General features: G+C 39.3%; 4 protein-coding genes across 29 annotated transcripts; 3 read left to right on the forward strand and 1 right to left on the reverse strand.

Moving 5' to 3' along the window:
* Nucleotides 1-22,661: 22,661 nt before the first annotated feature.
* On the forward strand, nt 22,662-23,967 carry PMCH (pro-melanin concentrating hormone; the record flags this gene model as incomplete). Its single annotated transcript, XM_080706237.1, has 3 exons — nt 22,662-22,910; nt 23,252-23,450; nt 23,918-23,967. The coding sequence occupies 3 exons, from the start codon at nt 22,662-22,664 to the stop codon at nt 23,965-23,967; spliced, it is 498 nt and encodes a 165-aa protein (XP_080562363.1).
* A 370-nt stretch (nt 23,968-24,337) lies between these two features.
* On the reverse strand, nt 24,338-76,138 carry PARPBP (PARP1 binding protein; the record flags this gene model as incomplete). 25 transcript variants are annotated; one of them, XM_080706537.1, is made up of 10 exons in its annotated part: nt 24,338-24,672; nt 25,374-25,509; nt 32,231-32,312; nt 32,676-32,854; nt 36,716-36,899; nt 49,947-50,101; nt 51,596-51,766; nt 61,474-61,578; nt 66,891-67,124; nt 75,983-76,138. In XM_080706537.1, the coding sequence occupies 10 exons, from the start codon at nt 76,133-76,135 to the stop codon at nt 24,338-24,340; spliced, it is 1,734 nt and encodes a 577-aa protein (XP_080562663.1). The 25 variants fall into 25 exon arrangements, with proteins under 25 accessions (XP_080562663.1, XP_080562657.1, XP_080562676.1 ...); XM_080706531.1 differs by having other exon boundaries at nt 51,596-51,760; nt 75,983-76,135; XM_080706550.1 differs by lacking the exon at nt 66,891-67,124 and having other exon boundaries at nt 75,983-76,135.
* Nucleotides 76,139-82,085: 5,947 nt separating this feature from the next.
* NUP37 (nucleoporin 37) lies at nt 82,086-144,374 on the forward strand (the record flags this gene model as incomplete). Its single annotated transcript, XM_080704809.1, has 10 exons — nt 82,086-82,241; nt 89,548-89,672; nt 93,406-93,478; nt 95,228-95,322; nt 114,986-115,076; nt 123,330-123,511; nt 123,969-124,019; nt 126,716-126,809; nt 127,695-127,804; nt 144,194-144,374. 10 exons carry the CDS (start codon nt 82,086-82,088, stop codon nt 144,372-144,374), a joined length of 1,158 nt encoding a protein of 385 aa, XP_080560935.1.
* Nucleotides 144,375-151,482: 7,108 nt separating this feature from the next.
* WASHC3 (WASH complex subunit 3) lies at nt 151,483-197,900 on the forward strand (the record flags this gene model as incomplete). Of its 2 annotated transcripts, none has more annotated exons than XM_080705623.1 (7): nt 151,483-151,533; nt 152,069-152,167; nt 161,775-161,840; nt 164,679-164,786; nt 168,801-168,911; nt 183,578-183,642; nt 197,816-197,900. In XM_080705623.1, the coding sequence occupies 7 exons, from the start codon at nt 151,483-151,485 to the stop codon at nt 197,898-197,900; spliced, it is 585 nt and encodes a 194-aa protein (XP_080561749.1). The 2 variants fall into 2 exon arrangements, with proteins under 2 accessions (XP_080561749.1, XP_080561750.1); XM_080705624.1 differs by having other exon boundaries at nt 168,804-168,911.
* Nucleotides 197,901-264,278: the final 66,378 nt, after the last annotated feature.

Consider the following 264,278-nt stretch of genomic DNA (forward strand, 5'->3'; position numbering starts at 1 on the left):
TGATGATCACGTCAAGAGGGAACTTCAAGCAGGACTGGCTCAACAAAATGAAGGATGAAAAAGGCAACTCTAACCATAGTATCAGGAGCCTGGTCTTGTTCTTCTACACTGCCATGCATAAGTCACTCACATAGAAACCCACATGGTGGCTAAATGTGAAGTCAAACGCACCTGAAATTGTTCAGCATAAAGTAACTCAATAAGCTGGGCATGGTGGCGCACGCTTGGAATCCCAGTACTTGAGAGACTAAGACAGGAGGATCCAGGTTCATGGCCAGCCTCAGCTACTTAGGCCTTCTACAACTTAGTGAGACCCTGTTTCAAAATAAAGATAAAAAATATGTCCAACGGCCAGGCGTGGTGGTGCACACTTGTAATCCCAGCATTTGGGAGGCGGAGACCAGAGGATCACGGTTTACAGACAGCCTCAGCTACATAGTGAGGCCCTCCACAACTCAGTGAGACTGTTTCAAAAAATAAAAAGACTTAAAAAGTAGGGCTGGGGGTGTAGCTCGAGGTACAGTGCCCCTGGGTTCCATCCCCAGTACCAAAAAAAAAAAAAAAAAAAAAAAAAAACCAGGGCTGGGGATGTAGCTCAGAGATAGAATGTCCCTGGTTCAATCCCTAGCACCACAAAAAATTAATAAATAAAATTTAAAATAAAGTAACATTATACTGATGCTGTTAGTCTCATTCTTAAGAAATAAAAGAACATCATCTAAGAACAAGACAAAATCCCAGCATTCAGGAGGCTGAGAATGAAAGATTGCAGTTTGTGGACAGCCTCAGCTACTTAGCGAGGTCCTTTCCAACTCAGAGAGACCCTGTTTCTAAAATAAAAAGACTAAAAAGTAGGGCTGGGGGTAGAAGTACAATGCCCCTAGGTTCCATCCCCAGTATTGCAAAAAATAAAAGTCAATTCTTTTTTTTTTTATATTGGTGCATTGTACTCATACATCTTAAGAGCAAGCCAACTTCTAAATGGTATTCTTAACAAGCCTTCCTGAACATCTTACCTTAGAATTAATGGGACCTAGGCTTCCTCATTTCTTCTAAAATAAAATCCTCAAAACCAAACATAACCTATGTAATTCTCTGTAGATTTCCCAAGAGTTTAACTAAGGCAAGATGGTACATCAATTTCAATTTTTTTTTTTAATGGAAGTGGGGATTGAACCCAGGAGCATTCTACCTCTGAGCTATACTCCAGCAGTATTTTATTTTCTATTTGGAAACAGAATATCACCAAGTTGCTGAGAGCTCACTGAATTTCTGAGGCTGTCTTGGATCCTGGGATCCTCTTATCTCAGACTCCCAAGTACTAGGATTACAGGCATGTGCCATCATGCCCACCCAGATTCAGATTTCTAATCATTGCAACCAATATGTGAAGATAAAATATGCCTTTATTCAAATCTTTCTAAATGGTATCTTGAGCAGTCATGTAACTATTCTAGATGGGAACATGATCAAACAAAACTGACCATAGGTCAATCATCATGAATGAAGAGCTCTAGGGTCACGGCCAAAGGGAAGCTAGCTGCTAGTCATAGGCAAAACAGGAATATTGAAAATCAAGGAAACAGATCAAATTATGCATTGGTACAAGGGGAAGGAAGTCTCAATCTAGAACTGCAGAATCAGCAGGAATCAAGGCAGGATGACCAGGAATAAAATAAACTATATGAGTTATAAATCAATGTAATAGCTATTCATACAACAAAACATATTTCCCATATGGATTCTGATATAATTAAAGTAGTAAGGGTGAGTTATTTTCAGTTCAGAGTTTTTCATAATATTTAATACAGAAAAATCAGAATATAGAATATCACGAATAAAATACATTAAAAACGTGTATTTTAGCTATTTATAGTCCTACTACCCAGAAATATCACTGTTGATATTATTTTAGTCTATAATCTTTCTTTCTCTCTCTATCACACACACACACACACACACACACACACATATAAATACGTGCTTTCTTTTTAAATGTACCCTTGGATGGTTTTGTATTTTTATTTAAAATATTTTTAAAATATCTTTCCATGTATACAAATATATATCTGCATCATCATTCTTAGTAACCACATGGTATGACTAAACCAGTATATATTTAATCAATTCCCTATCAAAATCCATTTAAATAGTTTGTAATTTAAAAATTGTTCATAAGTCTTTGGACATTTCTTATTACTCCCTTAAAAAGGACTTCCAGATGTGGAAATGCTTGTTAAAATATACATATTAGTACAAGTTTGTACTAATTCCCCAATTGCCTTCTCAATACATATACTTCTATGCTACACCCCCAGTCCTATTTTTTATTCTTTATTTTGAAACAGGGTTTCACTGAGTTGCAGAGGGCCTAAGTTAGCTGAGGCTGGCCCCAAACCGGTGATCCTCCTGTGTCAGTCTCCCAAATGCCGGGATTACAAGTGTATGCCACCAAGCCCAGCTTATTTCAAATAATTTCTAATCTAATAAGTGAACTATAGGAACTTACTGGAATTTCACTTGCATTTCTTTCATAGTATGCTGTTATCTTTTTGTAAATTTGTTGTTTTGCTAATCGGCTGGATTCTTTATAAGGTACAAACATATTAGAGGATAGTGCATGTATGTGCTTTTATTTTTTATTTTTTATTTTTTTAGACCTTAATTTTTTTTGATGTTTTATTTTTTATTGGTGCAATGTATTCATACATCATAATGGTATAAAGAAAATACTTTTGTAGACATACATGCACACATCGCCCAGTTAGCCCCTACCCGATCCCCACCCCGTTCCCTCCCAATCCCTCCTTCCCGTGCTTGGCTTAGTGGTTGACATCTAGTTTTATAGCAATTTATCCAATATTAACGATGATAATCTCACAAAACAGTTTCATTTGTCTGATACCAAGTTTTTGATGACTAAAAGGTAACAGTTCAATATTTCTTTTTGCTTTCTTTCTTACCAGAGAATATTTTTTTCTTTTTTTTTTTTTAGGTGAAGCTATCATACATTTATTTATTTATTTTTCAGAAAAAATCTATCCTGATATGGAATATGGACTCTAGATACCCAAAACAATCTCAAAGAAGAACAAAGCTAGAAGATGTATATTTTCTGATTTCAAACCATATAAAGCTACAATAATTGAAACAGTGTAGTACTGTTCCAGAGGCAGATATATAAACCATTGGAGTTAAATAAAAGCCTAGAGATAAATTCTTCCCTATATTGTCAAGTTATTTTTGACAAGGTTTCCACGAACATTTGGTGGAGGAAATACTAATCTTTTAACTAAATATTGTTGAAAAATAATTATTACATGAAAAATAATTAAATTGGACCCTTACCTAACATATTTACAAATATTAACTCAAAATAAATAAAAGACCTAAGGATAAATCATAATACTATAAACTTTTAGAAGAAAATCTGGGTCATAAAACCTCACAACATTGAAATTGGCAGTGATTTCTTGGATATGATTTCAATGGCGTGACAACAAAAGGGTAAATAAACTCCCTAAAAAATAGAAAAAATATTGTATATCCAAAGACAATGTAAACAGAGTTAAAAGTTACTGATAGAATGGGATAAAATATTTCCAAATGCTATATCTGAAGGTATATTAATATTCCAACTAGAAATCCTAAAAATTAACAACAATAAAGGCAAACAATACCATTTAGAGATAGGTAAAAGACTAACATAAATAATGAATCTCCACAGACAACCAATCTTAGTTGACTGTTAGATGGAAATTCTTGTTTCTCTGGTTCTGGTGTGTGTTACCTATTTCTTCTTTGTAGTTAATCTCTTTGAGGATTTTCTCTAGAGCTGGTTTTGAAGACATAAATTCCTTCAGTTTCTGTTTGTCATGGAAGCTTCTTATTTCCCCATCTAATTTGATAGAAAGTTTTGCTGGGTAGGAAATTTTTGGCTGGAAGTTGTTTTCTTTCAGAGTTTGGAATATGTTACTCCAAGTCCTTCTGGCTTTCATGACTTGGTTTGGGAAGTCTGGAGTGATTCTAATTGGTTTGCCTCTGAATGTCACTTGGCCCTTTGTTTTTGTTGCCCTTAAGATTCTCTGCTTGGCTTCCACAGTGGTCATTTTGACAATTATGTGGCGTGAGGATCCTCTTCTCTGATCCTCTCTAACGGGAGTTCTATAAGTTTCCTTGACCTGTGTATCAACCTCTTGCTCTATGTTTGGAAAATTTTCTGCTATTATTTCCTTGAAAAGATTGTTAATCCCTTTGGTTTCACCTTCTTTTCTCTCCTCTATTCCAATTATTCTTAGGTTAGCTCTCTTAAAATGGGCCCATATTTCTTCAATGTCAGATTCCTGCTGTCAGATTTTTTTTTCTAAATTAGAAACTATGCGTTCATTTTTTGAATGATCATCTTTTAGGAGCGAGATTCTATTCTCCATGTTTTCTAATTGGTTGTTTGTACTTTGAATTGAGGCCTTTACTTCATGAATTGCATCCTTTATCTCTCTTTGGCTCTCTCTGAATTCTTTTCGAAACACCTCTATTATTTCTACAGTTATTTTCCTGATTTGATCTTCTATAAATCTCTGCATTTCTGTTTTATCAGGTTCTGATGTTGTGGGGTTGTGGGCATTCATTGCTCAATTGTTATTCCTCTTTCCCATGATTTCAGGAGTCTGTGCCTTCTCTGGGTTCTTCCCTGGGTCACTACAATCTCGAGACTATGGTATCTCAGTTCCCACTACTCCTCTACTGGGTTGTATCGCAGAGCCTCAGACCCAGGGAGTCAATAGAGGCTGCTTTAGACCATGGGGGGTGCCACGTTGGGCGTTCTCCTATGGTGTAATATCTCTGCCACCACCACTCCCCCACTGGGTCAAGTCCCTGGGAGTACAGTACTGGGATTTCTCCTCTAGGGGCCCCAATTTGACTCACTGTTGAGTGTGCAGATGGAGCTGTCGTGGACTCGGTGAATTCGCTGCTGCTGCCGTCGGTAGCAATATGGCGCTGCTGCTGAGCCCTTGGCCATGAGGCTGGCGTATTTCTTTTCTGTTTTTGAACTCCACTCTGGGTCCCTGCAGGGTGCGCTGAGCCCAGCCCCTGGGAGCTTTAGGTGCTCTCTGCACCGAGAAATCTGCCGAATCCCGCTCGGCTGTTCCGCAGCAGCTCACCTCGGCTCGCTGTCTGCCGCTCCTATCTGGAGCTTGGTGGGCTGTTGAGTGTGTTGGTCTGGTGCCGTCCGGTGAACTCGCCGCTGCCGCCAGCAGTAAGGCACTGCTGCCGCGTTCTCGGGCGTGAGGCCGGTGTATCTCCTCTCTGGTTTCTGAGCTCCGTTATGAGTTCCCTTCCTCTCTGGAGCCTGGTGCTGCAAGGCAAAATGGCGCCTGCCGTTTCACACCCTTTTATTTAGATTTTTTTTCTAGCCACAAGAATAACCATTTATACTCTCTTCTAGGCATGTTACAGTTTGGTTTTTCATAATTTAAATATGTAATTATTTTTGAACTAGATTTTCCTCTAGTGACAAATAGAGCCCTACCTTTACTTCCACCTCCACACTTGTCCTACAGAAGGTCACCAGGGATAATGACACACCGGAAGCTGCCATCGCCTATGTTAAGGACGCCTCTGGAGTTCCTCCTGAAGGACCAGCCTGAGCCTGTTTCACAGTTAACTATTTTTAATAAGCAGAAAGAGTACACTTTTGAAGTAACAATGAAAAGTATAGTAAACACACATCAGTAACACAGTGTTTTACATACTGTACATAACTTTATGTACTATGCTTTTATGTGATTGGTAACACAGTTCTGTTACACCACTATCACCACAAACATGTCAATAATGCAGTGTCTGGGCACCAATGTCTATGGTGTTAGCAGGAGACAGGAATCTTTCAGCTCCATTATAATCTTAGGAGAACACAGGGATATATACAGCTGATCACTGACCAGATTGACCCTCTATGGTACACAACTGTATATATACAGGAAGGAAGGGGGGAGTCTTTGCAGCAACTTTATGTCATCTATAAATGATGGAATTTTGTCTCTTCCTAGAAGTTACAGATTTTACTTTTTATTCATGCCTTTCTCCTGTATTTCTTGTATACAGTGTACCATTAGGTCACACAATATTAGTTAAGGGAAAGTATGTCTTAGAAACATATTCCAAAAAATAAAATGAAAATCATATGATATAATTAGAATATCACAGTTTTAAACCCCAAATTACTTGAGCATTGAGAGCTAGTAACACAAATAATTATGTGTCTCCTAATGGGGAAGAAGAAACCATTCACAAAGATTCATTCAAAGGGCTCAAAGGTCTTATTAATTCTCTGGATACTACTATAAATCCGCATGAAATAATAAGGGAGAATACCTAATTAGTGAAACTGTGTGAAGTTCTACAAGCCAAATATGTTGGATTTTCAACAGGTAAATTATAATAAAATAAAAAGATAGAGGAGGAATCTATATATTAAAATAGACTTAAAAACACAAAATTTTTAATTAAAAAGACTAAATTATGGTATTATAGGCATGCACCCTTGAGTAATGAAAGTGTATAGAAATTTTAAAAACATTACTATGAACATAATAATGGTTTCTTTTGGAGCATAAGTGGAGTTTAGGATAGAAATGACACACAGGCTCTTGTGGGATATATGGAAAAGTACTGTTCTTTTTTTAACTTGGCTAGTGGGTATTTGATCTTATGATAATTAAGCTATAAAATCTCACTAAATACTTATCTGCATGTATCTTATTGGTCAAATATAAATTTATTAAAGTAAATACTTAGAGAATGTTATGTTTTAATGTGAGGAAACTGAGCTTTATAAAGAAATAATCCTGGCTTGCATGATGATATTGTTCATCAAATGGCATTTATCATTCACATTTGTGCAATGGTATCTTGGATTAATAAGGAAACCACATAATGAACTTCTACTAAAGAAAGACAAGTCAATCTGATTCATTTAAGATTTTTGTGGTACTTACTATGTGCTTGATTTTCCTCTCCTCACTGAATGATACTTCGTCATATATATGTATATATTTATACATGCATATATTTACACATCTGTATATACACATATGTATATATACATATACACACATACATATACATACATACATACATACATATATACATATGTATGTATATATTCTGAGATACATCCCCCAGCCCTTTTTTTCCTTTTTTATTATTTTGAAACAGGATTTTACTAAGTTTTTGAGGCTGGTTTTGAACCTGCAATCCCTCTTGTCCCAGCACCCCAAGTATTAGGATTACAGGTGTGCATCCCCATGCCTGACCACAGGAAATATTTGATAAAACAAATTGCCAAAAAGAGTCATTAATTCAACAAATAAAAATGCTACCCAAGGAGCTACATTTAACACACTTTTATGAAAGCAGGCTCATGAGTAAGTTCACTTCAGCTTCCATCTTAAAACTGCAGGTTTTTTATCTGCCTAGTGTTAACCAATGTTAATAGCTTCTAAACAATGGGTAAGACTGTAAGCTATACTCATGATTTCCATGCTGCTAATTTTTCTTACTGATAGAAGTTCAATATTATTTGGAGTACCAGTTAGATCCAGCTAAAAAATATTTCCTGGTTTTCTTTGCATGGAGGCATAATTATAAGAGAGGTAGGCAGAAGTCACCCTGCAGAGCTCTCAGAAAAGATTTTAGAAGTTGACTGAACTGAAGTGTGCTTTTTGTCTTCCCCTCTTCCATCTCTTTCCAGCCAGGAACCTGGGATGGAGTTGTAGCCACCACTTGGTGAGTTTGAGGAAGGAATCCAGTACTAAGTATGACAAAGAAAAACGGGAGAGGGACCTTAGTTACTAGTTACACAGTGGAGCTGCTACCACAGAGACCCTGTTTCTATTACTTCCAGACTGCTCTTTGCATAGGAAAACTAAATCACAATTTAAGTTCCTCTATTGTGAATTTCTCTTACTCAGTTATACACTGACACATCATGGCTGTCATCATCAGTGTCAGTGTTCAGTAACAAAAGCACACAGTGATACGCCATTTAAGTTGAGTCAGAAGCTGGGCACGGTGACACATGCCTGTGATCCCAGTACCTAGAAGGCTGAAACAGGAGGATCACAGATTCGAAGCCAGCCTGAGCAACGCAGCGCAACCCTGTTTCCAAATAAAAAAAACAAAAACAAAAACAAAAATAGAGGTGGGGTGTAGTTTGCAGGTAGAATCCCCCTGGGCTCAATCCCCAGCACCATAAATAAGTTAGTAAGTAAGTAAATAACTAAATAAACAAACAATAAAAAACCAGGATGAAGCTGCAAATGCAGAAAAGAAAATCGTCCTCAGAGATATAAGTTTTATTTCACAGCATCTATAATAATAAAAAGATTACTAGGACTTAACAGCATAATATGACTTGATGATATGAACAGAGAAACTAAAAATAAGAAAGAGTGGAATGATTTATCTTCCACAACTTCCTGTGAAATGTCACTGATAGCTGCAGCATCAAAAATATTCTCCTTAGTTATACAGATAGGCATCTGTATAACTTCAAATCAGATAGAGGTAAATACTGTTTGAATGAATTTGAGAGCAGGATGTCTGTCTCCTAGGGAACACTGGTATATGCACGTCACAACATATGAAGGGCTTCAAGACACGAAGTTCACCATTAAGAAGGAAAATATAATTTTTGGCAAGTGCCGAGACACATCATTTCTTTCCACCATTGGCAAAGCCTTGCCTGAAATTCTTTTGGATCAAAAATCGCTCAGTGATGGCAACTGTGTACTCCCAGAATAACTGTGGCTTTAAACCACAGGGCAGCTGACATCATCTTTGCTCTCTGTCAGAAACAAGAAAAATACAGAAAAGGACCTGAACATTACTAAATTTATTAACTGCGCTGAAATTTTGATGGTATCTGTAGACCTCAACTATAAATCACTATGTAGCTTTCTGTGTCTAGGATTTGTCAGAATCTAAGAAGATGGTGGGTCAGTGTACATTAGTACATTTATCAACACTGATTTAAACACCTGATATAAACCCAGCTCAATAAAGAGTCTAGTCATTTGTCTGATTATCTATTTAGTAACTACCTCTTCAATTACAATATATGCTCCATAGAGGAAGGCTGGAAGCTATCTTGTCCACCTCTAAATTCTCAAGAGCCTCACGGTCAGTGCCTGACATATATTATTAGATGCACAATAAACCTTTGTTGAATGAATAAAGATATAAAATATTTACAAGACACTGCTCTTTTTCATTTCTCCACTGGGGAGGTAAAACAATGCAATTATCTCTTATTATCTAGCTTAGTCTTCAAAGCTTCTACCATTGAGCAGGGCTATTCAATACACCTCTGTGCAATGATGAAGATGCTCTATACCTGCACTGACCAATATGGTAGCTATTTGCCACATGGGTCTTCTGAGCACTTGAAATGCAGCCAGTGCAACTACCACACCACTTCATTGTCATCTTGTTTTACATTGTTGTTGTTGTTTTTTATCAAGTGTTCTTTCTTGGAGTTTGAAGAAAATGGGGAGTCCTAACTTACACTTTGCCATTGAAGAATCCCTTTTGTCCACTACCACTACTGAAAAAATGTATACAACCAAAAGGAATTCAGGAAAGATGGTCAATATGTTGTTTTCATGGGAATTCCACTTTTCAAAGTTGTATGTGTTAGAAGGATAGAACAAAAAAAAAAAATAGGATAGAAGAGAGTTTAGCTATCTTTAGCTATGTAGAGAACTAATACCATTTGAAACACACAATATGAAGTTAGAATTATAAAATCAAACATTTAGAACACAGATAAATAAAAACATCTCTATAATAGTGTTAGTAGGCAGATGCTTTATTACTAATTGGACTATTGCACTGCAGCATATTCATTCAATTACTGTATACACACTTACTGAGTGCCTACTGTATGCCAAACACTATTTAAAGCACTAGGAAGCAGTAACGAACAAACTGATAAAAACTCTGTCCTCATGAAGCTCATATTTTGATGAATAGAAACAACCCAAAACACAAAAATATAAGTAAAACATATAGCATGTCAGATGGTAATAAGTTCTCTGGAGGAAAATAAATCGGGGATGGGGGTTAGATGCACAGTGAGGGGAAGAGCTAGCCAGGGAAGGCTCCACTAAAAAGATGGTACCTGAGACGAGCTTGGAGAGAAAGGCAGGCAGATGTCTGAGGGAAAGTGTCAGGCAAGGAAACAGCCAAGTTCATGGAACAGCAAACAGGCCCATGTCCCTGGGCTGAGTAAGTACAGGGATGGAGAGGAGATTAGAGGACACCACATCATGAAGAGGCTTGGGAACCACTATAAGAAACTTAAATGCAGTCCTTAGAATAATGGGAGGCATTTAGGGGAACAAGTAAGGTAATATGACTTGGGTTTTGAAAGGTCTACTCTGGAGGCTGAATTTTAAGAGACTGTTGAGGGTGGGTGGCAGCAGAGAGAAGACGGGGTGAGGAATGGAACCAAACAAGAAAAAAAGAACTCTCCTGCCCTCAGCCTACATTCTAATTGTTAACATTCCAATAACCAGACACAGTTACTACTTAGTCTCAGGAAGGGCTTTTTAAAACTTGGAAATTCAGTTGGGCATGGTGGCACATGCTTGTAATCCCAGTACATGGTTGGCTGAGACAGGAGGATCGCAGGTTCGCAGACAGCCTCAGCTACTTAACGAGGTCCTCTGCAACTTAGTGAAACCCTGTTTCAAAATAAAGAATAAAAGAGGGCCATGGATGGAGTTCAGAGGTAGAATGCCCCTGGGTTCAATTGGGTTCAATCACCATTACTGCAAAAAAGCAAAAAATAAATAAATAAATAAATAAATAAATAAATAAATAAAACTTGGATATTCCATTATGCAATATGTACAACGTGATAAAAGCTGATCTAATGGATATCTGTAAAGACTACTAACAGTAATAAGGAGATGCTTCTAATGGATGCAAGTCAAATATATTCTATCTCAAGTAAAATGAGAATCAGACAGAAGTATGCTGACTGGTTCTATTTAGCTAAATCTCTTAAGAAAATAGAGTGGATGTCCCCACAACCTGTCCTAGTAATTCTTACTTCACAGAAACATTTTCCTGGAAATGTTAATGGTCAATAGAATCTCATAGCCAGCTGCTATTTACAACAGCAGCAGTAGCACAGAGAGGCTACCTTTAAGGTGATTAAAAGCACAGATTATTTTTTTCTATTATTATTGATGCACTATAGTCATACATAGTGATGAAGTCCAGGGTGACTGAGACATACATGCCGGAGCACTTGGTGAGCCTTCCTCCACTTCCCACCCCACTCCCTCTCTTTCCCCAACTTCCCGAAGAGGAAACTCTTGAGACAAGAGTGTCTCAAATTGAACCTCACCTCTACCACATGCTAGATTCTAGTATGACCTTGGGCAAATGACTTCATCTCTACCTTACAGGTTTACTGTGAAAATTAAGTTGGCGAGGACATGAAATGTGCTTAGGACAAAGCCCAGAACATAGGGAGTACCCCTAGGTGTTTCTTTACAAGTGCAATGACATTTATTGACCACCTACTATATCACAGAAGCTTGCCTGAGTGCTTAGACATCAATTCTCAAAACAATGTTCTCGAGTAGGTGGTGGTGCTATTTGTGGTTTTGTGGAAGAGGAAATGAGCACAGAGAGGTTAAGTAACATGGTCATGTCCATATAAGTAGCAAATCCTGAGATCCAAACCCAGGTACCCTGGCTCCGTAGAACACGCTCTTAAATGATGCTAATTTTTGCCTCAAAAATGCTAGAGTTGATCAGATCTATTTATACTTGTGGTAGTCCAAAGAAAGTACCCCTTCAAAAGAATTCACAACAAACTCCCTGAAAGCTGTGAGTGTCGCCTTATTTGGAAAAAGAATCTTTGCTTCTTAAAAATTTTTTTGTTGGTGCATTATAATTATGCATCTGAGAGAGATTCCAAGTGGCATGTTCATGTCACATCTCTCAGTGCATTCCTCTCTACACCCGCCTGCTCCCCTCTTTTTCATCACCATACCTGACAGTGTGTTTGGCAGTGATACATCTAAGCATAACATTACTTGGTGTGTTTCCTTCCTCCAGCCTCACAAATGTAAATCGATGATCTTGGGTTGAGTAGATGATCCTGGTTTATCCTATTAGGCCTTAAATGCTATCACATGAAACCTTTTATGAGAGGCAGAGGGATATTAAGGACAGAGCCAAAGAGAAGACCATTAAAGACAGAGCAGAAAGAGACGCAGCCACAAACCAATGAGCGCCAATGGCCAACAGTAGCTGGGAGGACTCTCCCTGGAGCCTATGAGGGAACAGCCATACCCACAAATCGGTTTTGGACCCCCAAACTTCAGAACTGTAAGAAATCTTATAGTTACCCTACACCACCAAGTTTGGGGTAATTTGTTATAACAGACCTAGAAAATTAATATTCTATCATAATCTACAACCTATTACACTTCATATTATCTGTTCTTTTGATTAACAAAAAAGTCATCCATATACTTATCACATATTTATTGAAAGTATAAAATGTGCCAGACTGTTCTTGATACAGCAGAAAGAAGGGTGAACAAAATTCCCACCCTTGGGGACACTGGAAGAGGAGGACAATAAATACATAAACACATTACTTTAGAAAGAAGCCTACTGATGAAAATAAAGAACGAGATGGAGTGAGGAAGGACGGGAAAGGGGGTTCTTTTAACTCTGGGAATGGAATGGAGTGAGGAACGAGTTTGAAAGGGGTTAAGGCAGCACTCTCAGAAACCAAAATACCTGAGCAGAGGCTCAAGATGATGGAAATGCTCGTGCACATGATAGGAGGAAGATGTTCCTGACAGGGAGTGGCAGGGAAAAGGCCTTCAGCCAGAAATAATCTTGGAATATCAGGAACAGCAGGAAGGTGAATATGAGGGCAATGAGAGAACAAGCAATATACGTAGTAAGGAAGCCAGGGACCAGGCCATGTAGGACATTTGTATCAATTATCTATTGCTTCAACAATACTTTTATGAGAAAGACTGGCCTGTAATTTTCCCCTTTTGTAACAAGGACATGCAGAATGTCAGAAGGCACACAACAATAAATGTTTATTGCTTATGCTTTGGGGGTCAGTTGGGAGCCAGCTAGGCAGCTCTGCCGAGCTCGACTAGACTTACGTAATGTCTGGTGGTTGAATGGATGCCGGTTGCTTGAGGATAGCCAGAGCTATAGCCACTGGGGGAACATGGCTCTCTCCAGCTGGCGAGCAGAATGGTCTTTGCGTTGATAGCAGAGGTTCAAGAGGGAAACATCAAGGTGCAAGACCATTTCGGTTGTTTCCTTGTGTGATATCTGAGAATATCTCATTAGTTAAAGCATGTCACGTGAAGCCAGAGTCAAAAAGTGGGCAGAGCCAGGTGTGGTGGCACACGCCTGTAATCGCAGTACTTGGGAAGATGAGATAGAAAGACCTTGGGTTCAAGGCCAGCCTCGGTAACTCGGCAAGACCCCCAACAACTTAGCAAAATCCTGTATCAAAATAAAAAGGATTGGGGATATAGTGCTGTAAAATGCCCCTGGATTCAATACTCTGTATTCAACCCCCCACTCCTAGTAAAAAAGAGTGGGCAGGAACTACAGTTACATGGCATGAATACAGGGAATGATGAAGTAAAGTTATCAAGATTTTGCAGATATGTAGGGTCAACATATGCTAATTAATACAAGACAGATTCATTCATTTAAGTACTGGGGATTGAACTCAAGAGCATTCTACCTCCAAGCCACATCCCAAACCCCCACCCCCATTTTTTTGTGGTACTAGAGATTGAACCCAGGGGCCTTCTACCTCTGAGCTACACCACCAGCCCTACTTTTTATTCTTTATTTTGAAACAGGGTCTCAGTAAGTTGCAGAGGGCCTCACTAAGTAGTAGCTGAGGATGACTTCCAACCTGCAATCTTACTGTCTCAGCCTCTCAAGTACTGAGATTACAGGCATGTGCCACGACACCTGGCACCCAGCCCTGTTTTTAATTGCTTCTTATTTTTTAAATTTTGAAACAGTCTTGCCAGGTTGATGAGAGTCTCACTACTTGCTGAGGCTGTCCTTGAACCTGTGATTCTCCTGTCTCAGCCTCCCAAGTACTGGGAGTACAAGCATGTACCACCATGCCCAACTCTAGAATTATTTTAAACAGGATAATATATTAAAAATGCAAGGATTCAGAAAAGGGGATTTGACTATAATACTCAAAGAAATCTGCGAGAAGGATCTGGAAAGAGACTTAAAACTTAGATGGGTAGACAGACAAGATGAAGAATTTTCAGTGCAGGAAATATCAAGAATAAAGCTATGATGGCAGAACAGAGCACTGTACATACATGGACCGAAAACACTGGCCTATACACTAGCATCGAGATGTTCCCATCTGTTCCAATCTCTATTACAAACAGAATAAAATGAAACAGAACCAGTGAATCACATTTTATCCTACATAGTAGAAACCGCTACATGTGAAAATGCTTTGAGAGTCTAGAGTTCTCAATATAATAAGTAGGAATGTCTGAGGGCTAGACAGCCATGAAAGGACAAATTTAAGATTCCTAATTTGTGCAACAATGAAGACTCAATGCAGTATTTACCATAAATAATGGCAAAGAAACCTGAAATTATGAATCAATGTATACATATAATGATCCTTGTTGGTAACCCAATGTTGAAAGCTATCATCAAATTGTTGTTCTGGAAGCATGCTATCAGATGACTCCACAATTGCTAAGAATGAAAACAAAATCCGAGAATCATCTTTATGTGGCAACTGGATAATATAGCCATAAAAATAATCTCAAGAATGTTCCTGTGACCCTTCAAGTCACTTACATTTTGATTTATCCCAATAAAGTGTTAAGGCAGTTCTCAAGGTATTAAAACTTAAGGATATAAAATTCACTATAACTAGCTCTTCATTTATCTTTTAAATAATTACTAATTCCGTTTGCAGGGCACTAAGAACAACACCATCCAGTAGTGAGAACCAGGAAAGCAGCTCGTCCACCAGCATGCTTAAAGATGAATGCAAACCTTTTATTCAGTTAACCACAAAGAGCAAATCATATGCGGGCTAATAATTCAAATACATATTTTTGCAACATAAACATTTAAGTTGATTAATCCCACTTAGCTGCTGTAATAGTGCAATGGAGCTTGAGGTTACCAGTGTTCCAACCCAAAGCTTCCTTTGCGCTGAACTAATAATAGAGGATAAAGAAACTCTCCCCACCCTCTTTCAACCCCTCTGCATCGAGCATCATGAGACAATACCACACACACTCCCAGTGATGGAGCACAAGAGGAGAGTTTTATTGCTTTGCTCACTCTCAGCTGGACCTCAAATCTATGAAAAGTGTCTAAGCACTGCCACAAGCCTATGCTAGAAACCTTCAATCTCTCTTCTGAGACCTTCAAGACAGAATCAAGTTTATTCTTTGCTGAAAAAACTAGTCAGGTTTTCAACCAGACTCAAACTCTTTGGAAGCAATACACTGTAATTCCACTGCTGATTTCTGAGTGGCCTAAGTGTCCACCAGGAGCAAGCTTTACTTGTCAACTGTGTTAACACAATACACCCACCTACTACCCTCTTATAAGAGAGTGCCAGGACTACTTCTTACCAGTCAAACCAACCCTACCACGTACTCTGATGCCCTTGTTCTGCATCTAGGTGTAAGCCCCATCAGTCATCCATCTTCCCCAGACTTTAATCCTCAAATGGCTCTGTGTATTCTTTCTTTCTTTGGGCTTTGCACACCTCCTGGATTCACTGACCTTTCTACTACATCTACTTAAGAGTTGGGAAGAAGAATGAGTGCCTTTTTTCATTCTGCACTGTCTACATGTAAAGTCTTCTGTTGTGTCCCACAAATTCAGCAGTGCCACATCTCTCACGGTGCTACAATACCTTCCATCTTTAAGCAGAAATCTTCAATTGGTGCTGTACGTCTTCTATCTACAACAGGACTTCACTGCATTCCTCAGTATACATCGCTGGCATATTGTTTATATCCACTGTCTACTTATTCATTCTTTCTTAGGGAGGGTTGGTCCCTACCAGTGTCACTGAAACTGCTTCATCAACATCATCAATGAGCACCACACGGCAAAATCAGAACTGAATTCTCACGTCTCATCTTACAAAACCAGTAGGCTCAGCACAGCCAGTCACTGTGCTTTCCTGGATAGATTGAGAGGATTGTGTTTTTTCTCCTTTATTCATTTAAAATTAATTTCATTGGGTTTTTTTTTTTGAAATTGGAACTATTTTAGATTCCTGAGACAAATCTAGCCTGTTCATAAAATAGGATCTCTTCTATATAACTGAATTCTATTTGATTACATTTCATTTTGGATTTTTTATCTATGTACATGAGGAAATTGGCCCGTACTTTCTTTACTGTAATATTCTTTTCAGGTTTTGGTACCAAATTTATGCTGGATTCATAAAAAGAGAAGGGAGGTAAATATATTGGTCAGGATTCATCAGAGAAGTAGAACCACACATATTCAAGTACACATACAGAAACATATACACAATTTGGAAGAGGACTTGATCTCATGCACTGCGGAAGCTACTTAAGCAGCGTTATTAAGCCTGTCCCGTCTCTTGCTGCAGTCTACAGGGCAGGCAGCTGGGGAGGACAGGTGGGCGTAAATGAAGTAGGAAAGCGCAAAGACAAACAAAAATCTACAAGAATGAGTGAAAACCCATGAGGACAGACTCTTACCAGACCTGACGGCATCTGACATCAATGGTCTGGATGTCATCAGGACAGCTAGTGTCCTCTGCCACACAATGACCCACACACATATGTTTCAGAACTTAGAGAAACAAAGTGGTTCTAGAGGAACATAAACCTGTTTAAGGTCTGTTGGCCCTGGCCAACAAGATGAACCAGCAGACAAAAGTTGTAAGTGACTTCCATCTCATGGTCATCCTCCAACTCTCAAACAAGATGATCTCTTGTGGCCCACTCCAACTGGAAACATACAAGTAAAAGGAGTGAGTCCTAGAAAATATAATTTAGCCTGAATAAATTGATAGAGAACACTGCTACAATGGAACACTTAAGATCTACCCTCTTAGCAATTGTTAAAGATATAACATATTGTTCCAAACTACTGTCATCATATTGTACAATTGATCTCATGGGCTTATTTCTAGCTATAATTTTGTATTATTTATCAATATATCCCCAATTCTTCCCCCCCACACAAACCCAATACCATTAGTTATCTGGGAAATGGAACAAAAAACACATAAAATATCACAACTTATCCCAAAGAATAACTGAAATTACAACTGACAACATCAAATGTTGTCATTTGATGTATAAAATGGTGCAACCATTCTGGAAAATAGTCTGGCAATTTTTTAAATAAAATTAAATATGCACCTATCTTTATGCCTAAAAATTCCATTCCAAGTTATTTACCCTCAAGAAATAGTAAAGTATTAACACAGACAAACCCTATACAAGAATGAACATTATGTACATTATGAATAAGAAACCTTACTCATAATCACCAAAACTAGGTACAGTTTAAGAGGATCCATCAATAGAATAGATAAGCCAATGAAAGGAGAGTCACATAATAAAAATAAAAAAGAACTAATATTCACACTTATAGATTAATATCAAATATACTAAGTGAAAGAAGAGCTGTGTAAGACTACACATACAAACAAATGATTCTACTGAGCTCCAAACCAGCTCATGGTTGAAAGAACTGCACCAGTGATTTCCTCAGAGCAATGATGGTGGGATTAAAAAAAAAAACAAAAAACAAAAAAAAACAACTATGAAGCTGGGCATGGTGGCACATGCTTGTAATCCTTGCACTTGGAAAGCTGAGACAGGAGGATTGCACAGGTTCGAAGCCAGCCTCTGCTGGCTTAAGAGACCCTGTTTCCAAATTTTAAAAAGTTATAAAATAGGTCTGGGGGTGTAGCCTGGAAGTAGAAGGCCCCTGGGTTCCATCCCCAGTACCACCAAAAAAAAAAAAAAAAAAAAAAACCCAAACCAAAAACCAAAAAACTATGAAGAGATAAGACTTAACTTAGTAGGGTAATGACAATACCTACATCTTAAAAGAAGTTTAGGTTGCACAGTATATGCATCTGTCAAAGCTCAGCAAGTGTATAGGTATGATTTATATATTTCATTTTCTATAAATTTTACCTCAAAAAGATTTTAAACAAATATCAAATTCCAGTTAATTATATGTATGATAGAATATTTAATGGACAATGTTTTAATATATTCAATATCTTTTTGCAATGCATTAAAAAGATGGTTAATAGTGAGACAGAATAGAGAAATGCAAATACTATTAATGGTAGAATCTAGGTAGAAGTATATGGGTTCACTATAAAAATGTTTAAAATGTCTTTTGATAATATAAGTGAGCAATCTTGGCATTTAAAAATTAGTCATTGAAATTCATCAGTTTTTTTTTTTGGACGATTTAAAGAAGTTTATTAAAAGATAGAAATACAGAGAGAGGATAGGTACAGCTCCATACCAGACTGGCATGGAGGGATGACTCGAATGAATACACCCGAAATCCCATCAGTTTTTGTGAACCAATTACCAACTGCCATTTGATTTACAGTAAATCTGCTAGCAACACATAGCAAAGTTATGTTAACTAAAAGAAAGAGAAGCCTGATAAGGTGCTTTATAAATATAGGGAACTATTTGTGGTTCTTCAGAAAAAAAATGAAGATCACATTTGTTATAAATCTTATGCCATCCCAAGATTTTCTGAAACCCCTGATACCATCTGGCAATAGTTTTTCTTCTTCAAAGTTCCTTTATACCACTTAGGGACATTTCATTTTCAGTACCAATGAAAAAGAGAAATACACTATGCTCCAATGCACATCAGAGTAACCAATGTTAAAGAAAGTTATCATTTAAAAAATTGGAAACTATCTCCATAATTAAATGGTTATGGGAGAACCTCATAATGTTCAGAGGCTGTGACACTTTAAGGAAAATAAAGAAAAACATTAACTAACTTTTCTAAACCACCAAAATGGTTTGGATTTGGTCCCAATTTGGGGTAAAGATCAGCCAAAACAATTCATCCAGTGGAAACTTAAAACAAAATACATAATTATTAATACTTATTACATTCCCAGAACAGCGTCAGTGAAGAAAACAGCTACTATTAACAAACTTCTATAGATTAAACAGACACATCCACAGCAGGTTAGTTGTGCCCTGGGAAACAAACCAGCGCACAACTAACTTTAAAAAGATAAAGAAAGCTATAAGAAAAAAGGATTGGAGGATTTTACAGTCTTTTGTTTATAAATACAGTCAGAAGCCATTTACCTAATAAGATTTAAGTAACATCTTAATGATTCCAGCAAATCATCAGCTAACTATGTCAATAAAATATATTGAGGTAGAATGAATGAATTATAGAATAATGTAAAGTCCTGAAACAAATGAAACAGGGAAGTTGAATGTTTCTTTAGCTACTGAAGAAAGTAAATTAAAAAAATCCTGCCAAGAAAACACAAAGCTCAAATAGTTTAATAGTAGAGGAAAGAAAAATAATAAAACTTCTCCCTCGGTTCATTTTATTAAAGTTAATACAACCTTAATGTCAAACCCAGACAAAGTCAATATTGAGAAGGGAAATTACAGATCAATCTTACTTATGACAATAAATGCAAAATGTACTAAATCAAATATTGCCAGATTGAATATAATTAAGTTTATTTCATGGAAACATAGTTTAATATTAGAAAAAAAATCTATCAATCTAACAAAGACTGAAAGAAAAAATGATATGATCCTTTCAAAATTTTACCCATAAAAAGCATTTAACAAAATTAAATGATTCATGATAAAAACTATTAGTAAGCCAGAAATAGAAGAGAACATCTTGTACTTCATACAATCTATAAGAAACCTCTGGCAAACATGTTCAGTGGCAAAACACTAAAATCACTCTGTAAAATAACTAATAGTACAGAGAAGTCTGTTTTCTCTATTCTGAATACGTACTGGAGGTTTGCACCAATGTGTATTAACACACACACACACACACACACACACACACACACACACACACACGACAAACTTACAAGGAAGAAACAAAATGCCTTTGTTCTATTATTTGTATCATCTATCTTCATAGAAAAATCCCAAAGAATCCACCTATTTATAAGCTTTATAAAGATATTAGAAAGTTTTTTCTATAAAAGATCATTAAAACAAATGCCAAATCCATTTATACCTACCAATAATGTTAAAACAGAATACTCTAAAAGATATAATTTATAATAAGCCAAAATAAATGTCATAATTAGATTTTATAGAATTATAATTCTCAATTTCTCTAAAACTAATCTAAAAACCAAACATATTTATATTAAAATCCAATCAAGTTTTCTCATAGAACTTGAAAAGTTGATTTTAAGGTATGTTACATTTCCAATAAACAAGGAAATGCTAGTAAAGGAAAATAAAAGTGGTTGAGTAAAGGCTAAAAAACTTTACCTATGAGATATTTAAAATATAGCTAATTAATTAAAATGACAGATTTGATAGTAAAATGAGTTCAGACAAGGACCTGCATGTACAAAAAAACCTAATATACTACAAGATGGCATTGCAGATCAACAAGGAAAGGATGAGTTACTCAGGATATTTGTCAGGACACTGTCTAAATAAAATTTCACCTGTAACATCACACATAAAATTTGAGATGAGGGGCTGGGAGGTAGCTCAGTGGCAAAATGCCTGCTTTGTAGGCACGATCCTCTGGGTTCAATACCAGTTCCAAAAAGACCCCTTTAAAAAAAAAACAAACTAAGAACAAAAAAAAAATTGAGATGAAGTAAGAATTTAAATGTAAAAATTAAAACATTCAATTGTTTACATGAAAATACATGAATAATCTCAGAGTTCGATTTTTTTAAAAAAAACTACTAATCATAAAGAAAAAAATTTTAATGTTAAAATTTAGCAACCTGGTTCACTAAAAGATATTAAAAAGAGGTTGCGAAGATGAGCCCAAAACTGAAAAAAATATTTGTAATATAAACATCCAACAAAGCATCAATTATTAAAGAACTTCTATAAATCAATTAGAAAAACCAAACAACAAAATTATATCTTTTGCAGAAAAATGGAAAAAACTAGTGAACACTAGGCTAAGTGAGATTATCCAGTCTCAGAAAGTAAAGGGTCATATGTTTTCTCTCATATGAAGAAGCTAGAGAGAAATTGAGAAACTAAAGGACTTCAGACAAATGAGGAGCGATGACAGTAGAATAGTGGAAGGGGATCTGAGGAGGAGAGGAGGAGAAGAAAACGGTTCAAGTAATTCTATGTCCATTCATAAAGTTGTCAATACCAATCTCATTAATACATGTGGGGAGGAGGGGGCAAGGGGGTGAGAAGCAGAGACAAACACACCAAGTGCTGTGTGCATGCATGCTCCTGTCACTCTGGACCTCATTATGATGTATATTTACCATGCAACAATAAAAGTATGCTTCCAAAAGAGAAGAATGGACAAAGAAATAAGGCACTGAGCATTAAGAGACAAATGGCCCAAACCCATATGGAAAGACATTCGACCTTTTTGGAATTAGGGATATACAAATGCTCATCAGATGTGGAGTAGTGAGAATTCTCATATCCTTCTGGAGGGAGCATAAACTGATTAGTGCTATTCTGGAAAAAATACCTGGACCTAGCAATCCCATATCTAGGATATGCCTTATAAAAACTCATATACATACATACCAGGAAACATACATGAGAATGTATTCTCCTACTCATTGGGATCAAAATTAGAAATTAACTCTGAAATGTATGATTAAAAATCTTATAAAGCACCAAAATTAATGATTGTGGAACACATAAATACTTTCTTGGACTTGTTTATTAACTGCTAAAGCCACTAATCGCTGTCAGTATTATCCTTTTGTAAACACAGAGATAAAACATATTTGACAGGTTGGTTTTAGATGAAGCATGAATGGCGTTTTGTTCACACTGGCAAATATATGTACTTTAATCACCAAAGACTATATCAAGTGTTTATGAAAGAAAATCCTTTCTGAAGATTATTTCAATTTAATCAGGATTAAGAGGAAATAAAACTTTTATCCTTATCATCCTCAAGTAAAGTAACTTGAGTTTTAATATTTTAATCAGAAAATACACTGAAGGAAACAATAATATTGAGAGAGCCCGACGTCCCGTCGTCTTCCTTAATAACAACCCATTTTCAGAAGACTGTATTCTACCCCACACTAAGCCTTCTATTAAGGGTCTTAATCAGATTCTGAGAACATTCACACTCAAAATAAACAATATGCCACTAAAACCAAAACAATGTAAGTATTAGCAGACATACAAAAGGTGAGCCTCTATCAGATGAGTCATTTCTAAAATGATGAAAGCATAAGTCTTTGAAGTGTTTTCTATTCAAGCTGGAAAATATATAAAGGTAGGGAATCATTGAGAAAGCAGGTTGACTGCGAGAGTTTTCATTTATACATCTTTGGTTAATTTCATGCAAACCTCAGGCTAAGGATGGCAAAAATGAGTTGCTCTTCCTACATATTAATGCTAATGTTTTCTTTGTTTTCTCAGGGTATTTTACTTTCAGCTTCCAAGCCCATAAGAAACTTGGACGATGACATGGTATTTGGTACGTTTAGGATGGGAAAGGCCTTTCAGAAGGAAGATACCGCTGAAAGATCAGTTGTTGCTCCTTCTCTGGAACAATATAAAAATGATGAGAGCGGTTTCATGAATGATGAGGAAAACAAAAATTCAAAGGTAAGTGGCAAAGTCACTTGATTTTTAATGCAATAAAAATGTAAATGATTTATTTTTATCAATCCTCCTCTGAAAAGCAGAATTGTTACTTTCATTTTGTAAGCAGAAATATACGAGAAGTCAAATGCATTAGGATAACTGATGACATTTTATACATACCAGGTGGCTCTCTCATCCGAGAGAAAACCTTTTATCCAAGTCTTTTTTTACATTTAAGGTATTTTCAAAGCATGAAAAACAGTGCAGCATATTTGAATTGATCCATAGGTATGTTATACGATTGTATTTTAGCTCCATTCCAAAGCAGGCGGCTAAAGCACACATCAACTTGCCCTTTACAGAACACGGGAGCCAAACATAATTTTGTAAATCATGGCCTGCCACTGAATCTGGCTATCAAGCCTTATCTTGCACTAAAAGGATCTGTAGCTTTTCCAGCTGAGAATGGAGTTCAGAATACTGAATCAACACAAGAGAAGAGAGAAATTGGGGATGAAGAAAACTCAGCTAAATTTCCTATAGGAAGGAGAGATTTTGACAGTGAGTAGTCTAAACTCTCTAAAGCACATGACGCACTTAAACAAACACAGCAAAGTCAATCACTAAGCCAAGCATGGGAAGGAGGGATGGGGAGGGAATGGGGTGGGGTTTGGGTGAGGGCTAATTGGGTGATTTGTGCATGTATGTCTCCACAAGTCTTTTATTCCATTAAGATGTATGACTATAATGCACCAATAAAAATTTTTTAAAATTAATTCTTATGTCTTAATACTATATAAAGAGCTCTAAGTTTAGTTGAATTTGCATATAGTCATAACAAAAATCAAAAAGGACCGGGGTTCAATTTCAGTTGATATCAAGTGACCCTGACAAAATGTGGGGTTAAAAAGCATCTAGTTATAATTTTGGTTTCCTCAGAATTAAGTTATAACGGATCTGGTTCTCTTTTTCTTACTTTTGTGTGATCATTATAGTCATTTAAGTAATTTAAACTATTTTTCCTTCAGTGCTCAGGTGCATGCTGGGAAGAGTCTACCGACCCTGTTGGCAAGTCTGAAACCTGTTGGTCCACATCATCTTTTCAGAAGAAAGCAAAATCATTTAATTGCCAGTGGGGAGGAAAATCCTTAATGTTGTTGTAAACTTGTGTATTATTTTAAATGTCTGTTTTAAGAGAAAGTAGTGTTAAGATGTGCCAGTAACCTAAATAATATGCTTTTTCTGTACATTAAAGTTTGTGAAAATTCAGCATAATTATGACTTGGTGGTATTTTTGAACAATGCTCATTAACATACAAACCTTGCATTTACTACAGAGCAAAGTAATAAGCCCTCATAATTTACACCTTGATCTTGTTAAAAAAAATATAACTTTGGTGAGCAGTTTTATAGATACATAAATCTTAAGCACATAAAAGGAAAAAAAATCATAGTCTAAAAAACTGAGTTAACTTTGTCTGGCCAGTAATCAACTTATCCTTGGGGTGACTCTTACTGCCTTTTGCTATTCTGGCTAGTTTGCCGTCCGATTTATTCCATGAACTGTTTGATGTTTTAGGTCTCTTAACATTTTCACATTGAGGGGCTTCGTTTCCATTTTCAAAGAGAACATTTTCACCATCCAAATCCACCTGCTTCCTTTTCGAGCTCTCATTTCCTGTCTGATTACTTGGTTTTCTCGACACGTTTTTACTTCTGCCCAAATGAACATTTCCAGAACTTGTTCCAATTGTTGACATTCCAGCAGATGAATTTACGCCCTCTGTTATGAAAGATGAAAAAGAAGAGAGCCATCATATAATGTTTAGTATTATTATCTGCAGCAATTTAAAAATAAACGTTAAATGGCTAAGAATATTCAAAATTTATAATAAAATAATGCTAATCAGTTAAAACTAGTTTCCACTTTACCATACCACCTCTTACCCCTACCAATATTTATTTGAATATCTTATTTTAATACTTAAGCCAATGCTATAAGGTATTTCTTAAATCCATTTAGTTTGATCAAACTGTGCCCTACTGCTATCCATAAATTTGTACTTATCATTTCTTAAATAAAACCCTTAAAAATATAAGCCTTTACATTTCATAGAATTAAAGTATTGAGGCTCCCCATAAAAAATAAGCCCCAGTGAAGGGGCTGAAAAGGTCTAGGAGGGTCAGAGGAAAGGGAGAGGCCTGCTGAGGGAAATGTTCACATGGCGTTATGCGCACACCCAATTACTAGCACCGATCTCAATACCACGTACGGGGAAGGGGAGGAGGAAGAGTGGAGTGGTGGGGGCTCACTAAGTGCCGTGCGTAGGTACGTACGTTCCTACCATACTGAACTTCATTATAGTGTATGATGATAAGGCACCAGTAAAAGTACATTAAAAAAAATAAAAATCATTTTCCTTAAGATATAAAGTACCATCATTTTTTAAAGTGTTATTTAATTGGTAAAATAAGATCACTTACCAGGAAGGCCATTTTCCATGTGAAGAACACCCAAAGGCTGTGATGTTGAATTAATATTCCTCCATTTATCCTTGCTCATCATGCAGTCATCTTTGTAAGTACACGCAAACTGTGATCTAATTAAGGTTTGCTTCATCTGGTAACAAAAAAGAAGATATGCAATTAAAATGTTTTATTTGGGGTGCTGGGGGCAGTACTGGAGATTGAACCCAGGAGCATTCTACCTCTGAGTATACCCCCAGCCCTATTTTTTATTCTTTATTTTGAAACAGGGTCTCACTAAGTTTCAGAGAGCCTCATTAGATAGCTTAGGCTGGCTGAGAACCTGGGATCCTACCGTCTTAGCCTCCCAAGTACTGGGATTATAAGCAAGTGCCACCATGCCCAGCTTATACATTAAATTTTTTTATCTAGATAGATCCACACTATATAGTAATCAATATATAAAAATTTCCCTTACAAACTGTTATTCATTGGAAATGTTTTAACCTTTCATATTTCCTAGTTTGCAAACTTACTCTTTGCTATGGCTAGCACTTTTGTTCTTTTCAGCAATATTAGCTTCATGTATATTTCTTTCTTTTTTTCTTTTTTTTTTTTTTTTGCAGGTCTGGGGATGGAACCCAGGGGCATTTGACCTCCGAACTGTACTCCCCGCCCTATTTTTTATTCTTTATATTGAAACTGGGTCTCACTAAGTTGCAGAGGGCTTCACTAAGTAGCTGAGGCTGTCCGCGAACCGTGATCCTCCAGTCTCAGCCTCCCGAATGCTGGGATAACAAGCGTGCGCCACCACGCCCGGCCCAGCTTCATGTATATTTCTGATATTTGTGTAACAGTTATAAAAAACCAATTTCAGACTCTTCATGGGCTTTAGTTACAAACTTCTGTGCCTGGGCTGTTTTGGAAAATGAATTTTGTTTTAAGTGAAAATAATTCACTGATATACAGAATCATAGAAGAATACAAGTTCTTCATCCTCAGAAATATACAAACGACAAAACACTTTGGAAAAAAGCAGCATATGGAATTCAAAAAATTGTAGGAGGGAAAAAGGCTTAAAGGAAAAAGAGAAATAAGAGAGGTCAAATGAAACAAAGAGAGATCAAATGAAAGAGAAACAGAAAACTAGCAGAGAGCTCTAATCCCAGTGCTTGGAGGATCTAGAGAGATAGCAGGTTCGTACCCAACCTTGCAACTTCACAAGGTCTTCAGCAATTTAGTGAGACTCTGTTTCTAAATAAATAAATAACAATAGAACTGGGGGTGTGACTCAGAGGTTTAATCCCCAGTTCCACAATAAATATATACATACATACATATATGCATATACACATACATACTAGCAAAGAATTAAGTAACAAGAGGAAATAAATGCTATTAGAAAGGCATTATTTCTTTATTAAAATGTCCATATTTAGGAAAGCAAGAAAGATAATGCAAGTATATCATTCTAGAAAGATTTGGCCAATTATCTTAATGATCAAAAATTTAAAATATAGCTTTACATTTATTTCAAACATAGAAGGGCCTAGCTTTTATAAAAAATAAGAGAATATCTGATAGGTAATGTTAAAATTAACCTTTAAAGTAAGAACTGAATTCTAAGAATGAAAAATTACGGCAAAAAGTGGTTTTGGGAATAACTTTTATAAACAGAAAACTACTGAGCTGTTGTAAGATTTAATTTCAGAACAAAATAGCCTGTGTATATAAATTCCTCCTCCCTTCCTCCTCCTCCTCCTCCTCCTCCTCCTCCTCCTCCTCCTCCTCCTCCTCCTCCTCCTCCTCCTCCTCCTCCTCCTTCTTCTTTAGGTACTGGGAATTGAACCCAGGGCCATTCTATCTCCTAGCTATACCTCCAGCCCTCCTTTTTTTATTCTTTATTTTGAAACCTGGTCTCACTAAGTAGCTGAGGCTAGCTACAAAACTGTAATCTTCCTGTCTCAGCCTCCCAAAGACTGAGATCTCAGGCATGTTTGTGGGTTATAACCCCAGCTTTATAATATACCCAGCTTTATAATACAAATTTCAACACTTAGAGCTGCTCTGTAACTATATAGTTACAATAAGAAAATATCTCAAAATAACTAGAGTCACTTCAAATCCTATAGATACTTCAAAGTCTAACTACATTATGCTTAATATTACAGTATTTATTGGTTTAAAAATAATATATATGTTACATGTTATATACTTGGTATTATATATTATATTCAGTAATTGAATATGTTTTATAATCAAATGAATAAGCACATTAATCCACTCAGATGTTTGCGAAAATAGTGGCAATGAATTCTCCATTGACTATGGGTGAGCGTGGTGGTACACACCTGTAATCCCAGTACTTAGAAGGCTGAGACAGGAGGATCACAGACTCACGGCCAGCCTCAGCTATACTTAGTGAAGTGCTCTGCAACTTAGTGAGACCCTGTTTCAAAATAAGGAATTAAAAATAGGGCTAGAGGCATAGCTCAGAGGTAGAATGCCCCTGGGTTCCATTCCCAGTACTGCAAAAAGAAAAGAAAAAAGAAAAGAAATCCATTGACTATGATGTAGAAGAAATTAGAAATCTCCTGTACATTTAAATGATCTCATAAAAGTAAATTTGTTAGAATAAGATTTTCCATCTTTCTGTTTAATGGGGTATGTGAGAGCCTCAATTTCTCAGGTCATTAAAAATTATGTTTCATGTGCTTCAATGAAGCATTTGATAATTGGAATTTGTTGTAATCTTCCACTTGGCATAAAAATGCATAAAACTGAAAAAAATTAAAAATATACAGGATCAAAAAACTAATTTTTTAAAAAAGCAAAACAGAGTGGTTTGCTAATAATGAATGGGATTATAACCCACTAAACATCTATGAATCCCCAAGAATGTAACTCCTATTATGTATTTTCCAACAAAAGTTTTCTTATAATTAAAAGTTTTAGGTAGCTCTTCCTAGACTTAATCCAATAAGTGCAAAAGTAAGCAATTTATAAAGCTATTAAAATTTTTATTAACAAAATAAACTCTAGTTGGGCATGGTGGCACACGTCTGTCATCCCAGTACCTGGGAAGCTGGATCATAGTTTGGAGACCAGCCTCAGCAATTTGGCCAGATCCTCAGAAACTTAACATGACCCTGTTTGAAAATAAAAAGGGCTACAAATATATTTTGGAGGTACAGAATCTCTGGGTTCAATCCCCAGTATCAATACATACATACATAAGTAAATAAATAATTGATATAGTAACATTATCCAGAAACGTTTGTTTCCCTTTGAAAACTCAGTACCAAACACTGACATTATCTTTTCACACATTTCTTCCATTTTACCAGATATTGCTTATAGAGAATTTTAAACTTATTGCTTATGAGTTAATAAGAGCATTATAAGATTTGTTATTTTATTAATTTTTAATATATAACCTAAATAAAACCTTCATTTGCCATGTACACAGTTACAACACAGGTACCACAGCTCTCTTTACAGTTTGATTTCCTCTTTTCAGGCCCCCTATTGAGAAATTCTAGACCCTTTGGTAACCAAAGGACAATTTTAGGAAGCTGGAGTTATCAGGCAATGGAGTCTGAAAGTACTGAGAACAGGTTCAAATGAGAAAGAAAATGATGAACCATAAATAGTAAGTATGAACATATCAAAATATTAGAGATAAACAAAATAGTTCAATTGTGATACTGGAATAGTTATGTCTGAAAGAAATAACTATAGGCAGTTATTTTGAGGGGCTTTTCTTTTGTATAAAATACTATATATAGGTTTACTTTGCCCTGTGCAAAAAATAAATCTTTTTTAATCAATTACTACTTATTAAGTTCCAACTATGTGACAGGCACAAAGTATACAAAAGAGATAACTAGAAGGCTTCTAATTAAGTTCCAGTTATGTATCAAGCACACAGTATACAAAAGAGATAACTAGAATGGCTTTTACAATCACAAAGGCATTCTATTTATAAATTTTGCTGTTGACACACAGCTGGAAGGAATAACAAATAAATTGGATAACAGAATCAAGACTGAAAAGATTTCAGAAGGCTAGAAGCATAAGTAGAAAATAATAAGATGAAAATGGATGGGGATAAACAGAGTCCTATATTTAGGTTCAAAAATATCAATTACAGATGCACAGGATAAAGAAAACCTGACTTAAAAACAACATACAAAAAAGACCTGGAGATTTTACTTGATCATGAACTTGACTAAGGCCAAAAGTTTTACGTCCAGCTAGCAAAAGCGGCACAGGGAGAAAAATGAGAAAAACAACAGATCTGCAGTAAAAAAAAAAAAAAAAAAGCCCAGCTTCTAATATTGCACCTATTACTTATTGGCCAGATAATCTTGGATATGCCATTACACCTTTCCTATGCTCATTGTTCATACGTGAAATAGCACTTGCCTCACAGAACTGTCAGAATTATATGAAGTAAAAGATAAGAACAGATTATATAAACTCTGAGGCCCTAATGTAGACACTAGATATTCTAAGAGCCTATATTAAGTAGGCATTTCTATACATTAAGATCCATTGAATTAAATCTTTCAGGACCAGGCCAATTCTAAAATGATTCCAGGAATGCAGCTCCAAAAAAGAGAATAAACTTATAATCAGTGTCTGCATTTTGCTACATTGGCTTCTATTTACAACTTAAAAAGAGATTGCTTTTCCTTTGTTCATAAAAGTTGTATTTTTTTTTTTTTCTGCAAAAGATTAGTGGCTGCATAGAACTGAGATTACTTCCTGTGGCAAATCTTCCAAATCTCTCTGTGTATTTGATTTGGAATCACAAACAAGCAAAACAATTCCCTCTTGAAAGTGCTTTTGAAGTACTAAACAACTAAGAATACTGTCCAGATTCATACGTGGCTGCTGAAATCACTTTAAGTTCTGGTCACATGAGAGAAATGGATTGAACGTTTTCCTTTGTAGAGTAATTTCCCCCCTTTGGACAGATTTCTGTCCACAGTAAAATTGCAATGAACTTCAAACTTGCCAAGAATTAGAAAAGTCTTTTTTGCCACAAGCTCTTTTTTAAATTGAAATTATTTGTATGTTCCCAGTTTGAGGAAAATAGTACTTCACATAGGAAAGCCTGACTCCAGTTAAATTAAGATGAATGAGTCAAAATATTGAAAAGTCATAAACACTGTGAGCTAGCTGTGTTATTAAGAAAATCCTACGCATCCACTATACCAATAAATATACTAAGAAGCTGGAAAAAGAAAACTATTTTATTAATATTACCCATTATAACTAAATATAAATATTCTAATTTTTTTACTTTTAAAAAATCACATTTTCAAAAGAATAGAGATTTGGAACCTTTAATGGAATATGAATTCAAGTAATCCTTTATCAGAGAAATTTCATTTGTTTGGCTAAATAACAGAAAAGGAATTTTTTGACTCATTTTATGAGTCCTCATTACAATTACTATGCCTTCATTTATCCTTAGGAGATAGCATAAAGTTTGAGGTCTGACACCTGAATGTTAACCTCTGCCTGTTTTGTCATTACTAGTAGTATGGTCTAGAAAGTGCCTTCCAGATTTGAGCAAGGATTAGTTGGGATGAGGAATAAAAAGTGTCCAGCATACATTCCTGACACTTAGTAGGTGCTCAATAAATCTCACCCTATTACTTCAACCCAAACAAATTCAATTTTAGTTCAGTTTCATACAAATATTCCTTTTTCATTTTAATAAATGATGCTGCTCCCTCCCTTGAAGTCTTTGCTTCATGTCACCTTCTCAAGGAGACATCTATTTAATAATCATCCTACTTAAGTCGGAACACTTGTCAGGAGAGCTCTCCTTATCCTCTTCCTGACAACTCTCTAACATACCATGAGACAGAAAGATAGCAGGTTCAAGGCCAGCCTCAGAAACTTAGTGAGATCCTTAGCAACTTAGACCCTATTTCACAGATAAAAAATAAAAAGGGCTGTACATGTAGCTCATGGGTCAAATGCCCTGGGTTCAATCTCCAATACAAAAAAAGAAAAAGAAAACAAATAAAAATACAAAGAACTGCTTTAGTTGAGAACAATGTAAAATGTTCTCCCATCATACTCTACGATTAATTATATTCTACCAGTATGTCTTCAGATAGACCAATTTTCAATTATATAGTGGTATAGTTTAGATCTAAAATGTCCTCCAAAGGCCTGTGTGTTCCAGGCGGAGTACTCAGTTTGGCACTGTCTATCTAGAAGTAGTAGAAACTTTAAGAGATAGGGCCTACTGGGCAGGCTTCAGATGACTGGGGGTATGACCTTGAAGGGAACGGGGGGGGCCCTAGCCCTTTCCTCTTCCTCTCGCTCCCCCTCACTAGGCCATAGGTGAGCAGTTTTGCTTCACCATAGGATCCCTGCATTTGCCATCTAGTATCCCCACCACAGGCCCACAAGCGACAGGGACAACCAACTGTGTACTAAAACTTCTGAAATTGTGAGCCAAAATGAATCTTTTTTTTCTTTATAAGTTGATAATTCCAAATATCTGTTATGGTGATGGAAAGCTAATATACGCTGTCTTTCAAGATTCCATTGAGATATCAGAAATGTAAATGAGAAGGCCATACATTAATTATCTTACCCTTCCCCTATCAAGCATTCAACATACTTATTCAACATTCACAACAGCAACTGTTTATTTATTTTCCAGTGGATTAAATAATGAGAAAAGATAAGTCAAGACTGTACAAAAAAAAACTTTCTTCATCATTTTCCATTTCAGTCCTATTGTATTATATGCAATGTAGATTTATTATATCCAATCTCAACTTTATATATTTCTTTCTTCTAAAAACAATGTTTATCATTTTCATGAGTACATTACATCGTACCTTAGCTTTTTTCTCTTGCATGGATGCATGGATGCGTTCTATTAGAGGTTTCATTGAAGAATTAGTCGCTTGTGTGGGAGATCTGTGTAAAAAAACAAAATTGAACACTTACCGTCATGATTTAAATGTTTGTGTCCTTCCAGAAATCATGTTGACACTTAATCCCAATGTAACAGTATTAAGAAGTGGGACTGAAATGATTAGGTAATGAGTATCCTGCTCTTACGAATGGGATTAGTGTCCTAATAAAAGGGCTTGAGAACCCCTGTTTGGCCATTCTTGCCTTTCCATTTATATGTTCAATCACCTTTGTTTTCTTTCTTCATACTTGTCTATAATTTCTACTTTCCTATCATCAGCATATATTCCTTTAATAACCAACGGATGTTTTAAATTTTTTCTCTCAAGTTAATATTTATACACACATAACTTCCATATTACTTACGTAAAAAGAGTAAGAATTGATGTTCCAGTATGATGAATTGTGTTTTCATCACTATATAAAAGCTCTGCTTTGTTTCTGGTAGGAGCACTGGCTGTTTCTTCATCCAAAAGAACCAGTAAAGTTTTTACAGTGTCTCTGCCACAGTACGCGGTGTCATGGTTTATGGCAAAAGATTTTGGCTAGAACAAAAAGTAATTTCAAGTAAATGTAATAATCACCCCAGCTGAGTTAATCAGCCTCACTCTTCGATTTCATGTGCCACTATTCTCCTTCCTCAGTTGTTGAAGTAACAAAAAAATCAGCTATAAGAAGTGGTTTAAGGACATTATTCCTTTGATACATGATAAAATGAATCATCAATTATCAGATACACAAAAAAGCGTCATCAAAGGAAGACATTAAGCTCTGGTCAAAATAGCATTCAAATTTGAGTCAGAAGAATCTAATGACTATCTAGCTCTATACCTTCAGCCCCATAACTTAACCTCTCTGTGTATATTCGCTCTTATACTAAAAGGGGAGAAGACTGTGGCATCTAGATACTAACTCCAGGTAGTTGTTAAGGTCTAATCAAATGCAAAAGTAAAACACTAGTTGACATTCATTCATTCACCGATAAGTAGATTCTATGTCCCAAGCACTGTTGGAATCTAAATCTACAAAGGTGAAAAGCACTGTCTTTAAAGAACCCATGATTGTGGGTCTCCTTGATAAGATAAATAAGTAACCAAAAGACTTCATTACAGAATGACACCGTGCGATGGGAGCAGAGAAAAGGGAGTGATCTGTGTACCGGGAGTGGAGGACGGTGTCAAGAGGAGACACACAGGAGGGAGTGAACACAGCACCTTAGAGACCAGCTAGCCAGGCATGGCCGGGGCACTAGGCAAAGGAAGACGGAGTCAAGATGAGCCTGGACAAGCTTTGTATACCATGGAAAGAAGGCATGCCAGTCTGTCACAAAGGTAAAATCTCTTCCTTTATAAAGCAATAAGTATAATAAGCCTATGTAGATTTCGGGAAAACCTACGGCAATGTGTAAACTATATTTCAATGTAAGAATTTCAGGGTAAGAAGCTGGAAACAGGGCCACAAATAAAAAGACTAGTTAGAGATGAACCGGTCATTTATATCTTTATGTCTTCTGCTATAAAATGGGAGAAACTGGTGTTCTTAATTATCTGAGATTTACCGTTAATAACCTGGTTATTACTCTTGAGCCAAGCTGGTCACTGGAAATGTTAACATACGTGAAATAAATGGAGTAATATGCAGAAAATCCCCCATGCCATGCTTTCAAGTAAATCTAAAAACATGCACTGTTATAGAAAAATACCTAAAAATGGCTGCCAAGGACTATGAATGAATAAATAAATGAATGGATAACTAATAAAAAGTAGGTAAAAGTCTTTCTTCATACATTGGCTGTCATAATGACAGCCAATAAAAAGGGACTTTTGTTAATTGAAAAATGCAATAAATTGATTATAATACATACTTCAAAATTCTGATCTGGAACTCAAGACACAGCAGTTGATTTGTCCTATAATACCACAGGTTAGGACCTATTATATATTTGATTACCTACATAATAAAGATTGAATATCTATACATGTAGAAAAACTTCAAACAGAAGTATGGTTTGTTCTTTCTTTCTTTCTTTCTTTCTTTCTTTCTTTCTTTCTTTCTTTCTTTCTTTTTTTCTTTCTTTCTTTTGTAGCACAGGGGATGGAACCCAGGGGCATTCTTCCTCTGAGCTACATTCCCAGCCCTATTTTTTAGTCCATTTTTATGTTTGAAACAGGGCCTCACTGAGTTGCTAAGGGCCTCACTAAGTAGTAACTGAGGCTGTCCGAGAACCGCGATCCTCTCATCTCTGTCTCCCGAATGCTGGGGTTACAAGCATGTGCCACCACACCCAGAGCACCCAGCGAGTTTTTTTGTTTATGTCTTTGGTTTGGTTTGGTTTTGTGTGGTACTGGGGATGGAACTTAGGGGCATTCTACCTCCAAGCTACACCCCCAGTCCTATTTTTATTCATTTTGAAACAGGGTCTCGTTGAGTTGCAACGGCCCTCACTAAGTAACTGAGGCTGTTCTCAAACTGTGATCCCCCTGTCTCAGCCTCCCAAATTCTGGGATTACAAGCATGCACCACCAGGCCTGGCTGTGTTTTTTAAATATAAATTGTTAATGTACATGCTAAGGGTATTTTTGTTAGTATAGAATGATAACCATTTGTAGTAAAATGGATGGAACTGGAGAACATTATGCTAATTGAGATTAGTCAGTCACAAAAAGTAAAAAATCAGATGCTCTCCCTAATATGCGGAAGCTAGGGAGAAAAAGGGTCATAGGAGGAACTCTAGATGAAGAAGGAAAAACCACAGATGAGAAAATAAAGCAACCTAAGAAGGGTATGGGAGGGGGAAAGAGGGATACTCCCTAATGCACACGATGTACATTCACAAACCCATCAAAGTCAATTACTGAGCCAAATGAGAGAAGGAGGGAGAGGGGATGGGGTGGGGTGGGAATTGGGGAAGGACTGAATGAGTGATGTGTGCACGTATGCCTCTACTATCTTGTACCCCATTAAGATGTATGACTACAATGCACCGATAAATAAATATATGTACATGTATATATAGGTGAATAAAAACTAAAATAGAATGATATCGAGTCTTCTGTGGCCCCATATTATTTTACATATTAAATTGTGGTAGTTGTCATTTTTTTCTCCTTGTAGAGAGGAAATGTCCCATGTGTATCTCATGTTTCTGTATATTTTATGAGCAGATAAAATGAATTATTTTTTTTAGATTTTTTTTTTTTTTTTTTTTTTTGGCTGTACTAGGGATTGAACCCAGGAGCATTCTATCCCTGAGCTATAACCCCAGCCCTTTTTTTCTTTATTTTAAAACAGGGTCTTACTAAGTTGAGAAGGTCCATATTAAGTAGCTGAGGCTGGCCAAAAACCTGTGATCCTCCTGTCTTAGCCTCCCAAATACTGGGATTACAAGTGTGCACACCTGATTCCAGTCTATCTTTTCTTTCTTTCTTTCTTTCTTTCTTTCTTTCTTTCTTTCTTTTTTTTTTCTTTTTTTTTTTTTTTTTTTTTTTTGTCGTACTGGGGTTCCTGGAAACACTTCTACCTCTGGGCTATACTCCCAGACCTATTTTTTACACTTTTTTATTTGGAAACAGGGTCTCTTAAGCCAGCAAGGCTGGCTTCAAACCTGCACGATCCTCCTGTCGCCACCTCCCATGAGCAGGGATTACAAGCTTGCACCACCACGCCCGGCACCAGACTATCTTTTCAAAGATGTTTGTATAGCAGATATCTTAGAAGACAGTAATAATATTCCCTTCCAGAGCAAAGAACAGGCTGGCTTACTGCCTTGTAAGAAATACTGAATCTTTCAGAATCAAACTCCCCATTATAATACATATTTTCTTTCAAGAAAAAAAAAAACTGGGAAAAAAAGAAAATCAAGAAATAAGTAGATGTTCCAGAAATATAAAACTAAAAGATTTCCAGGTATAGGGAGCATTGGATTGTGGTAGGCTGGGAATGGAGGTGAAAGTAAGACATTATAGAAATCAATAAAAGAAAAGCAACCCGCTGAGTAAAAACATTTCAAACAGGACCGCTGCTGTCCTGTGGAGCGTGTAGCTTAATATGGGGGTTAAAATTCAGTCCCTTATTTCATATCTGAATAAATGAAAAAATTACAATAGTAGTTATTGAAAAATATCACAAAACATCTTAATCCTCATTAAAAATTATAAGTTTCTAATGCTGTAGAAAATACTGAAGATTATTCAATATCCTACTTTTACAAATATAAACAATTTGGCCCAGAGATGTTATGATTTATCCAAGCTGAGTGTAATCCTATTGAAAAAATAAATTTTCAATAACATCTTAGAGCACAGGAAACACATCCTTTTGACTTAAGTAGCAACAGTAATCCATTTCTATAATAAACAGAAGAATGTTTTGTATAGTAGGACAATGAAAAATAAAAAGCTCATTACCCGTGCAGGACTGATGTCAGTGGTGCTAACAGGTACACCTTCTTGTTGAGAATTGAGAATATTTTTAATCCTCAAATCCAAATCCTGAACAACTTCCTCTATTGCTTTATAAAAAGGATTCCCGCTGTCCTGGCCTTTAACCAGCTGCATCTTTATCACTGACAGTATTCGACTCCCTGCAATGCTGAAAATAGAAATATGATCGCCATTATAATAGTATTGCAAATGACAATGCACTTATATGCTTAAAAACATAATTCTCAGCATCATTAATCAACACCTTTCAAAGACTATAGCTTTGATCTCATAAATCAAACAGTAAAGCTTTAAGATAAAGATGACAACCATTAAAAACAAAATTTTTTAAGTTTTTCTAAAAGCAAGTAATTTCAACAAGTTACTACTTACTTTGAAAGCTGACGGTAAATACTTTACTCACATATGAAATAGGATAACAAATCAGATCCAATTATATGCAGCACTATACTAAAAAATAAGCATCTCTAGCTATTACCAAGATAACAAAAACAGCTACTTCTTACTGAATACCTAGATCATTATATTACTTTAATTTTAAAATTATTTCAATAAGTTAGTATTACCCCTAAATCACAAACGAGAGAACTGAGTCACATGAATATTAAATAGCTTGACTAAAAACACAAGGAATAGCTGAATGTTATGGTCCAGACCTGTAATCTTAGTACTCGGGAGGCGGGGACAGGAAGATCTCAGGTTCAAGGCAGGCCTCAGCAAGTCGGGCAAGGCCCTCAGAAACTTAGTGAGACCCTGTTTTAAAGTAAAAAAAAAAAAAAAAAAAAAATAGTAAAGGGCTCAGGGTACAGCTTAGAAGTTGGATGTCCCTAGATTCTAATATATATGAAGAAGAAATTAAACAGGTTGGTGCTAATCCAAAGTAAACCTGAGATTTTGAACCAACTATGGCCAATTGAGAAGTATTTTTTAAAACCTGAAATGTTTCTTTATAGCTAGCCTGAACCTGAAAGAATTTGGGCTGCAGCTCCTGCTCTAGAGGACTGACCTATGGCCAATGTGAAAAATACATAGGAGGAAGTATCTTGGCCCATTCTGAGAAAAAAAAAATTTTTTTTAAAAATGAACTGTGGCAAATAAACCTTAAGTGCCTGAAAGAGCTAGAAACCTTGAAAAATGGGCTACAATGGACAGCATTCAAGATCCTTTCTTTTGAAACAACAGAGGTTTCCTTGAAGCTATGTATGCCATAAAATTATCAGTGCTAATCCTAATATATTCAGGGACGGGGACAGTGCAGGGTAGGATCTGGGATGGTCAACAAGTGCTGTGTGTATGTGTGTCCCTATTACTCTGAATTTCATTGTGTTGTTATTATAATGCACTAATAAAGGTGTATTTAAAAAAAAAAAAGGAAATTTGAGGTCCACAATAAAGACTCTCTTTTGAAGTTATGGGATCCCGATCCCTCTAAGTGCTCCTGAAAAGGCTGAATGGTAACCTGCTCTGGCTGACCATGGAGCCAGGCTGCCTGAGCACGGAGGCAGCCAGCTTTGCCACTTGCCGCCTCGTGTGTGCTACTAAACTTTCTATTAGAGTGGCTTAAAGAAAACTTATGGACTGAAGTTTTCATCCTCACTGCTAGGGTTTGTGTCTTAGAGCACAGCTAGGCTCTCTAACAAGTGTAAGAAAATCGATTATCACACTTAAAATAGCTGGTACATATAGAACAAGAAAGTTTTAAAAAAATCACAGAACTCAATATATAATTAAAGCATATTAGAGTGGTATCTCCCAAAGTTTCCACATCATCAGAATCGTACTGAACTTTGTTTAAGACATCAACTTCAGGTTCTATCCTACTGAATTAGCATCTCCAAGAAGGGCATTGGAGAGCTGCACTATTTTAAAAAGTAGGTGGCTGGGCATGGTGGCACACGCTTATAATCCCCATACTTGGGAGGCTGAGATAGGAAAATTGCAGGTTTGCAGCTAGCCTCAGGTACTTAGGCCCTCTGAGACTTAGTGAGACCCTGTTTCAAAATGAAGAATAAAAAAAAAAAAAAAAAAAAGGGCCAAAGATGTACTTGTAGGTAGAAAGCCCCTGGGTTCAATTTCTAGTCACACACACACACACACACACACACACACACACACAGTAGGTGGTTTTTATGAAAATGTAAATTGGGAGACACCTCATGAAAAAATTAGGCCCTGGCTAACAGCAAGGTGGGACAGAGCAACCAGAAACTTTCCCATCCAGCCTGAACTATGCAAGGTTCCGGAGCCAATGTGGCTTCTATTAGAGTTACTCGAGACTTAAAGCTACTGTTTCAAAACATTTCCAATTTAGTGATACTAGAGAAAAACAAATCCTTTGCTGTTGTTGTTGATTGACATTATATACAGAACACTATTAAACTCTACTATTAATTTTAATAATTTGCTTTTAGATTCTCAGACTTTTCTACATATATAATCCTACTATAATAAAATAGTTATATTGCTTCCTTGCAATTATTTTATCTCCTATCTTTTTTCTTTCTCTATTAACCTGAATTAAATACCTAATACTGTGTTTAAAAAAAAAAAAAAGCAGCCAGGAGTGGTGGCGCATGTTTGTAATCCCCGGACTCGGGAGGTGAGAGAGGACAATCGCACAGGTTCAAAGCCAGCCTCGCTGGCTTAAGAGACCCTGTTTCCAAATAAAAATATAAAATAGGTCTGGGAGTGTAGCCCGGAGGTAGAAGGGTTTCCAGGAACCCCAGTACCACCAAAAAAGAAAAAACAAAACAATGAGGAAACTGGGCATGGTGGTGCAGTGGTGCACACTTGTAATCCCAGCATTTGGGAGGCTGAGAGAGGAGGATCACGGTTCTGACAGCCTCAGCTACTACATATTGAGGCCCTTTGCAACTTTGTAAGACCCTGTTTCAAAATAAAGAATTTTAAAAAATAGAAGAATGTCCCTGAGTTCCATCCCCAGTACCACAAAACAAAAAAAAAAAAAAAAAAGAGAGAGGTTAGCATGAATTCTTACCTTAATCAAAAATTGAATGCTAAAACACTTTACAGTTAGCTAGGTTTTTGTAGAAAGCATTTTATCAAATTCAAGCCTTACTCTCTTAGTTCACCTTTACACTGAGGAATCAGTCCTCTAGAGTTATGTGCTCCTATCAGACCGCACACTGGGGAGTCTCTGGGCTTTGTTAACTCACACTTGAGAGTCTATAAGAATAGAACCTCGAATTCAGCAAATTCAGAAAATGTTTTCAAAATAAAAGCTGTCCTTCCTTTTTGACTTGACTCTCTAGCTTTCCCCTTTCATCTATCCTCTGACCTGTATTTTCATTACATTTACCTGTTCAACAATGCATTTCAGACTCATTTGAGCCGGGCGTGGTGGAGCACGCTTGTGATCCCAGTACTTGGGAGGCTGAGACAGGAGGATCACAGGTCCATGGCCAGCCTCAGCTACTTAGTGAGGCTCTCTGCAATTTAGTGAGACCCTTTTTCAAAATAAAGAATGAAAAATAGGGCTGGGGTGTTGCTCGGAGGTAGAGTGCTCCTAGGTTCCATCCCCAGTACCTCAAAAAAAAAAAAAAAGCATTTTACAAACATGTTATTCATCACTACCAATTAATTATTATCAATGAGAGCTTCAATCAAGTGATCCTATCATTTTTGTAATCAGAAATCTGAGTAGATTCTAACATTTTTTTTCATGAACTTCCTCTTTGTTTTTTTCCTCCTTGATTTTTATTTAAAAATACAAAGGTGAGCCGGGTGTGGTGGCGCACGCTTGTAATCCCAGCATTCGGGAGGCTGAGACCGGAGGATGACGGTTCACGGACAGCCTCAGCTACTTAGTGATGCCCTACACAACTCAGTGAGACCCGGTTTCAAAATAAAGAATAAAAAATAGCGCAGGGGGTGTAGCTCGGAGGTTGAATGCCCCTGGGTTCCATCCCCAGACCCGCAATAAAAATAAAAATTAAAAATAAATAAATAAAAAGACAAAGGTGGATAAAATATAGTTAAAATAAAAACATAAAGAGCACTATGTGTTTTTTCTGGGAATTAATCTTATGAAAAAGAGGGTTGGCTGGGTGTGGTGGCACATGCCTGTAATCCCAGTACATGAGAGGCTGAGACAGGAGGGTTGCAGATTCCAGGCCAGCCTCAGCAACTTAGTGAGCCTCTGAGAAACTTAGTGAAATCTTGTTAAAAAAAATAGTGCTGGCGCCGGGCGTGGTGGCGCACACTTGTAATCCCCGCGCTGGGAGGCAGAGAAAGGAGGATCGCGCAGGTTCAAAGCCAGCAGCGCGCGCTGGCTTAGGAGACCCTGTTTCCAAATAAAAATGTAAAAATAGGTCTGGGAGTGTAGCCCGGAGGTAGAAGGGCTTCCAGGAACCCCAGTACCACCAAAAAAAATAAATAAATAAAATAAAATAGTGCTGGGGTGTAGCTCAAAGGCAGAATGTCCCTGGATTCCATCCAAAGTCACAAACACACACACACACACACACACACACACACACACACACACACACGCACACACAGAAAGTCACCCTTGTCCTCCTTTTCTCATTCCTTCTATAGAAATAAAAATGCTAAAATTTAAAGATAATTTTTGACAGAATCATATTTAGGAAAAATTTATAAGACTTATATTTCAGATATTTCCCAAAGTTAACATTTTGACCTCTGGTAAAATACCCCAAACACTAATGCTATAAATGGCTAGTTTATTGCTATATAATTGGTATTAGAGCAAAGTGTTAGCTCTTTTTTAGTATCTGCTTGTCAACAGAGGGGCTTAATTCCAACTCTTGCTTCTAGAGCCTAGAAAACTCCAGAAGTTTTCATTCAAATGACAACATAACATCGGGGTTCACAAAATGAATAAAACCTTTTTTTCAAAGGTCAGAACTGATCATATGATATACTAAGACACCTAAAGTATAGAGGGAATTTGAATGAAAAGGAAGACGAAAGGAGATACCTAGGAAGGCTTCCAGAAGATACATCACTGCTACTCTGGATAAACATTAGAAGAACTGAGATGAGAGAGGGGGAACTGCGGCTCCTGACTCCAAACTGGGTGTAGAAAGAGAAAAATGAGGCCACTAATGAAAAGCACAATAAATCCCCCAAGCTAGACCCGAAGCAAAGCAGCCAGAAAGAGCACCTAGAATAATACAGACAAATGACGGGCAATACTTCGTTGTCATTACTGATGAGTCTCCATCTTACTAAGCATATCATTTTACTATGGGATACTCAGGGATTTAACAACTATTTACTGAAATAAATTTTACCTTTAAAAATTAAATGTGGCCATCATATATGTAGATAATCACTGCCAATCTCGCTAACACGCGTGAGGGCATAGGGTGGAATACACCAAGTCCTGTGTGCACGCAAGTATGTATCACTTTGAACTTCATTATGATATATAATTGCAACACACTGATTTAAGTATGGAGAAGCAAATATAAATATAGTTAAAAAAATAACTGTGACTAAAGGCACCACATAACATGTATAGAAAATGTTTCTGAAATATTTTTAAAAGTTTAACATCCAATTAAAATAGAAATTTTCAACCAGATTTCACATTATTTAAGTGTATATTTAGTCCAATGTATAATGCAAATTTTCATTTAAAATTGTGGAGTAAACTTGAAATGCAACGTTTTAAACTTCTAAAACAATAAGAACTAATTTATATAACCTGGAACCTCCTTTTCAGGTTTCAGCGCAGTATGCATTTAATGGTGGCACCTACTGGTAAAATGTAGAAACGCATCTAGAAACTAGAGCTAAAATGGCCTCAGGAAAATCTGGCAGGGGGTGATGAGTGTGAGAATACTTTTTTTTTCTTTTTCCCTGTCAGATCCCATTCTTCCTTGACTCAAGGGTTATTGTAACTCCCTTATTATAAGTAGTACAAACATATCCCCAAATACAAGAGTTAAAAACATTTTATTTCCATGTTACAAGGTTGACGAATGAAGATTAAAGAGACCAGAGTGAGAGGGGCCAGGAATTACACAGTATATAATTTTGCATATCATGTTGAGATTCTTGGAGTTTTACCCTGTACCTAATATGGAATCAGGGAAATTTTTTAATCATAAGATTAGCATTTGCTGTTTCATTAGACCACTCTTGAAGTAATGAGAATAACAGGATGAAGGAACACCAGATTGATGGCAGAAGGCACAACTCAGAGACAGGTGAAGAAGTCCAGACCAAGAGGATGAAAGTCTAGAACAGACTGTAAAAACTGGAGATAAGATAGGAGCTACAGAGGTAGAATGCCCCTGGTTTCCATCCCCAGTACCAGAAAAAAAAAAAAAAAAAAAAAAAACTGTTGATGGCTCTTGGTGAGCAAAGGGCTGGAGAGGAGGAAAAAGACTTTGGGGTATTGTTGTGCATTTCTGCTTGGTTAGCTAGAGGGAGACAGACCGACAGACCTTATCATGTTAGGAAGGGAAGATGAATATTCAGTTTGGGACAGGTGAAGTTTGAGTTGGCTTTGAGGTGCCGCCTCAAACATAGTGGAAAACATGTTTCTGAAACTCAGAAGTCTGGATTGCACTGAGATAAAGATTCAAAAGAATCTTTACGTGCTCTAAGAGAAATAGAAAAAAAGAGAATAACAATATAGAAGCTATGGGGGGGGGGAGTTCTCCAGAGAAAGTGATCAAATCAGTGAGCTCAAAAGAGTCCAAAGACTATAACACTGGCAGAGGAGCTTTGGGTAGGGGAGAAATTTGAATGAGTATGAGTCAGTCAAGTATAGACAAGAAAATTAATATTGAGTGTCTACTCTGGGCTAGAAATTCTGCTAGAGTCAAGGAATATTAGTGAAGAAAACCAATATGCCCTCAAAGAATTTACTGCCTACTGAGAAGTACACATCAAATAATTAGAAACAGGAAGGGAGAAAAAAGAGGAGCACTTTTTTTTTTTTTTTAAGAATCTGAGCTGTAAAAGGAAGAAGAAACTGGAAAAAAACAGAAAAGATGGTTTGTTGCTTTCTTATTTTATAACCTATGTAGACGTGATTAAAGTACAAGTAGAGACAAAGGGTGAAATTAAAAGACAAAATGAATCGCCACTGGGGCAACAGCCTAAGAGGTTATCCATTTCTCCAAGTGTGGCTAACTTGAAGGCTACCCTCAAGGTTGGGCTCAACTGTTAACATCCACCCAGGTGAACATGCGTGGTATCCTTATCCCACCTGGGTAAAATGCATTTCTTTCTACACACCCTTCCATCTATTATTGCAAAATTAGGATATATGTTTTTATGTTATGTAATAATTTTTCTATTTCAAATTATAAAATGAATGTATACTTACTGCCAAAGACATCAAATCACCACAAGAAACTAAAGATTGTTCAAGTAAATAATTTAGACATCAACTTGAAGATACTCACTGTTTAGACACCCACTTCTCCGGGGCCTTCCCCAAATGATGGCTTAGTTAATTATGCTAGAAAGATACTTAAAATAAATGGCTGCTAAGTTGAAGAAGTCTATTCCCTCACCCTACACGACCGTAAGCACAAACACATTTCTACCCTGTTGATCACTTTCTCCAGCCAGAAATTCTCCCAAAATTATAACAAATTACATTGAATTGCATATATGCACATCTTGGCTTTCTCCCAAAACCTCTTAGAAAAGACAAAAAAATAACTTTAAATTTTCAAAGAAGAGGAGAACAGGAAAAGAGATGATACGACAGCGAATGCTGGCAGAGACATTTCATGAAAGTACAGAAGGTGAAAGCAGATGCCCAAGTGGAAACTAACTGCCTGGAACAGAGAAGGCTAAAACCCAAGTGACCGCTAAGAGGGACATCAGTAAGAATCTCGGAAATTAAAGACAATAGTGTTGGCGTGCTAAGGTGGAGCCAAACACAGAAGAGTGAGTTGTCATCTATATGGGGAACACATCACCCCTAGACCCCTCTTCCCATCTGAGCACCTTAACGTGCCATTCACACGCTGGCACGGGAAGCAGGAGTACGCTAAAGAAACTAAGCCAGGGGAGCTCCAGACCCAGGGCAGCCGGGACCGCAAGCAACGAGGCTGCTTAAAGTTCTACATATTAAACTGTGAGACTCTGCATTAACTTGCCCTACTCCAGATCCCAGGAGAGTACTGCCAGCCACGTGGACAGCTTCAGAGATTGAAGGATGCCTCTGGATATCTGGGTTAAAGCTCCAAAGAAAGACCTACAATGGAAAGGGGCAAATGGCCATCATGCATTAAGTAAGGCCTCTGTACACAACCCCTCATCAGCCTTATAGGGCCTCGTTCTTAAATATGAAAGAGCAGTGCAGAATCACCATGCATCTTAGGAACACTAACATGGAAGAGGGAAAAATAAAGAACTAATAAACTATAACACACTTAAACTAGATGAAACAAACACCGTCCAAGAAGCAGATAAAATACCCTTTCAACTAAATATAATTAATAATCTTAGATAAATGAAACATGTTATAAGATCGTATATAGTAAAATGTGAGTACAGAATAAAAAAGTTTCTCCCATTTACTTTTTATAAGAAAGCTATCTGAGCAAAATAAAGGGCTTCCCAATTAAAAATAATGTCATATCATATAGGAAACAAGACAGAGGCAAAAACTACTCACAAGGTGATGAGAAAGTGCCACAGACAACAGTCTAACAGAGTCCCAGCAAGCAGAGGTATAGAGAGAATAGGGTCAACGGGGGCTCTCCAGAAGGAATGCCATCAAGAGGAAACAGACTGGTAGGTGCCCCAATACTAGCAAGAAATGACATCGTTTTACTGCCAAGCTTGATAATGAATTGATAGAAAATATGTAGGAAGCAAAGCAGAAGGAAAAGGTAGATAATTATTAACTGTCGGGGCCCACTCGGCAGGACCGAGGTGGCACCCAGGCTTGTTGCCAGCATGGACTCAAGATGGCGCCTGGGCTTGCAGCCAAGTCACGAGGCTCACGAGGCTGGCGGTGCCCTGAGCCTGCGCAGTGAGCCCTATCAGGCGCCTTACGGATAATTAGTGACGTAACGCCTCATGCTACCACCTGCCCGCCCAGGAGAAGGTTAAAAAGCGCGCATGCCCTAGCGGGAGGAGAAGGAGAAGGAGCTAAGAGGGTTGGTGGACTGCTCTGGGCTCCGAGCTGGGACGGACATGTTCACAAAGCCACCACTGTGACCGGTGTGTGCTGTAGCAGAGACGTAGAGTGCCACGGAAGAGGGTTGGTGGAGTGATGAGGGAGAGGATAGAAGACTGATGTTGTTTTTACCTGAGAGGGCGGTGAGAGAGCATTAAAGAGGAATGGTAACTGTACAAGAACCTGGGGTAATAAAACTGCTTGAGGAAGATCGTGTAAGAGTCGTCACTGCGCACGACAAGTGGTGGCCCGTACGGGGACTTCGCTTTGATCAGAACCTCGGCAGTCCCGGGCAGCCGGCTGGTAAGTACTCCTTTGACTCCGAAAAGGGAGGAGGAGGCTCCATTAAGGAGGATATTTTTTAGTGTAAGCAAGTTATTTCCCCGGTCAAAGGGGGCTCCATTAAGGAGGATATTTTCCCCGATCAAAGGGGGCTCCATTAAGGAGGATATTTAGTAAATAAGGCTCGCGGATAAGCGAGGCTCGCGGAAAAGCGAGGGACAGCGTTGTATTTTCCCCGATCAAAGGGGGCTCCATTAAGGAGGATATTTTTTAGTGTAAGCAAGTTAGAGAATCGGGCTGGTCCTGATTCGACTCCCTCTCCTAATCCGCCACCATAGATGGAAGACACCTGAGGTTAGTTGGAAAAGGCGCCTAATGTGTAAAGGATAGGTCAGAAGATTAGTTCCTAACGTAAGAGTTGTAAACTGCTGCTTGGTACTGTAGAGATGAGTTGTTTTCTTTAAGATCTTTGGGGAATTATTTCTACTTTCCCTCTTCCTTTACCTTGGTTAATGATAGTTTAGGTTGTTTTATTGATACCTGTTTTCTGACTTTCTGCTATGCTTCTATGCATCCTTGGAGACTTTGGAATTTCTGCTCTTATTGCTGTAATTGTGGCCTCTGTGGCCGTGGCAGTTATTGCAGCCACTATGAATGCTCTATCCTCACATGTGGCTGCTGGCATGGCTCAGCAAGCTCAATTATCTGGACTATATGTATAACGTATGTGCAGTATCAGAATTTCTCCCATGCAGGCAATTTGTTTCGTCAATTAAGCAAGACGCTTCTAGGAACTTGGAGCCGTGAATTTGAACACACCATGATTGAGCTATGAGCATCCATCGCTGCAATTAATTCTACCCGCGTGGAAGTCGCCACAGTACAACAATGAATGGACTTAATACACGGAACATTGGGTTTTTTAAAAGACTGGGGTGGCATGGCGTTCTGGGCATTCTTGCTGGTGGTAGCATGATGTTTCATGGTTGGATATATCAGGCGAACTCGACAACGCGCACTGCAACAACAGCGCATATTGGTGCAAGCTCTGGCAGCCCTAGAAGCTGGCTTATCTCCCCATGTATGGCTCAGTATGCTGGATCGGTAGTCAGTGACGGGTAAGATCGTCCCCGGGACCTTTCAACCTAAGACAGGGAAACAATCATGCTATTGTTCTCCCAATGACGGGTAAGAATGGTCCTTGAGGGTCGGCAACCTAAGACAGGCACGATCCCGAGCCTTATTTTAATAAAACAAAAAGGGAGATATGTCGGGGCCCACTCGGCAGGACCGAGGTGGCACCCAGGCTTGTTGCCAGCATGGACTCAAGATGGCGCCTGGGCTTGCAGCCAAGTCACGAGGCTCACGAGGCTGGCGGTGCCCTGAGCCTGCGCAGTGAGCCCTATCAGGCGCCTTACGGATAATTAGTGACGTAACGCCTCGTGCTACCACCTGCCCGCCCAGGAGAAGGTTAAAAAGCGCGCATGCCCTAGCGGGAGGAGAAGGAGAAGGAGCTAAGAGGGTTGGTGGACAGGAAGAGCAGTTTCTTGGCGGACTGCTCTGGGCTCCGAGCTGGGACGGACATGTTCACAAAGCCACCACTGTGACCGGTGTGTGCTGTAGCAGAGACGTAGAGTGCCACGGAAGAGGGTTGGTGGAGTGATGAGGGAGAGGATAGAAGACTGATGTTGTTTTTACCTGAGAGGGCGGTGAGAGAGCATTAAAGAGGAATGGTAACTGTACAAGAACCTGGGGTAATAAAACTGCTTGAGGAAGATCGTGTAAGAGTCGTCACTGCGCACGACAATTAACTCGAAGCACAAATTCAAAAACAAAAAAAGTCAAGTCATGGTCATCATACAGCTTAACCATAGCCAGTGTTTACAGTCATGATAATTTAAGTTCTAAAATACGATATATAACCAACAACTCTAGCAAAGAATGAAGAAACAGATGTGCGTGAGAGGTCTGGGGAGAGCAGAGAAGTATTGGGAGGTTGGCAAATGGGTTGCAAACCCTCACAGGCTACGGTAGGAAGTTAACAGGTAGCGTCTAGAATTGAAAATTCAAAAATAGCTGCCTAAACATTTGGTCTAAATGGAGACAAAAAAAACCAAACATTTTTAAAAATAACATTCAAAGTCTTCCTTTGGAAGGCTATTTTAAATTGTTAAGCTGTGGTTCCGTTTGACTTTAACAAAATACATTCATATTGCTTCACACACAAAAAAATACTTTTTAAAATTAAATATCAGCCGGGCGTGGTGGCGCACACTTGTAATCCCAGCATTCGGGAGGCTGAGACCTGGAGGATCGCAGTTCACGGACAGCCTCAGCTACTTAGTGAGGCCCTCTGCAACTCAGTGAGACCCGGTTTCAAAATAAAGAATAAAAAAATAGGACAAGGGGTGTAGCTTGGAGGTAGAATGTCCCTGGGTTCCGTCCCTAGACCCGCAAAAAATAAATAAATAAATAAATAAATAAATAAATAATAAATATCTGTTATTTCAGAAGAAATGGCGAGACAGTATCTGCGAGTTCAGAAGATGTCACTATCTATAGGTCATTTTGAAAACCCTCTTTTCAAATTTACTTCTTTGTAATGGATATCTATATAAGAAGAGAGAATGTATTGCCAAATAAAATTCTGAGAAAAAAATTCTTAGAATCTAAGAATGGAAAGAAACTTCATAGAATAAGGTCAGAAAATGGGTGTCAGGATCAGACTGACAGGGTCCAAGGCCCAGCTCTGCTACTTATTAACAGTGCAATCTTGAGGAAAGTGCTGGGTCCCAGTGATCTCATTTCTTCTTCTCTAAACTGGGGATGTTAACAGCACCTATCATGCACAGTTGGCATATGATCGAATGCTAATCCACCTAAGGATGTGCAAGTTGTACAACATAAGGAATGTTTAACAAACATCAGCAACTTTTCTTAGAACTACGCTATGACATGCCAGGCAGTCGGCAGCAGTCCACCACGATGGTTAGCATATTCAATCCACTTCTGTCCCTTGAAATTAATTTAAAACTTACTCACCATCCAGTACACCCAAAATGAAAGTGGAAGTCAAATTAAAAAAAAAAAAGATTAAAAACCTCCTCTCTAATATCACATAAACACAAATTCTAGAGGAACCAAAGATTTACACATAAGAAAACAAAAAATAACAGGAAAGAAAATTCATAGTATCTTTTATAAGTTTTCTTACTCATTCTTGGTATTGTTTTTCTTTTATGTGAAATATGGTGTTTTTTTTTTAAATCTCAGTCATTTCCAGTCCTCAAGACTCTGTTTCTTTCAGATTAAAAAAAAAAAAAAAAATGGCAACCTCCCTTACTAATCAAATTTAATTTGGATGTGTCTATTAATTTTGGCAAAAAAGTTTGGGTCACAACAAAGCACAAATTGAGGGGAAAGAACCTGCAGTTATAATTTATCCACTAGATACTCTGTTTCTCTTTAGTCAAATGCTTGGCTGATTTAGTATTTCTTTCATTCCTACCTGATTGGGTAAAGTTTTAAAAACAGACTAATAATCACTAAGCCAAGCAAGGAAGGGAGGGACGGGGAAGGAATGGGGTGGGATTTGGGTAGGGGTTAAATCAGCGATGAGTACATGTTTGTACACACAAGTTTTTTACCCCAATAAGTTGTATGAATATAATGCACTAATAAAAAAAATAATAATTAAAAAAAATAAAATAAATAAAATAAAATAAAAACAGACTAATAATACACATTTGAAATTTATCTAAACTAAATTACCTTGGATTTGGTATTTCCCCAAGAATCTCATCTAATCTGTCAATGAAATTAATAAAATTAGACAAGCCCTTTACATGTGTCCTTAAGGGATCAGATGGCGACGGGGCATATCCTTTGCCTCCAAGCTGTATTGCTCTGATAAATGATGTGGCCACCTGTGGGTGAAAACAAATGATTTAGTTATGTTTAATGTCAGTAGGTTAAAACTATAATTTACTTTATGAAGCTAGGTACATCTACATAATCCCAGGCATACTGTTAAAGTGAAGCACATTTTGTGGCTTGTGCCAAACTCTGATCCGGGAGCAAATAACCACAGAAACAAGTGCCACGCAGGATTCATGCTGGCGAGAGTGGCAGCAATGACGCCAGCTCAGGTGAAGACACAGGTGCTCAGTTAGGGGATAAGTTACGGTCTGAAGAGCATATTCTTATTCATAAGAATAGATCACTGGCTATAAATCACGTGATTGCTAATTTTTAATATTTTCTATTGGTGCATTATAGCCTCGTGTCATAATGTAGATCATGTTGACAATGGCATATATTCACAGTACTTGGTGCCTCCTCCCCATTTCCCTCCCTCCTGATACCCAGTGTCCAGGGTAACAATGCTTATATTCACATGTATGCACATAGTCACAGGTTCATTTCCATTAATGAACCTCAGCCTCCTTCCTATAAAGCATTTGTTTATAAATATATTCTATGATTGGTGACTGGCTATTAGAATTGTTATATAAAACAAATTCATTTTCGATGTCAACTGATCTGTTAATCAGGTGAATTGCTTTGGCAATTTAGCACTTTCAAACCTTTATTGTAAAATCAAGATTTAAACTAGACACCATATAGCTTTCACATCCTAGCATTATTTGATCATATGTAGTTAAAAAGCCTTGTCCTTACAATAATACAAAATATATAGGCAGTGGTACATAAGATGTCTCCACCAAAGACAACATGTCCAATGCAGTGTTATTCAGTGTTATCCTAAGAAAGATAAACTCTATGAAATATCAATAATTTGGCAGACAGTTCCATGATCAAATAACTTAGGAAAAAAATCAACAAGGTTAACTTCCTGTAAGTTATAAGCACATTTCTTTATTGCAGGATTCCAACCTTGATATACAAACATTCTGATATATATAAAAGCATTCATTAAAAATGAACTTATAAGGCTAGTGGTCTACAGAATACAGCAGAGAAACACTGCTTTAGATTTCGCTCCTGCCAAACTTCTTGAAGGCTAGAGTAGAAAATGATTGCATGGACTTTCTTTTTTGTTTGTTGTTTGTTTGTTTTGCGGCACTGGAGATTGAAACCAGGGGCTTTCTACCTCCAAACTAAACCCCTAGCCCTATTTTTTCATTATTTAATTTGAAAAAGCATCTCATAAGTTGCAGAAGGCCTCACTACGTAGCTGGGGCTGGCCTTGAACCACGATCCTCCTGTCTTAGCCTCCCAAGTACTTGACTTACAGACCTGTGCCACCACGCCTGGCTCCATGCATTTTCAAATATAAAGTAGAGCATGAATTGAGCACTTAGAAGTTGTTCCATCATAGTCACAAGAACTCTACGTTAAGGTGCATGAATCCACTGCACAGGGAGTCACATCATCTTGAAAGTGTAACACATCCATACCAAAAAGATAGACATCTGTTTCTCCCGAGCAGCATGTTTCAAATCTGTGAAGGCTTCTCTTCCAAGTCCTCTATCAGGGATATTGAGAATGTGGGCCAGAGCCAGGTCATTCTTTGAATTCACTAGCAGGTTTAAGTAAGAAAAGATAATCTTCTTTGCTGTTAGCTGCACCTGTACATTAAAATAGTCAGTTATTTTCCTTATTACAGTTATCCTAAATCCATCGTGTGTGTGTGTGTGTGTGTGTGTGTGTGTGTGTGTGTGTGTGTGTGTGTGTTACGAGGGATTGAACCCTGGGGCATTGGCATTCTACCTCCAAGCTACACCCCCCATCCTATTTTTTTACTTTTTTATTTTTGTGCAGCAAAAATACATCTGATCATTTAATCACAATACCATATTCAGTTCTTTAGGAAAAGAGAATTGTGTATAAATTGAAAACTTAATTTATAAATTGAATAATCCAACATATCCTTTCTCATGAAATAAGCCTAGCGCCAGTAAGAAACTATGAGTAACCAGCAACTGCTATAATTGTTGGGAAATGATTCTTAGACACAGTTCAAATTTAAATTTCTGAGGAAGCCACATCTCACTTCTCTGCATAAATTTGCCATGCAATAGCCAATAATACAGCTCCCAGAAGCTTAGGGCATAAGCCAACTGGCTTTCTTTGGTTTTATATCTACATTCCTTAAATGTCAGCTATAAGAGCTAAAGTTAAAGGTTTAAATTCTTGAGACTCACTAGATAATGACTTTTATAATACCAAATAACCAACAGAGGAATAAAATGAAGAGGTTCAACCAGATGTTCAGGAAATACTAGCACGCACTTCATGTTGACGGTAACTGACCTCAAACAGAGCTACAGTCCATTCAGGTACAAGATAAAATCTGGGAGACCTGCGCAGAGGCATCAGGTCTTTCATACATATTGTATTTGTCCTTCAAACACAAATGGAAAACAAGGGCATATAAAATTTTTTTCTTAAAACTGGCTATTTATATAGGTATTCAAGGCATGCAGCTTCCAGTATTGAGGGGAAAGCAATTGTGTAAATGCCCATAGATAACAACTATAAAACATTAGATAACGTTTTTAAAATATAACTGTATAAAGACACTGGAAAACATCTAAAGGCAGACACAAGACGGGGAATTTGATGATAGAAGAACTCTAGCAAGAGGGTTAAGAATTGTACGTTTATGATTATCTGAGGGCCTGAAAGTTCCAGTAACAGGGGAGGGATGATCGTGTGACCCCTGCAGACAACGTTGAGTTAGTAAATAAACATTTAAAAATACAATTTAACAACACAGGAAAATGTTCAAAAGGCAGATTGAAAATGAAGGAAATTCTAATTTTAAAATAACTGCAGCTGGATGTAGTAGTGCACACTTGTAATCCCAGTACTTGGGAGGCCGAGACAGGAAGATCACAAGTTCGAGGCCAGCTTCAGCTACTTAGTGAGGTCCTCCACAACTCAGTGAGACCCTGTTTCAAAGTAAAGAATAAAAATCAGGGCTGGGGGTGTAGCTCAGAAGTAGAATGTCCTGGGTTCAATCCCCAGTTTGCAAAAAAAAATTTTTTTTAAATAAGTAAATAAATAATAATTGCAACAAAATGGATATGAAGTAATTTGTGGTTTATTGCTTCAAGGGTATACCCATGTTCCGTGGCTATGGGTGTAAAAAATACAGGTAACTAACTAAAGGTGCCGGAGATTAGAATTCAGGGCTGGAAAAGTAGTTAAGAATTGTCAGGAGGCAATCCTGGTAACAAATCAGAGCACAAATACCCCAAATCTCTAGTTGGTTGCTAAACTACACAAACATGGGAAAACCCTAGTGGTCTATCAAAAATACTGGTAGAAATCGGAAAGAAATCTATTCTAGGAAGGTTGAGCTACAAGGAGACAGAGGCATCTGAAAGTTTGCTTAACTAAATGCATTCCACAACTGCTCCTAGCTAAAGCAGCGGAAAAGTGAAGCTGGGCAGGCTCAAAGTGTTAGAGGAGAGCCTGAATCTGACAGAGCATCTGGAAAACTCAAGAAAATCCCTTTAAAAAATGAAACCTCTGAGAGAATAAGCTCCAACTGCCTCAGATCTTTGACTGACCAAAGCAGGCAGGCAGGAGGAAGACCTATAACAGTCAAATTTAAAAAAAAAAAAAAAAATCAGTGAAGGGGAGCTACAAGAGGAGATACCAGCAGCTGCTACCAAATGAGAAACAAAGTATGATGTTGGTATCCAGGCTAGTAAATTGCCTACTAGGATAAACTCTCTCTCAGAAGATCATGAAAAAAATCCAGAATTGCCACAAAATATCTGTAATTTTGCATCCCAAAAGTACCAGACAGTCAAAGAAAGGGAAAGTTTAACCCCAACTCAGGATAAAGAGCACTCGATAGAAACTGTCACAGATGTAGATGTAGGACTTAGCAAACAAAATCATCAAACTTCAAATAAATAACATTCAAGTGGTGGTGCATGCCTGTAATCCCAGTGCTTAAAAGGCTGAGGTAGGAGGATCTCAGATTCAAGGCCATTCTCAGCAGCTTAGCAACACGCTCAGCACCTTAGTAAGACCCTGTTTAAAATTTTAAAATAAAACAGGGCTGCGTCTGGCTCAGAGGTAGAATGCCCCTGGCTTCGATCCTTAGTACATCTTCCCAGAAAATAAGCTATGGTCAAAGAATTATAAGGAAATATGCTCAATGAATTATAGGAATATATGTTGTCAATCAATCAACACAAGATATGGCAACAAAATATGTAGAAGAGTACAAGCCAAACAAACTTTGTTTGATGACCTCAACAGCAACTTGGAGGGAGTAAAAGTATTGGTGAACAAGATCTGTCAATAGGTATTACTAAATCTGAAAAATAAAGGCCAACCCAAACAGATGAACAAGCAAAAGAGAGCTAGAAGACGATTTAAAGAAGCCCAACATAAATGTAATTGGAATCCCTGAAGAGGAGTAAAAGGAGCAGAAAGGCATCTGATGAAATCAGCCCTGAAACATCTGCATTTTGGAAAGCATTATTGGTCTAAGAACCTACTCAAGTAGAAAAAAAAAAAAATGCAAAGAAAAATCACTCTTTTTTTTTTTTTTTAAATGCGGTTACTAAGGATAGGACCCAGGGGCATTCTACCTCCAAGCTCCACCCCCAGCTCTATTTTTTTCTTTATTTCAAAACAAAGTCTTACTGAGTTGCAAAGGGCCTCACTAAGTAGCTGAGGCTTTCTGTGAACCTCGATCCTCCTGTCTCAGCCTCCCAAATACTGGGATTGCCAGTGTGTGCCACCACGCCTGGTTGGTAATTAGATTTTTACAAAGGTACAAAAGAACAATGAAGGGCAGTTTTTTCAATAATTGATGTTGGAGCAATTGATTACCCACATGAAAACAAATGAACCTCAACCAAAGCTCACAGCCTTTTATAAATATGAACTAAAAAATAGATCATAGAGCTAAATGTAAATTATAAAGCTATAAAACTTTTAGGAGAAAATGCTGAGAACCTGGAATTTCTCAAAACCTGGTGAAGAATTCTCAGACCCGACAACAAAAGCACAATCCAGGAAAGGGGGGAAAAAAATCGATAAACTGAATTTCATTAAAATTAATTTATTCATAATAAAATTGAATTCTTGTTCTTACCATCTCAACTACTTCCATCCCACCGCCTCCCCTGGATTCTTGTTTGTTTCTAGTTCTTATATATTGCTCCTAGACTGCTCACTGAAATTTTCTTGTTCACTGAAATTCTCTTTCTTCCCTATTCTCTTGTAATAAATTCACAAATTCTAAACTCAATTCACTCTCAAAACATGAAATTCACCAATCCTTCAATAATTTCAGTAACTTGGCTAAGGTCCAGTAACTTACCAACTATAAAGTCTAAACAAATATTATTCTTAAAAGTTTCTTCATATTTCTGTCTAATCACATTTATAATTTTTGAAGCATAAGAGAAATTTCGAAAGGCAACAATAAAAATTATAAATCAAAATTGATTTATAAGATCAATTTATAAAAATTGGTGGCACATGCTTGTAATCCTAGTACTTGGAAGGCTGAGACAGGAGGATCATGGTTTGAGGCCAGCCTCAACTACTTACTGGATCCTCTGCAACTTAGGGACCCTGTTTCAAAATAAAGAAGAAAAAAATAGGGCTGGGGATGTAGCTCAGAGGTAGAATGCCCCTGGGTTCAATCCTCAGTACCACAACAAAAATAAGTTATAAATCATTAGGAAGCTTCCTACCTATTAGGCAAGTCATAAGTTTATCTACATCTTAAAAGTAATTTTAAAGATGATATGCCTTTGGATTATTTAAACTTCTGTGTGTAAAATGATTCTTCTAACATGAGAAGTAGTCATGGTCAATTTACATGAAATAAAAAATAAAGAAACATCACTGGATGGAAAAAGATTACCTTAAATATAGACTTCATATGTAATATATAAAATATTTTAAAAAGTTTAAAGAGTAATCCTAAGAAACATCACTCTCCTAAATATTAAAAATAGGAGGTAAATGTTACTCTTTCCGGGAGGCTCCCTGATGCCCAACCTAATTAGACAGCCACATGCTCTTTTTTCTTGCCCTGTGAGAACTCTGCATCATGCTCTCAATTCTCTACACAGGCTTTAATATTATGTTAACATTCTCTCTATAGGTCTGATACACTATTTCTATTCTTAATCCTTCATTTACTTTATGAGATCCATAAAAGCAAATGATATGCCTTAAGTACCTAAAAGAATAATTACATTATAGCAGATAATCCATTTTTATTAACAGATCCTCAGTCAGTTTTTGTCAATGGTAAATGGAAGAAGGAAAAAAAAAACAACATTCACTTAGTTCTTTTAAACGTTTAAATTGAAACTTAACTTACCTGAAATCAAATAAGTGCTTTTGTTAAAATAATTATATTGCCTTACAAAGAAAAATACTCTCAGGTACACCTAAATGAAAACCAGCTTTAAGATTTGTTCTAAAAATTTACAAAACAGAGTTTTCTGCTAATATTTCAAATGTCCTTTAATCTTTATTTTCATAGTCAATCATGATACTTTATATGATCTATAACACAGAAGGTTCCACTTTTAATTCACAGTGCGATAGTCTGCTTTACATAAGGATCTCTTCTTCACCCCTTTGGTATCTGGGAAGACTAACACAACTTGCTGAACATCAAAGCAGAGAAAAGTGATGCTTACATTGTAATAGAAACACTTTTACATCCCCTGCATTTAATTGAATGCAATCTGTTTCACTCTTTTTCCTGCTGTTCAAAAATAAAAAAGACTAGTACATATATACCTGACCTTTATTGGATACAAAACCAGGGCTTATCCATCTACATCTACAACTTGCACTTTAAGACTAAAAAAAAAATTCTGTATTTCTGACCTGTGATGCTGGGCAAACATCAGGGAGAACCATCGTGGAGTCCTTGCGATAGAGTTTCTTTTAACTTCTGGCTGCAATTGGACGGCTGCCCCTGTCATTATGGTCAGATAACATGGCAGCGACGGTTTCTGCTCTTGTATGTGCAAGTGGGTTTTAAAGAGGCTCTCTGGAGAAGCAGTCCACATAAGTACAGTTACCATGTCCAGAAGTAAGGGCTTAAACTGAAAAAACCCACAAGATTGAAGCTCTACCGAGATACCAAAAATAAGGACAGTGTTCTACTTATTTGTTTAATAAGCTGATTCTCTCCATACCGCAAAGAATTTGCAATGTTTATTTAAAAACTGGATAATTTTACTTAAGCATTCTGACAGTTTCAAGTTTCTTTTCTGATCCCTTAATTCTTACTGAGATGCTGATATTTGATCTCAGTTTAAAGAAAGTCAGTTTTTCTAAATTGAAAAATTGACAGTTGGTACAGGTATATCTTACTTCCTTTGCTAACACATAAATGCTTATATATAATGGAAAAAGAAGTTGAACTCAAACTAATATACTGGTTGAATTTAGTTAATGATTAAAGGTAGTCTTTATTTTCTTCTTCATTACTTCAGAATTCTAAAGCAATGATTTGGTAAATAGGAAAAACACAGTGAAGTAAAAAAATAAAGTAAAAAATAAAATAAGGAAACAAAATTATTATTTACTAAATTCATTCTATTCTTTGACTTAAAAAAAATGGTGTGGTATTAGCTGACTTTTTTTTTTTTTTCCTTTTGGTACTGGGGATTGAACTCAGAATCATTCTACCTCTGAGCTATACCCCAACCCTATTTTTTATTCTTTATTTTGAAACAAGGTCTCACTAGGTTGCAGAGAGCTTCACAAGTTGTTGAGGCTGGCCTTGAGCCTGGGATCCTCCTGTCTCAGTCTCCCAAGTACTGGAATTACAAGTGTGTACCACTATACCTGGTATATTTTGTGAGTTTTCTTTGGTTGTTTTTGTTTGTTGGGGGCCAGGGATTTGAACTCGGGACCACATGCAGGCTAAGCACATACTCCATCACTGAGAATTCCCCCCAATGCCAGTGTTTTTTGTTTTTGTGGTGCTCGGGATTGAACCCAGGGGCATTCTATGTCTCAGCTATACCCTTCCCCACGCCCTATTTTATTTCTCATTTGGAAATAGAGTCTCACTAGAACCTAGCTAAATTGCTGAGAATAGCTTTGAACCTGTGATCCTTCTGTCTCAGCCTCCCAAGTACTGGGATTACAGGCAAGTGCCACCATGTCCTACCAATGTTTTTTAAAGGAGGAAGCTATATGTGTACAATGAAGATCCATCAATTCCTATATACTATAATCTTTTGTCACATATATTACTTTATGATGTTTTGTGTCTGTAGGACAAAATTCTAAGCACTTATATGATATACACAAAGCAGTTCATTCCTCTTTTTTAAAAAGTATAACAATTATTGTTTCTTCCCTGTAGGTCATGCAGGATATAACAAAGAGAAGAGCTGTGCAAGAAATCTACCCTCTAGATAGAGGAATGTACTCCTTAAATGCCACTGAGAAAACACCAGCCAATTTGGTAAGTAGTTTGTTGACATTTGGGGTAGGAGGATAAATGAAAGAATATAAGTGAAAAATTATTTTAAGTAGAAGAAGAAAATATAAATTACTAAAAGGAATCTGGTCATCTGGGCAGGAAATATTGAAAGTGAGCTTGGGAGAAAAGAGAATGCACACAAAGGCTAAAAGGGCATAAAAAAAAAAAAAAGACACAGGTGCTACCTTGATGGGGCTACCTTTATTTTAGCATCAAAGATTAATGAATGCACCTGATTTTAAAACACTGAATAAATAAAAATCCATGAGTCCACAAAGGTCTATACACAAAAGATAAAGAGAAAAAATATATCTAATTTGCCCCTTATGTATATCTATTATACCAATTCCTAAATTGGTAGGGAATTAAGCAGTGGCCTTGACATTGTTAGAGAATCATACTTCATCCCATGCGACAAGATAAAGCTTTTCTTATACTGAGAAATGGCAAGTAATTAATGTAGACAGGGCAGAAATAGAAACTCACCGTTCTACAAATGCTAGAGAAACGTTTGATTCAGGCCAGGATCATCAGCGCACGCACAGAGCCATTTTTTTTTATAAAAACAGGCCGTTGGGAAACAAGGTTATTTACACAGTACTAAAGCATCTCCCCACAGATCCTGGCTGACAACAAAGACAGAAGCACATCTCCACACTGGAGAGATCGGCCGCTTGGGACAACCTGACCATGTGTCTCCTGGTGTGATACAGAAGGACATCTCCACGTCAGTTACAAAAGTGTCTCTTAGAAAGTGTTGAGCCTGAATCAAAGCTGCTAACTGCCAGTCTATTAGAAAGACAGCAAAGAGAGGAACAAGTTAAATACTAGCATAGATTATTAATCAGACAAACAGAAAGAAAGGAGGATTAAAGGATTTAATTTACTTCTTCAGCGCATATTTACTTTTGATACTTAACGATGCATTGCAATTACACTTCATACTGAGGTACTGAGTGATACATGTAACTCTCAGAGCACTCTTTGCTCTGGGTCCCACCTCCTCCCTCCCCCTCCCCCTCCTCATACAAGTCTGTGAGATTGCAACTGGTAATGATGTATACACAGGTAGCATTATTTCAACTGTTATGTTCCCCCCACCTTCCTCCCCTAAATCCCCTCTACCACTCCACTGGAGTCTCTCCTCTTCTACCTAATGTATGTATGGATGGGTGGATAGATGGATAGATGGGTGAAAGGAAAAAAGGTTGGTTGGTTAAGGGAAAATCCTATAAAAGAGTTTACAGAGATATTAGATATTTGGAGACATTTGTCCCCAAAATGATTTTGGGGACAAATGAGAGAAATTTGAAAAGGAAGCTGGCAAATGATATTAGTGGAGATTTGTGTACATTTTCTTATATATGATAAATAATACTGTGGTTAGGAAGTATATGGAATGAGGTACCATATGATGATGGCAACATATTTTCAAATAATGATGTTGGCAATATACTTTCAAAAATTAAATATAAATTAAACTACATTAGTCTTAAAGCAAGAAGGAGGTATATAGGTATATATTTGGAGGTGGTGATGAAATATGTTTTTTGAAGTGTAATATATATAACATAGGACTTCTAGAGGAACTTATCTCAGCAATGATTTCTGAAAAACAAAGAATGTATTTCACCAAATGTGTTAACTTCCTGGAGCACTTGGTTATACAAGTAAGTACATGCTAGACCTTTTATTTATCATATTTTAAAAATGTAATGAATATAATATTACTTTTTTCCCAATATTCTAGAACTCTCATCTTGTCGCTGGTGATTTCATTAATCATAGAAACTTTCATAAACATTATTCCCATGGATAGTGAAAGGGGGAACATCATTTGTATAAGTAAGCACTGACTATAATATTCAGCTGAAGACAAGTTATAGACCTGTACATTTTGTCTGCACAGCAAACCTTGCTATCTGAACTCTTGATCACCAATAGTTCGTAAGCTGTATTACTACCAAGGGTACAGACCAGATTTTTCAATGGACCATAATCTACCAAAAATCAATCACCTAAAATAGTAACTGTGAAGTTTACCAAATTGAGAAGAGTCTAGAGAGTTTCCCTCTATCCCCCCACCCCCATCCCTACAGTTAGGTCGCCTTATTTGCTCCTCTAGAGGATCTTCTTTTTCACCTGGAGTTCCGCCTATGACCCCTTTCACCCTAGCTTTCACATATTAGGGAAAACATCCGATTCCTTACTTTTTGCGGCTGACTAATCTCGCTTAGCATAATGTCCTCAAGATCCATCCCTTTCTCTGTAAATGCCGCAATTGTATTTTTTTTAATGGCTGAGTAAAATCCCATTGTGTACATATCCCACAGTTTTGTAATCCATTCATCTGTTGATGGATATCATGATGTGCTTATTCGTATCGAAGTCAACCAATAAACCAAGCATGGGAGGGAAGGATGGGGAGGGAGGAAGGTGGGGACCGGATGGAGGCTGGCTGGGTGATATGTGCGTTTATGTCTACACAAGTTTTTTACCCCATTATGATGTATAAATACAATGCACTAATAAAAAATACATCAAAAAAGAGAAAAGAGTGTAAGAACTTGGGGTTCAACTATTGATACTTTGAGTGAGACCTGTTATTTGCTCAGGACCAGTTACCTTGGCCCCAAACCATTAAGACCCTGATTAGTAGCATGGTCTCTCCAGTCTCCAGTGCATTACTCTTTGAAAATACAATTTTACTTAAACAAACTAAAAACAAAAATTCATAAAGAACAAAACATTAGTCACTCCAGTGAACCACCAAATTCCTAATGGTTTGAAGGGGATCATATCCTATTTACTTTATTCACAATTTATCGGTACCTTTTCATTATCCTGGTTATGTTTCAATGGTGATATTGGCAGACCAACGTCAGTTACATCATCTACTGCATACTCTTTGCCAGAGAGAAACTCCCAAAGTTGAATCTGTAGGAGATAAAGGATATCACAAATAAAATGCTATATCAGCTGTTAAAAACCTCACACCTAATGCCACTGATGCTCCAGTGCACAAGTATCATTTGACATTTGTTGGCAGTCATGAAGTCCACACAGAATTCTTCATATGAAGTATCAGCGTGACACTTTCCTTTCTGCATATTCTCAAACTCCTTCAACCTCAATACTCAGCAGCAGCAGGCTTGTGTTTCTTTCCAGCTAAGAGAACTATTTATTAAAACAAATACAGTTATATCATGTATTTAATTATACTCTCATATGCATCTGTTTTCCATTCTGGGACTACTATCATTTTCAAGTTAAGTCTTCTAGACCTGACCTCTAAGTTTCTTGACATTTCCCTCATTTCAAAATCTTGTATTTTTTTTCCTTTTTGCTTTAAAAATTTACTGTGCTGCCGGGCGTGGTGGCACACGCTTGTAATCCCCAGGCTTGGGAGGCGGAGACAGGAGGATCGCGCAGGTTCGAAGCCAGCCGTGCTGGCTTGAGACCCTGTTTCCAAAAAAGAAATATTTAAAAAAAAAAAAGAAAAATGGGTCTGAGAGTGTAGCCCAGAGGTAGAAGGAAAAAATTTACTGTGCTTGATTTTCAGGATACTACTTTGGGTCTGAAGGTATCTGTTATATTAGGAAGTCTCTTTCTTCCTTCTTAAAATACTTTTTAAATTTTTTGTGAAAGGAATTACTTTGAAGCATTTATCTGTGTGGTTATATAGGATGTTTTCCTGTTCTTTATATTTTCATGCTTTCTAGTTTGAAAAAGTTAAAAAAAAAATAATTCTATAATCTACTATTGTTACAAAGGAAAAATGAACCACTTATATAGATATGAGGAACTAGTTCGTAAAAGTCACAAATGTTGAAACAACTTACCCAGCAAATACATTCTTGCCATATATAGAACACCAGCAGATGAAATGTGAACCATTCCGCTAGACGCAGTGTGCATCTTAACACTTTCTCTGAGGGATTTCACCAACCCCTCTCTGTTGGAAACCTCCCCAAAAATGGGGTACTTTCCAAGGAGAATGGAATTCCTGATAGGGAATACGTTCCACCCAATCTGAAGGACGAGAATAAAACTTACCACCTACCTCTTAAAACATTCTAGACTTCACATACACTTAAGACCTATTATGTGCTATTTTTTTTAAACCCAGTTTTGGATTTCACTTGGAGATTGTCGTTAGATTCCTCTAGCACGCAGCTTTTACACACAGCCCTAGGAGAGCCAGCCCACCTGCCCACACAGGACAACCAGGAGGCCCCCGAGGAACAGACACGGCCGGAAAGTAAGCCTTCTTTTATTTGGGGAAAGAAGAAAAAAAAAAGCAGTTTCTTGATAAAATGAGGGGTAGAGGTAAAACGTCGCACTGTATTTAGTAACACACTGTGTCCACAGCTGGGTGTCTGAGGCACAGCTGCGTGCCCTGTTAAAGCGCAGCTCCTCGGGCACCTTTCTGGCTCGGCTCTTCCACAGTGAGCTGGTGGTTTGTGGCTTCTTCAATGCTCCGAAGCAGCTGGCTTTCCTGCTGCCGCACGCGCTCCCAGACAGCGGCCTGCGTCTTGGCGTCTCGTCTTCCCCTGCGGGCCGTGTGGGCAATCCCGGGCAAGGATAAGTATCCGGACTCTAGCTTCTGCCTCTGCCAGTGCTGGGCCCACGAGGGGGCCGCAGGAGGATCTCGCCCAGAGGCGGAGAGGTCCAGGCCAGGCCCTGCCTGCCCACTTCGCCGCCCGGAGGCCCGGACCACAGAAGGCCTCCTCTTTCTGGAGGTGGCTGTAGAGCTGACCCCTGCCGGGAGGATGGGGCGCTCCTGGGATGGGCGTGCAGGCATCGGGGACCCCCGCTCAGGATCCCCATCGCTGAGGGCAGAGGCATCTCCTCCCCGTGGTCTCAAGCTCCAGGTAAGGGCTGCCTCCTCAGGACTGCTTTCTTTAAGCTTTCTTGCTGAGGACCTTCTCATCCCGAAAGAAGGTCCTCATTCCTACTCACACACGTTCAACGCCAGGGCCCGCGCCTCGGCTCCATCCTGCTCCCCTGGCTGCACTGGGCAGTTGCAGCACGCGCCTGGGGTCCCTGGACCCAACGCCCTGACCCACCGCGGCCCCGCTCCACTGACAGTGAGGCGCTGCAGGCTGCCTCTTGTATCCTAAGGTCTAGGGAGTCTCAGATTGCCTCCGCTGCCTTATATTTTTGTACATTATGCCGTCATTCCTCTCTGGCAGCTTCATTTTGTCAGGCATGTGGGCCGTTTAACTGTCCTTCTCTCGCTGCTGGTAACTTTTGGATGGTTGGTTTTCTTCCTTGGCTCTTTGGGGCTCAGCTCTGACGTGACAGCTCTCCAAGAAATGGAAGGTGAAATGGCCTAAGCCCAAGGTGCTGCCATGGGAAAAACCCCAGGGCTGTCAGCCACTTGCTGAGGCCAAGGAGCCTGTGTGCTTCCAGGCCCAGCAACAGGGAGTAAGCCCATTCATTCGGCTGCCTCTTGCTGGAGGGACAGGGAATCCTGGCATGCTTACAGAGGGCATGTATGGGCTCTGCCCTGAGGGTCCACAGATCTCTGTGGCTAAGCTCTTCTCAGATCTCCATAGCTGCTCATTGCCCCAGATCTCTAGCTTGGTCAGTTCATGAGAAAGCAAGCGCTGGATCCAAGCTCTCTACTTCCACTCCAGTTAGAAGCCAAAGCCCTGTCTACTCCTGATGCCTGCAGGCCCTGCACCCATGCTCCTCGGGTGAGGATTGATAAACCAGGGAGTAGAGGGGAAATGGAGCATTGTTCACGTCACCAAGTTCCGAGATTGCTCTGTCTTAGCTTTGTCTTCACTTAAGCTAAAACAAATAACAAACGCTATCAGGAAAACTTGGTGCTATTTGGAATAGCCTGACCTGTAACTTTAAAGAAACTTCACACATAAATTACAGTTGCATTTAATACATTTCTGAGAAATCCATTTGTCCACTTTTTCCTCACTGGACATCTCCCTAGAGCAAAGACAGATCTCAGAGACCCAGCTGCCCATGTTCCAGAGTCTACATGCAGAATATTTCTTCATGCACTACCATCTTAGCAGCTTCAGTTCATTCCTGGTGCTCTGGGAAGGAGAAATGTTGACCTCCCTCATACACAGCTTCCTATGTGTACTCTTCTGTATCACATACTACAAGCTGATCCACTCAAACAAGGAAACTTGCTAGAGAACTCAGCTGTAAAGGACAGGAAGAAAATACGCCAATATGCCTTAAAGTATATCACTGAATCACTGGTAGAACCAGAGAGCTGTTGTTGCTATAACCCAGTACTTATGTACAATTAGCCTCACTAAATTCATGTGAAAAGCAGTCAGAAACCATCTCTACAAGTAAGCAAATGAAATAGCGAGGGAATAATTAAAAACCTACCCTTATTTGCAGGTGTCATTACCACGGCGTGGGTGTGCCTGTGTGAGCATGCACACACGTGTGTCCGGAGGAAGTGACAGCCGGTCAAAAGTCTCCATGGTAGCCTTACAAACAAAGACAACAAGCCTCCCCCAATATCCATTCTCCTTTCTTCCTTAAGAATACTGGTTTTCATTTTATCCTGGCATGCTGCTACCCAAAATAAAGACTAAACTCTCCATGCTCCTTAGTTTGATATGGCTATGTATTAAGAATGCTGTTTCCTCTTAGCACTTCCTGCTGTAAAGAATGCTGACATAGTGTTCAGAGCTTCAGTGGTCATCTTAGACCATAAGATAGGCTTGAGGACAGAGGGCAGGAACCAAGATGGGATCCAAGATGGAGCATGAGGTGGGAAAGCAGAAGAATGAGGAAAGCCTAGGTCCCTGACAGCTGTCAACTATCATATGGGTCCTGGTTACCTGCTTTTAGACATCTTTTCTGAAACAGTAAAATAAGCTTCTAAGTTCCCCAAGCCACTTTTATAATACAGGCTTCTATTATAAACAGCTAAACCACAATTCCCAAGTATAATACGGAAATAAGTATAAAATATTTGAATATCTTACATAGTATTTTCTTCTAATTCCAGCTACACCTATTTATATATAACTACATAACTATTATATTGGTTCTCATTAAATGTTAAGAAAAAGTACTTTTAATATTATTTTTAAAATTATGTATATACAAATATATTTTAAAATAGTTCATAAATTCTGGTGTAGATAAAATCAAACTATAAGGAATGATACTATACTTAATTTTTAAGTTTATACTCTATTAAAAATAAATATAGCCAGGCGTGGTAGTAAATGCTTATAATCCCAATACTTGGGAGGCTGAGAAGGAAGATCACAGGTTTGAGGACAGTCTCAGCAACCAGTGAGACCCTGTTTCAAACTAAAAAATAAAATAGGACTGTAGGTGTACCTCAAAGGTAAACTGACCCCGTGTTCAATCGCCAGTACCTCAATAAATAAATCATACATACATACATACATACATACATAATACATGTTGATGCAAAGGAGGAATAGTCTATTATCTCATGCATATTGTATCATACTATTATCATGAAAGAAATAATACTATCTAATAAGAGTATTATTAATACACAGAAAAATCATAGCAATCATTTATATGACATGCCCCAAATAAATAGATGTACATTCTATCACAAAAAAAGTTTTAGAAAATAAAACCTTTGACATAAAGTATTTGGGATTGGTTTATTTACATATTGTTTAATCTAATAGAAAATTGTTTTTATATCAACCAAATATAACACAAGTCCAACAAAAGTTACCACCAAAATATTCCTTTCAAGTAATAACTACTTTTCAGGGACCTAAATTTTCCATTCTGTGCATGCATGCATGCGTGCGTATGTGTATGTGTGTGTGTATGCATGTGTGTGTGTTTTAATGGGGATTGAACTCAGGGGCATTCAACCTCTGAGCTACACTCCCATTCCTTTTATATGTTTTGTTTTTGAAACAGGATCTCACTAAGTTACTGAGAATCTTCCTAAATTCCTGAGGCTGGCTTCGAACCTGCAATCCCTATCTCAGCCTTCCAAAAACTGCAATTACAGGCATGCATCACCATGCCCAGCAAGTTTTTCATTGTTAACAGACTCTCGAAAGCAAAGCTATTTTCAAATTGCTAGTACTTTTGTTTTTAGCCCAGCATGCTATTACCCAGAATAAAGACTGTATTCTCCTCCCTCTGAACTCTCCTCAAGTTACTATACTGGTTATGTACTACAGTGTATAAATCAAAGTACATCTAGCTAAGTTTTAATTTGTTTAAATTAGAATTATTTAAAAAATACTTACCGGGGATATAATGTCTTCATTTTCACAACTTGAAGGTAAAATCTTACATTTCTTATACACATCAATCAGATCCAACATATTACTATTCTTTAAGAAATCATCATAAGTCTTCTTAATGTCCTCATAGTGGTCAACCACTTCCATATTTTCAACAGGTAAGTTCAATTTCTCACGCAGTAAGTACTTCCAGGTCATTAAAACATCACTGAGAGAGACTGTAAATTCTTCATTGTGCTGAAAGAGATGATGCAAAAAACGGATAAAAAGTTGCATGCCAAAATGCATTAGCTTATAATTGAGATGAGAAATATAAATAGAACTTTGTTATAGCAAGATCGAAAGTATTGATGATTTTATAAAATATCAACAATTAAGTCTGCACATGACTTAACTGGCAAATATGGAGCTGCTGACTTGTTTCATCAATTTCTTATGTTCAGAGTAGATGCAGAGGTTCCCAAACCTATTTGGTTTACCACTTATTTTAAGAAAAAGATATTATTCAGCACCTCCTTGGAAATGTACCTTCTTTATGCAAATAAACAGAAAGATGTAGTGATAAGTTTTCATTCTTTTATGTATGGCTATGTTGTTCTAGCTCTCCCTCACCACTGCCACTACCACCACCACCACCACCACCACCACCAGGGGAAGCAGTTGCCCACTTTGGGAACCTAAGGCAGAGGGATGAGTGCTCAGTGAGCTGTACAGTACTATCAACTGGGGAAACATTTGCTTCTGTTAATATTTACTTTGTTTTAATTAATGCGGGGTTTTGTCATTGTTTTTCAGTGCTGGCAAAAACTAAGCCTAGGGCCTTAGGCATGTTAGCCAAGAGCTGTACCAATGGGCTACATCCACTTCCAGCCTTAGCTTATGTATTTTTAATCTCTTATTTAAAGTTGTCAAAGCCATAATGAATTCCCACATAACACAAGGTTTCAAGAGTTGATCTTAAAATATGGTCATGAAAATATTTTACAGACTGTTTTTCATTTCATTATTGTTTAAGAAAAAGCCAAGTATGAGTGCTGAAACCTAGCACTTGATTCTTTCCTGCACATAGAGACAGTAAATTGTAACAAGTAAGTTATAAAAAGCAAATCAGGTTTCTTTCTTTAAGTTCTCAGATGTTACTAATCAGGCGATATTATTCTTTTTCTTTTTCTTTTTCTTTTTTTCCTTTCTAGTTTTCCCAAAAGAAATAAAACAGATTGTAATCTGGCTACAGTGATACAGAGTTGATTGGAGACACTAATGTTACCACCATATCTATATGTCAATATATCATCTAACAATAAACTTCCTTTAAAGTCTCTTCTTCGATATCTGCATGATGAATTCTCTCAGTGGACATGCTGAGGTTTGTTTCTTGGCTATTGCAATCTTCTGCCACATTGACAGCATAGACATTAACAATGCTGACTTCAAGGTATGCCAGACTTAATTCAGTGAAAGACTATAGCTACTTCTTTCCAGTGCCACACGAGTAAGAAATATGTTTAAGTACCTACAGGTAGGTTGTGAACTGGAGTATGTGCCGTTCTCCATAGTTGAGTTTCCTTAATGTGTTAGTAGTTTCTGCTAACACTAATATCTTCTCACGAATTTCATTTGAAGATGGGTAGGTAATTAAGTAGAATTGTAATTCACCGAAACTTAAGTTGTAAAATCATCCTTATCCAATAGAGAATAATAGAAAGACATCAACACACCCAAACCAAATACTATTTTCTATACATTTGACTCTTTTTCTTTTAGCTAATTTAAATTTAATAGCCAGTCTGCTGGACAATGTAGATCTAGCCCATCCTTTGAAGTATGCATTTGATGAAAAAATTCAGTTTGCCTATTTTTTTTTTGGGGGGGGGGTGGGAAGTACTGTGGTTCCTAGGAACCCTTCTACTTCCAGGCTACACTACCAGACACCTATTTTTGCATATTTTTATTTGGAAACAGGGTCTCTTAAGCCAGTGAGCTGGATTCGAACTTGCATGATCCTCCTGTCTCCGCCTCCCAAGTGCAGGGATTACAAGCATGGGCCACCACACCCGCCCCATTTGCCTGTTCTTAAAGACACACACACACACACACACACACACACACACGCAAGTACAGTAGTCCCACTTTATTTGTGACTGATTTTGCTTTCTGCAGCCTTGGTCTAGAAATATTACATGAAATATCCCAGAAATTATAATCATAAGTTTGAAATTGCATATCATTCTGAGTAGTGATAAAATCTTTTACCATCATACTCCTAGAATAAAAACCATCTGCTATCCAGCATATATAGGCTGTATGCTACCCATTCATTAGTCACTTGGTAGCCACTGGTTATCTGATCAGTTGTTGGGGTATTGTAGTGCTTGTTTTCAAGTAATCTTTATTTTACAGTATTTAGTAATGGTCAAAAAACACATGAGCAACAATACCGACATTGGAATATTCCACAGAAACACCATAAAGTGCTTTAAGTATCAATTCAAATAATCATGAAAAGGGTACATATAGTACAGTAAGATTTTGAGAAAAAGACTGATATACTTGTTTTATTATTATCATTGTTAATCTCTGTACCTAATTTATAAAGTAATCTTTATCATAAGTATATATGTATGATTGGTACTAACTTTAGTTTCATGTGACATTTGACTCTTTTAAAGTCTATATGTTCATATCTTTTATGACAATCAGCTACATTTGCTACATACTATCTAAATTTATGACAAGATGTCCAAACTGTCTTAAAAGTATTAGCTCCTTACACACTCATATGAAAACAAATAAGAAAACTATACTAATAATCCATAGGACAGGGACCTGTTATATGCTGAACAGGAAAATGAACTAGTCTATAAATAAACAAGTTTGAAGAGCAACCAAAAATTCAGTACCTTTCAAACCCAAATATAAGACAGATTTGTAATTTCACAGCACTGCATCAAAAATTGGATACTTTACTTCCCAATCCCACAAAAGTTACACTCCAGAAATGGGGTTAATTAAATGGTATTAAAACTAAATAAATGGTATTTAATTAAATCATTATTTAGAGATTCGAAACAAAATGTTGATCTCAAAAATTTCTAAAACTATTTTTAAAAAGACCTCCTACACATTCAAAATAAATTAACATTTTACCTAATGAAAATGTATAATAATACTCTCACTCTGTTGTCTATAACTAGTTAAACTTTGCAAGCCCTTGATCTTATGAGAAAAGGTTTTGACTAGATTAACAGTGTTTATACTCAGACTGTAATAACATTTTAAATCAAAATAAAAGTGCACTCCAGATATCAGTTTTCATGATCAGGTGCCCACCATGACAGCATATTCTATTATTCAAACCAGTAACAACTGATTGAGAGAGTCTGTGGTCAAATCAGAAAATGTTTTGCTAGGAAAACATGCCAGCTGGCTTATATATGAAGGAAGTTCAAAATGTTCAATTCTTTCATTCTCTGATGGACATAAGAAGGATTGTATTTCACAAGAATAAAATGAGAAAAGTAAGAGTTCTCCATCTCTCAGAGCACTTACGCTTTGATTACGTAACAGTTATTTATAATAACACATTTTAAATAAAATTTACATTTCTTAATTAAGTATATTTTTGGTGTTGGTATTAAAGAAAAGATAGATCTACTAAAGAGCACTTCATTGAATGTGTGACCTTGGTTAAGATACCAAAATGTTTCTCCAGTCAGAGTCCTTGATTAAAAATGAGATTGTACAAATTAACACTTGATTAATATAGGTAATCAAAAATGTCAATATCCTGTCTCTTTACATACTCAAAGTAAGTAGCTGTTTGGGGAGGAAAGGTGGGTAACTAACATAGCATTAAAAACATGTTTCTTCATATTTGTTAGGTCACACTTAGGTCATTTTCAGATCTGACAGCACAGATGCTGTTATTGTTTTCTATGTAGTTATAAAACTAATAGCTTTGTGTTGTATTTTGTGCAAGAAAACAATGTTAACCTTATTAACTTGACTAAGGTAAAACAAATATTCTATATAATTGCCAGATTCAAACTATGAGGCCATTTCCAAAGAAAGAAAAGGCTAAAATATTATTTGCCATCTAATGAAATTGCATATATTTTCTATATAATGAAGTCATGAGTCCTCAATAAAACTACAGTATATTAGTTTTCTTGCAGTATAAAGCTGCTAGAGAAGTGATATATGATTCAAGCCCCAAAATTTTCTTCCTTAAAAAGCCAGGCATAGCCGGGCTTGGTGGTGCACGTTTATAATCCCGGCACTTGGGAGGCTGAGACAGGAGGATCGCACAGGTTCGAAGCCAGCCTCAGCTACTCCGTGAGGCTCTCAGCAACTTAGTGAGACCCTGTTTCCAAATAAAGTATAAAATAGGTCTGGGAGCACAGCCTGGAGGTAGAAAAGGCCCTGGGTTCCACCCACAGTACCACCAAAAAAAATAAGAAAAAAGGTCAGGCGTAGCTTGTCATGGTGGTGCACACTTGTAATCCCAGCACTTGAGAGGCTGAGACAGGAGGATCACGGTTCACGGATAGCCTCAGCTACTACTTAGTGATGCCATTTGCAACTCAGTGAGACCCTCTTTCAAATAAAGAATAAAAAATAGGGCTGGAGTTGTAGCCCAGAGGTAGAGAAGGCCCTGGGTTCCACCCCCAGTACCAAAAAAAAAAAAAAAAAAGCCGGGCGTGGTGGCACATACTTGTAATCCCAGTACTTGGGAGGCCAAGACAGGAGGATCTGGGTTCACATCCAGTCTCAATTACTTAGTGAGGCCCTCTTCAATGTAGTGAGACCCTGTTTCAAAATAAAGATTAAAAAATAGGGCTGGGAATGTCACTCAGAGGTAAAATAGCCCTGGGTTCAATCCCAACACCAGGGTGGGGGGGGGGAGCATGTGTAAAACCTAAAGCCAAAAGATTACTAGATTACCTTAATATATGTTTTCATTTCTCCCACTGAAGCAGTTAAGAAAACAAATATGCCACTAGACAGACTAGAAACTGCACTGGGCATTTAACAGTTTGACTGTAGTTAAATTCTGCTGTAAGGATTATACTTTAGGACTCAGGCTCTCAAACTTCAGAGAACTGAAAACCTAACAGAACTCAAAGGATGGAAGTAAGGTGAAGGATATGTGAGAGTTAGGGAGAAACGGCTCAGAGGAGGAACTCTAGATGAAAAGGGAAATCCTATAGAGGAGCAAACGAGGCCTAAAGGAGGAGAAAGGAGGGGGAAAGAGGAAAATCTCAAACACACAATGTACTTAAACATATCAAAGTCAGCCACTAAGCCGAGCAAGGGAAGGAGGGACGGGGAGGGAATGGGGTGGGAACTGGGTAGGGGTTAAATCAGTGATGTGTACATGTATGTACACACAAGATTTTTACCACAATATGATGTATGAATAAATAAAATTAAATTTATTTATTAATTAATTTAATAAAAATTTTAAAAAAGGATATGTACAACCCACTCCATCGATTCACTACTACATGCTATCTTGAATGCACCTGTAAATATATTTATATGTTGTTTCACACTGTTGAATGCTTGGAGGTCCGAGCACAGTTGAAGAAACCTAAAGCAGCCTTGTACATACAGAGCTAAAGTAAAACTGAGCTGCAACCCGCCATCCCCAACGCGCGCGCGCATACACACACACACACACACACACACACACACACACACACTGTGAAAGGCTCAGTTGCAACTCACCCCTCTTCTTTCCCACCAGAGTCTGAACTTTCACAGTGAATTAAATGAATTAGCAAGTGGCAAATTAGCAAACAGAAAAAAACCCTCCGTTCCTGCTACATAAACAAGCCCTGAGAAAAAACTCACTTAGGCTGAATATTTCAATATATCAAGATTTTTGCAATAAGAACTCATTTTGTCAGCTTTTATTTTACTTAACTTGTTAATAAAAATACACGTATTTCTTTAATAGTAATAAATGAGCAAACAAGCAGGGCGTGGTGGCGCACGCTTGTAATCCCAGCATTTGGGAGGCTGAGACCGGAGGATCGCAGTTCACGGACAGCCTCAGCTACTAAGTGAGGCCCTCCACAACTCAGTGAGACCCTGTTTCAAAATAAAGAATAAAAAACTGGGCAGGGGGTGTAGCTCGGAGGTCAAATGCCTCTGGGTTCCATCCCCAGACATGTAAATAAATAAATAAATAAACTAACTAACTAAATGAGATGAACATGTTCCAATTCTAGAATAATCTTCAATCATATGTAATTCTGATACGTAATCACCTAAATTTCTCTCCCTCTCTATATTTAGAGTATTCTATTTACACAGTATCTTCAGTTCTTACTTACCTTAGTGTCATTTCTTGGGATTACTAAAGAAGGACTTTTTTTGTGTGTGGTACTAGGGATGAAACCCAGGGGTCTTCTACCTCTGAGCTACACTTCCAGGCCTATTTTATATTTTATTTGGAAACAGGGTCTCACTAAGTAGCTGAGGCTGGGTTGTGTGATCCTCCTGTGTGATCCTCCTGTCTCAGCCTCCCAAGTACTGGAATTACAAGAATGCACCACCAGCGCCTGGCTAAAGAAGGACAAATGTTTAACATATTCAGGTAGTAAAATTGAGAGACTTACTTGGATTACAGGGGGAGCAAAGGAAAGAGACTCTGGGGTGTACCGTGGAGAATGGTACAGACCCTTGAGAACTGGGCTGTGAATAGGAATGTAAGTTAAGAAAGCAAATGGTATACACTGTTCTTAGGAATTGATGTGGAGATGAAGACGGGATACCGAAAGAGTGCTTGATCGCTCCAGCTTAAGACTTGGTAGAGAGGCTTCAAATAGAAAAGACAAAGTAAGATAAGTGTGTCCGGTGCAAGTAGGTAAGATCGTGCACACAGAAAGATGCTGAAGGAGCTAAGAATGTACCACTAGAGATTCTGGCATACTGGAAATTGGTTTAAGAGCACTTGGAAAGCAGCACGTGCAAAATCACTCTGAACTTCCTATGGTTCTTAAAAAAAGATGAAATTGCTATGTGAAAAATATCCTCTGTGTTCCAGGAGGAAAATAACATTCTTATCATCAAGTAGAGGAAGCTGAGGCCAAGGACATCTGCACAAACAGGCTCCATTAAACTAACCTCTACCTTCCCAGCCTCCTCTCTATCCAGTAACTATCTGGCCGAACCTCGTTGCTATGCCACATGTTCACTTTATTTCTACTCTCTGTCCAATTCAGCATGTCATTGTTCAACCTGAACTTATCTTCAGGTTTTCATGTCCCTATGAAGGCTGCTGTGTCACGTAAAATTTGTATTAGATAAATCTGTATGCATTTATCCCATGGATAAGTCTTCTGTCAATTTAATTCTCATGCCAGCTGAAAAACTCTAGAAGGGTAAACTTTGGCCTTCTATAAAATAGGACCAACGTGTACAAAAAAGAGAATCTAAAGTATGTACAGAATCTTTTTTTTTTTTATGGTGGTTCTGGGGGTTCCTGGAAACCCTTCTACCTCTGGGTTACACTCCTAGACCTGTTTTATATTTTTTATTTGGAAACAGGGTCTCTTGAACCAGCGAGGCTGGCTTCGAACCTGCACGATCCTCCTGTCTCCGTCTCCCAAGCACGGGGAAGCATGCACCACCACGCCCAGCGTACAGAATCTTTCAAAGAATAACGAAGACACACACACACACACCCTCCATGAAGTATTAAGATATGAATAGACCACTAAGGAAACTACTGGCCTTATAGAATGAGTTTGGGAGTATTCCTTCTTCAATTTTTTGGAAGAGTTTGAAAAGGATTGGTTTAGTTCTGTGCATGTGTGGAAGTATTCATCAGTGAAGCCATCGAGGTCTGAGTGAGCGTCCCTTTGATTGGAGACTTATTACGGACTCCATCTTCTTCCTTGTGGTTGATCTATTCATCTTCCCTATTTCTTGGACTCAGTACAATAGGTTGTATGTGTCTAGGAATCAAGCATTCTTCTAGGTTATCCGGTTTGTTGGCATATTATTCACGTGATCCTCAGTACTTCTGTGGAATCAGTTGTAATGGCTCCTCTTTTCACTTCTGATTACATTTCCTTGAATCTTCTCTCCGTATTCTTAGTCTACCTAAAAGTTTGTTGATTTTGTTTAGGTTTTAACAAAAAAAATCAACTTAGTTCTACTGGTCTTTTCTATGTTTTTCAAGTCTTTATTTCAAGTATTTCTGCTCTGATCTTTATTACTTCCTTAGCTCTGCTAACTTGAGACTTAGTTCTTCGTTTTCTAGCTGAATGAGGTACGACAGGTTTGGGGTTTTGTTTTTTTTATTGAAATATCTTCTTTTTTGATGTAGGCCAGCTTCAGCAACTTAGCAAGATTCTTAAACCTGTGATCCTCTTGTCTCAGCCTCCCAAATACTGGGATTATAGGTGTGTGCCACCATGCCTAGCTATAATGGCAATATTTTGACACAAATAAGCAAGGTGTATTTATTTATTTATTTATTTATTTATTTATTTATTTATTGGTGGTGCTGGGGTTCCTGGAAACCCTTCTACCTCCGGGCTACACTCCCAGACCTAATATATATATATATATATATATATATTTTTTTTTTTTTTTTTTTGAAACAGGGTCTCTTAAGCCAATAAGGCTGGCTTCGAACCTGCGATCCTCCTGTCTCTGCCTCCCAAGCGCAGGGATTACAAGCGTACGCCACCATGCCTGGCAAGCAAGAAATTTTTTAAAAGAGTGCATTACTGCCGGGCGTGGTGGCGCACGCTTATAATCCCTGAGTTTGGGAGGCGGAGACAGAAGAATTGCACAGGTTCAAAGCCAGCCTCAGCTACTGAGTTAGGCTCTCAACAACTTAGAGAGACCCTGATTCCAAATAAATTATAAAAAAGGTCTGGGAGTATAGCCTGGAGGTAGAAAAGGCCCTGGGTTCTACCTCTAGTACCACAAAAAAAAAAATAAAATAAAAAAAGAGAGCACAGGAAAGCAAATATTGGGGAAAAAATGAATGTATGTAGGCTTAAGTTTAATCACATAGGCAGCAACCATAACCCAATTTTTAAAAAGAGTTAATCTCAATACAGTTTACTAACCCGTTTGTTGTTCTCTGCCATGGAAAGCTGCAGTGCCAAGAGCATGGAATCCGCACCACACAGAGTAGTTCTCTCCAAGATACCAAGAACATGCCAGTTCCTTCTGAACTCTTTAATCAGATCCAAGACAGACTTCTGATTAAGCACAGCCATCCTCTGAAAGTAGGACAAAATGCAATGTTGAAGTGCCTTAATTTAATTGGAAGCTACTATTTAACATGTGTAAGCAAGCACAGTTAGAAGGAGAAAAAAAAGTAAGGAGTGAGAGGTCATTTCATATGTACCAAGGTTGCTGTTAATTAAATTTAGGAAAACAGAATAATATCATTTTTGCTCAATCATATTTTCCTCTAGTTTTCTTAAGCCAATTCTTTTGAAATAATAAAATGCAACCTTCAGTTCTGAACATGTACACAAAACAGACATGTAGATTCTGCAAAGTTATCACTATTGATACAGACATAACTAATTAAAGCTATATTTTAAAAGTATTTGTTTCAGCTGGGCGTGGCGGCTCACGCTTGTAATCCCAGTATTCAAAACGCTGAGATCTAAGGATTGCAGTTCCCGGACAGCCTCAGCTACTGAGGCCCTCAGCAACTTAGTAAGACTCTGTTTCAAAATAAAGAATAAAAAATAGGGCAGGGAGCATAGCTTGAAGGTCTATTGCCCCCTGGGTTCCATCCCCAGACCCACAAAAAAATTTTTTAAATTAAAAAAATGAAAGTATTTGTTTTGAGGTAGATGGTACTATCTGTTGCAAATTGCCCACACACACAAACACACACCCCAAAAGCCAATTTCATTTTTCTACCCTTTGAATTTGGGTCAGTCTTGGGACTTAATTTGACCAATGGAATGACATAATGGGAATTCTGAGCCAAGGCATTAGGTCTGTGCAGTAGAGTAAATACAGCAAGAATGGCTGCATCCTTTCAAGCTAGAGTCTGCAAGCTTAGCTTTCAGGAGGTTTTCCAATACACATTATATAGTTTATGTTAAACATCTGCTTTCCTTCTGAGTCTGGAATTTTGGCACACACCAGACAGAGCTCACCTACATGTTCAGCCCACAGTAAAATCCTTAGGACAAAGTCTCTAATAAGCTTCCCTAGTAGATGACATTTCATGTGGGTTATCACAACCTGTTACTGGTAGTCCTGAGTAACTACCAAGGAGAGGATCTTTAGAAGCCTGTGCCTGGTCCACTCTGTATTGTTCCCCATATGCCCTTTCCCTTTTTTGATGTTTTAAACCCATTTGCTGTAATAAATCATAGCCACGACTATGACTACATGCTGAGTGCCCTGAATCCTCCTGGGCCGGGGGCGAGACCTGAGTACCTCCCAACACAAGGCCTTGAGGCTCTTGGTGTTGCATGAAGCTAGCCAGCTGGAGAGGACATGTGGAGGAGAGCCACACACTCCAGGTGACAAATAATACCAACCCACAGACATGTGAGTAAAGGAAGCTGCCAGATGAACCTCAGTAACTTGAATGATCCCAGGCAAGACCAGCAAAATAATCACCCAACCAAGTCCAGCCGAAACTGCCACTCTACAGGATCACAAGCAAACAAAATGGTTGTTATTTCACGGCCACTAAATTTTTTTTGTTGTTGTTGTTGTTTGTTTTGGGGGTTTTTTGGTGGTACTGGGGTTCTTGAAAGCCTTTCTACCTACCTTCAGGCTACACTCCCAGACCTAATTTTATACTTTTTATTTGGAAACAGGGTCTCTTAAGCCAGCGTGGCTGGCTTCAAACCTGCGTGATCCTCCTGTCTCCACCTCCCAAGCGCAGGGATTACAAGCGTGCACCACCACTCCCGGAAGGGCCATTAAATTTTTAGGTGGATTGTTACATCAGCAATAACCAATACAACAGCTAACATTTAGGAGCTACTTGGTGCCAGATACTTTTCAAAAGCTTAATATTGATTATATCACTATTGAGGTGAATCTATTACTCTCCTCATTTACAAATGAAGAAAATGTCCCGTTACTCAGCTAGTAAATGGCCAGATATAAATACAAGATTTTTAAGTCCAAAAGTTGGACTCTCAACAATCTGACGTAGTGCCAATGTTTTATATACCCATGACTATACAAGATGGCCAGTTCCTTTCTCTGATTTACAAACATGCCTGCTAAAAGTGTTTTCCCTCTTTCTTTTAACTATGCAATATGTTGGAACATATTCACTCCATTTGATCTTTTCCATACACATCCCATTTAACTGACTCCTTCTGTTACCCTTTTGTTCTATTTTTATGTAGCCTAAACAGAATCCCAGATGTTTACTCTCTCAGGTTTGTACACGAAGAAAAAGGGTATATGCCATTTAGAAAAGAACTTAAATTATAAACATTGTACGATGCAATTCAAAGATATAGATAGCAGACCATTAACAGCTCACAGTTATCTTAGAAATACCACCCTCATCTCTCAGAAGAAAATAAAGAAGTAAATAAAGAATCGGCTTCAGTAATGTGGTAAGTTTTCTGGAAGTAAATTTTCAGCAGTACATTACTTATTAGTATTATGCAAAGGTATTGCAAAGTTAGATTGCTATAAATGAAAACGCATCTGGAATTAAATCATTCTGAACCCCGGCTCCACCACTGACGAGCTCTGGGATCTCTGCCAAGTCACATCACTCCTCTGCCTCAGCTTCCTTGTTCTGAAAATAGTTCCTATCTTACTGGGTTTTGTGAAGAGTAAATGGCAGAAATACAAATAAAGCTTTCAAACCAATGTCTGGCACATGAAAACAACAACAACAAAAAGCCATTAACTCCTATCATACATTGTGAGTTTCTAAGTTTTGAGTTAAAATTGAAAGAACATTATGAATAGTGACAGGAACCCAAGAGTTTCATCTAGGGGTCAACAACTATTTGGAAAGAATAAATGGTAAATACTTGGAACATGAGTCCACACATTCTGTGTCACAACTACTCAGCTTGACTTTGTAGTATAAAAATAGTCAGGAACAATGCATAAATGCAGTACAAATGACCAATAAAACTTTATTTATGAATACTAAAATTTGGGTTTTAAATACTTTTCACACGTCACAAAATATTCTTCTTTCCCCTATTTTCCCCTTAACTTCTCCCTAAATATTTTTGTTTTCCTCTAATTATTGAAACATGTATAACCCATTCTTGGCTCAGGAGCTGGCTGCACAAAAACAGAGAGTAAAGCTGTTTTGCCAATTTCTGATCTAGCCCCAGTTCTTTCAGAGGCTGTGTGCACTAGGGCAGTAGGTTTTATATTTGGCTGCCAAGGTGGAGGGATCATCACATAGAAAATCTCTCCTAATTTCCTTCCAGTCAGTTGTGAAGAGGCAATGAATGATTCGCTGATCATGCAAGCACTCTGAATGACAGGATGAACTGTATACATGTATACACACACACACACACACACACACACACACACACACACACACACACCAGTAGCAGGTGGCAACAGTAATAAGCACTTGTTTAAAAAAAAAAAAACAAAAAAAACTAGACTCCCAAGTTGCACTAGAGCAAAACTTCTGAGATGGAAAATTGTCACTGGGAGGCATTGTGAGAGGGCTAACAGAGCTATACTTTGGATTCAGAAAGAGCAAGATTCAGCCTGGCGTGGTGGTGCACCCTTGTAATCCCTGCGCTTGGGAGGCGGAGACAGGGGGATCACGCAGGTTCGAAGCCAGCCGCGCTGGTTTTAAGAGACCCTGTTTCCAAATAAAAAGTATAAAAAGGTCTGGGAGTGTAGCCCGGAGGTAGAAGGGCTTCCAGGAACCTCACTAACAGCAAAAAAAAAAAAAAAAAAAAAAAGAAAGAAAGAAAGAGCGAGCAAGATTTAAACCCAGCCCCCTCAATTACTAGCTGTACATCCTTTGGTATTTAAAACCTCTGATGGGCACACATTTCTTCATCTGCAGAAAGGGGAAGATTTTTTCTACCAAATAGAATTACCAGACCTAAGTGAGACAAATACACAACCCACAGAATGCCGGGCACTTGATAGGTGCTCATTAAAAAGCAGCAGCCTGAAGCTACTGTTAGAATGCAAATCCTACATCTTCCTTGGGAGCAGATGACAGAGGGTGGGGGTGAACTGTGGAATCTGCGTCTGCGCACAGCGTGGGCCTAGCGCCCTAACGCCTGGCCTTTCCTGGTGGACTTTGAGCAGGTCGCTCTGGGCCTCAGTCTTCCAATCTGCAGACGACCCCGCAGGACCTCCCAGCTCCAGCACAAAATACTGTGAACCCTGCCCAATACCGCCAGACCCAATCAGGCTCCAGGGCGACGCCACCACCCCGCGCTGGGCGGTCACCCTAAGGCCTCACGAAGCCACGGCTGGCATCAAAGTGCGACCCGCTGGCGGGGAAGAGGTGAGGCTCACCTGGCTCCGAGGAGACCCTGGAGGTGCAGGAGCCCCCGAGGAAAGGCGCCGCTGCGCAGCTAGTGGACCGCTGCTGCAAACGCCTCGGGTTCCATTTCAAATATCGCGGGAGAAGTCGGGGACCAATCGCCGCGCTCAACCTCCGACCCGGAAGCAGATCGGCGCGCTCCGGGGCAGCCCTCTGCAGAGACCGGCTTCCCGGCGGTGACTTCCCCGCCTTCTGCGGTGCGTATCGCGCGGTTACCGCTGTGCTGCGGGGAGGCACAGGCTCGGACCCGGTCCGCAGGAGTCCTTCCCTTTATCCTCGGGCTCGGGCAGGCGGGACTGGGCTGTGGCGGACGTGCCTGGTTCTGGGAGAAGCGTCGGGGCTCTTTTCTGGGACTTGCCTGCCTGGTTCCCTCTTTCTTCCTCCATCCTTCAAGTCCCAGAGCCAACTCCAGCAGTGCAATGAGGCCCTGGGAATGTAGTGGCACCAGGCGTTAATGAGCAGCGGGCGAGGCGTTGGCTTCGAGTCTCTCCCTCTTGCTTGTCACAAGTCGCTCCACCTTGCAGGACATATCACGTCCTAGTCACCTTTTGTGTGTGTGAAGGCTGGGGCGGGGGAGTGCTGGGGATTGAGTTCAGGGTCTTTGTACTTCCAAGCTACACCCCTTAGTCCTATTTTATTTTTTATTTTGAAATAGGATCTTGTTAAATGCAGAGAGCATCGCGGGTTTGCTGAGGCTGGTTTCAAACCTGCGATCCCTCCTGTCTCTGACTCCCAGGTACTGGGATTATAAGCATGCACCACCATGCCTGGCCTCCTACTCAACCTTAACACCTATCCGGTCTCGGATGCTCGTTGCTCGTTCGTTAAGGTTCCAAGTTTATAAGCTTGGTGAAACATCCAATTCTTAGTAGATACTCATCACGTACTTGAAGTGTTCAGGAGTCCAACAACTCCTTAACACTCATAATTTTCATATGAAAATGCTATATCCAGAGTGCTCACTAGACCGATTAGTTGAAGTTTCGTGCCTCATTATGTAAATAGGATTTTTATATCACACATTTTTGTACTCCTATCCCCAGATCCTGCATTTTGTATTTGTTTGTGGTATTTCTCACACAGACTTTTCCTAATTCACAATTTCCTTCAAGACAGGAGGTTGCATATTTTCCTCCAGCACCAGTGCCCAACACGTAATAAAGTCTTTTAGATCCTGGCTTTGTGTATGAACTTAACAAATTAACCTAAAGCCTCAATTTATTCCTCAGTAAAATGGGACCATAGGTATTACCTGCTTTTAGGGTGTCGCAAATGTGAAGTGTGATAATGTCAGTAAAATGCTAAGCATGACACCCACAAATAGTGTTCCATAAATGTTAACTATTTGTTATAAGTGTATTTTCTATTAAAATGATTACATCTTCAAACACCCTCTGTATCTTTAAACAATTTTGTAGTGTTATATTTATGGGTATCACAAATATAGAAAAGAGGTTAGCTGTGGAGCAAGATCTAAACTCTTAATAACTAGATATTTTTTCTGCAGCCTCTGTCACTTAATAAGTACTTTGTTTCTCTTGAGCTGTGGCAGTGTAATGTCTAACTTTATTTTAATTCATTTGTAAAATGCCTAATGCTGACAGTTTCTAATTGTGTCTCTGCTGTAATCCACAGTTTCGTGACACTGTCCAGTAGAACGAGGTTTAACATACAAGATGAAGCAAGATGCCACAAAAAGTGCTGCCTACACTGTGGACTGTGAAGATTATGTGCACGTGGTAGAATTTAATCCCTTTGAGAGTGGGGATTCAGGAAATCTAATTGCATATGGTGGCAATAATTATGTGGTTGTCGGCCTGTGTACATTTCAGGTTAGTCTACATACTGCAGTGGATGACAGTGAAGATATTTCACTGATAGGAAAATATATACAAATCAAACATTGAAAATATATTGAGTTTGAGTGTTTAAAAAAAAAGTGAATACCCAGTAAGAAAACGTATGCCACTACTTTATACCTCGTGATTAGTAATGGAATATTTGGGTAATTAAAGTTTCTGAGTAAGTAAAAATTGGTATGTACAAGATAAATTCCAATTAAATGAAATCTAATTACAATTTTTATACATTCTGCTTTGACATAGGATTGACATAGGAAACAAGGTAATATTGAGAACTTAAAAAAAATCTTCCAGGAGAATTTACAACTTTCACTATATTCAGTGTTCCTATTAGTTGCTCTTAGACTTAAAGTATACATCTAGAATATACTAAATATGGGATCGTATTAACTGAGCAGGCAGTTCTGCATGGCTCTTAAACTCATGAATTCTGGCCGGTATGGTGGCATATGTCTGTAATCCCAGTACTTGAGAGGCTTAGACAGGGGGATCATAGGTTCACAGCCGAGCTCAGCACCTAAATGAAATCCTGTTTCAAAATAAAAAATAAAATAAAGACTGGGGATGTAATTCAAAGGTAGAATGCCTCTGAGTTTACTCCCCAGTACCCAAAAAAAAAAAAAAAAAAAAAAAAATGCACAAATTCTGAAGCCAAAATGCCAAGGCTTTTGCTTTTACTTAGCTGCACTTTGTAATAACCGTACAGTCTTGCACAGGGGTGCTTAAATTATTTTCTGTAAATATAAGGGAAAACAATACTGAATAGGGTTTTGTAAGGATGTATTGAGTTAGTATGTATAAGGTTCCTAGAAGGCATGTGGCATATTGATCTACATGTATGTATAAGTTGTCATCAATATGGCCAGTCATGATAGTCACAGCCCCATATATGTAATCACCAAAGTAATATTCGCTTATAGTGAGCACACACAGTGTTTTCTTACAAGAAAGCTAGTCTGTGTAGAAGAGAGACTGAACAATGAAATCTCTGGTTCATCCGTTGTTTACTATAATATTATTCATAAAACTGTATTTCTCAAATTTAATGAGGGAAATTGACAGTCACCAATTTTCAGATATCTAAAGTAATTAACCATTAAAGTTATATTAATTATAAGCACTACTTACTCATGAGACAGTTTCACATCTTAACAGGTTTTTTTTTGTTTTTTTGTTTGGTTTTTTTTTTGGTGGTACTGGGGTTCCTGGAAGCCCTTCTACCTCCGGGCTACACTCCCAGACCTCTTTTTACATTTTATATTTGGAAACAGGGTCTCCTAAGCCAGCGCGCGCTGGCTTCGAACCTGCGCGATCCTCCTGTCTCTGCCTCCCAAGCGCGGAGATTACAAGCGTGCGCCACCACGCCCGGCTATCTTAACAGTTTTGATCTCAGAATTCAATGAGGCCAGTCACAGTGGTGCACGCCTGTAATCCCAGTACTTGGAAGAGTCTGGAGACAGGTGGATCGCAGTTTTGACACCAGCAACATGCAACTGTCAGTGAGACATTCTCTTAGTTTCCAAAAAAAGACAGCTGGGGTGTGTGCAACTCAGGTAAAACACCACTTGGTTCAATTCCCAATACAGACCCCCCCCAAAAAAAAACTGCAATTTAGTATTTTTCAGTCCAATCAATGTATAAAATTATACAAAATTAGGAATCCTAAAGGAAAGTATAAATTAAAGGTTTATATTTGGTGGTATCTGAGTAAAACATGAAAGCTCTTAAGCTACTCCACATTATCTCTTTAAGTGGAAATAAGAGTTTCCAGCTTTTAGGCTGCATATGACTTGACCTGACTTCACCTGGACTGCTGGGTTAGTATCATAAAAAGTCATTAAGACACATAATGCAACATACTTTTGAAAAAAGACTGAGGAGAAACCATTTCTCTAATGTAGGTCACTAATCTATACAGGAATAAAGCAGCCTCCTATATGTGAAACTAAATTTCTGCTTCATTATTTTTAAAACTAGTACATGTAAACCTAGGAATATATTCAGAAACATTGAAAATATGTTTATCTCTGATTTATAGTCAGTTAAGAAATATTGGAGCAAGTCAAGGAGGTTAAAAACATTAGGAAAAAGGAAAGGCAGAGTCGTACAGTGACATGCATTATCTTGATTGACCCTCACACCTGTGAGATTGGCAATGTAGGTCTTATCTCCAAATTAAGGGGAAATTTTTTTTTTATTGCAGCATGTTATTTTGTGCCAGAAAGTTAAGCAAGTCTATCTTTTTCCTCATGAAGTTTCCATTCTATTTGAGAGAAGTTGAGGGATTCAAATGACTAAGAAATACGAGGTGTAGACCCTGTTCTTAAACATAATATTTTTCAGATTCTCCTACTGTTATTTTGTTTTTTTTGTTTTTTGGGGTTTTTGGGGGGTTTGTTTGTTTGTTTGTTTATTTTTTGGTGGCACTGGGGTTCCTGGAAGCCCTTCTACCTCTGGGCTACACTCCCAGACCTATTTTTTATATTTTTATTTGGAAACAGGGTCTCTTAAGCCAGTGTAGCTGGCTTCGAACCTGCGCGATCCTCCTGTCTCCGCCTCCCAAGCGCGGGGATTACAAGCGTGCGCCACCACGCCCAGCCCCTACTGTTATTTTGTGTATGAAGGAAATAAGAACTGAATGATAGTTCTGTTGCAAGTATTTATTAATTGCATAGTAGGTGCTGGGAAGTTACAGAAAGCAGAAATCCTGCTTTCAAGGAAATTTTAAAGCATTGCAATGAGAAAACTGCTATAGAAGCCCTATATATAAAAGACAAAAAGGAGCGTGGAAGTTTCTACCTAAAGAGTCTTCATTAATGAATTAAAATCTCTAGTTGGTCTTGAATGAGGACACTGATTTAAGCAGGTGTGTTTTTATGTTAAACATGAAGTGTATGGGGATACCTAATGCTTTGTATGACAGATTTTACTTAACAAGTATTGAGTGGGCATCTGCTGTATGCCAGACCATGCTCAGATCCAGGCTGTTCACTAGTTTGGATTAATGGACAAAGTGGAACAGCTAAAATTTAATAAAGATGGATATAAAATCTCAAAATGGCAGACTGTCGGAGCTGCAAGGGATAATTGTGACTTAATGTTTTTAGCTGCCTTGCGTTCACAATGAGTCAATGCAGTGATTAAACTGACAAAGGGAGCGAATTCATTGCCGTCCAGTAGAAATATAAGCCATAAATATGAATTTTAATGTAGCCACATAAAAATTTAAAAACAGGTGAAATTAATTGTAAGGACATACTCTTTTACCCAGTATACATTTGTTTGCAGTTGTATGTAACGTTTTAAGACCGAAGCTAAATCTGCTTCTTTGAATATGTTCACCTAGTCGACATTATCTATGGCTTAATGCAAGAACTCTTCTAATAATTAGCACTACCTCCCAACTGAGGAAATTCCAGGAAAAAGTAGTTACTTCCCTCACACTGGAAGTGTTCAGAGAAGGTTGAACAGAGAAGGTTGAACAAACTGTTTATTCAGATGTTCTACTAGAGATTGAAGAATTAAAAGAATTGGACTGGATAAACATTACACTATTATTTAGTAGAAATCTTATATTTGGCCTTAAATGGGTGTAGTGCAAGAGCCTACTAGTTTCAGACACTTAGACTAGCCTTTCCATCAACCTGGCTGTGCCCCAAACTCAAATTGCTATAGCCTTATATAGGCATGCCTCTATAGCAAGTTTTCCAAAGTCTTAATTTCCTGCCTATCTACCACCTACACTCAAACTGAACCTAAAATATCTTTCATCTCTGCCTTTACCACACACATACTCTGCCCCTTTTTTGGCTTAATGACAGACAGTGCTGCTCGGCTGGGGGTGGGGAGAGTTTTGCTGGTAATTCATAAGGCTCAGGCTATATAGTCCCTAGGATTTCATTATCCCCATGACCACCCAGTAATTCCATACATAGGTTGAGTAACAAATAGCCTAATTTTTGCAATTGTTGTTAGAGTAGAAAAAGATTGTTTTGATGTAAAAGAAAAATAAGACTTTATTTTAGAAGAATTATTTCTTAACTCTGTGTGTGTGTGTGTGTGTGTGTGTGTGTGTGTGTGTGTGTAAGAATGGATAGAACCCAAACTATGAAGTGAATTATGATTAGGGTCCTAAACTTATTTTGAAATTGCTTAGTGGTTGCTGCCTGGTATATCTGGCTCTAGAGCTGTTACACAAATTATGAAATAATAAAATTTGGCAGTATTTTTTGATAGATGTATTTTTATTTCCTTCTTTGATTTATAGAAAAAAAAACTAATTCATCTGAAATTTAAGGTTATTTTTAGAGGTTTTCTGATTTATATAGAGAAAGATACATGTAGTCTGTCTATGACACAACTTTGCTAAGGTCCCAAAGGCTATCCTGGGAAAAATCAACACATCCACTTAGATCTCATTAGTGAACACATGAAACAGTATATTTAAATTCAGGTTGAAGCGAATCTATAGAGACATGCATTCTATTATAGATCAAGCGTTACATGCTCTAGACACTTTTCCTGATAATGTTTTATGATCCCATAGCTTTTATAAAAATAATTATAATACTAGTACTTGTGAGGCTGAGACAGGGGAATCACAGGTTCAAGACTAGCTTTAGCAACTAGCAAGACCTACAGAAACGTGGTTAAACCCTTTTTCAAAATAAAATAAGGCTGGGCTGGACGTGGTGGCGCACGCTTGTAATCCCCGCACTTGGGAGGCGGAGACAGGAGGATCACGCAAGTTCAAAGCCAGCCATGCTGGCTTAAGAGACCCTGTTTCCAAATAAAAATATAAAAATAGGTTTGGGAGTGTGACCCGGAGGTAGAAGGGTTTCCAGCAACCCCAGTACCAAAAATAAAAAAATAAGGCTGAGGGTGTAGCTCAGAGGTAGAACACCCCTATCGTTCAATCTGCAGTCTCTCTCTCCCCCTCCCTCCCTCTCTTCCTCCCTCCCTCCCTCTCTCACACACACACACACACAAACACAAATAACTATAATACAGAACATTTCTTTAGCATATTTGTTGTGAAGAATGTTTGCTTTAGTCTTTAGAAACAGTTCAAATATTGGTCTAAATAACAAAACAATGACTTTTTTAATTGTGCTGTTTTATGCTCAAAATGTATGTATGTTTTTATTTTTGAAACAGGCTCTCACTAAGTTCAGAGAGCCCTGCTAAATTGCTGAGACTGGCTGGGAACCCTCAATCCTCCTATCTCAGCCTGCTAAGTACTAGAATTATAATCATGTACCACCATGCCCAGCTTATATGTTGTAATATTTGTATTATAGCCGGGCATGTTGGCGCACGCTTATAATCCCTGCGCTTGAGAGGCTGAGACAGGGGGATCGCACAGGTTCGAAACCAGCCTCAGCTACTTAGTGAGGCTCTCAGCAACTTGGTGAGACCCTGTTTCCAAATAAAAATATAAAATAGGTCTAGGAGTATAGCCTGGAAGTAGAAAGCCTCTGGGTTCCACCCCCAGTACCAAAAAAAAAAAAAAAACTAATATATGTATTATATGTGTAAGTTATAAAAAATAATAAAATAATAACTAGCCTAAGAAATGGGATATTATCAGTTCTTTTGAAGACCCCTGGATATCATTCCCTACTGTCTTTCTGTCCCACCCTCAAGATGTAACCATGTCTGAAGTTTTCTTTTGGTGATTTTTTTTATCCTAACATTGTCATTATGTGTAGGTATTTCAAGCCAAATATGTTACTTTTCATGTTTTAAATTTTGTATCGATATTATTCTGTGTTAAGTTCTTCTGTTCATTGTTGCTGTAGCTCAGCATGTTTGTTAGATTCTTCCATGTTACAGTTCATTTATTTTTACCAGTGTATGGTACAGTGTAACTCTACCACAATTTCTTTATTTAGCCATTACTCTTTTGTATATTTGGGATACTTCTAGTTTTCTAGTACTGAAACATTGCCAGTATATATGTTTGCTGCTTACAGTTTTATACTCATCCCTTTTGGGTTTGGGGCTCTTTGTTTGGAAGTTTTAACGTTCTTTCTCTGTTTTAATAGTTCCCAAAGACATTTGAGCATCCATATGTAATTACACAAAATCAAAATTAATATCTTTCCTTCTTCATGAAGATGATAATGTCCTTTAACATTTAAACTTACCACCACACCAGACTTTGTTTTCTTCCTCTCATTTTTCTGCATTTGTTTGTATGCACCCACCATTCATCTTTGTATTGTCAATCATTGCTCTCACATCTCAGTCCTCCTGGGATCACTTTTCTTCACCCAGAAGCACATTCTTTACTACAGGAGTTGGCAAACTGTATCTCTTAAAGGCTAGATAATATTTTGTGCTTTGTCAAGCATGTAAGAATGATGCTGCGTGTTACTCTCTGGTTTTTTGTTTGTATTTTTTTAATTAGTTCTTAAAAATGTAAAAATGGTGTTTGGCTCCCGAAGCATGCAAAAGCAGGCCATGGGACAGATTGTACACAAGACCCTGCCGTAGGAGATTCTTTAGTGAAACTTTATTGGCACAAACTTGTGGCTTTTATTTTTCTGAAAATATATCTAATACAGCCTCCTTCTTACAAATCAGATTTGTCTATAGTTTCAGTTACTTTCAGCAGTTTGAAGGTATTAGTTCCAAGTCTTCCTCCTATTATTTCTGCAGAGAAATCATTTGCTGGCCTAATACTCTTGTTATAAGACTTTTCTTTTGAGTTTCAATTACTAACATAGGGGTGTGTGTGTGTGTGTGTGTGTGTGTGTGTGTGTATTTTCTAAAATTTTACTACATAATTTATAGCCATGGATTTGTTTTTATTTTGGCTGCCTGGATTTATTGTTCATTGTAAAATTGGCTTTTTTTTTTTTTCCGATACTGGGGGTGGAACCCAGGGGTATTCTACCTCTGAGCTACACCCCCAGCCCTATTTTTTATTCTTTATTTTGAAACAGGGTCTCACTGAGTTGCATATCATCAGTTGACAATCCATGTTTTCATTTATGTAGAATATTCTGATATTGAAAGCTTTCAATTTTAATGATTTTGCTATGAAATGTGTTTACTATTAGAAGTAAAATGTCTGTTTGATTTTAGTTGTCTTAGAGATTTATTTTGTGAGGCTAAAACAACATTGGATTTTCTTTTCTCTGAACTTGTGAAATCTCAATATCCAAAAGCATATACATGATCTCCTGATAAATTCTTCATTATAACGAAATTCAGTTTACTATATTGTTTGTCCTCATAGCTTAATACAACATTTACTATGTATGGTTAGGAGGAAGAAGCCGACATTGAAGGAATTCAGTATAAAACACTTCGAACATTTCACCATGGAGTCAGGGTTGATGGTATAGCTTGGAGCCCGGAAACTAGACTTGACTCACTGCCTACAGTAATCAAGTAAGTTTAAAAGTTCCAACTGCAATAGTTATTAATGTTTGATTCTTAAGCAATCTTGAGACTTATTTCCTTCATGCCCATTTTATACAACCTGAGATAATTAGATATTTTGTATTTACTAATTAATAATTTAAAGATTATTTTAATAGTTTTATTAATAAATAATTTTAAGATTATTATAATTTTAATATTATAATCGTTATTTGTGATTTAACTGTGCAAGCTTGGCAGTGATGCTTTGACCATGTGTTTGGTCCAAAATATAAAGTTCTTTACCTGAGATTCATCTGAACCATTTCAAGTCTTCACAGATTCTTCACTTATTTTACTGCCTTAATTACTGAGAGTATGACTATTAAAAACCAACTGTGATTTTAGACAGTAATGAGTCTTCCTGCCTCAAACATAGGCCAACAACACGTTTTCCTGCTTGACAGTGCATAAATCTTTAGTTCTAGTCCTTAGGATTCAGTCTTTGTGAAAGCATTTAAAAATATGATTAATTTTTGAAAAAATTCTTAATGCTTACTGAGGCTTTCCTTACAAGGGTAATCATAATATGTTGAGTCATTTAAAGTTTATTACAAACCTCCAATCTTGTTTCCTACAAAAAATATCAAATGTAAAAAATATATCTTATAGTAACCATAAGTCACCTATTTTTTAGCTAACTCAAGTTTTTAAATTAAGGTACAACTTGCCGGGCGTGGTGGCGCACACTTGTAATACCCGCACTTGGGAGGCAGAGACAGGAGGATCACGCAGGTTCGAAGCCAGCTGCACTGGCTTAAAAGACTGTTTCTAAATAAAAAATATTAAAAAAAAAAAACAGGTCTGGGAGTGTAGCCGGAGTTAGAAGGGTTTCCAGGAACCCCAGTACCATCAAAAAAATAAAATTAAGGTACAACTTATATGCAGTGACATTCTCATCTCTTTTACGGTTTGATTACTTTTGATAAATGTATACACTTTTATAGCCCATACCCCATTAATATACAACCTATGACCACAGAAAATTTCTGCATATTCCTTCCACATTAATTTCTGAATCCCACTTCCTGCCAGAGCAGAAGCAACCATTAATCTGATTTCTGTGACATATTTTTCCCATTATAAAATGTCATATAAATGGAATCATACAAAACACTTGTATGTGTATGTGTCCAGCCTAATGTTTTGAGATTTAAGTGTGTTGTCATGTGTAACACTGCCCTTTTTTTTTTTTTGAAAAAAAGAATTATACGATATATCTTATTACATTGTATGACTATACCACAGCTTATTTATCCATTTTTCTGCAAGTGAGTAACAAGACAAGGTCCAGTTTTTAGCTCAGAGGACTAAAGCTGGCGTGAGAATCCCTTTATCCAGCTTTTGGTGAATATATGGTTTCATTTCTCTTGGGCATCACATTGCTAAGTCACTGTGTAGATATGTGCTTAACATTAAGACAGTGCCGACTCTGGGGCTGGGGATGCATCTCAGTGGAGAGTGCTTGCCTGGCATGTGTGGAGCCCTGGGTTTGATTGCCAGCATTCAGTAAGAAAAAGAAAAGTGCCAGTTTCTCAACTTGTTATGGTATTTTATATTCCCACCAGTAATATAAGGATATTCAGTGTACCTACCTATTCTTGAACATCTGTTATTACTAATCTCTCTTAATTTTAGCCATTCTAGTTGGTACCGTACTGACGTATCCCCTGTGTCTGATAATGCTGAGCACTTTTATGTGAGCTTGTTTCTTCTATAAGAAGTCTTCAACAGGGTTGTGAGGATGTGTGGGTTTTGGGTTTTTTTCCTAAATGCTTTTACAGGTTTTAGCTACTTTCATTTTGAATAATCTATATATACCTCTTGTCAACATACATACGTCAGTACCCACATCTAGTGACTATTTATTTTTCTTTTTATTAAAAAGAAGTGTTCACAGCATTAGGACCTAAACAAAAAGAAGTCTCTTTACTTTCTTTAACAGGTTCCGAAGGTGCTGGAAACCATCTTGTGCCCCAGTTTTGAATGAAGTTTAGTGATGCTCCCTCCAACCGAGCTATTTTGCTGTTCTGTCCTTTACTCTCCCCTCGTTGCCCAGTGCTTATTTTCCCGTGGTCTTTTTAATGAATTTGCTATAATCCATCTTTTGGAGTTCTCTTTCTTGTTTCATTTTTTTGTAAGATGTTTCAAACTATTTATGAAACTAGACAAATATAAGACATAAATTCAGAAACATTAACCAACCATTAGTTTTAAAGACAATATTTTGGGACTGGGGTATAGCCCAATGGTAGAATACTTGCTTTGCATGCACAAGGCCCTGATTCAACCCTCAGGATCCCCACAAAACAAAACAAACAACAACAACAAAAACAGTGTTTTCAAAGCAAACTGGCAACTTAATTTTGTTTTCAAATAACATATTTATTTTTACTATAAGAATAATACATTCTTTATATAGAGAATTTAGAAAATATAGGACTATAAATAGAAAAAGAATCTACTTTTGCATCCAGTACCCTTTTCATTTTTATATATAGTTATAATTAAATTTTCTATATACTTTTTTACTTTGTATTTTTTCATACTATTCCAAATCAATAGTATTTTCTCCATGCCTGCATGAAGGTATAATTTGCCATCTCTCACTATCACTAAGTTTTATCTTTTCATTTATAAAGATGTTCTTCCTGGTGATTTATCTTTAGCATGTGATTACCTTAAGTTTTATTCTCTCTCTCTCACCCTCTGTTTGCTTTTCTACTCTTTTCATCCTCCTTGCTTGCCTTTCATAGTGGCTAGAAAATAAATTGTTCACTTTACTTTAATTCTCTGAGTTTCTCGTTTAAATAAGAGATGATTTAAAGATCCCTAAAGTAGCAGAAATTCAGAGAAAAGTGCAGCAGCGTTAGGCATTCATGTACTGCTTTATAACTGAAGAGAAAAATCCAGAATGTATTAACATTTTATGAGTCTTTAAAATAAAATATTTAATTTGCTTCCTACATTTTTAGGTGTGTGTGTGTGTGTGTGTGTGTGTGTGTGTGTGTGTGTGTGATGGGGATTCAACATAATGGCATTCTACCTCTCAGCTACCATTCATCCTATTTTATTTTATTTTTTATTTTATTTTATTTTTTGGCAGTACTGGGGATTGAACCCCTAGAGGCATTCTATCTCCGAGCTACACCCCCAGCCCTATTTTTTATTTTTTACTTTGAAACAGGGTCTCACTAAGTTACTGCATAACTGACCTCAAACCTGTGATCCTTGAAGCCGGGCTTGGTGGCTCATGCTTGTAATCCTAGCACTCGGGAGGCTGAGACAGAAGGATCACCTACTACTTAATGAGGCCCTTTGCAACTCAGACCCTGTTTCAAAATAAAAGAATAAAAAATCAGGCTGGGGGTGTAGCTCGGAGGTAGAATTCCCCTGGGTTCCATCCCCACTACTGCAAAAAAAAAAAACCAAACAAACCTGGGATCCTTCTAGCTCAGCCTCCCAAATACTAGAATTATAGTTGTGTACCACCTTGCCTGAATTTGCCTCCTACTTTTTAGAATGGCTGTGTAATATTTTTTTACAACAGAACTACAACATTCTCTCCTTTCTCCCACAAAAACAGCATGGTTATGAATTGTGATAAAAAACATTTTGGTGACATAAAGGAAGGTTTGGTGGGCGGGAGGACTTTTACTTACAGAAGGTAAAAAATTGATTTGTTTTGTTTTTTTGCTTCTAGATTTTGTACCTCAGCTGCTGATATGAAAATTAGGTTATTCACTTCAGATCTTCAAGATAAAAATGAATATAAGGTATGTTGCAAATATGATTCATAAATATTTAGAGTTTACTTTAAAAATATTTTTTTGCTTTTTTATTATATTTATCTCAATTTGAAATGACATTTATGACCATCTGTAAAGTTTATAGTTTAGGGTCTTATTTTTCCTATTGTATACTACACTATCTAAATTCTTAGTAATGACTGCAGATTATAAATCTAATATCACTTATTAATAAAATATTAGGTAAGAATAGTAAATAAAAGAGTTAGAAATTCACAGTTGGGTATAATAAGACTAAAATAGACATGAATATACATGGAGTAAGATTTGAACAAACAATTATTACAACATAGCACAGGAAGAGTTACAAATTGTGTAAGAGTACAGACTCAGGAGCCAGGCCCCATGTTTAAAGACCAGTTCTATAGTTTAGTAATGGTGTGACCTTCGTCAAATAACCTGATTTCTATGTGCTCTAATTCCAGTCTCAAAAATAAGTATGAAATCATAGCATCTGCCTCATGATAATGAGCAGTGATAAGCTAATTCATATAAAGCAGAATACTTCATACATAATTAACCCTGTAGATGTTTTCTGCAATATAATAGCTATCAAATTGGGCTGAATTGTTATCACATTTTCTTATAAGAATGGTATTGTAGTCTTGACTTTCTAGTAAATTAAAACTGTAAAGCAAAGACAAGCTATAAACCTTTACAGTCACTTAAAGTAGTAAAAATTAAGCTATAAGCTATATACCATATGCTTACTATATTATTACTCTAAAGTGATGCATGAATAACCAAGCATCTAACTGGCACATAAAATTTTTACCTACTGAAAGTTAATATATTCATTACAATAAACATTAAACATTTCATGTTAGTTTAATTTGTCTTATAGACCATAGCAGAAGCTTTGGAGAATTATTTGGAGAATCTGATTTGCTAATGGTGTACAGAAATGTTGAACCACATTCTCCCTGCCCCCGCACATAAAGATACATTTCTACATAATGAGCAGTACCATATAAAACCACTTTGTTAACCTTAGAACTCAGATCATATTCAAGTTTGGGGGAGAAAAAAAAGATCTCCATTAAGATATTGAAATACCTGGCAGGCCTATTAAACTATAAAGATTTTGACGAATTGAGCCTTGCCAGCTGGCAAAGTCCTCTACCCTGCAACTTCTTTTTGTCCCTTCTGTAGCCACAGGATATTTCTGTGTGGACTGTGACTATGGGCTTGTGATACCAGCTGTCTCGGGAGCTGGCAGTCACGCTGAGCAAGAAAAGAGAGTCGTTAGAAGATGAAGTTCATGCTATGTGTACTTATTAAGTGTGTAAAGCAGCAGATACGAAGTACAGATACAGATTCAGAGAGAGGCTCTATCTCTAAAAAATTACCCTGAAAAGTTTTCCTAGACTTAATTTTTACTTAAGCTTTATGTAATAAATGAGAAAGGAGGTGATATGAGGACAGGTGCAGTTGTTTTTTTTTTTTTTTTAATGTGTGTTTTTGTAAGAAATGCATGCTAAAAGAAAGACTAAGCTAATAGCAGTATGTTGAGTGATCAACTTCTTTCCAAGATAAACCTTCCCCAAAAAGTGGGTTGGGTGTATAAATCATGCTCTAAAAATAGAAGATTGCTTAAGAAATATTTATAGAAAAAAAGAAGCATGCAGTAAAAGTTTTGGGGGCAGAAAAGTAAAAATATTAGGTATAAATATTATAGGTTGTTTTCCTGTTTTTGATTAATGTTTTCCCTGACAGGTTTTAGAGGGCCATTCAGATTTCATTAATGGTTTGGCATTTGACCCCAAAGAAGGCCGAGAAATTGCAAGTGTGAGTGATGATCATACCTGCAGGTATGTTGCTAATGTAACAACCACATTTTTTATTTTCATTTTATTTCGACGAGAATTACATTTCAAAATGAGAACAACTTTTATATAAGCTCCAAGAAATGTAAAGGAAACATACTTCATTTGAATTATAGGTATGGTACAAACGTGAGTTTAAAAATCAGGGAAGTTCTCATCCCAGTTAACAGATATTTTTCTTGCTGATTCATGGGTGTCTCTTTCCTTCTTATTTTAAATGTGTACTTTTGTAAAGCCTAAATATAGTTTAGACCAAATTCTTCGGTATTAGGCAAAATCCATAAGATAATGAAAGGCCATTGCCTTTCAAAATGCTTCACATTGCTTTTTTATCTTAGTATGTCACCGATCCTATATAAGTTAGTGTATGGTAATGAACTAATCTCATTTGCTACATAAGACTCATGAAAAATTTAGTGTTTTGACAAATCGAAAGGTCTCTATATACAGTTTTCAGGAGATACGTTTTAGTATCGTGTTCTTCCACCCTGCCTCCTAGTTTAGAACAGATGAGGTAGCTATAACATTTTAATAGTGCCTAAAGCTGGAGAAAATCACAAGTTAAGAAGAAGGTGAAGGACAGGAGCGGGAGGCGGAAATGAGCTAAGGAGTCAGGAGAGGTGAGAGCATCCATCCGTAGGGGAGAGTCAGTGCTTCGTCGTCTTTAATAATACCGTGAGTGAAGAAAAACACAGCTCTGCTGTCCTGTGTAGGTTTAATGTTTGATAAAACCACGTCAGAACCATTAGTGCTTATTAACACTTGCATACATACCTGTAATATTAAATATGCATCACTGCACGTTGGAAGTGAAGGTGCCACCTATTTTTTAAGTTTTTGATCTTTATATAGCTCATCTTTTTAAAGTTGCAGAATTATAGGCCATTATTATTTATGTCGTGCCTGTTAAAATATTCATATCAGAAACATGAAAGATTTATATGACGTTAAGATTTCACAGCCTTAAGCATTTACAAAACTAAGTTTATATGAAGACCTAAAAAGTAAATAGCTCGTCTCCAAGGTACTACGTCACTAGGAATAAATATTGGCATTTCGATTCTCTAAAACATGGCTTTTCTAGTCACAAGCATTAGGAATAATGAAAAGGAAGGAAAGGGGTGTCTTTGCAAGCCAAGGAATAGCCTGTGAATGGTGAGCAACAGCCAGGGAGACTTAGGGGCACTCAGTGGTCTACTTAGGAGCACTCAGTGGTCTACTTAGGAGCACTCAGTTTTTTGTTTTGTTCTGTTTTGTTTCTCTTACAGTAAACTTTGAGGGGTTTTTGTAGACTAGTAAAATTCTTCAAAAGTTCTAGGGTTTGACACAGGATGGTTTTATCACATAGAAAGAATTTTAAAAGTCTCTTGCCTTCTATTAAAAACCAAGAACCTACCTTCATAAAAAGTCCTTTAAATAAATTTGACTTTTTGAAATACTCATTGCACTGCCCCTGGTTGTCCCATTTTGCTAGTCTGGCTGATGGTGTTACTGCTCAGTAGATACTCAGATTAGCTATTAAAACTAAGCGATATAGATAGAATTTTTTTTTAAAAAAAAGCAACCAACAGAAGATGTAAATATATAAAGCAAGTTTAAAGTAAAGAATAATATTTTACACTCTTTTAGCAATAAAGGAAAGAAATAATTCTAAGGGGACACACTACAATAGAAATGCATTTAATGCATTATGCATTAGTACGGCCATCTTTGTCAACTTGGAAGATAGAATGACCAAGCTACAAATGCAAACACCAGCAAATAGGCGCTATGCCGTTTGTATAGAGGAGGCATATGCATCCCAGATGCGATCGCTGTACGAAAGTGATGCCAACCGTTCTTTGAGTCTACATGTTATTGGAAAGGCACATTAGTGAAATCCTTGTCTGATCTTAGTTAAAACCTTTGTCATCTTGGGAGTAGTTTTATATATGCAGGTGATAGCCATGCTTTAAAAAAAAAAAAAATGACAAATCTAGCCGGGCGTGATGGCGCACGCTAGTAATCCCAGCATTCGGGAGGCTGAGACTGAAGGATCACGGTTCACAGACAGCCTCAGCTACTTAGTGAGGCCCTCTGCAACTTAGTGAGCCCCTGTTCCAAAACAAAGAATAAAAAATAGGGCAAGGGTGTAGCTCAGAGTTCAAATGCCCCTGGGTTTCATCCCCAGTACCACAAAAAAAAAAAAGATAAATCTAGATAGAAGTTCAATAGAGAAATAGAGAACTTAAACAACATTATAAAACAACTAAACATAGACTGGGCATGGTGGTGCACACTTGTAATCCCTGCGCTTGGGAGGCAGAGACAGGAGTATCGCGCTGGTTCAAAGCCAGCCTCGCTGGCTTAAGAGACTCTGTTTCCAAATAAAAATATTAAAAAAAATAGGTCTGGGAGTGTAGCCCAGAGGTAGAAGGGCTTCCAGGAACCCCAGTACCACCAAAAAAAAAAAAAAACTAAACATAACAGACATACATAAAATGCTCCAAGCTCTTCCAACGTCTCAACACATGTTCTTCTCAAGTGCACTTAGAACTTTTCTCTAGAATAAATCATACCTTAGGCCTCAAAACAAATATTAATAAATTTAGAAAAATTGAAATCATACTAAGGAGGGAAAACTTTCCCTTTTTCTATGGGTCCAGTATCACTGTAATACCGAAGCCATACTAAGGAAAAGGAAACTACAGACCAGTATTCCTTACAAATAAACATTCAGGTGGAATCAGTGAAGGAAGCACTTCCACTGACAATTGCGTTCACATGTGACAGTACCAAAGCCAGTCTCAACATGCTGTGTGGGGAAGGGAGCAGGGGCGTGTACACTGATGTCAGTAGCACTGTGAACTGCATTATGATGTGCACCAATGAGTATAAAATATATATAATGTATAGATTTGTAAAATATATATGTATATACACATGAGAAAAAGTCCTCAACAAATTGTAGCTTAAACTAGAAAGCATCAAGACAAATCTTCATGACCTTGGATTTGACAGTAGTTTCTTAAATGACACTAGAAGCACCCATAACAGGAAAAAATGGATAGGATAAATTCAGCTTCATCAAAAATAAAAACTTTGGGTCATCAAAGGAAAATGAAAAGACAACTTACAAAATGGGAGAAAATACTGGCAAATCATATAACTAATAAGAGTTATGTCCAGAATCTATGAAGAACTATTATAATTTGATGACAAAACAAACAGTAAGAAAAAGAGAGCCGGGCGTGGTGGCGCACACTTGTAATCCCAGCGCTTGGGAGGCTGAGACAGGAGGATCGCAGGTTCACAGCCAGCCTCAGCTACTTAGTGAGGCTCTCAGCAACTTAGTGAGACCCTGTTTCAAAATAAAGAATAAAAAATAGGGCTGAGGGTATAGCTCTAAGGTAGAATGCTCCTGGGCAGTACTGCAAAAAATAAAAATAAAATAAGAACTTGAATAGATAATTCCACAAAAAGGACATGTAAATAACCAACCAGTACATGATAAGATACAGAATCATATTGATTATTAGGGAAATGCAAATCAAAACCATGATGAGACACCACTTACTGAATGACATTCATTAAGATGAAAAACTAACAAATGTTTATGAGAATGTCAAGAAAGAAATGGTAACCCTCATAGTTGGCTGGTAATAATATAAAATGGTGTAACCACAATGGAGAATAGTTTGGCGGTTCCTCAGAAAGTTAAGTATAGAGATACCGTGTGTCCACAAAGTTCCACTCCTAGGTACATACCTAAAAGAATTAGACAAAGGAGCCAAGCATGGTGGCACACCCCAGTACTTGGGATGCTGAGACTGGAGGATCGCAGGCTCAAAGCCAGCCTCAGCAACTTAGGCTCTGAGCAACTTAGAGAAACCCTGATTCCAAATAAAAAATAAAATATATTTGGGGGCATAGCCCAGAGGTAGAAGGCCACTGGCTTTCACCCCCAGTACCACACAAAATTAAAATAACTATAATAGTAGTAGTAATAATCATTCTTTAAACATAAAAAGTAATGAAGTAGGCCGGGTGTGGTGCCGCACGCTTGTAATTCCTGCGCTTGGGAGGCTGAGACAGGAGGATCGCGCAGGTTCGAAGCTAGCCATGCTGGTTTAGGAGACCCTGTTTCCAAATAAAAATATAAAAATAGGTCTGGGAGTGTAGACTTGAGGTAGAAGGGCTTCCAGAAACCCCAGTACCACCAAAAAAAAAAAAAAAAAAATTAATGAAGTACTTATACATACCTCGACACAAATGAACCTTGAAAAATGTTATTACCTGAAAGAAGCCAGAGCAAAAGGCAACATATTATGTGATTATATAAAACCTCCAGAGTAAGCAAATCCATGGAGACATAAAGCAGATTTGTGGTTACTAAGAGCTAGGTGAAAAAGAGAATAACTGATTAATGAATATATGGGTTTTGGGGGGAATGGTGCGAGTGTTCTGAAACTAAGTAGTGGTGATGATGATATAACATTGCAAATGTGAGTGCACTAAGTGGCACTGAATTGTATATTTCTTAAAAGTTCACTTTATAACTGTATCACAATTTTCAAATTGCTATACTTCAGTATGTAAAATATTACAGCCTGTGCAAGAGAATATATTATCACATATTTATAACAAGAGCCTTTATCATAGGAACTTTCCTGTAATACAGTTTCTTAACATCATATACTATAAAGAACAGAAGGAATATGTTTCTAATCCAGTGCCTATTTTAAAAGTAAATTTTAAAATAACTTCTATATTTTGATCTATGTATATTTTGTGATGTTTGACTTTTACATTTCTAAAAGAGAAATGTCAACTAGCAGATTTGTGACCTTAGGAACATCATTTTAAGACAACCTATTCCCTGAGTAGGTTTACTCACACTACGAGTGATGTTGCTACTCATAACATGGGATATTGTGGCAGGTGATGATGGGTTCCTCAGCATCACCGAGTTTTACTGATCTATAATACATGCAGATATATAAGAAAATTGTGTTCTCATTTAAACTCAGCCATTGTTTATCATTCCCAGTACCATCTTTGTTAACACTGAATAACTTCTACTATGCATCCACAAATGAAACTCATAAATAATTTTGCCTATCAAAATATATAATTACAAAAAATAAAATACCTTAATTGTATTATACGTTTCTATAAAATCAGAAACTAATTTTATGGAATAACAATGCTCAGATAAAACTATATATGAAGACAGACTAACATGGTCTTTGTTCCTCTCTATAAAAGATAAAATGGGATATCAGAAAATAAGAAGAAAAGGTACTGAGCAACACAAAGCTTTTGTTGGCATAGAGTACAGTGTAAATAGTGCCATCTGGAGTTCTATAGAGTCATATCCCTCAGCAAACTACAGTGTTAAAATAAGCTTACCTTAATAGTAATAGAACAGATTGAATAGGATAAGAGAAAGAGAAGCAATGGTAATCAAAATAGGAATAATATGGCAAGACAAACTATAGCATGTCGAGTTGAAAATAAAGATGGTGTTCTTGTAAATCAGCCAGTTTGTAGATATGGAATACCAACATAATTCACTGCTGTGCTGTGGAATGAAGTATTAGCAAATGTTGCAGAAAATGTACCTTTTCTTTCTAAATGCTGGCCTCCTTTAACAAGGTACGGCCTGTAATTCTAATACTTGGGAAGCTGAAAGCAGGAGGGTTTCAAGTGCAAGGCCAGCACCAGTAACTTAGCAAGCTATTCAAAAGTCATTTAAAAACAAGGTATGGTGCACATGCTTATAATCCTAATACTTGGGAGGCTGAGATAAAAGAATTGCAGGTTTGCAGTTATCCTCAGCAACTTAGCAAGACCCTGTTTCAAAGGAGAAAATAAAATGAGGCTGGGGGTATACTTCAGAGTTCTAGCCCCTGGATTCAATCCCAGAGCCACAAAAGATACAAAAACAAAGTCATATCAAATGATTAATATTGCTGATTCTCATCTACTGAATGCCTATGATACCCAACCATTAGGACAATCAAAAATACCACCGAGGTATTGGAACCACCCCTAGTTGAGAAGTACTGATTCATGATTTTTATGACACTGTTCTGAATGGTTTACACAAAAGGCTATAAACTCATGAATCTGGGTAAAAGAACGATTATATATCTGTCATGGAATCTTTATTTTAAAAAAAAAGATGCTGTTACCAAAGGAAAAAAAAGCATTTGACAGATGTGTTCAATAAAGGAAGTTCACAAATAAATTGTGGATTACGTCTGGGCGTGGTGACACACACTTGTCATCCCAGCATTCAGGAGGCGGAGACAGGAGGATCGGGGTTTGCAGACAGCCTCAGCTATTTAGTGCGGCCCCTTGCAACTCAGTGAGACCCCGTTTCAAAAATAAAGAATAAAAAATTAGAGCTGGGAGTGTAGCTCAGAAGTAGAATGCCCCTGGGTTCTATCCCCAGTGCCAAAAAAAATTAAAAATAAATTAAAAATAAATAAATAAATTGTGGGCTTGCTAATCATTCAGGCTCGCTTTCTACACCATTTCTTTAAGGTTCCTCATCATCTCTATCATATCCAAACATCACACACAATTATGTATGTGCATGTTTACATACACAGGATGACATAAATACTGCCGTTCACCTCTGTGTGTTGTATTCATATATACATATGCATAGGGAAATATAAATCCTGATGTTCATGATTGTGACTCAACATCATCAAAAGAAAGTTAAAATTGTTAACAATATTTGAGAAATAAAGAAATGCACATTAAGTTAGAAAGGCTTGTCTCCTACCACCAAAAGGTAAAAGTGGCGTTTATGTATTGAATGGGTTAAGCCTATTAGTTTAAAAACTCACTATAGCCGGGCATGGTGGCGCAGGCTTGTAATCCCAGCATTTGGGAGGCGGAGACAAGAGGATTGTAGTTCATGGACAGCCTCAGCTACTTAGTGAGGCCCTCCGTAACTTAGTGAGACCTTGTTTCAAAATAAAGAATAAAAAGGGGGGTGTAGCTCAGAGGTCAAATGCCCCTGTGTTCCATCCCCAGACTCGCAAAAAGAAAAAAACAACAACACGTAATACAGAACATCTCATTCCTAATCAGTGCCAAATAGCAGATGTTCTTGTATATTAGAAGCAATACTAGCCAGGTACTCATTCCTCTAATCCCAGTATTTGGGAAGCTGAGAAAGGAGGATTGCAGGTTCAAGGACAGCCTCAGCAAGTAGTGAGACTCTTAGCAACCTAGCAAGACCTTGTTGTAAAAACCCAATTATAAAAAGGGATGGGAGTGTAGCTCAGAGGTAGAACGCCCTTGGTTCAATCCTCAGTACGAAGAAGAAGAGGAGGAGGAGAAGGAGGAGGAGGAGGAGGAGGAGGAGGAGGAGGAGGAGGAGGAGGAGGAGGAGGAGGAAAGAAACAATACTATTCTGTAAGAACAAGTTAGATCAATAAATATTTATTAAATACATTTAGTATAGTGAACAATAAGTACTTTTGAGGATACAGAAAAAAATAGAAGACCCAGTACTTAGTATAACTACAAAGGATGTCAGAAATAAGCCCTTTTTCTCCTCCTCCTTACCTTCACTACTCTATTAAACTATTATATAAAATTTTATGACAAAGGAAAATTGAATTCTAGATACCAGGGATATTTAAGCTTAAGACTATTATATTAGAGGTATATAATGTGACATTCATTCTACAAAACATAGGATATTTATAGATGTCATGTTCTGGCTGGGGTCATTTTATAAAACAACGAAAGAAGGGATAGGATATAAGATATAAAGAATAAGATTGTTTTAGAAATATAACCAAACCCCTGGATAAGGGAATAATAGATTATCTAAGAATATATATTCACTGAGCTAATACAATAGTATATGGTTACAAAAGAAAAAAGAATGTCTATCAAATGCCTTTTGTAGCCAGGCGTGGTGGCGCACACTTGGTAATCCCCGCGCTTGGGAGGTGGAAACAGGAGGATCGCGCAGGTTCGAAGCCAGCCACGCTGGCGTAAGAGACCCTGTTTCCAAATAAAAAGGTATAAAAATAGGTCTGGGAGTGTAGGCCGGAGGTAGAAGGGCTTCCAGGAACCCCAGTACCACCAAAAAAAAAAAAAAAAAATGCCTTTTGTATGCCATATGCTAGCTAACTTCTTGCCATGTAACCTTTCTTTGTGTATGTTTGAGAGTCTTTGAGATCCATAATTACGGTGGAAGGTTCCTCTTTCTCTCCTACCCTAATTGGGATCACAAAATATGTGATAGACCTAAAACTCATCCTCAGGGCAAACAGATAAAAGGGACCAAGAGCCTTCTGAAGATGGCCAGTTTGCATCCCTCCTGAGGCAGTGAGTGCACATGTAGGGCAAAGAAACCATGCCTAAGTAATTCTAGCACACAGGGAAGTCAGGATGATATCCATTATTTATTAGAATGTTATGGTTAAATAACTCAGAAAATAAGGCTTCATGTTCATCTTCTAAAGTCCTTTGTAACATTTTGAGTCCAGAGCAATTATTGCATAGTTCTAGAAAGCTGTGTGAATAGGATAAAATGTTCATGTTGAATTTGATAATACTTTACCTTCAGTGAATAGAATTTAAGGTTTCTGTGTATATAAAAGAACTCACCCAACATTGTGCTGAAAATCTGTTGATCACATTTGCAGACCTTTTTAATTAATTGGGTTAAATGATAATGAAAGATGGTAAGAATAAAAATCAATAAAGCAGTGAAGGAAATTTTCTAAAATTTACATGATTATATACTGCTGACATCACTCTAAAACCTTATTCTCTCTCTGTGCCCTTGTAGATGAAATACAAAAGCAGTGCCTAAGAGTCTATTACCAAATCACTAATTCAGCTGTGGGGTGGTCCTCTTGTGGTGATCAGTGAATTGTGGGAGTCTTACATAAATACTTTCCAGGTTTGCTTTGAACAGCTATTGATGTTCATAATAAGGACTTTTTTTCCTCATTTATAGTTTTAGTACTCAGCATATAGTCAAATTTTAAGTTGTAACTTTCAAAAATTTCCTTGAGTGTAATGAAATGCTAATATTTCCTAGGTAGTATTACTGGTGTTTGTGGTAAACTTGGTGTTAGGAGAGAAGTCCTTTCTGCATTCCTTTAAGATGAAATCATTATATATGATCTGTTTGAAAACTACCATATGACATTTCTTTGCAGTTGAGAATTTAATTTTGAGGTTTATTTTTATTTTATTTTATTTTTTTAAATTTTTTATTGGTACACTGTATTTATACATCATAGTGGGATACAAACTTTTGTAGACATACATGCACACATCGCCCAGTCAGCCCCCACCTGATCCCCACCCCACTCTCTCCCCATCCCTCCCTCCCATGCTTGGCTTAGTGGTTGACATCTAGTATTATAGCAATTTATCCAAAATTAAAAATGATAATCTCACATAATAGTTTCATTTGTCTGATACCAAGCTTTTGATGACTTAAAGATAACATTTCAATATTTCTTTTTACTTTCTTTCTTACCAGAGAATATTTTTTTCTATTTTTTTAGATGAAACTATCATATATTTATATATTTATTTTTCAGAAAAAAAAAATCTATCCTAATATGGAATATGGACTTTAGATACCCAAAATGATCTTGAAAAAGAACAAAGCTAGAAGATATATATTTTCTTATTTCAAACCATATAAAGCTACAATAATTGAAACAGTGTAGTACTATTCTAAAGGCAGATATATAAACCATTGGAGTTAAATAAAAGCCTAGAGCTAAATTCTTCCCTATATTGTCAAGTTATTTTTGACAAAGTTTCCACGAACATTTGGTGGTGGAAATAATAATCTTTTAACTAAATATTGTTGAAACATAATAATTACATGGAAAAGAATAAAATTGGACCCTTACCTAATCCCATATACAAATATTAACTCAAAATAGATAAAAGACCTAAATATAAATCTTAAGACTATAAACTTTTAGTAGAAAATCTGGGTCATAAAACCTCACAACATTGAAATTGGCAGTGATTTCTTGGATATGATTTCAATGGCACAGGCAACAGAAGAGTATACAAACTCCCTAAAAAATAAAAAAGATATTGTATATCCAAAGACAATGTAAACAGAGTTAACTGTTACTAATAGAATGGGATAAAATATTTCCAAATGCTATATCTGAAGGTTTATTAATATTCCAACTAGAAATCCTAAAAATTAACAAACAATAAAGGCAAACAATACCCTTTAGAGATAAGTAAAAGACTAACATAAGTAATGAATCTCCACAGATAACCAATCTTAATTGTCTGTTGGATGGAAACTTGTTTCTCTGGTTCTGGTGTGTGTTACCTATTTCTTCTTTGTAGTTAATCTCTTTGAGTATTTTCTCTAGTACTGATTTTGAAGACATAAATTCCTTCAGTTTCTGTTTGTCATGGAAGCTTCTTATTTCTCCATCTAATTTGATAGAAAGTTTTTCTGGGTAGAAAATTTTTGGCTGGAAGTTGTTTTCTTTCAGAGTTTGGAATATGTTACTCCAAGCCCTTCTGGCTCTCATGACTTGGTTTGGGAAGTCTGGAGTGATTCTAATTGGTTTGCCTCTGAATGTCACTTGGCCCTTTGTTTTTGTTGCCTTTAAGATTCTCTGCTTGGCTTCCACATTGGTCATTTTGACAATTATGTGGCGTGGGGATCCTCTTCTCCGATCCTGTCTAAAGGGAGTTCTATAAGTTTCCTGGACCTGTGTATCAACCTCTTGCTCTATGTCTGGAAAATTTTCTGCTATTACTTCCTTGAAGAGATTGTTGATCCCTTTGGTTTCACTTTCTTTTCCCTCCTCTATTCCAATTATTCTTAGGTTAGCTCTCTTAAAATGGGTCCATATTTCTTCAATATCAGATTCCTGCTGTTGGATATTTTTTCCTAGATTAGAAACTATGAGTTCATTTTTGGAATGATCATCTTCTAAGAGCGAGATTCTGTTCTCCATGTGTTCTAATCGGTTGTTTGTGCTTTGAATTGAGGCCTTTACTTCATTAATTGCATCCTTTATCTCTTTTTGGCTCTCTCTGAGTTCTTTTCGAAGCACCTCTATTATTTCTACAGTTATTTTCCTGATTTGATCTTCTAGAAATCTCTGATTTTCTGTTTTATCGGGTTCTGATGTTGTGGGGTTGTGGGCTTTCATTGCTCCAGTATTATTCCTCTTTCCCATGATTTTGGAAGTTTGTGCCTTCTCTGGGTTCTTCCCTTGGGTCACTATGACTTCACTTAAGGTGTTCTGGATCTCGAGTCAATAGTATCTCAGACCCCACTACTCCTTTACTGGGTTGTATCACAGAGTCTCTGACCTAGAGAGTCAATAGAGGCTGCTTTAGACTGTGGGGGGTGCCAGGTTGCACGTTCTCCTATGGTGTGATATCTCTGCCACTGCCCCTCCCCCACTGGGTCAAGTCCCTGGGAGTACAGTACTGGGATTTCTCCTCTGTGGCCCTCAATTTGACTCACTGTTCTTGAGTACGCAGATGTAGCTGTACTGGATTCGGTGAATTCTCTGCTGCTGCCGTCGGTGGCAATATGGTGCCACTGCTACGCCCTCGGCCTTGAGGCTGGCGTATTTCTTCTTGGTTTTGATTTCCACTCTGAATCCCTGCAGCGTGTGCTGAGCTCAGCCACTGGGAGCTTTAGATTTTACCTGCGGCGAGTAATCCCGCCTGGCTGTTCCGCAGTGGCTCACCTCGGCTTGCTCTAGCCGTCTGGTGAAGTCGCCACTGCCGCCGGCAGTATGGCACTGCTGCCGCATCCTCGGGCGTGAGGCCCGTGTATCTCCTCTGTGGCTCTGAGCTCTCTTCTCAGTCCGCTTTCTCTCTGGAGCCTGGTGATTTTTTTGTTTCTCTGGTGATGGTGTTTCCTGGCAATGAAAGGCGCTGATTTTGTCGTGATGGAGATTGTTTGTTAGCGGGGCTCTTAAGCCCCGCTTTTCTTGGTCGCCATCTTCCCGGAAGTCTTGAGGTTTATTTTTAAATGTGACAAAATTTCTTAGAATTACCATCCTCCAAAAATCTTTGTCTACCGGGCGTGGTGGCGCACACTTGTAATCCCAGCGCTTGGGAAGCTGAGCCAGGAGGATCGCACAGGTTCAAAGCCAGCCTCAGCTACTTAGTGAGGCTCTCAGCAACTTACTGAGAACCTGTTTCCAATTAAAATACAAAATAAGTCTGGGAGTGTAGCCCAGAGATAGAAAGCCCCTGGGTTCCATCCCTAGTACCACCAAAAAATATATATGTATATTTTTCTTGCCAGGCATGGTGACACAGACTTGTAATCCCAGTACTTAGGCAGCTGAGACAAGAGAATCACAGGTGCGCAGCCAGCTCAATACTTAGTGAGGCCCTCCACAACTTAGTGAGACCCTGTTTCACACTGAAGAACAAAAAAATGGGGCTTGGGTATATAGCTCTGAGGTAGAGTGCTCCTGGGTTCAATCCTCAGTACCAAAAAGAAAAATCTTTGTGTATGTTAAAAGAGACGTTAATAATTCTGTTGTGGGGCGGCCTCAGTGTTTCACCTTTGTGATTATTAACTAAGAGTTAATTTGCTTATAATTTCAAGAAACTAAAATAATGCGACCATATATAAGTTTATATGATTTTTTTACCCCCGAGGTCGCACGAAGGTATGTGAGGGAAGACTTTGTGTGTGTAATGTTGTTGGTGAGTTCTGTGTTTGAAACTGTTTGCTCTTTCCACGTTCCCTCTAGCACCCCTCCCAGTACTCAGAGCCTTTTTATTACCGTTTCTATTTGACTCACAGCTTTTAATTATTTAATGATAAAATATTAAGCATGGACAGTTAGTTCTATTTTGCCTTTTAGTTCTTATTGTGGATTCAATAAAATATCTTTTGTCATTCATATTGCTAGTACATTAAAACCATTACTGCCAGGCATGGTGTGCGTGCTTGTAATCCCAGCATTCAGGAGGCTGAGGCAGGAGGATCGTAGTTCACAGACAGCCTCAGCTACTTAGTGAGGCCCTTTGCAACTCAGCAAGACTCTGTTTCAAAATAAAGAATAAAAAATAGGGCTGGGGGTGTAGCTTGAAAGTAGAATGCCCCAGGTTCCATCCCCAGTACTGCCAAAAGAAAAACTATTACTACCGCTTGTTCAGTGAACTTGAGTATTTAAAGGGAAAAAAAGGAGTTAATCCAATTTTATTTTCTGAATATATTTAAAACATTGACACATGTTGGAGTACCCTTTACAAAGTTCCTTATGTTGTCTCCCGTCTTCTGGCTTTTGCCTAGCTGTCAGAGTTCTCCATACTTGGGCCATCCACTGACAGTTTATTTACTACTCCAACCCACCAAACCCACTGTCAGGATTTATTAGTCTAATTCCTGGATTTAGGCTTTCAATTATAAGGCTTCCTACTTCAGAACTTCTTTTGTGCTTGAAACCAGATGTTTTAGCAATAAATTCTTCTGTCTCACTTTCCTTTCTAATTGTGTGTGCACTTACTAAAAGAATATGCCATGGCTTACATTTTGTTTAAATAATAACCTGATGAGTAATTTAGTGATTATTTGGAATTGAGAGGGGAAATCTTCATTTTGCTATCACAAATTCAGTAAAAAAATGTGTTTCTTCTCTAAGAACACTGGAGGTCCCATTCCTGTACCCAGGGACATGGTACAGTGCCTTCTCGTCCTTCTAACTACATCTCTTAAGTATTGCTTTTGTTCTTTCTTTCATACTTAATTATCCAATACACTGATCTATGTGATTTAGTCATGTCTTTTACAAAGACTGTGGTTTGTCTATTTTGCTTTACCCAATAGAGAGGGCCAAACAGATACAGATGTTTCATTTAATGCCATCCATTCCTTCTTTTGTGTTAGAAACATTTGGTAGCAGAAATTACCTTCTACAGTGAACTCCATAGGAAACAATGAGGTGCCAACTAAAAACGGAGAACAAACAAAAAGAACAGTCTTACCCAGGAAATTTCTTTTTGAATTCTCAAGCAGAATATCTACCTCTACTAATCACCAATATAAAAGAGCCTGGAGAATATCTAATATATCCCCCATATACCAACACCAAATTTATGATACCATTTATTAATTAGACGAGACAATCACATTTAAATATGATATGCTAGGGATAGTCAACGTTCAGCTTAGTGCTAGCACTCAGCCTGAAAGGAGGCAGTACTTTTAGCAATAAGCTAATAAAAGTCAAGTAAGAATAATTCATAATCTTGGATCTGATTGGCTCTTCATCCCTCCATTTTACAGCTGACTCTAAGAGTTCTACTTAAGACTACAGTGTTGGGAAGGGAAAGATGTTTGTTATAGTACAAGTTAGGCCAAAATTTTCACCCTATTTCACTGGAAGAATTATGCTGCCCTCATCCACTGCCTAATGATTCGCTGAATAATAGCTTCTTAGTAGTCAGCAGGTAAACTTCACCTTAAAAGTTTTTCATCTCAGAATGAAACTGAGAATATGGTGTATTAGAAATGGTGATTACCAACTTTTACATGCATGTACCGAGTTTTTACCTGCAGAGAGGACGGAGGCTAACACTTCAGCTAGACTGAAAAGAATAAAACTGCATTTCTGCTATTCTGACACTTACTAGTTTTAACTCCTAAAAAAAGTTTTTCCTTTGAAATTTCTTTTATAAACATTTAAATATATACATATATATTTCATATAGCTCCTGGGTTTTGTGCCAAGGTAATTTAACCTGATAAGATGTATACTGTACTTAATAAACAGCCTATTGTCTTTATATGTATTTGATTGTTTTTTAAATTTACAAACCTTTAAGACTTTATTCTTCCTATGATGTACCACTTTCCTAAAAAGTATACTTCTATAACAGTAATTGATTTTTAGATAATTTTACTCACTATAAATACATTTATTGTCAAATAATTTGGAAAGATTAAAACCTGAATTTATAGATTTTGAGTTTGTTTCCCTTATTATACTTAAAAGGTCCTCTGACCTGATAGGATGTAGACTAGTAGCTTCTTAGAAGAACAAAAACTCAGCAAACTCAGGAAATCATATTAAATGCATCAATTTTAGTGGTACTAGGGATTGAACCCCAGGACATGCTAAGCTCTGAACTATACCCCCAGCCTAGCTTATTTTTTTACTTTGAAGCAGAGTCTTGCAAAGTTGCTAAGGCAAGCCTTAACTACTCCAATCCTCTGTCTCACTATGCCAAGTACTGGTATTATAGGTATGTGCCATAGTTTCTGGCCTACCTACTTTATTTTAACATCCAACATATATATTAAAAACTATTTGTTTGCTAAGCCGGGCGTGGTGGTGCATGCTTGTAATCCCAGCATTCAGGAGGCTAAGACCAGAGGGTCGAGGTTCGTGGACAGCCTCGGCTACTTAGTGAGGCCCTCCGCAACTTAGTGAGACCCTGTTTCAAAATAAAGAAAAAAAGTGGGGCAGAGGGTGTAGCTCAGAGGTCGAATGCCCCTGGGTTCCATCCCCAGACCCACAAGAAAAAAAAAAAATACTATTTGCCATTCTTTTGATATTGTTCCAATTTTTTCATGAGTCCATTGATTGCCATTGTCCCCCCCTTGTTTTTTTCTTTTTGCATGATCAATAACCCCAATACAATGCCTACAATTAAAACAACATTTATAAAAAGCCTTAATTCCGAATACATCTAGATGTTGATAACTTTGGTTAACCTATTATAACTGTCTCACATACCTCATTGAACAATTTTTCCCTTATTTAGTTGCTATCAACTTAGTTTCATTGAAACAGCTCTTTCACTTTTATGTTTTGTCAGTTTATATAATAACAATTATGTAATTACACTAGTAATATATCACATACAAACAGTGGTTTGCTAAGCCAAAAAAACCATATTCTCTTTCGGCAAACATACAACAAATGCATGTGAGAATATTAGGAGATTGCTTTCTCTTTCTTGTCACTTCTACAGAGAGAGAACGGAAGAATTTGTCAAAGGGAGTTCAATTTAAAGAGCTTCTACTGTATATTGTATTCACTACATTTTGAAAGGTAATGTGAATGTATCCATACCTAAATAAAGGAAATAACAAAATGCAAAGAAAAAAGAGATGACTTAAATCTGTCATAATATCAACTGAAAGCTGTGCCTTTTTTCCTTCAGATAAGTGGTTGTTTCAAGATTGTTTTGTCATAAAAATCAGAGAGCCGGGCGAGGTGGCACACACTTGTAATCCCCGCACTTGGTAGGCAGAAACAGGAGGATCGCGCAGGTTCGAAGCCAGCCTCGCTGGCTCAAGAGACCCTGTTTCCAAATATCTATAGGTCTGGGAGTGTAGCCCGGAGGTAGAAGGGTTTCCAGGAACCCCAGTACCACCAAAAATAAAAAAAGGAAGTTTTGGCTTTTTCCATTGGTAAATAAAAAGAAATATGGTAGAGGAGGACTAAAAGGTACATCTAATTTGAAAAGTTGTTCAGTGATATCTGCCTGCTACAGTTGAACATATTTGTAAGCTATGACCCAGCAATCCTGTGCCTAGGTACGTACCTAGCAGGTGATATGTCTGTAAAGTAGCGTGTAAGGGGGATGGTATGTGGATATCTGTATTTGCTAAAAGTAGAAACATACAATACAGTATATAGTAGCATTGATGATAGCCAAAAGTTGGAAACAACCTAAATGTCTGTCAGCAGTAGAATGAATAAATATATTGTGGTGTACTTAATTAATGAAATAGTGTGTAATTACATTGTTAAGTCTTATTTCCTTTTTGATATGTGAAAATGAGATTGCAGCAATGTTGGTAAATCCAATAAAAACTTGATGATGAGTAAAGGAAGCCAGATTAAACAAATATATAAATCAAAAACATTTATGACATTAAAAAAACAGCATTGGGGAGGCTGAGACCAGAGGATCGCGGTTCACGGACAGCCTCAGCTACTTAGTGAAGCCCTCCACAACTGAGTGAGACCCTGTTTCAGAATAAAGAATGAGCCAGGCATGGTGGCACACGCTTGTAATCCCCGGGCTTGGGAGGCTGAGACAGGAGGATCACGCAGGTTCGAAGCCAACCTCAGCTGGCTTAAGAGACCCTGTTTCCAAATAAAATATAAAATAGGTCTGGGAGTGTAGCCTGGCGGTAGAAGGCCCCTGGGTTCCATCCCCAGTACCACTAAATAAATAAATAAATAACAAAATAAAGAATGAAAAAAATGGGGATGGGGTGTAACTCAGAGGTTGAAAGCCCCTGGGTTCCATCCCAGACTTACAACAACAACAAAAAAAAAAAAAAAAAAAAGACAAAAGTAAGCTATGATTTTAGAAGGCAGGATAGTGGTGTTAGCGGTCGGCTCTCTTTTGAAGGAACGAGGACATGTGGCTTGAGTCCTGGAAAGCCTGGATTTGGGTGCTGTTCTGCTTGTATTCTGTTGGCATTGTAGGCCTAAAAGTTGTATAATTTTATTATGTATGACATATTTTTTAAAACACAAAAGAAGTATGACATTATCTGAGGCAACTAACATGATCTAGATGAACCACATAGTAAAGACACAGAAAAAGGAATTGAGCTCTGCAAAAGGATTTGAGAAAGGCTTAATCATAGAATCTATCAAAAAAAGAAACTTAACAACTTAAATCATACCCTTTTAGCTAATTTAGTTAGGGATAACTTATTCCATCCCAATTCATTATACTTTGCATATTTAGTACTTCAATTATGCAGCTACTGAGATTTATTGAATAAGCATATAATTATGAACCACAAATTATTTTATCATAGTCCACTGAAAAGTAATCCAGATCAGTATCCTTCAGCCATCTTCAAGCTTAAGTCAGTTTTAAAAAAAAGCATCACATTCTGTTCAGGAAGAAATACTGTTTGGTTCAGGAAAAAATACTGTTTGGAAATTTGGTTCATTGGACAGAAATATACTTCATTATTTGACCTAATTTTATATAATATCCTTATTCTGATCACCCCCTTTGTTTCCTTTATTTAAGAGGAAAAAAATCATGGAAATATTCTCCTATGTATTTGCTCAGTTGATATAATAGTCAACAAAAATTAAATGCATATTAGAGTCTGATCAAAAGAATGGAGGTCTTTAAAACAGCCCTTTCATGGGATTCATTGATTTTGAGTGTAAACTTCCACTGTTTCAGTAGTGGTAAAATATATGCTAGCCTAGCACCTTATTATGCAAATGGCAATAAAGAAGAAAGAAATAGTTGACATAATTAATAATCTCATTCATTGTGGGAAGTGAAACACAATTGTATAAACCCCTAATAAATGTGATTTCCCTCTTCAATTAAATTGCAGTTGTTCCCTTGCAGAGAAAATATAAATGAAAAGTGTTGATTTGGCAAAAGAGTATGCTTCTAATATTTAATCTAATAGGTCATCATAAGAAACATTTGTGTTCGTTTATATATAACCGTGATACTCTAATTTCTACAAGGAAGAGAAATATTTGAAATAATGTTTTTGACACAGAATAACATTATTCAATAAATATGTCTACTTTCAAATAAAATTGTGCTTATATGTGTAGGAGATATTTGTGAAATTTTTCGAAATTGTTTTATAGTCCTCAAGAGATATGAACTATAAAATCCTAGAAGGCAAAAAGCTCATAACATTCTGATGAGTGTACTTTTTTTGTTGTTGGGATTGAAATCATGCTAATAGTCACATGATCCACCAAACTATACCCCCATTCCTAGAACCAAAATTCTGTGGGTATTTTGCCACCCACCTGGTAACTTCTGCCCCCTGCTAATGTGCAGCACCATAGTGCTGAGTGAGAATCATGAGTTTGACACACGGACCGGGTGGGGAACAGTAATGCTCACCACAGTGCCGTTCATATCTCTACTTTCTGAGTCTTGATCCCCCTCTGGGGATGGGAAAGCCATTGAGACAGAAAGCCATGTCACTTTGTAAACTGGTCCTTGCTACTGAGGATTATAACTAGCTGAGGAGAGAGACAGCCGGAGGAACCAAGAGACTTTCTTCCACTCACCTTTAATCTGGTAGCTTATCAAGCCTAGCCACCTCTGGGAGAGAAATGGGAAGTGAGCAGATCAGCAACTGATTGTATAAGATAGGAAAGAGCCACCGGGATGGAAACCCAAAGACAGAATAAGCAAATATGGAAAACAGTTGTGCCACTAAATTCCGGTCACCTCATTCTGGCTCCTTTATGTGTTATGCACAGGGAAGTGTTGCTGCAGAAGTGAGGAGGGGTTGTTTAAGAACCCCTGGTAGGAATGATTGTTATTGAAATGACTACTACTACCTAGCAATGCAACCTGATTAGTGACCTAGAAACTTCAAGATTTTGCTAACAAAGTAAGGTGTATAAATAATTTAATGTGGTTACTGCGTTGCTATGTTAGATTAATTAGAAAATGTCTCTCTTTTTTCCATGAGCCAGTATGATAAAACTCAAGTTCTTTGTACCACTTTTGCATTTTCCAATGGCAGTGTTATAATTTTCTTTTAGAGATGCACATTAATTACAAATTTCTACCTCATAGTCTGTAGTTAATAACTTTTAATAATCTCTTGGAGATTTTATATTTTAGCCAAGATTTATCGAGAATACTTAACATGCTCCTGCCTTTTCATTAGGATTTGGAACTTGGAAGGCATGCAGACTGCGCATTTTGTTCTTCACTCCCCAGGAATGAGTGTGTGCTGGCATCCTGAGGAAAACTTTAAGGTGATTATTTACAACTCGGCTTTCGTGTGTGTGTGTCTGTCAATCTATCTGTCTGTCTGATCGACTGAACCCATGGGCGCTCTGCCACTTAGCTACACCCTTAGCCCTTGTTTTAATTTTTTATTTTGAAACAGGGTCTTGCTAAGTTCCCATACTAGCCTCAGACCTATGATCCTTCTGTTTCCACCTCCCAAGTAATGGAATTACAGGCATGTACTGCATAACTTAGCTTTCTTTTATCAAACTGAAAAGACATATTTACATGCATACACCCATAGAAGAGAAAAATTAATGACTTCACCTCAAAGACTAATTTATACGAATGTATTTGAATTAGTCCAGAAATTTATGCTTTTTTTTTTTTTTTTTTTTTGCAGTACTGGGGATGAAACCCAGGGGCATTCTACCTCCGAGCTACACCCCAGCCCCATTTTTTGTACAAGGTCTTACTGAGTTGCAAAGGACCTCACTAAGTAGCTGAAGCTGTCTGTGAACTGTGATCCTCCTTGTCTCAGCCTCCCAAATGCTGAGATTATAAGCGTGTGCCACCACGCCCAGCTAGAAATTCATACTTTAAATGTCTATCTAAAATTGCAAATGTTTTTCAATAACCATTAATAAAAAATGGCATTTATTCAGAGTATACTTTTCCTGGCCTTTAACAGATTACAGTCTAAAAACTGATACCCAGACACTCTGGTAGCAGTATGTCGTATGTTTTAAACAAACAAAAAGTATAAATAGAAATCATCAGTGGCTTAAAGCAAATTTGTCTTGGCTACAGGGTGTTCAATTCCTTTTCAGAATAGAGCTTTCTAGATACTAAAGGTATACTAGAGTTCTTATTATCAACTGGCCTTAACTCACATTCCCCTGGGAAACAGGAGCTGATCAAGAGTGCCCTTGTTGGCCAGTCTCTTCTCTTGAGCATCATAGTATTTAGTGTTATCTCTGTAGAGCCTGAAAAGTGATCACATCTTTCTTGAAGTCAGTCCCTCGTCTGTTCTCTAGAGTTCATGCAGCAACTGAGGACCCTGTTTTCACCCTCTACTGTCTTTATACTTCTGCATTGACTCTCTTGTCCTCAAGTTTGCACAGAAAGATAAATTTGATTTGTCATAACAAAGAAAGTGCTCAAGTATGGCAGGTCTGTAGTTAGCATTTCATTTCATCTTCATGGCACCCTTATGAGGTCTCTGTTAATCCTCATTTCACAGATCAAGAAACCAAGGGTTAGAGAAGTTAAATAACTTGCCCAGGGTCACATGGCTAGTGAGTAAAAGAATTAGCATTTGAACCCAACCATTCCAGCTTCATCGTTCTTGCTGTTAATAATTATATTCTTCTTACTTCCTTTTATTTTATTTTATGTGTGTGTGTGTGTGTGTGTGTGTGTGTGTGTGTGTGTGTGTGTATGGTATCGCAGATGGAACCCAGGGGCATTCTACATACTACGTACTGTGGTATGTTGTGATAGAAATATACATATACACAACTCTTGAAGCATTTTCCTCTGGGTCTCACCCTCTACCCTCCTCCCCATTCCTGTCTTTGAGACTGGGATTGCTAATTTTTTGTGTGTAGCATTGTTTCAACTGTTATATTCTTTACAGCTCCCTTCGTACTCCTCCTTCCCCTGCACCCCCTCAATCATTCCTTGGAGTCTCTGCACTTCTACCTGTTATCCTTATTTCTGGATTTCTATCTAGGTTCCATATACAGTATTTGAGTCACAGTAGCTAAATTATGGAACCAGCCTAGCTGACCATAATTGCATATACATACAATGGGATTTTACTCAACTATAATGAAAAACAAAATCTTGTCATTTTCAAGAAAATGGATAGAAGTCAAGAATATTATGCTAAGCAAGATCAGCCAGTCTCCAATTTTATTTAAAGTTTCCATAACTCCTTGTTTGAAAGTCCCTGCTTTGTCACAAAATCATAAAGTGACATTTAATTCTTTTCTCCCATATTCATAAACATTTCCATGACCCTTCCTTTTTACCAAATTGTCGCTAACTAGCCGTTCTTTTCTTCACTGAGGCGCACCTCCCCTTTCCTGTTCTCTCACTTAACTCTCACCAAACCTTATCTCATTTCTAAGTCTTTGACCCTCCACTCTGATTCTTCTTGCTTTATTGGCCAATATTCTCAAAATACCAGTTTCATACGTTACTCCTCAACTTGGAAACCTAGAATACAGAAAAGTGCCACAGAGGAATGGTTCAGAGTATTGAGGTAGCTAGCTGCAGTCAAGTCGCAGTTAGGAATTGTGTGACTCCTCCACCTTGCGCTAAACTCTTCCACTAACTGCCTGCACTCTCTCGTCTTATACGACAAATACTTGTGAAGACTAACTCAGTTTAACATTGTTGAAATTTCTTAAATAGAATAAGCAAAAAAAAAAAAAAGTAGCTGTTTGTCATTATTGACGGTGTCATTACAGCTACAGCAGTATTGTGCCTACCATTCCAATCAAGCCCCAAACTTCTGCACTCTTACATACTTGGTCCTGATGAAAGTGAAACAACCCAAAGAGAAAGAGAGGGCCGGACCCCCGATTACCTGTCTCAGAGTCTTAGGAGTCACAGGAAACATAAACTGCACAAAGGAGCTTAGAATCCAGAAAGCACAAAACAAACACGAGCATTTAAGAGCAGGATGGAAAGTTTCTTGAGATTGAGGAACATGTCTCTTATCTTTGACTTCTATTGAAATTTAACATACTGTTTGCATGTGTTTGTATACATTTGGTCCTCATTATCCACAGATTTTTTATTTGCAAATTTACATACTTACTAAAATTTAGGTGCAACCCCCAAATCCACATTCACAGCACTTTTTAAATCACAGATATGTGCAAAACAGGAAAACATTTGAGTCAGCTAATGTGCGCATTCCCAACTAAGTTCAAACAAGGCTACCCAGTTCCTTCTTATTTTAGTCCTCATATGTAAATAACTGTCTTCATGGTCTGCCTACTGCCACATTTTTCACATTGTTGGGTTTTTTATTATAATTTTGCTATTTAAAATGTCCCCCAAGTGCTAGATTGAAGTGCTGTCCAGTGTTTCTAAGTGTAAGAAGACTGATAATTTCTTTTAGAGAAAATACATGTATAGATAAGCTTTGTTCAGAAATGAGTTATAGTGCTATTGGTCATGAGGTTTATGTCAACAAATCAATATATTTATTACATAAAGTGTCTTCAAACAGACACAAACTTAGATGTTGATTGGCCTCAAAAATAATGCCGCTCAAGAAACTAATCCTGTATTTCCCCTATGACCAATTTTTCAGTATTCACTAATTCAGTATTTGCAGCAACTTTGTAACACCTGACTACCATAAATAATGAAAATTAATATGTATGTAAAAAATGTCGGTTCTCAGTAAAAGGATGCTAGATGAATAATAGAATGATTGTCAAAACCCCTGAACCAAAAATGACCTGTCTTGTTATAAAGAGTAGCAGTGTTTTTATTCTGCTTTATGGTACAAGAGTACTTTACTAAAATACGATGGCAGTTTAGCTATAGAGTAACTTTTTGAGTCTGATATAATTATCCCTTATTTTACAGATAAAAAAAAAAAACTCAGCTCATTCAAAACATTAAGTGGTGGAACCCAAGATATTTTTATGCCAGTTCCCAAATTCTTTCCAGTCTACCACTACTATGTCATACCTTCAGGGGTGTTTTTATCTTAATGCAATCAAAATTAAAAGAATATTCCTAAAATGAAAGAGGTTTACAGAAGATGTAGAGAATTTTCCGGAACATTTTCAGTGGACAACAGCTCTTCGGTAGTTGTAGCCATCTCTGTATCACCCACAAACGAGTATCCTCATGCTATACTTCCTTAAGAAACAAATTTTCTTACATTGTAATACTTTGAAAATTTAAGGTTTATCTTCTTGATTTGGGCATTTGATAAAATATTTCATAAATTAAAAACTCATTAACTTATTGAATATCTAAGTTAGTGGAATTTAGAATAAAGTATTGACATAATATTAGCTACTGTTCACTAAGTAAATAGTAGCTACTCTGGGTTGAGCATGGACTGGGCGCTTTACCTTCTTTACTCACTTAATCATTACAACAACTCATAGCTGTTCTGAGCCTCATATCCTCCATTTCAGAACTGAGAGAGAGAGCCAGGCGTGGTGGCACACGCTTGTAATCCCCGTGCTTGGGAGGCTGAGACAGGAGGATCGCACAGGTTCGAAGCCAGCCTTAGCTACTTAGTGATGCTCTCTGCAACTTAGACCCTATTTCCAAGTATAAAATAGGTCTGGGAGTATAGCCCGGAGGTAGAAAAGCCCCTAGGTTCTACCCCCAGTACCACAAAAAAAAATTTTTTTTAATTTTTAAAAAAGAACTGAGAGTCACATCGCAGAGCCATCCAGTTGTTTGTTGTTTGTTTTTCTTGTGGTATTGAGGATTGAACCCCAGGGCACTCTGCCTTGGAGATGCATCCTCAGCCCAATTTTTTTTCTTTTTTCTTTTGAAACAGGGTCCCACTAAGTCACGGCAGAACTTGCTAAGTTGCTAAGGCTGGCCACGAACCTGCAGTGTTTCTGTCTCAGACTCCTAAGCACTGGGGTTCCAAGCACGCGCTTCCACGCCAAGCAGCCACTCAGCTTTTGTTTGTTTGTTTTGCTTTTGCAGTACTGGAGATTGGACCCGGAGGACATTCCACCTCTGAGCTATACCCCCAGCTGTATTTTATTTTTTATTTTGAAACAAGTTTTTCTCAAAGTTTTAGAGGACCTCACTAAGTAACTGAGGCTGGCCCCAAACCTGCGGTCCTCCTGTCTCAGCCTCCCACATACTGAGATTACAAGCGAGTGCCACCTCACCAGGCTCCAGCCATTCAGTGTTTAAGTAGAGGGAGCCGCCTTGCTTTCCAGACCTGCCTGTGCTCTTAAACTATGCCGTGCCATCCTCTGGAAACAAATTGCAAAAGGGTAATATAAATAAATCCATGTCGAGAGATACTATCCTTTGTATCTCTACTAGTCAACATAATTTAAAGATTAACTTTTCCCGGAATGAATATTTAGGTTGTTTTCCTCTTAGTCATCATATATCATCAAGAAAATTATACTTCCTTAATCTTTCTTTTTCCTTACCCCATCTCCTTCCCACAATCCCTTCCCCTATTCTGTCGATCCCTCTTTTCTTTTATGTGAAATAGTCCTTTTTGTTTGCTATTTATTTTTCTTTAATTCCACATTCAAATGAGATAAGGTTATTTATTTATTTATTTATTTATATTTGTGGTATTGGGGATGAAACCCAGGGGCCTTCTATTTCCGGGCTACACTCCCAGACCTATTTTTTTTTTTTTTGGGGGGGGGGGGGACAGGGTCTCACTAAGTTGCTGAGAGCCTCACTAAGTAGATGAGGCTGGCTTCGAACTTGTGCGATCCTCCTGTCTCAGCCTCCCAAGTACTGGAATTACAAGCGTGCGCCACCACGCCCGGCTTGTTTGCTATTTTCTATCTTCCACATGTGAGACAAAACATGGACCCTTGACTTTCTGAGACTGGCAGATTTCGTTTAGCATAATATTCTCCAGTTCTATTCACTTTCCTGCAGATGACATGATTTTGCTCTTATCCTTGAGTAAAACTCCACTGTATGCATATACCACATTTTCTTTTTCAATTCATCTGTGGAGGGACACTTAGGGCCGTAATTTGGCTATTGTGAATTTTGCTGCTATAAACATGGGTTTGCATGTAACAGTATAGTATTCTAACTTTAATTCTTTTTATGTATTTTTATTGGTGCATTATAGTATCACATAATGTAAATCGTGTTGACAGTGACATATATGCCCATAGTACCTCGTGTCCCCCTCCCCATTTTTCCCTCCCAATACAGAGTACTGAGATTACCATTGGTATATTCACATATAATGAACCTCAGTCTTCCCCCTCCCCTTCCCTTAGACCTCTTCCCTGGCTCCACTGAGGTTTCTTCTCTATTATCTGGAGTCCCTCTGGTATCCCAATTACTCCCTAGTTTTCACATATTAGAGAAAACATGACCCTTCGCTTTCTGTGATTAGCTAAGCTAATTTCACTTACCATAATATTCCCCAGGTCCTTTCATTTTCTTGCAAATGACTAATTTTATTTTTTATTGCTGAATAGAATTAATTGTGTGTGTTTTCCATAATTTTGTTATCCATTTACCTCTTGATGAACACCTGGGTTAGTTTCATAATTCGGCTATTGTGAATTGTGCTGCTGTGAACATGGGTATGCATGTATTAATGTAATTCTCTGGTTTCAACCTCTTTGAAGAGATACCCAGGAGCGGTATAGCCAGATCATATGGTAGATCCATTCCCAGTTTTCTAAGGAATATCCACACTGTTTTCCATAGTGGTGGAACTAATTGACAATCCCACCAACAGTGTAGAAGAGTTTCAATTTCCCCACATCCTTGCCAACATTAGTTTTTTGACTTCTTGATTTTTACCATTCTTATTGTAGTTAGATGGAATCTCAGTATCTAAGTTTGATTTGCATCTCCCTGATTGTTGAGGATGTTGAATATTTTTTCATTTATCTATTGGCCATTTGTATCCTTCTTTTGTGATCTCTTCAATTCAGTTGCCCGTTACTTGATTGGATTATTTGTTTTTAGTGTGAAGTCTTTTAAGTTCTTTGTATATTCTAGGTGTTAGTCCTTTATCAAAGAGATAGCTGGTAAAGACCTTTTTCCATTCCACAGGCTTCCTTTAGATCTTGATAGCTTCCTTTGATATACAGAAACTTTTTAGTTTGATGACATCCCACTTATTAATCCTTGTTTTAATTCCTAATCTTTGGGGGTCTTGTTGAGGAAATTTCTACCTGTGCCTGTATGTACGAGTGTTGAACCTATCCCCTCTTCTAATAGCTTCACAGTTTTGATTTCACTTCCAGGTCTTTGATCAATCTCGAGTTTCTTCCTGTGCAGGGTAAGAGGTGAGATTTAGTTTCACTTTACTATAAATGATAACCAATTTTCCCAACACTATTTGTTGAAAAGGCAGCCTTTTTCTCCAGTGCATGTGTTTGTCCTCTTTGTCAAAGATAACTGGTTATAAGTGTGTGGATTTGTTTCTTTATCTTTTATTCTGTTCCATTGGTCTATGTGTCTATTTTTGTGCCAGTGCCATGCTGTTTTTATTACTATGGCTCTGTAGTATAATTTGAAGTCCAGAATTATGATGTCTCCTTATTGATTCTTATATGCGATTCTTATTGCTGAGAATTGCTTTGGCTATTCTGGGTCTTTTGTTTCTCCATATGAAGTTTATGGCATTTTTCTAGGATTATGAAGACTGACATCGGCATTTTGATAGGAATCACATTGACTCTGTAGATCACTTTTGGTAGAATGGCCATTTGAATAATATTTATTCGCCTATTCAAGAGCAAAGGAGATCTTCCAAGATCTTTACTTTCTTTCTTTAGTGTTTTATCTTGCCAGAACAATAAGATAAGAATGTCAAAGGAATTCAATAAGGAAAAGAATTAAAATTATCTTTATTTGCAGATGACACGATCCTATATATCTCAAAGACCCAAAAAACTCAACCAAAAGACGACTAGAGCTAAGTAACAAATTCAGCAAAGTAGCAAGATACAAAAACAACCTAAAAAATCAGTAGCTTTTCTATATGCCAGCCATGAATCCACAGAGAAAGAACTACAGAAAACAATTCCATTCATAACAACCTCAGAACCAAAAAATACGTAGGAATAAACCTAACCAAAGAGATAAAAGACCTAACTTTAATTCTTGGATGGAGTGGTGTAGCTGGAAGGAAATGATTCTGTCATGTCTGTATATGAAGGTGTCACTGCCAGTCTTCGTGATGGGGAAGGAGGGCAGGGCAGGGTGGATGTGGAGAGTACCACACCAGGTAATACGTGCATATATGAAGATAGCACTTTGAATCTCACTATGACACATAATTGCAATACACAGATAAAAGTTTTAAACATTTTAAATAAATAAAATTGCATAAACTTTTTGAGTCTTTTCTTTCCCAGTTTTCTTTAAGATTTTTTTTGTTTGATAGAGATGTTGACATAGCCTTCTCTTATTTCCTTTGCGTTTGATCTTCTGTTTGTCATACATGCATATGCTTACCTTTTACTGTTTAATGCCGAATCTTTGCTTGCTTCTCAGACTTTGCTACTGAGCTCAGTGGTCTTCTTTTATTTTTTGTCTTATAGCTGATGGTTGCAGAGAAGAATGGGACAATCCGATTTTATGATCTTTTGGCTCAACAGGCTATTTTGTCTCTTGAATCAGAGCAGACACCATTAATGTCAGCACATTGGTGCTTAAAAAATACCTTCAAAGTTGGAGCAGTTGCAGGAAATGATTGGATAATCTGGGATATCACTCGGTCCAGGTACGTTCTTAGAATATTTGCTCTTGCTTATAAAAAAAAGAACCAGTACCTACTGCTAAATGATTCTTTGGATCGTCAGTATATACCTCGACCTCCACGTAAGTGTAAGACAAGTCTCTCTTGTACAAGCCCTGGAGTTATGGATTTTTACATGACCATGCTTTGCAGACTTATTTGGGGACTGACCCAGAAAGGAGAATGCAAAGAAGGAAATCTTTGATCTGAGCAATGTTAACGTACATTCAAAAAAAAAAAAAAACCACTGACCCTTTTTAATGCTGGTGCCCGGTAGTGGTTATAAGTAATTTCTTTGTCATATATCATCTGTTTCAATTGAGTTTTTACTTAGTTTAAATACATTGGACCTTTACAGAGCAAATAAATTTAAAATCTTAATTTAAGTTCATCTAATTGAGTTTAACACGTAATTCACCAAATGAAAACTCTTATCTTTTAGTTATCCTCTAGAGACGAGACCTGTGCACATGGACCGAGCCTACTTGTTCAGGTGATGCACCGGTGCTGCCGGAGTTGTCCTTTGGTTTTACTTTGTGCTGCACCACCACAGGAAGACTCTCCGCTCTCAACTTTGCCTGAATGTTTTTTATTTTTTTTCTGATTGTCTTACAAGTGGTCATTTTGCTTTTCCATTAAGTCTTTGCTTTCATCTTTTGGTCTAAGCAAGGAATGGATTTGTTTTCTATATATTTTCTTTGAAATTTTTACAACCAACAACAACAATCAAAATATATATATCGCCACTTTATGAGTATCATTGTAAGACTTTGGAGCATTCTATGTTTCCTTATTTTTCCATCCTGATAAAGATACAAATATACATGAACCAGCCAGTGTGGTTCCACACACCTGTAATCTCAGTACTAGGGAAGCTGAGACAGGACGATGTAGGTTTGAGACTAGCCTCGGCAACTTAGCGAAGTTCCTCAGGAACTTTGTGAGACCCTGTTTCAGAATAAAAATTAAATAGGTCTGGGAGTACAGCTCAGAGGTAGAATACCATTAGGTTCAGTTCCTAGAACAAAAAAAATGTACATGAACCCATGTTTAATATAAACCTCGTGTCCATGTTTTAAATAAGGACATGCCTGATATTTTATGTTTTTGACCTGATGAGTTTTGTTTTTACTTAATATATTTGAATGTTTGCATTCATTTTTCATGGTATTCTATTGTATAGTATAGCAATTAAACTGAAAGCAGAACAGAGAAAAATGAATAACAGACTAAAACCAGTAGAATATTTATAATAATATGCTATTTTTCATCTAATCTAAAATATCCTAAGTAAAATTACAGGACTTAGGACACCATTATGAAAAAACAGTATATTTAACTAAATTTCTTTCTTTTTTTTTTTTTTTTTTTTTTTTTGCGGGTCTGGGGATCTGGGGATGGAACCCAGGGGCATTCGACCTCCGAGCTATAGCCTCTGCCCTATTTTTCTATTCTTTATTTTGAAACTGAGTCTCACTGAGTTGCAGAGGGCCTCACTACGTAGCTGAGGCTGTCACCCTCCCGAATGCTGGGATTACAAGCGTGCACCACCACGCCTGGCTAATATTCATCTAATTTTAAGAATACCATAGATTATATAAGTTGCATCCTGATTTTAAAGGTGAGCAAATACACTGGGGGGGGGGGGTACCGGGGTTCCTGAAAACCCTTCTACCTCTGGGCTACACTCCCAGACCTATTTTATACTTTTTTATTTGGAAACAGGGTCTCTTAAACCAGCGCAGCTGGCTTTGAACCTGCGCGATCCTCCTGTCTCCACCTCCCAAGTGCAGGGATTACAAGCATGTGTCACCACGCCCGGCTCAAATACACATTTTTAAATCAGTGAGCTATGGTACTTAACAAGTGGGAAGGGGGCAGTCTCAGGGTGGTTTAGCGGCTCTTCAAGCCCCTCTGCCATCCTTCAATGGCAAGGCTTTAGGCTTGTCACTTCACAGTTCAAAGATGACTACTAGAGTTACCAACATATTAGCCTCATGTCACGCTGCCTGAGATCAGAGAATACGGCGCGCTTCACTGGTATTGGGTACACTTACGACCTTAAGCTCTTGTGTCTCATCTCCCAGGATTGGGCTCGCTGTACCAGAACAAAGTTGGTATTGAGTTAACATAGAAAAAGGACAGATTGATAGGCAATTAGTAAGGTTCAAAACTATCCATTTTCATGTCAAGAAATTCTGTTTTCCTATGTTTGCCCCACTGCACTTAGTACTAGCTAAGCATGTTGTCAGAGCTCCGGTAACACATACTGATTGGATAAAGAATACCTTGAGGTTTAAATATTTCAATACTCAAAGTATTTATATCCATCCCAAGGAATTTAAACACATGAGCTTGTAATCCCAGCATTCGGGAGGCTGAAACTGGAAGATCGTGGTTCGCAGACAGCCTCAGCTACTTAGTGAGGCCCTCTGCAACTTAGTGAGACCCTGTTTCAAAATTAAGACTACAAAAATAGGGCAGGGGGTGTACCTCAGAGGTTGAATGCCCCTGGGTTCCATCTCCAGGCCCGCAAAAATAAATAAATAAAACAAAATAAACACATGAGTCTAACACTAATTTTATAAAAAAAAAATGTCAATAACATTAAATGTATTTATTGAATGTATTGTACTGTAAAATATTTTATATTCTGTGTGGTGTTTTGTGTCTCCCACCACTCTATTAGCCTTTTGGTTATAAAAAAAAAAAAAAAAAAAGGGAGGGAGACTGTGTTACCAGGCATGGTAGTGCACACCTGTAATCCCAGTACTTGGGAGGCTAAGACAGGAGGATTGCAGGATTGATATCAGCCTTATAAACTTAGCAAGACTCAGCAACCGAGTGAGACCCTGTTTCAAATTTAAAAGGGCAAGGTGTAGGTTGAAGGTAGGAAAAGCCTTGGTTCAGTTCCCAGTACCAAAAAAAAAAGTGAGGGATGGGGGACTGTATTTGACTTGTGAAACTTAGGAACTCAATGCAGTGACACACAATAAGCACTTAATACTAAAAATGGAAGATATTATTTCTAGCTCACTGACCTGCAATTCCCAGTCTAAATGTAAAGCTATAGTAGCACATTCCAGATTAAAAAATGTTTTGTTTTTGTACAAAATGAAATAACCTGTTTCTCAAAAGCTTTTAGTTATCTGTAGGCTGTGCTCATTTTTACCCTTTCTCATTTCTTAGGTGGTCCACAATTAGTGAAAGCTTGTTTGCAACCACTGGTTATCCTGGCAAAATGACAAGCCAGTTTCAGATTCACCATTTAGGACACAATCAGGTAATATTGAAATGTTTTGTGGTATATATGTTATTTTAATTTGTGTTTTCAACTTTTTCACACATAGCCCCAAATGTATAACTTGTAACTCTAGACATTTATTTCTTTTACATGCTTAAATTAAGAGAGAAGGCATTTAAATCATTAATGAGAAAATATTCTTTTGCCAGAATCTATATAAGGACACATTTCTTCTATTGCTTCTGTATTTTCTCTTTTGTGTATGTGTGGAGTGGGGAGACACTGGGGTTTGAACTCAGGGTCATGGAACTCAGGGTCTGAGCTACAGACCCCAGCCTATTTTATTCTTTTTTTTTTTTTTTTTTTTTTTTTTTTTTTTGGTGGTGGTACTGGGGTTCCTGGAAACCTTTCTCTGGGCTACACTCCCAGATCTATATATTTTTTATTTGGAAACAGGGTCTCCTAGAACCTGCTTGATCCTCCTGTCTCCACCTCCCAAGCACAGGGATTACAAGCGTGTGCCACCACGCCCAGCTTTATTCTTTATTTTTAAACAGGGTCTCACTAAATTGTGGAGGTCCTCACTAAATAGCTGAGGCTGGCTGTGAAACTGCAGCACTCCTGCCTCAACCTCCCAAGTAATAGGATTGCAAACATGCGCTACCATGCCTGGCTTTTCTCTTTTATTTAAGTATATTAATTTAATTTTGCTGAGACTGGCCTTGAACCTGTGATCCTTCTGTCTCTGCCTCCCAAGTGCTGAGATTACAGGCATACACTACCATAGCCTGCTGGAAGCATATTTTTAATTAATTTTTTTCTATAAACAAAGAATTTATCAGTGTATGTCTTATTTTTGAAAGTGGTTTTATATATGAGCTCTAAGACTGACTGTGCCCGTTTAATTCTTCACACATCTCTTAGCCTGTCCTCGTTGGGTCCGTAGCTGTTGGATCTGGGCTTTCCTGGCACAGAACTCTCCCGCTGTGCGCCATCGGAGGAGACCACAAGCTGTCATTCTGGGTGACTGAAGCGTAGAGTAAATTCTCTCTGTACTTTAGACCCTAAACTTTGTTATTTTTAGTACATATTTTGGAAATCTTATTTTTATATCAAGAATACTGTAAACTCTAGAAATGTCTCAGTTGTTGCTTTTGTTAAATAAAATGTTGATGGTTTGAAATTAATTTTCCTACTCTGTTCTGTTCATGTATTTTTTCAATTATCGTTTAAGCCTATATGACTGACTTTACAGCTTAAATCTAGGAAAAAGATGAGTAAGAGAAGTAATAATCTTTTATTTTTATCTTTTTTTACATTATTACCATTATTTAATTGCTTTTAAAGATTTTGCCTTCACACTCAGTTTACAGTAACAATACCTACAGTTGAGTGCGCACTTACCCTGAGCCAAGCTCATTGCTGAATGACTGTAAACGTGATCTCACTAACTTCCATTTTACATCTTTTATAAGCCATACTTATTGTCTGGATTATCTCCCTTGTGTATCAGATTTTACTCTTACTGTCTTTTCATTGTTACCACAAAAATCACCCTTAAAGGGTGAATATGGGCCATCATGGAAAATATTCAAATAAGTTGCCATTGGCTCTGAAAGCATTTAAAGGATTATTCAAAGTGTGTTCTATTGCCTATATTTTGAGTATAAGCTCTTTTCCTAGTTCTCAGGGATAAGCATTTACATAAGAAAAATAAGATCTTTCAGCGTACTCTGGAAGTGGTTGAGTGTGTGCATGCACTTGTGCACATTTTTGTTACAAACCTATACGTGTAGGGGTATTGTACCTTCTCAGAAATTATAAAGAATTATTCAATTTAATATCTAACAGGCTTGCAATTTTTTTAAATGGGGTTGTTTCAAATTTTGATGTACATAAAGCTCATCTGGGGAATCAGTATACAAGCAGATGCCCAGGTTCTACTTCAGAACTATGGAATGAGCCTAGATGAGATGGAACCTAGGTGCTTGTAGTTTTTTTTTTGTTTTTTTTTTTAATGTGGATCATACTGAAAATGGCATACATGCAGACTGTGCTTCGTGCCCTCCCTCCCATTTCCTCCCCGCCCCCCAACAGTGTGTGTCCAGGTTGACCATGCTACATTCACACGTATACACATATTCAAATGTAGCTCCTCCATTAATCAACCTCAGCCTTCTTCCACTCCTACTCTTCTATTCTAGTTTTGCTGAAGTTTCCCCTCTGTTATCTGGAGTCCCTCTCGTATCCCCAGTACTCCCTAGTTTGGGCATATTAGAGGAAACATATCTCCCTTCTCTTTCTGTGCTTGGCTGGTCTCAATTAACATCATGTTCTCTGGGTCTTTCCATCTTCTTCCAAATGACATGATTTTGTTCTTCTTTACTGCTGAGTAGAATTCCATTGTGTGTATTCCCCATAATTTTGCAATCCATTCATCTGTTGATGGAGACCTAGGTTGGTTCCATATTTTGGCTATTACAAATTGTGCTGCTATGAACATGGGCATAAATAAATATGGGCACATTACATGAATGTTCAAGCTAAGTTGTGAAGAATTATAGGTGTTATTTTTCTCAAGATTAAACAGACATTTTTTTCAAGAAAAAAAAATGTGATTGTGACCCTACTGTTTACTATATGCACATTCCTTTGAACTGGACATCTCAATGTTCTTAGGACATCTGGTATAAAAGATAAGCTCGTCTGATAAGATGAATCATGGTTTATGCCTTTAACAAACTATTACTATTATCAACCTTCACTATTCTTACCGAGAAATATTAATATTTTGGAAATGGCACCTAGTAGTAAACTGTTTCCTCTCAAAGATGATTAAAATCAGCATTATATAAGACAGCTGGGTCATGTTTTTGTAAAAACAACACATCATAATGTGGTCTACAGAGTAGAAGTGATGATTCTACTCATCACTTGGGTAGAAAGGAAACTAAATACATTTCTATAAACTTGAATGTTCCTGAAAGTTAATGCTCTTTCTGAAACTTCATCTTGTGAAGTAGATATTGATGTCATCGTCTCTTGGAGTTGCTGTAAGGATTAAATGGTGAAAATGCCTAGCCTGTGTCTGCCACACAGTCCAGATATTTGTAGATATTGACTTACTTCTCTGATGTATAGTTTTTGAAGGTCTAGAGATTTGTTTTTTGATTAATAATGACAATAATTTTTTACTTATGTTTTCTATCCATAAAGTATAATAAGTAACAGAACCAAAAACACTATCTGTTATGAGATAGGAAAATATTTCCCATAATTAAAAAGAATTCAATGAAATTTGGTAATCATGTGAATGTTTGGTGTAAATTATGCATGCCTTACAGTACAGGTAAAAAATTGCATAGCAACTTCTAAATCTTATTTAATATAGTAAAGTATAATTACCAAGAAAAATAGTTCACTTCCTCATACAAAGGAAAAAGTAGTGGGCAGGAAATTTTGATAATGGTCTCTTTTAATAGTCTTTTGTGATTGGATGAAGGTCTCTAAAAACATCAGGTATGCCAGAAGGGACACAATATTAATAGGGACTCTTGTGGAAAAAAATTGTCATTTAATGGTGTATCTAAAAAATAACAAGGTCATCCCTTGGGCCAGTGTGCGGAATGTGCTTTATCCTGGGTAAGGCCTGAGAATTCTAACTTCTTTTGCTGTTTAAATCTTACAGATAGACTATAGGACCACTCTCTAATTTCTACTTTATTGTGTTCAGTTACTTTGAAATAGCATAATTATATTCTTTTTTCCTTAGTGGGCTTTGTTCTTTGTGGTATGTTTATATTAAAATAAGGAGGAAATGTTTATGGGGAATTAGTTATTGGTCATCACTTCTAATTCCTAAAAAATAACATGAGTTCTGGTAGTATATCTCCCAGGTTTAGTTTTCCCCTGTTTGTTTATGATTATGTCTAAGGGGTTTATGATTATGTCTAAGGGGTTTTCTTCTTTTGAAATTGGAGTTTTCCTCAGGATTGCTTCACAAATCACAAACATGGAAGAAAAAGTTTTACTTATGTTCTGAATTTCTATTATTTAAGACTGTTGAAGCAGAAGTCAGGCTATCACAAATCTGCAACATGTCAGAACTAAATCCTTCTCTTTGAAAATGATGGGATCATAACTCTCATTTTATTTGTATGATTTGGCCTATATATTATGAAGATTTTATTGTCTCTCCTAAGCCAAAACACAAAATCATACACCATGGACTCTAATTTGTTTCTTGCTTTGGTAATTTGTGACTACATATTGACACTGGCCTAGAAATGTTCCTGTGGCTGTTTTAAATTTCATGTCAGTGAAGAAGTTGGAATCTGGTTCACACATTTGTATCTGTTTTGTTCTTTGAAATTGTCCAAAATCTGACATTATCCCAGAAATGTTGATTGATAAGTTACAAGATAGTATTGTGTCTTAGACAAATTTTATAGTTCTGAGGAGAGAAAAAGTAGTTGGTTCAGACTATTTCCATGGTTTTCTATTGCTCAAGAGAGTTAATTCAGTTTAATCCAATTTTATACTATACCAGGAGTAGGCTTCACTCTGAGCCCAAATAAAATTTTTAAAATGCAAATGACCATTTTGTACATGATCCTCAGAAGAGCATGATCCCGTCCTCAGCAGCATTCTGTTCTTGTTGGTCTTTATCAGGCTGTCTGTGTGCTCCCCAGCAAGGACAGGAGAGAACACTCTGTTTCTTTCATCCAACACCTTGTTGTTTCAAAAACATTTTAACAAGCCTTTGAAAAGAATTTCAAGACAGCTAATATTTCTAATCACACATTTAAAGAAATATACCATTTAAAATATAGGGAGAAGGTTTTTTTTAATATGATTTTAATTTATAATAACCATTTGTTACCTAAGCTCAGTAACAATGAAATGATTAGGATATCAGCTTTGAAGATCTCCTTTCACATAAGCAAAAAAAGAATGCATCCATTTTTATGATATATATATCACTCATTCAATTAAGCAGTTTCTTTGTCATGCATGAACACAAACTTTATGGAAAATCAAAGCATTTAATCTATTTTCTGACATTTATAGGTGTTAAAAAAACAATGGTTAGTCTTATGTTGGATCAAATGACATTTGTCTAGAAACTTCTCTGGATCATCTTATTTTTGTTTAACATGTCTTTGTTAGGTAGTTGGCTTTTCAACTAATTTTTAACAATATTCTACCTTGTGTCTTGTAACACATGTAAGTTTATAAAATCCATAGGAAGTATAGTAAGGGAGGTATTTCTCAATCTTTGCAAACAATTTGAGTAACTAGATTTAAAGATTTATGAAGTAAGCATTTCTACCAACTGCATTTATAATGTTAAATTGAGTAGAGTGTCTATTTCTTTGTAGTAAAAGACAATAAATGCTGCTAGTCTCTGCTTTTAAGGGTGGTTAAGTACAAAACTTTGATCTTTTTTATAAACACAGCTGTTATCCTATTATTGAGCTAAATCCAGACAAGATTAGACTCTGGCCAGAATTAATCTTTGCAACCATCACAAGTAAGAGCTTTCTAATACTGTTTTAGGAAACCTCTATTTTTGAGACAGTGTACAAAGGAAATAAGTCCTAGACTACTAACCTCTAAAGTAAGCCAGAAGCAACTGATGATAAATTTTTTATTATACCACAATGATAAAGGAGATGGAAATTGTCTAGCCAAATAAGTTCATTTTGGTTCATTTTTATTTAGACTGTAATCATAAGAAATTACTTTCTTAAGAATAAGTTCACATTAGAGTTAAATCAGACAATTATAAGTTACTTTTTTAATGGACTTCTTTTTATCATATTTTTTTTAATGTGTATTTGGTTGTTCATTCTTCCACTAAGATGAAAACTAAAATTTTTTTTGCATTATTAAAGATAGAACCCAGGAGCATTCTACCTCTGAACACATCCCCAGCCCTATTTTTTGGGGGGGTGGGTGGTACTGGGGTTCCTAGGAGCCCTTCTACCTCCGGGCTACACTCCCAGGCCTATTTTATATTTTTATTTGGAAACAGGGTCTCCTAAGCCAGCACACGCGGCTGGCTTCGAACCTGCGCGATCCTCCTGTCTCTGCCTCCCAAGCGCAGGGATTACAAGCGTGCGCCACCACGCCCAGCCCTCCCAGCCCTATTGTTAATTCTTTATTTTGAAACAGGGCCTCATTAAGTAGCTGAGACTGGACATGAACCTGAGATCTTTCTGTCTCAGTCTCCAAGTACTGGGATTACAAGTGTGCACCACCATGCCTGGCAGGTATTTATTTATTAAAATAGAATAACCTAAATATATTATAAGTATTGTATGGTCATTTTGATAACCACGTTGCCAAAAAAAAAATTTTTTTTTCCATTAATACAGACTCTGGAAGTTGAAGTCGTTTGCCAAATTTTCCACAGAGCTGATTCTCCTGAGTGTTGGACACCAGTGCCTCATGCTATATTATGAATCTCATCATACATTTCTCTCCAGCTTGTGTGTTACAGACTATCTGTAGGAATATCCCTTAGCTATATCTCTAGAGCTCTGATATTAAATTTATCTAACAAGACTTCCTCGTTCTTAAGTTTGAGCACATGTAGGACCTGGCATATGTGCAGCTGCTTCAGAGGTCTCGCCCCATCCTGGATTTACCCCACGAACACATTAAACCTCATCCTATGGAGCAGTCCTGCCATTTTGTCAGTGTTTTTTACTTATTCCTTTCCCCATCATCTACTCAGTTGTCACAGTAACAAAGATCCCCCTGTTGTATGCATAATCTTCATTTTTATGTAGATAAATATTATTGGGTTTTCTATGTTATTTTAATACTTTTGCTAGTGCATTAGTCTCACATCATAATCTAGTTTACAGTGATAGTGACACACACAGCACTGGATGGGCTTTCCCCCAGCTCCCTCCCCACTCCTGCTTCCCCGTACAGGATATTGAGAAGGACGTTGGTATTCTCCCATGATATCAATGAAGTGATTCCTTCATTGGTTCTCCCTCCCTCCCCTTCATCTAGACGACCTACCTGGCTCCAATGGAATTTCTCTTCATTATCTAAAATCCTTCTTATATCCCAATGACTCCCTAGTTCCTGCATATGAGAAAACATATAACCCTTCACTTTCTGTGACTGGCTTATCTCAGCATAATGTTCTATAGGTCCATTCATTTTCCTGGAAATGACCTAATTTTGTTCTTACTGCTGAATAGAATTCCATTATGTGTGTGTCCCATTATTTTGTAGTCCATTCAGCTGTTGATGTACGCCTATCTTGGTTCCATAGAAGTGATATAGCTGGGTCATAGAGTGGATTCATTCCGGTTTTTTGTTTGTTTTTTGTTTTGTTTTTTGCGGGGGTGGGGGTGGAATCCAGGGGCATTTGACCACCAAGCTACACCCCCTGCCCTATTGTTATTCTTTACTTTAAAACAGGGTCTCACTGAGTTGCAGAGGGCCTCACTAAGTAGCTGAGGCTGTATGCGAACCGTGATCCTCCAATCTCAGCCTCCCGAATGCTGGGATTACAAGTGTGCGCCACCAACGCCCGGCCCATTCCCAGTTTTCTAAGGAATCTCCACAGCAGCTGCACTATCCTACCAATAGTGTAGAAGAGTTCCTCTTTCCTCACATCCTCGCCAGCACTTATACATAATCTTTATAAAATGCTAGGTCATTGATCTCCAACCCACTCATTGCAAATACCTGGGAGAATATGGAATTACTTCAAGAGTTTCTCAAAATTACAGTCATACTACCACTGTCAAAATCTTTTTTCCTAGCCAGGCTTGGCGCATGCTTGTAATCCCCGCTCTTGGGAGGCTGAGACAGGAGGATTGCACAGGTTTGAAGCCAGCCTCAGCTACTTAGTAAGGCTCTCAGCAACTTAGTGAGACTCTGTTTCCAAATAAAATAGAAAATAAGTCTGAGAGTGTAGCACAGGGATAGAAAGTCCCTCGGTTCTATCCCAGTACCACAAAAAAACAACAAAAAATATTTTTTCCTGCCCAGCGTGTTGGCACACGCTTGTAATCCCAGCACTTGGGAGGCTGAGACAGGAGGCTCACAGGTTTGCAGCCAGCCTTAACTACTTAGTGAGGCCCTCTGCAACTTAGTGAGACACTATTTCAAAATAAATAATAAAAAGTAGGGCTGAGGGGCCAGGTGTTGTGGCACACACTTGTAATCCCAGCTTTTGGGAGGTAGAGACCTAAGGATTGCAGCTCGCAGGCAGCCTCAGCTACTTGGCGAGGCCCTTCGCAACTCAGTGAAACCCTGTTTCAAAATATAAAAAGACTGAAAACTAGGGCTGGAGATGTAGCTCGGAGGTAGAATGTGCCTGGGTTCCAAAAAAAAAAAAAAAGGTTTTTCCTTAAAAACCATGGTCTCCTGGGGTCTTGAGATAAGATGCCCCCAAATCAAACTTCTTTACATATTTCTAACAGACACTGACTTCAGGTGTCCTTACATCTGCCACTTCTTACCCCCCAAACACCCTAACAGATAGGGCGAATGCATGCCAATTAACTCTTCACTCCCATTCAGACATAGTGGCTATTGGAGAGCTTGTTCAGAAATCTGGAGAGGGTTCAGAAGTTCTCGATATGTGGAAATGGGTCTATCATCTTGATATCTATTATGTTACTCCAAGGTTGGCTTGAGTTCAGATGAAAGCCAGAATACTAGATCCATTCCTAATTGTGGCACATACACGAGTCAAATTATTATAAGGCAGGATATATTGGGAACACTAATGGAATTTAGCCTGGGAAACAAGGAGAGAAATACAATCTATAAATAAAAATATGGGATTTTACAATGGGTTTCCCAAGGTAGCTCAGCCACTTCCATTTAATACTCCTCTTTTAGCTCTCCCTCAACAATGTATATGTACTTGCTTAATGAATACCGGATGTCCAGCCACGATCACGGGTTATTTTCTATTTAAAGAGCTTCATGGGCTGAGGATGTAATTCAGTGGAGAGCTCTTGCCTAACCTGTGCACGTCCCCACGTTTGATCCCAAGCATAACAAAAAGAAAAAGGCTTCTCGTGCTGGAAAACATTGTGAACCACTTTCCTAGACTGAGGTTCATAACTTCTGGCCTCCGTTTTTAAAAGGTAATAGCAACAACTCTAAAATTATTTTGACTCCAGAAACAAGGCTGTAGAAAGAAATGTTAATGTTGAACTTCTAGAGTACTTTTAAGTAATTGTATGTGGTTATGATTCAAAATAACCTGACCGCTTTAAGAAGTCCAGGTGCTGAGTCATTTACTAAAACATCCAGGGAGGTTAATAAGAAACAGCTGACAGTGGCATCGTTCGCTGCCTTTTTAAAATAAGGTTCTTCTTATTTATTTAAAAAAGACGCCAAAGTGCCATTGAAGGTGTACAAAGCTAAGCAAAAGATTCGTGACTGAGATGTACCTAAATTCTAGCCCCTAATGGGGAAAAATTGACTACATTAATTCAAGAGAGAAAACCATAGCACTACAAAAACAGTAATGCTACTTGTAAACCGAGTGATTGAGGGGGGGGGTGGCATTTTTCCCTCCAATGCATTTTTCTTTGATAAACAAATCTTTTGTTGCTGTCCATCGTTGTTCACAGTACTGGGGATTGAACTCAGGCCCGTGTGCATGTTGGGCAAGCATTCTACTACTGAGCTTTTTTCTCCAGCCTAATATCATTTTTATAACAGGTTATTAAAAATAGACAAAAATTAACTGGCTCGTCATGGGTGTAAGAAAAGTGGATCAAAAATATTACAAAGAGTTTGGCCAGTACCCATGCTCTCACACAAAAAAACAGACAGCCTATACCAGGTACAGGTGGCTTTGTGGTCTTCGTCTCCTAAGGAGGGAAGTTAAGACACTTGATTTCTAGAGCATAACCCTGCTGAGTAACACGGGAGCCCCCGTTAATTTCAAGGGAAGTGCAGTGTTTCAGGCGTTGCTAAAACAAGAGGCTTGATGAGGTCTGGATCAGAAATGCTTAGACTCCATCTCACTTAGCATAATGTCCTCCAGTTCCATTCATTTCCCTGTAAATAATGTAATTGTGTTTTTCTTTATGGCTGAGTAAAATTCCATTGTGTGCTAAGTAAGATTAGTCAGTCACAAGAAAGAAGAAATCGGATGCTTTCCCTAATATGCGAAAGCTAGGGAGAAATGGGTAACAGGAGGAACTCTAGATGAAGAAGGAGAACCTATAGAGGAGCAAATAAGGCGACCTAACTGAGGGGTTGGGAGGGGGGAAGAGAGAAACTCTCTAAAGCACATGATGTACTTAAACATATCAAAGTCAATCACTAAGCCAAGCATGGGAAGGAGGGATGAGGAGGGAATGGGGTGAGGATCGGGTATGGGCTAATTGGGTGATGTGTGCGTGTATGTCTACACAAGTCTTTTAACCCTTTAAGATGTATGACTAAAATGCACCAATAAAAATTTTTTTAAAAATATTTATTATACAAAATGATAAAATAAAAAGAATAACACTAAAAAAAAAAAGAAAAGAAAAGAAAAATGCTTAGACTCCAGCCCACAGATGCCCTCCCTTTGGCTTGTACAGCCAGCCAGCCACTCCTTCCCTTCTGGTCACTTTTTGAGAAATAAATCAGTGAAACTGGACCCAGGAGTGAGATACCTTGCTGAAACACCAAGAGTCTTTATCTAAAAGTTTAAATACTAAAAGGGTTCTGGGATTTGGGGGATTTTTGTGTTTTTTTTTGTAGTACCGGGGATTGAACCCAGGGGCATTCTACCTTGAGCTATACCCCCAGCCCCTTTATATTTTTTTGTTTTGAAACAGAGTTTCACTAAGTTGCTGAGGCTGGCCTCCAACCTGCAGCCTTCTTGTCTCAGCCTCCCAAGGGTTCTGTGTTCTTAAATCCTGCATTTTATCAATTTGGCGCCCACTCATTCCAGGGCCAATTATATTGACTATATTTTCTTCTTTTCTGTACTCTTGGTGCTATAGCCCCTGTGGCCTTATCGACCTAACAGAGCCCACCTCTCTCTCTTGGAGCTGGCTAATCCTTAAAGATAGCCAACTACACGGTTGGCAGCATAACTTTAGTATACCAACTGATGCAGAGCCCGTACCTCCCAACCACCTACCTTATTCTCTCCTACCAAGCTAGTATTTCCTCTGTAGTAAATCCAGGGCCAGATACTACACAACTAGGGACAGCCCCGTGTTCCAAGCCCATCAGATCTACTGACACTAGTCCATCCTAAACTGTTTAACCTGCCCTGGCTTGGCTTTCCAGCAAGAACTCCAACAAAAGCACTGGCGTAGGCATTTCCTCACTCCTCTTTGGCTCCTAACCAAAATTTGGTGTCCCTCTGTGCCTCTGCTTACAACCCAAACTTCTGAGTGAAGTTAGAGAAGGCAGAATATGTAAAGAACTAGCCTGAAACAGTGAATTTCTAACACATTGAACTTATTAGGCCAGAATTCCTTCACTTAACCAAGTCTCAGCAGACAATTTATATCACTCCTAAAGGATGGAAAGTGGGGTAGGGATAAGGTTGCGGCACATTTAATTTTACTTTCCCACCCTTTATAAAACAACATCATCCCTCTCTAAGAGAGTTCCATTCTAAAGTAGAAGACAGAGGAACACACAAGAAGAAAAACAGGGACCTATTCCTCGTCCTTTTCCCCACCTAAGAATTTACCCATAATAAAATTAAATTACAGCAATTTTCGAGTAACCTGCCATGACAATGAAGATAGTAAGTGAAAAATTCTTAAAAGTGTTTTGAAGGCAAACGTGTAGGTGGCACATACAGTCTCTGCCCCTGAGATCAGTATTTCTACTTGCTTTGTCTCATATTCACAACGGTAAGTGAAATCTGGTGGCATATTTTATTTTTATCAGCAAAAGAAAGACTAAAGGACTACGTATTTCAAAAAGATTTCTGGCAGTTGGCCAAAACTTCAAGCTATAGATTGTCTTGTTTTGTGTTTTTGTGCTAGGGATTGAACTCGGGGACATTCTACCTCTGAGCGACACCTCAGCCCTATTTTATTTTTTAATATGCTTTTATTGGTGCATATTAAATAGTCTCACAACATAACGTATGTTAACAGTGACATACAAGACTTCCGGGAAGATGGCGACCGAGAAAAGCGGGGCTTAAGAGCCCTGCTAACAACAAATCTCCATTACTACAAAATCAGCGCCTTTCAAAGCCAGAAAACAACATCACCAGGAAAACAAAAAAAATCACCAGGCTCCAGAGAGAAAGCGGACTGAGAACAGAGCCACAGAGGAGATCCTCACGCCCGAGGAAGCGGCTTCACGCCCGAGGACGCGGCAGCAGCCATACTGCCGGTGGCACCGGCGAGTTCATGGGACGGCCACAACAAGCCGAGGGGAGCCGCTGCGGAACAGCGAGGCGGGATTTCTCGGCGCAGGAAGCATCTAAAGCTCGCAGTGGCTGAGCTCAGCACACGCTGCAGGGATTCAGAGTGGAAATCAAAACCAAGAAAAAAAACGCCAGCCCCACAGCCGAGGGCGTAGCAGCGGCGCCATATTGCCACCGGCGGCAGCAGCAGAGAATTCACCGAATCCAGTACAGCTACATCTGCGTACTCAAGAACAGTGAGTCAAATTGCGGGCTCCAGAGGAGAAATCCCAGTACTGTACTCACTGGGACTTGACCCAGCGGGAGAGGGGCGGTGGCAGTGATATCACACCATAGGAGAACGTGCAACCAGGCACCCCCCACAGTCTAAAGCAGCCTCTATCGACTCCCTGGGTCGGAGACTCTGTGATGCAACCCAGTAAAGGAGTAGTGGGGTCTGAGATACTACAGACTCGAGATCCAGAGCACCTTAAGTGAAGTCATAGTGACCCAAGGGAAGAACCCAGAGAAGGCACAAACTTCCAAAATCATGGGAAAGAGGAATAATACTGGAGCAATCAATGCTCACAACCCCACAACATCAGAACCCGATAAAACTGAAAATCAGAGATTTCTAGAAGATCAAATCAGGAAAATAACTGTAGAAATAATAGAGGTGCTTCGAAAAGAACTCAGAGAGAGCCAAAAAGAGATAAAGGATGCAATTAATGAAGTAAAGGCCTCAATTCAAAGCACAAACAACCGATTAGAACACATGGAGAACAGAATCTCGCTCTTAGAAGATAATCATTCCAAAAATGAACGCATAATTTCTAATCTAGAAAAAAATATCCGACAGCAGGAATCTGATATTGAAGAAATATGGGCCAATTTTAAGAGAGCTAACCTAAGAATAATTGGAATAGAGGAGGGAAAAGAAAGTGAAACCAAAGGGATCAACAATCTCTTCAAGGAAGTAATAGCAGAAAATTTTCCAGACATAGAGCAAGAGGTCGATACGCAGGTCCAGGAAACTTATAGAACTCCCTTTAGACAGGATCCGAGAAGAGGATCCCCACGCCATATAATTGTCAAAATGACCAATGTGGAAGCCAAGCAGAGAATCTTAAAGGCAACAAAAGCAAAGGGCCAAGTGACATTCAGAGGCAAACCAATTAGAATCACTCCAGACTTCCCAAACCAAGTTATGAGAGCCAGAAGGGCTTGGAGTAACATATTCCCAATTCTGAAAGAAAACAACTTCCAGCCAAAAATTTCCTACCCAGCAAAACTTTCTATCAAATTAGATGGAGAAATAAGAAGCTTCCATGACAAACAGAAACTGAAGGAATTTATGTCTTCAAAACCAGCACTAGAGAAAATACTTAAAGAGATAAACTACAAAGAAGAAATAGATAACACACATCAGAACTAGAGAAACAAGATTTTCCATCCAACAGACAACTAAGATTGGTTATCTGTGGAGATTCATTATTTATGTTAGTCTTTTACCTATCTCTAAAGGGTATTGTTTGCCTTTATTGTTTGTTAATTTTTAGGATTTCTAGTTGGAATATTAATATACCTTCAGATATAGCATTTGGAAATATTTTATCCCATTCTATTAGTAACTGTTAACTCTGTTTACATTGTCTTTGGATATACAATATGTTTTTTATTTTTTTAGGGAGTTTGTATACTCTTCTGTTGCCTGTGCCATTGAAATCATAACCAAGAAATCACTGCCAATTTCAATGTTGTGAGGTTTTATAACCCAGATTTTCTCCTAAAAGTTTATAGTCTTAAGATTTATATTTAGGTCTTTTATCTATTTTGAGTTAATATTTGTATATGGGATTAGGTAAGGGTCCAACTTTATTCTTTTCCATGTAATTATTATTTTTCAATAATATTTAGTTAAAAGATTATTATTCCCACCACCAAATGTTCGTGGAAACCTTGTCAAAAATAACTTGACAATATAGGGAAGAATTTAGCTCTAGGCTTTTATTTAACTCCAATGGTTTATATATCTGCCTTTAGAATATTACTACACTGTTTCAATTATTGTAGCTTTATATGGCTTGAAATCAGAAAATATACATCTTCTAGCTTTGTTCTTTTTCAAGATCGTTGTGGGTACCTAGAGTCCATATTCCATATTAGGATAGTTTTTTTTCTGAAAAATAAATATATAAATATATGATAGTTTCACCTAAAAAATAGAAAAAAAATATTCTCTGTTACGAAAGAAAGCAAAAAGAAATATTGAAATGTTATCTTTAGGACATCAAAAGCTTGGTATCAGACAAATGAAACTGTTATGTGAGATTATCATTTTTAATTTTTGATAAATTGCTATAATACTAGATGTCAATCACTAAGCCAAGCATGGGAGGGAGGGATGGGGAGAGAATGGGGTGGGGATCGGGTGGGGGCTGACTGGGCAATGTGTGCATGTATGTCTACAAAAGTATGTATCCCACTATGATGTATGAATACAGTGCACCAATTAAAAAAATAAAAATATAAAAAAAGAAAAAAAAAACAGTGACATACATGCACACAGCACGTGGTGCCCCGCCCAGTCTCCCTTTTCCTCGATTTCTCATTACAGATTACTGAGATTGCCATTGGTATATCCATATATATACACATAGTTGAGGGTAGTAATCCCATTAATGAACACCAGTCTTCCTCTCCCCTTCCCTCAGACCACCTCCCTGCCTCCACTGAATTTGTCCTGCGTTGTCCGGAGTCCAACATTGCTATCCCAATTACTTCCTAGCTTTCACATATTAGAGAAAACATATGACCCTTCACTTTCTGTGACTGGCTAATCTCATTTAAAATAATGTTCCTCAGGTCCTTCCATTTTCTTGCAAATGGCATAATTTTGCTTTTTATTGCTGAGTAAAATTTTATTGGATGTTTTTCTCATAATTTTGTAATCCATTCATCAGTTGATGGGCACCTAGGTTGATTCTATAATTTGGCTACTGTAAAGTGTATTGCTGTGAACATGGATATGCTTATACTACTGTAGTTCTTTGATTTCAGTGTGATCTACAGAGTCAGTGCAATCCCTATCAAAATACCAATGTCATTTCTTCACAGACTAGGAAAATCAGACATAAATTTCATATGGAGAAACAAAAGACCCAGGATAGCCAAAGCGATTCTCAGCAATAAGAACCATGGAGGAGGCTTGGTTCTTCAAATTATACTTCAAATTATACTACAGAGCTACAGTAATAAAAACAGTAGTATGGGCACAGAAAAATGGGCACAAAGACCAATGCAACAGAATAGAAGATACAGAAACAAATCCACATCCTTATAACAAGTTGTTTTTCAGCAAAGGTGCCAGACATGTATGTTGGAGATAAGACATTTTCAATAAATAGTATTGGGAAAACTAATTATCCATTTGTAAAAAAAAAAAAAAAAAAGAACTAAAATTTTCTTTATTTTGAAACAGAGTCTTGCTAAGTTGTGGAGAGCCTTTCCAAGTTGCTGAGGCTGGCCTAAAACCCACAGTCCTGTCTCCACCTCCGAAGTACTGGGATTACAAGTGTGCACCACTACACCAGCCAGATTGTTTTGTTGTTTGTTTGTTTGTTTGTTTGTTTGTTTTGCAGTACAGAGGATGGAACCTAGGGGCATTCTACCTCCAAGCTATACCCCCAGCCCTATTTTTTATTCTTTATTTTGAAACAGGGTCTCACTGAGTTGCAAAGGACCTAAGTAGTGATCCTCCCATCTCAGCCTCCCAAATGCTGGGATTACAATGTGCACCACCACGCCCAGCCACATTGTTTTTAATAGTCCTGGGAATTCAATTACTAAAATGTGGCACTATTGTCAGGAGCTGTGGATGACTAATGGACAGTACTCTTCAATGATCCTAGAAGGCAGAAATTGCCAGTCTTCACATCTAGTATTTTTTTTTTTTTTTTTTTTGGTGGTACTGGGGTTCCTGGAAACCCTTCTACCTCCATGCTACACTCCCAGACCTATTTTATATTTTTTATTTGGAAACAGGGTCTCTTAAGCCAGCGCGGCTGACTTCGAACCAGCGCGATCCTCCTGTCTCCGCCTCCCAAGCGTGGGGATTACAAGAGGCGTGCAGCACCCCCCCCCCTTGCTTCTAGTAATTTTTTTTTTAAGAAACCAAAACACTTAAAAATTATTGTCCTTTGGCCAACTGAGAAAGTCATATTTCTATGGTCCTATACTATGTATAGAAAAATATACTTTATATATCATATATACTTATGATATACATGACCAATATTTTTTTTCTTTTTCATCCTGGCTGGGAGCCTCTATTGGCTTTGGAGAAGACTTGGCTGACCACTTGGGGATGCTGCTCAGGAAGGCTGATTAAGTGGATACCCAAAGTTGTGAGTCCCCCTGAAATCAAGGGTTCATGGAAGATAAAACAGTTTGTGGAATCCCAATGGTCATTAGGCCCAAATGTTATTCGACAGCTACTTCTTTATGGTTTACTCTATATCCAACATTGGGCTTTCTGGTGAATAAGGCAGGATCTCTGCCTTAAATCCATACTTGATCTTGTGCTAAGACAGGATTAAGCAGGACACACTATGGACATATACATTTAGAAAAACATTTAATCTAGCCGGGCGTGGTGGCGCACGCTTGTAATCCCCGTGCTTGGGAGGCGGAGACAGGAGGATCGCGCAGGTTCAAAGCCAGCCGCGCTGGCGTAAGAGACCCTGTTTCAAAAATATAAAATAGGTCTGGGAGTGTAGCCCGGAGGTAGAAGGGCTTCCAGGAACCCCAGTGCCACCAAAAAAAAAAAAAAAAAAAAAAACCATTTAATCTATTCTTGGTGGGTCAGAGGAAGCTCTAAAAATGGGGTGGTAAGACTTTGCTCCTGGTTAGGATATAGGCAGATATGAGCCTTTTCAAATCTTGGGTAATAAATGACCAGATTAAATAAATTTAATATTTTCCCATAGGGCGGTTGAAAGTGGCATATGTATGAAGATTTTAATGAAATAATTGTTATGGAAATGTCTCTTAGAGAAACCAAGGTTGGCACAGAGCTTAAGCATGCCAGGGTAACAAAGGGTGACCTAGAAAGATGGGAAGAAGTGAGCACACTGCGGCGCTCTTTAAAATATGGAGACGGAGAAGAGACTGACAGACAAGTTGTAGAGATTAAAAATGGGAAGGGGAATATGGCTGTGTCGGAGGGTGAATAGCAAGGAAACACATACTTCCTAACCTAATAATACAGAGATGGGAACGAGGAAAGGTCCACAGGCTCCACAGCATCCTCCATCCGCAGTCAAGGTGGGAGCCGGAAGACAGCAGTAACCAAAGAGGTTCAGAAAAAGAGATTTGGCTAAGCCGGGCGTGGTGGCACACGCTTGTAATCCCAGCATTCGGGAAGCTGAGACCTGGAGGATCGCGGTTCGCGGACAGCCTCAGCTACTTAGTGAGGAGGCCCTCTGCAACTCAGTGAGACCCGGTTTCAAAATAAAGAATAAAAAGTAGGGCAGGGGGTGTAGCTCGGAGGTCGAATGCCCCTGGGTTCCATCCCCAAACCCGCAAAAAAAAAAAAAAAGAAAAGAAAAAGATTTGGCTAATGACTAATCTAGCAAATGACTGATTCTCTGTATTAGAGATTAATAGATTAAGGGTATAAGTTGGACGATTGATGGAGAAAGCCATATGAAGTCAGGAGTTTGAAGAATGAGGCCAGGAATAACCATGATGGTCTTAATAGTGTTGGTAGAGGTGCAAAGTGTAGAGTTCCTGCTGAGAGCAAGTAGAAATATCAAAAGGTAAGTAGTGCCCTCACGCCTACGGAAGGTGGTGTATAGGCTGGGTCAGGGCCTATACACCATGTAGAACTCTCCAGCATGTAGAACTTGGGTGCAAAACTCAGTGCCTTCACACATGCTGTGGTGTGCAGTTCCCCATTATTCTTTGCTTTGGTAACTTTTGTATTTTCTTTTTTTTTTTAATTTTATTTTATTGGTGCACTGTATTCATACATCATAGTGGGATACAAACTTTTGTAGATATACATGCACACATCGCCCAGTCAGCCCCCACCCGATCCCCACCCCATTCTCTCCCCATCCCTCCCTCCCATGCTTGGCTTAGTGGTTGACATCTAGTATTATAGCAATTTATCCAAAATTAAAAATGATAATCTCACATAACAGTTTCATTTGTCTGATACCAAGCTTTTGATGTCTTAAAGATAACATTTCAATATTTCTTTTTGCTTTCTTTCTTACCAGAGAATATTTTTTTTCTTTTTTTTAGGTGAAACTATCATATATTTATTTTTCAGAAAAAAATCTATCCTGATATGGAATATGGACTCTAGATACCCAAAACAATCTCGAAGCAAAAACAAAGCTAGAAGATGTATATTTTCTGATTTCAAACCATATAAAGCTACAATAATTGAAACAGTGTAGTACTGTTCTAAGGGCAGATATATAGACCATTGGAGTTAAATACAAGCCTAGAGCTAACTTCTTCCCTATATTGTCAAGTTATTTTTGACAAGGTTTCCACGAAGATTTGGTGGTGGAAATAATAATCTTTTAACTAAATATTGTTGAAAAATAATAATTACATGGAAAAGAATAAAATTGGACCCTTACCTAATCCCATATACAAATATTAACTCAAAATAGATAAAAGACCTAAATATAAATCTTAAGACTATAAACTTTTAGGAGAAAATCTGGGTTATAAAACCTCACAACATTGAAATTGGCAGTGATTTCTTGGTTATGATTTCAATGGCACAGGCAACAGAAGAGTATACAAACTCCCTAAAAAAATAAAAAACATATTGTATATCCAAAGACAATGTAAACAGAGTTAACAGTTACTAATAGAATGGGATAAAATATTTCCAAATGCTATATCTGAAGGTATATTAATATTCCAACTAGAAATCCTAAAAATTAACAACAATAAAGGCAAACAATACAATTTAGAGATAGGTAAAAGACTAACATAAATAATGAATCTCCACAGATAACCAATCTTAGTTGTCTGTTGGATGGAAACTCTTCTTTCTCTGGTTCTGGTGAGTGTTACCTATTTCTTCTATGTAGTTAATCTCTTTGAGTATTTTCTCTAGCGCTGGTTTTGAAGACATAAATTCCTTCAGTTTCTGTTTGTCATGGAAGCTTCTTATTTCTCCATCTAATTTGATAGAAAGTTTTGCTGGGTAGGAAATTTTTGGCTGGAAGTTGTTTTCTTTCAGAGTTTGGAATATGTTACTCCAAGCCCTTCTGGCTCTCATGACTTGGTTTGGGAAGTCTGGAGTGATTCTAATTGGTTTGCCTCTGAATGTCACTTGGCCCTTTGTTTTTGTTGCCTTTAAGATTCTCTGCTTGGCTTCCACATTGGTCATTTTGACAATTATATGGCGTGGGGATCCTCTTCTCGGATCCTGTCTAAAGGGAGTTCTATAAGTTTCCTGGATCTGTGTATCAACCTCTTGCTCTATATTTGGAAAATTTTCTGCTATTACTTCCTTGAAGAGATTGTTGATCCCTTTGGTATCACTTTCTTTTCCCTCCTCTATTCCAATTATTCTTAGGTCAGCTCTCTTAAGATGGGCCCATATTTCTTCAATGTCAGATTCCTGCTGTTGGATATCTTTTTCTAGATTAGAAACTATGCATTCATTTTTGGATTGCTCATCTTCTAAGAGCGAGATTCTGTTCTCCATGTGGTCTAATCGGTTGTTTGTGCTTTGAATTGAGGCCTTTACTTCATTAATTGCATCCTTTATCTCTTTTTGGCTCTCTCTGAGTTCTTTTCGAAGCACCTCTATTATTTCTACAGTTATTTTCCTGATTTGATCTTCTAGAAATCTCTGATTTTCTGTTTTATCAGGTTCTGATGTTGTGGGGTTGTGCACATTCATTACTTCAGTGTTATTCCTCTTTCCCATGATTTCGGAGGTTTGTGCCTTCTCTGGGTTCTTCCCTTGGGTCACTATGGCTTCACTTAAGGTGCTCTGGATCTCGAGTCTGTATTATCTCAGACCCTACTACTCCTTTACTGGGTTGTATCACAGAGTCTCCGACCCAGGGAGTCGATAGAGGCTGCTTTAAACTATGGGGGGTGCCAGGTTGCACGCTCTCCTATGGTGTGATATCTCTGCCACCACCACTCCCTCACTGGGTCAAGTCCCAGGAGGCACAATACTGGGATTTCTCCTCTGTGGCCCGCAATTTGACTCACTGTTCTTGAGTACGTAGATGTAGCTGTACTGGACTCGGTGAATTCACTGCTGCTGCCGCCGCCGGTGGCAATATGGCGCCTCTGCCACGCCCTCGGCCATGAGGCTGGTGTATTTTTTCTTCTCTGGTTTTGATTTCCACTCTGAATCCCTGCAGCGTGTGCTGAGCTCAGCCACTGGGAGCTTTAAATGCTGTCTGCGCCGAAAGATCCCACCTGGCTGTTCCGCATCGGCTCACCTCGGCTTGCTGTAGCCGTCCGCTGAGTTCGCTGCTGCCGCCGGCAGTATGGCGCTGCTGCCGTGTCCTCGGGCGCGTGTGTCTCCTCTGTGGCCCTGAGCTCTGTTCTCAGTCCGCTTTCTCTCTGGAGCCTGGTGGTTTTTTTGTTTTTCTGGTGATGGTGTTTTCTGGCTATGAAAGGCGCTCTTTTTGTGGTAATGGAGATTGGTTGTTAGCGGGACTCTTAAGCCCCGCTTTTCTCGGTCGCCATCTTCCCGGAAGTCCCTCAACTTTTGTATTTTCAAAACTCAGCTCAGGCATCAGCTACCCTAGTTCCATTAATCTGTTAGGTGCTCGTCCTCAGAGCATACCTTAGCCTAGCCTTTATTATACTATCATTTGCTATTCATTTTTCTCTCTCTCAATCTAGACTAGAAGCAACTTAATATCTGGTTACTTGTTTGTTTTCCATTACATTTATAAGGGCATATTTTTGTCTCTTCTAATGCACTGCTGTTTCCCTGATTTATATAACAGTGCTTAGCACATAGTAGGGACTATCTGTTGAGTGGATGGGTAGGTGAATAGAAGGATGTCTCTAATGCTGGGCACCAGGCCCGGATCATAAGAAGCCCTCAGAACTGCATATTAAAATTATTAATGAGTCTTCACTGAAAAGCAGAGTGACTGTTACTAATTGAGGAGACATAAGAAAATAATCGTTCTTACCCCCAAGGAATTTATAGTCTAATGGAAAAATTCCAACTTGTATGGACTTTATCAAGGGGAAAAAACAAAACATAAGTACAGCTGCCTAGAAGTGTCATATGCTTATCTTATTTATGGCTGTGGCACTGGTACAGTTCAGGCACGCCTCGTTTTGTTGCATTTTTGATTTATTGAGCTTTGCAGATACTGTGGTTGTTTTTTTGGTTTTTTTTTTTTTTTTTTTTTTTTTTTTTTACTAATTGAGGATTAGTGGCAACCCTGTGTGATGCAAGTCTGTCAGCACCATTTTTCAACTTCTTGTCTCTCTCTATGCCACATTTTAGCAATTCTCAAGCAATTTCAAAGCATTTCATTACTATTTTATCTGTTATGGTGATCTCTGATCAGTGATCTTTGATGTTACTATTGCAATTGTTTGGAGGAGCCACAAGTCACTCTAATAAAAGATTATGAATGTAAATATTGTCTGTGTCCCAACTGCTTCATCAACTGACCACTTCTCTCTCTCTCTCTCTCTCTCTCTCTCTCTCTCTCTCTCTCTCTATTCTCTGAGACACAACAATATTGAAATTAAGACCAACTAGAGCCGGGCGTGGTGGCACATGCTTGTAATCCCCGTGCTTGGGAGGCTGAGACAGGAGGATCACACAGGTTCAAAGCCAGCCTCAGCTACTTAGTGAGGCTCTCAGCAACTTAGTGAGACCCTGTTTCCAAATAAAGTATAAAATAGGTCTGGGAGTATAGCCCAGAGGTAGAAGAGCCTCTGGGTTCCACCCCCAGTACCACAAAAAAACAAATTAGACCAACTAAGAACCCCTACAATGGCTCCTAAGTGCTCAAGGGAAAGGAAGTCAAATGTCTCTTTAAATCAGGCCGGGCGTGGTGGCGCACGCTTGTAATCCCTGTGCTTGGGAGGCAGAGACAGGAGGATCGCGCAGGTTCGAAGCCAGCCATGCGCGCTGGCTTAGGAGACCCTGTTTCCAAATAAAAATGTAAAAATAGGTCTGGGAGTGTAGCCCAGAGGTAGAAGGGCTTGCAGGAACCCCAGTACCACAAAAAACAAAACAAAACAAAAACAAAACAAAAAAACCCCCAAAAGTCTCTTTAAATCGAAAGCTAAAAATGATTAAGTTGAGTGGGAAAGGCACCCTGAAAACTAAGACAGACCAAAAGCTTGACCTCTTGCATCAAACAGCCAAGATGTGAATATAAAGGAAGGGTTCTTGAAAGAAATTAAAAATGCTACTCCATTGACTACAGAAATGATAAGAAAGCAAAATGTCTGGACAGAAGTTCACACTTGCCATGACATTCTCTTAAACCAAAGCCTCTTCCAGACAAAGACCCCGACTCTTCAGTTCTCGACTGAGAACGGTGAGGAAGCTGGAGAAGAAAAGCTGGAAGCTGGCAGGCGTTGGTTCATGGCATTATAGGAAAGAAGCCATCTCCATAGCTTGAAAGTGTGTGGTGGAGCGGCAAGCGCTGCTGTAGAAAATGAAGCAAGTTAGCCAGAAAAATCTAGCTAAGACCATTGGTAAAGGTGACTCATAACAGATTTTCAAAGTAGACAAAACAGCCTTCTATCGGAAGAGGATGCCATAGTGGGTTTCAGAGCTAGAGAAAAGTCAATGCCTGCCTTCAAAGTTTCAAAGGACGAGCTGGCTCTTTAGATACTGATGCAGCTGGTGTGTTAAAGTCGAAGCCAATGCTCCTCTACCATTTTGAAAATACTAGAGCCCTCAAGAATTATACTAAATGTAGTCTGCCTTTTTTCTGTAAATGGAACAGAGCCTGGATTTTTCATTCTGACCCAAACACCTGTCAAGCACAACCTAGAAAAAGAAAGGTTTATTTTAGGGCTCAACGTTTCAGAAGTCAGTCCATATTCAGCCAGCTCGTGGCAGCAGGGCTTTAGGGCATGGCATAAAAAGAAAGACTGCAATTACCTCATGGTAGCACGAAGCAGATAAAAAGAGAAAGTGGCTGGGGACATTTTCTATCCTGGCCATCAGTGGCCCCACCTTCTCAGGCATCTCCCACCTCTGAACCTGGCTACACTGCCTAAGACATGAGATTTGTGGGACATTTTAACCCAAACCATAACAGTGTTTGTTTATAACATGCCTTACTGGATATTTTAAGTCTCGTGTTGGGACTCAGTGCTTCTGAAAAAAAAAAAAAAAAAAAAAAAGATTCCTTTCCAGACATTTCTGCACATAGGTAATGAATGCATCTGATATAACTAAGAGCTCTGATGGAGATGGACCTTGAGATTCCTGTCATTTTCATGTTATTTAATATTTTAAACACCTTTAGAAACAGATCTTATTTCTTCCTTCAGAGGATAAACCTTCTACTGCAGGAGACTCACTGTGACCAATTTTTGTAGTCCCTACGGGGCCTAGCAGACTATTCTGCTCTTAGTAGGATTTCTTTTATCTTCTTTTTTCTTTTCTTTTCTTTCTTTCTTTTTTTTTTTTTTTTTTTGCGGTACTAGGAATGGAAGCCAGGGGCACTCCTCCAAACTACACCCACAGTCCTCTTTAGTCTTTTTTTTTTTTTTTTTTTTTTTTTTAAACAGGGTCTCACTGAGTTGCACAGGGCCTCTAAGCAGCAGAGGCTGTCAGCAAACCGCGATTCTCCTGTCTCAGCCTCCCAAATGCTGGGATTACAAGCATGCGCCACCACGCCCTGCACTTACTAGGATTTCAAAACAAAACGTTCTTAAATGACAGAGCTATTTATATAACACAAAGGGCAATGGAGGAAAAAACCTGAAGTAGATGCAAACTTCTTTTTTTTTTTTTTTTCTTTTCCTTTTCCTTTTTCTTCGACTCCCCCACACCCGAGCCACCTCCCCTTCCTAGTTAGGACACCAGCTCAGCTCCGGGGTCCTCCGCAGCGCCCCCCCAGGTGACGTCACAATCCAGGTCGTAAACTACCAATCCCAGCCCGCAGAGGGAGGGGGCGGGCTCTCCGGAAGCGGCCCAGGGATTGGCGGGCGAGCCGTTTCCTTCCGGCAGGAAGGGGCTCGGAGGCGGGGACTTGGGGCGGATCTGGGGCGCAGTCACCGGGTTGGGTGGGCTCCATCTGGGAGGGGCTAGAGAGTGAGCTCGAGGTCCCCCCGCCCGCAGAGGAGATGGATGAGGACGGGCTTCCACTCATGGGGTCGGGCATTGACCTGACCAAGGTTTGTAAACACCGAGTTGAACTTCCCGCGACCGGGGAGGAGGATGGGGAAGGGGCGCCCGGGTCCCAGGGAGAGGCGCCCTCCAGGCCCCCTGGCCCTTCCCCTGGCCCCGCGACTCTCTTCTTCTGGCGTCCGCAGAGAGAGCCCCACAATTCCTGAGCTGATTGAGGAGATGGCGTGCTTGCCTTCCCACGTCATGTGTTTCTGCCCAAGACGGACCTGCTGGAGGCCCAGACTAGTTAGCTGTGTCCTGTAACTCTGCCTCTTTTACTCGGCCCCCAAGTGTGTGTGTGTGTGTGTGTTTACGTGCGATGCTTTCCCTGCTAACATTGGAATCTAGAGCCCTTTCTAAAAACTATCATAACCTAGCATCCCACCCACAGCTTAGGAAAATAAGTCAGTGAAGTTAGATCTACTCTCAGTTCTTCAAGAAACTCCTGACACACAGCAGAAGGCCCCATGAACGGTGTCTAAATGCCAAAGCGCTGCACGGTGTGCATTTGTGTGAATCGTGTTTGTTTTTTATGTAACACAGGTACCAGCTATTCAACAGAAAAGAACGGTGGCATTTCTAAATCAATTTGTGGTACACACTGTACAGTTCCTCAACCGCTTTTCTACAGTTTGTGAGGAGGTAGGTCCTGGGACACTGGCTTATAGAATGTTCTAGAAATCACCTTGTGATTGAAAGGTTTCTAGGTTGAAAAATGGAATAAAAGAAGAATTCCAGTCTATTCACATACCCTGATTTCTTGTTACCCCATTTTGCTGACCCTCCTTTAGCTCCTCTGTGATTCTGATACTATCTGATCCTACATCCTACCTCTGCTGAATTAGTATTCTAGAACCTTATTAAGGTAGTTCAGTCGAGCTTATTGTAATTAAAGAGAACAAAAGGAAATTGAGTATCTCACAGTTTAAAACATTTTATGGAAATTTGTTACTACTCCTCCTATCCCAAAGGTTTACATTTTAAAGTACTCATTGTTTCAGTTGATGCTAAAATTATTTTACAATCCTGATTCAAAAGAAGTATCCTAGCCATACTTTAGTAGCAAATATCATTATGGGAGTAAAAATACTTTCTGCAAAAGACTTGAGAAGTGAGGATTAAGCGCTGAGTTAAGGATTAAGTACCAGATCCAGGAATCTCTCTCTGTCTTAAGCCAAAAAAAGAGAAAGGGTGGTAATGTACGCCTGTAATTCCAGTACTCTGGAGGCTGAGACAAGTGGATTGCAGGTTTTAGGTGAGTCTCAGCAACCTAGGACGCCTTCAGCACTCAGTGAGTAGTGAGACCCTGTTTCAAACTAACAGGGGCTGTAGCTCAGAGGCACACCTCTGGATTCCATCTTTGTCTGTGTGTGCGTACACACACACACACACACACACACACACACACACACAACAGGGAGGAAAATGAGAAAAAAGGTGAAACTGAATTTTTAAAAAGAGAATTACAAATCATGGGACGTCTATGTAATTCACAGGTAAATCAATTGAACATCCTCTGTAGCCTTAGCAAGCAGAGTTTTTGTTAGATGTGTTACTAACAAAATAAAATTGCATGGAAACAGGGAAACTCTTTTCACTTGTTTAAAATTCTGGCTGTTGAGCCAGGCATGGTAGTACATGCCTGTAATCCCAGGATTTAGGAGGCTGAGACAGGAAGATTACAGGTTCATGGACAGCCTTAGCTACTTAGTGAGGCCCTCTGCAACTTAGCGAGGCCTTGTTTCAAAATGAAGAATGAAAAATAGGGCTTGGGATATAGCTCCGAGGTAGAATGCCCCTGGGTTCAATCTCCAGTACCACAATCAATCAGTAGCATTCTAGCTGTTGTATTATCTACTGAGAAAAAGTGAAGTATGATTGCCGATAGAATAAGGGGCTCAATTAAATGTATTTTATATATTGATAAGACTAGTACTAGGGACTTACTTCCAGTGAGTGTTTCTTACACTACTGCTTCTCTAAATAGGATATAGAAGCCGAGCGTTGTTGCACGTTTGTAATCCCAGCATTTGGGAGGCTGAGACAGGAGGATCACGGGTTCTTAGCGAGGTCCTTTGCAACTCAGTGAGACCCTATTTCAAAATAAAGAATAAAAAAATAGGCCCATGGGTGTAGCTCAGAGGTAGAATGCCCCTGAGTTCCATCCCCAGTACCGCAAAATAAATACATACATACATACATAAATACATAAATAAATAAGATATAGAATTAATTGACTAGAAAGGCTTAGAAGTCAGACCACCCTTTTTTTTTTTTTTTTGGTACTAGAATGGAACCCAGGGGCATTCTACCTCGGAGCTACACTCCCAGCCCTATTTTTTATTCTTTATTTTGAATCAGAGTTTCACTGAGTTGCAAAGGACCTCACTAAATAGCTGAGATTGTCCGAGAACTGCTATCCTCCTATCTCAGCCTCTGAACTACTGGGATTACAAGCGTGCACCACCATGCCAGGCTGAATTTGACTTTTTTATACTTCACATAGAAGTAGGATTGTGAAATATTTGTCTGTGCCAGCTTATTTCATTTAACACAATGTCTTCGAGGATCATCCTTGTTTTCACGAATAACAGGATTTCCTTCTTTTTAAAAGTTGAGTGGTGTTCATTAAATGTAATACCCCGTTTTCTTTATTTATTCATTGGTTGATGGTCAATTAGGTGGATAGTGTATCTTGGCTGTTATGAAAACAATACTGCAGTGAACATGTACATGCAGATGTATCTCTTCTGCAGACTCATTTTATATCCTTTGGGTATTAATCCAGTAGTCGAAAGACTGGATCATATGGTAGCTCCATTTTTTATTTTTCTGAGAAATCTACATACTCACTTTCAAAAAGGCTATATTAATTTATATTCACAACAACAATATACAAAGATTCTCTTTACCTTCATGTTAACATTTATTGTTTTTTTTATCTTTTTTTGCTTTTGTTTTTGTGATACTAGGGTTTGAACCTAGGGGTATTCGACCTCTGAGCTTCACCCCCAACCCTATTTAATTTTTTTATTTCTCACTAAGTTGTGGAGGGCCTTGTTAAATTGCTGAGGCTAGCTGCAAACCTATGATCCTCTTGTCTCAGCCTCCCAAGTACTGGGATTACAGACATGTGCTATCACTTATCTTTTCAATAATAGCCATTCTTAGAATTGTAAGGCAATACCTCATTGTGCTCCAGTCTTCATTTTTTAAATAATGATCAGCTTTGTTAAGCTTTTCTGTGTGTGTGTGTCTTCTATTGAAAAATGTCTGTTCAGAATTATTGTCTGTATTATAATGGAATTACTTGTTTTCTTGCTATTGAATTATTAGAGTTCCTTATATATTTTAGATATTAATTCTTTACCCAATAAGTGCTTTGCAAATACTTTCTCCTATTCTGTAAGTTACATCCTTATTCTTTTGATCGTTCCCCTTCCTCTGCAGAAACTATCTAGTTTGATGTAATTTCATTTTTCCACTTTTGCTTTTGAGGTCATATAAAAAAAATCATTACCCATTAAGTGTTATAGAGCTTTTTCTTTATGTTTTCCTGTTGGGTGTTACAGTTAAGGCTTCAAACCACTTTGAGTTGATTTTTGTGTGTTGTGTGAGATAATACTCTAATTTTATTCTGCATGTGGCTATCCAGTTGCCCTAACATACATTTATTGAAGAGACTGTTGTGAGTTCTTGGCATCCTTGTCGAAAATCAGTTGATTAAATGCATGGATTATTCCTACATACTCACTCTTTCTATTTATTCCATTGTTACATGTGTCTTGTTTTAAAGCCAATTTATATATATATTTACATTGTTTTGCAGTGCATTTTCAAATCAGGTATTGTGACCTCTCTAGCTATGTTGTTTTTGCTCAGGATTGTTTTGGTGAATCCAGCCTCTTTTTCTGTGTGTGTGTGTGTGTGTGTGTGTGTGTGTGTGTGTGTGTGTGTGTTTGTGAATCTTCTTTCTCTTTTTTCCTACTTCTGTGAAAAGTATCATTGGGATTCTGGTAGGGATTGCATTGAATCTGTAGATCACTTTGGGTAGTATGGACATTTTAACAATGTTAATTATTTCAATCCATGACCATAGAATATCTTTTCATTTATTTGTCTCTTTGATGTCTTGCATCAGTGTTTATCCATTTTTGAGTACAGCTCTTTCTCTTCCCTAGTTATACCTTGAGCTCGGATCCTGAGGTAGACCCAGGATTGGCCCCACATAGATAGCCCTGAGGCCTGAATCTCTAAGGGAGGCCCTGAAGCCTGGGTCCACAGGGGCTGATGTGGCTCTGAACTAGACCTTGAGCCTGGATCTGCAGAGTTCTGACAAGCACTAGGTCAGGCCTGATTGGGGCTGGGCTGGGCCTGGAACCCGAGTCTACGTCGGCAAGCCTAGGCCTTGGGTCCACTGTGGCTGACTTGGAGTGTGGCTTTGCAAGAGTTGTCCTGGAGCCTTGGTCTGTCGTGTTATCCTGGCATCAGGGTCTGCTGAATCTACTGGAACATACATGCCTGACCCAATTCCAGCACAGCCTGAGGTTAAGGGACTCAGCATGGAGCCAGAGTCATCCTGGTGCAGTGGCAGTCATGGAGCCTGCGTCCATGGGCACCCAGGACCCACACCTGGCCAGGTCTGTTAGGCCATCTGGGTTGGCCAGGAGCCTGGTGCTGTGGATATCAACCAGTTACCTGGGGCTGTTCTGACCCAAGAGCCTCTGGAGGTGGCCTGGCTCTGGTGTGGGCCTGGAGACAGTCTTTGGGCACTGATCCTTTGACCTTCGTGAGCCTTGAATTGGTCTAGAGCTTGGGGCCCTTGGGGTTGGGATGGTGGTGAGACAGGACTGGAGTCTACAGAGGCAGAAGTTGGTCTAGCACTGGTGTGGCCTGCCACTGCCTGTTAAAATTTGCAAGGACATTTAGATAAAAGATTATAAATTAAAGCATATTGATGCTTAGATCAGTATCTCTCATATCTTACATGAATAAATCATTTATGCAATCTAATTTTGTTATAAATATGTTTTATTATGTGTTTTGTTATAGATATGTTTTATCCCTAGTAATGCACAAAGGGGGGGGGTTGGAGCTCCAAATAAATTTTCATTCTCAGTCCCTTATTTACAAAAATCTGTATTTCAGCCCTCAGACTATCCTGTTTGAATCTGAGCACCCATTTTAATGATAATTTAGTTATTTGATCTAATCCTGAAGATCCTTTAGTATCAATTTTTAAAAATAATTCCAGGTAAATGAATAATCCTCTACCTTAGGAAATAAGATCATAAAAAAAATTGTTTCCCACTGTTTATAGCATAGTAGCATCCTAGTGAGAAATAGACTGATCATTTATTAGTTCTGAATAACAAAAATTCTGCCTGTGCAATCCCCCCCAAATTTACCATCATGTTTATAAAATTCTATAAACTTTAAAAGTACTATAAAGCTGGACATGGTGGCACACGCTTGTAATCCCTGTGCTTGGGAGGCGGAGACAGGAGGATGGCACAGGTTCGAAGTCCGACGCACTGGCTTAAGAGACCCTGTTTCCAAATATTACTTTTAAACTTTAAAAGTACTATAAAATTCTCTCAGAAGTAGTATCTAATAAAGATTATTGTCTCTGGAGTTCAAGTGTTTGAGTTCAGGATGTATTACTTACATGAAGACTTAGTTTTCTTCTCTTTAAAATAAGCACAACAGCCACTATGGAGATCTGTGTGGAGATTCCTTAGAAAACTGGGAATAGATCCACCATATGATCCAGCTATACCACTCCTGGGTATTTTTCCAAAGGGATTGAAAACAGAGAACTACAGCAACATATGCATACCCATGTTCACAGCAGCACAGTTTGTAATAGCCAAAATATGGAAACAACCTAGGCCCCCATCAACAGATGAATGGATTGCAAAGTTATGGGAAATACACACAATGGAATTCTATTCAGCTATAAAGAAGAACAAAATCACGTCATTCGTAAGAAGATGGAAAGTGCTGGAAAACATTATGTTAAGTGAGATCGGCCAAACACAAAAAGAGAAGGGACATATGTTTCCTCTAATATGCCCAAATGAGCGAGCATTGGGGATACCAGAGGGAATCCAGATAATGGAAGGGAAACCTCAGCAAAGTTTGAATGGAAAACTAAGAGAGGAAGGAGGCTGAACTTGATTGATGAGGGGCTACTTCCAAATAGGTGTAAAAGTACGAATATAGCAAGGTTAGCCTGGGTATTAATTGTTGGGAGGGGGGAAGGAAAAATAGGGGAGGAGAGGGGGCACCAAATACAGATTAAATGTATAACATTTACTTTCAATAAATAAAATATATATAAAAATAAATAAAATAAAATAAGCACAATAGTTCTTACCATCTCCTGATTTGGTGTGAGATGTCAATGATATGTTGCAGGTTCAGTATCATGCACAATATTTCCTATGTTTACAATGATGATGATTATTGCTTAAAAGTACATATTTATATAGGTATATTGAAACAAACTTAAAGGTTTAATTCAGTTTTTGTTTTTTCATGTGTTTTCTTTAATCAAACCACTTTATTGTTTTAAGTAAATTAAAATTTCTCATTTATTTTGCAAATTAACTTGTTACAAATTTTCTTCTTTTGTTAATTCAAAGTCTGATTAAATTGGCCAAAATTGAATTTTCATGCTTTGGGGAAGATGCCTATAATTATATATATTTTTTTTTCTTTTTTTTTTTTTGGTGGTACTGGGGTTCCTGGAAACCCTTCTCCCTCTGGGCTACACTCCCAGACCTATTTTATATTTTTATTTGGAAACAGCGTGTCTTAAGCCAGCGAGGCTGGCTTCGAACCTGGTGATCCTCCTGTCTCTGCCTCTCACGGGCGCCACTACGCCCAGCAGATACCTGTAATTTTGAGGAGGGGTCATCATTTATGATATATCTTATAATTATATTTACATAAAAGTCTATGTGAACAAATGCTAGAAGTTAAGATTAAACTTAACTTACTGCTATTAAAACTAGATTCAACACCAGGTGTGGTGGCACATGCTTGTAATCCTCGCTCTTGGGAGGCTGAGACAGGAGGATCGCACAGGTTCAAAGCCAGCCTCAGCTACTTAGTGAGGCTCTCAGCAACTTAGTGAGACCCTGTTTCCAAATAAAATATAAAATAGGTCTGGGAAGCCGGCCGTGGTGGTGCACGCTTGTAATCCCTGTGCTTGGGAGGCGGAGACAGGAGGATCACTTAGCTTCAAAGCCAGCCGCGCTGGCTTAAGAGACCCTGTTTCCAAATAAAAATATATATATATTTATATATATATATATGGGAGTATAGCCTGGAGGTAGAAAGCCTCTGGGTTCCACCCCCAGTACCACTGGGTGGGTGGGGGGGAACTAGATTCTGATGCATTTCTAGATATAACTTTGTGGATATCAATATACTCTTTTTTTTTTTTTTTTTTTGGTGGTACTGGGTTCCTGGAAGCCCTCCTTCCTCCGGGCTACACTCCCAGACCTATTTTATATTTTTGAAACAGGGTCTCTTACGCCAGCACGGCTGGCTTCGAACCTGCGCGATCCTCCTGTCTCCGCCTCCCAAGCGCGGGGATTACAAGCGTGCGCCACCATGCCCGGCTCAATATACTCATTTTAAAAATGTGTTCTGTAGCTAGGCGCTTTGTGTTAGGTATGAGAAATGATGTGACACTGTAACAAAGTACAGAATACAAGTAATCTTAAGTAAAAGTGAATTGTGTATCTCTCATATACCAGACTGGCTAGTCCAGTTGTCAGAGCAGCAGACGAGCAGTTTCTTCCTATTGCTGACCCACCATCCACAGAGAGTTCTCACCCACAAGCTCTGAGGTGGAATATTGACACATCTACATTCCAGTTTGCAAAAGGCAAAAAAGTCAATATAAGAAAGCAGCTTTGCAAAGTGTTTTTGTTTTGTTTTCAAAGATCAGAGCCCACCATGTGGCTTGTGCCTGCTTGAGGCTCAGAGAAGGTCACTTGGACCCAGTTCTAGGCCAGCCTAGGCAACATTGTGAGACTGTCTCAAAACAGCAACAAAAACGTGTCCTATGAGCCAGGCATGGTGGCACATGCTTGTAATCCCAGTACTTGGGAGACTGAGACAGGAGATTGCAGGTTCCTGGCCAGCCTCGACAGCATAATGAGACCCTGCTTTAAAACAAAAGAATAAAATAAGGCTGGAGGTGTAGCTCTGAGGTAGAATGCCCTAGGGTTCCATCCCCAGTACCTCCCCCACCACACACACAGTGTGTCCTGTGAAGAAGCACTACCTACTCTGTGCTTATGCTCAGGATTTTACTCCTTCTATTTATGGGCATATGACTATATCTCAGAATGTTAAGGTTCTGCTTATTAGAAAGGGTCTTGCTGCCTGTCTGCAAACAAGCAAATGCCCACCTCCTTTTGACCTCTTTTTGACTGTGTAACCTAATATAATAATGCTTAAGATTGAGGTTTTTATTTTTTCTGTTTGTTTGTTTCTTTTGGTAATAGGGATCAGTCCCAGGGCCTCTTGCATGTTAGGTAAACACTACCACTGAGCTGTACCCAGCCCGGTATTGGGAGTTTTAAATAGATGCTCTTTCTAGGTTGTATTTTATAATGCTATTTTTATTTGTGTGGGTGTATATATATGAATACAGACAATTTAATTGTACAGAGAAATGAGAGCAACAAGCTCCTTGTTCTGGTCTTTTTTGAATGTGGATAATAGATTGCCTCTTTTTGCTTTTTTAGTACTCTTTGCAATGTTTTCCCTTGTGATTCTTTCCAAAGTGAATTGTTCAACTTCTACTTGTATCCCTTTTACTTTTTGTACTTTGAGAAGTTTGAATTTGGGTCATCCTGGATATGTTTATGTATTAAAATAATTTATAAAGGCAGATGCTGTACTAAGCTGTCTTTGCCTGATTTTTGTTCTTCTTCTTATTGTCTATGAAGAATTTCTTAATTCATCAGCAGATAATTATTAGGCTCCTATTAACTTTCAGGTACTGTTCTGAGAACTGGGAGTACACCAGTGAACAAAAGACTCTGTCCTGGGTTGAGTTTATATTTTGGTTACCGTGATTGTTTATTGCTCTAGTAATGAGGTTTTTTTTAAGGCAGAATATAAAACTTTTTAGTGAATATGATTTTATGAAATAACTGAATGGTTCTAATAAAGATAAGAGAGTTCCCATTCCTACTCATGTGGCAGTAGTATATTGGGAAATGGCAAATAATTAAACCATGGTTTTTATGATTTTTATATCTATTCTTTGTTCTTTTAAGTTGTGTGTATGTGAATGAGTGTGTGTGTGTGTGTGTGTGTGTGTGTGTGTGTGTGTGTTATTGAGGATGGAACTCAGGAACATTCTACCTCCAATCTGTAACTCCAGCCCTATTTTACTTTTTTTGTGTGTGTGATACTGAGGGTGGAACCCAGGGGCTTTTCTACCTCCAGGCTATACTCCTAGACCTATTTTATACTTTATTTGGAAACAGGGTCTCACTAAGTTGCTGAGAGCCTCACTAAGTAGCCGAGGCTGGCTTTGAACCTGTGCGATCCTCCTGCCTCTGCCTCCCAAGTGCTGGGATTACAAGCATGTGCCACCATGCCTGGCTTATTCTTTATTTTGAAACAGGGTCTCACTAAGTTGCGGAAGGCTCACAAGTTCCTGAGGCTGGTCACGAACCTGCAATCCTCCCGTTTCAGCCTCCCAAGTACTGGGATTACAAGTGTACACCATTATGCCTGGCTTGCTTTTTAATAGTTTGAAGCGAACATTTTATTATTTATGTGTGCGTGGTACTAGGGAATTGAGCCCAGGGACATTCTACCTCTAAGCTATGTCGCCAGCTCTATTTTATTTTATTTTTTGAAACAGAGTCTTGTTAAGTTGATGAAAGTCTCACTAGTTGCTGAAGCTGTCTGAACCTGCAGTCCTCCTGTCTCAGTACTGCAATTACAAGCGTGCACCACTATCCCCATCTTTTTTTTGGTGGTACTGGGGGTAGAACCCAGGGGCTTTCCACCTCTGGGCTATACTCCCAGCCCTTTTTTAATATTTTATTTGGAAACAGGGTCTCACAAAGTTGCTGATAGCCTCACTAAGTAGCTGAGGCTGGTTTCGAACCTGTGCGATCCTCCTGCCTCAGCCTCCCAAGCGCAGGGATTACAGGCGTGCGCCATCACACTCAGCTCATCTTATTTATGCCTCTATTTCCCCCCCCAGAAACTGGCAGACCTTTCTCTCCGGATCCAGCAAATTGAAACAACTCTTAACATTTTAGATGCAAAGGTTTGTATTTCTAACTATGTAGCATAAGCTTTTCTGTATGTAAACTAACTTTCTCAGTCATACATTAATTGTATTTGGAACTCCTGCAAATACAAAATGGCACAGTGTAGTGACAGGAGGATCGCAGGTTCAAGGCCATCCTCAGCTGCATGGTAAGACTCTCAGCCCTGGTAAGAACCTTGTTTCCAAACAAAAGATAGAAAGGTCTGGGAATGTAGCTCAGAGCTGAGTTCTCTAGGTTCAGTCCCAGAACAAAGAGCAAATACGCAAAAGGTACACATGGATTGGGATTTTTTTATTAGACCAGTCAAAAGCATAATATTAACATATTAACAAACTGAGTTGTACTATAGTTCATTTAATTTGATGGAAAATTCAAAATTACTTTAATAGTTATCATATAATAATAACACATGTAATATGTAAATTACTTAATTTACCATGTAACAACACATATACAAAATAAATTATATACATTATATGATTTATCATGTAATAATATCTTTAGATGTCTCCAGAACAAAATTTACAGATATCAGCCATTTTCCATTTGCAAATATCTTAAATGCTAATGAAGAATACCTACTTGATGTCAGAAATTGCAAAAGTTAACTGGAAAAAAGGAAGACTTTTGATTTGAAAGTTTTAAGATTTTGATAAGTAATAATGGCATATTTTGATTTGTTTTAACTTGGTTTCATTTTTAACATATTGTATGTGCATGTGTTTTTCCTGTTTGTAAAGTTAAGGAAAACACTACATTTTTGACATTTTATCTTTTTATCAAAGAAATGGTATCCCATAAAAATGTACACTTTTTATGTTTTGGGGGTTTTTTTTGGCGGTACTGGAATTCCTGGAAACCCTTCTACCTCCGGGCTACACTCCCAGACCTATTTATATTTTTTTGTTTTGGAAACAGGGCCTCTTAAGCCAGTGAGGCTGGCTTCGAACCTGTGCCATCCTCCTGTCTCCGCCTCTCAAGCATGGGGATTACAAGCTTGCGCCATCACGCCCGGCCTCAGGTTTTATGTTTTTATGAATTAGTTAAATCTCAAATTTTAGAATTTAATCTAAATATTTGTTAAATATTTATGAGAAAGAAGAAATTATATTAATATCTTTAGAATCGGGACCAGAGTCTAGTTTGTTCTTTTTATATCTCCTATGCTCTTCAGCAACTATATTTCTTTTAGAACATTTCTCTGTACTAGCAGTTTAAAATACCTGGCCTTGAACACCCTGTTCAAGATACAGAGCCATACCCACTTGACACTATTTGGTCCACAGCCACTGTGCTAAGTACTGCCTTCAGTCAGCAGTTCTCAATGAGTACTGCTGCTTGAGATCTTATTACCATTGCTGTTGTCATTACTCTTGATTAAAACTGTGTGTCTTTCTTTAATGCCTGGGTATTCTCATAGAATTAGCATCCAAGGTCACAAGTTAATCTTATTTATTTCCATGGCCAAAGAGTTAATCTCCAAAGGTAGCCAAATATCTGACAGATACATATCATTGATTACCAGGATAAAGTCAGAAAAGAGGGTTTGCATAGATCTTGCAAATGCAACCCGAAGTGCTTTAACTATTTTGTGTTGAATGCTCAACCATTCCAGGTTGAAATGCTGTCAGTAAGCTCATTTTTTTTATTGAACATAAATGGTATACATTTAAACTATACTTGATGCCCTCTCCCCCCCCACCCGCCCCTGTTTTCCCTTCCCCCCCTCCCACCAATGATTTTCCAGGGTAACCATGCCATATTCATAATTTTACCCATATTCATATGTAGACCCTCATTAATCAAGTTCAGTCTTCCTCCTCCCCTATTTTTCCATTCAAGCTTTGCTGGTATTTTCCCTCCATTTCCTGGAGTACCACTGGTATCCTCTACATTCCCTAGTTTGGGCATATTAGAGGGAACATATTTACCTTCTTCTGTGCTTGGCTGATCTCACTTAACATAATGCTCTCCAGGACTTTCCATCTTCTTGCAAATGATATTATTTTGTTCTTCTTTATGGCTAAGTAGAATTCCATTGTATGTATTTCTCAGAGTTTTGCAATCCATTCATCTGTTGATGGAGACCTGGGTTGGTTCCATATTTTGGCTATTACAAATTGTGTATAAGAAATATCACATATCGGTAACATTTAAAGAAAAAAATTATTTTAAGATTTTTCTCAGGCTGGCCTTAAACTCTTAGGCCTAAGAGATTCTCTTATACCAGTATCCCAAGTAGCTGGGACTACAGACACACGCTCTGCAGTGTCTGACATTCAAGAAATGTTTAGAAAGAAAAGTGAAAACGAAGTTTGCATCATACATTAAGATGTAAAGCTAGGATTTTATTATATCCCAGTTAATTAAAACTTAAATTGTGCTACAGAACACTTTTTTTGTACAAAGTATTTTAAGTAAAGATACTTTACAACAACCTTGTAAAGTATATTTTCTTATTTCTAGTTTACAGGTAAGAAATTTGAAGCATAGGATTGGCAGAAGGTCACATAGCTTATATGTAGTAGAGCTACGATTTACACTTAGCCAGTCTGACTCGAAAGTCCATGCTCTCGGTCCTTAGACTGGCATTCTCTGTATTTTAAGATATAATTTCAGGGAAAAGAATGGTTATAAACTAAATTACTTCAATGTTTTGTGTATGAATGCCTTTCACTTTTAGTTTATGTCCTGTGAAGTGATACACTCAAAATGTTTATATAGGACTAAATCTTAGGACAAAGTTATTAACAAAATTCACACCTAGAAATGTAAGTGTTTCTTGATGTTCCTAGAGTTATTCTCTTCTACCCATTCTAATTTGCTTTTCCCAGTTGTCCTCTATCCCTGGCCTAGATGATGTCACGTTTGAAGTCTCTCCTTTAAGTGTCACCAGCGTCACGAATGAGTCACATTCTGAAAACATTTCAGAGCAACCACAGGTAAGTAGTTAAGTTCCAAGAAATATCAGCAGATCTTGCTTGAACCCGATAGACCTAAGTAGCAGGTTAGAAGGAAGAAGTTAAATAAAAATATTAAACTTTTAGTACTAAAATTATAAAGCCTTAAAATAGAAAATGAAGTTTGAGAAGAAAAATTAAGCTAGTTTCTTTTTTATCTTTTTTTATGTGTTCATTTTCAATGTAGGAGAACATTTTTATTACACTGGGGGTAAGAATAATCTTTTATTGTAATTATTAACACATAGTAATTATAGAAATGAATGGATTTCACTATATTTTGTTATGAGAAAGTCTTTCCAAAGTTAATATTTTCTTTGCCTATAAAAAAGAAAAGCAGTCTATACAGGAGCAGGAAAATCTTTGAACATGGAAGCTTTTTAAACATTTTATAACTGTGAAACTTTTAAACATTCACAGAAATAGAACAATACAATAATATCCATTATTTCCAGAACTCACCAGTTAAAATTTTGTCACAAAAGTTTCACAATTTTTGTTGTTTGCAGAAATGAATCCCAGGTATAGTGTCATTTTACTCCTGCATAATTCCTTGAGCATCTCTGAAAAGTTTTGACATTTTCTTCTTTTTTCTTCTCTTTTTTTTCTTTTTCTTTTGTTTTGTTTTGTTTTGTTTTTGCGATACTGAGGATGGAAGCCAGTGGGCACCTACCTCTGAGCCTCACTCCCAGACCTATTTTTTATTCTTCAATTTGAGACAGGGTCTCACTGAGTTGCAAAGGGCCTCCATAAGTAGCTGAGGCTGGCCACGACCTCGACCCTCCTGTCTCAGCCTCCTGAATGCTGGGATTACAAGCTTGCACCACCACACCCAGTGTGACATTTTCTTACGTAACATTTTTATTTAAATGATTTTTTTGTACTTTATCAAACATAATGTAATTAATAATAATTCCTAATGTTTCTCTTGTTGCTAAAAGTAATACTAGTTACATGGACATCACTTAGGAACTTGGTTAGAAATAAAGAATCTCAGCCGGGCGTGGTGGTGCACGGTTGTAATCCCACGCTTGGGAGGCTTAGACAGGAGGGTCACGCAGGTTTGAAACCAGCCTCAGCTGGCTTAAGAGACCCTGTTTCCAAATAAAATATAAAATAGGTCTGGGAGTGTAGCTCAGAGGTGGAAGGCCCCTAGGTTCCATCCCTAGTACCACCAAAATAAAAAAAAATTTAAAAAAGAAAGAATCTCAGCTTCCATCACAGAATTACTGAATTGGTCTACTTTTTAACAAGACTTCCAGGTGATAGGTAGGCTCTTGAAATGTATGAGGTACTCTTCACAGGATAGTTTTTAGATGATGATGATGTTGACCACGCTGTCGATAACTTATAAAGGTTACTCTGTGCCCAGGCATGCACATTTTTTAGCGCTTTTCATAAATTACCACTTAATCTTTATGACAGACCTATGATGTAAGTACAGTCAAACCCTTTGATCTTGTGGGTTCTATGTACATGGATTCAACCAATCTTGTTTGAAAACATTTTTTAAAAATTGTATCTGTACTGAACATGTACAAACCTTTTTTGTCTTTATTTTCTAAACAATATATCAGCTTGTTACAGAACATTTACATTGCATTTGATTTTATAGTTAATCTAGAGATGATTTAAAGTATACTAGAAGTGCATAGATTATATGCAAATGTTATACGTGTGGGGGGATACTGGGGATTGAACCCAGGGGAATTTTACCTCTGAGCTATACCCAAAACTATTTTATTTTTTATTTTAAAACAGGATCTTACTAATTTGAGGGCCTCGCTAAGTTGCTGAGGCTAGCCTTGAACTTGCAATTCTCCTGTCTCAGCCTCTCAAGTACTAGGATTATAAGCATGTACTACCATGCCTGGCTCACCATTTTATATAAAGAACTTGAGGATTCATGGGTTTTAGTATCCAAATTATGAGTCCTGGCACCAGCCCCTCACAGATATGGAGGAAAAACAATACTATATTATTAGTCCTACTTTACAGATGTAGACAGAGGTTAAGGAACTTGCCCAAGGTCAAACATAATGTAAGAAATGGAATTTTTACACAGGAAGTCTGGTGCCAAAAGTCCTTACTCTTACCTACTACATTACACTACACTAAACTCTCTCCAGTGTGGAATCCATTGAACATATGAGGATATGTGTTACAAGGCCATGTGAGATGTGGCCATATATTTACATATGCAGTGTGTTGAGGAAATGAATGAGATGATCATTTACTTAACAATTAGATATTAGAAAATTTAACCTCTATTAATACAGTAAGTTTAGTTATAATGGCCAACATGCAAGAGGTTATCTAGACATTGTAGATGAGTTTACAAGTTCTCTCAAATAAGGACTACCCTGTGTCTAAAATAGGCATCTATAAAAAATATTAAGTATTTACACTCGACCTAGTTAGTAGTTATTCTTTGCGGAATACAGTTATTTTGTGTATAAAATTTTTAAAGAATATCTGTTTAACTTTGAATATTATTTTTCCAAGTGCTAGTATGAGTGCAATCATACTATATATTTTAGAACTTCTCTGCAAATTGGTTGTGTTGCCTATATAGGGTCCCCAAGAATCAATTATACCAGTAACCACAACTGTATTCCTTAATTTGCTTTGCAAAATTATCCATTAAGTCTCTATTTTATTTTAAAATTGTGTATTCATTTGGAGGATTTAATAGGAAAAACCTAAAAGATTTTGGGATGTTTTATTTATCTATGAGTTTTTCACAAATTTAGTTTATATTTGAGTTATCTAAGGAAAATTCTTAATATAAAATTCCCATTCAGATTCTAAAGACATGAAGTTTTAAAGATATTTATTCATTTATCTACACCTTAGCATAGATTTTTAGACATGAAATTGATTTCATTTGTTAGAGAACTTTCTCTTAACACTTGCATTCAGATATTCAGTGAAATTCACTAAAGCAAACTTACTGTAAATGTTCAGTTTAATAGAAAAATCAAGTACTGTATACAGGTAGTCTTAGCTTTTCACTAATCTCAGAATAGAAATCCACTGTGGTCAGGCTTTAATTAACACAGTACTATACAAAGTGAAGACTGTCTATATAACAAAAGCATTTTTCTCTAAAGGACCATTCCCATTATTCTTTTTTTTTTTTTTTTTCAGGACTGGGGATGGAACCCAGGGGCATTCTATCTCTGAGCTACACCCCCAGCCCTATTTTTTACTCTTTTTTTTTTTTTTGAAACAGGGTCTCACTGAGTTGCAAAGGGCCTCACTAAGTGGCTGAGGCTGTTTGCGAACTGTGATCCTCCTGTCTCAGCCTCCCAAATGCTGGGATTACAAGCGTGCACCATCACAGCCAACTTCCCAGTATTCTTTATTGTAAGTAGTTTTTAGTATTGAATCTTAACCATTCTAGGTACAGTGTCACCATTAATAATAGTTCCATTGAAAACTGAAAGAAAGAAAACCAAACTGTTTTGTCTGAGAAGCTAGGTTCTCTTCTACAAAATTTGTAGGCATTACTTTCTAAACAACCATGTTCACTTAGAATAAGACAGTTGAATATAATAGAATAGAATGTAAATAGTACACAGGAAGCCAGTTCACTGTCCACTGGAGTTGAACAATTGGCAATCAAAACAGTTTTGCTACCTTTATTAAAAGTTTTATTAAAATAACGCATCCACCTATAATTCATGTTTTGTATCAGTACCCTGGGGATAACTAAAGCAGAATTAAAATTTGTAATGCCATGAATATATTTGTATTTTAAGGAACAATGTATTATTGATATTAAGCATAGCTTCCTCTGGAGTCATATTTAAATATTTGTAGATATTTAGAAACATATCCCAAAATTAAAATATTGGTATTTAAAATTTTAGGAATAAGATTTTTTTGCTATTTATTACATTATAATTACAAAAAAAAAGACATCCCTGTTAAGTATCATGATGGAGCCCTTTTGTGAATTGTCTAAAGATTTACACCAAATACTCTCTACAGCAGAACAGTACACAAGACTCTGGACCACAGGAAAGTGAAGTACCATCAGAAAATATCTTAACTGTAGCCAAGGATCCAAGATATGCCAGATATCTCAAAATGGTTCAAGTGGTAAGCGAATCTGGTCTGTCTTCTGTGTCTAGCAGCTGCATTTGAAATTCTTAATCCTGGAAGTTTCATTGGTATTTTTTTCAGTCTGAGAAAACTGCTAAACTGAGTGACCAAGTTTCCTAATCTCTTCTTTCCTATTTTAGTTACTACCCTGATAAAATGTGGCCATAATTCAAATCTTTCTCATCAGATTGATTACACTTTAAATTTGCATGGCTTAATGTAGACCTATGTAATTTTTTCTTTCTTTTTTTCTTTTTTCTTTTTGGTGGTACTGGGGTTCCTGGAAGCCCTTCTATCTCCAGGCTACACTCCCAGACCTATTTTTACATTTTTATTTGGAAACAGGGTCTCCTAAGCCACTGCGTGCGGCTGGCTTCGAATCTGCGTGATCCTCCTGTCTCTGCCTCCCAAGCGCGGGGATTACAAGCGTGCGCCACCACGCCCGGCTTATGTAATTATCTTTACACACAGTTATCACTACAAATCTTAGATGTATCAGAAAAAAATGGAAGTGAACTATTCATTTGGTGAATTATTATTCTTTATATACTAGTACAAATAATTTTTTTTGTTTTTTTTGTGTGTTTTTTTTTGGTGGAACTGGGGTTTCTGGAAACCCTTTTACCTCTGGGCTACATTCCCAGACCTATTTTATATTTTTATTTGGAAACAGGGTCTCTTAAGCCAGTGCAGCTGGCTTCAAACCTGCGCGATCCTCCTGTCTCCGCCTCCCAAGCACGGCAATTACAAGCGTGCGCCACCACACCCGGCAACAAGTAATTTTAAAAATATGTTTTATTCTGATGTTCATCTAACAATGGTTTAGTTTTATAGAAATATTTCTTGGCTGCCATGTTAGGTAATACTTTTAATATGACATCATTTCAAAAGTTCTATATTTTCTTAGAAATTATAACATGGTATAATTTAAAAAATATTTGCAATTATATACAGTAGCAGTAGCTAATTTCTTTTTTGCCTGCACAAAATCCTACTGCAAGAGTTTGAAAGAGCTAGCTGAACATCACTGTTCTGTTAATTAAAAAATTAATGCTATTGTAACATTGTTACCACAATAAAGAAGTATTACTACTAAAGACTGAAGATGGAATTGTTTTGCTGCCCATGGCATAATTTATCACCAAAATAACTTAAAAGCATATACTACCCTTGACAGCCACAAAGAGCAAATTCAGAGCCTCCAGTGACGACAGAGAAGGGAAAGTGCATTCCCTTTTTTCTGTGTAGCAGAAGGAATAGATTTGTCTCTTTCAGAATTCTTCATTGGCTGTCAATAACCAGCATGCTCTAGTTTTCAGAAAACCATAATGTAGACTTCGGGATAAAAATGTGTGAAATTCTTTAATTAATAAGAATAAAACAGAGTACATTGATTATGAATCATAGTGTATCTTTTTCTTTCTTTTGGTGGTACTGGGGATTGAACCCAGGGGCAGTCTACATCCTAGTTGCAACCCCAGCTCAGTTTTATTTTATTTATTTGTTATTATCACTTTTTTTTTTTTTTTGGGTGGTACTGGGGTTCTTGGAAACCCTTCTACCTCCGGGCTACACTCCCAGACCTATTTTTTAATATTTTTTTAAATTGGAAACAGGGTCTCTTAAGCCAGCGAGGCTGGCTTCGAACCTGCGCGATCCTCCTGTCTCCACCTCCCAAGTGTGGGGATTTCAAGCGTGCGCCACCACGCCCGGCATTATTTTTGTTTTGAGACAAGGTCTTCGAGGGGCATTCTATCTCCAAGTCCCCACCCCCACCCCCCGGGAGGGGGCCTTTTTATTTTTTATTTTGAAACAGTCTCTCTAAGTTACTGAGGGTCTTGCTAAGCTGCTGAGGCTGGCTTTGAACTTGTGATCCTCCTGTTTCAGCCCCCCAAGTACCAGCATTATAGGCATGTACCACTATATCCAGTTTAACGTTTAAGTGTTTTTAATTTTAAATCGTAATGGTGCTATATGCGATGATGCATGCCTATAATCCTAGTACTTGGGAGTCTGAAATAGGAGGATCAAGGCCAGTCACAGCAACTTAGTAAGACCCTGTTTCAATTTTTTTTTTAAAAAAAAAGGAGGGCTAGGGGTGTGGTCCAGAAATAAAATATCCCTGGGTTCAATCTCCAGTATGGATGGATGGATGGATGGATGGATGGATGGATGGATGGATGGAGAAGGGAAGAAGGGCAGCGGAAGGAATTTTTCTTTTTTCTTTTTCTTTTTTTTTTTTTTTTTTCTTACTGGGGATTGAACCTCTGAGCTATACTTCCAGTCCTTTTTTATTCTTAATTTTGAAACAGGGTCTTACTAAGTTGCAGAGGGCCTCAGTAAGAGGCTGAGGCTGGTCGTGAACCTGTGATCCTCCTGACTCTGTCTCCCAAATACTGGGATTACAAGTGTGCACCACCACACCTGGCTAGGAAATTTTTTTTTTAACTAACTCTAATGGTACCTGACACTTAACTATTTTTTGCTTGTGACCCTAAGTTTGAGCAGGGGTTCAATTTTATCTGCTTCAGACTTTCCCCGTTTCCAGCCAGATTTTCTTGTTTTCAGCTCTTCTGCTCCCTCCAGACCTCAGTGTGGGTATTCCTACGTCCTACACATTTTCAGAGCTCTGGAAGTGCCTCTTCGTGGTGTCTCCCTCTTCTGGCACATAGACTTGGCCTTCCTCTGCCCTGCAAGGTCATCAATCATCCTATCTGCTTTTAATTTTTACACATTGTGGTTCATAAAGTCTGTTAATCATTGAAGTTGAAGGTTGTGTTCTATTTCTTATTGTTCAGGGGTGATTTTGAAGGAGAGAGGGGGAGCAATATCTTTACACTGCCATCCTAAAACTGGAAGTTCACCCAAGTTAAATTTAATTTTATTGTTTTCAGTTTATTGTGCCAACGTGTATCCCAGAATCTTATTACCCAACTTTTTATTTCCTACTGCTCCCTGTCCTGAATTCCATTCTTCAATCAGACAAAACCACAAATCTTTCCCCATGTAAGCTCCGTGCTTTTCCATCTCTGAATCTAGATTCCCCATCTCTTGATTACTACATGTGTGAATTCTACTTATCCAACCTGTTTAAGTGAATGTTATCATTAAATCATGCCAGATTCTGAGCCCACCAACCCACGAAACTAGACACATTGACCTGTCCAACCACTGGTTCTATATTCTTCATGAAATTTGTCACTTCATATCTTTTTTATGATTATTTGTACATATTTTAATCTTCCCAGCCAAAAGGGAACCGTGAAAGAAAGCTGTCTTGATTCTTCTTTGTATTCACTTTAATATCTTACTCATAAAGGTGTTTGATCTGTTTTTCAATAATTATGTAATCCTAAATATTCCTTCAGTTTTGTGTCGTCTGGAAACATATAATATGCTCCTGTTTCTTCAAGTTACTGATTTTAAGTGTTTTATAGGACCAAACCAAGTAGGGATCTCCTAGGTTGACATGAATCAGCAAAACATCACTCTTTGGATTCCAGTTATGGCCATTTCTCCTGTTTCTTGAGTATATCATGAGTAACTATCAATTGAGAACAGATGACCACCTGCTTTCAAATATGCCTCACAGAAGTGGAGCCATCAGAGACTTCTTATAAGCTATGCCATTGACTCATTCCGTTCTTGTCTTCAGTAGGAATCCTAGGTGGCTTTGTGTGTCTTGCTCCAGCTTGGTGGCACGCCTCCTGTTTTCTGTGTTAGTCTTCTAATCAGTTGTTCATTTTTCTATGGTGGTTCAGTTCTTTGACTGTGCCTGATAACAAATAGCATTCAGAGGGATATAGGTAGGAGAATAAACAAGTTTGAGTGTATTATCACAAATTGCCTTATCAATAGTGAAAAGTATTTTAATATCCCCAAAAGATTGCAGATTTCATTAAAATACTCAAGTGTTCTCAACTTCAGAGGGTTGCCGTGGTTTCTTCTGCTTACCTACCATTTAAATTTTAGTTATTAATGTAGTCAGGCATGCTGGTACATGCCAGTAATCCCAGTAGAGGCTGAGACAGGAGGATCACTGGTTCAAGGTCTCAAGGTCAGTCTCTCATCGACTTAGCAAAATCATATATACATACATACATACATACATACATACATACATACATATGATTGTGGATTTATTTAATGGATTGGGGGTTTCCCTAGAACAAAAAAAAATAGTTGTTAATGTAGAGAAAGACTGATATCAGATAATTGACTAGATGACCTCTACTTTGTCTCTTGATATGATTTCTAGCAATTTACCATCCATCATAAATATTATCATAGGTTATACACACACACACACACACACACACACACACACACACACACACACATATATATATATATATATATATATATATATATATATATATATATATGCAGTACTGGGGATTGAGCCCAGGGCATTCTACCTTCAAGCTGCACCCCCAGCCCTATGTTTTACTCTTTATTTTGAAACAGGGTCTCACTGAGTTTCAAAGGGCCTAAGTAGCTAAGGCTGTCCGCGAACCACAATTCTCCTGTCTCAGCCTCCCAAATGCTAGGATTACAAGCTTGTGCCACCATGCCCACCTATCATAAGTTTTTAAAGCAGAGTTGTAGAAGCCTACATTCACATGGTTAAGGAATTGATTGTATTAACAAAAAGGGAAACTCTTTAAGAAAAAATCAGTTATTATACCAGTATTATAAAAATTGATTCCTGAGATTCTAAAAATTACCATCTTTAAACCCTTAAAATGAAATTAACATTGCCACAAAGTCTCTCACCTCCTAGGGACAGTACTATGACTTTCTTTTTAGGTGTCTTTATATTATTTTAAAATATTAGTTATCCATAAATAGAGTCTTACACCTATAATTTTATATCTATGCTATTTTTTATCTTTTTCCAAAGAGTAATATTCTTTCAATCACTAGCATGTAGGTTTCTAGTAGCCTTTTACCATTTGTAATTTTTTTCTCCTACTTCTTTCCTGAATTTCTTTTCATCTTCTCTATAATAGAGTACAAAAGTATTTCTTGAGCCCTCTCAGCTTTTGCACCAATATAAAAGGCTTGAATTTACAGACCATCTAGGTAATGGTCATTAGCTTCAGACAGACATATAAAGTTGTACAGAGCAAAGTACCCTCTTATGATTTTCAGGCTTCCTCTGGGTACCGGGCTGAGCCATAATATATTTGGGCTTCCTCCCTAAGCTGTCATGGAAGCTTCTCTTCCCAGGTCCTAGCTGTCTCCTAGAATGCATTGCTTTTACTGTGTCCTGCCTCAGTTGTCACATACCTGTAAATCTCTTTTAGAGCATAATAATTTAAGCCAGTTAATTAATATAAATGTCCTTGGCAGACACCAGCGGTCTTCCACTCATCTCAGAGCAGGACACAGCTCGCTTGTTGTTCTCTTTGCCCTTTCCTGTTACGCCTGGGTTACTGCCCTCTCTGACAGAGAAGAGGGAGGACAGTTCCAGCAAGTAGTCACTTTTCCTGGAGACAACTTGGATGTGAAGGAATATACCTAGATCTTCCCTCTGCACTTCTGAAATGCAAACGTGGCACAGTTTCTTAGCTTTGTCATCCGTGCCTGTGTGACCATGCTCAGGTCCTGTCACCCCACGAGGCCTTAGTTTCTTCATGCATAAAATAAGATCTGAAGTTCTTTCTATATTTATGATCTATTCATTGATCCCCAGATTTGCATCTCATTATTAATGAAAATTTCTGGAACACCTGTTGCCATTTTCTGATTTTTTTCTTTTTAAGCAAGTTTTTATACAAGATTTTTCAGTGAGTAATACTTTTGTGTTCCAAATGTGGCAGATAATTGATTCTGATTTAATGTTTGTTGTCATAATAGTGCAACACAAGCCTTTACTAAATTACATATTGCTTTTATAACTTAACTGGAATTGTGTACATAGGTCATTTTTCCAACAATCTCCCCCTTTTACTGGCAGAGCTTGGTGAATCCTTTGCCAGTAATAAATTGTGCATTGGGAAAGTCCAACTTCCACATTAAGAAGCTAATGACTTGTATTTTTTAAAACCATATTTGCCAAAACAGTCTCTTCGGACACTCAGACTTTTTTAAAGCTCTATTTTCTTTGGCTTGCTTAAAATGTGAATTGAATAATCTCTTTGGTTCTCGTGGTTCCGATGCATGTGTTGCCAGCAGTGGCTGTTGGTCTGGGGAAATGTGACTTGCATTACCTAAGGACAGAGAGTCTCCAAATGGTTATTAAAGATGTTCATCGAAAAGTTAAGCCCCATGGACCTGGTGGAACTAATCAAGCATGAGAAGATATTGAGCAAGCTGGAATGATTATAAGAATAATTAAATTCTTTCAGACCTTTTTATGAATATGACTGCAGTATGACTTTCCATGTTCTAGAAAACTCCTTATCACTGATCAACAGTGTGGTCAAAAGGAGCTACTGGTTCATGTACAGTCAGAGCTGTGAAAAATACCAGTGTTGATGTAAACAACGGCATGTTTCTTTTTTCACTTTTAAAAGCTTATGTGAATCTAATATATATGTCCCATTTCATTTACAAAGGGTAAAATTTATTGATCAATATTTGTTGAGTACATGAAGACTTGGTAAAGGGGAGGACCATGTCTGTGATGTGTTAGCCTTGCGTCATCCTTTGAGGATGAATGCTGTACAGCTAATGACTTGATTTCCACACATATGTGAATGCAGATCAGCGTGTAAGTCAGCATTTGTCTAATTAGTAGCATAATTTAACCAACTTTGAAAATTCAAAATGAAATTTTATTCTTTTGGACAATTGAATGGCTCACCAGGTCCTTTTGACTACAAGTGAAAGTCAGGCACAGAGCTTCACAGAGTGGTAGTAACTGACCTCAGTTACCCTCTCCCCTCTTCCTTCTATCATATACTTAATGCAAGAAGGTTTAAATGGAACTTTCCCCTTAGCAGGAAACTTGATGGCCACCAGCAGTGTTATCCACAGTACCTAGAAACAGATAACTTTTTATTATGTCTTTGGTAAAGAACTGTAAAAGTACTTATTCTCTGCTAAAGCCAGTGAACTGGACTCTAAGAAACTCGTGTGTGATGAACTGCGATGCCAGTTTTGCAGATTATGAATTTTCAGTCTTTTTGGCTGCTTCTTGAACCCTGTGCATGTTACCCTGACAGGGATTTCAGTCAGTCATGGTATGCGTAAATTTGACATTTAATTTATGTTTGCCATTTTGTATATTTGTTTATTCTTCTTACATTTCTTACACGTGCTTGTTATCAATAGACAGTACTGTGAAGTTTAGATTTTAAAGTTTCTTCTTTTCCTGATTTGTGACAAATATACAGGAGGAAATCCTTGCCATATATTGGTCAGGTAGAAAGTTATCAGTTTTTATTTGATAATATTGTATGGGCCTCCCATGATTTTTTCTCTTTTTCACTGTTGCCATAGTTATATAATTCAGAATCTTTTAACACTCATGTCACATATTTTTATTATAACTATCCTTAGGTGTATGAGAGTGTTAATTTGTGAGAAATTTGTTTCCAGGGACTAGGTGTTTACCATAACTATTTTATGCTGCTTAAAGTCTCTGGGAAATATTTTTGAATTGTGAATCTCAGTAGGGTTTAGAATTCTTAATCGTATTTGAAGAGCAGCCATGTATCAAAAAAATGAGACACATATACAGATGCCAGCCTCCATTAGAACTGAAGATGGATATTTGGCTACTGTACACTTGAGTTCTTTGTTTTTATACTATCTCACATAATTAAAATTGATTTTAATTAAAAAATTTTAAAGGGAGTAAGTAAATATAAGAAGACTTAAAATATAATCTACATCATGTGTAGGATAGCATATCTCAATCCTTTTAAGCCAATATGTTTAATTCTTAATTTTAGTTGAATTTGCAAGGTAACAATAAATTTTACTTCATCCATCTTAAAGTCATCATAACATTGTACTTCTGTCCCCTTTCCTCACAGAAGAAAGAGATACAGAGGGACACAAACCAGCAAGGGGGGTGGGTAGAAGACTCCCCTAGAGCAGCTTTATATATTTCACAGGAATTTCCTTTAAATGAAATATAAAATGGGAACCATAGAGGGTATCAACAGAAAAATATTTTAACATTGGACTTTGTGTCTTTCATTCCAACTCATTGAAACACCTCCTAACTCTGCCAGCTGTGACTCCACTATTGACGCCCAAAGGCAGTGCTCGGTGCGCTCACAGTGGGCTTGTTAGCTTACTAACACGTGCTCTATTGACGCCCAAAGGCAGCGCCACTCGGTGCACTCACAGTGTGTCCTAGGTCTTTCACTCTGATCCAGCTCTAAGCTTTTAGTTGCCCTTTGATTTCTCAGCGCCCTTCTGTCTTCTTTCCCATTGACCACCTCTGCCAAAAATAGGAGGAACCTTACATTAAAAAGGGTTTCAGGTTGGTGAGGAAAATGTTATAATCAGTTAAATTTAAGTAGTTACTTCCTTAGATTTAGGCTTAACAGAAGCATCATGTTCTTCACCATATCTGTTTATATGTCTAAAATTTGATTAATTAATGAGAGAAAAGCAAAGACCAGAGGAGCAAATGATCTACAATAAGGAATTATGCTTACCTCAGGGAGAGAAGTAACTGGAAGATTTTAGAAATCATGACATTGAGGAAGGCACTTTTAATACTATATTCTGACAAGGATCTCAGAGAGTATAAACATTCATAATGGGGTAAACAGTCCTGAGTTGGAAGATGATTTGTATTTCCAGACCCAGGTACAGTTTACTGAAGTTTTCATAATACAGAGCAGCATGCCAAATTTTCTTTTTTTAATCTCAAGTTCACAAATGATTTTATTTAGTTAATTATCAGATTTAGAGCCCTCATCGTGGTTCTGTAGCCACGTGGTGAAGCTAATTCTGACCATCTTTCTTTAAATGGAGACCTAGGACACTGAATGAGTCATAATTCACCTGCACAAAAACATTACCACTGTTGGAAAATTAATTCAGAAGTGAATATTCTATAATTTAAATCACTAAAGTCATCATGATAACCAATTACTAAGAATACTGTTCTTTTATAGCTTTTAATGCCCCCGGGTTCAATCCCCAGTACAAAAAAAAAAAAAAACTGATATTATGTTACAAGAATTTTTAATGGGGGGGGGGAGTGTGAGGCTACTCACATAGGGAAATGGATGCAGCTATATTTTGAATCATAACAATAGACACCTAACTTTTAAAAATAATTTTCTTAAAAGGTTTTCTTCATAGAGATTCAGATTAGCTCCTTATCCCTAAAAGGCACAAGTAGAACTGTTAAAATATATTTGTTTTACAAATAAAGTAATGGTAATTGCCTTACCAGCTTTTTTCTTTTTTCTGGTACTGGGGATTGAACCCAGAGCTTCATATGTGCTAGGCAAGTGCTCTATATCTCTAGCTCTTTCTGTTTTATTGAGACAGGGTCTCACTAAGTTGCTCAGGCTGGCCTAGAACTGGTGATCCTCTTGTCTTGGCCTCTGAAGTAACTGGAATTATGGGTGTGAATCACTGTGCCTGTCTTCATTTCTGTCTTTTTTTTTTTTTTTTTTTTTTTGGTACTGGGGATTGAACCGGGGAGCATTCAACCTCTGAGCTATATCCCCAGCCCTATTTTTTATTCTTTATTTTGAAACAGAGCCGCACTAAGTAGCTGAGGCTGGCCTCAAACCTGCAGTCCTCCTGTCTTAGCTTCTCAAGTATTGGGACTACAAATGTGCACCACCACGCCCAGCTCTTTATTGGTGTGAGCTGTTCCTTTATCTTTAACAATATATTAACTTCAGTCACTAGAAAGTACTTCTCACTGTGAAATCCATCTTTTCAGATGGGTTATCTCTTCACTAAAAACTGTTAGCTTTTATAGAAACTACTATGTATAATACTAGTCAAGATATGTGAATTTTTTTTGACCCACATATTTAGTTTCAAATGAACAATCCTTGGTAATAGCAGCATCAAAGTTATATCAGAGCTGGGCGTAGTGGCACATGCTTGTAATCCCAGCATTTAGGCTAAGACAGGAGAATTGCAGTTTGTGGACAGCTTCAGCTACTTAGTGAGGCCCTCTGCAACTCAGTGAGACCCTGTTTCAAAGTAAAGAATAAAAAAAAAAAAAAAATAGGACTGGGGATGTAGCTCAGAGGTAGAATGCCCCTGGTTTCCATCCCCAGTACCACACACCAAAAAAAAAAGGAATTATATCAGAGTCTAGCATTTTCTAGATTTATACAGTTTTTTAGAACTAAAACTTTCCCTTTTTAAACATCTGTATTGGTGGCACAGTATTGAAGAGATTTATTTAAATTAATTTTGTATACCTTCACTGAAAGCTTCTGGATGAAAAGGTATTGAGCCATGTGCTTTTGTATGTTATGATCTACTCAGAAAATAATTCTGTTCCATCTCAAATGTGATACTCTACTAAAATGTTTCATAAAATGCAATCTATCTTTAAAATTGCATTATTAAAAATCAACAGGCAAAAATATGGCTACGCTCATTTGATGAAGTTCAAGTAAAAGGAGCCTGACTGAAAGATTGGTTGCTCTTTTTCCAAATTATAACATCTTTCAATTTCTACTTCTTCCCTCTCCTTACAAACAAAAAAGGTTTGTTCCTCTATCAGTGCAATAGATCTTTTTTATTGTTCTAGGTAGGGGAAAAAACTTCATGTTTTTCGTCTTTCATAACCAAATTATTATGATTCAAACTTGTGAAATGAGAGGAAAAACTAAAGTACAAGGAGCATGTTTTCTTATTTTTTTAAAAAGGAAACTCATTTATCTCTATGAAACTGAGTATTTTTTTCTTCTAATCTTAAACCTTAGGAAAATTTCAACATAGCTTATAAGAGACTTAGTAGCTTGGTTTTCATTAACACAGTAACAAATATATGCAAATGTTGGCGTGCCAGTAAAGCTCCAGACCACTTTTGTGATATAAGAAACTAGTATTTAACCATTAGTGCTGTCATCATAATCTCATTAGTGTGGCTTCTTTACACACTTTCTCCAGTGACGCAAATACAGACGTGATTTTTTGGAACACCAGACTCATGGCTGCCTTCTCTCTTCTTCATTATTTATGTTGGACAAACTGCCATTATCACTTGCCAAAAACAATCCCACAGTTCAGTAGACTTCACTTTTGAGGTCTCTCATGTCCTCCTTCGACCACCAGTAGCTTTGTCTCTTGGCGATTAGAAATTGGACACTTCTTTTTGATGTTTGACAAATCAGACTCTTTTACTTGACGTCAAAGGAAGAATAAAGCAAAACAACAAACTTTCTAAGCAACATCCCTGGAAACGTAACAGCAAATCCCTTTGGAAAGTATCCTTGGGAACACAAGCCGACTTATTCTTTTATAGCAAGCTTTATGAGATTTGCATTAAGGTGTGATAATAAGTCTTTAATGGGGAATCATAGGGCAAAATGCTAGAAGCTGTATTTTTCTTTACCTGTATCCATATACAGAAATGACTGAATACTCACTGGATCTTGGGGTTATCTTTACTCTTCTTCTGTAAGTAGTTTCAAGAAACTGAGGTTAAAATACGGAGCTTATAGATTCAGGTTTCTGTTATCCTTTCACTATCGTAATATTAAATAGGGAGCTTCTCTGATGGCACCAACACCCCGTTCTCATTCCTGCCTCCCTGCCGCCTCTCCCCTACCTCTGCCCCATGCACACTTTTTCCCCTATATTTCGGGAAACTTTTTTTTCAACCCCTTTTCTTTTCCCTTCTTTTTTGGCCTTGTAACTTATTTGTTTAACCTTTCCAATAATGTTCTGTGGATTGTGCCAACATGTAATAAATAAATCCCATAATTGAGTTTGTAGAAATACTTTTATATCATCAAACTATAGTTAAGAGGTAAGCTAAGAAGTTTTTTTTTTTAAAAAAAGAAGTATGGTGGTATTAACTCTCTTTCCCCCTTTATCCTTAGCACTTCAGTGTTTTGTTTTTATTTTTCAATTGGTGCATTGTAGTCATACACCATGATGAAGTCCAGAGCCATAGGGACAAGCACGCCCACAGCACTTGGTGAGGCCCCCAGGTCCCACCCTCACCCTCCCTCTCTCCAGGCCTGCTGTTGAGATTGGTACCTCAGTGTCTTGTTTTTATTTTTGTTTTTTATAAAATGTTCCAAACCCTTAACTTTCCCTCTATTATCCCAGTTATATGGCATTTAATTATCAAGTTATAGTTCTCTTCATTTAAGTAGTTAACTTTCTTTATTAAATTAAACTAATTTTTATTCAATAATTTTTTATGTTTTTTGGTACTGGGAATTGAACCCAGGGATGCTCTACCATTGAATTACATCTCTAATCCATTTTATTTTTTATGTTGAGATAGGGTCTCACTAAGTTTCCCCAGCTGGCCTCAGACTTGTGGGCCTCCTATCAAAGCTTCAGCCTCCTAAGTACTGGAATTATAGGCATGTGTTGCCACATCTGGCTTGTTATTAGGTAAATTCTGGTCTTAAATCTGCTTTTCTCAAGTGTTAGTTCAGGTAATATATTTAAAAATTGGTGGTAGCTTTCATCTCAGTCTCTCGTTTGTCTTTAAACTCTATGTTATCAAAAGCCCAAAGTTTTATCTTCTATCATCTTTGTTTTCCAAGCCTATCATAATTCACTTTTCAGAATATCTTAAAAGTTGCCTCATGTAATAACAGTGCTTTCAAGGGTAAGGTTTTGAAGAGAATTTTATGTTGTGCCATTTATGTTAGTCTATCTAATGTTTAGGATGCATTTAAGCATCTATTTTCATCTGAATCTTAATAGGTTAAATTTTACTTATTCATAATATAAAACACAACAGTTAGGAAGATAAATATGTAAATGGTCCTTCAAATGACCACCTCGCCTTTGCTTCCTCTTCTCAGTGACCTGTAAACTTGAGAGAAAGCCTTTGTTTCCCTAGCCTCACTTAACCTAGTGGGCTGTAAAAGGCCATGTGGACCTTTTCCCTCCGGGGCAAAGTAAACAATTAGGATTCTTCTTAAAACTGCTTTTTTTGTGTAATTTTTTTAAAGACAAATAAGAATTAACTTTTTTGAAATAAAATTTTCTTATTTAAAAAATGAGAGTTATAGTTTGTGATATGACCTAATTTGGAAATATCTGCAGCATTTCTGTAAAAATATCTGGGGAATGACATTGATTCAATTATGCTATATGCGTGTATGATAGAGATTTGCATGTATTTCTAAGTCTTCGAGTCTTTTGTTTTAAGCTAACTCTTAACCCATCTTCAGGATTCAGCTCAAAGATCTTGAATGAATGAAGATCTCGAGTACATTAATCTTTGATTGGTGCCCAAGCAGTCCTGCCTGCCTGAATCTAACATTGCCCATTATCCAAGCATCTGTTATCATGATGCTTCCACAGTGATGTTAAAGGTTGAGTGTGGGGTTATGATATCAGAATTCTACAGTTGCCCACACTGCTAACTACCTTGTAAGATCGCAGAGGCAGAAAATTAGGGACACATTAGGGACATTTGCAATCAAAAGTAGAGGACATTTAAATGGGTTGCTGCCCCAAAACTCCAAGATGGGACTCTAAGAAATTGGGCTGGAGCATCGGAGATGCTCAGGAGCCTATTCTGTGCCTTAAGTTCCAAACTGAATGTCCTGCTGACTAGTGACGTGGGAGGATGAAAAGAAGAGTCTGCACCAGCAGCAGAGCAGTGAGGGGGCTTTTTCCCACATGGACATGACTCAGCTTCCCTCTTCTGCCACATGGCTGCAGGGAGGTGAGGACAAGGTCCCATCCAGTGACCACCCCGCTTGTTCAGGTGATACAGTCAAGTCCTGTCTTAGGGGCAGCGTGAAGAGGGTGGGTTTACAGAGATTTGAGTGCATCGTCTCAGTAGAGCTTTACCAAGTGAGTTTTCAATAAGTATTCATCAGACCACTTCCCTTTCCAAGTAGGTTGATATTTCTCGTGTATCCTTTTCTCGTAAGTTTCATATTCTTTACCTGAATAATGGAATCCACATGCTCTGAGTACTTTTGCAGCTCACATGCTTACATGGTTGTCATTGCTCCGTGTTTGTATTAGTTTTTGGGAAGAGGTGTAATAAAGTGCCCGGTGGTTCTTGAATTCTCTGACTGTGTACCTGAGGTGTCCGAATGAAGTTGGACTTATTAAAAGAATATTAAAGTGGCTAGCCATTATGTTAACAAGCTCTGAAATCTTTATTTGAAAAGATATTCCTATAGTTAAGTAAGTATTCACTGTATCACTTCAACTAATGATTCAATATTTTGAGATATTGATATTTTCTTTCTTTGGTGATACAAGAGTGAGAATGTGATGTCTGGTTTCTTATTATTTACAGAATGAATAGTTTATTATTTACATAATAAATAGTAAATAAACTCAAATAAAGTGGGCTTCTGTGGGATCGCATAGCACTGATTCCATTAAGTCAGCATACAGTGTGTATCTTATAGGTTATTCAAGTGCATTACACTTATTGACAAAAGCAAAATAAGAACTAGCTTAAATAACAAGGCATCTGAAGGTCTGTTTTAGGTGGTAAGTGGAAACATAGTAAAGGAGGCATTTTTAGTGACTGAACTATTATGTATTTTGTTTAGGGCGTTCCAGTGATGGCAATAAGAAACAAAATGATATCAGAAGGACTAGACCCAGATCTTCTTGAGTAAGTAATTCTTCTAATATAAAGATATTACTGCCAAGATACCGAATTTGTCAGCTATCACAAAAACATTTCAAACTCTCTTTTTCCTGTGTAGTAGTATATAGTTGAGCAAAGTAGTATTTCTGCTGTATAGACAGGAGGAAAGAAAAAATCCTGTGCTACTAAAACCAACCTTTGCACATGATTGAGTTTTAATAGGCCAGCAATTAATCTAGGTATCCAAAGGAGCCAGAATTTGATGGCAGGGTGTGTGTATGTGTGTGTGTTTTTTCCCCCCACATTACCTTCTTTGGTGGAGAGGCATTATTATCTACCAACTTTTCATTTTAGACTTCAGTGCATAGAACATGTATTCTACCATGACCTAGGTTAAGCCAGGTTGAGAAGTAAATAGGGCAAAAAGTTATCCCAGGTCCACATTAATAGTTACTATGAAACTAGATACTGGTTTGTATGCGTTTTATAAAATATTTCTTGAGAAATGCTAAAAAAAAAAAATTGTGGCTCAGAACTTTGATAAAAATTCATTCCGTCCAAGCAAACCTGGCTACATAATTTGTCCTGGATAAAATATATCTTAATGGATTCTTCAGAACAATTCTGTTTTGTAAGCATCTAGATGCTTGTAAAGAATCTTTCCAGTTTGGGGTTTTAGTTCATCCCAGTGTTATCCAGGCATTTATAATAGTAGTATACTTTGGAATTTTTCCTTGGCTCTCAGCCCTTCAAAAAAAAGGTGTGCATTTTGGAGACAAAATACATAAAAGTCTTTTTCTCACATTTTATCTTCCAAAATATGAAATTTAGCATCACTAAGGTGTACAGAACTGGATTTTCAACATGAATCGACATTTGATTTATTTCCAAGTAGCAAATAGTTCAAAGACAATGGCATGGCTTGGTAATTTGAACTAATGTATCTTTGGATATTTGGCACTTGTTCTGGAAATTGTTTCTGACACTTTAATAGTAGATGGACTGTGACCTATATTTTAATATGAAGTGAACATTTGGGTTTAATCCATTTTGGTACTTGTTGGAATATATAAATTATAAATATCTTTACCATTGATTGTGAACTTCCTCTTTGCTTTTGAAAATATATAGCAGACCATATATAATAACAAAGGGCTAAAATGACCTTTAAAATGATGCTATTTCTCTCTAGAGAAAATATAATAAGTGGGAAACCAGTACCCTATAAGCGTTAGCATATACTGGATAGCCAACCTCTTTACCCACTATGGTTTTATTTCCTCCTTTACACAAGCTAAATCTACTTTATAATACCTTTAATCTCAACCAAGTAAGTATTCACTTAACAACTTGAAATTTGCCCTTGGTTCTGCTCTCTTGCCCACCCTGTGCTATGCCAATCACTGTAATGTTTGCATTTGTAGTGTCTTTCACATCTGACCACATGCCTCTCTCTGTTTAGTCCAGGCTTTCATCATTTCTCACCTGAATTACTACAGTAGCTCCTGCTTTGTTTTCCTGCTCTCTTTTAAGCCATTTACTAAAGACTGAGTGGCTCTGCTCATACTTAATTCTGGCTTCAAATCACCAGTGAGTCTCTACCGCCTTCAACAGGGACTCTGACATCTAAGCATTGCATATGAATGCTTGTACCATCCACTCCTGGAGTCTCTCTCCAGCTGTATCTCTTGCTAGTCTTGCACAGCCACAGCAAACTACTTGCAGCCCTCTGAATGTATCATTTTCCTAGCCCTTTTAGCTCTTTTTCAGTGTTTTCTCTCCTTTCCACAGAATTTCATTTTCCAGTCTCACTGGCCTAGCTAGTTTCTTATTCTTCAAGAATCCACTAAGTATTACTACCTTAAGACTACTAGAGGGAGAATCCCAAATGCCGCCAATAGGCCCTTGTGTTTCCCTTAGCAAGTTTGAGGGCATGTCATTGTCTATAAATATTGAGAAATACTCAGTTGTGAGGTGGTGCCAAGTTTTAGGGTAGAATTCCAGTAATAGTTAACATCCTCTTACAGAAAAGCTGCCCCTCCACCACAGCCTGGAGCCTGACTTGTGACCCATTACCTCATCAGCACATGCTATTGGTCACCAGGGTCAGCGGCTAGCGGTGTGGGAGGGGGAGGCATGGGCAACTCACCACAACCTGTCACGCTAGTTCCAGCTACATTTAACCAGCTGTGATAAGCGGAGTCAACCCCTGTTTTCAGAGCAGTTCTGGTGCTTTTGCAGTCATGTTTACGTGAAAGGGAGATTCGCTTTGGGGGAAAAGTATGGAGTGATGAAAGGGAAGAAAATGTGCCCTCCGAGGGAAGACATTGCTTTATTTAGATGCTTTGGTCCATAATAAACTTCATCCAAGAACTTGCAGTAAAGATTTTTCTGTTTTCTTTTTTTCTTTTAAAGTATAAATATACACTATTTTCTTAGCTCTAGGTAGTAAGACAAACTCATATAACTGTTAGAAAAATAGCTTTGATCTGTGTGTACTGAGCAATGAGCAAAACTGAGGTTTATCCAGAAATAAATACCAGTCAGTAAGTACACTGGTATTTGGCTGGTGTGTATAAAAACTCAGAAGCTCAAAGTACACAATTTTAAGCTAAAGAAAGTTTACATAATAAAGGGAAAGAGAGCCTGGGAATTTTTCTAGGAAAATGACTGTCACATAATTTTAGTCTACAAACTGATGAAAATATCTGACAATTACTAAATAAGTACTATTTGTTTGATGTATCTAAGTGGTTATGTAGTCGCTTTTTAAAATAACAATAGTTTGCCGGGTGTGGTGGCGCAAGCTTGTAATCCCCAAGCTTGGGAGGTGGAGACAGGAGGATCACTCAGGTTCAAAGCCAGCCGAGCTGGCTTAAGAGACCCTGCCCCCCCCCCAAAAAAAAAGTATAAAATAGATCTGGGAGTATAGCCCAGAGGTAGAAGGGCTTCCAGGAACCCCAGTACCACAAAAATACATACATACATACATACATACATACATACATACATACATAACAATAGTTATTATACAGCTAAGAATTACTATTAGCTAGTTTGTAGAAATCAGTTTAGGGACTTTGAAAGAATACCTTTGCTACCATTGTACTCAGAAGACTTAATGGGGAAAGAATGTGGAAAATTTTAATTGCTCTTTGTCCAAAGGTTAAGCTACTTTAGTTCTGCATTTAGAAATACAGAACAGAAATATCATGGTTTAAAAATTCAATCAATGCCTAGATTTTCCTACCAGGAAAAAAGTTTCTCCCTTATCCTGTTCTGTGTTCTTACATTTGTGTTCTAGAGCCAGTATTACTAGTAGGACTCTAGAAAAATTAGACTAGCCTGTGGATGGGCCTCATTAGCGAAAGATGAAATTCATGCTGATTAAGGCTCAGGCTAAGGCAGACTTTGGAGAAGGCCTGCTTGCTGGGGTTGGATGCTCCCCTGCCGCTTTCCAGCTGGATCGCCCTGGGTGATCGCCTAAGCTCTCTGTGCATCAATTTCTTCCACAGTAAAATTGAAAATAGAAGAGTTTACCGGGCGTGGTGGCAGCACGCTTGTAATCCCAGCATTCAGGAGGCTGAGACCGGAGGATCCCGGTTTGTGGAGAGCCTCAGCTACTTAATGAGACCCTCTGCAACTCAGTGAGACCAATTTCAAAATAAAGAAGAAAAAAGTAGGGTAGGGGGTGTAGCTCAGAGGTCAAATGCCCCAGGGTTCCATCCCCAGACTCGCAAAAAACAAAAAAAGAAAATAGAAAAGTTTACCCCCTGGTGTAGAATTGTTCAGACTAAAGGACAAGCAGTAAATGTTCAATGTAAGTTGAGATTTATGAGTGTTTATTTAACTTAAGCAAAAAAGGGTATTTATTGGTTTAGATTTATGAGTGTTTTAATGAAAGAATATGTAGCCATCTAAGCATGGATTTATCATGCCTTTAAATCACAACTTGTTTATAATCCCATCGTTGCCTATATGCCATTATGTTTTTAATAGAGATATATTTCACATACAGGCATTTTCTTTTAAAATTATACTGTTTTCTCAAACCAAAATCTTTATTTATAATTTTACAGTAGAGAACAAATTTCTTAAATTCAACTGATCACACTCTTAATCTTCATGGGAGGGTGCAGTATGTAGCATATTGATTTGGCTAAAGAAAGCATATAATTGAGTTCAAGTGACTCTGAAGGCTTTTGACAGAACCAGCTCCATTGGCATTTGTCCTGGAAATGTCTGCTCAAATAAATTAATAATACTATCTTCCCAAATGGGAGAATAACTATCTTACGATTGCCAGAAATAAAAGTAACCACTCAGCCTGCCAATCACTGAGACAGGAGAGGATTTATTAGTGTTAATCAAAAGGATATTGGAAATCAAGAAGACTTTTTTTTTTTAACAAGGCATATCTAGCAGATTTTCCTGCCCTCCAGGGTAATTCCTTATCTGCCAATGTTCTTTGTCTGACTCTTACTATATAACCACATAGTGGATTAAGGGTTTGAACTGAACTGGCTGAGAACAGAATAGATCTCCACTCCACAACTGGGCATTTTCAAAATTGGCTTTTTAACAGGCTTCATGTTTCTTCTGTTGTTGTTGTTTTTACCAAGCTGGGTTCTCCACTGAGTATAATTGCCAGTCTTCAACTATTGGCTAGCAGATATTAGCTAGACAGTGTAGGGCAAACCAAAAATGCCAAAACATTATGATCGGTCCACTGTTGGAGAATTTGATCACAAGAATAAGTAAGATAACAGAAAAAGCAAAGAGGGACTTCCGGGAAGATGGCGACCGAGAAAAGCAGCATTTACGAGTCCTGCTAACACTCGATCTCTATTGCCACAAAATCATCACTTTTCAGAACCAGAAAACACTATCAGCAGAGAAATAAAAAATGTAAACACAAGGACAGAGAAAAAGAAGTCTAGAACAACAACCAGAGACCAGAAAAGAAATCAGCCTGCATTGTGGCAGAGGAGCCACGCCGGCGCCATCTTGCCTCACAGCACCAGGCTCCAGAGAAGAAAAGTAAACAGGGAACTGAAGTGAGCAGCTGTGGATCATTCAGATGTAATTAAGCAGTTTTTCCAGTGCAAAGAACATATAAAACTCCCAATGGCCAAGCTTATCACGCCTTCCAGGGACTCAGAACGGAGTTTAAAACCAGAAAAGGAATACACTAGCCTCACAGCCAAGGGCATGGCAGCGGTGCCATATTGCCAGCAGCTGTGTCAAGTTCTCTACACCCACGATAGCTCCAGATCAGAGTGCACAATAACTGTAAGTGAAATTGCGTCCCTAAAGGAGAAATCCCAGTGCTGCACCCCCAGTTACTTGTGCAGCTTTGATAAACTCCCTGGGTCTGAGATTTTACAGTCCAACCCAGTGAAGGAGTAGCAGTGGCAGAGATACCACACCCTAGTCGCAGCTCCCCGTGGGAAAATGTGCAGCTCAGCACCCCCCCCCCCAAAGTCTTGCACAGTCTCGATTAACTCCCTAGGTCTGAGACTTTGCGATACAACCCAGTAAAGGAGTAGTGGTGGCTGAGATTACCACAAACTCGAGATCCAGGACACCCTAAGTGAAATCATGGTGACCCGGGGAAGAACCCAGAGAAGGCACAAACTTCTGAAAGCATGGGAAAGAGAAACAACAATAGAGCAATGAATGCCCACAACCCCATAATATCAGAACCTGATAACACAGAAATTCAGAGATCTCCAGAAGATCAAATCAGGAATATAACTGTAGAAACAATACAGGACCTTCGAAAAGAATTTAGAGAGAGTCTAAAAGAAATAAAGGATGTGATCATTGAAGTAAAGGCATCAATTCCAACTATAAACAATCAATTAGACCACATGGATAATAGAATCTTGCGCCTAGAAGATGATCACTCCAAAAACGAACGCATAATTTATAATGAAACCAAAGGGATCAATAATCTCTTCAAAGAAATAATAGCAGAAAATTTTCCAAATATAGGGCAAGAGGTCGATACACAGGTCCAGGAAACTTAAAGAACTCCCTTTAGACAGGATCAGAGAAGAGGAGCCCATGCCACATAATTGTCAAAATGACCAATGTAGAAGCCAAGCAGAGAATCTTAAAGGCAACAAAAACAAAAGGCCAAGTGACATTCAGAGGCAAAACAATTAGAATCACTCTAGAGTTCCCAAACCAAATCATGAATGCCAGAAGGGCTTGGAGTAACATATTCTAAACTCTGAAAGAAAACAACTTCCAGCCAAGAATTTCCTACCCAGAAAAACTATCTATCAAATTAGATGGGGAAATAAGTGGCTTCCATGACAAACAGAAACTTATGTCTTCAAAACCAGCTCTAGAGAAAATACTCAAAGTGATTAACTACAAAGAAGAAATAGGTAATACACACCAGAACCAGAGAAACAAGATTTTCCATCCAGCAGACAACTAAGCAAAGAAGAATAAACAGTATTTCAAACAGAAATAAAATCTTTACATGTTAGGAATTAAAAGTTATCTCTCAATAATCATACTGAATATAAATGGCCTCAATTCCCCCAATAAAAGGACATAAAGTGGCAAAATGGATTAAAAACCAGAATCCATCCATCTGCTGCTTACAAGAAACACACTTTACAAGTAAAGATAGTAACAAACTCAAGGTAAAGGGCTGGCGCAAGGTAATTCATGTTAAGTAACCATCCTAACAAATGTGAAGTAGTATTTCACTATAGTTTTTATTTGTATTTCCTTAATGATTAGTTATATTATGATAAAGATGAGTGATATTCATGTGTTTATTGATCATATAAAAACTTTAGAGATTCATTATTTATTTTAGTCTTTTACCTATTTCTAAATTGTATTGTTTGCTTTTATTGTTACTAATTTTTAGGATTTCTATTTGGAATATTAATATGCATTCAGATATAGCATTTGGAAGTATTTTATCCCATTCTATCAGTACTTTTATATCTTTTTACATTGTCTTTGGATGTACAATATTTTTTATTTTTTATGAAGTTTGTTTATTCTTTTGTTGCCTGAGCCTTTGGAATCATATCCAAGAAATCACTGCCAATTTAAAAAAAATACAGAAAATTGAATTTTAAAATATTCTCAAATATTAGATGGTATTAAGAAATGGTTAATAATTTTAGATGTTACGGTTTCTTATTTGCAGTATATATACATTTAAAAAAATAAAAAATAAAATGTAAAAAATTACATCACAAGTACTTTGTTAGTTATATGCTAAGTAAGTATGATATTTAGATATATCATATATATAACTATATGATATATCTAAATATCAATATTCTATATAGTTACATACTTACAAATTTTTTACTTAGTTTAGGTTATTCAATTATATTAATTTCTTTGTAAAAATGTGTATTTACAATTTTTCTCAGATTACTCCATGTTTTATTTTTATGACACATGTTTTGTTTAATAATACATATATTAACATGTATTTAATAATACATATATTAACATGTAAAAAGAAAAAAATGAAAAAGCAAGGAAGAGTTATTAAAAAGCATTGGTGGTGTGTCAGTGGATAGCACACGAGAGATAGGGAGCTACTGGGACGTGAAGCCCTTCGTACTCAAACAGCTGGTTTTCTTTTTCTTTTTATTAGGCATTAATGTTTTCCTGTTTGCAGGAATATACAAATCAACACACACACACACACACACACACACACACACACACACACTTGTCTTGAAGCAGTCATAAAAGACTCAAGTGTCTACAGTTTTAATAAATGTTGGGCTGAAAGAAGTCTCACTAGCTGCTATGATATTAAAGTCAAAATCGAGGTTTTTGAATTGTCAGTGCAAACTCAGTTCAAAAACCTTCATGTTTGGCTCTTTCCTTAAGACCGCCAATTCCACTGCCGAGCTTGGACAGACCACTTATTTACTGCAATGTCATGTGACTTCATGACATTGAAAACATGACTGGAGCCAGGGTGGTGGCGCACGCTTGTAATCCCAGCATTTGGGAGGCTGAGACCCGGAGGCTCGCAGTTCTCGGACAGCCTCAGCCACTTACTGACAGCAACTCGCAACTCAGTGAGACCCGGTTTCAAAATAAAGGATAAAAAATAGGGCAGGGGGTGTAGCTCGGAGGTCGAATGCCCCTGGGTTCCATCCCCAGACCCGCAAAAAAAAAAAAGAAAAAAAGAAAAAAAACATGACTGGAATGATAACTACTGTACCCTCCCTACCATCTCCTGCTCAGCTGTAATTTTACTAACAATGTTTTTAATCTAGTCTGCATTCAACTATTTTCAATATAAAGAAAATGAAAAGTTTTTAAACTCTTCATCTGCATATATATTTTCCCAAAGAATGCTTATATGGTTTTGTGTCCTTAAAGTGGCTATGATTTTAAACAAAAATAGGAATATTCCTTCAAAGAAAAAAAAAATTAAACCAAACTATTTGTCTGAAGACATTTTTCATGTTCAAGATTTCAGAAACCAACAAACGAGCTTAAACAAAAAGGCTCCTGGCCGAGAAGGCTACAGTGTAGGGCAGGATCTAGGCCCTCAGCCCATCAGTTTGGCCGGCCGGCTGCCATTTTTCTCGTGGTATTGAAAGCCATTTCATTCCCTTTGCTCATGAGCCCCCTCTTTGGAACCAGGGAATGGATCCCCCAGCAAATGTTTAATTTTTCTAATCTTGCCACTTGGATGAAGGGAGCCCCTCATTTCCATAACCCTCCAGAGCAACGTTGTGATTGGCCCTGTTTGAGTTTCCTGCCTGCTCTCTAATCCCGCTCTCTTCAGGGAAAGAGACTCCTCTGATTGGCCAGCCCTGGCTCCTGTAACTGAAACAGGAAGTGAGATGGGAAAGGGGGAGGGCAGCAGGGATCAAGGTTGGAAGCCGTCCTTGATTTCACAGCAATGGGAGAAGGATGGGTGTGGAGGTAGCATGAATGTGGCATCTGGTGTGATGACAAGTACTCATCTATAGACACATGGTTCTTTCCTTTCTAAATTTCGGGTCATCTTTAGTTGAGTTCAACCTAGTAGCTTCTTTGAAAAAATCTATTTTTTAAAATAATTTAGAGAGTAATGAGTTTAAACTTAACATTTTAGCCAGGCATGGTGGCACACCCTTGTAATCCCTGCGCTTGGGGGGTGGAGACAGGAGGATCGTGCAGGTTGGAAGCCAGCCATGCTGGCTTAAGAGACCGTTTCCAAAAATAAAAAATAGGTCTGGGAGTGTGGCCTGGAGGTAGAATGGCTTCCAGGAACCCCAGTACCACCAAAAATAAAAAATAAAAAATATATTTAAAAAAATAGGTCTGGGAGTGTAGCCCGGATGTAGAAGGGTTTCCAGGAACCCCAGTACCACCAAAAAAAAAAAAAAAACTTAAGATTTTAAAATTTGCTTTTATTAAGAATTTGATTAATAATATTTTTTGCCAAAGCAGAGCATGGTGGCGCACACTTGTAATCCTCGTTCTTGGTAGGCTGAGACAGGAGGATTGCACAGGTTTGAAGCCAGCCGTAGCTACTTAGTGAGGCTCTCAGCAACTTAATGAAACCCTATTTTCAAATAAAATATAAAATAGGACTGGAGTATAGCCCAGAGGTAGAAAAGCCTCTGGGTTCCACCCCTAGCACCACACAAAAAAATACTAATAATATTTTTGCCAGAAATTATATAAATATGCTTCTTAAAATATAGCCACTAAGATAGTACTTTTATTATAATCACTAAATGTTGAGCTTATTTTAAAATAAACAGGGTACATCATGAATATACTTATGATTTATATATTTTTCTGTCTTTTGCCAGTTCACTTCTTTTAGTATTTACTTAAATATTTAAAATAGAGCTGGGCATGGTACCTCATGCTTGTAATCCCAGCATTTGGGAGGCTGATACAGGAGGATCTGGGTTGGCGACCAGCCTCAGCTACTTAGTGAGGCCCTTTGCAACTCAGTGAGACCCTGTTTCAAAATAAAGAATAAAAAATAGGGCTGGGAATATAGCTCCCAGGTAGAATGCCCCTGAGTTCCATCCCCAGTACCCAAGTACCAGAATTACAGGCATGGTGCCACCATGCCCACTAATTTCTCTTTCTTTCTCTCTCTCTCTCTCTCTCTCTCTCTCTCTCTCTCTCTCTCTCTCTCTCTCTCTCTCTCTCTCTCTCTCTCTCTCTCTCTCTCTCTCTCTCTCTCTCTCTCTCTCTCTCTCTCTCTCTCTCTCTCTCTCTTTTAATACCCTAAGAGAACTAGTGCAAAGTAGCATTACATTTATTTTGAAATGAGTGAGAACAGACAGTAATGACTATTAGTGAGGATATAAAGAAACTGGAATCCTTAATCACTGTTCCTGGAAATATAAAACAGTGCAGCTGCTGTGGAAAACTCTATGACGTTTTCTCAAATCATTAAAAACATAATTACGATATCATCTGGCAACCTCACTTCTGGTTCTGTACCCAAAAGTATCAGAAGCAAGATCTCACCAAGAAACGTTTACACCCAGGTTTGTAGCAGCATTATTCACGAAGCCCACATGAGAAGATAAACAAATTGGTATAGACATACAATAGAATATTAGTTAGCCTTGAAAAAGGGAAGGAATTCTGACCCATGTTACAATAAGGATGAACCCTTAGAACATAATCCTAAATGAAATAAGCCAGTCACAGAAGGACAGAAATTGTATGGCTTCTTCTTTATGAAGTACCTATAGTAATCAGATTTATGACAAACAGAAAGAATCGTTGTTGCCAGGAGCTGAGGGGGGAGGGAATATTGCTTAATGGGTAGAGTTTCCGTTTCACAAGATGAGAGTTCTGGAAATAGATAGTGGTGATGGTTAACAACCATCTACTTAACACTACCGAAGTATACACTTAATGATGGTGAAGATGGTAAAATTTTATATGTATTTTAACACAATAAAAATGAAAAAAAGAATGAAGCTGGACCATCCTTGGGGAGGATATGGAGAAATCAAGCCCCCACCTATTGGTAGTGTCCATGTAAGATGATGCAAATACTGTGGGAAGGAGTTTGGCAATTCCTTTAAAAGCTAAACAGAGAGTTGTTGTATGACTCCACAGTTCTACTCCTCTGTATATATGCATAGGAGTGCATATGGTGCCTCACGCTTGTACATAAAAACACATGTTCACATGAAAACTTGCACACAAATGTTCATAACAGCATTATTTATAATAACAAAAAAGTAGAGAAAACGCAGATGTCCCTCGACTGATGAAAGGTCAGCAAAGCGCAGTGTCCCTGCACAGCGGAATTATTCAGTGCATAAAACCAAGAAGCACTGGTAAATGCTACAGCACTGGTGACTTTGAGGCTGCTTTGCGAGGTGAAAGAAGCCAGACACAGGCCAGTACCATCTGGTCTCATCTCTGAAATATCCAGAAGAGGCAAATCGACACAGAAAGTGAAGATCGGTTGCCAGGAGTTGCGGGTAAAGGGAAATGCCGAGTGTTTTCTTTCTGGTGCGATGAAGAAGTTCTGGAATTGAGTGGTGGTAATGGTGGCACAAGCTCATGAATGTACTGAACACCCCTAACGTGTGTCTGTTAAAGTGCTGAGTTTTATGATATGTGAATTATATCTCACTTTTTAAAATGAGAACTTAAGAATCCCAAGCTTGGTTGTGCTATTTTTGTGAGAACTTAAATTCCCTATTATTTCTCCCCACCCTTCATCTATGCTCCTATGAAGCAGTCTGAGCTCGGGTACTCGGCCTCCAGGTGCCTCCCACGCTAGCTCCCTAGTGACCTGCGGTTCCTGTGCGCAGCACGCCATGCCGTTACTGTTTTATTGCTTACCCAGACTGCACTCACCTTCTCTTACCCCATCTTTCCTGTTTCTGGAAAACTCTTCTCCTTCCCCTAACTAAAGTGTCTCCACCTCTTTGGGGTTTTCATTTACCAACACTCACAGAATGGACTATTTTTTTCTCACAGACATATTTCAACCAAATTCTGCAACAATTTGTTTGCATTTCTGTCTCCTCCACTAATGTACCAGCTGCTTCAGGCAGGAGCTACTTGTTACCCATCTTACCCCTGGAGGAACACAATCCCCAACAAATAACAATATTTGTTATTTACATAATATTTGTTAATAACATAAAATATCATGATGATAAGAATAACGTAATAATAAACAGGTAACATTATTTAGTACTCAGTACACGCCAGGTCTTACTCTACCTTGTATTTGTATTTATTAGTGCAATGAATACAATTTCAATAAATACTTTGTATTTATTAGTTCAGTCATCACAGCGATCTAGTCAGTTACTTGAGCCCAGAAAGGTTAAATAGCTTCCCCAGAGCTGCTCAGCATGTAAGTAGCAAGACTGGGATTCTAAGACAGGCAATCAGCCCCAGAGTCCATGTTCAAAACCATTGTGCAATACACTATAACCTGTATCAGGAAATGATTACACATATAATACATTTTTAATTTCAGGCCCTTGTAGACCTAAGCTACTTTTACCCTTAAGTAGCATTAATTATAGGGAACTATGTACATTATTTTGTTTGAGTTGTCATAGATACTAATATAATTTTGATGTGGTACTGGAATAATTCCCTCTAGTAATTCTTTCCTTTTTATGTGTGTTTGGTCCTGGGGATCGAAGCCAGGGGCATTCTACCTCTTAGCTACACCCACAGCCCTATTTTATTCTTTATTTTGAAGCAGGGTCTCACTAAGTTGCAGAGGGCCTCCCCAAATTGCTGCGGCTAGCCTCAAATCTGCAATCCTATTTCAGCCTCCCAGGTACTGAGATTACAAGTGTGCACCACTACTCTTTCTTCCTAACAGAGTGAAGATGTAAGAAATAAGCCATATAGCGAAGAAAATCGTACTGGGAAAAATGGTCCCAGTATTCTTGCCCACTACGTCTGGTGGTGCTTGTTGCTTTTGTGGGGAGCAGCGGAGATGACGGTCCCATGTTAGTTATTTTAGGCAGATGGAGCATCAGTCAAAACCTGGAAATGCTGCACCCACCTTAGAAGTGTTGCTGTACTGTGTACATCTGGTTGCCTTATAGGCATCATTTAAAATTTTTAACAGAGAATATAAGTTTATATTTGAAGCCAAGGAGCAATGCCAGCATCTCTTTCTGTTTATTAGTATGCCAAATATGTCAAAATGAATAAGCAATGATTATTAATAACTAAAAGTAACTAGTATGCTATACATTTTCTTATTTTAGTAAAAATAATTTCTATTTGTTGAGTGTTCTAAATGTTTAGTAAGAATCTAGGAGCCTGAGGCAGAAATAAGTCTGGTAGCTTTTAATTATTAATACAGAGCAGCTATATTAATCTTCCTTTTCCCTTAATTTGCCCCAAAGCATACCTTCTTTGCCTAATTTGCTTTCTTTGTACGAGTAAATAGAGACTAATGGTGCTGCTGTCTTGATTAGATGATTCACTGGAACAAATGCTACACGAAGCGTATGTATATGACTTTTTTTAAGAAGAACACTAAAATTTCATTTGGGGTTATTATAAACACTCCCCCATAAAGTTGGAGTTTAACCATTCCCATGTCTCCTTATTGTGCCTTGGGGAATCTTTGAAACAGTATTTTTTTTTTTACCAATTCATGCTTTTTATATTCATTCTCCAGAGATAAAACTTAAAAATGAAAACATTCAACAAACATTAAGGACCTTATTTGACCAGGCATTCTTCCTCCTCACAAAATTTCCACATTGCCTGTGTTTCTTGAACTCCTTCTGTTCCAAATTTCCCCCTGCAGCTTTCCTGAACGTAAAGACTTCCCTTTTCTTTCCATCTCTAGCTTCCCGTTCTCTGTGTGTGTACTCGGGCGCCGGGGGTTAGCTCTGGCCATGCCAGCCTCTGCAGATCACATCTGTCTGTAGTTGGGTCTCCATGGTAATAAGAAGCAGAAAGTGCTGAAGTAGCACACTATGTAAGGGCTGGCACGAGGAAACAGCACCGTGGCCTCTACAGGAATACACTTAATCCCCGTGGTGTGCAGGAGCCAGAGGGATCACGCTGTGTTACAGTGCAGGAGACTCTCCACTAAGAATGCACACTTGGCAGATTTATTAGCAGCGGTACTCTACCATGAACCTAATTCACAGTTGTAAGTGTTTTTCTTCAACTGGAAAAACCTTTAAAAATTGTTTTCTTTCTTCTTTTTCAGGAGGCCAGATGCGCCAGTGCCTGACGGTGAAAGTGAAAAAGCTGGAGAAGAAAGTTCAGATAGTGAGTCTTCTTTTAGTGACTGAGCGGAACTCAGATAAGAAGTGCATACACATGTGTGAGGATACGTTTACATTCTCTCTACAAGAGAGCCTGAACTCTCAACTCACAGTCATAGAAACATCAAATGGCCACATATCTACCACCAAGACTCCACTATGTGAAAAAAAAATAAAGCATTTATAGCCTGCCAGGATGTCTTGTTACCAAAATAAAGAGCTCTGAAGTAAAACATGGAGTAACCTCAATTGTAATTAGGGCTGTGAATACTAAGATGGAATATTCCAAGGATGCAGTGAGCATTTTAAAATCAAGTTAATGTGAGTTCAGTGATAAAAATAGACTCTGTAAAATACGGGGATTTGGCCAAGTGGTTTATTCACCTGTGTGAATATTTTAGCACAAAAAATATTATGTACGTTTGTATCATAGGAACTGTAAAGAAATTTCTGACAGAAAGTAATGCCAGAATGAAGTTTTCTGTGACAACTTGAAACTTGCGTGTCAGTCATGTCTGTTAGGGAAATGGAACTTACTAGTAGTATTTATTAGCATATGCAGCTTTTTGCCACTTGGTCAACAGTTCACATATTAGCAAAGTCAGGTATCTTACTACATTTATTACCAAATAGAAACAGTGGAGGCAGATATAATGTGGTTCAGAGGGAACAACCGTGGTTGTCATCAATGTTTTTATTACCTACCTAAGAAAACTTAATTTGCACAAAGTTAAAATGTTCTCAGCTCACCTTGCAAATAATTCTATTCTTTACACACGGTCTAGAAACCCCATGAAATCCTCAGGTGGAAAGGTACACATGCATTTGATTAGTGGCGCGCATCTTAGTGCAGGTCACCTGAAACGTGGCGCCTGAGAAAAGCACTTGGGTGGATTAGTCCTCTGAGAAGCAGAACTGAGAGAACAGGGGGAGCGACAGGCGACCACCGGTATCAAGGTGGACTGTCCAGGAGGGCCCCACGACCTCCCGTAGAAAAGGACTTGGGTGGATTGGGTGACATGCAGGGCGCCCCAGAAAGCAGAACTGAGAGAACAGGGGGAGCGACAGGCGACCACTGGTATCAAGGTGACTTTCCAGGCTGCAGCGACTTGAGGGTCCCAGGATCTCCCGAGAAGCTTGCAGGAAGCCTCCCCACGCTTTCGTCCAACTGGGACAGAAGCCTTTATTAAGCAGTCTCCATTAGCCGCTAGTTGAGAGTTGCCTCCAGAGATATCAAGTCTCCTGCACTGCTGGGCGGTGCTTGTGTGGGAAAGCAGGATCCCTAAGGATTGCAGAAGGACTCGAAAACACGAGGAGGCCAAGAGGCTTGTGGTGGGTTTTCACTCATCTGAGCTCGCTTAGCGCTCTCCAGTGCAACTGCAACTGATCTGATACCAGACGTGGAAAGCAGACGTAATGTGGAATAAAAGAGGTGCTTGCTGCTATCTACTCTCGTCTTTTCAGAACTGTTGAGTGCTACGTAAGCCTGCTCCGTCACCACGACTTCATGGTCTTCCTAAAAGACCACACAGGAAATTAGTGAGACAAGCTATATAGTTCCTGGTGCTGCAGCTGAACAAAAGACCAAAACTGATATCATCCTCTCCTTCCTCTACCATCCATTTTGGATTTCTCGTGCTCTATCCCAGAAACTCAGCTGGTCTGACTTGATTAGCTGGTAGAGTGACCTACATCTTCATCCCTTAGTGTCTAGGGCCCTCGTGACTTCACTCTTTTTAGGCTATGCTTATCACAGATTTCTGCGCTGTATACACAACATTGTGTGAATTGGTATTTGCATATTCCTCACCCCTGCACATGCTTAATCTGAGCCTCTATCTAATCCATGTTATTCTGTTACATTTCCTGATGATGCTGCATGTGGCCTTATCAGTGGAACCTGATGATGCTGCATATGGCCTTATCAGTGGAACCAGTTCACGCACCCACTGTTGCTCTTCATTTGCTATAAAGCATCCTGTATCCAAGGCGGGATGATATACGATGCCATGTTGGAATAGGCATGAGACATTCCGTAGGCTTTCAGAAAGTAGTAATGCTGACAGAGGGCCTGTGGAAGGGAAAGCCCACAGTAAGAGCAAGAATTAATTTTTAACAAGAAAAATTACCCTCTTGTCCAAGGTAGGAGTTTAATGGAAATAACTACCAAGTAGCTGGCTAATCTCTTCAAGGAATTGTACCAAATCATTGGTCTCTGCTGCTTACAGATTGGGTATTCAGCAGTGATATTAACTAGATTAGCCTTAGGGAGAAGAAGCCTAAGTTGTTGAACCACTGTACAGCCTCCGTCTCTGCCACCATGATTACCCCACTGACAGGCCTCATTTACATTAGGTGATCAAGAACACCCTGGCCAAATCATCTTAATCTTTGCCTCTTCTGGTGAGTGATCTCTTTCTGGCATTTGCCATGACTTGGATATGATTTGCTTGTATCCCAAGAATGACTTGCTAGAAAGTGAGGCTGCCTTTCACTGTTATATTTTGGGGTTTTTGGGTTGGTTGGTTGGTTGGTTGGTTTAGCATGTAGCTGGTTCTCCACTATGTGAGAACAGCCAGAGAGGTCCTCACCAGGACACTGATGTTATGCTCTTAAACCTCAAGAACTGTGCGTTAAATAAACCTCTTTTCTTTATGAAATATCCAGCCTCAGGTATTTTGTTAAAGCCACACAAAATGTACTAATCCAGTATTTCATGTTTAAAAAAATCTTGAAATTCTGTAAAAATTTCATATTTTTTACCCATATGCCTCATCCTCAGAGCTTTCTCTAGTATTGTTCCTTCATACTCCTGACCCAACCAAGCAAGTTACCAAGATCAAAAGTCTATTCTTAAATTAGGCTACATCTTTCTCCATCAGCAAGAGGATAAATATGTATTATTTTAAGCTCTGTCCATCAGAAAAAAAATTTTTTCTTTACCACTAATCCTTAGGGCCCGCCCTGACAGAGGCCCGAGTATAGCAGCCAGCCATTTTTGTCTCACACCAACATGTCCAGCTGGCATACGCATGAACAAGGTCTACTTTTTTTTGCCTCTGTCAGCTCGTGTGCTAATATTGCAAAAATAGCTTAAATTCTTCACTTCTCTATTTCCATGTCTCTTGCCATAGAATTTTGCACTGCCCTCCTACTCTTGGTAAAGCTTTCTGCTTTAATTTTAACTCTGAACTTAGCCACGTTATTTGCATTGGAAAGAGTGACATGTCAGCAAATGTGATCTAAGCAGAAGCTTGAAAAAACAAACTTAATTGATCGTGCCTTCTTCTGTTATGAACAGAAGACTATCCCAGGTTTATGACTAAGATCATCAAGTGGAGGATGAAAAAGATGTGCAGAGCTGAAGTGTTCCATTCACCCACCAGCCCACCTGAAACATGAGCGAGACCAGCCAAGATCAGAAAATCTGCCTAATTAATTCCTAGCGGCCTTGCATGTGAGGAATAAATACTCGTTGTCACGAATTGTGCAGCATTATTGTAGAAATACATAACTAAAACAGCTGACCAAGCAATGCCGGGATCGGAGCCTGTCATGAGGCAAGGTCGGTGCTGGGGCCTCTGAGGCCGGGATTGGAGCCTGCTGAGGGGTTAGGCTGGGGCAGGGGCCAATGAGGCCAGAATCGGGGCCTCCCATGAGGCAAGGCCGGTGCTGGAGCCAGCGAGGTCAGGATCAGAGTCCTCCGGATGGCCAGGCCACTACTGGGGCCGTCAAGAGTGGGATTGGAACTTGCAATGCGGCATGCACAGAGAAACATCATCAAAAATAAAAACCAGATGCTTCCCCTAATTAGAAAAAACTAGAAGGAAAGGGGTAACAGGAGGAGGTCGAGTTATAGAAAGGGCCCTATAGCGAAGCAATTAAGGTGACCCATCAGAGGGGATGGGATGGGGGAGAATGGAACCTCTTTAAAACTCAGGAGGTATGTAAACAAATGTATCAAAGATAATCACCAATCAAGCATGGGATCAAGGGAGGGGGAGGGAATGGGATGGGGATTGGATAAGGGCTAATTGGATGATGTGTGCTTGTATATCCTCGCAAGTCTTGTATTCCAATGTGATGTATGATTAAAATGCACCAATAAAAATATATTAAAAATTTTAAATAAACAGCTGACCACCTGGAATTCCCCATAAGGCCAAAGGCATAGGTTGAAGGAGAAGCATTAGTGCCAGAGGTAGATGGCAGGCCACTTGTCCATGTAATGTACATGTGCCTTCTGAACTTGCTCAGCCTTGATCCCAGAGGTATCATCCTCATCAAATTAGGAATTGCTACTGTGACTGTCTGGCCTTATGGTCTGGCAATTAGGTCTATTTTATCCCCTATATCTCCCCTTTCTCTTCCCTCCTTCCTCCTCTTAGTCCCCATCCTCCACTCTGCTGGTCTCCTGTCGCACGCAGTGACGACTCTTACACGATCTTCCTCAAGCAGTTTTATTACCCCAGGTTCTTATACAGTTCCCGTTCCTATTTAATGCTCTCTCAACGCCCTCTCAGGTAAAAACAACATCAGTCTTCTATCTCCTCCCTCATCACTCCACCAACCCTCCTTCTGGCACTCTACGTCTCTGCTGCAGCACACACCGGTCACAATGGTGGCTTTGTGAACATGTCCGTCCCAGCTCGGAGCCCGGAGCAGTCCGCCAAGAAACTGCTCTTCCTGTCCGCTCTTCCTGTCCACCAACCCTCTTAGCTCCTTCTCCTTTTCCCCGCTAGGGCATGCGCGCTTTTTAACCTTCTCCTGGGCGGGCAGGTGGTAGCACGAGGCGTTGCGTCACTAATTATCCGTAAGGCGCCTGATAGGGCTCACTGCGCAGGCTCAGGGCACCGCCAGCCTCGTGAGCCTCGTGACTTGGCTGCAAGCCCAGGCGCCATCTTGAGTCCATGCTGGCAACAAGCCTGGGTGCCACCTCGGTCCTGCCGAGTGGGCCCCGACATATCTCCCTTTTTGTTTTATTAAAATAAGGCTCGGGATCGTGCCTGTCTTAGGTTGCCGACCCTCAAGGACCATTCTTACCCGTCATTGGGAGAACAATAGCATGATTGTTTCCCTGTCTTAGGTTGAAAGGTCCCGGGGACGATCTTACCCGTCACTGACTACCGATCCAGCATACTGAGCCATACATGGGGAGATAAGCCAGCTTCTAGGGCTGCCAGAGCTTGCACCAATATGCGCTGTTGTTGCAGTGCGCGTTGTCGAGTTCGCCTGATATATCCAACCATGAAACATCATGCTACCACCAGCAAGAATGCCCAGAACGCCATGCCACCCCAGTCTTTTAAAAAACCCAATGTTCCGTGTATTAAGTCCATTCATTGTTGTACTGCGGCGACTTCCACGCGGGTAGAATTAATCGCAGCGATGGATGCTCATAGCTCAATCATGGTGTGTTCAAATTCACGGCTCCAAGTTCCTAGAAGCGTCTTGCTTAACTGACGAAACAAATTGCCTGCATGGGAGAAATTCTGATACTGCACATACGTTATACATATATTCCAGATAATTGAGCTTACTGAGCCATGCCAGCAGCCACATGTGAGGATAGAGCATTCATAGTGGCTGCAATAACTGCCACGGCCACAGAGGCCACAATTACAGCAATAAGAGCAGAAATTCCAAAGTCTCCAAGGGTGCATAGAAGCATAGCAGAAAGTCAGAAAACAGGTATCAATAAAACAACCTAAACTATCATTAACCAAGGTAAAGGAAGAGGGAAAGTAGAAATAATTCCCCAAAGATCTTAAAGAAAACAACTCATCTCTACAGTACCAAGCAGCAGCTTACAACTCTTACGTTAGGAACTAATCTTCTGACCTATACATTAGGCGCCTTTTCCAACTAACCTCAGGTGTCTTCCATCTATGGTGGCGGATTAGGAGAGGGAGTCGAATCAGGACCAGCCCGATTCTCTAACTTGCTTACACTAAAAAATATCCTCCTTAATGGAGCCCCCTTTGATCGGGGAAAATATCCTCCTTAATGGAGCCCCCTTTGATCGGGGAAATAACTTGCTTACACTAAAAAATATCCTCCTTAATGGAGCCCCCTTTGATCGGGGAAAATACAGCGCTGTCCCTCGCTTTTCCGCGAGCCTCGCTTATCCGCGAGCCTTATTTACTAAATATCCTCCTTAATGGAGCCCCCTTTGATCGGGGAAAATACAGCGCTGTCCCTCGCTTTTCCGCGAGCCTCGCTTATCCGCGAGCCTTATTTACTAAATATCCTCCTTAATGGAGCCCCCTTTGATCGGGGAAAATATCCTCCTTAATGGAGCCCCCTTTGATCGGGGAAAACACTAAAAAATATCCTCCTTAATGGAGCCTCCTCCTCCCTTTTCGGAGTCAAAGGAGTACTTACCAGCCAGCTGCCCTGGACTGCCGAGGTTCTGATCAAAGACACGATCTTCCTCAAGCAGTTTTATTACCCCAGGTTCTTGTACAGTTACCAGCCAGCTGCCCTGGACTGCCGAGGTTCTGATCAAAGCGAAGTTCCCCGTACAGGCCACCATTTGTCGCGCGCAGTGACGACTCTTACACGATCTTCCTCAAGCAGTTTTATTACCCCAGGTTCTTGTACAGTTACCATTCCTCTTTAATGCTCTCTCAACGCCCTCTCAGGTAAAAACAACATCAGTCTTCTATCCTCTCCCTCATCACTCCACCAACCCTCCTTCTGGCACTCTACGTCTCTGCTGCAGCACACACCGGTCACAATGGTGGCTTTGTGAACATGTCCGTCCCAGCTCGGAGCCCGGAGCAGTCCGCCAAGAAACTGCTCTTCCTGTCCGCTCTTCCTGTCCACCAACCCTCTTAGCTCCTTCTCCTTTTCCCCGCTAGGGCATGCGCGCTTTTTAACCTTCTCCTGGGCGGGCAGGTGGTAGCACGAGGCGTTGCGTCACTAATTATCCGTAAGGCGCCTGATAGGGCTCACTGCGCAGGCTCAGGGCACCGCCAGCCTCGTGAGCCTCGTGACTTGGCTGCAAGCCCAGGCGCCATCTTGAGTCCATGCTGGCAACAAGCCTGGGTGCCACCTCGGTCCTGCCGAGTGGGCCCCGACAGTCTCCCTTCTATTTTCATGAGATCCCTCTTTTGCCTCCTTTTTCTCTCTAGTTTCCGCATATGAGAAAAACCATATGACCCTTGGCTTTCACAGTCTGGCTTATTTTCCTTAGTATGATGTCCTCCAATTCCTTCTCCTTTCCTGCACAAAATTGATTCTATTCTTTATGGATGAGCAAAACTTCATTATGTCTATATGCCACATTTTTTATTTATCCATCTGTTCACAGACACTTAGCTTCCACAAATACAGTATTTGTCTTTATGTGCCTGGTTTATTTCACCTAATATAATATCCTTCAGTCCCATCTATGTTGCCCAAAAATGGCAGGATTTCATTTTTCTTTTTAAAAATTTGTTATTGGTGCATTGTAGTCATACATCTTAATGGGATACAAGATGGTAGAGACGTACACACACACATCACTCAATTAGCCCTTACCCGATTCCCACCCCATTCCCTCCCCCTCCCTCCTTCTCATGCTTGGCTTAGTGACTGACTTTGATGTGTTTGTTAAAGTATAGTTTCAAGTAATTGGATTCTATTCCAGAAAGGTCACTTCTTGCTGCATAGAACTAATCAGAAAAGACCAGAAGCAAGGAAATATGACTAACAGTCCCAAAAGAGAAATTATAAAGTCTTAGTTAAGGCACTACCTAGAACGGTAGAAAGGAGACCCATTTGAGAAATGCATACAAGCAAATCACCAAGATTTGATGACTAAGTGGACTCGAGTTGTGAATGAGAAAGAAATCAAGAATGGTGCCAAAATGTATGGAATTAAAGAGCTCAGAGGAGAACAGGTTCAGATGAAATAATAACTGTCTTTGAGACCTGTTTACTTTGGAGCACTTGTGGACATCCAAGCTGTCTAGGAGATAAAGCAAGGTGGAATGTAGTGGGAAAAAAAATCTATACTTGGGATGATTTAGCAGTATCGGTTTGTAGATGATAGATGAACCCGTGAATGTGGATCAGCTCATGACAGAGACACGAGACATAAAGTGGGAAAAAGATCAAGGAGAAAACAGGAGAAACCATGGTGCAGGGAGAAGAAGAGCCGCCCGGGATGAAGGCTGTTAAGATGGTTCAGAATTAGGAGATTAAAGCCCAGAGAAGATGACATCACTGAAGCCAACATCAGAGAGCAGTTCAAAGGGGAGTGAGTAGCCACCATCAATGAACAAGTGCTGGGTATCACTTATTTCTTAATTGCTCCACTTTCCTGCTAGACTTACGCTCTAGGAGAGCATTTGTGTTTCTTACCATCATATTCCCGGCTCCAGAGATGGTGCATTACGCATAGCAGATGCTTAACATGTGTTTTGTTAAATAAACAAAGATTAAAAGAATTCACTGGACTTGGGAAGCGAATGGGGTCAATGGTAACCTTGATGAGAATAATCTCAGGGAAATGATGGAGCTGGAAGCCATAGAGCAGTGGGTTGAGCGTCAAGGGGATGTGAAAAAAAAATAGAAAAATCTTCTCAGAGGGTTAGTTGAGAAGAGAGAAAGATAAAATGGAATTCAAGTAGCCTAGAAGAGTTATGGGAGGTTTTTAGTCACTAAGTTTTCTTTGTTTATTTTTCATTTTGCAACAGGGACTCACTAAGTTGCTGAAGGTCTTCCTAAATTGCTGAGGCTGGCCTCAAACCTGTAATCCTCTTGTATCAGCCTCTCAAGTACTGGGATGTCAAAAGATAATAGAAATCTTAACGGGAAAGGGGAGACTCATTAGGGGAAATAAGCTCTGAAGGGAGGGTAGAGAGAATCCAAGGCTTGGGCAGAGGAAGAACTCAAACATGGAAATGGTTGCATAACACTGAAAGTTAAGAAGAGAAACAGCTAGCTGGGCATAGTGGCACACGCCTGTAATCCCAGTACTTGGGAAGCTGAGAGGAGAAGCAAAGATTCAAGGCCGGCCTCCGCAATTTAGTGAGACCTTCAGCAACTTAGCAAGACCCTGTTGAAAAATAAAAAACAAAGGCGATCTGGAGGTGTCACTTGGAGACAGAATACTCCTGGGTTCAATCCACTGTGCAGGAACTCCCATCATCCGTGCGTAACTACTTGGAAATAACTGATAGTCAGTGTGTTCGGTGTTGAGGAAAGGATGACATCACTCCAGAGGGCCTGATGATGGTTTTTTGGGGTAGGTGATGGGTCTTCAAATGTGTGTTACATGAAGAAGGCGAAAAAGCCAATGGGGCACGTTGCAGGTACCATGACCCTGTGCTTTCTAATGAAAAAGAACCTCTGGATCTTTTCAAGTTCTGCTTCAAACTGATCGAACGTAGAAAATTTTGGTCATTATTTCTCTATGTATTTCCTCTGTCCTCACCTGCCTCCGCTCACCCACCGCGATGCCAATTAGGCCCATGGTAGGCTGCTTGCTGCTGCCCCGAGCTCCTGATGATCTATTCATTCCTTCCCAGTGTGTTAGTCTTTATGATTCATTTTGAAAAGTTTCTGTTGTGGCTTTCAAGCCCACTGATCTTTGCTTCTTGCCATGTGTAATCTGCTGTTAATCCCCGCCACATCCAGCACACTTTTCAACCCCACAGCTTTGAGTCTCCATAGATGGCTTCCATGTCCCACCAGTCACGCTCATGTTTTCCTCTGACTCTTTAAACACATGGGAGATGTTTCTAATAGCTGCGCGATGCCTCTGTCTACAGATTCTGTCATTTGCGTCCCTTTCTTGTCTGTTTCTATTGTTTTTTCCCCCCACGGGCAAGTCTGATCACTTTTTACTCAACATCAGGAGTTACAAGTTTAAAGTTTTGGGGGTGCTGGATATGTTTGTGATCCTTCAATTATTTGGGGGTCTTTGCACTAGAATGCTGTTAAGTTGCCTAGAAATTGTGTAATATTTCTGAGGCTTCCACTTAAGTTTTGTGGGTGCAGAACAGCCTTTGATCTAGGGATAATTTGATGGTAATATTAAGGTCATCCTCTTCTAAAGACTCTGCTTAATTCTCTATGTGTTAGGAAGTCTTTCTACTGTGGCTCATGGGAACAGAAAGTATTTCCAGTCCTGTCTGTGCTCCAAGGATCGCTCCACCTGTTTCTTCTCCAGCTTTTGGTAGTTTCCTCAAATTCAAGCACAAAACACTCTTCAGCTAAAGTCTCACAAGGCCCCTCTGCAGATGTCTGGAGCGCCCTCCCCCTCTCCACTACTCTGCTCCCCTGAGGTCTAGCTGCCTTGGTCTCTCCACACTTATCAAGCACTCTTTCCCCTTTTCTGTGCAGAGGCCTGGAAATTTTCCTGGCAATAAGCTGACAATTCAAGAGGATGATTTGGGTTTTTTATCCTTGTAGGGAGGGGATCTCTCTCCTATGCTGCCTACTTTTCAAATATTTTGACCAGTTCATCATCATCATCATCATTATTATTATTATTATTATTATTATTATTATACTAGGGGGTGGAACCCACGACTTTCTACCTCTGGGGTACACCCCCAGGCCTATTGTTTTTATAAGTTATTTGGAAACAGGGTCTGACTAACTTGCTGAGATCCTCACTATGTAGCTGAGGCTGGCTTCGAACCTGTGGGATTTTCCTGTCTCAGCCTCCCAAGCACTGGGATTACAAGCATGCACCACCATGCCTGGCTCAACAAATACTTTTTTTTGAATGAGTAAGTATCACTTCCTCCCAACATTCTCCTCAATGAATTCTTTCCTTTAAATTCTAACCATTTTTCTAATATGCCACGAGTAGTATCAATTCTAATTCTCTCTTCTGAAATAATGATCTGTTTCTTCTTCTCCATCCATCTTGGTGTGGTTAACATACATCCATACCATTTACAAAATAGTTAGGGGAAAAAAACCCAAGAGAGGACCTATGTGAACTGTGTAAGTGCTTGGGGTCGACTTGATCTACTGGTACATTTGTGAGCAGAGTTTCCAATCAGTCTTATGCTCATCAAACAGTGCTCTAATCCAGAAGGGTATATTCTCCTCCAAGGAAAACCTTCAGATGTTACATCTACAAAATTACTTATCCTAGCCCTGGTCTAGCTCTATCATTTGTGGCATGCAGACCAGAAAAGTACTAGAAAATACCTAGTGTTGACACTTCGACTCTGTCTTTTCCAGGCTACCAGGCTACTTGCTAAAAAAAAAAAAAAAAAAAAAAAGCAAGCAAGAAAGAAAGGAAAAAGAAAAAAGTCTTGGGTAAAATTATCTCCTGGACTTCCGGGAAGATGGCGACCGAGAAAAGCGGGGATTAAGAGTCCCGCTAACAACCAATCTCCATTACCACAAAAAGAGCGCCTTTCATAGCCAGAAAACACCATCACCAGAAAAACAAAAAAAAACACCAGGCTCCAGAGAGAAAGCGGACTGAGAACAGAGCTCAGGGCCACAGAGGAGACACACGTGCCCGAGGACGCGGCAGCAGTGCCATACTGCCGGCGGCAGCGGCGAACTCAACGGACGGCTACAGCAAGCCAGGTGAGCCGCTGCGGAACAGCCAGGCGGGATCTTTCGGCGCAGACAGCATTTAAAGCTCCCAGTGGCTGAGCTCAGCACACGCTGCAGGGATTCAGAGTGGAAATCAAAACCAGAGAAGAAAAAATACGCCAGCCTCATGGCCGAGGGCGTGGCAGAGGCGCCATATTGCCACCGGCGGCGGCAGCAGCAGTGAATTCACCGAGTCCAGTACAGCTACATCTGCGTACTCAAGAACAGTGAGTCAAATTGCGGGCCACAGAGGAGAAATCGCAGTATTGGGCCTCCTGGGACTTGACCCAGTGAGGGAGTGGTGGTGGCAGAGATATCACACCATAGGAGAACGTGCAACCTGGCACCCCCCATAGTTTAAAGCAGCCTCTATCGACTCCCTGGGTCAGAGACTCTGTGATACAACCCAGTAAAGGAGTAGTGGGGTCTGAGATAATACAGACTCGAGATCCAGAGCACCTTAAGTGAAGCCATAGTGACCCAAGGGAAGAACCCAGAGAAGGCACAAACCTCCGAAATCATGGGAAAGAGGAATAACAATGGAGTAATGAATGTGCACAACCCCACAACATCAGAACCTGATAAAACAGAAAATCAGAGATTTCTAGAAGATCAAATCAGGAAAATAACTGTAGAAATAATAGAGGTGCTTCGAAAAGAACTCAGAGAGAGCCAAAAAGAGATAAAGGATGCAATTAATGAAGTAAAGGCCTCAATTCAAAGCACAAACAACCGATTAGACCACATGGGGAACAGAATCTCGCTCTTAGAAGATGAGCAATCCAAAAATGAATGCATAGTTTCTAATCTAGAAAAAAATATCCAACAGCAGGAATCTGACATTGAAGAAATATGGGCCCTTCTTAAGAGAGCTAACCTAAGAATAATTGGAATAGAGGAGGGAAAAGAAAGTGATACCAAAGGGATCAACAATCTCTTCAAGGAAGTAATAGCAGAAAATTTTCCAAATATAGAGCAAGAGGTTGATACACAGATCCAGGAAACTTATAGAACTCCCTTTAGACAGGATCGGAGAAGAGGATCCCCACGCCATATAATTGTCAAAATGACCAATGTGGAAGCCAAGCAGAGAATCTTAAAGGCAACAAAAACAAAGGGCCAAGTGACATTCAGAGGCAAACCAATTAGAATCACTCCAGACTTCCCAAACCAAGTCATGAGAGCCAGAAGGGCTTGGAGTAACATATTCCAAACTCTGAAAGAAAACAACTTCCAGCCAAAAATGTCCTATCCAGCAAAACTTTCTATCAAATTAGATGGAGAAATAAGAAGCTTCCATGACAAACAGAAACTGAAGGAATTTATGTCTTCAAAACCAGCGCTAGAGAAAATACTCAAAGAGATTAACTACAAAGAAGAAATAGGTAACACTCACCAGAACCAGAGAAACAAGAGTTTCCATCCAACAGACAACTAAGATTGGTTATCTGTGGAGATTCATTATTTATGTTAGTCTTTTACCTATCTCTAAGTTGTATTGTTTGCCTTTATTGTTGTTAATTTTTAGGATTTCTAGTTGGAATATTAATATACCTTCAGATATAGCATTTGGAAATATTTTATCCAATTCTGTTAGTAACTTTTAACTCTGTTTACATTGTCTTTGGATATACAATATTTTCTTTTATTTTTTAGGGAGTTTGTATATTCTTCTGTTGCCTGTGCCATTGAAATCATATCCAAGAAATCACTGCCAATTTCAATGTTGTGAGGTTTTATGACCCAGATTTTCTCCTAAAAGTTTATAGTCTTAAGATTTATATTTAGGTCTTTTATCTATTTTGAGTTAATACTTGTATATGGGATTAGGTAAAGGTCTAATTTTATTCTTTTCCATGTAATTATTATTTTTCAACAATATTTAGTTAAAAGATTATTATTTCCACCACCAAATGTTCGTGGAAACCTTGTCAAAAATAACTTGACAATATAGGGAAGAATTTATCTCTAGGCTTGTATTTAACTCCAATGGTTTATATATCTGCCTTTAGAACAGTACTACACTGTTTCAATTATTGTAGCTTTATATGGTTTGAAATCAGAAAATATATATCTGCTAGCTTTGTTCTTTTTCAAGATCGTTTTGGGTATCTAGAATTCATATTCCATATTAGGATAGATTTTTTTCTGAAAAATAAATATATAAATATATGATAGTTTCACCTAAAAAAACAGAAAAAAATATGCTCTAGTAAGAAAGAAAGCAAAAAGAAATATTGAAATGCTATCTTTAAATCATCAAACACTTGGTATCAGACAAATGAAACTCTTATGTGAGATTATCATTTTTAATTTTGGATAAATTGCTATAATACTAGATGTCAACCACTAAGCCAAGCATGGGAAGGAGGGATGGGGAGAGAATGGGGTGGGGATCGGGTGGGGGCTGACTGGGCGATGTGTGCATGTATGTCTACAAAAGTTTGTATCCCACTATGATGTATGAATACAGTGCACCAATAAAATAAAATTTAAAAAAAAAAAAAAAAATTATCTCCTAAGTCATTCTTTTTTTAGAAGGATAAAGTAAAATCAACTAAAAGTTAGTAACTGTGCTGGCACACTGTGGTCACTGGAGCTCGCTTGATCATCCCCACAGCCTGTCCACTTTCATCCCTATTACACATTGCCCCTTTGAAAACTAGAATAACATGACTGGAGTGGAAGGACATTTATCAGTCCAGCACTAGGAGGAAAGAATAAAATAAAAATTGTTCGTTAAAAATCCCACTTTTTCACCCTATACAAGAGTCTATTCAAGATGGATCAAAGACCTGGAAATTAGACCAAATACTTTGCAGTTACTTGAAGAGGGCATAGAACTAACACGCCAACATATAAGCATGGGTAAAAACTTCCTCAGCAAGACCCCAAAAGAATAAGAAATTAAAACAAGGATTGATATATGAGTTTTCATTAAACTGAAGAGCTTCTGTCCAGCAAAGGAAACTATCAAGAACCTCAAGAGAAAGCCAACAGAATTGGAGAAGATATTTGCCAGCTACTCCACTGAGAGGGGACTAATATCTAGAATATAGAAAAAACTCGAGAAACTCACCACCAAAAAACAAAACAAAACAAAACCAACCCAATTAAAAAAAAAAAAAAGGCAAGTGAACTAAATAGACTTTTCTTTTTTCTTTTTTCTGGTGTTACTGGGGTTCCTGGAAACCCTTCTACCTCCAGGCTACACTCCCAGACACCTATTTTTTATATTTTTATTTGGAAATAGGGTCTCTTAAGCCAGTGCGGCTGGCTTCGAACCTGCGCAATCCTCCTGTCTCTGCCTCCCAAGCACGGGGATTACAAGCATGCGCCACCATGCCTGGCCTAAATAGACTTTTCACAAAGGAAGAAATTCAAATGGCCAATAAGTATATGAAAAAATGTTCAATATCATTAGCAATCAGAGAGATGCAAATCAAAACTACCCTAAGATTTTTACCTAACTCCAACTATAATGACAATCATAAAAAACACAATAATAAGCTGGGTGTGGTGGCACACACTTGTAATCCCAGTCCTTGGCGGATCACAGGTTCACAAGCCAGCCTCAGCTGCTTGATAAAGCTCTCTGCAACTTAGTGAAACCCTGTTTCAAAAGAATAAAAAAATAGGGCTGGGAATATAGCTTTTTAAAGTGAAAATGAGCCAGGTATGGTGGCACACATCTGTAATCCCAATACTTGGGAGGTTGAGGCAGGAAGATTTCAGCTTAAGACCAGCTTCAGCAACATAGTGAGGCTCCCAGCAATTTAGCAAGACCCTGTTACAAAATAAAAGGGCTGGGGATATGGCTCGGAGGTAGATTACCCCTGCATTCAAGCCCCAGTATAAAAATAAATAAATTACATAGCTGAGTGTGGTGGCGCATGCTTGTACTCCAGTACTTGGGAGGCTGAGACAGGAGGATCATGTAGGTTCGAAGCCAGCCTCAGCTATTGAGTGAGGCTCTCAGCAACTTAGTGAGACCCCGTTTCCAAATAAAATATAAAATAGGTCTGAGAGTGTAGCCTGGAGGTAGAAGGCCCCTGGGTTCCATTCTCAGTACCATAAAATATATAATAAGTAAGTAAATAACAAAGTGAAAATAATTGTATTTAAATATAGTCTCTTATTCTTTCCAAATTTAAGTGGGGTCTGATGAAAATACCACCTAACAAGCCACATTATAAATGATCTGCTACTGCTGCTTTTTAAAAGATCATTTCCTAACTCGTTGCCCTTCCTTTATAGCCATGTTTTACTTTGAAATAATGATTATGGATTCTTAAGTCCTAAAAGAATTTGGCATCGCTTAAGCAACCTTGCTGATAATCCCTAGATGTCTAGGACTCATCATTAGAAAGATGGATTGGGCCAGGAAGAAAAGTATTTTTGCAAAGGTTTTAGGATATTTCTTTTCTATTATTGATAAGGAAGAGTAATGAGTCTGCCTATTTATCTCATTGTTGGGTCGAAGTTAAAACACACAACCAATTTTCTTGGTTTTTCTGGAACACAATGTTAACATCTGAACATTTTCTTCTATCATAGATTCCCAAAGTTAGCAATTCAGCCCTCCAGTGCAGGGGTATGGGGGTACTGGAATGATCCAGAATGGGAAGCACTGTCCTCAGGCACAACTGGGGTACACTGAAAATGTAAGGGGGCAGTGGAGGGGCCCAGGGAGATACTGAGTAATTTAGTTTTCTGGAAAAGAAGCAGTGAGCCAGTAAGTTCAGGAATCTGACTGATAGGTGCTCAAGGTGCAGTGCATCTGTCCTATACAGGGACTCTATGATGGCCATATATTTCTAGGAGTGCGTACCTCTCTTTATGCAGTTGTAACTGAATGGAAAAGAAAGATCTTACAGAGGTTTTTTTTTTTTTCCTTTAAGTAAAAGAATTATCTCTTCACTTTTATGGAATACACAGCCCAAGGAGGCCAATAACTCAACAAGAGTAGCAGCAACACAACATTTTGCAGACGTAATTCATTCAGCAGAAATTTAGTTTGATGAAAAAGTGTTGAAACACTTTGAGCACCAAACTTCCATGGGGCAGGTGGATGGCACCCATAGCAAGTGCACAGAAGAGTGGGGTTTCATTTCTTTTTCCCTCCTTTTAGTAGCGTTTCAGTGTCGACCGTAATTATCAGGCCAAGAGACTTCCATTGACAAGATTACAACATGCAGTGTGGAGGGAAAAACGGGACAAATCGAAGTCAAAATAAGCCTTTCCTCCTGGAGCTATGACACGACGCGGGAGGGAACAGCTTGTCCACTAACAGCACGGATAAAGTCATTTTTGTTGCGCCAATATGAAAGGCTTACGGGGAGAATCTTTGAGTTTCATCTTGCTCTGCAATATAACGCTGGTGACAGGTATTTAAGAACTGCCTGTTCTTCCAAAAGGTTCCCTGTCTGCTGAGTACTATCAGACTGTCCGGATCCATAAACTGCTCCCAACTGCTTTGAAGCCCAGCAGACTCTCAGGGTGGCAGGCTTGCTTCAGGTCGTAATTCTCCCCTGTGGATTTCACAGTCATCATTTAAGTTTGGATTTTTGTTTTCTGTGCTTGCTTACATCTCAGAGACAGTGAATAAGGGTTTGTTTGTTTGCCTTGAAGAGACAGACCACTCTTATTGAAAAACAAAGTCGTTGGCTTCCTCAATGCACAAAGCTTCGCAAAACACAGTAAATTACTTTGCATGATGTCTTGGATCCTTACTCAAGTTTATTTTCGTCGTATAACCAGTTTCATTTGGTAGAGAATCCTTCGTGCTATTTTACATTCTGTTAAATGCTAACCTGAGCCAAATAGAATCACAGGAGTCTGTTGGTGTGGAGCAGGGAGGTTCACAGATTTTGGGCAAATTAAGCTAAAGGTCAGTGTTATGATCAAATGTTACAATGTCCGCTAGACCACGAGAAGAAAAAAGAATTGGAAGCCCTGCAGTCGAATCCAGGAATTCCCTTCCTGAACAGTTACTTGCTGTGCACCAATATGAAAGCAAAATGATCCTTCAAGTGCTGTTCTGCGAGAATTTGCGATTGCTATTTGGTGTTCTATAGGGATACTGGCTCCAAACTCTTTGCAAGAGTATTTTGCAATAACCCCTTCTTTAGAAAGGTTGAGTCTATTTGAACATGTCAGACAGCAACTTGCCTGATACGAAAGTTATTAATATGAGACCTTTCCCCTCTGTGTCTTCCTTTCTTTTTAATGGCCCCTAATGATGAACCCTTTCACATTTTTTGTTCCATAAATTTTTATAATATGCAAACTGTACAAGAACATCATGGCCACTTCAAGCAAGCCTGCAGTTGCGCTAATCTCCATAGAAATGTTGAAATACAGATAAACAGTCCCAGACAATAGATAAGAGTGCATTAACCTGTTTATTATAGCTTAAATTTCTTCCTAGTGCACATGTTGGCAAGTTCCCTATAAGGAAAAAAGGTCAGAAAAACAAGAGGAGGTAGAACTATTTTACTATTGCAATAGAAAAAAAAACCCATGAACTTTCTGTAACAATCCTGTCCAATAAAATGAAACTATAAGCCCTATAAATTGTTTGAAAATTCATAGTAGTCATCTTATTTAAAGAAAACAAATCTTTAAAATCTATTTTAAGAATACATTTTAATTTAACCTCATATATCTAAAGTAGTATCTCAACATGAAACTGGTACAAAAGTATTAATGAGATATTTGACTTTTATTTCCTACACTGTGGAGTGGTTTTTGGTTTTTTTTGTTTTTTTTTTTGGTGGTATTTTTTTGTTGTTGTTTTGTTTTGGGGGGAGTTTTTTGGTGTTTTTTTTTTTTTGGTGGTAATGGGGTTCCTGGAAACCCTTCTACCTCCGGGCTACATTCCCAGACACCTATATTTTATATTTTTATATGGAAACAGGGTCTCTTAAGCCAGCTGGCTTCGAACCTGTGAGATCCTCCTGTATCCGCCTCCCAAGCACAGGGATTACAAGCGCATACCACCACGCCCGACCCTACGCTGTGTTTTAAATCTATGAGTGTGGTTTTACACTTATAGTGTGCAATGGCCACATGTGCCTAGTGGCTACTGTTTTGGATAGAGAAATTCCATAGGGCAGCACAGATTTATCTAGAATATTCAAAGAGCTTAAAAAACTTAACACTAGCAAGCATGCTGGTGCACACTTGTAAAATTAGTACTTGGGAGTCTGAGACAGAAAGGATTGCAGGTTTGTGACCAACCCCAGCAACTTAGCGAGGTGTTCCGCGACTTAGTGAGACCCTGTTTCAGCATAAAAAGATAAAATAGGGCTGGGGGTGTAGCTGTGAGCTAGAATACTCTTCAGTTCAATCCCCAGTGCCACCAAAAAATAAAAATTAGGCAATGGAACCGAATAGACACATTTCAAAAGAAGAAATTAAAATGGCCAATAAATATATGAATAAAATGTTCAAATGATTAGCAGTCAGAGAAAGGCAAATCAAAACTACACCGCAATTCCATATAACTCCAGTTAAAATGCAGTCACCAAGAACAAAAACAGTAGCCGGTCATGGTGGTGTACGCTTATAATCCCCCACTTGGGAGGCTGAGACAGGAGGATCGCACAGGTTCGAAGCCAGCCTCGGCTACTTAGTGAGGTTCTCAGCAACTTAGTGAGACCCTGTTTCCAAATAAAGTATAAAATAGGTCTGGGCGTATAGCCCGGAGGTAGAAAAGCCCCTGGGTTCTACCCTCAGTACTACACACACACACACACACACACACACACACACACACACACAAAAGAACACAAACAGTAATAAATGCTGATGAGGATGTGGGAGAATAGGAACTCTTACACACTGTTGGTGAGACTGCAAACTAGTATAGCCCCTATGAAGATCAGTGTGAAGGTTTCTCAGAAGACTGAGAATGGAACCACCATGTGACTCAGGGATCTCCCTCCTGGCATCTTCCCAAAGGAATTGAAGTCAGAATGTTCTAGCAACACATGCACATCCATGTCTCTAACAGCACAATTCCCAGCTCCTTTACTTCTATGGGGAGTTGACATTCATAAACCACCTTTGTTTCTAATAATAGGAACTACTACTACTTCCATGAGCAAATCCAATAATGCTCAAATTTCAAATACCAATAATACTGTAATCTTATCAAGAGTAAGCTCTTAGAAAAACAAGTGGATGCTTTCTTTTATTTATTTATTTATTTATTTATTTGGTACTTGGGATTCTGTTTCTGAGCTACATCCACAGCCCTTTGTCTTTTATTTTATTCGTTATGAAACCATCCACACCAACCTAGGTATCCGTCAACAGATGGATGACAAAACTATGGGAAATACACACAATGGAATTCTACTCAGCAATAAAGAAGAACAAAATTATGTCATTTGCAGAAAAACGGATGGACCTGGAGAACATTATGTTAAGTGAGATTAGCCAGTCACAGAAAGTGAAGGGTCAAATGTTGTCTCTCATGCAGAAGCCAGGGAGTCACTGGAATACAAGAGGAACTTAAGATAATAGAGGAGAAAACCCAGTGGGTCAGTGGAGGGGCCTGGGGGAGGTTGGTTAGAGAGGCGGGAGAGTTTGTGAAGGAAACACTGATGTTGTGTTCATTCATACGTGAGAATGCCCACGCCAATCTCAATATCATGTCTGGGGAAGGGGAGGGAGTGGAGGTGGAGCTGAGAGGAAGCTCACCAAGGGCCAGGTGCATGTATGACCCTATCATCTGAACTATATAATGATGTGAAACTACATCAATAAAGTATAGAAAATGAGAAGAGGGGATTCTACAGTACTTAGCATGGGATCTCATACTCGGTTAAGCACTCAGTGATTATTTCTAAGGTACCAACTGAATTCTAATTTGCCTGAAAAACAAATATCCAAAAAGCTTTCTTTTCAGGACAGAAAAGAAAGCCTAGGAAGCAAATATAAAAGGCTTCAGAGCAGCGGGCTTAGGAGTTCACAACACAGAGGAGTCCTGCGTCATTTAGCCACCGAGAGACCTTGGCTAGCACTCACACAGAGAGAAAGAGCCCTTTGCTCTGCGTTTACACACGTTTCTAACAATAATAATCATGACAACAACCTCAGTGAGCTCGGGCATCTGATTTCCAAGCTCATTTCAGCTGAGAAGCAGCAAATTAGGAGCAGGGAGTAGAAATGGCACCAGCAGTTACGCGGGCATCAGTGAGACTGACAGTAGCCAGGGAGGACCCACGAAAGCTAAAAAAGAAAACGACAGTAAAAGCGCAGCAATCTGCAGCCATTTAGAATAGGGACAAACAGTTCTGCATACCTCAGAAGGGCCTGCGGGCCTCTCAGTGTTATAGCTCAATACTACTTTAAATGACAACTCCAAGCCATGGGGCTGGATTGTGTTTATAATGCACTGTTTTAGAAGGCAGAGAAGATTAACATATTGGAAATGTTTCCATCCAAGATAATTAAAAGTAAAACTTTTGGTGTTTAAAAGGATAAATCCTCAGCCATCTATTAAATTAACTTATCCAGAACAACTCTCCTCCCTCCACCCCCTCGGCTCCACGCACACACAGCTCGAGGAGCCAGGGTTTTATTGTACATCTTAGTATTCCTTGACTCATTTGCCTCAGAACATTTGTTGGCTCTCAGCGTTGAGCCCAATTTTCATTCAGTAAGTTTGAATCCCATTTTATTTGCATGAAACTCTAAGAGGGGCAACGGAGGACACAAACGATTTGTCCTTAGGCTTGTCGCAGAGATGCCCAAGATCTAGTTGAGGAGAGAAGACCCACGTGCCTGGAAGAACGTCAGGATGTGAAGGAGTGAGATGCAGACAAGAACACCGTTAGAAATGGACTGGGGCAAATCGGTACAGAGTTCCTAGAGATGAGCCTAGCAACTACGAGCACCAGGAAGACTCAGGGAGGTCATTTGGGGTAAGGAAAATAGCACAGGAAAAGCACAGATGAGAGGCAAGAAAGAGCAATTGTGTCCAGGCCATGGTAAAGCCCCACCCTGGCAGGCTGGGGCCCTTGTTGGGAATGGTAAGAGGTAAGTTTTGATTTTTTTTTTTTTTTTTTAGCAAATCCTTATGATTTTCTAAGGTCATGTCTTAGTCTACTGGGGCTGGCATAACAAAATGCCACAGACTGGGTAGCTTAAATAACTGAACTTTATTTCCCAGCATTCTGGATTGAGGGGAAACCCAAGATCAAGGTGTTGACCAATTTGGCTTCCGGTACAGTCTCTCTTCTTGGTTTTCAGATGGCAGTCTTCAGTGTTCTTACCTGGTGGAGAAAGGAAGTTCTCTGATGTCCAATCCTATAATAATAAAATGAAGGCATCTCCTTTTTTAGGGTTCTTGTCCAATGGATTCCAGTGGATGAAGTCCAAGGTCTAGTGGAGGGAATAGAAATATGAAAGTTTAAGTTAGAGAAAGAAAGCAAAGCAGCCCCCCACACACACACAAGGAGGGTTCCCAAAAAAGAGAGTGACCTCAAAGTCCTTTTTTTTTTTTGGGGGGGGTGTCTAGGGATGGAACCCAGGGGCATTCAACCTCCAAGCTACACCCCCTGCCCTGTTTTTTGTTTTTTATTTTGAAGCAGGGCCTCACTAAGTAGCTGAGGCTGTCCGGGAACCGCAATCCTCTGGTCTCAGCCTCCTGAATGCTGGGATAACAAGTGTGCACCACCACGCCTATCTTGACCTTGAAGTCCTTGGGGAATGGGCTTCAAAACCTTCCTATGGAGCTGGGCGGGGTGGAGCATGCTTGTAATCCCCGCGCAGTTTTGAAGCCAGCCGCACTGGCTTAAGAGACCCTGTTTCCAAATACAAATATAAAAAATAGGCCTGGGAGTGTAGCCCAGAGGTAGAAGGGCTTCCAGAAACCCCAGTACCACCAAAAAATAAAAATAAAAAAATAAAAAAATAAAACCTTCCTATGGTTTTCTGTTCTCTTATGTTCTTTTATGATTGGTTAAAATCGAGTTTGGGGGAACCAATGTCTTTTGCACAGTTTTAATCCTTAATTTGAATGATTGCCTATGGGCTGGTCAAGGCCCTGTTTCCTGGGGGCCCCCATGCTCTCACCTTCCTGCTTACCTCCCCCAAACTCACAGAAGGTGAGATGCAGATGGCTGCTTTAATTCTTCCTGTTCCTAGGTCCTCGGCCCTGCCTCAATAAGGACCCCACCCTCACAACGTCACTCAATCCTAATTTCCTCCCAAGTACCCCATCTCATTAAGGATTAGAACTTCAATCTATAAATTAATTGTAAAAGGACCCAAATATTTACTCCATAACCAATCATTTACCTGCATTTTTTAGCCCCACCCCTCCCTAAAAATATCAAGTTTGGGATACAGATTGCTACTGTCTCCTATCACGTCAGGTAGAGAGATTGGAATATGGATCGCTACTGTGTTTTATCATGTTTTCTAGACAGCATATATAACTGCCAGTCGCAAGATACAAAGCTGAGAGTCAGGCGTGGTGGCACATGCTTGTAAACCCAGTATTCAGGAGGCTGAGACCAGAGGATCGTGGTTCACAGCCAGCCTCAGCTACTTAGTGAGGCCCTCAGCTACTTAGTGAGACCCTGTTTCAAAATAAAGAATAAAAAAAAAAATAGGGTAGGGGTGTAGCTCAGAGGTTGAATGCCCCTGGGTTCCATCCCCAGACTTGCAAAAAAAATTAAAAATGATACAAAGCTAACTTAATTTGCCCTCTCTGCATTTATTTGATAGATAAAACCATAGAAAATGTAAAGTTCTTCTTTGGCTAGAAGTTCTGGAAGATCCTGCTTCTAGAAGACAGCACCTGGTTCTGACACAGATGTGCCTGAAGCTTCAGGTGATGGTTAACAGATTCATGGGTAATTGAGTCCGAGTACAAACACTCTCTTAAGCTTGTTAACGGTAAGGACTGGAAATTTATTAGCCTGTTAAAATGAGGTTCTAATACCAGTGCTTTTACCTTTCTCACTAGACTTTTAGCTTTGGGAGGATGAGGTAAGTGTTTTCCTTACCGTCTAGCCCAGTACCTACCAGCAAGATGGGATTTAGTGTTCAGTGAATAACTGGGTGAGTGATAGAATGCAAAACAGATTTACGTATTAGCACTGGGCTAAGTAAAATCATATATTTCTCAAAGTAAACCTGGTCTAAATTGGCTGGGATTTTTGTGACTGATGGATCATGCTTTTTGAACAAATTGGAAAACCGCAAAATCAGGGATTTTAAAGTCACTGCTTTCAAAGGCGTGTTTGTTGTAAATCCAATACACGTCTCCCATTGAATTGGCTGCTTTGTGTAATTGAGAGCCAATTTCAATGTTCACATGACAATGAAAATCTCATGCTTAAAATTTATTAATATGCTGCCTTGGCAGAACACCAGCCTTCTTACTAGCAAAATATGGAGAGAGAGGATATGAGTCTCTTAAGACTTGTGTCTGATTTTGAAAATAAACCGATGTTCTTAAAATGATCGTACATGAGGAGGCATAATTGTGGAACTATAAAGCCATTGAAGTTAAAAAATAATTCAAAGAACTGAGTCAAGCAAAATTTGAGTATGATGTTTAGTTGGAGCTCCTATTAAAAGAAGGCAAAAGGGTCAAAATATTAAAGTGTTTTAAGGCTTACCTGAACAATTCAAATGCTAAATGGTTACTAACTCACTATCAGATAACTCTGAAAATAAACACACCTGACAAATGAATTGCCAGATATATCAGGATAGAAAGCAGAAGCACTACACATTCAACCAGATAGACTCCAGGAAAGGTTTCCTTTTCATAACTGTGGTTAGCAATCCCAGTACTTGCAAGACTAAGACAGGAGGACTGCAGATTTGAAGCCAGCCTCAGCAACTTAGTGAGAGCCTGTTTCAAAATAAAAAATAAAACAGGGCTGGAGAGAAAAATAGCTTGAAGGTAGAGTGCACCTGAGTTCAAATCAAAAAGCCCTTAACTAGTAAAACAGGAGTCGAACTCAAGACTGTTTAACTCCAAAGCCTTTGCTAGTGGCCATCCCATTCTATCCTACTGTTCCTTAAAGAGTGATCCTTTGAGGATCACTGACGTGAACTGATAACTTCAGGATAATCTGGGAAGTTACTAGAAGCCAAAATCCCAAACACCACTAAACCTATTGAATCAGACCTGGGACTGATTCACTAAACCTGGTTGTCAGACCTGGGACTGTCTTAACCAGCTCTCCAGGAGAGTCTCACTTACACAGCAACTAGAGAAATACATCTCTAGTTCTCCAACTTTAGCAAATATATGTCTTTCTTACAGATTCTTACAAACCCCAGAAAATTTTCACCACATCCATTTCTTTGAGTGACACGAATAATCACTGTACCGGTGATGACAATTCCTACAAACAGAATATATAAACTAGCTCCATGGGAAAGGACAGGAGAGCATTCTCATCGGTCTCAACATGAACAAAGGCCTCAGGAACTGGGAGTCCTTCAAGACCTGGCTGCACGTATTGGTTTGGGGTTAAAATAGTAAGCACTTAGCTCATTCTGAGCCTTAGCAGATAAAACAGATTTTCAATATAATCTGAGAAGTGAGCATCTTGCCAAGAGGGCAAGACAAGGGCAGAGCAGCCATCCAGGGTTCTGGGACGAAAGTGAAGCATAATAGATGAAGGTGGCCGTCGAATCCCAATCTATTGTGACAAACGGTCATCTTCCCAAATAAGGAAATGCACTGACATTAATGCTGAGCTGTCACTAGCACGTCTAACAAACACTGTCGTTTTCTAAGCAAAGCTGCTGGAACTCATTCAAATATTCGTAATGGTACAATAGGTGAACTGGAGACATTCTTGTTTAAGAAAAATAATTGTTTCAAGCTCCTGGATGAGAAAAAAAATTGGAACATATCACAATAAATGTACACACAGACTTCTATAGCTGAAATTGAATTTTATTTCTCTGGGAATTTAAGGGTCTTTTTTTAATAGTTGAGAGCTGGTGTACAGCTGCGAGAGGTTGGCTGAATACGAAGCCAATATTTATGCTTTCTTGATAGAACAAATGAGAGTTCTCGCTCTGTTTTCTGTCTTACTCTCGCTGAAGGCCTAGCAACACTGGGACATAACACTTGCTCCTCCAAAATGTGTCTAAAGCGTTGCTCCCTGTTTTGTATTTCATCTCAAAGCGGTTTTATTTATAATATTACTAAACCTCAAAGAAACCCATATGGTGGGAGAGAATGGAGAAACGTTGCTGTTTCACTGTTTAATTCTCTTTTAAAAGAATTTTCTTAAAACTGAAAATTGTTCTCGTCTGTTTTTTATTCTCAAGGCGTGTGTTCCTCCTTTGCAAGGAGAGGGATGGTTTAAACAGATGGGTAAATGATATTACACAATAAATGTTATGGCCAAGGTCCGATTCTGCAGACACTTCCCTCTTTTAAACAGGTATGTGGAAGTTTATGGAGATTCTTGCTATTTCTATATTTAAATAGAGCAAACTCAGCCTTACAAGCAGATTTTTGTCCAAATGAAGATCCAGCAATATTGCCACCCACAGCCTGCACTCATTAATAACTTCTAGATTCTCTCTAGCCTTGCTTACGTTGTCCTCTTACTTAACATGCCCTTACTATATTAAGGCCCACTAAGGACCAGCATTATACTCGACCCTGACCGAGAGATCACACATCCAGGTGTGACTCTCTGTCACAAATGCACTCCAGCAAATATTCTCTGCATAATAATAGTGTTCTCAGCAGATATGTCTGCAGACAAAATAATTTAGGCTTCCCAGGATACTAGCTGCCACGTAGCATTTAAGATCACGAATATTAGGGCTGGGGATGTAGGTCAGCTCAGTAGTAGGATGCTTGCATAGATGTGGAAGGCTCTGGGTTCAAATCCCCAGTGCTGCAAAAAGAGAGGGAGGGAGAGTAGAAGAGAGAGCGAGCATGATAATAGGCATTGGCGCCACACAGCATTGATTCAGATCCTCACTGTACTGCTTCCCACTTTTGTGATCTTAGATCAGTCACATAAGCCACCTGTACCTCCATTTCCGATCTCACAGGGCTGTCGTGAGGGTGGTTTCAGAGGGTGCTTGGAACAGCGCATGGTTTGGGGCAGGTAGTTGACATGTGGTAGCTGTCATCATTATTCTCTGGACTTTATTGTCATCATCTGTAAAACAGAGGCATTAAACAAACAAACAAGGCACAGGGAATTGTTAGGGGGAATGAAAAGCCTCATATGGCTTTCCACCATTGCATTAGCACGTAGACACCGAGCATCTAGTAGACACAAATAAAATTTAAAGTAAACGAGTAAATGAATTATTTACATAAAGCATTTAGCACAGTGTCTGATACCAATGTTCAACAAATGAAGGCTATTGTAAATATTTTTTAAATTTTTATTTTGTAGAATCCTTAAACAGAGGGTGTTTTCAAGCCTGACCTCTGCCCATAGTACTGTTTGGGTGGAAAGTTGTCACTGCCCGGAGCTAAGACCTCCAAAAAGTTCAATGCAGTGGCTCTGTGGGGTAAGAACTCCTTGGCTAGAAAGGAGTCAATGGTAAGACCACAGGGCTAGAAACCCAGGAGGCCAAGACTGAAGTCCTGGCCCAACTGTTTCCTAGTTATTGGTCTTAAGTCATTTCAATTCCTTGAGTCATTTCCTCAATTGTAAAATGAATGGTTTGAATTGAAAGATCTCTTTCTAACTCTGGAGTTTCTACTATTTTAGACATTATGTCAAAACTCTTTATTCTTGAACTTATAAACAATTTTTGTGACTTACTCTCCATGTATATAGCATGCTTATTGTGCACGCGCACATGCAATCATGTGTGTATGAGTCAATAGTGCCTGCTGTCTATTTTTAAATCCAATATAGGAACTTTTCTTTTGAAACAATGCATTCCTCTTTTCTTTCATCCTTTTTTGGTGATGCCTGCATGAGATTTGTACATCTAGATCTGGCAATCCCTATTAGGTTAGAAACGAGAAATGTTCTAAAAGGAAGGCCTGCTTAAGAAAAAAAAAAAACTCCAGTCCAGGAGATTTTCCTCTTCCGTGCTCATTCTTTTTTTTTTTTTTCTTTTAGTTACAATTATTTGACATTTCTCATATAACCAACTGCTCAAGTGTGTGTGTGTGTGTGTATGTGTGTGTGTGTGTGTGTGTGTGCGTGCACACGTGCATGTGAGCACCTTGTCTCCCTATATAAGAAAAGTCATCACAAATTGAGCACCTACTATTTTCAGGGACTATGATGGTTTGCTCAGAGGTGAAAGACTTGAATCAGGGCTCTAATTGCATCAGTGAATAAATTCACTGAAAGACTAGTAATGTGAATGGGTTTGCTGGGTGGTAACAGGTAGACCGGGCAGGGCTGGAGGAGGTAGACCGCTGGCGTGTGGCCTTGAGGGCTCTGTCGTCCCTGGTTGCTTCTCGTCCTTCCTCTCTCTGGTTTCTGGCTGCCATATGGTAAGCTGCTGTCCCCTGCCACAGGCTGCACTGTCCTGATTCTACCTTGGAGTCAGTCAACTGGACTGTAGCTCTGGAATCGTGAGCCCAGACAAACCTTTCATACTCTATACTCTATATTGTTTGTGTTAGGTATTTTGGTCAGAATGATAGAAAACCTTACTAAAAGAAAGATATGCTAGAGAATCCTCTAATTCTTACAACAATCCTAAAAAATTAGAGGTTGAAGAGCATCCAGGAAGTCAAAGCTTAGTCTCCTTACTTCTTTCCCGACACTCAGCAGTCATGAACATCAGTGCCCCCATCTTGTGATAGATTCTTAGAAGCCTGCAGTGGAAGGCTCCAATATTGTCGTACCCAGTGAGAAATACCTGAGGTCCTCCCATACGCTACACTGAAGAGTTTTCTTTGGACTTATTAAAGTATATTTTAGGAGAAATTGATTCAGTATTTTTTGTATTATTACCACCTCCATAGTTTTTGTAATATTACCATCTCCATATTTGGAATAGCCAACAAGGCTATTATTGTTGGACAAGGCTATTATTTCTCATCATGGAAATGAGAGAGTACATACATGAATAGAGTATTAAATGCAGTTTTGAAATCTTTTATTTTTTTTTTACTGGCCAATCTTGAAAAGTAGGTAATTATAACCAACCTAGGAAAGTAACATTAAATTTAGCACTTGAATTGGTCAAAGTAAGCTAACAATTGTAACAACCAGTCCCAGTACTTGGGAAGCTGAGACAGGAAGATCACAGGTTTAAGTACAGCCTCAGCAACAAAGTGAGACTTTGAGCAACTTAGTGAGCCCTGTTTCAAAACAGAAAATAAAAAAGGGTTGAGGGTGTAGCTTAGAGGTAGACTGCCCCTGGGTTCAATCTCCAGTACAAAAAACAAAAACAAAAACAAAACTATTTCCAACTATGCAATAATGCAATGCAGTTGTTCTTAGCAAACCAACCAGATTCCCTCAATAGCAACTCAGAGGCCTGGGCTCCTCTCATCTTATAGTTCCACCTCCTCGAGATCTTCAGGATCATCTCCAGTAAGCTGCAGAATGAAAACAGAGAGAATGTAGAAGACTGAACAGAAGATTTTTATGGGCCACACTTCCTGCCCATAGTCCATAGACCACAACTTAGTCACATGGCCATACCTAAATGCAAAGAAAACTGGGACATGTAGTCTAGATGAATTCCTACTAAGAAAAGAAAATGTGGCAGGTGAACACAGGGCACTCTGCCACAGCCTTAAAATGTATACTTTCCATTCAGTTTTATGGGCTATCAATGTTCCAATGAATGGTTGATCTTTCCCTTCAGTTTCATGAGCTCTTGCAAAGCCAATGAATGGTTGTTACCTTTGATACCACTGGTACATCTGACACCATCTAATAACCATTATTGGAGCCTTTATATGATAAATAGCCTACAGTTAATTGTGGACTATGATAAGACACAACCTCTTCCTTAAGAATTTTGCACTAAAATAGAACTCTTGACCAGATTTAATATAGAAAAAAAATAAGCTAAGAATAAAACAGAGGAGAAAGGTTTTGTAGCACACATTACATTAGATTACATGTCTGACTACTCTAACTTTAAGCCTTCAATGCCAAAACCTGATAATATTTATGTTTGTATCTGTAGTCCTTAGTGCCTGGCATATAGTAGAATTCACAGAAGTATTTATTAGGGGGAAAATAAAGAAATGTATTCAAAGAGAACAAAATGATTACTTATGACTGAAAATTGTTCTAAGTTGTGCATTGTAGAACTGTAGGATCAAAAAAAATATATCCGGGTGCACATGGAGAACGAACTGGGCTTTAAGAGTTCTGCATGTGCAGCAAGAGAGTAGGGGCATTGTAGGCTGAAGAAAGACCCTGCTCAGAAGCCCAGAGTCATGGAAAGGCAACTCATAGACCGGGTAGTTGAGTTATGCTGAGAAAAAGAAGTAATGAATGAAAGGCAGAGAAGTACTCAGCCACTCACTAATGGAGGGTGTTAACTGCCACACTAAGTATGGCATTCTTTTGATAAACATTCCAGAGTTTTTGTTCCTTTCAAAAGGAGATGATGTAACCCATGTATTCACAAGCTCATTCTGGCCTTCTGTGGAAGATGGGCTGAAGAAATTAAAGGCAGAGAAACAACTTGGGAGGCCACCACCTTAATGCTGCTGAGAGATGATAAAGACCTAGCCAGGACAATGACAAAGAAAGAAGAGGACAGGCCAGCGTGGCGCCGCAGGCCTGTAATCCCAGTACTTGGGAGGCGGAGACAGGAGAATTTCAGGTTCAGACCAGCCTCAGCAACTTAGTGAAATTCTCAGCAACCTAAGGAGACCCTTTCAAAACGAAAAATTAATAGAGCCGGAGGAATAGCTCATAGGTAGAATGCCCCTGGATTCAGTGTCCAGTGCAAAGAAGGGAGAAGGAGAAGAGGAAGAAGAGGAAGGAGAAGAGGAGGAGGGGGGAGGAAGAGGAGGAAGAAGAAGAAGAAGGAGGAGGAGGAGGAGGAGGAGAAGGAGGAGGAGGAGATAAAGGAGGAAGAGGAGAAAAGGGAGAGGAGGGGGAGCAGGGGCAGCAGGGGGAGGGGAGGAGGAGGAGAAGGAGGAAGGAGAAGAAAAGGAGGAGGAGGAGGAAGTGGGTGTGGTGGCACACACTGGTAATTCCAGTACTTGAGAGGCTGAGACAGGATTATCACAGTTCGAGGACAACCTCAGCTACTTAGTGAGGTTCTTTGCAACTCAGTGAGACCCTGTTTCAAAATAAAAAATAGGACTGGGGATGTAGCTAGGAGGTAGGATGCCCCTGGGTTCAATCCCCAGTACTGAAAAAAAAAAAAAAAAAACGGAGGAGGAGGAGAAGGAGGAGAATTATGACTTATTGGCTACTCTACTACTGGTAAGAAAGAGGAGTAAAAAAAAATTTTTTTCCTTGGGTGAGTTAGAAGACAATGGGACAATTAATTACAAAAAGGTAAAAAAAAAAAAGAGTTTTAAAAATAGTAATAATATGCTCAGAGTAGTATGTATCATGTTTGAGGTATAAGCAGCATATTCATAAGGAAAAATGAAGATTTTTGAACTGTCAGCCCATGGTTAATGATTTAATCCATATAGGCCAGGTAGGAGGGTAAATTCTTTAGCAGTAGTATGTGTATATGGTGGGAGGATAGATCTAGTTATTATTGAGTGAAAAACTACTCCAAAGCTTAATTACATAGCCCAAGCACTTATTTTGCTAATAATTTAGTAGGCTATAAATTTAGAAAAAGCCTGGCTAGTTTTTTTTTAAAACATGGTATTTACTATAGTGGCTGAGCTGAAAGGATCTGCTTCCAAGACAGCTTTTCCACTCACACATGGAATCGTACCCTTTGGGGATGCTCCAAAACTATCACTTAGTTTTATTATCTGATGGTGATATTGAGATAATCATGTTTCTTACAAGAGGAAGAGAGGGAAAGGTACTAGGGCAATACAGGACCATGTCTAGAACTAGCACAATATCACAACATCACATCCTGTTGGTCAAAGTTTCTACTGATAGAACAAAGATGGAAGCCATGACCTAGAAGTAATATAGAGTCTTAGGAGGGTGGGATTTCAAGGAGGTTGTGGTCAGAAACGCTACATGCTACGGAGAGGGTGAGGCAGAGGGGAATGCAGCACTGGCTCCCCATATGGGCTTTGCAAGCTCTCTGGGCACCTCAGGGATCTGTTTGAGCTGGGTGGAAATCAGAATTCAGGACCTGTCAACCTGTGACTGCAACCAGGACAGGTTCCTTCTCCACCCCACCTGCTGGCCCAGTAATCTGGCTATTGTTATGCAATCTTCCTTGTAAGGATTTAAAATAATAGTTACATGACAGCAATGTAACCCAATAGCAGCTGCATGACAGCAATAAACTCAACACACAACAGCACATAATCAAATGTTGTGTCAAATTCTAAAGGCAGTGTGGGTGTGAGCGTCAAGCAATGAGGACCTAGGGCTTCCACTATTCCCCTTTATCTGCAATACAGTGGTTGGTGTATTAGGGTTCTCTAGAGAGACAGAACCAACAGGAGATTAGATAGATAGATAGATAGATAGATAGATAGATAATAGATGATGACAGATATAGATAGATGAATATATAGATGATATATTAAATAGATGATATAGACAGATGAATATATAGATGATAGATGATAGATAGATATAGATAGATGAATAGATAGATGATATATTAGATAGATGATAGATAGATGATAGATATAGATAGATGAATATATAGATGATAGATAATAGATAGATACAGATAGATGAATAGATAGATAGATAGATAGATAGATAGATAGATAGATAGAGATGATAGATGATACATGCATATGTGAGAGAGGATTTATTAGGGGAACTGGCTTATATGATTATGGAAGCTGAGAGTCCTCAGAATAGCTGGAGACCCAGAAAAGCTGGTGGTGTTGCTCAGTGCAGGATCAAGGGGCTGTATCTGCTGACCACCTTCATTCTGTATTGCAACATGGCAGAGGGGAAAGCAAGCCCAGGAGAGGGAGAGAGTGGAGGCCAACTTTATCCTTCTATAAGAACCCACCTCTTACTACGATTGCAATAGCAATTAACTTTGAACATGAGTTTTTGAGGGGGCATTCAAACCACAGCATTTGGTATTTACTTTGATGGGTTTTTTTTTTAAAAAATTGGAACATCAGCTGGGTGTGGTGATACATGCCTGTATTCCCAGTGCTTGGGAAGCTGATACAGGAGGATCACAGGTTCAAAGCCAGCCTCAGCAATCTAACAAGGCATTCGGCAACTTAGAACCTGTTTACAAATAAAAAATAACATAGGGCTGAGGGTATAGCTCAGAGGTAGAATGCCTCTGGGTTCCATCCTTAGTACTAAGTATTTTTTTAGTACTAAAAAAAAGAAGAAAAAAGAAAGAAGAGTCATACTCTTTTTTTTTTCTATCCAACAAATGTTTATTTTCTTGAAACATTTCTTAACAGGACTTGAAAATACTCTGTTTTCTAATGTGGTATTACTTGGGACCAACATAAGGGAAAACATCTGCTTTTATTTCATTCCCTTGACAGGGATTCTAAATATTTATAATTTACATGAAAAAACTACAATACTCATATTGGATTTCTTTAAAATGTGAAGGAGAAAGGTTTTTGCAAATGAGAATGATGGAAGCCACCTTTGTAGGAAAGTAATCTGAAGATAGTGTTGACTCAGAATGGCTCAAAAAAATTCTCAAGTCTTTACCTTCAACCAGAAGCACTGGTAGAGAGTTGGTTCAAGATTTAGACCCCGATGTGGCGGTGCATGCCTGAAATCCTAGTGCTTACTTGAGAGCCTGGGACAGAGGATCTCAGATTAAAGGCCAGCCTCCGAAATTTGCAGAGAACCTCAACAACTTCGCGAGACTGTTTCAAATTTTAAAATAATAATAATAATAATAATAATAATAATAATAATTGAGGGGCATAGCTCCAAAGTAGAATAGTGCTCGGTTCAACCCCGAGCACACCTCTTCAAAAAAATCAGAAAGAATTAATTTTAGCTTTAGCATATTTAATTGTTGTAGCATTTCAAGAAATAACACATCTTCGCAACATAGGAAGGACATGGCAATGAGACTGCTTTTCAGTTTACAGTCTTTAGAGTTCTTAATTTTGTACTTGTATTAGTCAGCTTTCCATCATCATAACAAAATAGCTAAACTAACTTATAAAGTGAAAAGGTTTATGTTTGCTCTCAGTTTTGAAGGTCCCGGTCCACGACCCCTCAACCTCCTTGTTTTGGGCCTGTGGCGAGGCCACACAGCATGGTGGGAATGCATGATGGGCAAGGCTGCTCACCTCAGGATCAGGAACTAAAAAGAGAAGGAAGAAGAAGGGATCAGGGCCTCAATTCCCCTTGGGGGTACGCCCTCTGTGACCAGAGGAACTCCCACTATAACTCATCTGCTAAGGATTCCGCCACCTCCCGACAGCGCCACCCTGCGGTCTGGGGGACATCCAGCCTGGAAAAGTGAAATCACTTTGCAGAAAATAAACATCTTCTAGCTTTGTTCTTCTTCGAGATTGTTTTGGGTATCTAGAGTCCATATTCCATAACAGGATAGATTTTTTTCTGAAAAATAAATAAATAAATGTATGATAGCTTCACCTAAAAAAAAAAAAAGAAAAAAATATTTTTTAGCTTCACCTAAAAAAAAAAAAAAAAGAAATATTGAACTGTTATCTTTTAGTCATCAAAAGCTTGGTATCAGACAAATGAAACTGTTTTGTGAGATTATCATCGTTAATATTGGATAAATTGCTATAAAACTAGATGTCAACCACTAAGCCAAGCATGGGAAGGAGGGATGGGGAGGGAACGAGGTGGGGATCGGGTGGGGGCTAACTGGGCGATGTGTGCATGTATGTCTACAAAAGTATTTTCTTTTTACCATTATGATGTATGAATACATTGCACCAATAAAAATAAAATAAAATAAAATAAAAAAGAAATCTTGCATGGGTGCCAATGTTTAATTGTATATCTGTGTGTGTAGATAGCCTAGTGGCTGAGTCCATGGATTTTGAAGCTGGAGAGGTATTGCTGCAATCCATATTCGGACAGTGCCTGGCTCTGTGACTTTGGGTAGAACATTTGTGTCAGATATTCCCGTCATGACTGTCCTCCGCGCTTTCCTCCCTGCACACTCAGGCTGCTCTCCCTCTTAAGCCTTGGTTAGCCCAGGACTGCTTTGGTTACTAGACTGGCAGAAGTGACCCTCGGAGACTTCCAAGCCTCAGCATTTACTCAGGCAGTAAAGACTGGAGAATTTTACACCCACCTTAGAATGCTCCTTTTTGGAACCACCGAGCTGGCATTCTATAAAATGGACATTTAGGAACCTGGATGTGCTTTCCGGGTAGCCCTAACTATGCTCCCTGCCAATAGCCAGCACCAATTGCCAGCCATGTGAACGAGCCATTTTGGATATTCTAGCCCAGTTGAGCCTCTATATAAGTGCAGCCCTAGACAACATCACATGAAGCAGAGGCACTAGGCCTAGTCAACCAAAGAATTGTGAAGTATAAGAAAACACTGGTTGCTTCAGGTACTAAGTTTGGTATTGTTTGTTATGCAGCATAGATACCTGAAACAGTGTTTAATCTCACTGAGATCTGGCCTCTTCCTCTGTAAAATACTGTCAGTGGTAGTTCCTATCTCATGAGACTGTTTTGAGGATCAGATGACATGAAATGTCCAGTACAGTCAATGCTTAGGGCTATGAAGTCATTTATTTATGCCATATTATGCTAATTATCTAATTATTACATCTGTATAGCAGTACTGGAGCACTGAACCCAGAGGTACTGCACTACATCCCCAGCCCCCTTGTTCTGGGTGGGGGATGGAAGGGGAGGTTGAAACAGGGTCTCCCTAAGTTACCAAGGCTGGCCTCAAACTTGGGATCCTCAGTCTACTGAATAGCTGGGTCATTATTACTTTTAATTATGCAAGGAAAAATTCTCTCAGTAGTTAAAAGAATCTCAAGAAGGAATGATCAGATGTGAGAATATGGTAGTAGCAGGAGAGAAAATGAGTAAAGCTAACATTTATTAGACACCTAGTGTATGCCAGGCCCCATGCTAGTCTCTTACATATATGATCCCACCTGTTCCGTACAAAGACCTTATTGGGCACATTTTTTGTGGTATTGGGTTTCCTGGAAACCCTTCTACCTCCGGGCTACACTCCCAGACATATTTTTATAATTTTTTTTTTTTTTGAAACAGGGTCTCTTAAGCCAGCTCAGCTGGCTTCGAACCTGAGCGATCCTCCTGTCTCCACCTCCCAAGCGCAGGGATTACAAGCGTGCGCCACCACACCCGGCATTGGGCACATATTTTTACCTTTGTCATTAAGTTCAGGTTCAGAAGGGTGCAGTGCAAAGAGGCCTCTGGCTTCTCAGTGATTCTTGCTGCCTCCATCCCCACCTCCCTACACACTTCAGATAGAGGGGTTTCCTGAAATCTTCCAAAGCGTAGTTACTGTCTTCACTGGGAAATGATATAATCAGTCAGTTTCTATCCACCTCAGTGAGCATTCTGCCTCTGACAGAAACACTGAGAGAAACTTAAGAATGTCCCCCCATTACTTCACTTCCACTAAGAAAATTATTACAAAAGTAGCACTAAGGAATCCAGATAAATCTTTCATAGAACTAGTTTTTTTCTTTTTAGCTTATGTGACTTCTCATTTCCAGCTTTGTTAAATTGTACATCCTTTTATTTTCCCTAAACTAGCACCCTTACTCCTCCAGGAAGGGCTGCCCCTCAAGCCTGTATACACTGCTGCTTAATGTACAATGGGAGATTAACCAAGCTTTTCTCACAGAGCTAGTTTTCCGAGCAAGTTCAGTATAAATCTGATAAGAAAACCTTAACTGGGCCTCTCAGACTAGGCCTCCAAGATCCTGGCTGAGAGCTCACCACCGATCTGCAGCCAATAAAATCCTCCTCAAATCTGGGAGCGCTCAGCTCAGTCCTGCCTCTCAGTCCTTGAAGGGCCGCCTTTCCATGCTTCTTCTTTTCCTTTCCCCAGTCTCTTGCAAAATCTGCTTCCAAAATGTCAGTCAACCATCAGCTAATGGGATCAGAAGTTGCCTCACAATCACAAAACCTCCTGGTCCCGGCCAAGGGGCCCCCGTTACCCCAGTGTCCCAAGACGACCTTCCAGCCTCCGTGACGTAAGAGGACATTTCAGAGCAGCTTTACAAATGGAGAAACTCATTCGTTGTTGTTTTTTCAGAGGACCAGGAAAAGAAAATGTTATGAGCAAGGAAATTATTGGTGGGTCATTGGCCGGGACGCTGAAATTTGAACATTGAACAATTAATTCGAGGATAATATAAACAGGTTTCATTATACAGATTTTAGGAATATGATATGAATAGTCTGTTGTTTTTAATTCTAGAATGTTCTTCCCCCTACCGCATTCCACACCACCCCCCACCATCCCTCTTACTATGAGTTGGCATTCTCGCCCTTAGATGCTCCGCTGGTTTTCTCCCTCTGCATCTGCTGGTCGAGTACGGATGAAGTCCCTCTCTGATTGGCTTCACGTGGTTGCCTTGCCTACATGTATTCTGTTTCCTATTGTGCTGCCGGTACACATTTTTAAGAGTTCCATTGTATTACAATTTTTTCCCTTTACTCTCTTCAGAAAAATTGACTTTCCAAAGAAATATTTTAATTTTTTTTTTGTTTAAAGAAATAAGGTTTCTTGTAGTTCTATGTCCTCTTTCACAATTACAGCCATAGAATCCATAAGGAATCTATTAATGTTTAAAGGCTTTGAAGCTGCTAGAGGTGTGTGTGTGTGTGTGTGTGTGTGTGTGTGTGTGTGTGTGTGTGTTGGTTATTTTCTCTTTCTCTCAGAATCTTGTCCCTGCCAACCACTGATTTAGGAATGCTTGGGGGTATATGCCAGCTCAATAATGAAAATCTTTTTGGTACTGGGAACCCAACCTCAGTCTCTGTAGACCTGTGGAATTTACTGCTTGCTCAGTTCATTAAGTAATAGTACCAACAACATTTTGAATAAAAAAAAGAGTCTGATAAAATGTGATAGAATGTCAGTATAATTCATTTTGATCATAAAACAATGCTTGTTTTGAGTGGAAATATTAAAAACATAAATAGCCCCACGGCCATGGTCTCCTTCCCTTGATCTGGTATGGGAATGTGATTCATAGCTCACTTCATGAAAGAGCCTCAGAGCAAACTTCTAAGACCTACTGTGGAGCCAAGCCCTGTGCTAGGCATTAGGGCCACAGTGGCAAAGAAGAGAACATGATTCCTGCCACATGGCACCCACTGAAGGAAGACGGCTCAGCTGCATAAATTACATCTTGTTGAGACATTCAAGGCAGATGCGAAGCAGAGTAGGGGTGAGGTGTGCGGACTCAAGAGTCTGTCTGAACTCTAGGCCAGGATCTACCACTGCAAGTTATTTTATCTTGAACCATTTGCAAAGCCTTGCTAAGCTGCAGCATCCTAAACTGCAGCTGTACTTACTTTATAAAGTTATTTCAAGAACTAAATGGAAAAAAAATCTTGTACAGATTTTAGCAAAGTGTGTGGTTAATAGTAACAGTAATAGTTGTAGCTGAGCTATATCGCCCTTCACCAGAAAAGGCCGTTTCTTCATCCTTAGTATCGCAATTGCATGGGTCCAGCCATCGCCAGGAGGAAACTGCCAAGCCAAACCCATCCCACCCTGGGAGTGTCTTCAGTTAACAAACTTGAACTGTCGGACTTACATATGATTATACATCGTTGTTGGTTGTGGTGGTTCTGGGGATTAAAAGCAGGAGCATTCTACCTCTGAACTATACCCCCAACCTTGTTTGTTTTTGATTTTGAGACAGGTTCTCAATAAATTATTCAAGCTGGCTTCAAACTTGGAATCCTCCTGTCCTAGCCTTCCAAGTATCTGGGACTATAGGAATGTGATGTCATGCCCAGAGAGAGAAAGACAGAGACAGAGAGACAGAGAAAGAAAAGAAAGAGATCTTTCCTAGTGTTCAGAGGCAAAGTCCCCTCATCTCCTCCGAGGACTGTTACCTCTTACTGTAGGTATGGAAGCCTGCCAATATGTGGTATAGACTCTTCCCACCCTCTGGCTCTTGTGTACCATCAAGTGAATCATTCTGCTTTATGTTGATCCCAGAAACAGCAGGTCTGGAACTTTCAGTGATGCTGAGGCCTTCAGACAGTATAGAAGAAAACCTCCTCGATGGATCCTGGATTGTTAGTTCCCTCAAGACAATCCTGATTTCACTCATTTATCTCCCAAGGATCACTCGACAGTTACCACTGCCCTGTGCCCTGGTGTTGGGGATGAGGAAACATGACTGCCATAACCAACCAAGGATGCTCAGAGTTCTCCTTGGCCCATGGGGCTACTCTGCCCAAATTGTAATGAGTGGCAGGAAGCTATGCCCAGCTCACTTTCTCTGTAGCTTTTCCTCTACAGAGCTACCTCTCCCACACAGGAGAAGAGAGATGCTTGGTTTCCATTCTAGAGATCTGGGTACACAAAGAACCCATAGAAACAAATCTGCCCACTTCCTGGGCCTGAGAAGAGGGCAGGCACAGAAAGTCCCCTGAGCCTGCCCAGGCTACCACAGGTACCAGGTGTGCTGGCATCTGGCTCATGCACCTCCAGCCTCCGGAAGCATGAAAAATAAGTGTCTGTTGTTTATAAGCCACCCAGTTGGTGGCATATTGTTCTAGCAGCTGGAATAGACTGAGACAGAGGGAATACTCACCCAGATAGAACTAATTTTTATAGCAAATGAGCCACACACTAAGTCTACTTACATTGACTTGTTTTAGAATATATTAAATTTTTGTTGAATTCCAAAGTAATGTTTCAACATGAGCAGACACTCCAAATGAGTGACAACATTGCAGTTGGCCCTTTGACATGAAATGCCAACCTAGGAAAACTCAGGCCTGGGTTGCTGTGCTCAGATTATGCTTACACAAGAGCTCGGGGCGCAAGGAGAGGGAGGATGATGAAATTTGGGCTACATTCCTCTCTTAGCCTGATTCTGTGGATAAAGCACTTGTGGAAGGGGTACCACACTTCCCTTTCACACTTAGACATTATTCACCCGCACTGGCATTTTTCCTAATTGACCCGCCCAAAAGGGCTTCTTTTAATAATTGACATAATTTATATGTGCAAACAGGTACCCAACTTCCCTCAAAGCTTTCTATAACCTGATGGTACAGGGCTCCCGTCATTAGCTTTTTCATAACTCTGCCTAAAATACCTGACAAGAACAACTTAGAAGAGGAAAGATTTATTGTGATCCATAGTTTCAGAAATTCAATTTGTGGCCCCATGACAGAAACATCACAGTGGTAGGGTGTGGTGAAGAAAGCTTCTCAGCTCTAGGCAAGAGAGTGAGAGAACGAGAAAGCGAGAGAGGAGAGAGAGAGAGAGAGGGAGGGGGGGGGGAGAGAGAGAGAGAGAGAGAGAGAGAGAGAGAGAGAGAGGGAGGGCAAGCGAGAGAGAGAGAGAGAGAGAGAGAGAGAGAGAGAGAGAGAGAGAGGTGGGGAAGAGGTGGCAACAAGTATGGTTCTCAAAGCCACACCCAAATAACCTACCTCCTCTAACCACACCCCACCTCTGAATCTTGCTGTATTGGGTGCCATACTTTCAACACATGAGCTCTTGGGGAAATGTTCCAGATTCAAACCATAAGAGCACCCAACTACTAATAGTGTTCCCCTCTAGAAATGGCCACTTTATACAGACCGTGGACTTACTTTGGACTGTGGTCTTCTACTGGGGTGGATAACCAAGTATCTTTAGGGAATAATGGGCTCTGTTCATGAAGGGTTTTAAACACACACACACACACACACACACACACACGTACATTTGTATATATATGTGTGTGTATATACGTGCATGTTGTTAAATTTTTCATTTAGAGAACACTGTAGATTCACATGCAGCATGTTAATAATACAGAGAGATTCCACACTCTTTACCTAAGGTTTATTTTGGTAATTAACATTTGTTGACATTTTTCCTATGCCAGATATCAGGAAAACATAGATGCTTCAGAGGAGACCCTTGCCTCTCAGAACCTTCTATTCTCAGAATAGAGACACAAACAGTATATTTGGTGAAATCTGCTGTGTATAGTGCCAAGAGAGAGGTGAGCATCTTAGAGGAAGACCTCTGGGCAATGTCTTGGGGGGGAATGAGTGGACATTCCCAAGATAAATTATAAGGCCAGCTTCGGCTGGATGTGGTGGCACATGCCTATAATCCCAGTACTTGGGAGGCTGAGACAGGAGGATCACAGGTCCAAGACCAGCCTCAGCAACTTAGTGAGGCTCTCAGCATCCTAGAAAGACTCTGTTTAAAAAACAAAAACTAAAAAAGGGGGAGAGCTGGGGATGTAGCAAGGAGGCAAAATGCCTCTGGGTTCAATCACTGGTACCAAATTAAAAATAATAATAATAAGCTGGGCGTGGTGGCACACGCTTGTAATCCCCGCGCTTGGGAGGCGGAGACAGGAGGATCGCGCAGGTTCGAAGCCAGCCATGCGCGCTGGCTTAGGAGACCCTGTTTCCAAAAAATAAAATAGGTCTGGGAGTGTAGCCCGGAGGTAGACGGGCTTCCAGGAACCCCAGTACCACTAAATAAATAAATAAATAAATAAATAAATAAACTAATAATAATATTAATATTAATAAAAAGGCAACCTTGGCAGAGAAAACAGCATGGGCAAAGCTTGAGAAGCAGGAGGTAGCGTGGTATGTGCTGCGGCGAGCCATTCAAGAAACTCAGCATGGATGAACACGAAAACGATTCAAGGAAGGCAATTCAGGAACATCCTGGGAACAACGCTGGAGTGCCCTGTGATCTGGCCCCCTGCATTCCACGCTGGGAAGATGAGAAACATATGGCGATACGTTCCCAAACATGGCCAAGGATGGCTCGAGGGAGGTGCAAGAGAATCCCATTCAGGTCTGAGGAGCCCGCAGAGCCCTCACTTCCGACACTCAGGTTGGCGTCCGTTTCCTTCCATGACCCGCACCGCTGGCCAACCGCAGGAAGCCCAGCTTGCATTCTTCCACCGGAGCAGAAAATTCCTCTTCTCCTGCACAAGGATAGAAACTGGAAAAATACAGTGCCTCCTCTACCAGTCTGGGCCGCTGCATTGCACGCGGAGCACCCTCACCATCCTTGGCTCCCGAGTAGCACAGGGAGCATCTAGAAGTCCTTCAAGGTCCAGTAAGGGCACAGAAGGCAGCCAGCTTTTGATTTGCATCTTTCTGATTGCCAATTATGTTGAGCATTTTTTCTTTCTTTTCACTTTTTAAATTTTCAAACAGGGTCTCACTAAGTTGCTGAGCTACACCCCCAGCCCTATTTTTTATTTATTTTTATAAATAAACAAGGTTTCACTCAGTTGCAGAGGGCCTAAATAGCCGAGGCTGGCCACGAACCTGAAATCCTCCTGTCTCAGCCTCACAAGTACTGGGATTACAAGTGTGCACTACCATGCCCAGCTTTTCTTTTCCTTTTTAAAAAATTTTTTTATTGGTGCATTGTAGTCATACATCTTAATGGAGTCTAACATGGTGGAGGCATACATGCACACATCATCCAATTAGCCCTTACCCAATTCCCACCCCCACTCCCTCTCCCTCCCTCCTTCTCATGTTTGGCTTAATGACTGACTTTGATGTGTTTGTTAATGTATCCCTTGAGCCTTGGAGCTTGAGATCAGCCTGCTCCACAGTGAGATCCAACCCAAAAAGAAAGGAGAGTAAAGACAAGAGGAGCCGGGCGTGGTGGTGCACGCTTGTCATCCCCGCGCTTGGGAGGCAGAGACAGGAGGATCGCGCTGGTTCAGAGCCAGCCTTGCTGGCTTAAGAGACCCTGTTTCCACATAAAAAGGTTAAAAAAAAAATAGGTCTGGGAGTGTAGCCCGGAGGTAGAAGGGCTTCCAGGAACCCCAGTACCACCAAAAAAAAAAAAAGAAAGAAAGAAAAGACAAGAGGAGAGGAGTGGAGAGGAAGAAGAAGAGAAGTTGCTAGTCTACTGGAGAAACGTTTTCACTTAAATTTTAATTTCTTTACAAATTGAGGTTGAGTTTTTTTCATATGTTAACAGTTCAAAATTCTTACACAACATTCACAGTGTATACGATGACCATATCTTTATTTTCCTATATTAAATGAAATCCAACTTGAGTGCCCCACAGGACGAAATTGGCAGGACGCCCAATATCCGGTTTCCTTTCCCTCTTTTGGGTGGTGGGAAAGCTGGAGCCTCGCGCAGGCAGTGTGGGAGTGGGGGCTCTGGGCTCATGCCTCGCCTCCCTCCAAGCGAGGCTCAGGGGACACGGCATGAAGGGGAAGCTTCCCATGAAGGGGAAGTTCCCATACCCTTGAAATAGTCTCTACATCTCACACTGGGACTCGCCTCACTGAGACCGGGCTGCCTCGGGACGGGTAAGGACCCTTCCTGATAGCATCTTTAACACCTGCTGCTTGCCTAATGTCCCCAGGGCCGGCACCACAGGGAGAGAAGAGGCAGCTCTCCAGTGTCCTACCCCGGGCGGGGTTGTCACTAGGGAGAGCTGAAGTGTGGCAGGCGGGCGGGGAGGCCGGGGAGGAGGCTGCAACAGTGGGAGGTTGTGTGTATTCCGAAATCCTTTTCCTCAAAGGCATGAGCCAATATTTCAGAAGATGGACATTTAAGTTACAAGTGTGGTGGAAATCACAGTTAATAAATCTGACATGGAAGTACTAAACCATGAGTCATCATATTTCTTTTATAATTAGGAATTGAGGTAGGGATGTAGTTCAGTGGTAGAGTGCTCGTCTAGCAGCCCAAGGCCCTATGTTTAATTTTCAGCTGGGATGAAAAAAATCCCAATGTTTGCATTCAGATAAAATATAAAGTCAGAGCTGGGCATGGTGGTGCTTACTTGTTTTTTGTTTGTTTGTTTGTTTGTTTGTTTTGGGGTTTTTTTGGTGATACTGGGGGGTGAAACCCAAGGGCTTTTCTACCTCCAGGCTATACTCCCAGACCTATTTTATATTTTATTTGGAAACAGGGTCTCACTAAGTAGCTGAGGCTGGCTTCAAACCTGTGCGATCCTCCTGTCTCAGCCTCCCAAGTGCGGGGATCACAAGCGTGCGCCACCACGCCCGGCTGGTGCTCACTTGTAATTCCAGCATTTGAAAGGCTGAGACAGGAGGATCGCAGTTCGTGGACAGCCTCCGCTACTTAATGAAGCCCTTTGCAACTCAGTGAGACACTTTCAAAATAAAAAGAATAAAAAATAGGGCTGGGGGTGTAGTTTGGAGGTAGAATGTCCCTGGGTTCCATCCCCAGTACCGCAAAACAAGAGGAAGGAGGAAGGAAGGAAGGAAGGAAGGAAGGAAGGAAGGAAGGAAGGAAGGAAGGAAGGAAGGAGAAAGAAAAAAGAGAAAGAAAGAATGAAAGAAAGAAAGAAAGGAAGGAAGGAAGGAAGGAAGGAAGGAAGGAAGGAAGGAAGAAAGAGAAAATAGGGATGGAAGCCAGGTGTGGTAGTACACACTTGTAATCCCAGCATTTGGGAGGCTGAGACAGGAGGATCCTGGTTCGTGGACAGCCTCAGCTATTACTTAGTGAGGCCCTTTACAACTCAGTGAGACCCTGTTTCAAAATCAAGAATTAAAAAAATAGGACTGGGGGTGTAGCTCGGAGATAGAATGCCCCTGGGTTCAATTCCCAGTTCAGCAACACACACACAGCGTCAGCTTATGACCTCCATGAACATATTACCAAGGCCTTCTGTATTCCCACCTCCATTTCCACTATTTTTCCATACACTGCTCTTTGAAAGAGCTTCACTTCCAGCATCAGAGGGTCCGGCTTCTGTCTGTCAATGATCCAACAACTGTCCTCAGCCCTCGGGGTGGCAGGACATCAAAACCCAGGCACAGCTGCTTCTCCTCGAGCAGCACAGCGTTTTGTCTTCAGTTCTTCTCTCAGGACAAGTTGCAAGTAAAAGAGCCCAGTCCCGGCACGACCCGCGCCTCTCCACAGTCCTGCCTACCCCGGGTGCCAGTGGCCAGATGGCACAGGGGCCAGGTTGCCTGCGTCCAAGATGCATGGAGAGTTGGTGAGAAACCACGGGGAGGCCACTAATGCCAACACATGCCGAGGCCACGGGTGCCCGTGCCAGCTGTGTGCCTTCTGTCTTTGATGATGGAGTTCAACAAAGGAAGGAACGGAACCCGCGTGGCGACACGGGCGGCCTCCCCTCCCCACACACGCCAGAGCGGGATTCCAAAGTGGCCAGGGGAATCGGGCCTCTGAGAAAGATTCGGAATGGGCTCTGTTCTCATACTTTGTTACCGGAGAAGAAGAAAGGGGAAGGTAGAGCCGGTTCACTCTTCCAGGGTAAAGACTTGGGGTCCGCTGGATGTCGTTACCCCACCACGATCTCTCATCTTTCCTTAAGGCTCAACTTTAGCCATAAGAAGCAACGTCTCTTTTGGAAGAATAGAAGCGTCCAGAAGCTTCCGGGCCCAGCCTGGCCGGGTCTACACTGAAAACCTGCCCTGCAGCCGCGGGGAGGAGGAAACTACCCGAGCTGGGAGATGGTTCCTCCAGAGAGAGCTTGCTGATTGCCCTCGTTCCTGCTAACAAAAACAGATGTGTGCTTGCCAGCAAAGTAAACATTCAAGGTCAATATATGTTTCTCTCCGCCAATTGAGTTTGGCACTTCAATACCAGCAAATTGTCTATGAAGCAGAGTGGAACTTTTCTATAACACTAGTGTCGAGTGACGAGCTCACATCTGTGTCTTGGGTTAACTGTTATATCAGATATCTACAAAATAGACTTACTCTGTTTCCCTGGGAATGGGCTGGGCCATGGCGCGAATTGTCTCCCTCCCCTTTTTTCTAGGGGGGTGTTATGGATGGAACCCAGAGGTGTTCTATCTCTGCACTTTACCCTAAGCCCTTTTTAGTTTTTCTTTTGAGACAGGGTCTTGCGAAGTTGCTGAGGGGCTCACTAAGCTGCTGAGGCTGGTCTTGAACCTGAGATCCTCCTGTCTCATCCTCACAAGTACTGGAATGACAGGCATGCACCGACTGCCATGCCCAGCTAGTTGTTCCCTATTTGAGAAGCAAAAGAGTATACTAATCAAGAGCCTAAGTTTAAATCTTGGTTGTAACATTTACTATCTGTGTGACCTTGGGCAAGTCATTCAGCCTCAGTTTCTACTTCTATAAAATGGAATGTTTATTTTTATTCTTCTTGCCCCTTGGAATACAGAGGTGATGACTACCATCTGTTTTAGATGCTGCATTTGAGAACATATATTGGGGAAATTGGGACAGAGAAGGATCCTGAAGCCCAGAGCCCTGAGCTTCTAGTTTTCAGTTATCAACCTCTGGACTGAGTTGAAGTGCTTTTATTTTGGGATCTGTTACTCACAGACAAAATGAATCCTAACTGCTACAGTGCTCAGAAGCATGGATTCTGGAATTAAAATGCCTAAGTTCGACCACTTACTAGTTTCAGGTAATTTTACCATAGCTTTAGATAATTTGCTTCACTTCTTAGCCTGAACTGTGAAGTCAGGATGCTAACGATAGCATCAAGCTGGATGGGGTGGCCCACACACCCGTAATCCTAGTATTTGGGAAACTGATACAAGAGGATCACAGATCTGAAACCAGCTCAGCTACCCTCAGCAACTTGAGGAGACCCTGTTTCAAAAATTTAAAAATACATTTAAATAGTGTTGGGGGTATAGCTCAGGGGTAGAATGTCCCTGGTTTCAACCCCCAGTAACACACACAATAACATCAACCTTCTAAGATTGTTAGGGATGAGTTAAAACATGTAAACCTTCAGACATATAAACCCCAGAACATAATAAACTTTACTCAATAAATATGAGTTATTATTCAAATCAGCTCCTAAATATATAAAGAATAAAGATGTTCCCCCAAAGAACAAGACTGACGGTCATTCTGTTCTCAGGTAGGCTTTTCTAGTGTTGCAGGAATAAAAGGATACTAATAGTATTTTTTAAAAATTGGGCCGAGCCGGGCGTGGTGGCGCACGCTTGTAATCCCCGCGCTTGGGAGGCGGAGACAGGAGGATCATGCAGGTTTGAAGCCAGCCACGCTGGCTTAGGAGACCCTGTTTCCAAATCAAAATATAAAAATAGGTCTTGGAGTGTAGCCCGGAGATAGAAGGGCTTCCAGGAACCCCAGTACCACCAAAAAAAAAAAAAATTGGGCAGATAGTGTGGCTCAGTGATAGATCACGTGCTTTGCATCCATGAGGCCCTGGATTCAATCCCCACCCTAATAAATGAATGAATGAATGAATACATAAAATGTATGTAGCACTTTCCAATAATCTTTCCATCACAGGTGAAATATTAATTAATTGCATTTCATGGAGAAGAAAACTAAACCTCAGAGAGGTTATATAGCCTGTCAGAGCTCACATAGCTGTAAGGAGCCACAGCAGTGTTCAGATACAGGCCTTTCACCTCCAAATTCTTTACGTTTCCCATAAATCTTCGCTTGCCCTGAAACGCACATCGTGCCGTATTTCTTTAGCATGCTGCACGTCAGCAAAGGGCTAGATTTTTCTATTAGTAAAGACTCATCAACAGTGCCCAAATCCCTCCCTGTGTAAGAAATTTTGTTTTCTCATCCCTGACAGAGCTCAGGCGCAAAGAGAACCTCTATGTGTTTACATGAAATCTTATCCCTAGGAGATGCCGCGAAAAAGGGGACCCAACCAGGGCTCAGCTCAGAAATGGGGCTGGAAGAAAATTCTTGAACCGTCTCGACTGTAATCTAGGTAGCAGGGCCTGGCTCCCGGGGCCATCCAGGCTCACCCGGAAAGGGCCCAAAGAAGAGTGCGGCAGGGCCAGCCCCGAAGACAGGGAGCGCGTTTTGAACTGGCAGTTCTTTCCACAGAAGCAGTCTGGACTGGAAGCTGCTGCTCAGTGCAACTGCTCAGGCCACTTTCCGAGTTCCTGCAGGGCAGGGCTGGCAGCTCAGCAGTGCATCTGGGGCATTCGAGTTCCACACCAGAAGGACTTGCTGTCTCTCTGGCAAGTGTGCGAGGCTGACACTAACGTAGAGAATGTCGCTTTGCTGTCAGTGAGAAAGAATGGAGGAAAAACTCTTTCACCTGGAGAGCTCTGGACTGAGTGTCCTCCAGTAGCAAACAGGAAATGAGAAGAAGAAAAAAAAAAAAAAAAGACCTAGCAGAATGGCTCTCAGCCATGGTTTCTTCATTCAGAACAGTCCCGAGTTCAAATCCCGGCTTACTCGTACAGTAACATGGGCCAATTCCTTAACCTTCCTAACCCTCGGGTTCTTCCTCTATAAAAAGAAAATCACAGTACAGCTACCACTGTTGAGTGACTAGGGTGCTGAAGTAAAATATATCCAATAACGGGGGAGGTAGTCAATGAATATCCATTCTTTATGCTTCTGTTTTTGTTTTTTTTATGAAGCTTTTTCTGTCCTGTGCCTCTATGATTCAGCACTTCCTGGAATTCTTAGATACTAGAAATCTTCCGAGAGTTTAAACTGCCTCCTTTGCAGCTTCTGAGCTCTTCCTAGCTCTTACTTTGAAAAAGGAGCAGTAGAGACAGTTCAGAAATCGGGCGCAGGAACTGGGTTCTGCTTGCTGGTCCAGCTGTGTCCCCTCCATCACATCCTCCCCCCTGTTCTCATCAGGACCAGAACGGAGCTATAAAAAGCGCGATGCTGCACGCGGTGGGAGAATCCAGGTGGAAAGGAATTTCTCAAGTCCCCCTGGCAGCTCCAACACCGAGGAGCCTGGGAGTGGGGCCTCTGCTTTGACAAGTAGCCAGAGATCCAGGCACTGAAGCAAGCTGCTACCCCTGCCACACTTGGGTACCCCACCCCTCTCGTATACAACGGAAGGACGGAATTATATACATGCCAAAGATTCTCCAAGCTCAAGTTTCTCTCCCAGCCAGCGATGGATAGCATTTCTACAGGCAAACAGAGATTTCTCCCTGTCCTGTGGGGTTTTGTAGGCTAGAGTTCTGAGTCCTGTTTGCCCTTCCCTTTAAGGTCTACGTGCAACCTTCTTTCTTAAGTGGGGACTCTGTGTATGGGTGGGAGAGGCGGGTCATGATGAGGACGGGGTGGAGGAAAAATAACCCTAAAACAAGGCCCTCCATAAGTCACTTGTGCTTTACCTGGTAAGGAGGCTGCCCGTTCTACTTCACAGAAAAATAACCAAGATGTGAGTCATGCGTGTCTGTTATACTCCTGACACTTTTATAGCCCCCATGTCATTTAAAAGAATCAAAGTCTAGAGAGAGAAAAACTGAATTTAAAAAGAACTTAGATCCTAAAGAAGTTTGTTCTTTTCCTTACCTCTATGTGGCTTGTTCTGTTTGTGGTACTAGGGCTTGAACCCAGGGGTACTCTACCTCTTAGCTACACCCCCCCACCCCTTTAAATTTTTTTTAAATTTTGAAACAGGGTTGTGGAGGCTGGCCTCCAACCTGCATTCCTCCTGCCTCGGCCTTCCAAGTACTGGGATTCCAGTCATGTGCCACTGAAGAACCCTAACAAATGTGATAACACTGCACTCAGCTATATATTTTTTTCTTTAAAATGAGAGAATTGATGAAGAAGGATTCCTTTCCAACTAATAGGCTCATTAAGAGCTTCTGTCAAATGTAGCTGCCCCACAAATCACTGTGGAACTGTTGAAAAGAGTAGCCTTGTGTGGTTTTCCATCTCGAAAGGTAAAGGGCAAAAGATGGCCCCTAAGCTGATCCTGTCCCAGTGTTTTCTTCAAAGGAGCTGGATTGAAACCCCAAAAGAAAAGGAGTTTGTTCTCAGTAGCTTTCCATTCCGCTGGAAAGGAATTGCTCAAGTCCCTCTGGCAGCTCCAACACGGGTTTGCCCTGTCTTGCCCAGTTTATGGAAAGGTGGCCATTACCGCGGTCCCCCAGCGCCCCCTATCGTCCGTTTCAGGAAACTACCTGTGCCCCCGAAACTGCTAAACTCGGATATCTTAAAACCTTTTAAAACTCTCCAAACAAATCTCAAAACTTAAAAATTGTGATTCCACCTTCGATTTCCTGAGGGGTAATTTATGTTACGGTTAAATGATCATTTCCTATGCTTATGGAAGGTTAAGAAAGGTCTTTAGGAAACTTTCAGCCAATCATTTGCTTGTTTGTTTTTTACCAAGTATGGGATTAGTTACAGCCATTATTATGTGAAACCAAAGAGGATTAGGAAATGCTGGGTTAAATAAGCATTAAGTAAACACTAAATACGGAGGTTCTTTCCTGCTGGCCTTCTCTGAGCATTTAATATGGGCTGTGCATGTCCCCAGGGGAAATGTGATTTCCCAATCGCCCTTGACAACAGACCCACTTTTTATATGAATTTCTTGTAGGGCCAATATTCCAAGTAATGCATTTGGGAAGTGCTAATTGAGCCCAAATGGATCATTCTACAAATTTGAAAACTGAGTCCCAGGGAGGTGCCCGTGACTGGGGGCGGGAGAGTCCTTGCAAGGGTCCCTGGCAGGCGCTCCTGGGCTGCTGCCTCATGAGATGCCCCGTTAGAGCTGACCTTTAGGATTTCTCTATCCATAAAGTGTGTTTATTTGTGGAATGGGGAATAGCACTGCCTTCAGCCAAGGACATTGGGAAAGTCGAGTAGCCCCCTTTCAAGTATGTGCCAAGTCTTTGGGAAGGAGAATTTGTTTCCGGTATTTTCGATTCGGTTTCTCTCCAAGTCTTCTAAAGAGTCTTCATCCGTTTATTAAAAAAAAAAGTCTCAGTTTGACAAATAAGTATAAAGCACCTACTAAGCACACACACCAAGGAGGACCAAGTAATGTGCCGCATCAGATGAGAGCAAAGACCGAGGGGATGGAGTTCTGGTCCTGCCACAGTCCGGCTGTGTGCATTTGGACACGCTGCTTATACTTTTTAAGAGTGAAGCTCCCCGTCTATAAAGTGGGGATAACAAGACATCCTTCATAGGTTTGGGCTGAGGATTTGATAATACGCATAAAACGGGTAACACAGTGCCAGCACGTAGAATCAAGTTCTCAGCTGAAATTTGCCTTTGCTGTGACTGCTACTGCCCTCCTGGTTACTAAGGCCTGATCCCTGCAAACTGAGAAACTTTAAATAACAACACAAGGGCCTGGCCTGGTGGCACAGGCTTGTAATCCCAGCGCTTGGGAGGCTGAGACAGGAGGATGACACAGGTTCGAAGCCAGCCTCAGCTACTTAGTGAGGCTCTCAGCAACTTAGTGAGACCCTGTTTCCAAATAAAATAGAAAATAGGTCTGGATATCTTGGAGGTAGAAAAGCCCCTGGGTTCCACCCGCAGTACCACCAAGAAACAAACAAACAAATAAATAAATACATTTTTAAAAATAACAATACAAAGAAATATAGGTGTCAGGTCCATTTGCCAACTCCCAGTCAGGCTTTAGTGGATACTTCAGGTGACAAGTTTTTATGTTAAGAATTCCAAGGCTTGGGAATGGGGATGTAACTCAGTAGTGGAGTGCTTGCCTAGCATATGTGATATCCTACACCAAAGGGGAAAAAAAAAAGAATTCCAAGATTTTTCCAGGTATGGTGGCATATGCCTGTAATTCCAGGACTCGGAAGGCTGGAGGATCACAGGTTCAAAGCCAGCCTCGGCAACATAGTGAGACTCTGTTTCAAAAGAAAAATAAAAAGGGCTGGGGCTGAGGGTGCCGGGTGTGGTGGCGCACACCTATAACCCTAGTACTTAGGAGGCTGAAAACAGGATCGCAAGTCCTTGAGTTCAATCCCCAGTACAACAAAACCAAAACCAAATAAATAAATAAATAAATAAAAGCCAGCCACAGAGAGAAAAAAGCATCAATATCAATTCTGATGTTTGTCACAGGTATATGGAATATGTTTACATGGCATTTATTTGCCAGTTCTAGAACAAATGATGAAATGGACAGATGGTTATTTCTGGAGGAGGTGGGATAGCTGGACCTGGATGATGGTGGGGTACGAATGGAGAACAAGAGGAGGGGAGGAGAGTGTGCAGCACCGGGAACTTTGCGAGGAAATGGCCCAAGAATGAAGCCAGCATGGCCTCTTGGGGTGGAAACAAGTAAACCTGCCTGTCTGGAGGCAGCTTTGATCGGCTCCATAAATCTGGTAACCAGAGCTGCTGAGCCGGCCACCCAGCATCAAATACGCCGGCCCACTGTCCTCATGGGCTCCCTCACCCGCACGGGAACATGTGCCTGCATCTGAGGGCCACACAGCGTGGACTCCATTTGGTCTCTGGCCCCATCTTCTCTCCCATGAGCTATTCAAAGGCGGCCCCTGGCTCCTGAAGACTCCGCTGGTAGAAAGAAAGCCCGTGCCTGCTGCTGCGAGCTTGGCCCCCTTCGTGCGCTGTAGGAAGTACACATGGATGTTTCTCATCATGCGCAGATGGCACCGCAGCCCCGAGCAGCTGAGCTTCCCAACAAACACACAGGCAAAAAAAAAAAAAAAAAAAAAAAAAAAAAAAATCATTGAAAATGAAAAATAAAGAATCAACCTACCACAAACTGTAGCATCTGGACATACGATGTGTCTCCTCTATATCCAGTACTATACTAGCTCTGGGAGGGATATCAAAGAAGTACTTATTAAAACCACAAATAAGGATGGGAAGTTTTGAAATTTTCCTGTTTGCAAAACTTCATAACTTGGCAAAATGAGATTTTATTCCTCTCTGCTCTTTTTTATTGGCTGTCTCCCACACACGCTTCTGTGTTAGGACGCACGTGGTTACAAATGACAGAGACCTAATTCAAATACATTTAAGTAAGGGGAGCAGGGCTGTATGATAAGGGATAATGTGATGGTCTTGAAACCCAAAGACAGATACGTGCCTGGGGCTTGGGAACAACTGGACCGAGGACTCTGAACCCCATCCGGGTTCTCTCTTATTCGCCTTGTCTCTATGGCTGCACGCACTCTTCCTTAGCCTGCTTCTTTGCTCTGGCTACAGATCAGCTCTCCAGGTGGTGAACAGCATGGGGGTCAGCAGGTCCAAAGTATCAGTACACCCAGGTAACTTTTGTTCCTGCAAAGAAACGATGCATTTCCTTTGTTTCCAAGACAAAAAGCCCCAAGAAAGGAGTCACTGAACCTGGATGAGGCAGGCCAACTCCAGAGTCAGAAAACAATGTGGTATTTTTGGGGGGCAGGGGCGTTAGGGCACAAAGATGGGGCCCAGGGAGGAGAAACTTCTGGAAGAAGGGTGGTGAGGTGCTGGGCAAACCATACAAGAGATGTCTGTCGTGTTCATCCCTATTTTTTCATGTCAGTTCAACTTAGCTATGAACCCAGCATTCTATTCATTTAATAAACACCTATTCTTTTACTGAATGTCTGCAACATGCCGGGTGCTGTAAGAGCTTTTACGGATGCAAAGAGGAACGCGAGACTAGCTTTACATCATGTGTCTCTTCCAGAGCTAGGCATTCAGATGTGTAGAAACATACAAGTATATTTGGTCTAGGACCTTTAAGAACTTATCAAATCACTAAGGGAAAGAAGACCATATAATTGGAGGACAATCAATGGCCAGCTGTGTGCTCTCTGGGTGAGAAGGGTAGGAGAAACTTCCAGGTAAGTGAGGTCGGCCAGGCCCGGAGCACTGGGGAGAAGTATCTTGTTGAGGGCGGTATTTTTGCAGGGTCTTTAGAGGGTGAAGAAGTTTTGTTTATGACTACATGTGTTTAAAGTGCGGTATTTTCACAACATCACACCAAGCGAGGCCCTCTGCATCTGGAGACGGTCAGGAATGCAGTCGCCGGCCAGTGGCCTGTTCCCTTCTGGGAGACAGGACTACCACCCACAGCTCCTCTGATAGCCTTGGTTTTAATTGCCCCAGCTTGTTGGATCAAAGCCGCTGAGTTGGATACAAGCTCCAGATCATTTCCTTCAAGGATTAACTCATCTTTCTGGGCTCAGGGAGCTACACAAGCAACATCTGGTACAGCCTGCAGAGGGATTTTTTTTTTTTTTAATTTTTCACCCAAGGAGTTTCAAATTTCAACATGTGAGCCATCCTGTTGAATAACATCACGGACGGGAAACATCGCTCAGAGCCCTTATCTTGTAATGAGACCTCTGTGTAATACCCCGCCGTCGTGTTTTAAACATGACTATAATAAATGGTGCGAACTGTAACAGGTTCCTTTATCGCTTCGTTTCTTGCCAGAGTGACTAGATTCCAGCTGTCAGGGTTGAAATCCCTTCTGGGTTTCCTCTGGGTCCATTCCATAACCCACCACAGAACCATGAATAATGCCCTGTGCGTGGACCAGCCCTTAGGGTCTCATTTTCATGTAGGCTCAGTTAATCGGTTGACCAGTTCCTATTGCCAGATCGTTTCTGCCACCTCCCTGCCTGCCCAGGCCTCTCGACGTCCTTGAGACTACCCCTGGCCTCTTGGGAAGCTCTGGCTCTATTCCTCTGTGCTGTTTTTGTACTCTCGGCTCTGTGCTCTGTATCCCATGGCTTATCCAACCACTCCTATTATTCAAGGTCAAGATTTTACCATGTTCTTTTTTTTTCTCTTTTTGCAAGACTGAGGATGGAATCCTGAAGCATTCTACCTCCGAGCTATACCCCCAGCCCTATTTTATTCTTTATTTTGAAATAGGGTCTCACTAAGTTGTGGAGAACGTCACTAAGTAGCTAAGGCTGGCCGCGAACCTGCTATCCTTCTGTCTCAGCTTCCCTCTTACTGGGATTATAAGCCACCATGCCTGGCTTTACCATATTCTTAAAGATGAAACACTTTAAAGCTAAGAGTTGAATGCTATGTCAAGGATGTATGGTTTATAGGGGCACCATTTACCATCACCCAAGAATTACCAGTGAAATCAGGCTCAGAGGTTGACTAAATTGCCCAAATAAAAGATTTAAACCCACATCTATCTCACACTTAAGGCTGCTCTTTTTAAGGGATAAATACAAAGACTCAGGAAAAGTAGATTATGGGACTCCTACTTCCAAGTGAAGAAGGGAAAGGGGAAGAGAAATTCAGAAAACTCAAAAGATAACTGGCTTTGAATTCAAAGAGAAGGCTATTGGGCATGGCCGACTATGTCTAACGCCAGAGGAGGTTAAAAAGTATTGAAGCCATTGGCATGAAGAAGGTTACTGATAAATGTTCTCAAGAAAAATTTTAGTGATGGGTCTGGGAGAGGTTGGCAGGAATCGGGTAGGGCAGTACAGACCAAGAACAAAAGAACAGGCAGAGGGTGGGCTACCGCAGGAGAGCCATCTCATATCTACTGAACCAGAAAGTCTGCGTGGGGCCGATTACAGAACGGTGTTCTCAGCCTCAATTGCCCAGTGGAACCATGGAGCCTATTTCCTGACATTCTAATTTGATTTCTGTAGGCCACGGGGTTTTACAAAGCTCTCCAGGTGTGTCTAATGTGCCACCAGGGATGGAAGCCACTGCACAAAGGAAGGAAGTTGAGCCTGTGGCACCAAAGAGGACAGGGAGGGACAATACGGTGATGGCCTGAGGACTCTGGCTGTGCCAGGCACTGCCTGAGGCTGGGCTGGCAAGCTGTGTTGGGTGTAAGCATCACCTAAGAATCACCATTGCTGCAGTGCGCCCTGTTTGACAGATGAGAACATCAAGTCTCTAAGAGTTACCTGACTCGCCTGGGGCATCACAGCAAGGAAGCTGGGGGGGGGGGGCGGACTTAAAGTCACATCCTCTTTGACTCCAAAGCTCTTGCTTCCTCCTCCTCCTCCTCCTTCTCCTTTTTCTCCTCTTCCTCCTCCTCTTTCTTCTTCTTTTAACCTATAGTAAAATATGAATAAAATTTACCACTTTAATCATGTTTAACTTTCTTTCTTTTTTTTTTTTTTTTTTTGTACTAGGGATTGAATCAGGGGCGTTCTACCTCTGAGCGACACACCCAGATCTTTTTATTCTTTTTTTTTTCTTTTTTTTTCCCCCCCACAGTACTAGGGATGGAACTCAGGGACATTCTACCTCCAAGCTACACCCCCAATACTATTTTTTCTTTCTTTCTTTCTTTTTTTTTTTTTTCTGAAACAGGGTCTCACTGAGTTGCATAGGGCCTCACTAAGTAGCTGAGGCTGTCCAGGAACCGTGATCCTCCGGTCTCAGCCTCCCAAATGCTGGGATTACACGCATGAGCCACCACATCTGGCTATTCTTTTATTTTGAAACAGGATCACTCTAAATTGCTGAGACCCTCCCTAAGTCGCTCAGACTGGCTTCAAACCTGTGATCTTCCTGCCTCAGTCTCTCAAGTACTGAGTTTATGGGCATATACCACCACGCCCAGCTTACTTGAGTCACTTTTTTTTTTTTTTTTTGCGGGTCTGGGGATGGAACTCAGGGGCATTCAACCTCCAAGCTACACCCCCTGGACTATTATTTTATTCTTTATTTTGAAACAGAGTCTCATTAAGTTGCAGAGGGCCTCACTAAATAGCTGAGGCTGTCCTTGAACCGTGATCCTCCAGTCTCAGCCTCCCAAATGCTGGAATTACAAGCGTGCGCCACCACGCCCAGCTTTGAGTCACTTTTAACTGTACAGTTCAGTAGCATTCAAAATGTATTCTGTCATAATTGTTTCCATACTCATCGTCCAAAATAGAAATTCCTATCCGTTAAACAATAAATCCCCTTCCTACCTACCATGATAACCTCTATTCTGTTTTTCTCTCTAAGAATCAAAGTTCTAATTCTTTTCTTTTCCCCCAGACTGGAGATTGAACCCAGAAGCCCTCTACCATTGAACTACATCCTCAGCCTCATTTTTTATTCTTCTGTTTTGAAACAGGGTCTCTGTAAGTTACCCAGGCTGGCCTTGAACTTGCAATCCTCCTGCCTCAGCCTCCCAAACAGCTGGGACTACAGGCATGTAGCAGTGGGCCCAGTAGCAATAATTAACTAATAGTAACTGGCATTCCCCAAATGCCCTGGTTTGGGTGATCATTATCGATGTTCACAGGAGATAACGTTAATAGATCATGGGGTGGGAGAAAGGGTTGAGGGCAGCAGAGTGAGAAGTCTAGGATGTTTCTCAAGTTTCTTCCTAGGGTGACCCAGGGCATCATAACACCACTGGCCAAACTATGCAATCTAGGAGACAAAGAAGTAGGAAAGGTTTCTATTGATTGATTAACTGATTGATTTTTGTGGTACTGAGGATCGAACCCAGGGGCATTCTACTTACTAGCTATACTCTCGGCCCTATTTTATATTCTTTATTTTGAAAGAGAGTCTCACTGAGTTGCTGAGAGCCTTGCTAAGTTGCCAAGGCTGGCTTTGAATCTGCAATCCTCCTGTCTCAGCCTCCCAAGTAATGGTATTACAAGCATGCGCCACCATGCCTGGCTAAGGCTTTTCTGAAAATAAAAATAGTTAGCCAGCTGCGGTGGCACACAGCTGTAATTCCAAAACTTGGGAGGCTGAGACAGAAGGATAACAGGTTCAAGGACAACCTCATTAACTTAACCAGACTCTCAGCAACTAAGACCATTTATAAATGAAAATAAATATTACTGGGGATGTAGCTTGGAGGCAGAGTGCTCCTGGATTCAATCTCCAGTACCATGTGTGTGTGCGTGAGTGTGTGTGTGCGTGAGTGCAACACACACACACACACACACACACACACACACACGCCAATTCCGTCTTTCTTTCTTCCCTTCAAGTTGAAAGGGAGTTCTCCACTTTTGGGAGCTGCAACTACTCCGAGGATCAGTGACTTCTGAGTATTTTCATGATTACTTGGCTTCAGTTGTCTCTAGTCATTTAGACACTCGATATAATGGTGTACCACAACAAAACCTGGTTGAGCCAGAACACATCCCCTGCTTTAACAATCTCGAGTCACAGCTGGGGGACACCAAAATATTCTATGTCATTTATAAACCTCAGGACCCAGGATTCTTCCTCATCTCCATTCATACTCGCCAACACCTCAGCTTGCCTTTCCCCTCCCCCTGCCACATGTCAACAGCTGGATAATTATTTAATAAACCTCGGAACATACCTCTGCTGCTTCTCTTGGCCAGAGACCTGGGATTTTCCGGGTTCCAGGTTCAAGGTGGCTCTTACTTAAGGGTTCCAAATGCGGTCAAGCGGAAGAAAAAATTCACCCGCTAGAGCCTTTTGAGGGAACTTTAAAACAAAACTGTGGCTTTTCAAGTATTAAGAGGAAATGAAAGACTGAGCTAAGCTCAGTATTCATTTTAATACATGTGTTAAAGGTTATGTTAGCAGCTGTCAAAGCGCTGGCCAATTCTAACTACATCACTCTTCACCCTAAATCAGATGTCTTGGGTGATACCCGGAACTTGCTTCTCTGGGCTGGCCCCAGTAGAAGGATTGTTCATGAAGGTGAAATTTGTTTTCTAGGCTTTCCTGTTTATTTGTTCTAATATTAGCCTAATGAAGAGAGCTGGACCCCAGGACCCCCAAGCCCTGTAGCTACTTCGTTTCCAGAGACCATACTACAGGTTGGAGCTCTGATGTCAAACCTTTGTGTCTGACAAAATTGAAAACTAAGGAGAACAACCAACCGGATTCAAAACTGGGCAGCGGACTTGAAGAGACATTCTCCAAATGAGATAAACAAATGGCCAATAAGCACAAGAAAAACATGGTCTCCGTCCCTAGTCATTAGGGAAAGGCAAATAAAACCTAAAATGAAATGCCATTTTATACCCATTGAGATGGCTACAAAAAATAAAAAATAATAAATGTTGGTAAGCAAGTGGAAAACCTGGAACCTTAAGCTCGGCTGGGGAAATGGTCTAGCTATTATAAAGAATAGCATGGGTATTCCTAAAAAATATGAAATATGAATTAGTGTATGATATAGCAATTCCACTTTTGGGTATATGCCCAGCAGAATTAAAAATGGGGTCTCCAAGAGTTATTTGTATACCTGTATTCATAGCAGCATTCTACACAGTAGCCAAAATGTAGAGGCAACCAAACTGTCCTCTGACAGATAAATGGGAAGTAAATTGTGATATATATATATATATATATATATATATATATATATATATACACACAAGAGACTATTATTCAGCCATAGAAAGGAAGGAAATCTTGCCATTTACAACAACATGGATGACCCCTGAGCACATTGTGCTAGGTAAATAAGTCAGTCTGGAAAAGAAAAATACTGTTATTTCAGTCATAGGAGGTAGGCACAATAGGCAAGATCATAACAGGAAGTAGAATGGAGCCGGGTCTAGCAGCACTCCTGTGATCCCAGTATTTGGGAGGCTGAGACAGGAAGAGCACAGGCTCAGTATACCAGCCTCAGCAACTTAGGGAGGCTCTCAGCAACTTAGCAAAATCTTGTTTCAAATTTAAAAAAGAAAATAGGGATGAGGGTGTAGCTTGGAGGTAGAATGCCCCTGGGTTCCATCTCCAGTACCAAAATAAAAGTAATAAATAAAGAGATGGAAGTAAAATGGTAGTTGGTTGAAGGGGTGTGAGGGGAGAAGGAAGGAGAACTACTGTGTAAAGGACAGAGTTTCTGCTTTCCAAGGTGAAGAGTGTCACTGTGATAGATACGAGTGATGTTTTGTGAATGTGTTTCGTACCACAGAACTGTACATGTAAAAATCGCTAAGAGGCTAAATTGAAGTGATGTATATGTTACTGCAATAATTGAATAATTGTGTGTGTGTGTGTGTGTGTGTGTGTGTGTGTATGTGTGTGTGTTGCTTTCAGAGTAAAATCTAATGTCCTACCTGGGCATGGTGGTGCACAGCTGTAATCCCAGTACTTGGGAGGCTGAGACAGGAAGATCTCAGGTTCCAGGACAACCTCAACAAGTAGTGAGACTCTCTCTCATCAACCTAGCAAGACTCTGTTTCAAAATAATAATAAAATAGGGCTGGGGCTATATAGAAGGCAGAATACTCCTGGATTCAACCCCTAACAGCACGCACGCGTACACACACACACACACACACACACACACACACACACACACCAGCAACCAGTCGTTTCACCCGTTTTCCAAACTTACCAGTTCAGAGTTTCAATCCTCCGAGCCTTACATGACCTTAGGAAAGCTGACAATTTAATTCATACTCACAGGCTGATGGCTGATAATCCCGTTTGTTGGTGTGGGAAAGGTTGGCTGTGAGAGTCACAGCGCTGGGTTTGGTCCTGCCTCCATCACTTGGTACCCGTTGACATCCTCACTCCACCTTCATTCCCTCTATAGGAAAACGGGGCTGATCATGAGGACTTTACCTTCTCACAGTGGTCTGCAAATGGCAGGTGCTCAATTAATGCTCACGGACTGGAGAGACATCACTAGCAAGTAAAGAAATGCCCTAGGTGTTTAAGCAGAAGTCCTTAAACAGCCGAGCCTGGTGACACGCACCTGTAATCCCAGTACTTGGGAGGCTGTGACAGAAGCATCACAAGTTCGAGGCCAGCTGCAGCAATTTAGCAAGACTCTGTTTCTAAATAAATAAATAAATAAATAAATAAATAGTGCTGAGGGTGCATCCTGGAGATAGAATGCCCCTGGGCTCAATCCCCAGTACTTTCCTCACCAAAAAAAAGTTCTTGAACTCCTGGTGCTTGTGCTTAAAAAAAAAGTAAAATGCCTCTCAATGGGTAATTTCAAATTTCAAATAAGATTGTCTTCTTTCAAACTTATGTGAAAGATACATTTAAGCAAACAAAAGTAAAGCTAAGTTTCCAAGTCCATTTTTAAGGTTCTAGAAGCTGGAGTTTCTTCATTCTCTCTCTTGCTTTGTGCCCCAAATTATTGGTATTTCCCACCCAATGGCTCCTGGCAAGCCTCAAGGTCAGGGGGTCACAGGACTCTGGATTCCCCAGGTGCTCTGTCACGGGTCACTTGCCGGAAGGGGACAGGAAAGATTGCTGATACCTATAAAAGCACAATTCTCTTAAAAGATAAGATGTGCAAGAGACGTAGCAGGCCTTTTCAAAGGGACATCACAAAAGGAAGTGGGCACACGTATCCCAGCCGGCTCTCTACCACCTCTGTTTAGTCCTCACTTATTTTCTCTTCTTTTACCTTCTCACATCTTTAGATGAAGGAATAAGGAAATCCTGGCATGTATACAGAGCGGAGCATTATTCAGCCACAAAGAGAAATGCAATCCTATTGTTTGCAAAGAAAAGGGGTGAAAGGCGAGGATGAGCGTGCCAGACTGAAGTCAGCCAGACTCAGGAACCCCGAAGCAGGTGTTTAAACAGGAGCCAAGGCGGTGGCGGGTTTGGCAGGCGTGTGTGCCACACCTACCTCAGAATCCACACCTGGGCCTGGTCCACCCACGGTCTCTATGACAACCTGGTCACCGTGGAAAGGAGAACTTACATTCAGCATCCTCCACTTGGGAGGATGTGTGTGTACTTTTCATCAAGATTTCCAACAAAAAACTTCAAGGGAAAGAATTCTAGAGGTGAGGGGATGATATCTGTCAACTTCGAGATGTGATCCCCGGTTGTCCTGACATCCCATTTGTGGGAATTTCCCCCACAGATTTCCGTGCACATGTGTAGAATGATGTGTGTACAAGGTCACTTTAATTGCAGAGGTCAGGCAACCACACAATTGCTTATCTTGTTAAAGAGATGGCAGCACAATCAGGAGATGGGACACTACACAGGCATAAAAATTAAGGCCTCTAGGAACTGACGAAGAAAACATCTCCAAGGATCACTGGTAAGGCAAAAATGGAAGCCTCAAACCATTTGTACAGTGTGCTCCACTTTGGATAAAAATTAAAAACGCTTAGAAATGTCTGTTTTGACTTGCCTTTGAATAAAAATCCGATGAAAGTAGGTATCATGAAGGACATTTGTGAATGTAATCATTGGGGGTAGAGGAGGGTAAAATGGCTTTTCATGGTATACTTTTTATATCCCTTTGATTTTCAAATCATGACTATCTTATCTATTCAAAAAGCTTTAAAGAGCCGGGTGTGGTGGTGCACACTTGTAATCCCAGCGCTTGGGAGGCTGAAACGGGAGGATCGCACAGGTTCGAAGCCAGCCTCAGCTACTTAATGAGGCTCTCGGCAACTTAGTGAGACACTGTTTCCAAATAAAGTAAGCCGGGGATGGTGGCTCACGCTTGTAACCCCAGCATTTGGGAGGCTGAGACGGGAAGATCGCGGTTCACGGACAGCCTCAGCTACTTAGTGAGGCCCTCTGCAATTTAGTGAGACCCTGTTTCAAAATAAAGAATAAAAAATAGGGCAGGGGGTGTAGCTCAGAGGTCAAATACCCCTGGGTTTCATCCCCATAACCGCAAAAAATAAAATATAATAAATAAAAAATAAAGTATAAAATAGATCTGGGAGTATAGCCCGGAGGTAGAAAAGCCCCTGGGTTCCACCCTCAGTACCACCAAAAAAAAAAAAAAAAGCTTTAAACACATACAAACAATTCAGAGAGTAAGGACAGTAAATGGGGTTAACCAGATTCCACTTACCTAGAAATTGCCTTTTCAACCCACATGGTGACTCTAAATAACAGTGGTTCACTTGTATGTGCACTTGGGGAGAACCCTTGGGTGGTTGTATTGGTTATAAGATTCTTATGGGCAGAAGCATCAAAAATCCAGCTCAAGTTTATTGCAGTCACTCCATCCACTCTCATAACTGAAAAGTGCAGAGGTGGAGCCTGCTTCGGGGATGGCAGAGCTCAGATCATTGCTCGCTGCCTAAACCACAGGCTTTCCAGGCACCTCCCGGCACCTTGGCTTCAACCACGAGCAGATCGTCATGTCTCCTTCAGCATTTTCCAGGTATCAACTTTGGAGGTCGCTGCCACCCCCGATCTGAGTGAGGGACCCAGCTGTCTAGCCTTCATTTTAGAAAACGAATCTGCTGGGGGTGACCAGGCGGAGCCAGAAGCTTCTCCACGACTGGAGGCTGTGGTTGCTCTCTTGTGCAACAGGCACGACGCAGATGCATGGCATTCTGGACTTGAGAATGCGGGGTGTTCAGAGCCAGACCAAGAGTATGTGTGTGGGGAGACGGCTGGGCTTCCCGGCTCGCCAGAACCAGGGGGTGGGAGAGAATGGGAGACCACTTATCTCCCTCCCGCTCCCCTTCCCTCATTCCAGGCCCAAACACCAGACCAGTGTGTCTGCAACTGAGTAAAAACTGGGAACACGGGACCATGCCACATGTAAGGAATGTTAAGAAACCCAAACACAGCACAACACTGATGTACTTAATTTGGTTTATGAAATGCAATTTACAATTTCTGTGGAATCCTCTGTTTTAGTGTTTAAAAAAAATTTTTTTTTTTTTTTTTTGGTTAAGCCCACTTGATTAGGAATCCGAAAGAGTTCCAAACTGAAATCTGTTGCCATCTGGTGGTAGAACCGCTTACAGGTGGCTGAACCTCTTCATGTTCGTTTCCTCATCTGAAAAATGTGATAACTGCCTATTCAACCTTACAGAAGTTAAATAAGAACATAAGAGCCTTAAAAAAAAAACCTGTAAACATAACTTAGAAATCAAGAGAAGACACCTATATTACCTAAATGACTTACATTTACTTTTTTGTTGTATTTGTTTAAAATCTGAAAAGGTTGTTAGCAAGTATAATTTGGTTTACCTGAAGCAAGTTGGGCTGGCTTTGGTGGGGTTGGGGTGGCTTTAGTTCCTTAGTGGAATCTGATGTTCTTCCATGTGTCCAAGGTCCATCCTTTCTTCTGAAAGACAGCTTTCACAGACCAATCAGCCCAGTAGTTTGGGTAGTGTTGACTCCTCCCCTCCCTTCCAGAGGTAGACATGTGACTTAGTTCTGACCAATCAAAAGCATCACACCCCCTGGACATGTGACTTAAGCCAGCCAATCAGAGACATTTTAAATCCAGAATTTCGTTGGAACCACTCAGAAATCCTCTTTTCACTGAATAGATTGTTGACTTAGGGGTTCTAGAAGCCTCCGCAGTCCCACAGGAGACAGCCTCCCTCGAATGATGCCCATAGAGAGAAAATAGGAGCTGAGGAGAGAGAAGGTGGCTTCCTAGCAATACTTTTTGTTTTATACTCAGAATAAAACCAGGGTAGAATTCTACTTCCCAGCTACACACCCCTAAGCTTTTTTTTTAATGCTTTTTTTTAAATGCTTTTTTTTTTTTTTTTTTTTTTTGGTGGTACTGGGGTGGAACCCAGAGGCTTTCTACCTCCGGGCTATACTCCCAGACCTATTTTATACTTTATTTGGAAACAGGGTCTCACTAAGTTGCTGAGAGCCTCACTAAGTAGGTGAGACTGGCTTCGAACCCGTGAGATCCTCCTGTCTCAGCCTCCCAAGCGCGGGGATTACAAGCGTGTGCGCCACCACGACCAGCTCCTAAGCTTTTGTATTTGTTTTGAAACAGTGTCTAAGTTTTGTGTGTGTGTGTGTGTGTGTGTGTGTGTGAGTGTGTGTGTGTATGTGGTACCAGGCATTGAAGCCAAGGGCATTCTACCTCCGAGCTATACCTTGAGCTCTATTTTTTATTCTTTACTTTGAAGCAGGGTCTAAGTTGTGGAGGGCCTCACTAAGTTGCTAAGGCTGGCCAAAAGCCTACAATCCTCCTGTCTCAGCCAAGAACTGGGATTAAAAGTGTGCACCACCAAGCCCAACTCACTAAATGTTTGAGGCTGGCCTCGAACCTGTGATTCTCCTGTTTCAGCCTACCAAGTACCGGGATTACATGCGTGTGTCATTATGCAAAGCGACAAATTAAGACAACCATATTTCAACCGTACCTTTATAAAGCCCAACAGAGTATGGAATTATCTTCCAGATAAATACACTACATAAGAGTCCCCAGGGGAAATTTTATAACTTAACAGACACAAATTACTAAAATAAAGAAATATTTATTTTACTCTTTTTCCAAAAGGAAATGCCAGTTCATAAAAATTAATAATAATACCAAACATAGATAAGACAAGCTTTAGAAGTTGCATAGAATCAGTGGGACTTGATAATCTGTAGTGGGTTTTGGCCTTCTCAGTTTGCCAAGACAGGTGTAACATTTGGTCAAGACGGTGTAACAATTTCTGTAGTGACTGTCCAGAAGAGAGTTGTCATAGAATCACGAAGCCCAAACAACTGAAATGTTTACAGTATACAAAGCCAAACAGTCAACATTACAGGGTGACACAATTTGTTTACGTTCAAATAACTAGTCAACTAGACAAAATCAATCCCTTTATGCTGAGCTTCAAAGATCCTTGCATGTGTTCGTTAATGCAGGCATGCGTACACACAATGAGTATTTAAGAAAAAGCACCCATGGTTTCCAGGAGGCACCGTGTCACATGCTAGAGTTACAAAGACTGAGGCCCATACGCTGCACTCCAGGAACACACAGTCTAATTGTGCAGAGAGACGTGCAAACACAGGGTAACAATACCTCCTGAGAAGCGCTGGTACCAACAGCCTAGTCAAAGCAAGACACGGCCAAAGATTCCATCTTCCACAGGTCCCAGGGAGAAGGTAAGCGAGTTCCTCTTCCTTTTCAGAACAACCAATGGTCACTGATTTTTAGTCCCATTGTTACAGCGTGACAGTGCTGGTGCCCCAGAATGGACCCAGAAATGGTTATTAGCCCCTGGCGCTTTGGGGAGACCAGGGGCGTCCCGGCAACGGTGGTAGACTGCTGCCCAGCCGCTCCCCATCGTCAGAGGCTCAGCAACAATTCATGAGGAGCCACCATGCGCTCCCCCTCCCCAGAGGCCTCTCTCCAAGGCTCCCACATGGCCAGACTCAGATTTGTAACCTGGGGCATCTTTGACAGAACACCTTGTCTGTATTCTGCCGGCTATTTCTTCCTCCAGAAGGACTTGCTTTTCAGCTGGCATTAGTGATTGGGGTGGGCAGGTGGAGCATGCAGGTCCTGGCTAACTTGAGCGCCGCACATTTCTTACAGAGTTGCAGAACATTGGGCCACAGGCGTTAAGAGGAGGAGCGACTTCCACATCCGGAAGTTTCCACTTCTTCTCTCCTTACTTCCTGTCTCTTGGGCCTGTGTCCTCTTCCGTGTGTTCACTGGCATGAGACGAGCCTGGGCTTCTGGACTGCACTGTAGACCAAGCTGTGCCAGTCGCAGTCAAGGACGGTTTTATCATTTCTAGTCTGACTTGCTGAATCCGTCCCACCTGGAATTGCTTCCACTATGCGCTGCCGCCCAGGAGCAGCAGGAATAAAATCCGCCGCCCCCGTGGGCAAGAAGAAATGGACAGTATTCAAAACTGAGGTGTTCTGTATTCAAGTTAAGGTGCACAGTGAGTGGCGTTAAGGCCTCCTGATAGACACGGCTTGCTTAGTTCAGCTAAAAACCAGAGTGTTTTAGTGTTGACTTATTAACTAAATCTTTAAGACTTGGGTATATGGTCATTATAAATTGAATTATATAAATGCTCTTGTGATAATATATAGAGAGATGTATATGATTTATTCCCTAAAAAAAGTAAATTTAAAATGAGTACTCTCTTGATTTTACTTTTTAAAAAATGTAATACACTGAAATTCTTAGTGTATTTCCACAGGTCACTCACACACAAAGGCAGTAACAACAGAATCTGTACAAAAATAAGCTCTCCGTTTTCTGGAATAGCTTATCTTTTCTGGATATAAATTTGTTAATAGAAAAAAGTGTCTACTTAGAAAAGTAT

The sequence above is a fragment of the Muscardinus avellanarius genome (genome assembly GCF_963383645.1).
Source record: "Muscardinus avellanarius genome assembly, chromosome: 11".
Classification (NCBI taxonomy): Eukaryota; Metazoa; Chordata; class Mammalia; order Rodentia; family Gliridae; genus Muscardinus; species Muscardinus avellanarius.